The sequence below is a fragment of the Rhinatrema bivittatum genome, chromosome 1, assembly GCF_901001135.1.
Source record: "Rhinatrema bivittatum chromosome 1, aRhiBiv1.1, whole genome shotgun sequence".
In the NCBI taxonomy this organism is placed as follows: domain Eukaryota; kingdom Metazoa; phylum Chordata; class Amphibia; order Gymnophiona; family Rhinatrematidae; genus Rhinatrema; species Rhinatrema bivittatum.
In genome coordinates, this window is record NC_042615.1 from 535,062,976 (window position 1) to 535,351,333 (window position 288,358).

At 44.9% G+C, this 288,358-nt stretch overlaps 1 protein-coding gene across 3 annotated transcripts; it reads right to left on the minus strand.

Annotated features, from left to right (window-relative positions):
• Nucleotides 1-8,999: 8,999 nt before the first annotated feature.
• On the minus strand, nt 9,000-201,214 carry GLDC (glycine decarboxylase). 3 transcript variants are annotated; one of them, XM_029614128.1, is made up of 25 exons: nt 200,854-201,214; nt 197,582-197,660; nt 153,899-154,034; nt 107,024-107,188; nt 105,546-105,623; nt 100,828-100,975; nt 99,827-100,023; nt 92,053-92,149; nt 87,265-87,370; nt 85,600-85,739; nt 72,376-72,456; nt 69,434-69,528; nt 61,761-61,845; nt 61,614-61,655; nt 60,432-60,574; nt 53,936-54,011; nt 48,119-48,244; nt 36,969-37,118; nt 35,138-35,250; nt 33,952-34,093; nt 27,127-27,238; nt 22,141-22,236; nt 21,502-21,674; nt 15,307-15,387; nt 9,000-9,785 (listed from the first exon to the last, which is right to left on the minus strand). In XM_029614128.1, exons 1-25 carry the CDS (start codon nt 201,175-201,177, stop codon nt 9,642-9,644), a joined length of 3,129 nt encoding a protein of 1,042 aa, XP_029469988.1. In that variant the 5' UTR covers nt 201,178-201,214; the 3' UTR covers nt 9,000-9,641. The 3 variants fall into 3 exon arrangements, with proteins under 3 accessions (XP_029469988.1, XP_029469996.1, XP_029470004.1); XM_029614136.1 differs by lacking the exons at nt 197,582-197,660; nt 200,854-201,214 and adding an exon at nt 156,303-156,321 and having other exon boundaries at nt 9,642-9,785; XM_029614144.1 differs by lacking the exons at nt 153,899-154,034; nt 197,582-197,660; nt 200,854-201,214 and adding an exon at nt 146,682-146,768 and having other exon boundaries at nt 9,642-9,785.
• Nucleotides 201,215-288,358: the final 87,144 nt, after the last annotated feature.

Here is a 288,358-nt window from a genome sequence, read left to right on the forward strand (position 1 = left end):
GTCACAAGGAGTTTTACGCCAAGTCGCTTCTTTCTTTCTTAAACTTTGTTTTAGTTTTCTGAGTTGATTGGTGAACCAAGGTTGTCTGTTGGAGGCATTGGTGTGAGATTTTTTTATAGTTGAAGGGCAGAGCTTGTTTGCTATATTTTCTGTTATATTATTCCAGGAGCGAATTTTCTGTTATATTATTCCAGGAGCGAATTTCAATTTCCAAAAACCAACTATTTTATTTCTATACCCATTGCCGTTCAATTGTCTATGTAACACTTGTAGGAGAGGATTCTGCTATAGGTGTTTCAATTGTGGTTATATTAATTTGCTGTGCATCAATAAACTGTTGTAATTGATTTACTTGATGAAAAACATAAATTTGCTCTCCTTTCTTTAACTCACATCTGCATGGAAAACGTAATAGAAATACGAATCCCATTGAGACAATTTGTTGACGCAAGGCTAAAAATTCCTTGCGTCTACTCCTGGTAATTGGTGCCAAATCAGGATATAACTTGACCACTTGGCCATGAAAACTGGTTGGGAATTTTTTTAAGTACTTTTTCATAACATTAGTAACATCCTGAGCTGTAAGAAATGATACTATTAATGTGTTCCTATGTACGACATCTAACGTAGAGTCTACCAGGAAATTGGTCAGATTTGCTGGGACTTGAGTCCTTTGGGTAAGAAAATAACAGGTATTAATTTGAGGAATATCTTCCTCAGAATAGGATAATTTTTCTCTGAGAAATCTTTTCAATGACAAATAAGGTAATTCTGCCAAAACCTGTGGAAAGTTGGTTATTCTTACGTTTAGATGCCGTAACCTATTTTCTATAATCTCCAACCGTCTAGCACTAGCCATCTGGTCCTTAATCAAGCCTACATTTACTTGTTGTAATGATTTCACATCTTTCTCATTTTCTGTTAACCTACGTATCGTCTCAATGTTTTGGGTCTGTACATTTGAGAATTTTCCTTGAAATTCTACTGTTACATTGTCCATTTTTTTCTCCATTCGAGTCATAGCACAACTTAATCCATTAACAGCCTCTAAAATCCTTTCAAGGGTTACCTGAACAATTCAGAAGTTGCCTGCAGTAGATTTCCACTGTTTTGGAGCAACGGTTCCCCCTGTTCTGTATCCCTTTCCAACGGGATTTGCAGAACCTCACCATTGTCCATACTGCGTTGGTTTGGAGGTGGACGGCTGTCTGGGCTGAGGGAGGCTTCTTCCTGGGGAGTACCCGGATCTCCATTTCCTGTACTCCCAACGGAGTCCTCAGCTCCTCGCTGTTCCAGTTGGATCAAAAATTTGTTAATTTCCAGCTGAGTAGAGGCAGAGGATGGGGGTGTCGAGGGAAAGACCCGGATCTTACCTTTCCTCTTTGCTGGCATAACGAAATTCTTAAGTTCTTAAACACAAGCAGTGAGTCCGTAAAACTCTTCAAGGGAAATAGTTCAATCTGCTCACAAAAACTTAAACAGACTGACTGCTCAAACAAACTCAAACTACTCGAACTAAGTTGAACAAAGTCGTGCGCGCCCCTTGGGCGCACGCGGCTTCGGCGACGCACCGGCGGCGACGATGCGCCGCAGGAGTGGGCCTTTTCAGGTGGTAGTTGGCGCCTCCCTCTGACGTCAAGCTCGGCGGTCGGTGCTGGTGCCGGAACGGGCCAGCGAAGGCAAAACTTGAGCAGTCAAAATCAGGTAAAGGTTTTCTCACCGGCACCTCCACTATTCTGCCGCAGGAGTGGGCCTTTTCAGGTGGTAGTTGGCGCCTCCCTCTGACATCAGGCTCGGCGGTCGGGGCTGGTGCCGGAACGGGCCAGCGAAGGCAAAACTTGAGCAGTCAAAATCAGGTAAAGGTTTTCTCACCGGCACCTCCACTATTCTGCCGCAGGAGTGGGCCTTTTCAGGTGGTAGTTGGCGCCTCCCTCTGACATCAGGCTCGGCGGTCGGGGCTGGTGCCGGAACGGGCCAGCGAAGGCAAAACTTGAGCAGTCAAAATCAGGTAAAGGTTTTCTCACCGGCACCTCCACTATTCTGCCGCAGGAGTGGGCCTTTTCAGGTGGTAGTTGGCGCCTCCCTCTGACATCAGGCTCGGCGGTCGGGGCTGGTGCCGGAACGGGCCAGCGAAGGCAAAACTTGAGCAGTCAAAATCAGGTAAAGGTTTTCTCACCGGCACCTCCACTATTCTGCCGCAGGAGTGGGCCTTTTCAGGTGGTAGTTGGCGCCTCCCTCTGACGTCAGGCTCGGCGGTCGGGGCTGGTGCCGGAACGGGCCAGCGAAGGCAAAACTTGAGCAGTCAAAATCAGGTAAAGGTTTTCTCACCGGCACCTCCCGTTCCTTGACTTGTTACAACGCACCTTGGCACAGTTCCACCAGTGAACAGAAAAACTGATGCCACCTATCTGGTTAAATCAGCTCCAGAGTTTCACAAAAGCCAACTGCCCCATCAAGCCGTAGTCATTGAGTCTGCCCAGAAGAAAGCCAAGAGATCACGGCCTCATTCTTCTGCCCCTCCAGGTAAAGAACAGAAATCCTTGGATGCCTTCGGACGAAGGGTGTTCCATGGTTCTATGCTGATGGCACGTATAGCAGCCTACCAGCTAAACATGACTCAGTACTCAAGAAATCTTTAGAAGAAAGTCCAATAATTCTCTGAGACCCTACCGGAAGAATATCAAGAAGGGCTCACTGCAATCCTCAAAAAGGAAAGCATGAAGTTAGGACAGCATACATCTTTGAAACAGCCTCAAGAATATCAGCAGCAGGCGTAAGCGCCAGATGCTGGGCATGGCTCAAGTCTTCTGACCTACACCAGGAAGTCCAAGAAAGGTTGGCAGACCTCCCATGTACAGGGGACAATTTGTTTGGCGACAAAATTCAGGAAACAGTGGCTCAACTAAAGGATCACCATGACACCTTGTGTCAGCTGTCCACTCTCCCCTCGGACTTCCCATCTACCATTGGCTCCTGATATCGTATCGTACGACATATAAATCTTGTCCATAATACATAACCTATTATATAATTCTAACGCCATTTGGTCGAACCCCTTGCCAAACTTTTCCCTTTAGTCTTTAATTCTCTGGTCACGGTGGGGAAATTCCCGGCTCAGGGCAATCTAGTATACGTGACTCTGATCCCCAAGCCGGGGAAAGATCCTTTACAGCCTACTTCGTATCGTCCCATTTCTTTGTTAAATGTGGACCATAAACTTATGGCAAACATTTTAGCGGACAGGCTGGGGGAGATAATGCCACATTTGATTAAACCAGGCCAGGTGGGCTTTGTTAAGAAGCGGTATGCCCTCACGAACATCCGGCGGGTGACAGCGGCCATGGCGCTATGTCCATAGAACTGATATTCATAGAAATATACATAGAAACATAGAAATGACGGCAGAAGAAGACCAAATGGTCCATCCAGTCTGCCCAGCAAGCTTTCACACTTTTTTTTTTCATACTTTTCTGTTACTCTTGTCCCTTTAGATAACTTTTTTGGTTCTATTTCTCTTCCACCCCCGCCATTGTAGATAGCAGTGCTGGAGCTGCCTCTAAGTGAAGTATCTAGCTAATTGGTTTGGGGTAGTAACCGCCATAATAAGCAAGCTACTCCCACGCTTGTTTATCCAGCCTGTGCAACTCAGTCCTTGTTGGTTGTTTGAATACAAATCCTCTTTTCTTCATTCCCCCTACCATTGAAACAGTGAGCTGCGCTGGATATGTATTCTAAGTGAAGTATCAGGCTTGATTCGGGGTAGTAACCGCCGTAACAATCAAGCTACACCCATGCGTATTTGTTTTACCCAGACTATGTAATTCAGAACTTGTTGGTAGTTGTCTGAATATAAATCATCTTTTCTTCATTCCCCCTGCCGTTGAAGCAGAGAGCTATGCTGGATATGCATTGAAAGTGAAGTATCAGGCATTTTGGGTTTGGGGTAGTAACCGCCGTAACAAGCAAGCTACTCCCATGCTTTTATGTAAAGGCAAATCCTTTTTTTCCACACTTCCTCTTGCCGTTGAAGCATAGACCAATGTTGGAGTTGCATTAACCGTGTGTATGTTTATTGAATAAGGATATTAATCTCCAGGTAGTAGCTGTCATTCCCACAAGCCACCCCATGCCTCTTCTCTTCATTCACATCCTCTAGATTTTATGGATCCACAGTATTTATCCCATGCCCCTTTGAAATCCTTCACAGTTTTGGTCTTCACCACTTCTTTATTGCCAGTCTAGATGCCGAAAAGGCCTTCGATCGGGTGGAATGGGGTTTTCTGTTTCACTTGCTTCAATTAATGGGGTTGGGGGGGGGGGGGTTCTTTCAGGCCATTCAGTTACTTTATCACTGTTCGGCGGCCTCTATATTGGTCAATGGGATGCATTCCTCACCATTTCAGGTGTTGCGAGGCACGCGCCAGGGTTGCCCATTGTCCCCTTTGTTGTTCCTTCTCACTTTAGAGCCTATGTTATTAGCTAAACAAGAATCCCCTACCATACGGGGTCTACAGTTTCATCATGAGTGGTGGAGGGAGATCTTTAAGTACATTGCCTTTGCTGATGATGTATTAGTATTTCTGACAGATCCCCAGAAATCTCTGCTGGCTCTGCTGGAGCTTTTTTCCATTTTTGGTATGATCTCTGGTTTGCGAATCAACTGGGGAAAGTAGGAGGTCCTGGCCTTTCTAAATACTGTCAAAGAATGCTAGCGGGGTACTTTCCCCCTTCAGTGGGTGGGGAACTCAATTAACTACCTTGGGATTTACGTGTCAACTGATTTGTCCACCATGTATGATCTTAACATTACAGGGTTGCTGAAAGTCACTCAGACTAAACTATGCACTTGGCGGCACCTACCTGTATTTTTGGGGGGCCGTATTAACTTGTTCAAACTGGTTCTCTTGCCTAAATGGCTATTTGTGCTGCAAAATCTCCCACTTTCACTCAAGTGCCAGGATTTGGGGAAGGTCGATAGGATGATGTGCTTCTTCTGCCAGGGGGAAAAAGCTTGTGTTCCCCTTGCCTGGTTAAAATTGAAGTGGGGGTTCAGGGGTATGGGAGCCCCAGACCTCTTCAGGTATAATATGGTGGCTAATTTACGGTTGGTCCGAGATTGGCTTCTAGGGGAATCAGTATTTGTCAATATCATGGCAGAGCACATTCTGATAGCCCCCCTAGACCTTAAATTTGTTCTCATGGGTGGCTCTGCCCTCTGTACTGGCGCAGGACCCCTTAATTATGCCCCTCTGGAAAGCTTGGAATTTTCTCACTAACCATCTAGGATTACCCAGAATCTGCTCTTATCTTTTGCCCATAAGGGGGAACCTAGAGTTTTTGCCTGGCTCTCACTACACTGGCCTGCGAGGATCGGGGCAAAAGGGCATTACGCATCTGGGTCATCTGCTGGATGCCAAGGGCAACATATTATCCTTCGACACGTTGAAAGAAATATATGGGCTGACAGGGGTACGCTTATTTGGCTATTTGCAAATTCGGCACTATATTCATTCCCTGGCACCCACCACCAAGCAACCTTCTCCTTTTCTAGCCCTGGATACTTTCTTTCAACTTGAAGGTTGGCAACCTCCCTCCTTATCAGTATATTACAAAGGGTTACTAGAGGCTAATTATAAGGCCACGTATCTTACATCCATGGAGCATTGGGGGCATGATGGGGACTTCTTTGTACCTCTAGCGGTTTTTTTCAGCCTGTATGCAGAACATGACTAAGGTCACTGGTAATATGTACTTTAGGGAAATGCAATTCAAATTTTTGCAGAGAGCTTATGTCTCCCCCAAAATTGCCTATCATGCCCGGCTGGCTTCCACTGCACTGTGTCCATGCTGTCACCTAGCGGCCGGGACATTGTCTCATGTTTTTTGGGCCTGCCCTTTCCTTCAAAAATATTGGGTGAAGATTGTGGATTACTTGCGGGCCTTATTAGCTGTCCACCTCCCCATACATGCTTTTATCTGATTGCATTCCCCGGCCACTTATTCGGGGGGGGGGGGGGGGGGGCAATTGTCTGTTTCTTAGGAAAGCCTGGGAGGTGGGGAAAAAGGTTATTTTACTATATTGGAGGGAGACTGACCCACCCTCTTTCTGGACTTCACGAAGCTATCTTCACTGGATGATACAGATGGACAATTTGGCCTCGGGATCCTCACCGCAACACCACCGTAACTTCTTACGAACTTGGGAGGACTATTTGCGGGCATTGCCACATCGCTCCTGAAGCTGGATACTTAATGACTGAACATCACGCCTGGGCTCTGTTTCTGGTGGACTTGTCAACAGCAGGAAATGGTTACTAATGGATCAAGTGGGGGGGGGGGGGGGGGGGGGGGGGTTGGCTGCTGAACAGGGAAGGGGGTGGTATAAAGTACGAGAGCATTCGGTGGGTTGGGAATTCAAGCTGTATACTTTTGTAACTTAGAATCGGGGATGTATAAGAAAACACACATCTCATGTTCCGGGTTGTCTGTCAACTCGTTTCTCTTTACTAAAACAGTTTTTCACTAAATGATCTGGAAAGGAATACAAGTCGTAATGTTAGGAAATTTGCAGATGATACAAAATTATTCAGAGTAGTTAAATCACAAGCGGATTGTGATACATTACAGGAGGACCTTGCAAGACTGGATGGAAGATTGGGCATCCAAATGGCAATGAAATTTAATGTGGACAAGTGCAATGTGTTGCATATAGGGAATAATAACCCTTGCTGTAGTTGCATGATGATAGGTTCCATATTAGGAGCTACCACCCAGGAAACAAAAAAAGATCTAGGCATCATAGTGGATAATACTTTGAAATAGTCAGCTCAGTGTGCTGTAGCAGTCAAAAAAGCAAACAATGTTAGGGATTTTTAGGAAGGGCATGGTTAATAAAACAGAAAATGTCATAATGGCTCTGTACTGCCCCATGGTGAGACTGCAGCTTGAATACTGTGTACAATTCTGGTCGCCGCATCTCAAAAAAAAAGATAGTTGCCATGGAGAAGGTACAGAGAAGGGCTACCAAAATGATAAGGGGAATGGAACAGCTCCCCTATGAGGTTAGGGCTGTTCGGCTTAGAGAAGAGACAGCTGAGGGGGATTATGATAGAGGTCTTTAATGAGTAGATGTGAATTAATTATTTACACTTTCAGATAACAGAATGAGTAGGGGGCATTCCATGAAGTTAGCAAGTAGCACATTTAAGACTAATCGGAGAAAATTCTTTTTCACTCAACTCACAATAAAGCTCTGGAATTTGTTGCCAGTTGTTGTTTTCAGTTTTTATTTTTAGGACTTAGTGTTGATTACAACAAAAACAGGGTAAACTGATGGAAAAAATGACTTGCCATTTTTCTAGGTAAATATTTTTGTTAAATTCCCAATAAAAAATTTGTTAACACACTAAAAACAAAGATCCCTACCTATAAAACAAAAAAACCCCAATCCCTTGGTCACCTGGCGCTAATGACTGCAGAAGGTAGTTGACAGTGTACGAACGGGATGCTGAAGGAGCACGTGTACACATGTTCAGTCCCACCCCTCCAAACCCCTTGTAGTACCGGCTCCTGAAAGTCAGCATAGGCACAGCAAGTAGAACTAGCAGGCACCAGGGCAGTGAATGCACATACATGTGCATGTCACATTCTGCTACTAGCAGATAAGAGTAAAGGATGGGAGGAACATGACAGACTAAGGTAGAAACGAGAGAGGTAGATGAGGCACTGAGAGAAGGGACCATGGAAAGCTGAGAATAAAGCAAGAAAGTAGAGGGTTTAGAAACAGTTGAGAGCTAGAGGGGGAGAGTTGAGAAAGCCAAGTAAGGTTAAGAGGAAGAGAGGGGAGAAAGAGGTTAGAGGTTGAAAGGATACAAAAAGGAAGGCAGGGAGAAGTTAAGGGGTGCTGGACAACACAACTGGATAAGAAAATGAGACCTGAGATGAAGAAAGGAGGAACAGGTTAGGGCTCTTCAGACTGGAAAAGAGGACAGGGATTATGACAGAAGTTTCTGAAATCATGAGTGGGGCAGACAGGCTAATAGGGAAGTTATAGTACTAAGATTAGGGCATACTCCAGGAAGCTAACTAGATTTTACAAATTGGAGAAAGTATTTTTTTTTCTCTCAATGCACAATCGAGCTGTGAAATATGTTGCTGGAGGATGCGATCAAGGCATCTAGCATAGCTGAGGTTAAAAGGGATTTGGACAAGTTCCTAGAAGAAAAGTCCATTCACTATTAGCCAGATGGCTTTACCAAGTCTACCACGTGTCCCTGGAAATAACTGGATTTACTTTTTGGGATCTGCTGGGTTCTTCCTAGTGACCCAGATTGGCCATTGTCAGACAGGATGCCGAGTTCAACAGACCTCTGGTCTGACCTAACATTTTATGTTCTTATAAGAGATACATTTTGGTAAAAGATGGAGAAAGGAGACTAAAGCAGAAAGAAAACCAGGAAAATGATTCAGAAGACAGTCAAGAGAAAAGATTCAGCTTGGAGAAGAGACGGCTGAGGGGGAATATTATAGAGGTCTTTAAGATCATGAGAGGTCTTGAACGAGTAGATGTGACTCTGTTATTTTCACTTTCGAATAATAGAAGGACTAGGGGGCACTCCATGAAGTTAGCAAGTAGCACATTTAAAACTAATCGGAGAAAATTCTTTTTCACTCAACGCACAATAAAGCTCTGGAATTTGTTGCCAGAGGATGTGGTTAGTGCAGTTAGTGTAGCTGGGTTCAAAAAAGGTTTGGATAAGTTCTTGGAGGAGAAGTCCATTAACGGCTATTAATCAATTTTACTTAGGGAATAGCCACTGCTATTAATTGCATCAGTAGCATGGGATCTTCTTGGTGTTTGGGTGATTGCCAGGTTCTTGTGGCCTGGTTTTGGCCTCTGTTGGAAACAGGATGCTGGGCTTGATGGACCCTTGGTCTGACCCAGCATGGCAATTTCTTATGTTCTTAAGATTGCAAACCCTCTAATGAAAAATCTCAGACAAAGGTAGAATTGTTTTATTTTTGGTAGTTATTTGAATATGTAACATTGATGTATTAAACAATTACATTTTTTGTACAAATTTGAATTATTTAAAAGCATATAATAACTGACAAGTGTCCTAATTTACAACTTAAATGAGACATTTTTTTATATCCTCCAAGTTAGGCAATAAGATTTTCTAGCTAGCAAACGTTTGAGAGCCTGAAGCCCTGCCACACTCTTCTGTCCCCGTCCCCGCCCCCCAAGAAAACAAAAGAGATGAGGTATGAAGGGAACACTGGGCAATGCTATGGAAAGGGAGGAGAGGTTATTTTTATTCAGCCTTCTCAGTGATTTGAAAAATTAATCACTTCTCATAAAAGGAGTGGGCCTGCACTAGATGATCAGATTTGGGAGCATACGATAAGGGTGTTAAATCAAGACAAATGTTACCATCGGAAACTGAGGCACTGAATTATATCAGCTTTCCAAAGGAATTGCTTCCACCTAACTGATTGTATTCACAATTTAGCTTAGCAGCAATTTGTCTATAGGGCATAAAAAATATATATATACAGTATGTAAATCTCCTCTTAAGTCTTGGGGATGGGTGGGAAGCACACATATTGAGGAACCAAGATGTACTAAAAGCCGAAAAGAGCTAGGATGATGCTCTCTGTTGTTCTGTAAAGGGTGATTCGTAAACTTCCATCGGCGGACAGGTGCAGACTAAATGTTGATCTCCATAGATGTCATCAATTCGAGCAATTGTGGGCCAGAATTTGCTGTCTGGTTTCACAAAAGGCTAAGCCGGGAGGGAAAAAAACAAAAATGTATATTCAGAAATTGCAAAATAATCCTTTTAAAATCCCACGGTTCCCACTTTTGAATTTACTGCTAGAACCATTGTCTCCTGTTGCACACACTCGCTCAGACTGATCAATTTAAGTCCACCACAAGCCCTGCCTATAATTCAGGTAGGCACATGTGAGTGGGGTTTACTGAATCATCGATTCAGCAGAGTTTACCTGTAACATTTGTTCTCCCAGGACACCAGGGTGTTAGCCCTCACATATGGGTGACATCATCAGATGGAGCCCTGTCATAGAACACTTTTGTCAAAGTTCCTAGAACTTTGACTGGCACACTGAGCACGCCCAGCATGCCACTAACTCTGTGGCCACATGGGGTCCCCCTTCAGTCTCATTTGTAGCAAAAAGTACAACCAAAAAATAGAATAAGAAAATGGTAACGAACCCAACTCTATGGGGTGGCGGGCGGGTTTCATGAGGACTAACATCCTCCTGTCCTGGGAGAACACCTGTTACAGGTAAGCAACTCTGCTTTCTCCCAGGACAAGAAGGATGGTAGTCCTCACATATGGGTGAATAGCAAGCTACAGGCTGAGCCATAGGTATGAGGCAAAGCAGCACCAAACATGTGCAACAGGCACAACTGGGGTGCTGTTGGCAAGGATGAGGCAGCCTGAAATTCACAGCGGATCGAGGTAGGATGAGTTGGGTTCCTACACTGGAAACAAATTTCTTAGGACAGACTGGCCAAAGACTGAATCCTTTCTTCCAGCCTTGCCAGACAGTAGTGAGCTGCGAAGGTGTGGAGAGCGCTCCATGTCACAGCCCTGCAGATATCAGCAATCGGTACTGAACGGTAGTGTGCTACTGACGTTGCCATTTCTCTGAGTGTGCCTTCCCTCGTCCCTGTAGTGGAAGGCATGCTTGCTGGTAACAGAATGCAATGCAGTCTGCCCACCACATTCTCAAGTTTGTTCTTATCAAGAGAGACAAAGTTGGGTGGCCTTCCTGTGGGCTGTAGTGCGGTCTAAGTAAAACGCAAGAGCACGCTTACAGGCCAAGGTGTGCAGAGCTTGCTCACCTGGGTGAGCGTGAGGTCTTGGAAAGAAAGTGGGCAAGACTATGGACTGATTTAAATGGAAATCAGTGACCTCCTTAGGAAGAAATTTAGGGTGAGTTCGGAGAACCACCCAGTCATGGAGGAACCTTGTGTAGGTCACAAGGGACTATAACTCACTCACCCTGAACAGACGTGATGGCTACTAGGAAAAGTACTTTCCATGTAAGGTATCTGAGTTTGCAGGAGTGCAAGGGCTCAAAAGGAGTGTGCATGAGCTGTGCAAGTACGACATTGAGGTCCCATGCCACGACCGGTGGCTGTAGAGGAGGAATAAGCTGTAATAAGCCTCTCAAAGCGACTCACCAGGGGTTGAGCCGTTATCGGAGCAACCCCTATTCCTTGATAAGCAGAAATGGCACTAAGGTGCACTTGGATAGATGACGTCTGGAGGCCAGATTCCGAGAGGTGGGGCAAGAAAAGGGATTCAAGGCCTTCTATGTGTACCACAAGGTAAATCTCTTCCATTTAGAGCGGTAGGATTTCCACATGGAAGGCTTCCGTAAAGCTACGAGGACTTGAGAAACGTCACTTGAAAGGTTGAGTAGTATCATCAACCTTTCAACATCCAGGCAATCACAGACAGCGTCTCGAGGTTTGGGTGGCATAACCTGCCATGATTCTGTGTTATGAGGTTGGGCGACGTGCCCAGGCAAATGGGGTCCTGGACAAAAAGGTTGAGAAGTATGGGAAACCAAATTTGGCGTGGCCACTACAGGGCTATGAGTCATTAAGTCCCGGTCCTGTTGTAGCTTCACGAGAGTCTTGCTTATTAGCAGAATCGGAGGATATGCATAAAGCAGGCCTGTGTTCCAGGGATAGGCAAAGGCATCCATGGCTGGTGCTTGACAGTCCCTGTGTAGGGAGCAGAAGCGTTCCACTTTGCAGTTCTGACTGGACACAAAGAGGTCAATGGTCGGCTGACCCCACCTGTGGAAGATTCTGCTCACTACCAAGGGATCCAGAGACCACTCGAGGGGCTGGAAACATCGGCTGAGGCAATCCACCAGTGCATTCTGTTTGCCCGCTAGATAAGTGGCTCACAGAAGTATGGAATGCAACAAGGCCCAGGCCCAGATCTGCACCGCCTCCTGGCAGAGCAGGTAAGAGCCCGTGCCCCCCTGTTTGTTCAGGTACCACATTGCAACTTGGTTGTCTGTTTGAATCAAGACAACTTTGTTGGAGAGGCAGTCCTGGAATGCATAAAGGGCGTAGCGCATCGCCCGAAGCTCCAGAAAGTTGATTTGATGGGTCGCTTCGGCTGTTGTCCAAGTTCCTTGAGTTTGAAGGCCTTGGACATGGGCTCCCCAACCTAGGCTGGAAGTGTCCATAGTTAAGGTTACCCGAGGAGCCGGTTGCTGGAAAGGAAGACCCATTTGTAAGTTGGCTTTGTGTGTCCACCAGGGAAGGGACAGACGAAGCTGGCTGGTTATGTGTACCATGAATGACAGCGGTTGAGTAGCCTGTCGCCACTGAGATTTTAGAGTCCATTGGGTCACTCATGGCAAGGCGTGCCATGGGGTTGATGCCATATGGCCGAGCATCTTGAGTAGTTGGCCAGCAGAGGCTCTTTTCCGACAGCAGATAAAGTTTGCAAGATTGGACAGCGTAATCGCACGGTCGTTGGGTAAGAATGCTCTGGAAAGTGTCGTTTCTAGGTCTGCTCCTATAAAGGAGAGAAGATGAGACGGTGTAAACTGGGATTTGGAGTAATTGATTAGAAATCCCAATGAGTTCAGAAGCCTTATGGTTAGACCAAGAGAGTCTAGGGCTCCTAGTTTGGAGTGGCTTTTTATGAGCCAGTCGACCAGGTATGGAAAAACATATATGCCTCAGCTGTGTAACTGTGCAGCTACGACTGCCAGGCACTTCATAAAAAGACTCGAGGTGCCAAGGCTAGGCCGAATGACAGTACCTTGTATTGGAGTGATTGTGAGGAGGGCAGATCGCAATATGGGTGTATGCGTCTTGAAGGTCCAGAGAGCAGAGCCAATCCCCTTGTTGAAGTAAAAGGATGGTGCCCAGGGATACCATTCTGAACCGTTCCTTGCAAAGAAATGTATTCAAGGCACGGAGATCCAGAATAGGCTGGAGTCCAGCAGTCTTTTTTGGAATTAGGAAGTATCTGGACCAGAACCCCTTTCCTTGCTGATTTGGTGGAACCGGTTCCAAGGCTCTGACCAACAGAAGGATTGAGAGCTCTGACTTGGACTTTTCCTGTGTGGTCGTCCCAGGTCCAGAATGGATTGGGTGGGAAGTCAGGGGTATTTTTGAAAAATTTAGATGGTAACCGTGAGCTACGATGGACAATACCCACTGGTCTGTGGTAATTGGATGCCAATTTGCTGCAAAGTGGCAAAGGCAGTCCCTCACTGGAATATGGCTGCTGCACTCTGGAAAAGATGTTCATGTCCCTTCTGAGGTGCCCAAGCCGGTCGTGCACGGGATGCAGGAGGGTAATATCTGCGTGGCTTGTAAAATTGTTTTCTGGGTTCTCTACGTGTGACTCTGCGGGTTACAGAGGGAACATCTGTGGAGACAGTTGACAACTGGCGCAGGGTCTCATGGTGGTCCTTTAATTGGGCCACTGCGTCCTGGATGTTATCCCTGAATAGGTTGTCTCCTGTACAGGGTAGATCTGCCAGTTTGTCCTGCACTTCTTACGCCAGGCCCAGCATCTAGCACTGATGCCCACTGCCGAGACTCTGGATGCTGTTTCAAAGGAGTCATAAGCAGCTCTGACTTCATGCTTGCCTGCTTCTGTTCCTTTCTGCAGGATGTAGAACTAAGTCTCGTAAGGCTTTCAGCACTGCCTCTTAGATGATGTGATCCAATTCCTCCCGGGAAGCTGGCATGAGTGGCATGGCTATTGGGATAGGAGGCAGGCTAGGTATTACTGGAGCTTCCACAGGGGTCCGTGGAGGCTCGGTGCCTGGCACCGGTATCTGTGGAGAACGCCTAGGGGTCCCGGGTCCAGAGGAGGATGGGGGCTCCTCCCCGGGCCCTCTTTGCAGGCAGCTCAATGGAAGTCTATGCCGCTGCGGTACCGGTGCCGGCACCGGTCGGGAACACTCTTTGGTGCCGGTGTCTATTTCCCTCAGTGCTCGGTCCGGTCTTTCCCAGGCACAGAGGATGATAACGCTGATGTCCTCGATGGAGTCTGACATGGATGGTCACCCTGTCCACAATGCTCCTGGCGAATTGTCTCAGAGGTTGATGGACCCTCCATGGTCGGTGGCACTTGAACTGGCATCGATGGAGTAGTGCGTTTTGAAGCGAACAACTGCTCCATTTTGTCCAGGTGGATGCGCCGGCCTTTGGGGGTCATTTGTACACAACTAGGGCATCGACGGACATTGTGCGAGGCGCCTAAGCACAAAACTCAGACTTCATGTGGGTCCGTTATGGACATGGTCCTCGGACACTCTGAGCATTTTCTAAACCCCAGTCACCATGTCAAAAATTGGTGGGCATGCGGTCTGTGACAGTCGGGCACTGAAGCGGTAAACCGCCGGGAACAGACGGCAAGTACTGGAAAAACCGCTTACCAAGCGTCTGAGGGAACGGAGCGCGATGGGGGACCCTGGTGAGGGATTTTTAAGATAAACTTCAAATATTTCCGTGAGGAAAGTTGTGAGAAATCTCACAGCGCTCCTAAATCGCAAGGCAACTGCTGCGCAGAAAACAAAAGAGATTGAAGGGGACCCCTGGTGGCTACAGGGTTAGTAGAATGCTGGGAAACTTTGACAAAAGTGTTCCATGACAGGGCTCCATCTGATGATGTCACCCATACGTGAGGATTACCATCCTGCTTGTCCTGGGAGAACTTACAGATCACTTTTGGACTGGATTATTTAGCAGGTTTATTCGCAGGACTTGTTTTTAACACTTCTACTCTAAAGTTGTTTAATAGAATGAGTTACAAGGGCAAAACTGTGCATCTTTTTAGACAGATTACAATCTGACCACCATAAATTAAAGAGAAAGTTTGGGTTGAGTGAAGTGGGCCAAGTATTTAGAGACTACCACAGAAGACATTTACTATCAATCCGTACTTCAGAACCAATATATGGGGAAAAGGGGGGAGCTCTGTCGGCTGCATGATTTTACTTCAGCTGACAGCTATCACACAGACTCTGAATTACTGTCTCCTGTCCAACAGAGCCCAGGAGAATTTGTACTGACGTGTCATTCATGGATGACCACATGCTTCAGATCCAAAACTACTAATGTGTTACTTTGTACTACATATGTTAATTTTAATCTGAGCATGTCATTTAAAAAAAAAATGCTGGAGAGCACCAAAAAGCAGATAAGATTCTACAAAGTGAGACACGACATCCAAGTGTGGAATGATTGGTCCAGTCCACCAGACTGGGCTGCAGTTCCATACTCACAAGAGGGAAAGCTGCAACTTCTCTTGAGTAAGGACGATCCCATTTAGAAGAAGCAATACAACTCAAGGTGTGTGGCGCCATCTGCAATGAACACACACAACAACATTTGAACATGCAAAGGGTTGCGCATCTTGCAGATGTGGTGGTGACAAGACGTGTGCTAGGTAAACTGTCTTGACAAACTAAGCACTGCAATAGCTCGACACTGGCTGCACGGGTGTATATAACTTCTCTATTTTTCAGATGAATTTAAATGTTCTACGAGATCTAATGTTAGTGGGTACTCTGCATTATATTCATACAGTCTCCTGCAGTTTTCTAAGATAACTTTTATACAGGCAATGAAGTAACTTCCTGAATTATAAAAGAAAATTGGAGGTGTTTAAACAGTATTCCTCATCTGACTGACTAAAGCCTAACTGCCCTGTGTAATATTTTGTTATATAGCCAAATTGGCAGCTCTGAAATACCACACATGATGGGGTAATGCTTAAGAGCATTTACACGAGTAAATGTTAACTATTGTAGCAATTTTCAAAAGCCATTTACCAACGTAAAGTGCACTTGCTCGGATAAATCCTATGGACAATTCAATGGCATATATTTTAGCAATTTTCAAAAGCCCTCTTACATGAGGGTCAAGGGCATTTGCATGCGTAAACCCCAGTTTCGAGTGTGTAAATGCTGTGGGAAGTCAGGCCCATACTGCACAATCACACACCACCTCTCACTTTCCAGAAGTCATGACCTTTACAGACGTGCCTATGATTCATAGCATTTTCACGTACAGAATTAAAAAAAAAAAAAAAAAGTTAAACATTAACTGTTACTGTTTAATCATTTAAATAGTATCTGCTGGAGTGAGCCTGGGACCTGCTGAAGTTGGCTTACGGCTGACTTCCGTGTTCTCTCCCCCTTCCCCCCACCAGAGTGCTGCATGGCATGATAGCATTATTAGTCAGTCTGGGGAGCATGCCAATATTTATCAGGGAAGCCCTCCATGGAAAAAGGTATATGTATATAAATTCCAAATCTAACATGTTTAATTTCCAATTTACGTTCTCATTCAAAACTATATAGTTTTGAATTAAACATGTTAGATTTGGAATTTGATTCAACAAAATTAGTGGACATATCTACCAGAAGATTAACTTGGAAATAAGCACTGAATTCTCAACATGAACCTTTCATCCTAACATTTTTGGATCAAATGTACCAAGTTCAGCATGAACAGATTTTACACTAAAACTAAGGCCAAAAAGCACAATATAGCACAGGGGTCCTGGGGTGTCAAACAGGTTTGGTTTTTAGGATACCCGTAATGAATATGCAGCAGATATATTTGCATGCACTGCCTCCATTCTATGCAACTCTCATATGCATGTTCTCTATCCTTATCCTGAAAACCAGACCAGACTGTGGCTCTTGAATACCGGAGTTGCCTATCCCTGGACACGTGGGCTTTTTAAGTCAAAATAGGTCATTCAAGATATTCCTATTAACGATTATATAAAGAGAACAGAGCAAAACTATGTTCAACATATATCATAACTAGAACCAAAACACTTCAAGGCACACAGCTACATTTTAATCACACAAACGTTTTCTAAAACGTAGCTCCAAAAATTGATACATTGGGCCTAAAATAAATCATTAGGTGGTAGGCCTTCCAGGGGTGTGGCTGGGTTGCCAACTTTTTTAATGAAGGGCTGTATGTGACACTTCACGTTACAGAGAGGCTGGGGGCCCCCTTGAGTTCTGATGAGCAGCGATGGTGGTAGTTTCTCCCTTGGCCCTTTCAGTGATTTGAAATGCTGCAGAAGGCAGGCAGCAAAGGTATGGCAGATAAGATGTCAGTAAGAATATTCCTAGGAAGTTGGCAACCCAGCCTCAACCCTGGAAAGCTTACCACCTGCCGCCTCCTCCCCCACCCACCCCTTCAGGATGCATTTCCTGGAAGAGTGACGGAGGGATGGGGATATAGCAGGGTGATTGTTTATGCACTCTCCCACCCCTGTACATTGCTCTCTTCTTCCCTCCCCCTTTCTCCCCCCCTCCTCACACTCCCTTCTCCCCCCCCTCCCCTCCTTTTCCCTTCTTTCACATCACAGGACCTGCCAGCAATGCCTTCTCCTACCACTATGTATGGTTCAAAAAAAAAAAAGTAAACCTATCTCCATGGACCAGTTTGGCCATAGACAGAGGAGCTTGCTCTGAGGGCAGGATGCAGCCTGTGGGCCATGGTTTGGGGACCTCACTCTACAACATGGTACAAAGGATACCTTAAGAAATTTGATTCCAGAACGTAATCCAGAAAGCATTTCTCTCTGCGGACAAGCAGGAGACTACATCCCACAAGGCCAAGACTGAAAGCTCTCGGAAAATCTAGAAGGTCCTGCCAAGCTCCTGGTCTTTCCTGTACAGCCACTCACTGCATAAAGCCTCCACAGTCTTTCTGCTCTTGCAAAACAGATGTAACTAGCTCTTGTATTTTCTCTCCAATCACTTGTCTCCCTTTCAAATTAAAAAAAAAAAAATCCAAACCCACAAATTTAGATACTACCACCAATTTTTTTCTTTTGGCATTATTCACATTTTTTCCTCCAAAATTGAGTTTGACATTGCCTCAGCGATTTTGAAGATGTTATTGAAACAGGTTGCAAAAAATGTCCTAGATATATTCTAAGAAAAAATGTCTGACCATCTTCCATGATCCCAGTGTCAGTTGGATAGGCTCTTCTTGAGAAATGCCTAATTACGCCAATTGTGTTTATATGTCCCCAAGGGCCAGAAAATCCACAAGCCATATTCAATTTTTAGAATCACTTTACTCCCCTTCTGGAAAAAGGAGAAAGTTCGTCTGCAGAGGTAGCTTCACCCAAAATAAACAGGACAAAGTCCTCTCACACTCGGAGTCATGACTCAGTGCAATCTTAGCACATGTACCATTCCCCCTTCAGTAAAGAGGGAGGTAAGGGCACACTCTTTGGTGCCAAAGGATCCTGGCATGGAGAAAGAGGCCAATACCAGAGCTTACCAGGCAGCGAAAGATGAAAAGTCCTGAGGAGCATGGAGCAGGAAGGAGCTCAGCACAGGAGTTAACATCATCCGCTAAGTCTGTTCAGCACAGACAACATCCACTAGCAGATGCACCAGTGCATCAGCAGCACACATTTCAGTGACAATTTTTCCTCAGCGTTGAAAAGTCTAGAAATACTCTAGTGAAACCTCTGCCAAAAGGGGACTAGATTTGGCCACACAGAATGCCAGTTCTAGTTCCAGAACTGGATAGTTCCTCTCTGTCAGTTCCTTCCTGCACCAACTGATCAAGATTCCTTTCTGAAAAGGTTGTGGGAAGACTTTGTAAAGCACTTCCATTACAGGAAGGGATCCCTGTTTTGGGCACCCTGGCTTTGAAGTTGGATGCAGAGTTCGCTATTCCACATCACTGCAGGGATGAAATGGTTCAACCCCAATCAGAAACAAAAGTAGTTTTCCTCCCAAGGATAAGATGCCTCTTATTGATTTACTCTGATTTCCAGAAAGGCTTGAATCTTCCCAGTGCATCACTTTATGTTCTGAGGATGAACCATCCTTAGGTCTTCGATCTGATCCCTCCCTTCTGCAGCCTAGGAGCACATTGCCTGAGGATATGTCCTATCTCACACCTTTGTAAAGAAAAAATGGCCAAGGGAATTCCTTTCACATTAAAAGAAGAATAAGAACCCTCAAAAGATGTCTTTGGCTTGGCTCAAGCATATTTACGGACCTGAGCAGGCAATGACAGCTCCAGTACGCAGGCTGCTTTAAGAGCTTCAAGTGAGAATGTGGCAAACACCTCTATCCATCCTTCCTGTCTCAAGGAAGTTAGATCAAATACAGAGTTCGACCATCTCTGGGACATGGCAAAGTTCAATAGCAATATCAGTTTTAAGAGATGCCAAGTGCTACAAAACACCTTCCAGCACCCTCTCTGGCAACCAGGATGCTGAATAACAAAGGCAATCTTTCAAAGAACCATGCTAAGCTCCAGAACAGCATCTCATCAGCTGCACAGAATTCAGCATATACATGCTCATGTACAAAGACTACAATCTCTAGACGATCTTCCGATAGATAAAATAAACTGCTTTATTCTTGCCATTCAGGAGGCAGAAGACTGCGGCAAGCATCTAATCAGATCTGCCTATGATACCTCTTCTAGCACTTTGGCGGTGGCCATTGGAGCCAGGCGGCTTAGTTGGTTACATGATTTTAGTCTTAGGGTGTACATGAGAAGCCTGCAGATGCTCCAGGCATGGGAGATCATCTCTTTCTGGGAAAAGTAAAGAATCAGATCATGTTAAGGATCACTAATGCTACCTTCCTTACCCTTTCAACAGCTACAGTGGAGCAACTCTCCACCTTCAGAAATGATCAGCTTTAAGTTTATGGAAGGCAATGTTACTATACAAGAATATACTACCCCTGGAGGAATTTTAAATTCTGTGCACAGAAACAAAATTCTGCATACTTTATATTGGTCAAAATAATGCAATATACATGATAGTCTAAGTAATAAATTTAAAATGTAATCCAGAAAAGAAGTTTAGAGATGCAGTTTAAAATATTTTGAGCATAATTTTCCTAGAAGTTCACTGTAAGTGTCTCTTCCACACTCTCCCTATTGCCCTGGACAGTCCTTTCACTTTGCCCTCTCAGGCCGCAACTCCTCCATCTGCCACTCTCACCTCCCTCTCTAGGCTCAATCCCTTCCACTATTTCCACTCCCAGAATTTGACCCCCCTCTCTCAGTTCTGCTCCCTCTCACCCACACAACCCTTCACACTGGCTCTCTCTCTCTCACACACACCCCTTCACACTAGCTCGCTCACACACACACATACACATCACTTCTCACAGGCTCCCTCTCTCATAAAGAAGCACCCTCACATACACACAATCCCTTTTTTTCACACACACACACCATTTCCCAATCTCTCATTCCTTCACAATCTCTCTGGCACGCACACCCAAGCACCCTCACATGCTCTCTCTCATCCCTCACTCTCACTGTAGCCTGCTCCATCTTCACCGTGAGTGGGACGGCCTTCGCCATTTTCTGCACAAATTCTGCATTCCACAGTTGTGCATAATTCCCCCAGAACTAATATAGCTATATCCATGCCTTCATTTATAGTAGCATCATCAAAACAGGCCACATACCAGAGGGAGGAGGCAACCTAAATTTCTACAAGAGATGCAGATCAAAGCCAATTTTAAATTTTGACTACATCTTCAAACCTTCCCCATTACTCAGATGAGCTTCTGGTAGAGGAAGGCTTCATGATGTCAAATGAGCATGATTTTTAACTAATGAGTCCTGAAAATTATGCTCCCCAAAACAATCCTCTGGTGAGAGAGTGTTTAGATGCTAAAAAGCTCAAGCTTTAACAAGAGCTTTTCTCTCTTATTAGCCAAATGTAGCAGACCTTATTCCACCGCAAGAAAAGAACTTGTTTTTTTTATTCTAATTACTTTCTGGTTCCAAAGATGACATGTAGTTTTCAACCTATCTTAGGCCTAAGGAATCGGCCTGAGTCGGGCAGTATTTAACTAAACACGTCTCTACTCCAATAAAGAATTGAAAAAGACACAAGGCATCTATCCTTTCTTTTCCTTATGGCTTTTTTAGATCGCCTACCCTCCTGTTTTTTTTGGATATCCACACCACTCCAGGAGGAGGTTTCCACTACACTTTGCCCCCTCCCTTACTCCACCATATCTAGGTGGAGGAAGGTGGTGCTCAAACTCCCCCCCCCCCATGCTTCTCAATAATAGCTCAAGGGGATCCTTCCCCTTGAGCCCAGGAAATTCCCATGCTAACAATTTCCTGGGCTCTGCACCCTACTTGGATCAGCTCTAGCTGGGATGCACTGCCGCTAAGCCTTGAGCTGGACTGAGTCACATTTTTATAAAAAATTTTAGCAAACTCCTATTACCACTCAAATGTTTTAAAAAGATTTTACAAATCAAATGGCTGAATTAAAGATGTCAACATACTAGACATAAGAGAGCAGTTAGATACATAACTGACCAGAGGTCATGTGATCACTGTGTGCCAAATGTGCTGTGTTGAGCAATTACATTAATTCAGCCAGTAATACAAATTTAAGTTGTTAAAGATGACCAAGTTTGACCTGGATAAAAACTCACTTTCAATGGGTTAACTCTTGAGTCCATTCTTCCTTCCTCAATATCTGCAATTTCTTGTTTTATATTAATCAATGCATCACAGAACCTGTCCAATTCTGCTTTGTCTTCAGACTCTGTTGGCTCAATCATAAGAGTACCTGCCACTGGCCATGACATTGTTGGAGCATGAAATCCTTAAAATTAAAAAAAAAATTAAAAAAAAAGACAAATACATTTACCTGAAGACTCAAGGAAATTATAGATAAGGTAAACCTAAGGAAACAAAAGCAATAAGCAAGTTCATGTCCTGAATTTCAATTTTCAAAGACTTTTAATTAATAGTTAAAAGCCATCTTGAGGGAATTGCTACAAAAATGTTCTTTTGCAAGCTGTGATACTTGATACTGAACCAATAATTATCCAAATATTATGATCTGAAAAGCACATGCACAAGACGACTGGGCCTCTATGGTCTTAAAAGCTCACGTACAACCAAGGTATCACAACCCATAAAAGCTCTTTTCTGCAGGACAGATAGGCCTATTGAAAATTTGCACTATCAAGTATAGTCTGCAAAATGCAATTAACATGATTTTAAGTTTGCCTATTACAAGCAAAGTTTCATGCTTAATGGTTCCTGCAAAATAATTTAAAACCTACCATAATCTTGAAGTCTCTTTGCAACATCCACAGCTTCAATATTTGCTGTTTTCTTAAAAGGTCTTGTGTCCAAAATAAACTCATGGGCTACATAACCTGTAATAGAATACTTCATCATAAAGTAAGCCTTTATTTTATTAGCTCATTTAAAACAGATGTTACAACTATGTGAAGAGCCACCTTTCCACTCAAAGTGACCCTATAGTAACTAGACAAATTACATGCAATTTAGTAATTGTTACTTTTTCGTACACAGTAACACTACATATTTGAATACTGAAAACATCTGAAAATCTTAATTTGCATTACACAGATGGCTGCAATGTTTGGACCAGCATAGAGTACTGTAGTGCTCGCTGCTTGGCCTTCTAAAAGGGTGGTCTTAAAGGAGGTTTTTGCCATCTTGCATGCTGTAAGCAGAATATCATACGTTTTGTTGTAACTTATTAAGCTGCTTAGAACACTGGATTATGTGGCCTTTAAATCAAATACAGAATCGTAAATGTTTCTTAACTCCTATAACATTCACATTAAAGGTAATATTCTATCTTATGTTAGGGATGTGCATTTTCATTATAGTCCAGTTTTGAAATGGTGTGTGCCACTTCATTTTTAGCATTTACATTAAAGCAAAACGGACAAAAAAAAAAGTTTCATCCTGCACATTACTACCTTACATAGATCCTTCAGCTATTTCATTTGGAAATAATTCTGATCTTAAGAATCCACTGGGAAATAGTATATCAGGAAGTAATAGTACACTATATGGGTACAGGATAAGTCATTATCAAGGCAGAAAATGTGGTATGACCCGACAAGAGAGGAGTAGCCTAGTGGTTAGAGCAGTGGGCTATGAACCAGGAGACCAGGCAAGTTACTTTACCCTCCATTGCCTCAGGTGCAAACTTACAGGCCGATACTTACCTGCCCTTGGACGCGCGTTTTCCCTTACCCCTTATTCAGTAAGGGGAGGAAAACGTGCGTCCAACCTGCGGCACCTAATAGCGCCCTCAACATGCAAATGCATGTTGATGGCGCTATTAGGTATGCCTGCGCGATACAGAAAGTAAAATGTGCAGCCAAGCCGCACATTTTACTTTAAGAAATTAGCGCCTACCCAAAGGTAGGCGCTGGTTTCTGCCGGCACCGGGGAAGTGCACAGAAAAGCAGTAAAAACTGCTTTTCTGTGCACCCTCCGACTTAATATCATGACGATATTAAGTCGGAGGTCCCGAAGGGTAAAAGTAAAAAAAAAAAAAATTTTAAATGGGCCGGAGGCTGTCAGGGCGAAAACCGGACGCTCAATTTTTCCGGTGTCTGGTTTCCGAACCCGTGGCTGTCAGCAGGCTCGAGAACAGATGCCGGCAAAATTGAGCATCGGCTGTCAAACCCACTGACAGCTGCCGCTCCGGGTCAAAAGGAGGCGCTAGGGACGCGCTAGTGTCCCTAGCGCCTCCTTTTGCCCGTTTCTACTGCACCACCTAATTTAAATACAGAATTGCACGCCCAGGCGAGTGGCCTGTGCGCACGCCGGGAGAGCGGGCGTTCGTCCGCTCTCCCGTGGACTTTACTGAATCGGCCCGTTAGATTGTAAGCCTTCTGGGGATAGGGAAATACCTACAGTACCTGAATGTAATCCACTTTGAAGTGCTGAAAAAAGTGCAAAAAAAACCCCCAGAATATAAAAATCTAAATTTAAAAAAAAAAAAGATGCCTAAAAGAAAGACTGAGAAAAAGAGGAAAAAAAGCACGACTGCCTAAAACAGTGCTTCTCAACCAGCACACCCCTGCCACTGGAGAGTCTTTCCTGTACTGCAGTGCTGGCAGCCCCAAAATGATTGGGAACTGGCAACTGGAAGGACTGTGGAAGAGAGGAGGGGAGGGGCAGAAGCAGAGAACCCAGCCAGCAGCAGTAAATAGGGAAGAGCCTCTGCTCCCTCATCTAGCCCTTCCCTTCCTATCCATCTCCACCGGCAGTTCAGGCCTCTCTCCCATGTGCTCTGAGTGGCTAGACCCTGCCCCACCTCCTAGATGTCTGTCATGCAGGAACTTGGGACTCTGCTGAAAAGCAGAAGGGAAGAGGAAATCACTCGCAGGCCAATGCAGTAACCTGTGCCTTAAGAGCCTGTGTGCTGAATTTCAGCTACAGTTTTAATGCACAGGGTTCACATTTTTCTTTTTAACTTCTGATGCAGTAATGCCAATGCATTGAGAATTAAAATGTGCTTACACATAGGTAAATAAAGTTTATGTTCAGCACAGGCTGTATGTACATTTTAAGATGGGGGAGGGGTGGGGTGGGGAAGGAAAGCTGAATGGAAGAGAGCATCTCTTTTCTTGCACACCTAACTTAGGAGTATATCTTGTTATGCTCCTAATTTATCTGGATGTCTGGCCGCGGTTAGGCTTAAAAAATAAATGCACTGTTGAGCCACTGCCATTTCTCTTTGTGCGTAGGGGTGGGAAGCCCCAGTGGCAGATTTAGCTTTAGAAACTTTACTCCACCTCTGACTAGCAGACAAACTTTCTAATGTTAAGAAAATAATGTGTGCTCAGCCCAGTGCACCTCTCGGCATTGGGAGAAACTGCCCTCACTTGCATGGAGTTTCCTTGCGAGAGCATGGAGCTGAACATACATTTTTAATTGCACATTTTGTGCAGATTAAATTCCTTCCTGCATCGGGAGTAATGTTTACCTGCACAAAATGTGCATTTAAGTGTGGGTAAGACTGTGCATTCAGCTGAATGTACTTTATTGTATTAGCTGAGAGCTCTAGTCAGGCAAGAATGATCTATGGGAAGGGAAGAGGGTGGTAAATGCTAATGGCGAGAGAGAGAGGGGAGTCCCGCAGGATGTTGACATGGAGTCAGACACTGCAGTCCCTGCCAGCTGTGGGGGGGGGGGGGGGGGGGGGGGGGAGGATCATGAGTAGGTTGCCACCTGGCTCCATGCATAAGGAACAGGCTAATCCAGTCCTGGTTTTACTCTGTTGCATGCAGGGATTTGTAGTTCAGATTCTCACTGATCTTCCTGGGGCAGAACTTCAAGTCTCTGCATACAATAGGGTAAAGCCTTATGACATGGAGCCAGGTGGCATCTGTAATCATGAGAAAAAGCCGAGCCGTACTGGTGAGGGAGGGAGGGAGGGAAGAGATCAAACCTGGAAGAAGGGGGAAGGATGGAAAGAGAAAAAAGGATAGGGTATGGAAAAGGAGCTGGAGAAAGCTTAGGAATAGGGAGAGGATCCAGAACAGAGGGAGATAATTAGGCACTGAGTGGATTGAAAGAGAGGAGGAATGAGGAAAGGAGATTGGGAAGAAAAAAGAAGAACAGAAAGATGACAAGGATGAAGAGAAGAAAGGAGACAATCAAAAGAATAGAAAGATTGAAAGAAAAGAAAATATTAAATATCCACTCTGAAGGAAAGAGGGAAAGCAAGAATGAAAAAAAAAAAAAAAAGACATGCTAAATCAGAAAATTATACCAGAGACAGCAAAACTCAAACATATTGCCTGATAGAGAATATTAGTAACTCGGTGTTAAATGTCCTAGGACCCAGTTGTATACAAGACATGTCCAGGTCAAAGACAATTTACATTTTAGGGATTGCTAGATTTTGTTAGCTATTTTAACTTTCTGGTGTACAATTCATTCTCTTGTAGGCAGGACATACCTACCAGCAGAGGCTTTTGTATTGGCTCAGATATTTTGTGGTAACAAAAAAACAACTTAACATGCTTTAAGGTAATATTTTGAGAACAGATTACTATAAATTTACATGGGGACCATAAAGCCTTGCTTTCTGTGCCCCACCCCCAAAATGAACTGCTTGCTAACTAGTGGGGAACAAGTGTCCCAGATTCACCCACAAGAAATGTGGTAAAACCTCTCTGCCAGTGTCAGGAGGAGAGCAGCACTCCTTACCCTGTGCGACGCTCCTCTGCCAGCTTCAGTCTGACACCTGAATGCATTCAGCCCTGTAAATCTCACAAGGCCCACATGTTCAGACATCAGATTGAAGCAATACATACACAGGTTAACAAGCAGATCTGCTCTCCTGCCAAAGAGAGAACTGTGCAAAGTTTGGTTTGGTGTGCCACGAGGACTGAGCAAACCTGAAAGCGTACCGTGAAATAAAAGGTGAGAAGCGCTAGTCTAAAACGCTGTTACTTCTGTGCTACACATTTCCAGTGCAGGTCTAAATGGGCAAGAAATGTGAAAATCATTGGGGATATGAATATGGGAAAGTGATCATTGGGTATCTGAATATAGGATTGTGAATTGGTAATGTGAATGTTGATATTGGGTGTGTGATTTCTAATAACCAATTGAAATAGAGGAAAGTGAGTAGAATTTGTAGATAAAGTGTTGATATACTTGAAGATTAATAAGAGCATCATTGTTTAGAGATATAAGAACTGGACTGTATTGTAGCTACCTTTCATCTGTGTATTTTGATGTTTATAACTATTTTTGTACGTATTGGCAAGATTGTTTTTGAATATTGTTTTAAGGAATGAGTGTTAAGATTTTATGATTTGCATTTTTTTTTTTTTTTTTTTTTTTTTTAGAGAGCATTGATGATGAATAACTGTTTGTGTTTTTTTGCACTAGGTGGTGAGTTAAAATAATAAACGAATGTGTATAGGTTTGTAATTCATGGTGACAATTTTTTTGACTCATTCAATATATCAACAAGAAATCAGCAGGTCAGGAACAGCCAGACAGCAATAGCACTAAAGAAACAAGGAAAGCTTTCCATGCTCAGCTTACCTTCTACAATTTTCCACAATGAAGAACTTCATGTGCCCTACCACAACACAACGGCTATAATTTAAAAACAGACAATACTCTTGGGTAATTGCCAGGTTTGGCCTCTTTGGAAAGAGGATGCTGGGCTTGATGGACCCTTGGTCTGACCCAGTATGGCAAGTTCTTATGTTCTGTTCCAAGTAGCACCTATAGTTTCATAGTTTTTTACTTGCCTCTAGCCCCTTTGAAAAGGACCTTGTAGTGTTTTTCTAGTCTCCTCGCCATGTAGTTAGCATTCAATATGGCAATCTCTGTCGCATGTTTCAGTCCTTTGGCACCCATCATCTGAAAGGCAAGGGGGTGGGAGGAGAAAGCAAGAGAATATAAAACTGCGGATGCAGGCTGCAAGGACTATTCCAGTGCATCCATTCCCGTACCCAGCCTCTGTGCATGTGTTCTTGAATTCTGACACTGCTTTCACACAATCTTTGCCGGGGAAGATTGTGATATTGGGGGAATGGAGCAGTTGTCCCATACATCCACTACCTTTCACCGTTTTTAGAAAAAATAATCTTATGGAACTCCTGAGCCCACTGCTTTTCATACCATGAACCCCTCCTAGACTTTTCCACTGAAAAATGCTCGCCTTTTATATTTATTCTAATGTATTTGAATGCACCATTCTCGCCGCTCCCTCCACCCCGTTTACTCTAAGGTATACATATAGGGATCCTTAGATCTCTTCATAGGTCTTACGGTGCAGGCTCTGCACCATTTTGGTAGCCCTCTGAACCCTTCGGAATAGGACAATACTTCAACTGAGGTTTTATGAGTGAATTATACAGACATCCCTGGTTATACTATGCACCTTATCTTTTTTTTCTAGCACTTGTTACTGCTTTGCTGCACTATTTGGCTACCTTGAGAACAGATATGATCACCCTGAGGTCTTTCATCTGTTTGGTGCACATTACTTGCATCATTTTATTTCTTTGATTAAGCTATCTAACTGCCCTCTGGACCCTTTTTTCTTCCCCTACATCCCCATCTTGTTCCTTCGCATCCCTGTTTCATATAACTATTTTTCACTTTCTAAATCATTTTGTATTATCCCTGTTAATTGTAAGCCGATGTGATATGCAAATGAATGTCGGTATATAAAAGTTCTAAATAAAGTACATGCCATCCCTATCATGCTCTGGTCACTTAAAGTTTTGCACCCCAAATACATGACTGTTGTGCATTAAATCTTAGCTGCCTGAACTATCATGCCTCAAGACTTAATTCACTCATTTTCTCCTACGCCATCTGGACTGACTACATCCTGATCTTCATGTCCTCTGCAAAAAGGATGACCTTGCCCTGTTAGCCTTTATGAAAATGCTGAATCGAACTGGAGCCAGAACTCAACCTTAAACTCCACTAGGAATCCTCCTTTACTTGGTGTTAACTCTGCCATCACCAGCAACCTAGAATCAACCAGTTTCTAACTCATCCTGAGGTTGTTCTTCCTGTTAAGTCTCCTATGTAGAAAAGGACTTCTTGAAAGCATGCCACGTTCTGTTCTCTCCCCAATCTGATCTAATTCCCTGGTCCCCCAAATAAATACAAGTTTGTGTGATATGACCTCCCTTAGATAAAAAAAAAAAAATGCTGCTTATGTTTCTGTAATCTGCAAAATTAGACAGACATACTCTTTTAGCAGCAATTCCATTAGCTGCCCAACCACCAGGTAACTGGCCTATAGTTCCCAGCTTTCTCCTTGCTCATCCTTTTGAGAGAAGGTCTACATCTGTCCATAAAGTCCCCAAAAATCATTTTCAGTCATTCTTTGGAAACCAACAGATATATTACTGACGTTGCAACACTTTTGTAAGCACTAGAGTATCTCTGCATATATTTCAAATGGACCCAACTCTTGCCTGTTTTCGGTTTTGCTAGATTCATGCAAATAATTCTGCAAAGGTACTGGGTTCTATCTTCCCTCCATCTGTATTCCTAACATTTGCCTGTACACACAGGACTATAAATTAATGCTAGATAAGCACATACACATTTCTGTTATTCCCATCTTCATCCAGTAATTAGAAAGATTTCACATGTGAACCCAGAACTATGATGGTTAGCATTTTTAGACACTACAACCGATTAAAGCCTACGTATTAGTCAGATGTATTAGTTACAATAGGGAAAAATGCATTTCCCTATTGAAGTATTTCTGTAGAGTACGTTATAGGAAAGTACTATTAGAGGTAGATGTTGAGCTGCAAAGGGGCTGGCTAAATAAGCTAGATAAACTTATCTGGCTAACTTTTACCAAATACTCAGCAGGGCGGATGTGCCGCTGAATATACCCAGTTAACTCAGAGCGGAAAATTTATCTGGCTAAATTTAAGACCACCCTTAAGGCAGCTAGTTTAGCTGAATAACTTTACTCTGCCACAGAATGCCCTTGAATTATCTAAGTAGTTAGCAGGCTAACTCGGCGCCAGCAAAACTGGTAGGATTCTGGGGTTTGTCAGACTAAACACCAACTTAGCTAGACAAACACCTTTAATATGGACCTTTTAATATCTGAATGAGCCTTTTGCTTATTTTTATCAGATTTACTCATGATAGCAAAGGGGGTATTGTGCTTGTTTTCTGAGCAAATCCCATAACTTTGCCCATATTATGGCCTGACTGCTAGATTCTGCATAAAGTCACTCCCACAGAACACGTCCTATGGAGATGGAGCTCTTTTATGGGGTAGTTGAGGCTCTATTTCCCAGGGCCCCTTCTCTAGCTGTCCCATGCGTGTGTTCAGTGCTATTTTGAGTAGTGGGTTCAAATCCTGTTCTTCTCCCCCCCCCCCCTGTCATTCCTTGTGACCTTAGTCAAATCATTAAACAGTCATCTAGGGCATGGCCTTGTACAGCTCCCTCCCTCGAGTGTATAGTATTAAAATAATGCAAAAAATACAAATTATGTATGGTGGGCCCAAGGTTAACATGGTGAAAACAAAACAGATGCCAGATGTCCTTTAGACGTATTTATTATGGTGGAGACGTATTAAAATGCCCGACTCAGCTGAGTTTCGCCATTCTTAAATGGCTAGCTCAGGGGCTTTAAATTGTTGAGTTTGGGCCTAGTATATTCATAAGCCAATATAGCATATAGGGAAAAATAACCCTTGCTGTAGTTACACGATGTTATGTTCCATATTAGGAGCTACCATCCAGGAAAGATCTAGGCATCATAATGGATAATACTTTGTAATAATTCCTAACATTCTGTTTGCTTTTTTGACTGCCACAGCACACTGAGCCAACTATTTCAAAGGGAATGGTGAATAAAATGGAAAATGTCATAATGTCTCTGTATCGCTCCATGGTGAGACCACACCTTGAATACTGTGTACAATTCTGGTCGCTGCATCTCAAAACAGATATAGTTGCACTGGAGAAGGTAGATGTTACGAATGGGCACAGGTCAGGAGTCGTGAACACCACTAACAGGGGTGTCTCAGGGTGGAGAGAGGCAGGGCTACAGAAGAGTCTAGATGCTGACTGGTGCAGGCAGGAATGAGTGAACCCTATGGGCAAGTGGGAAGGTGGAATAGGCAGATGGAGTCTAACACTGGCTGGAGATACCCGATACCAGATGCATGGAGGTAAGGGTGAACTCAAATACTGGATCAGCATGGAGGTATGTGTGAAAGTGAATGCAGGTAAAGGTGTATAGAAAACTGGAACTGGGTGCTGGTAAGGATGAATTCAGGAAGCGTGCAGGTAAGAGTGATAATGGCTGGAGGTATAAGTGATTGAACTGGGGAAACAAGACTGACAGAGAACTGGACAGACAAACCAGGACAGCACTAACACTGAACATGAAACACATAAGCCCAAAGGCAGCAGAACAAGGCAAAAGGCCCGAAGGCCACACACACACAGCAAGGCAAGGCAGAAGGCCCTAAGGCCCCACACACACAGCAAGGGAAGACAGAAGGCCCTAAGGCCCCACACACACAGCAAGGGAAGACAGAAGGCCCGAAGGCCACACACACACACAGTAATGCAAGGCAGAAGGTCCTAAGGCTATACACACGCCGCAAGGCAAGGCAGAAGGCCCATAGGCCAAAAACAGCAGGCAAAGGCCCGTAGGCCACACAGAAGGCAGAGGGCCCATAGGCCACACACAGCAGACAGCCCGTAGGCCACACACAGCAGACAGCCCGTAGGCCACACACAGCAGACAGAAGGCCCGAAGGCCACACACGGAAGGCAGAAGAGGCTAGAGCAGGGAGCCCAGACGAGCTCGATGCTGAAGCATCAATGGAAATGCTAAGCAGGGTTATAAACGGAAGTCTGGAATATAGAGAAGACAAGGAGAACCAGCCAGGAGAGCATGCTCGCGAGGGACCTCTGGTGGTGAGGCGGCTGTATAGCAGCCATGGTTGTAACAGTAGAGAGAAGGGTGACCAAAATGATAAAGGGATATTTATAAAATCCTTACCTTTAATTGGCTGTTATTTGATGTGTGTTTTGAAGTATTTTATTGGTGTTTGGAAAATGTTTATATGAGTTTTTAATTACTGGATATTATTCTATTCGTTAGCTGTTTTGAATTATGCTTTTTATTGGTGTGGTTTTACTAGTATTGATAAACTTTAAATTTCTTGATTGTATTGTTTTATGAGGAATAGTAAAGGTGCTTTTTCCATTGTTGCATTGCATACTGAATTTGGCTTGTTGCAATTTCCAGGTCAGTTTTTGCCTGCATATTTCTATTTTATGGTCTCCATTCTTTTATTGAAGGTCTATGTTCTGCATATGTGACTGAAGTGAGGCATTCAACTAGAGTGTAGTTTCTGTGGAGGGATCAATAGCAGCTTGGCTTATTCTGTTTTCTTAATAGGAGGTGTATTTGTGTTTTAGGGCCTGGTGTAATATTTGCAGTGTTGCCTTTTCTTAGGTAGGGGTTTTGCTGTTTGAATGCTTGCAGTGGGTGCTAGTCTGACATAGAAAGTTTATTGTAATTCTGTTTTCTTCTGGCTTTCTGAGGGCCAAGCCCATGGTGTTTTACAGTAGGCCTAATGCGATATGGATTCCAAGTGTTTGTTTTGCTTTTTTTCTGGGAATTTCTGATCAGCACTATACCATTGCATGTGATATTTTACCTTTAGAAGATTTAATATCCTTTTTCACATAAAATCTGTTATAAATGCATAACTTTTAATAGTGTGTAGAGAGGGCATGACAGGGTGCAAGGCTGTAAGATTTGCCCGAGACACTTAATATCCATGCATCGGCCTTTGGCGTTGCTGTGCAAACATTTAACAGGCTCCCTACTCTGGTGTCATGTTCTATAATGGGTAAGGGTGCAATTTTTCACTTGGTCATAGGTGCCAAATTGCCTAGCTATGGCTCTGCCTCAGCAAAACAAAATCCCTCCACTGCTAAACACTTTCGGGCCGATACAGTAAAGTCCGCGGGAGAGCGGGTGAACGCCTGCTCTCCCGGCGCGCGCATAGGCCACTCTCCTGTGCGCGCGATTCTGTATTTAAATGAGGCCCGGTGGTAAAAACGGGCAAAAAGAGGCACTAGGGACACTAGCGCGTCCCTAGCACCTCCTTTTGGACCCGAGCGGCGGCTGACAGCGGGTTTGACAGCTGATGCTCAATTTTGCCGGCGTCTGTTCTCGAGCCCATTGACAGCCATGGGCTCGGAAACCGGACTCCGGCAAAATTGAGCATCCGCTTTTTGACCCGACAGCTGCCGGCAGACTTCAAATTTTTTTTTTTATTTATTATTATTTTTTTTTTACTTTTGGAAAGTTTCGGGACCTCAGACTTAATATCGCCATAATATTAAGTTGGAGGGTGCACAGAAAAGCAGTTTCTGTGCACCCTCCAGCAATGCAAATATTACACCAGGCCCTAGAACACAAACACTACCTACTGGGGTAACAGAACAAGCTAGATTGCTACAAATCCCTACAGAGAAACTACACGCAAATAGAAATACTGCACCTCAGAACACAGATTGACCCTTACCCAATACAGAAAAATAAGGGACTACAAATTAGAAACACAAACGTGCAGACAAAACTGAAATGGAAAGCCTGAAAAAAAAGAAACTCTTAACAGTGAAATACTGAAGAAAAAGCAAAATACAAAAATAAGAAATACACATTATCACACCCAACCCTCACTGCCCCCCCCCCCCAACCTCAGCAGTCTCTCACTCATCCTCTCACTGCCAACACTGTTCCTGCTCCTCTCTCTCATCCACCCATTCTGTTCACTCACTTACCCACTTCCCTTTCCTCCTTCCTTCTCACTCTCACCATTTTCTTCCTTCTCACTCTCCCTACCTTCCTGCTTCTTCCCTCCCCTCTCCATGCCCTTTCCTTATTTCCCCTCACTCATCCCACCTCTTTCCCTTTCACTCCTCCCCTTACTCATAACCTCCTCTTCTCATCCCTCCCCTTCCTCTCTTTCTTGTGGCTTGTTGGGCAGGATGTTTGGCATTGCTGCAGTCCTTCGGTCCACGGATGGTGGGATCCCCACAGGCAAATCACCACGTGCCACTGAGGTTCTGCTCTTCTGCCCTCGGGGGTGGGGAGCCCTCTGGGTACGTCATCACCAGGACGCCGCAGGTCTGCTCTGCTGCCCATGGGGGATTGAAATCCCACATGCATGTCAATCACCTCACCACTGAGGTTAATGCACGAAGAGGGCATCACAGCGTGAGACGCCCCTTGGGGAGGCTTTCCTGCAGGTTTCCAGTGTCAGGCATCCCGGACTGGTTGGGCCTGAGCCCGAAGTGGGCGGGCCCCGACCCACCCATAGCTAACAGGACGGTACATGGCAACCTGTGTCCTTTCACCTTTGTTTACTTTTTTGCCATTTCCTAGACAAACTAGTGAAGGACACGTTACCAGATGTTATTAGCATGCCAGTTCAGAGTTAAAAGTTTCTCTTCCCCCCCCATCACTTCCGCTGTAGTAGGAAAACATTGCCTACATCTGCTTGTCAAGGTTTACAATCCAACACCATTTTTTTGCTAAGACTGCACCTTGATATATGCCCAGGAGATTGGCAAAATAGCACTGGAACCCCACGGTGCTGCACTTATTGTGCCCAAGGGGCAGGCCGCATTGTCTAATTGCACTGCAATGACCGGATGACTGGGAAGATAGGGAGCAAGATGCTTCTTCCTAAAATGCAAAACAAGAGAAATTAAGTGTCAGAAGGAGCTTTCCGGCTCTAGCTTCAAAGCCACACAATAATAGCCCTAAATCATAAATTACAATAAGACTAAAATGGGCTCCACTTCATTTCCAAATAGTTTGGTTCCAAGTGTGATAGTAACTGCACTGTAAGCCTTCTGGCCCCCCAAGTAAATGTCAATAGAGGTTTTCAGACCTAGTTTCCTCCTGTTCTTTTTGGGCTTGACTTCCAGTCCCAGTGCTGGGATCAGGCCCTATGAGTTTTCATTCACAGCTACCCAGGGATTTTTCCAATTTTATATCTGCTCCCAACTTAGTTTAGACCAGTCATTTCATGATAATCCAACTAGGGGCCATGCCTCGGGGCTTCTTCTGGAGCCCTGCAATCATGGACCCTGAATCCGGCTATTAGGTGTCACCACCGCACAATGCCCAGGACTCTTTCCACCCAGAGGCTGTGAATCGACCTTTAAATCCTCGGAGTCTATTCTCAAAGGCTGGAAATCCTACACAAGGGTTATTTCACGTGCAGTCAAGTTTTAAGAGATCCCAAAGTTTCTGAATTATCAGAGCTGCTGTAACTTAGACAATGCCTAAAAATTACCTTCATCGATGCAATTTACCTTATCTATTCTTAGCACAGGTTACAACAGCTTCTTTCGATGCCAACTGCAATATTGCCAACCCCCTTCAACTCATGAACATGAAGCACTCCATATTTTTGAAATTTTTTTTTATATCCCCTCCCAGCTTTAGCCCAGTCACTACAGGCAGCTCTCAGCCTGTGGCCATGCACCAGAGCACCTTCCAGAACCCTACCCTCACTTGTCCTGAAACCAGGCCCCAGGCATCACCATCCCACGACTCCCTCTCCCCAGCCCTGCCCGACACAGGGAACAGAAGGCTTGAGGCACATATCTGTCCTAATTACCAGGCAAGACCTACCATTACTACTTTAAAACAAACAAACAAAAAAAGACTTGTCTCAAGTGTAGTTTGAGATAAAAGGCGGCCATGTGCCCTTGTACTAACACTCCAATTGGTCCCATGCCGGGTCCTCCACCTCCATGGGGAATGCAGAAGGTCTTATGAAGATTTAAATGGGAAACATCTGAACCATAGTCACCAGGCCGACAGAGTCCCACCTGCCAAACACATTAACTCAGTACATTATACATGGTATTTTTACTGTATAACAGACACTTGCTATTCAGATTTTAGTTTGTTTTTTTTTTTTTGTTTTTTTTTTTTTAAAGAGTATTGCTAAGAGTAAATTTTAGCAAAAACAGCTGGAAATCACATGCAGTGTTCATAGTCACAGAAAAGTATTTTTTGCTATGTAAACTGGCTAAAGTAATTTATATATAGTGTTTCTCATATAAAAATAGAATGATTTGTAGGCACTGTAGGAAATGCTATAAATTATTACAGTTGCCAACTTTCTGCCCATGAAAGTTCTGAATGCTTGGATATGCAGAGTAAATTCTTCACTACTTTGGCACACACAACTCTTATCACCCGCCAGCATTAGGAAAAAAAAAAAAAAAAGGAAATCCTTTGATTTGAAGAAAAACAAATACCTGTCAATTATCAGCGCCTGGACAAATATTTCACTACCATATTCCTCTCCACCTTTAGCACTACAATACACCCCTCACTGCCACTTCTCCTGCCACCTTCAGCAAACCAGCAGGGTCCGATACCCAGTTCTTGCCCCAGTCACATGGCTGGGGCAAGGTCAGGTCGGTGCTAATTTGGAAAACGGCAACAACTGGGATGGGTGCAACGGTGCATTCGTCCCTGACGTGGGATCCAGGATAAGGTAAGGGCTCTCTGGAGGGGGCATGGGGGAGGGGTTATTGAGCTATCGGGAGGACTAGAGGGGTGAGGGGGTTCTTAAGCTGCCAGGCTTGTGGGGGAGGGGAGGTCTTGCCTTCAGGGAGCAGGGAGAGGGGCAGAGGAGCAGGGAGGAGGGTCTTGCTTTTGGGGAGGCGGAGAAGGGGTGGTTAAGCTGACGGGGGGGCCAGGGGTGTGGAGAAGGGGGGTCTTGGAGAGGGGTTATTGAGCTGTCAGGAGGACCGGAGGGGCAGGGGATATTGCCTTCTGGAGGGCCATGGAGGGGGCTATTGAGCTGTCTGGGTGGGCAGGAAGGGGTTACTGAGCTGTTGGGTGGGGCCAGAGGGGCAGGGGAAGTGGGGGTCTTGTCTCTGGGGGCTGTCAGGGAGGGGTTCTTAAGCTATTAGGAGACCAGGGGGGCCACTGCCATACTTTTCCATTGAATTGGTTAAAAATTGTATGTTCCTTTTAAAACCCTTCCTCAAGGAGACGTTGCTGTTAAAATTTGCAAGTTGCTTTGGATTCCCTCCGTAGGGCTCTACATTTACATTATCCTTGTCACTCAACATTCAACATATTCCATCTTGTCAAGTCATACATTTCACCATTTTACCATTGGGCTTTGTCCCTCCCGACGCAGCCCTTGGTCCGTGTCGGGGGACCTAAAGATTTCTTCACAAGTCTATCACTTAATAAATGAAGGATATGTTGATTTCATCAATCTCTCAAGTTTGCTTTATTGAATCCCAAAAATTGGATCCATGAATCTTTATAGCACTAGACTCTCTTCTATGGTGTTTAACTGTATACCACTCCATCACCTCCACTCCTTATTAACCAAATATGAGGAAGTGACATGAGATAGTGAGGAGGCACAAAAGTGATGAGGTAAGAAATAGGCAGAAGCAGACTCCAGAGATATTTAAAAGATCCAATGGTACACGGTTAGAAAATGCCTTAAAGTGATGGAATGACTTCTACAAACATGAAGCACAGGTTAAAAAAAAGAAAAGAACATTGTCCAAACCTGTGCATTCATATTGGCTCCGTCCAAGTAAACCTGACCGCCACACTTATGGATCAAATCACACACATCACTAATGTCCTCTTCAAACACACCGTTAGTGGAGGGGTACGTGATCATGATGGCTGCCAGGTTCTCTTTGTGCTTATCCACCTATAGGAAGGAAGGAAGGAAGGAGGGAAGGTGGTGGAAAGAAGTTAAACAGATTGATATTCTAAGTGTTCTACCCTTCACCTAAACTTGTTTCAAAGCATCACTGGTACAAACTAAAGCTACCAATGAAGCCCACAATACTAGTACAACTTGAATCTAGGCAATACCATCAACCCTCCCACCACCTCCGAGAGGCAGGGATAAGAATCTCCATCAGATTATGGCTGTGTTACACGCCTTTCAATCAAATTACCAAGAATGCCTACGGTTTGATAACTATGGGGCCGCTATTCAAAGGCATCTATGTGGATAACCCAAGTTATCTGTATAAATACTGATGTTTGAATATTGCTGGCACATATCTAGATAAAAAAATCTAGCTGGATAATGTAGGGGCATTCTGGTGGGGGTTGAGTTTACCGGAACATGTGGCTAACTCTAAAATGTGGCCGTGAGCAGGATAACTAACCTTATGTAGCTATATTTAAAAAAAAATATATAGCTATATACGCTCTAAACAAGAAAATATGTCATGCCAGGCCATGTCCTCCCCCCCTCCCCCCAATGAGAAGTGTTAATTTGGGGCCAGAGGAGCCATGCCTGCCACTGCCCAACAAGTTCCCCAGAATCCCTAAAAACCAGGTCAAAAAGACCTAAGGCAGTGGCCAAGCCCCCCCACCCCCGGTGAATCAACCAGTGTCCTCTGCCCCCCCACCCCTCCAAGCCAACCTTAACCCTCATGCTTCTGCAGCACGTTGTAGACGGCCTGGCCGCTGCGGCCATAGTACAAGCTCGCTCCTGGAGGAATCAGGCATGGCCTTGCGAGCAGTGACGCGACCAGTGGGCTCTCAAAGAAACTGGACACTGCCGAGAGTCGCATGCTTGTACAGTGGCCCCAGGGAGCCGTAGGAGTGGGAGAGGCACTCGCTTTACACTAGTCGAGTTGCCTGGGCGAGGGCAGTGCTGGGCTGCTTCCTTGGGCCTTTCAGTCCGCCATGGTTTTTAAAGATTTTAAGATGCTAGGGGAGGGAGGAATGCATGGGCCATCAAGCTGACTTTTTTTTTTTTTTGGCCATCAATGCTTATATGGCTATGTTCTTTGAACACAGGCACACAAGCTTAAAGTTATCCAGGTGCACATACCTGGATAACTAAATCTGACAATATTCAAAGATACCTGGTTTGGTTTTAAGTTATCTGGCTAAAGGTAGCCAGACAACTAGTCCGGGATACTCAAATGGGACCATTTACCTTGCTGAACATCCCTGATACTTATCCAGCTAACTTTATCCAGATAAGTTATTCTTTTTTTGGCCTCTGTGTGTGCATACTCTCCTCTTCTTAGTGGGCAGTATTAATATACGGACGTCAAGGATCCCAACTATTCAGAAGATGGACCCTAAGAGTATTAACACAATACTGTTATGGATCTCACAATGGGACAATCTTGCCTTGCTTGACTTATTTAGAGAAGTTCTAAAAACCAATCTAACACACAGATGTTAAAAATTAAGATTTCCAATAGGGAGAAAGGTGGACACAGAATAGGACATGCAGGCTGGAATTAGATGTGATGCTGTGTAGCAAGTGGCAGTTTGGAATAATTCCCTCCTCTAGATATTAATAAAGCTGTTAATTTCCTTCTCCTGTGGGAAAATATGGCTAGAGATTTTGCCAAAACAACCCCTATCAATGATGTGGGCAGATCAGAGTGTAATATCCGAAGCAGTCTGGCAAGAAATCCGCTGTTAGCCAAGATGGCACAGCGGGGTGAGGTTCCATCAGAGCATCAGTCAGTGGGTGATGCAAGTCTACCTTCAGATGTGGTGGAGACAGTCCAAGAAGTCATGAACAGGACCTGAGTTCAGATGCAGAACAGTTTGAACACCAAGCTGGAATCCATGGTAAATAAGGTCATTCAACTTGTAGAAACTGGGGGGGGGGGGGGAGGGGGGGAGAACCACTGCAGCTGGACAATTCTGCAGGAGCAGGTTGAGAAAGCGTAGTCCCCTTACAGGGGCCTGACAATGCATCAACAGGCTTGAACAGTCAAATCAGTTATTAGAGAGGCAGGACGAGCTTGAGAACAGGAGCAACTGCAATAACGTGTGCATTGTTGGCTTGCCTAAAAAGGAGCTGAAGAGAAAGGCCCGGTGGCTTTCTTTATACCCAGACTGCCTCAAATTTTGAATATGCAGGTGGCAATCTCCAAAAAAAAAAAAAAAAAAAAGACAGGGCCCAATGAACATTCACCCCGAGGCCTGCTGATAACATGCTGCCCAGGGCAGTACTCGTCCAGCTGCATAACTACACAGATAAAGTGAAGATGCTTGAGGTGTCAAGGCAGATTCAAGATCTGAAGTTAAATGACAATTTAGAGAGATGATAGATATTCCACAACTTCTCCACCGAATTACAGAAAGTGTGGCAAAGCTTCGACATGAAGAAGTGACACTCACAGCAGTGTGGGGGCGCAGTATGCCTTACTGTACCCTGTGAAGCTTAAAGTTACTTATGAAGGGACGTATAACGTTTCTCCCCCCCCCCCCCCCGCCCCACTGTGGCCAAGGAGTTAGAGAAATTTGCGCAAGGACTTAGAAGCCACAGAGGCGACGAGGCCTCCTAGGAGCACTGGAGGGGCAGGGACTAAGCCACGGAGGAGTTTCATTCCACTTGCAGATGGGAGACTGGCTTGCTGATTTCTTGCAGTTATTTTGGAGCGGGAGAGATGAAAGAGGGTGTTAGGGATATGTTGGTGGGATTTTAGGGGGTGATTGTTCAGAGTTGTTGAATGGGGGGGGGGGGGGGGGGAGAAGGGGTGTCTTTGTCTAATGCATTACCTGCGGAGATAACTTGTGGCAAAGCAATCTGGTGATTGTGCCTCCAGGCTCGTGATTACCTTTGCACTCCTAAAATCCCAGCTCTGTGAGAAATACCCAGACATGGTTTCTTTCTATACTAACATCATGGCCAGAAACTGGTGAGGAGAATGGAGACATCACAGTCACAGAGGTCCTGGTACTGCGAGTTTGCAATGAATCAGATGCAAAAGCAGAGCCGCGGCATCAATGCTCCTTTCTCTGGCACATATGTGAGCCTTGTGACGACTATCTCGGCTTGTGCCCTCTTATGGACTTCAAAGCTGTTTAGATGTTGGGTTTGGGCTCTACTTAAGAAAAGCAAAAACTTTTTTGTATAAACAGAGTGACATTGTTTCTTACAATTATAATTACTACTGGAGGTCTTGTTTATGCAATGCAAGGGTGATGGTCTGCCTGTATGCTTTGTTTTTGTTGGACTATGACTAGTACGCTAGGGAACATTACTTCTTTTAATGTCCAAGGTTTAGTATCTCCTATTAACAGGAGAAGGATCTTTACCCTTAAGTAGTAAGGTGGACATATAGCCGTGCTGCAAGAAACACATATGAACATGAAAAGTTGAAACGTGATTGGGTGGGCTCTGCATCTTAGTGCATAAAGCGCTTCCTTCACAAATACACAAGGTAAAGTCAGACCCTGGAGGACACAAAATGAGAAGGACTTAGTGCTGGCTAATATCTATGGCCCTAAAAAAAAAAAAAAAAAAAGAGCACAGCAGCTTCTACAGAGATCTAACTAAAGCCCACTCAAGAGTTCTCGACTGAGGCAATAGTGGGGGGATTGGAATACGTGCAAAAGTGCAGAAATGAACTCCGTGGTATCCAGGTGGAAAGGATTGAAAAGGGTTACATGTGTCAAAATATTTAAGAACATGGAAACAAGACAGGGGCATTTCTGGCTGGGATGATCTGGAAATGAAATGCAGGGAATGTGATAACTGGAATATGTATGCACAGCTTCTGGCTCTGTCACATAAAATGAACAAAATTAATAAAACTTTCTGGGCCTTTTTTTGAACAATTATATTCGAGTGATAGCATCCAAATAAGTATCTGGCCAAAACTGATCTCCCTAGCGTAACAGAACACCAAAATGCTAGATTGGCCTCTCCCATTGCATTACTTGAAATGCAAATGCCTTTAAATACCTACCTCATGGCAGATGTCCCCAGCCCAGATGGGTTATGTCTGGATTTTTATGAACATTTTTCCCCACAGCTCACACCCATATTGTACAAAGCACTAGAGCATATACAGACTCATCCTTAGTGCCTGCATTTCAAAGGATATTACTATTGTGGGGCTTCAAGGATAAGCATGCTATGGACCCACAGTCATACCAGTCCATTTCTCTGCTAAATGCAGATATAAAATTCTTGGCTAAAGTACTCCAGCTCCAGAGTGGAAAAAGTTTTGGTGGAGCTTATTTATACTGACCAGGTTGGATTCATTAAAGGAATGCACTTGACAGCTAACACAAAGGATGTTTAATATAACATCTTAAGCGAGGCTATAGTGGGCTTAGACACAGAAAAGGGCTCCATTAAGCGACATTGCTAATTTCTCTTTGCTATTTTTGCCAAATACAACATTTGATCCGGGCTTTATCGCATGGGTTCAGGTCCTAGACATTCACCCGCAGGCTATGGTTTGACCATTGGGTGATTGACGGAACCTTTTCCTATTTTACGAGGCACAATGCAGGGTTGCCTCTTGTCTCCCTTATTCGATTGGTCCAGGTGCTAAAACAAGATCCTGAGATAAAAGGGATCAAATTTGACAGAAACACTCACAAAACATTCAATGCAGATATCCAGTTATTTTTACCTGATTTAAAAGCCACAGCTCCCAGGTTATTGGAAGTCTTAGCCAAGTATAGTGAGGCCTCCGGATATAAAATTAGCAAAAAACTGAAGTCTTCATGTTGAATCCAGAGCAAAGAGCGAGGGATTCTGAGGGCCTATTTCAGCATGCGCCATACACGCTCCCACAGATTTTTTTTCTTTGTTAAATGGTGTGATGTCTAAGTTTATCTGGAGAGGGAAGGTTGCGCGCATTAGTCTGAAAACCTTATGGCACTCCAAGGAGAGGAGCTCCCTTATCTTATGAGATATTAGCAATGTACAGTCACGTAGAAATGTATATGTATAGACTAATAAACCTGTATATATTTGTACATACTGCCAGCCTTGTTCACAGCCCCATTTGTTTCCTGGGGGTGAAGGGAAGGAAATCCCACTCCCCAGGTGGAGGCAACCAGGCACCAAGAACGTGAGGACCGACTAGTCTGCCCTAGGGGGGATCCCGCCAGGTCAGTCCCAGACCCGGGAATGCCCTGCGAGGTAAGCGGTCAACAGGGCATTACATAAATTTTTATAAATCAAAGAATGCCTGCAATGAATATGCCACTCGTTTGGTAGAAAAAAATAACTAGACTAAAATCTCAATTCTCTACCTGCTCACCAACCATAGAAGATGAAGAAAAACACGAACCAGCCAAATGGACTGCTTTCGATAGAGTATCTAAACTACAAATCACTAAAATAAAACCTGCAAATCACCCACTTGACCCCATGCCAGCTAGCTCTTAAAATAGCACAATCACCGCAACAATCACCTCCTTAATCACTCACTCTCGAAAGGCTTAATCCCTGAAATGGCAAAACAAGCAGTGATAAAACCTATTCTAAATATTAGCTGTTCTGACAGTTGGGAAAATTAGAGACCAATATCCAACCTGCCCTCTCTCTCACATTTGAGAAATTGCTCAGTGGAGATTCTACTTGTATCCTTAATGGACCCTATATTACGGGGATTTAACATGACTAATCCTATTTTCTGGTATTACTTGACCAAACAGCAGCCATTGACACCGCTGACCATACCCTATGCCAGCAGTTGAGAAAAATCAGAAATGACGGCAATGAAATGAAGTGGTTCTCCTCATTCCTATCAAAAATGTAATTCCAAGTCAAACTGGGAAATCACATGTCCAATACCTTCCCGATTGATGCAGGTGTCCCCAGGGTTCAGCTCTCTCGGCAACTCTATTCAACATCTATATGCTTCCTCTATGTAAACTTCTAACTGATCTAGGAATCGCCTTCTACCTATACGCCAACATTCAATACTATATACCATGCACCAAATCTATTGAAAATGCAAAATTAACTCTAGCAACACACAAAGGCTATACAACATGAACTATTCAAACTAACTCTAAACACTAATAAAACTGAAATCATTCTATTGAGAAAAAAATCTACCTACAATGACTCCTCAAACACTTGACATGGGTAACTTCAGCATTACACCCTCTGACCAAGTACGGGACTTAGGTATACAGACTGATGAGAACCTAACAATGGAAAAGCATGTAAATAAATTAATCAAATCAGGATATGCCAAACTGCGCTTACTACATACATCGAAACAATTGCTGACTCGCGCAGACTTCTGCACGGTCCTGCAAACCCTCATCTTCTCAATTTAGACTACTGTACCTCAACTTCTACTCAGAGTTCCCAACTATCTTCTTAAAAAAAACAAAAAAACCCCCAAAAAAACCTACAACTATTACAAAATACCGCAGTTAGACTCTTAATGGTTCAAGGAAATTCAATCACATATCACATTCACTGATAGCTCTTCATTGGCTATCTGTACAAGCCCGCATCATCTACAAAGTCCTAACATTAATACACTCCACCATCCATTCTAACAACTGGTTTGGTTGATGTAGCTGTACAATCATACAGGCCACAGAGATCATTAAGATCTCAAAACAAAGGACTACTAGCTGTGCCAAATAAGAGACTGCATGTTATTAGCAGGCCCAATGCTATGGAACTCTACCCGAGTATCAAAGACTGACCCCAGAAACAAAAGAAATTCAAACATGACCTAAAACATGGTTATTTCAAAATGCTTATAACTTAACTTAAAATCACCTGAACACATAGCATGCACCCTCAAGGACAATGTAATTAAGAACCTATCTTCTGATCTAAATACCTTATCCCAAATATATGTCAATTTTTAATATGTATGCTGTTTGACCTCACTAAGTCAATGTAATTGTCGATGTATATTTTGTACATCATGTTGTAAACCGTTGTGATCTTTATTTGGGTCGACAGAATATAAAATGGCTAAATAAATAAATATTATTGGGCTGCTAGGCTGGGTGCCTTAAAGACTGGATGGGTCCGGATGCTTCTCTGTCCTGGGTTGATAAAACAAGAGGGTAGGCGATCTAAAAAAGCCGTGGGCGCAACACAATGGATTAGATGCCAAGACATGTCCGTTTAGATTCTTTATTCTGGAGACTTGTTTAGCTGATAAAAAGCCCAAAAAGGCTTCTCTGTCTTGGCAGGAGGCCCAACCTTTCTACTTTGTTTTTCTCTTCTTCGTCTCCACAGATTCACAAAGCAACCTGTTCGAGCCCAATGATGTCCATATGATCAAAGTATTATGATCTATTTGCAATCATCTTCAGATTCCAAAGGGGTTGCTTTTACTGATTTCCTTACTCAGCAATAATCCAGGATTGTTCATACATACTTTCAGCGTAGAGTTGGATGACTGGCGGACTTCGGTTTTTTGGGCAAATGTGGGATTCCAATAAGTGCTTATCTTTTGAGGCCCTTTAAGCTGATTTTAATATACAGCTCACGTTTCGGTCTGTATATATTAAAGTAGCTGTCCAAAAACTAGAGTTGATGGATTGGTCGAGAAGAATGCCCTCTGCATTTGAAAAAGTATTAATGAACGCTATTATGTGCAAATATATCTGTTCTGTATAAGGCTATCAGGGCTTCTGAGGAGACTCCACTGGTAATGGTGGAAAAGCTAAACACTGATCTCAGCCTAACATTGGGCTGGTCTGATTGGAAGGTGATTTGGCAGCGGGCACAGAAGATACTTGTAGTTGATGGGTGGAACATGTATAAATTATTGCACAGGGCATTTTAACCCTTCTACATAGTGACTATGTTGGCGGGGCTGAGGGCAGGAAGGTATTTTCTTGCAAGCATGGTGGAGGTGCATTCATGTGCAGTCTTTGGCAGCGGTAGAAGAGATTCATAAAATTTTAGATGCTGATATTCAGCTCACTGCCAGGATATGCCTTGGACCTAAAACTAGGCAAGCAGCGCAAACTTTGCAGGATGTTGCATGCTACAAGATTTACTATTGCTTCTCTATGAAAGTCACCTCCCTTAATGTCACATTGGCACTAACAGCTTGATTGCTCTTATTGAAAAACTCATGTATACGTTAAAAAAAACAAAACACTTCCAGAGTATAAGATAAGATCTAGAGTCCCTATTTATCTCAATAGACTAACTGACCATATTACTATGTCTCTTTGTAGACCTCAGGCTCCAGGTTGGGTTTTCTGATGCAAGTTTGCTGGGTATTGTTGCATGCTTTTCTAATGCGCAGTGCAGAGCCCTACCTGGGGGGTCTCTCTCTCTCTCTCTCTCTTTACCATTAACTTCATCTTTATTCAGTAGGCCACATATTTTCAATGCTATTTATTGTACTGAAATCTGTGGAATTGTTAAATAAAAAGTTGAAAAAAAACAACACATTGCAGGCTGATTAAAGTGATCCAAGCTATTAAACCCCCCCCCCCCCTCCCCACACTCCTACTGGACAAGTGCTGAGAAGAATCTAGGGTGGCTTGGGAGGTGCTGCAGCTACCTTCTACTTCTCGGCAGACAGCTTCGCCTTTTTACAGAGAGGTAGAGAAGGAGGCACTGCATTTTCTGCATGACTTCAAATTAAGGAGCTATACCTTTTACAGTATGTCTAAACCCTCCGTAAGTTAGCATTCAGCACCAAACGCAATACCCTCCCCCCATTTGGCCACAGGCCATTCCACTGGCCTATTCACACGCCACTGCAATATAAAAAGGCGTTATATTGCTGCCATTACTTTCTTTCCAGATGTTCACAGGGAGAAAAATGTTTTGATTCTCCTCAGCTCATTCTCATCATGCTGCCAGTTGCTAATTAAGTGCCACTTCCGGCAAAGTAACTGCCCTTTGTTTGCCCTCTGTTTACCGGGACCACTCCAGGCGAAATGGCTGCTCCGACAGACTGCATCAAGTTTGATTTTTTTTTTGCTATAAGGAAAACATTGTTCACTACAGACCAAAAAGCAGACAATATAAAGTGGGGGAGGCGGTTTGTTGAAACATTTCTCCAAATAAGCTAAACATCTTCTTTGAAGACTCCTAGTGGTGGGTGGGTTAATGCTACTGCAATTTTCTCTGTTCAAAACAAACAGTACTGTGTGTGCTAGGGGAGCTCAAGCCACTCCTTGGCACCGCACCCCCACCCCTGAGCCCAATGGGTTTTCAGGATCTCTACTGAACATTCATGAGATTTATTTACATCCACTACCTCTTACATATGCAAGTCTCTCATACATATTCGTTAGGGATATCCTGAAGATTCAATCTGCTATGGGGTTGGGGAATGGATTGGTTTGAGCACCTCTGGTATACACCATGCAAGCTGAATAGCAAGTTTTATTCTGCTACTCATTATGGCAGTTTTGGTCACTAGGAAGAGACTAGCATCCAAATAGCGGGTTTTCATGAATACCTCATTAACAGGTCAATACAGTAAAGTGCGGCCGCGGTTACCCTGCTCCTAACCCGCTTTCTACTCACTTTTCGGCCGCGTTAGTCCAACCCGCGATACACTATCCCCTTTAACCTACTCTTACCGCCTCTTTAAATCACCGGGTAACCCCTTCCGCCTGCGGCATGTATATTAGATGTAAACGACGAATTAGCTATTTCCTCCCATACAGTAACGCGCGCCCCGACTATCGCTTTTTTACCGTGCCGTTTTGCCGTGCGTTTAACCTGCTAATTTACCGCCTACCCCTACCCCTGCGTTAGAGGCAGGGGTAGGGGTAGACGGCAAACTTTCCCCCAAAAGGAAACCTAAAAACCTAAAATCCCCTCCTCCCGAAGCGACTTGACATGTTACCAACTTACTTTTTGTTACTTTCAGCCCCTTCCCTTCTCTGCCGTCCTCCAGAGGGGGCAGCCGGCGGCGAAAGCAGCTTGCAGCGGTCCCCCCCGCGCAGGTCCCGGTTCTCCTGGCTCAGCCCTCATCTGAAGATTGTGAAGTCAGGTAAGAGCCCACTGTTCTGTGCCCTCTCCAGTCACGGCGCGAGCTGAGCGAAGCAAAGCGTACTTTCATTGGCTTGAGCACCCGTCAATTTGGGCGCTTCAGCCAATGAAAGCACATGGACGGGCGTGCGTGACGCACGCCGTGACATCACGCCCGCCCGTCCATGTGCTTGCATTGGCTTGAGCACCCGTCAATTTGGGTGCTCAAGCCAATGAAGCACATGGACGGGCAGGTGATGTCACCTACTCGCCAGTAAAAATGCAGAGCTGCTCCCTAGCACCATCTTACCCAGGGACGGTGCCATTTCAAGTGACAGCGGACATGCCGTGGTAGTTGCTGGGGGGCTGGGGGAGAAAAATCACACAAGCCCACACTTTTTCAGTATCTTGAATGGAAAATATAGAGGCTGGAAGAAGAGTTGAGAACATGCGCTCTGGCCAACTGCAGCACAAGAGCTCCTTCCTGTTAAGCTGAGGCTCTGCAACCTTTCGCTCCGCCTCAGATGTCCAGAAGGAGAGCTATCAAGAATGGTTTTGTCAATGCTACAAATATTTAGACAAAAGCAGAAGCAGCAGCTTCTGAAAACCAAGGAAGTGCTTCCACATATTAAAGACCGAAAGCCCAAACACACACACAGCGCCATCAAAACTTTGCAAACTTGGTGGTTGTACATGAAGAAACAGGATAACAGGTTCTCCGCCAGGCTGTGCCCTCAGAATAAAAAAAACTCTTCATTGGACCTAGGGTTCTTATGTACACTAAGTCTTTGGCCAGATACTGTTCTGGTTTAGAAGTATTGCTTTTATGCAGTTTCATGCAGGGACTGAGGATGAAGAGCATGCCAAGCGAAGGCATAATATCAGGCAAGAGAAGTCTGGAGGCAATGTGCGTGTATATACAGAAACCTAAAAAAATAGGAAAGAAAAGTAGTATTTGAGTTCCAGGGTGGCGAGATCTCAATTACCATGGCCTTCAGATGGGCGAGGTCTATGCTTCCATTTTTATCTACCTCCACCGGCTGAATCTTCATCCCTGCCATTTGGGCACTAGCAGGGTTGGTTCCATGAGCAGATTTTGGAATAAGACAGACCTAAAAGATAAAAACAAGATTAACAGCTCAATATCTGGACCCCCCCCCCCCCCCAAATATCCATAGGCCAAGGCTGACAGGGAGCTGTGTCCCCCTAAACTTGTACCCCCACAAATGTTAAAGATCTGAAAAGTCTTGCCACCCTGAGAAACCTTTCAGCCTCTGGAAATTTGGCTCCTGGCAGAGAAATCTTCTCTGTACCCTTTTCATATCCGAGTATAGAGATGTGAGAATAGGAGCAGGAGAGAGATTCTCAAGCATGTTTCTCCAAAGAGTTTATTATTACTCTTTAACTGGCTGTATTCTGAAGCAGACCCAGGATGAATGGACCCACACTTAGCACCCTACAGCCACATCTTGGGCTTGATTTTCAAAACAACTTACATGCGTAAAAAAAAAATTCATTTATTTTATTTATTTATTTAACATTTTTCTATACCGACCTTCAAGGTAGAATACCATATCAGGTCGGTTTACATCGAACAGGGGTAGAACAGTATAACATAATGTAACATAAGGAACAACTTTTTTATAATTAGCGGAGACAAGAGTAGAGAAGCAAAAGTTACATAATAACAAGGACCTTGAACTTGGAAGCTGGTTCAGCTGGAAAAAGAGAAGCCTTAAGAGTGTATTAAATTATATACATTGTGAAATGTCCGAGCCTGGTCTAGAGCTAGTTAGCTTATTAGGGTAGCAAACTATTGAATGAGGTGAGAATTGGAGTGGCGAAGTTCGAAATTCATATTCATAATCTGAGTAGTTATCTAATGAAAGTTTGAAGGATCAGGGAAGGCTTGTAAGAAGAGCCAAGTTTTGAGGTTTTTTTTAAATGTTGGTAGGCACGGTTCCATTCTGAGATCTGCAGGGAGGTTGTTCCAAATGGCTGGACCTGCTGTAGAAAAAGCTCGGTCCCTGGTAGAGATGAGTCGTGTGGCTTTAGCTGGCAGGGCTTGTAGAGCTCCTTTGTAGGAGCTCTACAAGCCCCGCCACACTTCCTCATGTTTTAAGAGAAAGTGGGGTTTTGAATATCAGGGCCCAGTGCACATAAAAGCGCGAGCACAAGTCACTCTCACGCACACTGGAATGGTGGTAGGGCTGCAAATTCTGTGCAGGTTTTTTTTTTTTGCTTTTAAGAAATATGCACGAAGTTACAATGCAGGAGTGACTCGGCCTGAAGCAGGTACAAGTTTGCGTGTGGTGATGGAGTGCGTGTACTCAGCCAACTACCCATATATTTTTGGGCAAAGCGCACGTGTACATTTGTTTTGAAAATCCTCAGGACAATGTACATGCAGCCTTTACTGCTATGCAGGCTGCTTGAAGAGGACCCTCCCTATGTCTAAGGTTGAGCAGCCAAGTGTGGATGCCACTGAAGTCTGAACAGGGCCAGATATTTGAGGCCAGTGCTTCCAGCTGTGCAGGACGGGGACATTTTCTCTCTTCTGGGAACATTCTGTTTAAACACAGGGTGCTCTAAACTCTATGATGTCAGCTGAGCTACAAAAGGTGACTGCTGAGGCTGGATTTCCCCCTCTCTCGCCCGTACTCCCCCCCAATGTGCAAGTGCCTGTGAAAACACACAAAGCATTACCGAGTGGAGATTTGCCACATTCAAGTCTGAATTGTGAAACTGCTTGGCAGCAGATTCAATTTTCTGTCCATCCGTTCTTAGCTCATATTGTAAACTAGTTAAGGTTCAACAAGTATGTAGTAAATGCTTAAAAAATGTGCACAGAGTATACCATTCCCATTGCATGGAAATCTGCTGTAGATAGTCCAGGGGACACAAATCTCCTTTTAGACTCCTTTTCATGGTTGCTTTTCCTGCTCCTGAAACATGTCCTGTCTAATGCCTTGAAGCTGTCCAAAATGAGTTCCCTCACCTAGCAGTTTATTATTCACATACAAAGAACTTCCAAGCCAGCACGTTGGATTTTTGTCAGACTAGATTTCAGGATGTACTAGTGAAGCTGCCTCTTAAAAGGCTACTTTTAAGTGAAACAAACTGTCAAGAAATGGGACCAGGCACACTTTTCAGAGGACAGAAAAATTGACTGTTAGAGGAAAGGGGGGCTAAGAAAAGAGTCAGGAATCACAGAAAATGGGACCAAGTCACCTAGTTTATTCCTGTCTCCAAGAATATCCACTGTACTCAAGCTACCCTACCCAAAAGGTTTTACCTGGTATACTCAGCCTACCTACACACACATGACAGGTTGCACCACCTTCCTGGGTGATTTGTTGCACTGTTTGGAAGGGAAGAAAACCATCCTGCGAGTATATTTTGGCAAAGGATGCTGAACATGGACCCCAGATGGGGAAGTGAACAAACTGGACAATGTTAGTGAAGCAGGGGCTTTGAAAGTTCTTCCGAGCTATAGGTCTGCAGGAACAGTCCAACGAGCAGGTATTTCTTCTGCCAGAGCACGATTTTAAATGCTAATCACATCATCGCTATGAAAAAAAGAGAAGCCCAGAAGAGTGGTAGCTCGGGAAGCTACAGCAGGTTTTTTTTTTGTTCTTCTGGTCATAGGACAAAAGAAGAAGGTACAGAGAAGGGTTACCAAAATGATAAGGGGAATGGAACAACTCCCCTATGAGGAAAGACTAAAGAGGTTAGGACTTTTCAGCTTGGAGAAGAGACGACTGAGGGGGGATATGATAGAGGTGTTTAAAATCATGAGAGGTCTAGAACGGGTAGATGTGAATCGGTTATTTACTCTTTCGGATAGTAGAAAGACTAGGGGGCACTCCATGAAGTTAGCATGGGGCACATTTAAAACTAATCGGAGAAAGTTCTTTTTTACTCAACGCACAATTAAACTCTGGAATTTGTTGCCAGAGGATGTGGTTAGTGCAGTTAGTATAGCTGTGTTTAAAAAAGGATTGGATAAGTTCACTTAGAGAATAGCCACTGCCATTAGCAATGGTTACATGGAATAGACTTAGTTTTTGGGTACTTGCCAGGTTCTTATGGCCTGGATTGGCCACTGTTGGAAACAGGATGCTGGGCTTGATGGACCCTTGGTCTGACCCAGTATGGCATTTTCTTAACTAGATGAAGGCCCCAGAAGTACGATTCCATCACTTAAGCAGTACTGCAATTTCACAGCAAGCTGTGGATCCTGCCCTGCCGCAGAACTACGGGACGCAGCCTGGACAAGGTCCTCCTCTCCCAGCCTGTGGAATTCTGAGATAGGCGACTGCCCCTGCTGCTGCTCACACAGCTTAGCTGCAGGGTGCCTACAGGATGACCACGGAAAGGGAAACAGACTGCACGTGAAAGAGAAATGAAGATTAGGGATGGGAGGAATGGAAAGGTGGAAAGAGAAGGTAAAGGCATTGCATTTTAACCAAAAAGCCACAGAGAACTGAAATTGAGATAAGAAAGGAAAGCAAAAAGAAAACAGATATATGCAAGAGACTAAGGAGCTCATTTAAAACAAACTGAAGAAAATTCTGACACCAGTGCATACTTAAGCTCTGGAATTCATTGCCAGAGGATGTGGTTACAGCAGTTAGCAAAACTGGGTTTTAAAAAGTTTGGATAAGTTCCTACAGGATAAATCCATAAACTGCTATTACGGTAATTAATAAGTAATAGTAACTTGTGATCTAATGTTTGGGTATTTGTGACTTGGATTGGCCACTGCTGGAAACAAGATACTGGGCTTGATGGACCCTTGGTCTAACCCAGTATGACATTTGTGTTCTTATGCAACAATTGTTTTTTTATTTTTGGCTTGGTAGGTTTCTCCAGCTCCTTTAAGCTTCCAGCTCTATTGGGCTATGGTGCCATAAGCCTTCATTCACATTTTTCCTTTATTTGTATATCTGCCTCCCAACTCAGACCAGCCATCACAGTGATAGTTCTCAAGCCAAGAGTCACAGATCATGGCTCCCTCCTAGACCTGGCTTTCGTGGATCCCATGTTAGAACACTAAGTATTGACATTGTGCAATGCCGAACACCCCCACTCCCTTTCCCAGGGCTGGGAACACCGCCTCTGGCCGGCTTCAGGAATTTAACTCGGGTCTTTGGCCCAGCAGCATAGCCACCAAACTACCTGCCAGGCCCCACTATTTTTAAAATGAAAAAAAAATTGGCTTTGTCAATAAATGTAATGCAGACATGCAAGCTTATGCAAATGTGCCTCCAATTTCTAAGCCTTGCTGCAGAATTCACCCTTGCGCTGCCAGAAGCAACTGGGAGCCTTGAATCATTTTCAGAAATTTCTAAACGCAAGAAACATCTCGGATCTTTGAGTTTCATAACACTGTTAAACACTTATGTGAGCTCTCACATAAGTAAATCAGTTAAGAGATGGAAGTTAATTAGGGATTCTGATATTAGGTGTTTAGAAAACAAAGGTTGGTGTTTATATTTCGGTTAAACTGGGGTAAGAGGGAAGTGGAGGGGAGGCAGGTTTAAGATGTTTAAAATCCCCTTGTATCAGTATTTTTATTGGGTGGCTTTCAGTTGCATCATACATTTTGCAGAAGCTCTCTACATTAATGGTGGGAGTGGAAGGGAAATAGAACCAAAGGGTTACTAAAGGCCAAGAGTAACATAAGTATGAGAGAGAGAAAAAAAAAAGTGTGGAAGCTTGCTGGGCAGACTGGATGGGCCGTTTGGTCTTCTTCTGCTGTCATTTCTATGTTTCTAAGCAATGGCCAGTTTAAAAAAAAATGTAGCCAGGTTAATTGGCCGGCTGAGACCCACCCAGTCCTTACTGGCCTGGAAGGACATGCACGGATCACTGGGCCTAATTTTGGGCAAGTAAGATGCAGGCTGTCCCAGGAGGGTTTTTATGGCAGGAGAAAGGAAAATGGGTGCAGAGGATATTTTCACATCCACATGGTTTTATGGTCAAGGGGAAAGGCAGGCACAGACCTCTGCAGGTACTTACCCACAGCCCGTCAAGATCCCTCCAAAGAGCACGAGTGAAAGTGCCCCTGGACTTTATCGCTGTACAAGCAGTAATGAAAACTACCCCACTGATCTCGTAAGTTACCCCCACTTTATGTTCCCCGCCCCTATGGCCTCAGCACTCTCCCCCCACCCCAGAACCTACCCCCATAGTTAAAATTAAAGAAATAAAAGTAGAGGGAAGAATGGGTGGTGCCCCAGAAGTTTTCCCTGATTCCTGGCCCTGCTCCCCCCCGGAGCTGCCACCGTTCCACTCTCACTGACAATCCCCGCACTAGGAGTAGTGCGCATGCTGCTCACATCTCCTCCCTCATACCACCTTCCTATGCCTGCTCCTCCTCCGCCAATGCATTCTGCCTCAGCACTCTTCCCTTTCACCCTGCCCAGTAACACCTGCACCTCCTCCCTCCTGGCCCACTGACTAGCAGGAGGGCATCGCCTTCCTTCAATTCAACTGCTAACCCTCAAAACCTCTGCCTCTGATCCTTACTGTGGGTCCCACCTCACTCCTTCCAAAGGCCATGGAGCCTCAGCAGCTCTCTGCCTCTTAATGGCCACCAACAGCAAACCCACTGGTTTAAACTGACGAATGCAATTTTCATGCCAAGTGGGAGAAGAGTGGGATAATGTATTAGTTTAAACTGATAAAAAGAAATCCCTCATACAGTAAAGGTTTGACAAGATATTAATTATCTAGTGCTAGGGTCTCTTGACTCAATAAGATGTTTAAACTCCATTGGGCTTGTCACACATACTTACAGTTCGGTGGCTCTCTCCTTTTCCATTTAAGTAGGCCTTGATTGCAGCCAGACCAGCATATTCACCCTGGGCACCACTGAAAATTGCAGTAACACAGAGTCAGAACAGAGCAATACATATGAACCAGAGCAGGGAACCCTGGAAAGACAAGTCTACCTAAGACAGACATACATGCATGAACCCTTGGACATGTTCCAGATTTCACATGGATCTTCTGCATTACAATAGCCTGTACCCATGCAACCTCTATTAACAGCGCTTACGTGGAAGACCCATACTAGCTGCAATACGTGTTTGCTATCAGGAGGGATGGTTGTTGGACTCTCTCAAAGCCCTCCACAAAGTAGCACATTGTACCTACACAGTGCAGATTCCTGTTCTAAAATACCTTCAACAATAAAGACAGCACATGTATCTCATATTCTTCTAGGAGATGCCAGGCTCCTGATCCTTTCTTCCTCTAGCCCTGGCCCTGAACACCGGGGCTGCAGGTAGCGGAAGGAGGCTGTGCTTGAAATTTGTGCAGAGTGAAAAAGTGGAAGCAGCAACAGCCCGCCGACGCAGCAGAGACCCATACTCACACTCATTCCTCCCATGGGGGACCACGGAAGCACATGCCTGCTGCCTGCACCCTCCTCCGTTCAATGCCATCACCCTCCTGCATGAAGAAACGAGGAGCAGAGGAAAGGAGATAGGGATCAAGGAAGAGGGGTGACAGGAAGTCAGAGCAAAAAGTGCAAGAGCTGGAGAGGGAGGATGAGAAGGTCCAGGGCAGATGATGGGGTGGGGAAGGGAAGAGGGGTTTGTTTTTTTGCTTTTGGCAGTGCTTATGCTTGGGCTGGAAGTAGGAAATCTACTCCAGGGTTTCATCTGCTATTTTCTAGATATTCACTTCTTTTTATAATCCCCTTCCCACTGAAGCAACAGTTCTCAGCTGGGGGCACAAACCGTGCCTCCCTCCGAAACGCGGCTAATGTGCACTAAGTCTGGCTGCCAGACAACGGCAGAGACAACTTCCCCGCAGGGCTAAGACACTGCTTCCCAGGGCAAACCCAGCCAGCCTGCTGAGTAGAAGCTGAGCCCAGGGTATTCCACGTGGCAGTGCCCTAGCCGGGCTAGCCTGGGAGGGGCAGAAGTGACAAGTGATGGGAAAGACAAATGAATGGTGGGGGGGGGGGGGGGGGGGGGGAGACGACACAGAGAAAGCAAGTCAGCTTATCAGTAAATAGGGTTCTCTGCGGACAGCAGGATGAATTGGCCATAACGCTTGGGTGATGTCATCCAACAGCACCAACATGGACTCAGCTTTCTGAGCTCAGTGTACAGCCATAAAAGAAAATGGTGCTGGCTGGCCCAGAAACCAGAACCATTTTGACATCATTTGGTGCCAGTCACAAGGCTGATTGGCACAATTTTACAGAGGTGACCGAGGAGGCAAATGGGAACCCTCCTGCCCCCTTTTATTGCCCAGGACCCTCATGGACTGGGTACGCGGAGGCCAGGGTGGTTCTCAAGTCCTGGCACCACTTTTGGGGCTGGGAGGAGAGTTCCAGGGAATCCCTCACATTTCTTTTTTCCTTTCCTTTTGTATTTTAGTATTTATTTTGTTCCAGTAAAGGAGCTAAACTGAAACATTAAACAAAATGGTACTGAAGGGAAAAAATCTAAAAAAAAAAAAAAAAAAAAAAAAAAAAAAAAAAAAGGTCTGGCGAATATGAAACCAGACCCTGTAGTTCATTTATGACAACCCCGAGTAACAGTTTCCAAGATACTCAAAGTCCACCGACTCAAGCGTTTCCATGCTTATGGGAAACAAGATACCGAACCCCACCTTGACTCCCTACTTCAGGAGTCTGATGTGCCCACTCCCAGACAAGGAGCCGCTCCTCAGCCCAACCATGCACGGAGGCTGAAGAGGTTCTTACCCTTCCTTAGGGCCTCCACCTTCCAGGGGCTGTGCTGCTGCATCTTGGAAGACATCCAACCACAGCAGTAACTATTGGAGAAGCCATGATCCAGGTCCAAGCAGCAGTAGCAAATAGCCTGAGAGTGTGTGTGTGTGTGTGTGTGTGTGTGTGTGTGACAGGACATCCTTTGCTCACAAAAACAAGGCCTTAGAGCTGCTGACAAGTTTGCTTCCTGGTCTTGGATTTATCCTAAAAGCTGCTAAGACCAGCAGCATAAAAAAAAATGCAATGAGGCCATGTAGCAGAAACAAGGCCGCAAAAAAACTGAAAAAAAATGTTAGAGGAGACAGGGACGCATCTGTGTGGTAGGTCGGATGAAGACAGGCCGATATGGTCATGAGGCAGCATACATATGTGGAAACTCCCACACATACTTAGTAACAATCTTTACTGAGCTCAGAGTTAGGTCCATGTCTGCAGTGTTGAATGAGTTCACCCCACACATAATGGCTAATTCATACCCATTTATTGACATAGAAAGGAGACATAAGGATGATAAAATGAAATAAATTAGCAATGGGAACTGGGAAGTTAAATATGAAATCAGAGGAGTTACTGAGAGCACGGATACGAGAAAAATCCTCAAAGCAGGCAAAATTTCTTACAATTTATTTTTAATTATATACTGTAATGGTTACTATATACCCCGACCCCGGGAGGGGCTGGGTGAGGAAACCAGTAGGGGAATCTGGGCAAGAAAGAAAACCTGGGTGGAACCTTCAGAACCCAAGGATCCCCAAGTTAGGAGAAAATCTCATTCACTGAGAAGACCTGGGGGAGGGGGAGGCCAGAGAACAAAGAGGGAGGGACTTCACAGCCTCCACCTCAGCAAGGGGGGGGAAGGGGACACCCAGGTGGACTGGGAGGAGAGGGAGCAGGACAGGAACAGGAAGGGGCACTAACAGAGGCAGAGACAGACGTGGAGGAATTGGAGAATCAAGAGCCAGTGCCAATGGATGTGGGAGATGAATGGTAGAAACCCCCTCAAGGAGACCTGGATTGTTCCTGGTGGAAGGAACTGCTGTGGGTGGATGTAGTTGGGCAAGGCAAAGGGTATAAGTTTCCCTCTACAAGCTACAGTGGGTGGTGGCAGTAAGGGTTTGGTTTCCCTCAAACCAAGCCCACAAGCACTAGAAGCTGTGCTTGAAAAGACACTTCTGGTCTTGGCTAGAAACTGTGGCAGAAGCCAGAGATGTGCTTCAAACAGATTTGATTAAACCCGGTGGCAAAAGCACCATTTACCATTATGTTCTAGTTCTCTGTGAAGCACTTTTGCTGTATTTCATGTTCCATGGAAACCGACATGATGTTACCCTATGAATGTCGGTATAGGAAAACCTTTAAATAAATAGATAAAGAGACTGATCATTAGGAAGTTCTCTCCACAGACTGCGATTTGACTTGTGCAGAGAAGGCCGGACCTATTTTCAGAAGGCCTGCCACGAACTGGAATATTATGGTAGACTGAAGTATTTTTACTCCCAGTCTTTAAGCTCCCTGCAGGGTTAAAGCATCTGCTCAAGCACGGGCTGTGTTTTGAGGTTGCCACGCTACATGGAAGAATCCTACAGAGGAAAATTGTTTACTGAAGCACTGGCTGTGTTGGGGGAACATTACAGCCTACTCTCAACCCTTGGAAAGTTGGAAAGAATGACAATATGTAATTGAAAAGAGGCATTGCTCCGCTTTTTAGCTGTATAAACAATTCAGTAATGTTATTTCCTCTTCCACCCTCACCAAGGTTGGTTTAGGAGGGAGGAATGCTATCACGAGTTGTAATTTCTAGCAGTATGCATGGGGAAAAAAAAGTTTTGTTTTTCATTTACTATTTATTTCAGCGTTTGTGTTTAGTTTGTGTTTTAGCAAACACTAAAATACTTTAGCGCAAGCTAAAATGCAGGAGGAAACTATTTTTTGTGTTTCAGATAGGAAAAGAAAACAAAGCAGTATGCTAGCCATTTTCTTGTCATTTACAAAATGACAGCACAGTGCTAGTAATTTCCCTCCCCACGACCCAGGTCTAATTGATGTCAGCAATGAAAACATGAGCTAACTGGAAATAACTCATTTCGTGCTACCTGCCAGAGAAGGAGCACCAAACGTGGATCTAAATAGATTCATTTTATTCTCATCTCCCAGTGGAATGGATCTATTTGAATTCCACTCGTTTTACGGACTCCACCCCAGGAAGCCTTTGAGCAAGACTTTCAAGAAAGCAGAAGACCCAGGGCCAACGATCTTGTGCAGCTGTGTGGGACCAGGGACTTTCATGGCTACCGACCACTGCTCTGCTCCAGTTTAAGATGATTCAGCAACTAAGCTAATTAGTTAGCCCAGGCTTTTGGCTGAAGCTAAAGGGTTGCTCATTGGCCTCCGAGGAATCACATGCACAAAGATCAACTGGAGAAAAGCCGAACTCAGAATACTACAGAGGGCATCGCACTAGTACTGCCAGTTACACCTTTTACAATAGGAAAGCCAACATGATCAAAGGAACACCAGTTTACAACACACTGCTCCTGTCTGGGGAGGCTGTGATTTATCCCAGTCATATTTTCACGCTAGTTTGCACTTGCAGAGATATTCTTCACTGCAGCTTTAAATCCTTTCAGCCATAAAAGGCGGCAGTTTAATTTTAGAACAATGCAAAGCAGCAATATGCTCAGGAAAAGGTGGTGGTGGGGGAGTAGAAATAGGCTGCAGCACCCAGAGGCTCTTCAAAAAGGAGAAACAAAAAACTAACACTGAGAGACTGGTTTTCCTGAAGCAGAAGACACGTGCACTGGATTTGATTCCCTAAGCCTGGGCTTCTGCTCCTCAGGCTAGCCAGAGCTAGAACGGTACAAGGATGGTGTCGACAGCCCCTATAGATGGGGGCTTGGGAGTCCCAGGTATTACGCAGTGACACCTTGCGGCCAGACTGTGCTTCAGGGTCCTGAGGGGGGGACTGTGGCCCCAGTCTGGCGATGCAATGACTAATGGGTTGAAAATGGGGGGAGCTCCTGAGTAATTTTCAGATTAAGGCTCATGGACGGGTCAGTTCTGACTGAGCTAGAAGCCCAAAAGGCAGAAAATTCTAGACAAAATACAAATGTAAAAAAAACCCCAGCTCCTTTAAATATCTCGTAGTCTAATTAATCATCTACGATTTCCCCTGCAGAGCTGGTCTTGCACTCGCTTTCCAGAATTCCCATGCAGCACTCTTTAGATTGGGCAAAAATCAAATCCTGGGAGTCCCTAATATACACTCAGTACGGTAAAAGTCAATCAAGATCACATCCTGCGGTAACACTATTGGCCATTAATTTGATACAAGGGTGGCTGCTGTGGAAGGAAAGTTAGCTAGGGCCAGTCACCTAATCTAATCTTGGATTCAGTTCTTGAGACTTGATACCACCCATATCAAAAAAAAAAACCAAAAAAGACCCATGCTATTCTGTCTATCCCTGGAGATGGAAAAGTCTGTTATCTCATGGTTGCTCCACTGTAAAAGTGGTTCACTGTTTAGAAATAAAGACTCAAAGATATAGAATATAATCCAATTAAAATGTCTTCTACAGCTTTCTTATACATCCAAACAAAGCGAACACACTACTTTATCTAACCTGTTCGAGAAACTGCTTTTCTTAGCCTGTCTCCAAACATATCTAACAGGAATCTAGCAACCATTCCTCCAAACATATCTAAGGGGGATCTAGCAACCACCCAGTTCATTCTGCTTCACAGATTCATCCTCCAAACATATCTAAGGGGGATCTAGCAACCACCCAGTTCATTCTGCTTCACAGATTCACCCTCCAAACATATCTAAGGGGGATCTAGCAACCACCCCAGTTCATTCTGCTTCACAGATTCACCCTCCAAACATATCTAAGGGGGATCTAGCAAACACCCAGTTCATTCTGCTTTACAGAGTCTAGTAGTAAATTCATAACTGCTACAGAGTTGTACAGTCTCTAGAAAGCTTGCAGGTAAGGTATCTGCAAGCTTTCTAGAGGCTTTCCTCGCTTTCAGCATCTATTTAGTAGAAAGGAAGCACTTAAAAAGCTTCCATTTTCAGGCATGTTCCCCAAAAAGCAAGAGCACCCATTGCTGAAGGTGCATGTGTATGCTTGTGACTGTATACATGCAGCTGTGCACGTCACATCGGTTGTGGTGGGAATCTGGGGTCATAGAGAGATCCTGCTATTGCTGCCACTGCCTGACAGTAGGGGCGAGAAGCAATGCCACTCTCCAGAGACTTGGAGGAGTGGTGGGAGTTCTGGCAGCATTGCAAATTCCTGCTAACACTTTTTGGCAGCGGCAGGGAGGCAGCAGGAGAAGGTGCCTGAACGCACCACTGTGCACAGTTTCAAGCAGGCACTTTCACTTGCTCTTTATAACCAAAGTTTGTTTTTTCTTTAACATGTAAATGCACAAGGATTCAGCAGTCTACCAACATACGAGACATACTGCCTTACATCATTAGGTCATGTTCTGTAGGATTTTTAGATGTCAGAGACCTGAGTTTCTCAGAAGGGATTTCCTACCTGTTCGGCTGGAATGAAATCTTGTCGTAGCCTGTGATTTCACACAGATCCTTCTCCAGCTCCAAGAAGAGCTGTTGGTATCCCTGAGCCTGATCCAGAGGCACAAATGGGTGAATGTTGGCAAACTCTGACCAAGTGAGAGACTAGGGAGGGAAAAACACATACACAGCATTAGGCTCACTAAATAAGGGAGGAGATTATGGAACATTTTTGTCTGTGGAAAAAATTATGGCTAAACCATCATCTCCATAAGAAAACTGGCCAAGACTCTGTAGGGAAAAAGATACTGGAGGGTATAAGGTAGCTGAATTCTAGGAAAATCTAGCTACACACCACAATTTTGTGGCTACAGATTTGGCAATCCAGTTCAGATACTTCCAAAGTGGTGGAATGAGACTTCAACCTCATCTGAGCTTATTCAACTCCATCATTTCCACAATAATGTGCAACTAACATTTTAGCCAAGTGACAAAAATGAATTTAAAAGCTAGAAAATACTTTAAAAATATACATATTGGGGAAGTAATCGTATAACAGCCTGCCTGAATTTTGAAAGCAGACAATGCGCACGAGTGTGCTTTGAAAAGTTGCAGATTGTTCCAGAACGTGCATATACCTATATGCAGAAAGCTACACCTCCTCTTCAAAGCAAGCGCGTAAACATCTTCCCTGCCGACTCTGCCTCTAAATGCTTTTTCCCAGTATTGCTAAAAGAACATGTGAAACAGGGTCTCACAAGCACAACCCCCTCATTGATTTTCAAAGAGCCACTGACATAAAACAGGGGTTTATGCACTCAAATTGCTTTGAAATTCAAGCAACACACCTCATTCCATGAAAATTCATCACTCAGTGGTATTTTCTACAAGACTTTCTTCCCCCTTTGTACATACCAAGAGCTCTCCAAACTCTGTTTGGAGGCCTCAGCCCAGTTGGATTTCAGGATATCCACAGCAAATGTACATGAGACCTTTGCAGGGCACTGCCTCCACTGTATGCAAATAAGTCTCATCCATATTCATTGTGGAAATCTTAATAACCTGACCTGGCTGCGGCCCACCAGAGGACAGAGTTTGGGCACCCCAGGTATATCCTACAGAGGCTCCAGAGTGTCTCTCCCTTTACATAGAATGTTCCGTACTAAGACCATCTAAAATTCTAAAATTTACTAGATAAACTTACCGTAAGCTCAGATGAACTATTCAGCTTCATTGTACAGGAACCCTATAAAAAAAATACTTGCTCAGTGTTGGTTCATCTTGTCACTGCGCCTTCTAAATAATCAGCACAGTTACTACTAAGCTGTAAAAATAAATTTTGAATACCTACCAAGGGAATCATGCTGTGAACAAGGGAAATATCTTTGTTTTCCAGTCGTTTCATGTACCTGACAAGGTTGGTTTCCGAGTGATAGCTGGAGGGAAAAACGTTCAACTGTGAAACTGGTAAAAGCCTACATAGATCCCAGTTTCTGCAATTTTGAGTATAGCCTGCATAGATATTGAGAATCAAACTCCATTCTCAGGATGCAGGCAGAAGGCTCAATAGATCAGAAAAACCAAGTCTTGCTAATCTTTGAAAGCTGCCAACTATAAGTGAGGCAGAGAATCTTCTGAAAAAGGTGGTCAAGCTGGAGCATCATCATAAGGAGAGACTTACCGTATTTTCTGATGTATAAGTCACAGGGTTTGTTTTTTTTGTTTGTTTTTTTTTTAAATGTCAGCCGTGCGACTTATACACCGATGTGACTTATGTACTGTTCCGTCAGCCCTGACTCTCTCATTGTTCCTCACCATGACAGCCTCCATCACAGATGATCGAAGCCCTGACTCTCACATTCCTCCCCACTATGACAGCCTCCATCACAGATGATCACAGCCCTGACTCTCTCACATTCCTCCCCACTATGACAGCCTCCATCACAGATGATCGAAGCCCTGACTCTCTCACATTCCTCCCCACTATGACAGCCTCCATCACAGATGATCGAAGCCCTGACTCTCTCACATTCCTCCCCACTATGACAGCCTCCATCACAGATGATCGAAGCCCTGACTCTCTCACATTCCTCCCCACTATGACAGCCTCCCTCGCACAGATGATCGCAGCCCTGACTCTCTCACATTCCTCCCCACTATGACAGCCTCCCTCACACAGATGATCGAAGCCCTGTCTCTCTCACATTCCTCCCCCACTATGACAGCCTCCATCACAGATGATCGAAGCCCTGACTCTCTCACATTCCTCCCCACTATGATAGCCTCCCTTGCACAGATGATCGCAGCCCTGACTCTCTCACATTCCTCCCCACTATGACAGCCTCCCTCACACAGATAATCACAGCCCTGACTCTCTCACATTCCTCCCCACTATGACAGCCTCCCTCACACAGATGATCGCAGCCCTGACTCTCTCACATTCCTCCCCACTATGACAGCCTCCCTCACACAGATGATCGCAACCCTCCGTGCCACCTCTCCAACACTACTACTGCTGGCATGCTCAACACTCACTGAGTGCACCTCATCCTCCAGCATGCCAGAACCATGATTATAATACTGACCTTTAGCGGCCGCTGTGTCTGGATATGTGTATGTAACACGAGGTATAAAAAAAAAAGCACTAAACTTACACACTTCCTTACTATTTCTTCAGCCTCTAGAATGAACCACTCTCCTCAAAAAGACCTTAGCATTCTTGATAAATACCGGATAGCTAGTTATTAAAGCAACATTAGTTTTGGCAGAATGCCACAGTCTGCGACAAGTAAAACTTACACTGCGGACTTCAAGCTAAGTGCTATTGCATATGCAGCTGAAAACGGAAAATGGGAAGCAGGCATAGGAACATAAATTGCCATACTGGGTCAGAGCAAGGGTCCATCAAGCCCAGCATCCTGTTTCCAACAGTGGTCAGTCCAGGCCATAAGAACCTGGCAAGTACCCAAACACTAAGTTGATCCCATACTATTGGGTCCAGTAATAGCAGTGGCTATTCCCTAAGTAAACTTGATTAATAGCAGTTAATGGACTTCTCCTCCAAGAACTTATCCAAACCTTTTTTGAACTCAGCTACACTAACTGCACTAACCACATCCTCTGGCAACAAATTCCAGAGCTTAATTGAGCATTGAGTGAAAGAATTTTCTCTGATTAGTCTTAAATGTGCTACTTGCTAACTTCATGGAATGCCCCCCTAGTCCTATTATCCGAAAGTGTAAATAAAATATTCACATCTACTCATTCAAGACCTCTTATGATCTTAAACACCTCTATCATATCCCCCCTCAGCTGCCTCTTCTCCAAACTGAGCAGCCCTAACCTCTTCAGCCTTTCCTCATAGGGGAGCTGTTCCATCTCCTAGATCTTTTTCCTGGGTGGTAGCTCCTAATATGGAAACTAACATCGTGTAACTAAAGCATGGATTATTTTTTCCTATATACACACACATCGCCTTGCACTTGTCCACATTAAATTTCATCTGTCATTTGGATGCTCAATCTTCCAGTCTTTCAAGGTCCTCCTGCAATTTATCAAAATCTGCTTGTGATTTAACTACTATGAATAATTTTGTATCTACAAATTTGATTACCTCACTCGAATTCCTTTCCAGATCATTTATAAATATATTGAAAAGCAGCAGTGCCAGTAGAAATCCCTGAGGCATTCAACTGTTTATCCTTTTCCATTGAGAAAATTGACTGTTTAATCCTACTCTGTTTCCTGTCTTTTAACCAGTTTGTAATCCATGAAAGGACATCACCTCCTATTCCATGACTTAACTTTTCTTAGAAGCCTCTGATGAGAGACTTTGTCAAATGCCTTCTGAAAATCCAAATACACTGCATCTACTGGTTCACCTTTATCTACATGTTTATTAACCCCTTCAAAAAAATGAAGCAGATTTGTGAAGCAAGACTTGCTTTGGGTAAATCAATGCTGATGGGGTTCCATTAAACCATGTTTTTCTATATGCTCTGCGATTGTGATCTTTAGAATAGTTTCCACTATTTTTCCCAGCATTGAAATCAGGCTCACTGGTCTATAGTTTCCCGGATTGTCCCTGGAGGCCTTTTTAAATATTGGGGTTACATTGGCCACCCTCCAGTCTTCAGGTACAATGGATGATTTTTATGATAGGTTACAAATTTTAACTAATAGATCTGAAATTTCATTTTGGAGTTTTCAGAACCCTGGGGTGCATACCATCCGGTCCAGCTGATTCGCTACTCTTTAGTTTGTCAATCTGGCCTTCTACATCTTCCAGGTTCAGTTCATCTGATTCATCACCCTTGAAAACCATCTCCGGAATCGGTATCTCCCCAAGATCCTCATTAGTAAATAGAGAAGCAAAGAATTCATTTAGTCTTTCTGCACTGGCTTTAGTTTTTCTAAGAGCCCCTTTAACCCCTCAGTCATCTAATGGTCCAACCGACTCCCTCACAGGTTTCTTGCTTCAAATATATTTTAAAAAGTTATGAGTTTTTGCCTCTACAGCCAACTTCATTTCAAATTCTCTTAGCCTGCCTTATCAGTGTTTAGAACTTAACTTGACCATGCTTATGCTTTTTCTTATTTTAAGATAGATCCTTCTTCCTATTTTTGAAGGATGGTTTCTTTTTTGCTAAAACAGCCTTTCACCTCACCTTTTAACCATGCTGGAAACAGTTTTGCCTTCCTTCCACCTTTCTTAATGTGTGGAATACATCTGGACTGTGCTTCTAGGATGGTATTTTTAAACAATGAACACACCTGTTGTACACTTAACCTTTGCAGCTGCATCTTTCAGTTTTTTCCTATTTTCCTCATATCAAAGTTTCCCTTTTGAAAATTTAGTGTTCGTACTGAAGATTTATATATTGTCCCCCTTCCAGTCATTAGTTCAAATTTAATCATGTTATGATCACTATTGCCAAGTGGCCCCACCATTATCTCTCACCAAATCCTGCATTCCACTAAGAATTAAATCTAAATTGCTCCCCCTCTCGTTTGTTCCTGAACCAATTGCTCCATGAAGCAGTCATTTATTACATCTAGGAACTTTGTCTCTAGCAAGTCCTGATGTTACATTTACGCAGTCAATATTGGGGTAATTGAAATCTCCTATTATTACTGCACTGCCAAATTGGTTAGCTTCCCTCATTTCTCTTAGCAATTCATCATCTGTCTGACCATTTTGTCCAGGTGGATGGTAGTATACTCCTATCACTATACTCTTACCCAACACACATGGGATTTCTACCCATATAGATTCTACTGAGCATTTAGTCTCTTGCATGATCTTTATCCTGTTGGACTCTATACCCTCCTGGACAAAATTATACACTCCTACCAAGTTGATCTTCCCTATTGCAATATAGCACTGTCCCATGGGTTATCCTCCTTCCACCAGGTCTCTGAGATGCCAATTATGTCTATCTCATCATTCATTGCTGTACATTCTAACTCTCCCATCTTACTACTTAGACTTCTAGCACACAGATTTTAAAGTGTGTTTGTTTGTATTAACAACCTGATTTTCAGTTTTTTATAGATAATTTGGAATTATTTAGCTCAGGTGATTGTTTACACTTCAACATCAGGAGAAAATCCGTGATTGGTGCAAAGCTGAAAGCGTGTTCAGATCAATGAAGAAAACATGAAAGCTGATCATGGAAAAACAGTGCGCTGGCCACAGCTGGAAGATCATCTGCTCAGGTGGGTCCTGGAGCAGTGAGCAGAAGATATGACTTATCAACAATACAGGTGTCTCTGAGGTCCAGTTACTAGTGAAAGAAATGAACGTGGTCAGCTTTGCAGGTGATCCATCTTGGTACTTCCGGTTCATGAAAGTAAAGCTGGCAATCAGAGCCTGCACAATGAGGTGTCAAAAGCTGCCACATGATTTCCAGCAAAACATTGAAAGTTTTCAGGAGTTTGACCAGAAAGAAATACACAAGCATGTCAGTAGCAATCATATTGTCAACATGGATGAAGTCCCACTGACCTACAACATACCCACGGGAAGAAGCAAAAGCAAGAAAGGTGAAGACAGAGTGACAACAGGCCACGAGAAGTCTCACTTTACCGTGTGCTGGTCTGCTGCACCAACAGGACCAAATTGCCACTTATAATACTTAAATGAAAGACAATGCCTAAAGGTCCCTTTCCACCTGGACAAATGTTAAAAGCTGGATGGACGAAAGTATGATGGGTGCATAGCTTGACAGATGCTTCCCTGAGCGACCAGATGGATTCTTTCACAAAAAGAAAGGTCTCCTGATGGACAGCATGAAGGCTCACATCACAGATTTGGTCAAGAATAGAATCAAGACAACTGCATCCCAGTCATCATTCCTGGCAGCATGACAAAGATGCTACAGCCACTAGACATTGACATTAACTATAGCTTCAAAGCTGTGTTGCGATGTCTATGAGAATCCTGGATGACAGACAGTGAGCATGGCTTCACCACAACCGGGCACATGAGACATGCATTGTTTAGCAAGGTGGTGGAATGGGTCAGTGAGGTGTGGAATTCATTTTCTGTGACAACAAACAGCAGGCTTTAAGATAGCTGGTCTCATCTCGTCTGCTTCTGGGAGTGATGGTGGTGATGGTGGCAATATGTTAAACAGCAGTGAGTCAGACAACGATGACTACGTCCCGATGACACTTACAGCTGAGATAGCTGGACTCTGACACATGAGATGAAGACTGATAGCTTTGTCTCACAAACTGAATCTGATTAGGCAGTGATATCCAGGCACAGTGTGAATAATCCAAAACAAATTAACTTAGTGTAAAATATGTATTAAATAAACTTTTTTTAAATAAACGTTAATTTAGTACTTTAAATAGCAAACAGTCTCTGTATGAAGAGGTGCCTCTTATATAAAGCTGCGACTTATGTACTAACTTTTTCGTAGAAATGACTGTTTATAGAGGGGTGCAATGTATATGTTGCGGTCCCGGTCGCTAGACTAGCGACCGGGTCCTTACCTGCCTCTCCCCGCTCCAGGCTCCGGGAACCGCCGCGTTTCAGGCCTTCTAGGCCGCATGGCAGCGGCGTCCCCACGAGGGAAACACCGCCGAGGCCCGCTGCTGACTCCACACCTGCCTGTGTCCGTACCGTCACCAGCAGCCCAAGTGTCGGCTCAGCAGTTATATGGACTCTGGAATTCCATCCAAGATAAGCTCACTGCTGCGGCCAGGACAGCCAAAAGACATGCCGACCGACATAGTCGGCCAGCACCCGTATTTCTCCCGGGAGATCGAGTCTAGCTCAGCACAAAGAATATCCACCTCAGGCTGCCTTCTAAGAGTCTAGCGCCTAAATATTGTGGATCATTCCAAGTGGCAGAACGTATTGGGATGGTATCCTATTGCTTACTCCTGCCTACCACGCTGCGCATCCACAACGTATTCCATGTCTCCCTCCTTAAACCGGTAGTCCTCTCCCGATTTCATCGACGTCCTCCGGATGAAGTGGTCTCATCTACTACAGAGGATCCCACATACCAGGTTCGGGAGGTCCTCGACATTCGTTTCTTCAACCGTCGATGGGAGTACTTGCTGGCTTGGGAAGGCTGTGGTGCTGAGGACAACACCTGGGAGCCTGCTCGCAACATCCTGGACAAATCTCTCTTGCGGCAATTCCACTTGGCTCATCCTAGTAAACCAGGCCCCTTGAAGAGGGGGCGTAAGGGAGGAGGTACTGTTGCAGTCCCAGTCGCTAGACTAGCAACCGGGTCCTTACCTGCCTCTCCCCGCTCCAGGCTCCAGGAACCGCCGCATTTCGGGCCTTCTAGGCCGCATGGCAGCGGCGTCTCCACGAGGGAGAAGCCACCGAGGCCCGCTGCTGACTCCGCCCCCTCGTAGGCGCACACGCGCGCGAGGAACGTCGATTTAAAGGTCCAGCACCCAGAAGTGCTGGACAGCCCCCAAGCTGACGTCAGATGCCGGCAAAGTATTTAAGCTGGCGTCTGCCTGCATGGAGCTGCCTTGCAACGAGGTCTCTCTACTGAGTGTCTAGTTGCGTTCCAGTTACGTTCCTGCTGACCCTGAACTGACTTCTCTGGATCTTGATCCAGCCTCTGGTTTGTTTCTCTGGCTTCTGACCCCGGCTTGCTTCCGTCTCTCCGTGCCTGCTGCCTGCCTCGACCTTCGGACCGTCTTTCCACTCGTCTCACTGCCGTCTCCTAAGTCCCAGCTTTCCTGGTCCCTACAGGCTCCTCCTGAGGGGGGGGGGGGATCTTGGATTTCCAGGGTGAAGTTCCATCATTCTCCGTTGGTCTCGCTGCCGTCACTTAAGTCCCAGCGGTCCGGATCCCTACGGGCTCCTCCGGGGGGGGGGGGGGGGGGGGGGATCTCGGATCTCCAGGGTGAAGACTCCATCTGTCCATCCGCTGTGATTCCGCCTCCCGGCCTACCTTCTTCGGCAGAGCTCTCCATTCCGCCAGGCTGGCCCAAGGGTCCACCATCCAGTTAGCAACAGTATACACCAGAAGAGACGGTAAACAGACAGCAAAATGCCAGGATGCAACTTGCAGTACTGGCGGAATCTGAAGACAGAAGTCTGGAGTAGATTCCCCTACCTTCTGAGAGATATACTGATAGCACAGTGTGAAGAAGCTTGCTGTCTGTACCACACCTCTTATGAATGGAGGATTTAGTGTTTGCTACATTAGTAAACTGGCATCTTTCAGAATCACTAAGTTTATTAGAAAATGTTTAAACTAGGTGAATTTTATTTCATTTGTTTGGGGTGAGGGGATGGGATACTGCACCTTCAATTTTGAATTGTTACACTTTAAATACAGTGCACAAATGTGTAATAAATGACTACAATAACTGTGCAATGTGACCAATAGCTCAAGCACTGGTTTTGCACACTTAGAAAATCCAATCATATAAATCTAAACAGGTTTGCCCGATACTTATTTATAAACTGGAAAGAATGTGAAAAAGGTTTTTTTCATGCACTGTAAGACTGCAAAACTCATTTATCTGTATTGCCCATACCTGTTGAACACAGGATGAGCCAGGAATTCACTCGTCCTTTTAAATGCAGTACCTAGGATGCCTCTGGTCTCTTCCATGCTCTGAGCAACCAATTCCTGTTAAAGTAAGAAGAAAAAACAAAATGTGAGGCTCTTGGATGGTAAGTTACTTGATGTGGAAAGGCCATGATCCCCCACAATAAGCTAGGAGTTTTTGCACCACTTGATTGGTTCAGTGTGCCTTTTCCAGAATGTAAACCCTGTCTGATTAAAGGATCCATGCCATAACTAGCCCAAACTATGCCTGGGATGACGACTAATCTTCTGCACCCTCTTCCCCCTGATATGCTGGATTGCCTTCTCCCTACTAAGCCTCTTATCTTGACTGTCCCTCACCTCCCTACCATCCCCTTGCTCTTTCCCAACACTAAGGTGCTCCAACTGGCACAGCACAAGTACTAGTGCAGAGGTTCTTAAATTGGCAATGGATCCCCTCAGAACCAAGACCGCAAGATTATGGGCTCTCGTAAACCCAAAGCCTATTTCTCACCTCAAGCTCGGCTTCAGGGTGGACAGGCTGTCTCAGGCTTCTCACCGCTCCATATTTAAGTGTTTCATCTCTCCTTGTGATCACCCCCCTCCTCCCCCTGTGCTATTTCCAAGTCACTCTTCCCACCCTGCTACTTTTGGGGCCAAAGGGACAACCCCCACAGGCTGCAGTATCAGATAGCCCAAGTTTGGATTACTGACTTCAGGGAGACATTGAGGGCACATTTTTCATCTTAAAAATATGCTGCAATCATTTACAATATTTGTGTGTACTTTCCTTTAAGTGACATTCCAGCATCAAAACTGAAAGTCTTGTGAGCTTTTCCTCGTCCTGTCTTTTGCTTTCATCTAGTCTAGTCTGCTCTTTTCCTGATTATCCTTTCCATTTAACTTTTCCACCATATCTCCCTTCCCTCGTCTTCAATGTTTCTCTTTACTATCCATCAGTACTTTGTTTCCCTTCTAGCTTGTCCCACTCCTTTAAATCTACCATGTCACTATCTTCCTCTCCTTAAGCCTCCATCCCACCATCTTCCAGTCCTCCCAACTGCTCTAGCCCTCTTCCTTACCCCTCCCAGTGTCTCTTCTTTCCCTGCCTCTGCCTTCTTAGCCCTTCTCTTACCTTATGTGCCCCTCTCCCCATCAGATCACACAAGCCTCAGAACAGTGGTAGGAAATGGCTAGTATGAGCTTAGCTTGAAGAACTCTTGGTCCCTGCGGCTCCCGACAAACTTCCTGTTTAGAATAGTACATGGGCTAGCCCAGATGGCTCCGTGATCGTGCTGTGCACTGCCACACGGAAGGTCCCTGGTTGACCCGAGTTGGGTCCTTTATTCCCCAGGTCAGCTGTGAAGGCAGTGTTCAACCCTTGGAGCAGGGGGAAGGGAGAAACTGTGGACATTGCTTAAGGGCAACAATGGTCAGCTTCAAATCCCAAAATGGCTGAGTTCCAGGAGGAGCCCTGGTGCAAGTCCCCTAGGCCCGAACCATCACTGGAATGACCAGAGTACATACATCAGGGGTGGGATATAAAATGGGAAAAAAACGCCCTGGTGCTTGCAAATGAAGACTGATGGCACAAGATTCCAACCCTGGTTTTAACTGGGCTGAAAGAACAAAAGAGAGGGAGGAAACTGCTGGGTCAAAAACAAACCAAAAAGCATGTGCTGTGAGGAAGGATGGAGGGAGAGAGGGAAGCTGCAACTAAAATAAGGAATATTAGAAACCCCACCACCCAGCTACAATTTGGGAAGCACTGGAGAAGAGCTCCGCTCCCAGGCCTCATCGCTGCTTCTCCTGATGCGCTGCTTGTAAAAACTCTAGCAAATAAACCCTGAAGGGTACAACTTTCCATCAGTCCACTAACAGTGGCATGGCGCCAATCCAGTTTCTCAATTCTCCATGGTGTTTTTTTTTTGTTGTTAATAAAAACGTGTTCTGCAGCTAGATTTTCAAAAAGAAAAAGATGGGTGCAAGTAATATCCCGATATAGTCCTGCTGATCATTTCTGTAAGAGTCCCAATGGTCAATTTCAGTGGTGGTCTCTTACCACATATGGAAGTCAGTTGCGTTATTCCACAGCTGAGCTGACAGGAAAATTACATAAGAGATTAGAAATGGCAGCACACGCGTGCAAGTCAAATCCGCTTTGAAAATTAGCCCACCAGCATGCAATTACACCTATTGTGTACAAAAGATTTTGGGGGTAAATGTATGTGCATGCTGGAAAATGGGCACTTATGTCCAAACTCTTCCCCAACTTTGCCCCCAAAGCTCCTCGGCGCAGGCAAAGTAAACTGATGCTCGAACAAGGCAGCACACACTTTTATCCACATATCGAGCAGGCAATTTTCTCAAAGGCTATTCGAGGGTAGAGCGTTGTTTTATCCACAGAAATGCCTTGCCAAACTGACCATCATTCATGTACCCTACCATCAGTACCTGAGGCGTCCCATGCTAAGTGAACACACAGTGATTCAGCTCATATACTGTGACATCAGAAATTAACCACTGTCCATTAGTCAGAGGAGCTTCCAAACCAGAGGGTAGAGGGTCAGAAGTACAGGCAGTTTGGGGATTCCCAGTCAGCGTGGGAGACATGAAGCCACTTATCTGCCGAGCAAAGGTGGACTTTCAGAAAGATAGCTCATGTACTGAAAATACGATGGCCCTTGGAAGGCGAAGAAGGTGGTCATCACCAGATAGAAGCTGAAGGAAATAACTTTTACATGTTGAACAATGATTTGCTGCCATCAGCAACACAAAGCTGCCGGCTAATATAAAACCCATGCAGCATTTTTACATAACCAAAAAAGATTTGCATTGCCTGGCAGCAAGAGACCATCAAAAATATTGCCTTAGCATTTAATAGAATATTGCTAAAGGAAAGCAGGATCCATGCCATACTCTACTTACCGCTGAAGATTCACAGCCAAAGACCCATAACAAATCATCCAGGTCTCTCTCCGTCACTGTTTCATCAAGAGACACTCCAAGCTAGGGACAAGACAGGAAGAATTTATTTGAAGCTGCCAAGCAGGGCAGATGGTTGCACCATACTTATCAATGAGGTACCAAGGATAGATTTAAGTATACTAAAAATGTTCAGTTTTAATATACACATTCCAGATCCTAAGAGGCTAGAACAGACAAGATAAAAATTTATTCACTTCAGGTAGATGTGTTTTTTTGTGGTCTTCTAGGCCACTATACCTTTCAGATTAGTTTTTACAAAACCTCCATTAATACTTATCAAACTACTTATGGTTTTCAGTGTAAATCCACCATTTGTTTTTTGAGCAAGTGGGAGAACTCCTCCCTTAGAGCTTAGGAGAATGCAGCCATCACAAAAATGAATCCCAATATATTTCCTTCATCTCATCCTAAAGCCTTAGGCAATTGCTTAAACTCAGTGGGATGGGAGAGGAGGGGAGGAAGGAGATAAGGCCTCTTCCAGCTGAGACTGGATATTTACTCAAAACCACCTAAAACCAATAGGTCTCCACATAACTTACTGCTTCTGTCAATCTACTGTAACACACATGAAGGGATAAGAAAGTACTAGCAGAGCACACGAGGCAAAAGTTAAAATTGTAATTTTAGAAAAATAATATACACAGAGGTGGACTTCAAAATGCTTTGTCTAGCTGAGTTACCTGGACAAACTGAGTTTTAAAATTCCTGCCCCACCAGTTAAAATTTAACTGGATAAAAAGGTGGTGGTATGGGGCTATTCTAGGAGTGGGGGCCTAAGTTTATCCAGCTAGGTCTGGTCAGAGAAGATACAGGCCTAAAGTTAAATGATTAATCGCTCATCTTGTTAAGTATTGCCTTCAAAGTTTTTAGAAAAAGTTAGTGTGGGGGGCCTAAAACCCCTCCATACAGAATTTCTCTGCCAGCCAAAAAGGTACACAAGTGGGGCACCCCCCATCCAATGGTATGCGGTGACATTTACAGCAGAGGATTCAGTCTCGCTCACCTGCCTACAGCAGTCTCAATCCCTTGGAAACCATTTGGAATTAGGCCTGCTGTAACATGTAATGTAACCTGGGCTTGACCCTCAAAGCATGAACAAACAATTACAATATAGTAAACCTGCCATGTCAAAAACAGCATTAACTGCCAGCTCTCAAACAGTGACAATCCTATCGATGAAAAGGCATCACTACAATAACATCAGGCTCTAAAACAGCAATATACCTCCTATTTAGGAAACACAAGCCATGCTGCCTAAAACACCTGTAAATTAAAAGAAAATTCATGTACCTAAAAATATTGTACTAAAGCTTTTAAAACTATATAAAGTCCTTTCTTCAGATGTCAGATCAGAGACATTCACATCTAAAGATGAGACCTACGTTGTCTCAATAGCTCACATACAGTATTTTTGGATATTTGCATAAATCCAATGAAAATTAAACACAGCCTGCCAAGATTATAGTTTACCCCAAGAGACAAATCTGCCATATCAAAACACTGTCAGGACTCAAACAGCAACAATCCTACCCAGGAACGAGTAGCACTATAAATATTACATAAGAACATAAGAAATTGCCATGCTGGGTCAGACCAAGGGTTCATCAAGCCCAGCATCCTGTTTCCAACAGAGGCCAAACCAGGCCACAAGAACCTGGCAAATACCCAAACACTAAGAAGATCCCATGCTACTGATACAATTAATAGCAGTGGCTATTCCCTAAGTAAAATTGATTAATAGCCATTAATGGACTTCTCCTCCAAGAACTTATCCAAACCTTTTTTGAACCCAGCTACATTAGGCCTTAGAAGACCAATACACCTCCTGAGAGACGGTGACGTCACAAGCCTGAATGGCAGCCTGACTCTGAAGCTCCAGAATGCCTAGCGCAATAAAGGAGAATTGACCACCATCCGCCTCCAGACACGCAAATTTTGTCAATATCGATACCTCTTCCTAATCCATACATGACATCTAAATGCAGAGGTACAGATTTACGGCAATTCTCATTTGCGAAGGGAGGAGATGGAACGGGACCCTCCAAAGAGAAAGCAATGGCCGCGATGCCGAGTCTCGATGTAGAGGAGGGGGATGATTTTACGAGCGACCAGATACATCACAACTCAACGGTGCCTACTCGCGATGAATTTAGACAACCGTTTCAACATTTGCGTCAAGATATGAAAAATAATAAATGTGAAATGATGGATAAGATGGCGGAAATCCGAGAAGACATGGCCGACATAGGGTGCAGAGTAGATGAATGCGATACTTGGCTGGATGGCCAAGAAGTGAGACTGGATAAGCTACAAGAACAAGGGGCTTTCCTCCATCAAACCAGCATGGATTTAACTGCAAAACTGGAAGATTTGGAGAACAGGAATCCGAGGAATCCCAGAGACCGAGCCTTACAGTGAGTGCATGGAGGTGGTCCACTCACCGAGCAAATTTTTCTTATCACAGGAATCGAATGGGGACCTGCCTGAAAATCATCCCATTATTGAAATTGAAAGGGCACATCGTACACTGGGCCCCCGTGCCGGAAACCAGCCATGGGACATAGTAGCATGTTTTCTTCGCTTCCCCATTAAAGAAAGAATCTTGGCCGTGGCTTGGAAACAGCTGTTGTGGCTGTGGGAAACCCACCAAATAGCCATTTTTTCAGGCATCTCCTCAATCACTCTTAAATGACGCCAAGAATACCAACCAATGACTTCAGTGCTCCGAAAGGAGAATCTCTGGTATCGCTGGCTGTTTCCACTGGGCATCGCTGTGATTATTCAAGGCGTCACATCTAAAGCTACCAGTGTGGCTGATGCAGCGGCCATTTTAACTTCAGCTGGGTTCCAGGTCAAAGTTAACGTGCTATTGCAGCAACGAGAGAGACCCGAGGCGCCGCACTGGCAATGGAGGTCGCCGATTGAGGAGGAATGCTAGCGGTCCACTGCAAAAAAATGGAGAAAAGCTGGACTGTACCTGAAGTGCCTTCATCAAGAGGGAAGAACCTGATTACCTAACGGTACACAGACGACTGGAGGATGCACAAGAAAGATAAGCCCTCACAAATGGTTATTCTTTTTTTTTTTTTTGAGTTAATGACTTTAATGTTTAAAAACTGGCAGTGTTAAAATACAGGGGACATGGGTCAATTCTCATATTGAAACTGGAGGCATGAACTGGAGCCTGAGAGCACTGCCAATGGAGCTTCGCATGGTGAATCTGCTCTTGCAGATGAGACCAGTGGTTATGGCAAATACATGGGGGTTTGGGAGGGGGGAGGGAGGTGGGTGGGAGGACAATTAAGGGAGAAATGATGGGTGTTCATAACCATGAATATACAGTTGATAAGCAGTGTATATCAGGGTATAGATATGTCATTGAGAGAGTAGCGGAGAAGCATTGTGTGAAGGCTAAATACATGAAGGCATTACAACTTCTCACTTAATGTCAAGGGGCTACATACTCCTCACAAGAGGCATCTTCTCCGCAAGACAGTCAGGAACTAGGGGTGATGGTGATCTGCCTGCAGGAAACCCACCTTAAAAAACATTATGAACATTTGCTTAGTTGGCCAATGTTCGCTCACAAATTCTTCTCCGCTGCTAGCCAGGCATCTAAATATACAGGAGTGTGCACATTATTTAGATAAGGGCAGGATTATATCATTCGCAGACAAGTTGGAGATTGTCAAGGTAGATACCTGCTGATTTGCTTTGAATTTCAGGGAATTACATATACATTATTGAATGTTTACCCACCAAATACTAACCAGAAGGATTTCTATGATCAGTTAGACAAACTATTAGTTAAAGAAGGGGAAGGCGTGATCATAAATGTAGGAGATTTTAACATGACCTTGGACCCTAGGGTAGACAATTCTAAGGGGGCACCTGAGGGATCAAGGCCACACTGGAAGTGTTTAAAATCTGTTAGCCAAGTGGAATCTAGCTGACGTATGGGGCAGCAGTTGAACCCACTAGATAGAAACTGTACCTTTTTCTTAGCTCCACACCAAACTTATTCCCATATAGACTTCTACCTGATAGATAAGACATTGATGGCAAGGGTGGGGAGTACAGACATCAATTCAATCACGTGGTCCGACCATGCCTCTGTAACTCAAGAAATCAAAATCAGCCCTGATAGAACAGGTTTTAGATCATGGAAACTAAATGACACCTTATTATATAATGAAATGTTTTGTAAACAAATAACTGTTGCTATCCAGGAATACCTAAATCTAAATGAGGGAGAACCCCCTCTACTGTGGGACTGTTTAAAAGCAGTGCTAAGGGGCAAGCTTATTTCATGGGGAACCTACTTTAAACGCTCTAAACTAGAAGACAAGCAAAAAATAATGGAAAAGATAACACAGCTGGGGCAGGATCACAAACGCATGTTCTCCACCAGCACCTACACTCACTTGCAGCAGGCTAGGGAGGAAGAGAGGGTATTAATGACAGCTGAATTGGCGGATCAATTATCCAAGCTGAACTTGGAAAGATTTGAATGGAGCAACCGCTCGGGGAAATTATTGGCCAGATTTCTGAAATGAAAGCAAACAGAACCAAATCCTAGCGATTAGAAATTCAGCAGGGGATTTATTAACCTCACCCCCAGACATTCGCAGTAGATTTCAAGAATATTACGGTATCTTACATGAAGCAAATTCCCATATTTCCCTTGATCAAATCCAGAGATATCTTGAGATCACCCTTCCTTCTCTCACACAGGAGGAGGGACTTGCTAGACAGGGAAATATCTCCTCTAGAGATACAACGGGTGATCGGGGAACTTAAGGCGAACAAAGCACTAGGATTGGATGGATTTACTCCCCAATTCTACAAAATATTTTCTGAATCCCTTGTAGAACCTTTGAGAACATTATTTAACTCACTGAGGGATGGCAAACAATTGAGGACAGGATCTAATGTAGCGGGGATAACCATTCTGGGGAAGCCCAGAAGGGATCCCTCTAATTGTGGATCATATAGGCCCATTTCCCTCAAATGTAGATCTCAAATTACTTGCTAAAATAATGGCGACTCGCATGAATCGTGTAATGGCAAAACTAGTTCATACGGATATGGTGGGCCCGAAAAGAATCCATACCATTGGTTTTACTATCAGTGGACGCAGAGAAGGCCTTTGACATGGTGCATTGGCCCTTCTTGTTTCAAAACCTTAAAGGGGATACATTTTTAACTTGGCTTCAACAACTTTATACCATGCCCACTGCACGGGTCAAGGTCAATGGGGTGTACTCAGAGGCTTTCAACATCCAACAGGGAAGGAGACAGGGGTGTCCCTTGTCGCCTCTTGTTTGCACTATTCCTAGAACCCCTGGCCATCAAAGTGCGTAATAGCCGACAGATTAAGGGAATTGCCATAGATAGGGCCTATAAAATGTCTATGTTTGCGGATGACATCCTGTTTACCTTGACTGAACCAACAACTTTTCTGAAAGGAACTCTAGAGGCAATACACAGCGTTGGAGAGGTCTCGGGCTTCAAGCTTAATATAGAAAAATCTGAAATACTGAATGTTACGTTGCCAATCCCAGAGCTTGCTGAGTTACAAACGAAATTTCAGTTTCACTGGGCTTCCACCAAAATTAAATATCTAGGGGTTTATATTAGCAAAGATCTGACAGAACTATATCAACTTAATTATCCACCCCTCATACATAAAATTAAGACTTAGACCGCTGGTCAGAATTCTCTCTCTCATGGTTAGGTAGAATTACCTCATTAAAAATGAATATTCTACCTCGCTTGGGCTACTTATTTCAGGCACTACCAATTTCCATACCCAGTGCCATGATCACTAGTTGGCAGAGACGCATCTTCTCCTATATATGGAAGAGGAGACCCCCGAGGATATCTAGAATGATTATGCATCACACTAAGCTGAGGGGAGGCCTAAGCGTCTCCAACCTGAAGTGGTATTATGCAGCGGCTCAAATTAGAGCCATCTTTCACTGGAATAGAAAAGGGGAGCAGAAACAGTGGGCTACTATTGAACAAGCTTTATCAGGTAAAACTCCCCTTAGTTCATTAATACGGCAGCCTAAGAACACACACCTACCTCTGCGCCCAATTAGTGCCCCAACTCATAACACCCTACTGGTGTGGGAGAAGTGGAAAGGTCCACTGACCGGAGACAGACTATATTACTATAGCTCTTGTATACAGACTAAGTCTATTTCCGATGGGCAAGTTTTCCACTTCCTTTCACAAATGGAATGTGAAGGGTCTTAGGCGTTTTGGCCAACTTTGGGGAGGCGGACTTGTCTCTTTCTCCTCTTTGCAGACTAAATATGAACTATCACCCACCGATATGTACCCCTTCTTGCAAATACGGCATTTTTTTCAAACAGAAGGTGGGGCGGGACCTAGCGTTAGGGAAAACAATTTGAACCATGGTGCGATCAAGCAGATACCTTGAAGAAAGCTATCTCCCAGGTATATAACTACCTTAAGGACGCAAAGCTTAAACCAGCCTATATGCAGGCTTAGGAGAGAGATTGAGCACATCCTCTGACAGAGGAATTTTTTTTTTTTTTAATCACACAAAGCGTAGACCACCATACTCTCAAATAGCTGAAAACAGGTACAATATTTTATTGCGGTGGTATTGTACACCAGCTAAGATACACAAATATAAACCTACCTATGATGCTAGATGTTGGAAGGGGTGCAGAGTGGAAGGCACATTCTACCACATGTGGTGGAGCTGCACCTTTATAGAATTTTGGGCGTCTGTTACTCAACTTATAAGAGAAATCGTAGGGACGGAGATTGTTCTCACACCCGAGCATGTCTTGTTAAACCTGCCCTATGATATTACAGTAGATCAGGGAAAACTTGTTTCCTATATCCTATCGGCAGTGAAGTGTGAAATAGCCCTAGAATGGACGACTGGCCCTCTCTCAATAGAAAAAGTTTATTCAAGGTTAAATAAATTAAGCTTGTTACATGCAAAAATGAGGTTCCCTAGGCCTCGAGACGCGACTCACAGCCAGAAGATATAGCAACCATTCCGGGACTGGCAGGAGAAGAAACGAATGGATGGCCAGGATGTATAGTAACACTGCAGGTTTGGACTCAGGAACATTCATCTCCACATTCATCATAAAAGGGAGGGAAGGGGAGGGGAGGGACGAAATGTTACGGATAAATAATGTAAATGACTGAATGATCAACCATACATTGTTTTGTAAACCAGTTGTACTTTATTATATATGCCTGTTCAATACAATGGTATATACTTAAATATCACAATAAAAACAAATTAAAAAAAAAAAAAAGACCAATACACCTTCTATTGAAAACAGAACAAGACAGACTGCTATAGACCCTTACATAGAAACTATACATTAGCAGATTACCTCACCTCAATCACACATACAGAAACAGACAGACCCTCAAAGGCAAAATAAGAACAAAAAAATATCAAAATTAAAACCATACTAATAAAAAAAATATTTAAACACTGATGAACATTCAATAATTAAAACCTCAAAAATTTTTACAAAATTTCTCAAAATACCAATATAATTTCGAAACAGCAGATATATCAAGGCAACATCCAATAATGAAACTAAAGGATTTTTAAAATGTCCCAACTCTTTATACCTGGGATGTTTCAATTTCCAGCCACTCAGATTGAGGTGGATTGAGGAAGGGGAAGCTGTACAAACTTTATCCTCACACACACAGGCTCTCACCCACCCACCCCCAAAACACACAGACTCATCCACCCACCCACTCCCAAACACACACAGGCTCTCACCCACCCACCCCCACCCAAACACACACAGGCATTCACCCATACATAGGCATACATATCCTCACACACAGGTTCTCACTCAGTTACCCCTAAACACAGCCTCTCACACACACAGACACTCAGTCTCTCATCCACATATATATAGGATCTTACGCATCCACTAACAGCCAGGCTCTCATACACCAACCCAAATAGTTATCCACAGCCAACCACCCACCTACACATACCTCCACAGAAAGACTCTCACCCAGCCACACATTCACAGTCTCTCACCCACCCACAGACATCCTCCATACAGAGGGGCTCACACCACACATACAGCCTCTCAGCCACACACACACACCACCCACCTATAAACACACAGGCTCCCCCCCCCCACCCCCCACCCCCACCATACAGAATCTGGCCCAGCCACACATACACACAGGGCCTGGGCCTCTTCTTCAGCAGTCAGTGGGATGGGATCCGCTGGCAGCGCTAGGTCCTCCCTCTCTTCAGCCGCCAGCAGGATGAGGTCCACTGGTGGCCACCACGTCGTCCTCCTCTCTTTGGTCGCAAGCGGGATAAGGTCCATTGGCAGCCATCGCATCCTCTCTCTCCAGCCACCACAGGAGACGCTGCCTGGGGGAGGGTCGGGGTGGTGTAGCGAGGTGTGTCGCCGCTGATCGGATTGAGCAGGGATTTGGTTTATTCCTATCCAATCTAACAGTAGCGACACATATGGGCTGGGGATTCACTGAATCTCTTGAAGGCCCTGACCACATGCCACTGACCCCCATTCATTCCCACATATGAGATGTTAAAAAGCTTCTACCCTGACACCCCTAACCCTCATATTTAAATAAAAGTCAGGATGTGGGCCCCCCTCCCAAAAAAAAAAAAAAAACTAGGAGGCAGTAGTAGCTTACTATTCTCTTGATATCTGGTGTTGCTCGTGTTTATGCGTATGTGTGTATGCGCATATATATATACACACAAAAACAGATAAACAGTGGCTAAAAAGTCTACATCCCCTTCTAAAATGTATGCCTTTAATTGCTTTATAGCCTGGAAGTAAAATGCATTAAAGCCATTGTTCCAAGCATCCACACATCCTACCAGAATTCCTTAGAAAATGAAGAATTAAAAACATGGAATAGAGTGGTTGTATGTTTGTATGCATAACCAATCGCCTTCAAAAGCACACACCAAGTGAATTGGCCCCATCTATGTTAAATTGTATTGATGCACATGATGGCATAAATTCAGAAGTTCCCGTTTCTATTTTTTCTATTTCTATTCGGGCTTGAACCACCTTCCGCCCCAAAGCAGTTTACATATCAGTTCTCTGCTGGGTTGTGCACTTCAGAGCAAAGACCCAACCATGAGCACCAGGAAGCAGTCAAAAGAACTCGGGGACAAAGCTGAGGAAAGAAAGTTTCTCATCAGTAACCAGGGCTCTCCACAGACAGCAAGAGAAATCAGTCGTAATGAGTGAATGACAGCATCCGATAGCACCAGCTCAGACCCAGCTCTCAGGTCCTCCCATCTTTCAGGCATGGGATGTCCTGCCCCAACTTGGGCAATTAAGCACATCATGGTCTGGACCCAAGCAACAGCACATGGTGTGGGGTGTCCAATGGAAAACCTTATCAAACGTTTTTTGGACTTAATCTTTCCTATTCTTTTATTAAAAAATACCTTTTTTTTTTTTTAAACTGAAAAGTTCTGTTGAAGGGTTGCCGAGGCAGCAGTGAAACTTGGAATCAGCAAACTTGCAAATTCTTTCAGACTTTAAAATGTAGAAAAAAAAAAATTGTTAGCAGAAACTGGGAATCCATCTATGCAGCAGCTCAGCTGAAGGCAGAATGAAAGGTTTACAAAGAAGTGACTTGTAAGAGCTGGGTCCCTGTCCGTGCCAGACGTCACCCCACTCATTAGGGCTGATTCAATCCTGCTCAATAGAGAAAGGTGTAAGATGGATATAAGAAGTTAACTGTAAAATCTTTGAATAACCCTGGGAACATAATCCAGACAATTAAGTGTATGGTACCAAGACTGCCTAGATTAGGCCATGCCTCCAAACTGGATGACCAAGCAAGGATACTGGTCAGGAAGGTAACCAAGAAGCCAATGGCAACTTTGAAAGAACTACAGGCTTCCATAGCTAAGATTGTTCAAAGCGTGCATGCAATGACAATATTCCAAGCATGCCACGAATCTGGCCTGTATAGTAGAGTGGCAAGAAGAAAGTCATTACTCAAGAAACCCCCACCTTGAATCCTATTTGAAGTATGCAAAGGAACACTTAGGGGATACTGTAGCCATGTGGCAAAAAGGTTTTGTGGTCTGATGAAACTAAAATAGAACATTTTGGCCTGAATGCAAAATGTTACATCTTGTGCAAACCCAAACACGGCACGTCACCCAGAGAACAATTCCTACTGTGAATCATGGTGGTGGCAGCATCATGTTATGGGGATATTTCTCATTGGCAGGGACTGGGACACTTGTCAATGAATGGAGAAAAGTATAGAAATGTTCTTGAGGAAAACCAGCTGCTGTCCTCTGCAAGAAAGCTGAAACTGGACTGGACTGAAGTTCACTTTTTAGCAATGACAATGGCCTGACGCCCGCAGTCAAAGCTACACTGGAGGGGCCTAGGAACAAAACTGTAAATGTCCGGGAATGGACTTGTAGACTCCAAACCTTAATCCAATGAAAAGTATGTGGCATGATGAAGATTGCTGTCCAATTCTCCAAAGAACCTGATAGAGGTTAAACTGTTTTGTAAAGAAGAATCGTCTAATACTGACAAATCTAGGTGTGCAAAGTTGGTGGAGACCTATCCCAGACTCACAGCTGTAATTTCTACCAAAGGTGCTTCCACCAAGTACTGACTCAGGGGAGTGGAGACTTATCTAGAGGCTGGATTTCAGGTTTATTTTTTTGTTTTTTTTTATACATATATGTCTTGTCTCCTGTGGATTATAGCAAGCTGAGTAGAAAAAAAACAATGTAAATGCATACAAGCTTGATGCACTGACAACAAAATGTGAAAAATATTCCACGGGGTTTAGACTGTGTAGCCACTGTGTGCCTACATGTGTGTGTGTGTATAATAGCTTAACAATACATGTATTACTCAGATAGCGAGATTTCTTAGTCATGCAGGTATTCTTATAACCTATTTCAAGAAGTTCTATAATAAGCTAGGGAAATGTTCTACAAAGGAACTGGGAGGCATTCACTAAGAAACACACAAATTTTAGATGTTTTTTCCTTCTGCCAACAAGATGGTCGCCAGATTCAGTAATTCCAGGGGGTGATCTGGGACGCTATAGACCAGTGAGCCTGACTTCAGTGCCAGGAAAAATACGGGAAATTATTCTAAAGATCAAAATCACAGAGCATATAGACAGACATGGTTTAATGGAACAAAGTCCCAAGGGAATTCCTGCCTAATAAATCTGCTTCATTTTTTTGAAGGGGTTAATAAACATGTGGATAAAGGTGAACCGGTAGATGTAGTGTATTTATTTATTTTATTTATTTAAAACATTTAATATACCGGCATTCGTTGTGGACATCATGTCGGTTTACAGTCAACAAGTTAAGTTAGGAAAATTACATTTTAACAGGGAGGTTCAAACTGGGAGAAGGGGTAACGAAAGGCAGCTAAGAAAGACAGAGTAAAAACCAACAAGGATCCTCGCAGTGAGGCGATGGAATATAACAAACATAGTTCCTCAATTATTATTATTTGAATTTCTGGAAGGCATTTGACAAAGTTCCTTATGAGAGGCTTCTAAGAAAACTAAAAAGTCATGGGATAGGAGGCGATGACTTTTTGTGGATTACAAACTGTTTAAAAGACAGGAAACAGTGTAGGATTAAATGGTCAATTTTCCCAGTGGAAAAGGGTAAACAGTGGAGTGCCAAGTACAGTGGATCTGTACTTGGTGCCAGTGCTTTTCAAATTATTTATAAATGATCTGGAAAGGAATACAACGAATGAGGTTATCAAATTTGCGGATGATACAAAATTATTCAGAGTAGTTAAATCACAAGCGGATTGTGATACATTACAGGAGGACCTTGCAAGACTGGAAGATTGGGCATGCAAATGGCAGATGAAATTTAATGTGGACAAGTGCAAGGTGTTGCATATAGGGAAAAATAACCCATGCTGTAGTTACACAATGTTGGGTTCCATATTAGGAGCTACCACCCAGGAAAGAGATCTAGGCATCATAGTGGATAATTTATTTAGCATTTTTATATACCGATTTTCCAGTAACAGAATTACTAATCAAGTCGGTTTACATTTTAACAATAACCTTGACAAAAAGTTGTTGTCTTACAGTAAACAGGATGATAGAACTTGGATACCAATAACTGGGGATAACAATATAAAGTAAACAGTTATGGGGCCTAATGTAGGCTAAATTTAGGAAAGATGTTAGGTTAAAAACTTGGATTTTAAGATTGGACTGCATAGAGATAAATAGCAAGAGCGTTCTCTTGGAGGGGTTACCAATGGAAAGGAATAATACTTTAAAATAGTCAGCTCAGTGTGCTGCAGCAGTCAAAAAAGCAAACAATGTTAGGAATTATTAGGAAGGGAATGGTTAACAAAACGGAAAATGTCATAATGCCTCTGTATCGCTCCATGGTGAGACCGCACCTTCAATACTGTGTACAATTCTGGTTGCCGAAACTCAAAAAAGATATAGTTGCAATGGAGAAGGTACAGAGAAAGGCAACCAAAATGATAAAGGGGATGGAACAACTCCCCTATAAGGAAAGGCTGAAGAGGTTAGGGCTGTTCAGCTTGGAGAAGAGATGGCTGAGGAGGCATATGAGAGGTCTTTAAAATCATGAGAGGTCTAGAATGAGTAGATGTGAATCGGTTATTTACACTTTCGGATAATAGAAGGACTAGGTGGCACTCCATGAAGTTAGCAAATAGCACAATTAAGACTAATCTGAGAAAAATTTTATTCACTCAATGCAGAATTAAGCTCTGGAATTTGTTGCCAGAGGATGTGGTTAGTGCAGTTAGTGTAGCTGGGTCCAAAAAAGGTTTGGATAAGTTCTTGGAGGAGAAGTCCATTAACTGCTATTAATCAAGTTGACTTAGGGAATGGCCTCTGCTATTACTGGCATCAGTAACATGGGATTCTTCTTGATGTTTGGGTACTTGCCAGGTTCTTGTGGCCTGGTTTGGCCTCTGTTGGAAAACAGGATGCTGGGCTTGATGGACCCTTGGTCTGACCCAGTATGGCAATTTCTTATGCTATGTTCTTATCCCAGATGAGATCCATTAATTGTAAAGTCCACAGACAGACTGCATGCATTGCGTTTAACATACATGCCAAAACACCACTCACTGTGCTATCATTGTAAATACGCAGGTTGATATGACGATGTGCTGCCCTCTCCAACACCTCCTTCACTGCACATCCGCAGTGGATCTTCAGGGTATCAAAGAAGAGGTCGTGCTGCAGTGTGTGGCCGGCACGCTTCAACCCTGCATAAAGGAACAAGTTTAGTCCATTTTTCCTGCACTCTCTCAGCCTCTCTCATTACGTGTGTCAGAACAACAGTCACTAAGCTTATTAGCAGGGTTTGGTGTTAAAGGTTTTGGAATAGGTATTACTGAGATTTCCTGTGTCTCCTGGCATTTACTAACTTGGGGTCACTTTGTCTTTAGGGCACACCACTGCTGTACGAGACCTGCTCCTTATAAATGGTTTACAAAAATGCAGATGTGTTTGTACCAGAGGATGTAGTCTGTCCCAGCTAAAACTTTAATATTGCATTTTTCTTTTAAATCGACCATTTACCAAGTTTTTCGCTATGCCATTTCATTAGTTACTGAAAACCAAACAGGGCCATTCACTGTACTGTACTTGAGAAAAACCAAATCCTCCAAACGTGGGAAGAAAATGTTTTGGTCACATGCTATACTGAATAAAGTGACAATCTGGTTCAAGGTAATCTACAAAGCATTCCTATACCATTTTCATACTAAAGAGCTAGGAGGTGAATAAACTTAAGCCCTGCCCGTTAATGCCCCAGCCACCTCATTTTGTCAGCCTACTATTTCTCTAGCTAAGTCACAATCTTAGCTGGACAAACCTCATTGAATATCAACTTTTAAATATTTTCCCATAGACAAAAAAAAAAAATGGGAGCCAGCTTAATCCATCTGGCCCTATATACAGTATAGAGATCACTCCTTATACCCATGCATTTTATAAAGATGCAGATGAGCAGCTCTGAAGAGGATCCACTCTTCCTCCTCCACCAGAGGCAACAGCTGTGGCCCAACTCCCCCTATAGTGTTTATTATAGCTCTGCTCTTCATGCTTTTCCCCTCAGCAACAAAGGAAGTGCATGGTCCCAGCACACAGCTGTTTCCTGTCTGGTGAAGGAGGCGCAACATCTGCAGGTACCACGGACTGTGCAGTCACCAAGGCCCCACCCTGCCAGCCTCCTTCCGTGGCCTGAGGGGACACAATGAATGAGTGGACCCTGAAGGAGATCGTGCAGAGGGTGCTCCTCACACTGCAGCATCTGTACACACACATTTCTCCCTTAAGCCCATTCGCACTGCATTCTCAAAGGTGGTCAAAGTGCATTCTGTCAGGCAATTCAGTCCCAGAGCTGCAAATTACATTTTCTTTAACTTTGCAGCACTCCACTGCATTTTGTTACACAACTGCAGGGGTTGTTTGTTTGAATCCTGCCACTATCACCGCTTGCTATTTTCATGTGGACTTGTTAGTCTTTCCCATGAAATGTTGGAATAGTACTAGTGGACACCTTTGATTTGCATAATAAAAATCTCAATCATTTGAATCAATATTTTGAGGGGCTGCTGACAGTTTGTCAAGACTTTAAAGATAGGGAAGCCTCACATTCCTGCATCCTATCCAGCCCATCACATGGCTTTGTACCCAGCGAGCCTGAGCCTTTTTGGCAATCATTTCCCCCTCTCCCTGTATCAGTTGCCCTTGGCCTGCCTATCTGTGCCTTGGGCGATGCCTTACCTTCTGACAAGATCAACGTGGCATTATGGACCCTCTTTGCAATGTGCTTCAAACCATTTGGACCATGATAGACACCAAACATGGCTGCCATGTTAGCCAAGAGTGCCTACAACATGAAAAACAGTTGCTTTAGAAACCTTACTCCCAGGTAAAGGTTTTCTGATACATCACCGAACATTAATCCTCCATGGCGAATCAACGGAGGTAGTACATTCTCGTTAATCATCACGTTTAGTTTTTAACTATTAAATGCTGGTGAATGAACTACCAACTAGTGATATTTTTCTTCAGATATTAATAGTTTGATGCATGCTCACAAGCAATTATAGCATTAGATGTACATTCTCCAGGACAATAGTCCAAGCTACACTCAGCTGTCAATGCTTTCTATGGGGCCAATGTAATTAGCCGAGTGTTAAAACTACCGGTATGTGCTGCAATTCAATGCATAATTTAATGCACGAGTTAATTTTTTTTTTTTTAAACTCCCAATGCAGTAAGCTAATGCTATACTAATGCATCATGCAAAAAACCCAGAAAATGTGTATAAAGAAAAGGCAGGAGTATAACTTTAAAAGACCTGCATGCGAGGCAGATCTACCCCAGTATTTTGTAACCTGCACGGGTTATTAATTTCAATACAGGTAAACCTATCCTGCAACATTTGTGTGCATGCAAAAGATACGCACAGATTTTAAAGTTAGCCAGCTAAATTCCAGCGTATCCAGCTAAGTGGCAGTTTTGCCATTATTTAGCTGGATAAGTCTTAAAACTGCTACTTATCTGGCTAAGTAAGATAGCCAGACGAGTCAAACTTTATCCAGATAAGTGGCATGCAACTGCTCTGCACATGTATTTTTACTCGATGTAAAGATATACATGGGGAGATTTTGCCCATGTAATTTATATGCATTTACCCCACTCCGTGTGTTAGCTGGCACATTTTCCAACATGGATGCATGAAGGAAATTATCAGTTTTACCAACGAGTCCACCAGTTTGCCCAGTCCATGTGCAGGTCATTGAGACCCTGCTAGGTCTTCAGCCTGATCTGCCCCCGACTCTCCACCTACTCAGTACTTCACAATAAACACGTTTAATATCACTCCCGCCAGAATATGAGCAGACTGTGAATATACGCAAATAGGTTGCCAAATCAACCCGCGTCAGCCTTATAAGACAGCAACTTATACGTGTGACTGTTGGCCCCTGACCCTAGACCACCCCTTTTCATATACATTTATGCCTGAATCCTATGCATGTATATTGGAGCTTTATAAAAATAGCATATATGCAAGTACATGCTATTTACGTGTATAGACAAAGCAAAAAAGCCAATTCTTGTCTTCTGGCTGTCAAAAATTAAAATAAAAGCCTCCACTGCAACTCTGATGTTTTTCCTGGCTGCATCCCTGATCCCAAAGGCAGCACTCAAAGGTCAGCTTCCACTAAGCCCCCGGGCTGGATGGCCCAATGAGTGCATGGGGGCGGGGGGAGGGGAGAATCACCTGTCTTTCTACAAGCCACACACCCCAACATACACCTTCCCCCACGCTGGGCTGAATTAAAAAAAAAGTCAAGGCCACAGTTCTATGATTTGGCAAGTTCCAGGCCAGAAAGAAAAGCTGCTCCCAATGAAGCCCAAACCAGCCCCAAGAATATTCGCTGCTGCAATCACTATCTTCCTCCATGGTGGCCTGCACCAGGCTCAGGAACAGCCACTGCTCAGCTACTCCTGCCCGCTCGGCTCCTGTGACCTCCAACCAGTGAGAACCAAGGATGTGAGTACTGGTGTGGTCTCAGACTCCCTCTAATTTCTTTTCCTCTCAGCCCAGCCAGCAGGATTGTGGGGCCCGGTGATCCGGTACTTCAACCTAGCAGAATATAAACCACCACCCACCATGCCTACTGCACGGGTCAGATCAGCTGTTTGACTTGCACAGGAGGAAGGAGGTGCTAAAGTGGCCTGGAAGGCAGGCAGGAGGAAGCAGAGCAGAGCAAGCAGAAAGCAGAGACTTGGTGGTGGAAGGTAGGGGTGGGGAGTAGAACGCTGGTGAATGGAAAGGAGCTTGGGTTGCTGAGATCAGGGAATGGGGGGATTGAATGGGGAGAGAGGTGGAGACTTAGGGATATGAGAAGGTAGGGGGTCAGTAGGGACATGGGAAAAGATTCAGGGATGCAGGGACTCAGAATAAGAATGATTGGTGGGGGGGTGGGGGACAGCAAGGATTCAGGACTGGATCCGGAGTATGACTGGAGACGAGATTTGAGTGGGAGTGAGGGAGAGAGAATTGGGGGTACAAAGGACTTGGTGGGAGGAGATGGACTTATTGAGTGGGGAGCTGAAACTGACAAATGGAACGGGAGGTGCTGAGGAAAAAACGAGACGGGTCAAATAGGAGGGAGTAATTGGAAAGCTAATCAAGCAATGCAGGTTGCCACCTTCTGCCTGTGTAATCCATGTTGCTGCCTCGGGCTCTGTACTGTCTCTTGCAGAATTCTGTCCAACCCATGCCGAGTTCACTCACCAAATGCTTCCCCCTCCCTATCGGATGCTGCTTGCCTGCCTTCCCCCCCCCCTCTCTCTCTCTACGCTGCCTCTTTCTTCTCCCCTCCCTATCTCCTATCAAGCTACCTGGCCTCCCTGCCCTCTCATCCCCCTCCCTCTCTCCCACCCAATGATGTGCTCTCTCCGTTTTGCCTCCCCAGTGCTGCCTCTTCCTCTTCTCACTCTCTCTCTCCCCCTCTTACTTACTGAAACATTAACCAGCGTAAAGTATCTTGGAACCCAATTCAGAAGTGTCATGATCTACGAGTGTGTCCCATAGCCGGAGAAGTTTTATATTCTGAAATAAAGCTGAATTTCCTTGGCTGATTTGGTTCTCTCTGGCGTCCTTCAAAGAAGAGAAATAGACATCTCCCAGATGGGTTAAACCGGATCACTAGCATTGTGTTAAAGAAAATTCTGAGGTATCAGAAAATTGCATTCATAATTGGTTGACAAAGCTTTCCCCAAGCTATTGCCACCGCAGGCTGGCATCGATCCTCTGCTGCAGCAGTGCACGCCTCCTCCCACACCCAATTTGCTGAGCAAATCTCCCAGAATTCTCGGTCAGAAATTCAGTAACCTTCACTATGGCCACAGAACCGCTGCCTTCTTAACAGATATGAAGCCAAACAATCCGTGGCTGTCCACACTTGCCTGACAGGGCCTGAAGCAAGCTAAGGAGAGCTCCCTCCACCCCCAGCCCAATCCTATATCAGGGCCAGATACAGCCATATTCGTTGCTGCCATCTGTCCCCCATCACCAGCCCCCTTCACATCTCCTAATGAAGCCTGCAGCAGGGCCAAGCAGAACCACAACTCCATCACCATCCAATATGTCCACCCGTCATTCACTCTGTCCCTGCCACCCACCCATCCCAGAGAGAGAGAGTGGGGACCGAGGAATGAGACTGGGAGATGGGGCCATCCTTGGCAGGTGGGGAGGGCAAACAGTGCCTAGGGGTGATAAAAACCTACACCAGTACCTGCTCTTCCCCCTTCCCCCAGCATCCTCTCCTCGGTCTCTTTACCTCCTCCCCATTCCCAGCATCATCTCCTGACCTCCCCTCACCCCACCCCACTACTACTGCAATATCTGCCTGTTTCTCCCGACTCCTCTCTGGATAAAATGTTTAGCAGCAGAGAGATTGTCATTCCTTCCAGTCTACGCTGGTCCTGCAAGTTCCTGTTCAGAACTTGTGGGCTGGCACTTCCTACATGCTGATTGTATGATGCATAAGATCAGCATACAGGACGTGCCAGCTTTGAACATGCTGCCAGGGCTGACAATCAGTGGCAGTGGTGGCACAGGCTCCTTCTGGCTCTCCTGCCAGCACCGGGTCCGGGTCTGCACAGCCTGAGATGCAGCATGCAAGTCTGCTTAAGGAGCCCTGGCTCAGCTGTGCACGTATGCACCACAGGAAACAGTGTTGGCGATTACCCCAAATCATAGTCACTCCTTGCTGAATAGTACAGAGTGACCGCCCTACTCAAAAAAACAGCCCTGGGTGCATCATGGTTATGCACTATTTAATATGGGAGATTAAGGCTCTTGAAAACTAAGCAGAATGTTTTTAAATATAATTGTGCTCTGTTGAAATACTGTACTATAAACCAGCTGAGAACAGCCTTTGTTTACCCCCTAGTGAAAACCTGAATTCTAATAACCAGTCCTCTAACAGGAAGACTTTATAAATACTACAAGAGGTTTAAAACAAAACAATTGACTTTCAAGAGGAATAGAGAGATTGCGAGAGCAAGCTATATTTTAACTTGCAAAATCAAAGTTAATACTTCTCTTTAGGGCAATAAATAATACATACACTAAAATCAATATGTGCACTTAGATCCTATTACATTTCCATTTTGGATCACATGTTGCTACAAAGTACTCCCCATACATGTGTCATTTTTCTACGAATAAGCAGTTTAGACATCACAGCTCAATTACTGCATTAATAGAATCCTACATAGGATTAAGTGTCAGTTTACAATCAATGAAATTAATTCCCATCTCCAAGGAACCTTTCAAAAGCCATAAGTGACAAACTTGGGATTATATCAGACATTTGAATGAAACAGACCATGTGGGATCCATGTGACACTGCAATTTCATGCCGCAAGCCATCTGTTACAGTGCAGCCGAAATACCTCCAAGAACATGAACAGCAAGCTTTGACTTACTACAGCTTTCCTCGGTTAAATCAGGAGCACATAAGTCAGGACTACAAAACCAGGACTCACCTGAGCTGTACATATGTTGCTAGTTGCTTTATCTCTCCTGATATGCTGCTCTCTGGTTTGCAGTGCAAGGCGATATACCTCCTTTCCAGCTGCATCCCTGAATAAAGAGCATCATGTTCATGTGTGCTCTACATGCCATAAAGTTTGAAAAGCAACCACCTCATCCTTCACAAGGAGCACTGGTGTGGTGGGGGGACTCTAGTTCGGCTTATTACATTTAGTCTGAAGATGCTAAGTTCTTTATTAAATGGCATAAGACCGGCGAGAACTGTGCATAAATTACACCAGGCCAGCTTAGTTTATATAGTGGCTTGCATGCAAGAATGTGGTCTCATTCCAGATTCCAGCACTAAAGGAAAAAAAAAAACCCAGCAGAAAGACTGAAGACCAAATATATTTCAGGAAAATATATATTTTTATTATTCACTTAAAACACTAACAATTAAAAGAAATGCTGTTAGAAATCAATAGAGCACAAGATACAGTAATTTATAAAGGAGAACATCCCAATGTACAGTATACCAGGCCACAATAAAAGAATGATTCAATTCTAAACACTAGGAAAGGCAAACAAAAGTTTAGCTGTAATAGACCGAAAAACTAGTGGATACAATCTCAGCCATCCACAGGCATGGAAGGTTAAAGACGCAATGAGATGGTAGGGGAAGTTTCAATAGGTCTAACTAAGCCAACCAAGTTGGTTGATCAAAAATATAACAAACTCCCTGATATTTGATAACACATTTAGATGGAAAATTCAGCCAAAACTGACCCCCCCGTTATAACACTCTAGGCATCATAAGCAATGCTTCCTTTTCTTCTGTGTTGCGTTTGAGACATCAGGGTAAACTCACTTTACAAACATCCCATCTCTTTTACGGAAAATTAATCTAAGTACCCAATTCTTAACAGGGTCAAGCACAAAGTCCACAATTAAGACTGTAGGTAAGATTTCTTCCTCTCCAGTTTTATCCAGAGCAATTACATTCAAAGACTCAAAGGAAAGTTGAGGAATCTAAGGGATCCGACACTTTGTAAAACGGTGGGTGGTAAACTCTGGACATTGGAGGGTAAGAATGCTCTAGGATTTAAGACTTCAAAAATATATCTCCAAAGGAGAAAGTTTCCATTTTAGACAAATTTGTAAAGCGCAATGTACGTCGTCTCACAATCTCTCCATGTTATTATGCAAATTAATATCAGTCACTAAATGGATTTCATTCTCACATTTTTTTCAGTCTCAGTTTCCAGAATATCTATTCACTTTTTACAATTTGTAATCTCAGCCTCCAAAATACCAACTTTAGCAAAAAAACAAAAAACCAAAAACAACTTTTTAAACTGACCAACATTTGTGTATTCTGATCAGAGTGGATTTTTCTAGACCCACAACTTCCCAAAAACCTTCCAAGCTAGCGCTGGCAGAAAGCAAAAAGTCTGCTGTTTTGTCAATAAAGTGGGATTCCCCAACCGAAGAGCCCTTATCAAGCCATAGATTCACCAGTCTACCTTCCATTCCACCTGAAACCATCTCCAAAATCTTCCACTTCTATTTTGCTGAGTTCTACTTGCTCCATTTTCTCTGCTGGCTCTCACCTCTACAAGGACCCAACACTGTGCATCTTTCAAGGAAGGAAGGAAGGAAGGACTGGAGGGACCTGCAGCTCCAGGCTCAATAGCATTCTCCAGGATTAGGTCTTATTCAACTTGCTTTCCATGTTAAATCATGAACATTAGAACTGGATACTCCAACAACTCTGCAAGTTTCTTCCTAGGGGACCACATGATGCACTGAAGTACAAGTTACATCTAAAAGGCCTTAACATTTGGATTTTTCATTAACAACTCTTTATAAGACAGCATGGCTAAGGAATAAGGAAAGCAACCTATCCCAACTGTTACAGATACACCAACAAAGCTGAAAAATACTTAGACCTGCTCTGAAATGTCAGGTCTAAATGAAGATGGCTCTGGGGATAAAGCTGTCTGGAGATGGTGCCACATGAGACTGCAAGTTCAATTAAGAAAATAAAGGAAGGCTTGGCTGCTCAAATATCAAGTAATCTTGACTCTGAACTCAAAATAGTGGTGGAGAATGCACAATTAGCTTTAGCAGTACTAGACATGCTGACTCAAGAGAAACATAGAAATGACAGCAGAAAAGGACCAACAGTCCATCCAGGCTACCCAGCAAGCTCATGGAAGTTTCTGCTGCGCCATACAAGTCACCCCCATACTTAGTTTCCCAGACCATCAAAGTCAAGGGCCTTGTTGCTTGCTATTTGAGTCCAATTCCTGTTACCTTCTGCCATAGAAGTAGAGAGCAATGTTAGATTTGCATCAAGAGTTTCAGGCTAATTGGTTAAGGGTAGTAACAGTCACATCAGCAAGTTACCCCTGTTTATTTGTTCTTGGCCCCTGGTGCTTCCACCTGGGGAAGAAGGTGTTAGTGGGTGGGACTTCCCTCCCTTCATCCCAGGAAACAAACGGGACTGAACAAGGCTGGCAGTATGTACAAATATATACAGGTTTATTAGACTATACAAGCATATACAATTCTGCACAACTATGTACATGGCTAATAGGATGTCAATAATCTACTTGTGGTTGGTAGGCCATGCAACTATATACATTTCTACAAAAAATAGCAAGAATATTAAATATTGGCAATTTGGGGTTGTTGACCCCCACAGTATACCACCATATGGAACAGAAGGGACCTCTTACGTTCCTGCTTAAGTATTATCCTCCCCCTTCCCCCCCAAGTCTCACCCATGTGAAAATATGCAACGGGCTGGTGGGCATGTTGGCCTGGGGGGAGGGGTCTGTTGTATCTAAATCATCTCCTTCTGCTCTGCTTAGAGGTCCATGCAAACTCTCGGGTCCACGCCCTCCTGGGAGACCCAACTCTACCTCCTGGATTGCCACTGGGATCCACAACTTCCTGGGGGGTCCCAACTCCACCTCCTGGTCTGCCGTTGGGGTCCATGCCCTCCTGGACTTGGAGACACCAGGTACCAAGAACGTGATGACTGAGTCTGCCCTAGGGGAGCTCCCACCATACCCAGGATCACCAAGAGGTAAGCGGTCAAGGGGGCATTACATAGAGAGGTGGAAAATAGAGTCCATCATACCCAACTATAGCAGCTCAAAGAAGAATTTTACCATGGTACTTGATCAACAGAAAGACTAAGAACAGAAGTAGACGTGACAATACTACTGGACTTTCGGTGGAAGCAAGGGTCTGATGCAGTTTATATCTCCTTGGCTCCTACAGCTACTGAATCCTAAAGGCAAGAGTGCTGCAATAAACCCATTATGCTCATTGGGCTCTTGCCTTGATCCAGTCTGCTTGGAACAAGTTGCATGCATTAAACTTCAGACTGTACAACTTTTGGGACAAGCAGTATATTATGGATGCTGTGTGACGTATAGGAAGCTACTATATTATGAGAGGAGAATGTTCATCTTTCAGGGGTTTCTCACCTCATCTACAGGAAAAATAAAAGGTACTCAAAAGTCAAGCAGGGCTAAGGAAGAAAAGAGATTAACTACACTTTTGACTTGTCCATGAAAATGCCCCTCTTGTACAACATTGCATAGATACACAACATAATACCTGAAGATTTCTGTTTCTTTATTGACAGTTTTCCTTTCCACTCAAGGAGGTGATTACTCACGAGTACTTCAGCAGGAACTCAAATGGATTGACACACTTAATACTATGTCTGTCTGGACTTAATATTGATATGATTGAATGGTTTTCTTTTGACTGCTTATGCTTAACCTTATATTTCTTTCCTTGAAATTCCTTCCTTGGAATCCCTTGATGCTGTCGTTCCTCTAACGTCCCCCATATTGACAATTCCTAGCACATGATTGCATTTGGCACTATTTTTGTTTGGCTATTTAATCTCTTTGATAGGAAGTGTTCAGTGTTGTGTGTTTGTCACACTATGGAAGCCTTGAAACTCCGGTGAGAATTTTGTTATCTTGTTAATTTGTTACCCTGTCTTCTGTTATACATATGATCATACTCTAGCATTGCTTTTACTTTTTTTTTTTTAAACGTTATTTTTGTTAGAATTTCAAAATATACAGACTGCAATAGCATGTCACAGAAAACACAAGAATGGTATATAGTTACCATGATACTAGCAAAATAAAACTACCTATCAAACCATTTCTTGAATTACAATGAAATCAAGGGGAGAATCATTACAAAAAGAGCAATACATAACATTCAAAATAATAAGTAAGAATAGGGGATGCAGATTATATTTCAATCTACGGCTACTACTTGGTTGGCTTCACCAGGGGTGGGGGGAGGGGGCAATAGGAATCAAAGACAAAGCCCAATTGAAAAGGTTAAAAAAAAATACATCTGGCATTACCAATCTTCATCACACCTTTGCAGGGAAATCGTGCAGTTATCTGAGCGCCCAACTGTCGTGCACGAGGACGTAAAACCAGGAACTTTTTCCTGATACTGCTGTGTTGCTCTAGATACCTACAGTACCTGAATGTAAACCGGTGTGATATCTCAATTGAGATGAATGTCGGTATATAAAAAAAACAATAAATAAATAAATAAATAGATCTATCCGGATAGATCCAGACCTTTGGCCCAGATATGAATCTCTATTTCGAAGAAAAATTCTGAGAACAATGTCTCGATCAGAGGGAAAAACAAAAGTAACCAAAAAAAGAGTTCCCCCTTTTTTCAATCAGCCTCAGCAGATGTTTTTAAAAAAATCAGAAAGCTGTGCAGATGGAGAGACTAAAAGAGCAGAAGCAGGGTATTCACCCTCTTGCTTATTATTTGGAAGAAAATAAACCTTGGAGGTAGGTGGTATCGCATCCATTGAAAGATGTAATATCTCTTGTAGATAATTTCTAAATTGTTCCCTCAGGGAGATTAGTTTACACTTTGGAAAATGTTACACTCTCAAGTTTAAATATCTTGATGAATTCTCCAAATTTTCCACTCTTTTGGAAATAGCAAATTCCCCCTGAATTAAACCACTCTGAGTAGATTGAATTTGGGACAGTTTAGAATCCAATTCTTCTAGCTTAGATGTATGTAAAGTAACAACTGGATGTAGAGAAATAAACTGGTTCTGAGAATCCTTCAAAACTGATGTAAGAGATATAATAGAGCTTTCTAGCAGTGATACAGCGTTCCAAAGAGAGTCCAGAGGGTTTAACTAAAAAAGGTTTAGAAGAAAAAGTTACCAAAGGATTTTGCTGAGGATTTCCATCGCCACTCTGGAAAGCCTCCAAAATCTCTCCCCCAACTGGGGTAGGCACCGCCGCGGACGACCCGCTGTGCTCCACCGCTAGGCTTGATGATACTCCTAACAGCGGCGTAGATTGTCCAAACAGTATCGCTGGAAACACAAAACGCGGAATTAGCTGGGAGACCCCACATCAATAGCGGCTGCTGCTGCAAATGCCTTCCGTCCAGGCGGCACACCAGGTCTCTCAGCTGCGTCATGTGTGGGTGAGGAGGGAGTGGCCGGAGCTCCGGGACCAAGCGATACTTCATCCAGAAGCCTCGGCATTTGTTCTGCACTGACACTTGCAGCGGATCCAACCACCGGAGCAGGAGAATCTGCAATGGAGCAAAAGCCCTCTAATACTCGTCCGTGTCAGGGTGGGTTGGAGGGGTGGGGGGGGGTCTAGGCTGCCTCCCTCACCCGGCATTGTCAGAGGAAATTGCAAAAGACGAGGTAAATCCGGAGATAAAGCCACCGTGTCCACCCCTCACGGCACCATCTTGATTCTCCAGTCTCAGTATTGCTTTTAATCGCACAATTCCTTTTCTTTACAGGAAGTCTCTCTTGCTATGCTATTTATAATTATGAGTATCTGGGAGCTCTGGGGAGAATTTTGTAATTCAAGTTTTTTAATTATGCTGATTTGCCATTTTGCATTGTAGTCCACGTTTTGATTTTAACTTTATCCTTTATATTGTAGACGTGGTTCCTCCTGACGCAGCTCTCCAAAACACGGCCCATGTCGGGGGGACCATTCATTTCTGTTTACTGCACAGTGGATGTTTAATGAAGCTATAATAAATCCATTACCTTGAACAGCAAAATCTGAGGACAATAAGATTTGTTCCGTTACCTCTGCAAATTTACTTAAGATTATGAAAAACAAGAAATTGTTCATGTGGCTAGGTGATGCTGTCAAGAAACAACTTAGCTTGGATGACAAGAGTTTTGCATCAGTTTTGATAGGCAATTGGCACTTTGGTTAACTGAATTCAGTAATCAATACCTGGAGGACTGTGGGGCAGAGCAATAATTAATGAACCTTAAGCTGCTCACTTGTTACACTACTGTTTGGTCTGGTTTGGGTGGGGGGGGGGGGGGGAGTTTGTTGCTTTTTATACCAGGGAGATTTCCCATCTATTTTCACCTTGTAGCAATTTTATTTCATTTTTGGACTTATGGACAAGGTCTTGTTTTGGTCACTGGCTTTCACCAGAGCAAATTTTGATGTCATTCCATGATTTTTCTCCTTCCTGGTCTATATGGATATTTTCACCTTTTAGACAGCCGCAGACTCTGTGGCTCAAACTCAAATACTTATGCCACATGATATAAGTTAGGAGGGCTGGCTGCCCTGCATTATAAGCCATAGAAACTGAAGATTGACTCTCTAAAAAGAAGGGAAAGATGAGATACAAACATTGACATATCTTGCAGGTTTTAAGTACAAGGAGCATTTTCCAAAAACTGGAAAGCTCTATGAAACTGAAGGGAGGAATGTGAGAACACACTCATTGAGAGGGTGGTGGCAGTCCCCAACATCATCTATTCAGATGTTCCTGGAACCAAAGCCGTGGCAGAAATAAGCATGCATATGACAGACACAAAGATGTTAGTGGTGGAAGGAGGAAGAGGACCATGGATCAAGACCTGTGACAGCCCAGTAGCAGGTACAAATGATCCTTTTTCTATCATTTTCTGTGTTATTGTACTTCCTGAAAAGCAGATCTATGCTCTGCACTGTAGAACTAAAGTCTGTTTGTTTTGACGTCATACAGTTCTGGGTGTGGAGACCTGCAAGTTTATTCTGCATATTTAAGCCTGTATAGACCGTTTTTAAAAATGCTCTACCATTTAGAAATACAATAAAGAGATGGCCCTACGATGCACAATTTCTATTTAAAGCAAGGACCAGTTATAAAAAAAAAAACCTAAACTCTACAATGCAAAAGAAAGCAAATGTGTGGAACAGATTGTATTGATGCAGCTCTTTACCAAAGATACAGTAAAAGAAAAAAAAAAACACTCCAGTGTCTTAAGAGATTTCCTGTTTACTGTTTTTTTGAATGTATTCAAAAGGAAGAAAATAGTACAATAAGTATTTCACATGACAGGCTCCAATGGTGCAGTAGAGGCTTAATGTGACCAATTAGCATTCTATGGTTGCTGCCAATTTTGAAAAAATGAAATGTTTGATCTTTTGTACAAGTTCAGAAACAGGCCAAACCGGTGCAATCTTTCTCAAATTCAAAATTGCTCAGAAAATAAAACCCCCACACACCTCTACCACCCACAATACAAGCGTAAGGAAGAATGGAAGTAAAAAGCAAGTGCTCGAGCCCAGACTGACAGGACTTGCAGGGATCCTGCCTTGGAAACTCTTAGGAGTGATCAAGTAGGTATGAAATGCCCAAACCCTGAGCCTCATCTCCTGTTTATGAACATCAAGACTAGATGGTCTGTCTTAAAATGTCATTTTGTACAAAAGACTTTACCTTGTAACTCCCACCATTCTTCCAGGCATCATCCTGACCAGGTTTTCTTTCACAGCAAAAAAGGCAGCGTGAGGTCCCCCATAGCCGAGTGGCACCCCAAACCTCTGAGAGTTTCCCAGTGCAATATCTACACCAAACTCACCAGGGGGTCTCAGAATACAGAGAGCCAACAGATCAGTAGCACAGCAAGCCAAAGCCTGTTTAAAAAAAAACAAAAACCAGGACGTTAAGAATTTCCATGCTGGGTCAGACCAAAGTCCATAGAGGACAGGCTCCTAGAAGGTAGATAAAGAAGTAGCCCTTCCAGTTCTATGGTCTAAGGATATATCCCAGCTGCAGAAGCTTGACTGCCTGTAGGATAAGTCACTTTTTACTCAAGTCTTCCTCACTGATTCTCTACATCCCATGAGTAATGTGCACACTTAATACAACACCCTGTTTCTTTCCTCTCCTCCCCCCCCCCATGTCTTACCACTGTTATAATCTAAACCACTACTGAAACTAGTGAGGCTGATGTCCAGATCCCCAAAGTTTTGCTGGACAGTACCAAGTGTCACCAACCCAGTTAAGTTTCTAGGAAGTTGTAGCCTGCTGGTTCCAACGCAGCTTTTCTATGGCCTACCTTAAGGCTAGCTCGTGCTTCCGTTATCTTCCCCTTGTATGCTTAATGAAGGGAGAAAGAATAAGCAGCAGGTTGCTCTCCAATGCTATTGCAGAGATTAGTTTGAGAGGCAAGAGGGTTATCCATTTATAGACTTAAAGGGATAAAAAAAAAATGTGACCGCCAAACTATTTACGACAGTACAGACACCACCGAAAGTCACAAGCCTTTGTGCAGGAAAGCAAAGTCTTAACATTGAAGCTTCCAAAATCATTTTCGTTTGCGAGTACAGATGTCAAACATTTTTTTTGTAAATCAGTCATTAAATATTGCACAAGAAGATGCTCAAACCTGAGCTGCAAATACAAAATTATTCCCTTTATTTGGAAGCTGTCCCTACCCCATGGTGATGGGCAGCGTTCACAAGCTGGGTGAAGTCCTCCACCTTCCCCTCCGTATCGGGGTACTGGAAAAGCACGCCACTAACATCTTTACCACTGAAATCCATCTTATGGGGCAACATCAGCTCAGTCATGACGCCAATGTAGCTGAAAGACAAATTAAAGTATTAGAGAACACCACCTCTAATGAAATGGGTGACCTGCTTTTAAATCTGTTCTTCACAGTGCAACATTTTTCCAATTCTAAATCATTCCGCTGGGGACAACCCAATATCCATTCTTCTTAGCACATTAGCACCAGTGGAAAAATGCGGAACCAAACTCTAAAAAGCAATAGCAGCAAACCCAACTATCAGGTTTATAGTTCTAAAGAGTCTACTTTTAGAGGTCAGTATTCAAAAGAATGGGTCTGGCTAGGTCCCAAACTTAGCTGGACAAATCCATCCCTGTACCGATGGTCTGGATAGGATGGAATATAAATATATTTATGAAATTTGAAAACATCCCCCCCCCCCCCACACACACTGGTCATTTAGCTAAAACCTAACTAGCTTAAAAAAAATGCCAGGCATCTGGGCATAGCAAAGTTATCCGGTAAACTTAACCAATGCTCAGTGGTATCCAGATCAGTCCTAAAGTTATCCGGCCATGTGTGGCTACATTCAAATGAGAAATATATTTATCTAAGACTATGAAAATCACTAAACTGAACATAAAAACTTTTCTACATTTGTTGTCAGAGTGGAATTTCTTTCTAATCATGTTGGTCCCAGTCTTTCTGCTTTCATCCATCTTCTAACTCCTTTTCCAGGCTCTCTTTTCCATTTTACTTCTATCGTCATCGCTTCCTACCCTACTTCAGGCTGATATTCCTCTTTCCCTTTTATTTAATTTTCATCTTTCTTTCCTTAAATATCTATTACATCATCCTCAACCTCAAACATTTCCTTTACGCGGATGATATCCAGGTCCTGATCCCCATTAAGGACTCCTTTGCAAAAACTCTTGCTTACTGGGATACATGCCTCCAAAAAATTAAACTCCTTCTCACCAGCCTAAACCTGGTACTAAATTCCGGCAAAACTGAACTCCTGCTCATCGCCTCAGAGAACAACACCATCACCTTTACACAACAAGCCACACCAACAATTACACAAGTGAGAGACCTAGGAGTCCTAATTGATAATCGCCTGAATTTCAAAGCCACTATCAACAAAACCACCAAAGACTGTTTCTACCAACTACAAGTGCTGAAAAGAATTAGACCTCTATTCCACGCCCAAGATTTCAGAACCATCCTGCAAGCAATCATTTTCTCAAAATTAGACTATTGTAACACCATCCTACTTGGCCTTCCCGCTTCTTACACCAAACCGCTTCAGATGGTGCAAAATACAGCTGCCCGAATTCTGACAAATACCAGGAGAAGGGATCACATAACCCCCATCCTAAAGAGCCTCCATTGGTTACCTATACACTTTAGAATAATATACAAGGCCATCCTTACCACATACAAAAACATTCACCTACTGGCTCCCATTGACCTACAGATCCCCCTCAGACTACATAAATCGTCAAGACTGACAAGAGATGCATACAAGGGATCGCTACAGGTACCACCGTCCAAATCTACCAGACACAGCATGCTAAGAGATCGGGCTTTCTCTACAGCCATTCCACAGTTATGGAACTCCATCCCACCAAATCTCAGACTGGAACCATGCATCTCAACCTTCAAAAAAAGGCTAAAGACCTGGATATTCATTCAAGCATTCCCGGACTCCAATTGATCGAACACTCTCACGTCACTACCTATCTCCATATACACCATGGTTAACCATCTCCACTATCGTTTACCTTGTTGAATTAATAACCTGTCCTTTCTCTTCCTTCTCTGCCAAGTTCTTATCACCCTGTTATATGTAACTGCCTTTTTCTGCACCATTGTTTTAGTTTAAGTTTACTATGCACCCCTGTTTTATGTGAACCAGCATGATGTGACTGCGGTCTCGAATGCCGGTATATAAAATCCGAAATAAATAAATAAAAAATCATCTCTTCACTCTTGCTAAACAGTCAAACATTGATCTTACTCCTCTATTTCCTTCACCCTCTCTCAACATCCAATTCTCCCTGACCCCAACACATCCCCAAATCTCCATTGCTCCTTTACTACAGCTCTCCCCTCCGTTTCCCCTTCCTTGGGTTGCTCCCCAATCTCCTATATGGCTTCCTTCAATACTCAGCCCCTCTCTAGCTCTCTAACCTTTCCATAATTACATTCTAACTCTTCTCCAGCCATCCCCTCCAATATGACTCCCTCACCCCATCCTCAGTAATCCCTTTGCATTCTCTTCCCTTCCCACTCCCCTCCTGACATCCCCCTCTGGCTTTTTACACACAAGCAACATCTCTTCCTTGCCACCATTTTTGGCTCACACCCCCTTTTCCCCATCTTCTCAAGCCTTCTCACATCCCCCAGCTTTCTTGAATCTCTACTCCTTTCCACAAACTCACACCTCCCTCCCCAGATCTCGTGCCCCAGTATGCCACCCTCCACACTTTCACATAACCCCTATTCCCATATGGTTCTCGTGTAGCCTCTACCCTGGCTCTCTCCTCTAACTCCTCCTCTCAGTTAACCTTGGCCCTCACACCTGCTTCAGGAACAGACTGGGATAGAAACTTTGAGGAGGAAAATGATGCCAGACAGTCCAAGTTTACATTGTTGACTTTAGGAAGATGGAGCAGTATTCACCCCGCATGCTCATTATTTAACCCACTCACCTCCCCCTAGCATTAAACACCTTTTGCACTGCTTCTCAAGCATTTACCTGCTCACTTCCCCCTATTATTTATCTCCTTTTCTGTCACCAACCCTGCCCCCCAAGCATTCATCTCCTCACCTGCCCCTCTTCAGACTTCACCGCTTCCCCCACAAAATAACTCAGGAGTTATAACTGCTCCTGGTGGCTCTCTCTGTCAGCTAAGTCCCAAGTCCCAGGAGTAGAAAGCTGCAGGATTACAGTTGCAATTGCTTCAGCCCCTCCGACTCCCATTCCCCCTGCCAAGTGCTGCCTACTGCCATGGGGACAGAAGAGACATCTGCTGGAGCAGAGAGACTTGCTCTAGCCTCTCCTCTGATCCATTGCAATGGGCAATACATGGAAGATGGGGGGCGAGACAGGAGAGGGAGGGGCTACAGCAGTAGAATAGCTCCTCAGATGTGGGGTACAACCCCTTGTAGCAACAGGTTTACTGAAGATCATCCTGATATGTGGTACTTATGTATTGACTATTGAACATGATGCAATATCTTCAATCACCACTTATACACATTAAATATACAGAAATGAAATGAGTTCTATATTGGGGGGAAGACAGATAGCTCCCTTAGCCATTCTGTGCCATTACATGATCCAGAGTACCAGTGGCCATATTCACTAGTAGAATAAAGAAAGAGTTTAGGGGCCGATGCAATTAGACACTCTCAGCCAAGTCTCCTGGGCGCCCGCTGCAATATTTAAATGAGCTTCTGCGGTAAAAAGGGATGCACTAGGGAAAAATTGTGCTTCCTTAGTGCTCAAATGCATCTGGTGCCCCCAATTGCAACATCTGTTTTATCTCGCTTCAGGTCGATTTCATCCAATATGCATGCACAATAGCAAAGGGTGAAACCAGCCTTGTGTGTATGTTGTGCATCCACAATTTTTTTTACATCAAACCATTACATTATATCTTTATTCTTAAACACTGCAATCAATACTAAGTAGGAGGAAGCACAGGACAATGTTTTTTAAATTTCTCCTGTGCCCTTGACTTGTGGATTGACCTAATGCAACCTCCAAAGCTGGAGTTAAGTTTGCTGTATTAAAACATGTGCGCTGGATGCCCAGCACCGGGGGTTTAATAAATAGCCTCAGCTACATGGAATTTACATGTGATGAGCGCCATCAGCTTCGCATTTATTTGGGTGCATATTTTGGATGCGCTAATCTTATTGCATCGGTTGCTAGTGTAGCGCATCCAAACACGCATAAACCTGTGCGCACTTTATTGCCTCAGCCCCTTAGTCTATTACACTGGCAATTGTCTGCACCAACAAAAATCTTCCCCAAAGAAAAGTACAACCAATATTCTCCAGCTACTGTACCCTAAAAGGCAACAAACTACAGGATTACTAAAATTTCTAACAAAAAGTGTGTATGCATAGCAAGAGATGTTTGAGAATAGTCAGACCAAATATTCATCAGAAAAAGCTGATTTCCAAGTTCTCCTATAGGCAGGAGATGAAGAAACTGGACTGGAAACCATTCTCATTTTGCTTAGCAAAAGGTTACTAGATAGTACATTCCTGGAATGTTATTTGCTAGTACAGAGATGACCAACTCTGGTCCTCAAAAGCCACAAACCAGTGGTTTCGGGATATCCGCAACTAATATACATGATCATTGTATGCAAATGTGAGGCAGTGCATGCAAATCTCTTACACATTTTCATTGTGAATATCCTGAAAATCAGGCTTCTCTGGCTCTTGAGGACTAGAGTTGGCCACCTCTGATCTAGTACAAAACCAATATATAATCTGTGTGAACCAAGTAGGCCTACTAAAAACTCATCATGCATCAATTTTGTACTTATCAAATGGGCTAAAGCAATGGCTTTATTACTTCTGTTATACTTTGTTCTGTTGACAGAAACTGAAAGAAAGCATTACTTTGCTCTTGTCTTCACCACAGCTATCGTTTGAGGGTGACATCGGATATCCACATAAAATTTTCTTCGTTTATTGTACCTGGAAAACAGAAACCAATCACCCTTTGGCAGAAGAGATGACTGCAGATGCTATGCTAAAATTTGCTTATGAAAAGGCAGGAGCATCCTTAAAAGCACTGCGGCTGGTTCTAGGAAGACGGCCTTCATGGAAACAGCGCCCTCTCTGTGGAATTCACTTCCACTGATCCTGAACGAAACAAAGGATTATGCTCAGTTTGGGTGTAATTTGAAGAAATGGTTCTTTAGCCAGTGGGGCATATAATATTTGAGTTTGCTATCCTTGATGGCTATGACCTAATCAGAGCTTGGCCCATCTTTACATCCTATAGGCATGCTGCTTTCCCCAATGGAATTTAATCTGATGCAGGGAAGGGTATCATCTGGGTTAATTTTTACACTTTGTATGTAAAGATTTTTTTTTTTTTTATAGTATGATGGCGTTTGTATGTTGATGTATCTGATTGCTGCCCTGTGTTTGAACTGGCTGTGATCCACCCTGCACACGAGGAAAGGCAGAATATAAACTTGTAAATTAAGTTAAAAAGGTAGTCTTTCCTCCAAGAATGAGGCTACCAAATGAAATTAATATATTTATCAAAGACTATGACAGAGAAATACACAATCACATCAACATTAGCATGGCAGAGATCCGAGGGATAACTAAGCTCTTGAGTGAGATTTTTCACAAGAATGTCCAATTCCATTACAGATTATATACACTGGAAATAAAATAAAGCCACATTATGAAAAGAAACATCATTCAAAAGAAGTGCACAAGAATTACAGGAGCTATCCACAAATACAAGTTACTACTGATGACAAAAGTCCAGAAGAGGGCAGCCTCTTCCTCTGCTTAATAAAACTGTCGCTGCTTTTCACCTTTGTTTATATTTATTTTAACTAAAAATGAATATAACTTTGTGAGGTGGTGACTTTGGAAATTTAGGGACGAGAAACCTCCTGATGGTTACAGCACTGGACTGTAAGAGTTGCAACATGAATTCAAGCTTTACCATCAACTATAACCTTGAGCAAGTCACATCTTCCTCTACATGTAGGACATAGCTGAAAACAAGGCACTGGACTTCATTTGATGAACCAGAAAGCCAGACAATTGTGGGGGAGGGGGGTTTATATGTGGTACTGTGTTTGTTTCATTATGAATGTCCTGTTATAATCTAAGATTTGTGGATTGAGGGGAATATAAATTTTATAAATAATTAAAAATACAAAAAACATGAAGCAATTTAAATCCAGTTTTCAAAAACGCCAGCTAATCATGCTAAGTGATGTGTTCAGTTACAGCAGTATTCTAAGATGTGTGTGTTCCTTTAAGCCCTAATGCCTTGCACAGTTCATATGGCAATCCAGAAGAGGAGACACTACATCCACTTAAGCAATTATCAGTGCCTTCGTTACCTGTGACTTAATTGCATTGCTTCTGCTGCAGCAGTTCCTTCATCTAACAAGGATGCATTGGCCACATCCATGCCAGTTATTTCACACACCATTGTCTGGTAGTTGAGTAAGCTCTCCAGTCGGCCTTGGGAAACTTCTGGTTGGTAAGGAGTGTACTGAGTAACCCTGAGACAATAAAAAGCATTTGTTCACCAACATTTTCTGTCAGATATAAAACAAACTTTCCCCATTTCGTTGGAAAACAACCCCTAAAATCAGAAGCCTTAACTACATTAATGAAGAAATTACTTACCTGATAATTTTGTTTTCCTTGGTGTAGACAGATGGACTCAGAACCAGTGGGTTTATGCTCCCCTGCCAGCAGATGGAGACAGAGAAAGCTGATGTCACAGTATATATAACCCTGCAGTGACCCCAGTCTACCAGTATTCTCTTCAAAAGCAACTGTGGACAGACTAGCAAAAACCTTGATTAAAAACAATTAAAAATAGATAACCAGAACTGTACTCAACCAATCATAACTACTAAACTCATGTAAGATTTTAGGTACCCCAAGCTAGAGACTGGATGAACACTTACCAGTAACCCTTGGGACCCAGAGCCCCACAGGAGGACCACTGACACTCATACAGCAGCTGAGGGTGGGAAGCAGAGTCCATCTGTCTACACTAAGGAAAACAAAATTATCAGGTAAGTAATTTCTCCATTTCCTAGCAGGTAGACAGATGGACTCAGGAACAGTGGGACGCACCAAAGCTACTCCACAACAGGGTGGGAGGCTGCCCGTGGTCCAGTCAACACTGCACATACAAAGGCTGCATCTTCCAGGGCCAGCACATCCAGATGATAAAACCTGGAAAATGTACGTAAAGAGGACCACGTCGCAACTCAGCAGATATCGACAGGAGACAACAAATTAATCTCTGCCCATGACATTGCCTGAGGCCTAGTGGAATGAGCCCTAACCTGAGTAAGCAATGGCTTTCCAGCATCCATATACATGGCCATGACTACCTCCTTAATCCAGCGAGCTATGGTAGCCCACAAAGCCGGAGCACCCTGCATACTCCCGCCATGGAGAACAAAGGTTCGTAAAGGTTCAGAAACCTCCAGATACTGAACAAGGCCCTTGACATCCAAGGAGCGCAAGAGGTGATACTCCTCTGCATCCCTGACCTTATCCAGGGATGGGAAGGAGATGAATTGATTCAAATGAAAGTCCGAGACTACCTTGGGCAAAAAAAATGGAGCAGTACGCAGCTGTAATGCCCCCGGAGTCACCCGAAGGAATGGCTCCCAACAAGACAAGGCCTGCAGCTCAGAAATTTGATGCGCTGAGCATATAGCCACCAGGAACACAGTCTTCAAGGTCAACTGCAAGGAAAGGCTACACAGCGGTCAGAACATAGGGCCCACCAAAAAATCCATCATCAAGTTAAAACTCCACAAGGGAACCAGTACCCTCAGGGGAGGCCTGATACTTCACTCCTTTCAAAAAACAGACCACATCAGGGTGAGACAAGGAACCACCATTCACCTGGCCACTGAAACAGGTGAGAGCCGCAACCAACACCTTCAAGGAATTAAGGGCCAAACCTTTAGTCAACCCGTCCTGCAAAAATTCCAGAATGAGAAGGATCTTAGCTGAACGAGGAAGAACACCCCACTCCTTACACCAGGCTTCAAAAACTCTCCAAACCCATACATAAGCCAAGGAAGTGGAGAACTTGCGAGCGTGGAATAAGGTGGCAATCACTGCAAAGGAATAACCACACTAACAGACAAGACCTCTCAAGGGCCAAACCATAAGACAGAACAGATACGGATCCTCGTGAAAAACTGGTTCCTGCTGTAACAGATCCACGTGCAGCGGAAGATGAAGGAGGGCCTCCACCAGGAGTCTTCACAAATCCGCATACCAGAGATGCCTGGGCCAGTCTGGCACCACCTTCAATCTTGCAAATTATCCTGCCCTGCAAGGGCCATGGAGAAAAGGCATAAAGCAATCTGTCTTCCGGCCAGACCTGTATGAGAGTGTCTATTCCCAGGGATCATGGATTTCTTCTCCAACTGTAGAATTGAGGAACCTTCGCATTTTGAGAAGTCGCCAGCAGGTCTAGGAAAGGAAGACCCCCCAGCGATCCACAATCAGCTGAATTCCCTTGGCTTACAACACCCACTCTCCTGGGTCCAGACTCCCCTTGCTGAGAAAGTCTGCTCTTTTCCTGCAATGTGAGAGGTCGAGATCTGCAGATAGACCCAGCTTATGTATTGGGTGGAAAGTTATTTCCTGCAACACTTGCTGGCTCTTGGTGCCTCCCTGACGATTAATATAGGCCATTGTTGTCACATTGTCTGACATCACATGAACCACTTGATTCCGCAGCCTATGGCTGAACTGCAAGCATGCTAGCCATACCACCCGGGCCTCCGGGCGATTGATGTTCCAGCGGGCCTCTTCGGCATTTCAACAGCCTTGGGCCAATAACTCTAGACAGTGAGCTCCAACTGTGGAGACTCATCTGTCATGAGTACCAACCACTTCGGTGAGGACAAGGGAAACCCTTTTCTCAGATCCTCCTGCAACCGCTACATGAGATTGTGGATTCCAATGAGACAGCAGAGAGCGCTGAAGAGCATGCATATGTGCCCTTGCCCACGGCACCACTTCCAGAGTAGCCACTATCAAGACGAGCACTTGTAGGTAGGACCACACTGTCGGTCATATGGTGTTCAACTGACACTTGAGAAATCAATTTCTGGATTTTAACATCCGATAGAAAAACTCTGTCCTTTCCCGTGTTGAACTGGACCCCAGATATTCCAAGGACTGGGACGGCTGAAGATTGCTCTTAGTCAGGTTCACCACCCAACTGATTTCCTGCAAAAAGGAGATTACCTTGTGTGTCTCCAGGCAGCTCTCTGCTGCAGACTTGGCTCAAATCAACCAGTCATCTAAATACGATTACACCAGGATTCCTTCTTTTTACAAGGCCACCGCAACTACCACCATCACCTTGGAAAATGTTCTGGGACCGATGGCTAGACCAAAGGGCAGCACCCAAAACTGATAAGGGCGCCCCAACAGCACAAAACGTAGAAAGCGCTGGTGTTCCAATCAGATGGGAACATGAAGGTAAGCCTCCAAGATCCAAGGAGGTCAGAAATTCTCCCGACTGCACCGCCATTACAGAACTCAAGGTTTCCATGCGAAAATGAGTCGCCTTCAAATGACTGTTGACCCTCTTGAGATCCAGGAGGGGACGAAAGGAGCCTTCTTCTTGGGCACAACAAAATAGATGGAATATCACCCCATACTTTCTCGAAAAGTGGGAACTGGAAACAGCCCTCAGTCTGAGGAGTCTGAAGCATGAAATCCACTGCCTGCTTTTTCTGCAGGGAATGGCAAAATGACACCATGAACACGTCCTGAGGAATACTGCAAAATTCTAGTGCATACCCATCTCGTTTCACCTCCAAGACCCACTGGTCTGACGTGATCTCAACCCACCTCCAATAAAGAGAGACATCCCCTTATTTCCTGCTCCGGAAGGTGGGTCAGCAAACCTTCATTGGGAGGCTCAGGAAGGCCCGCCACCCAGGCCTGCTCCTCTCTTGGGAATAAAACTGCATTGATAGCCAAGCACACCTTATGAGTTTTAAAAGGCAAATACCACAATCTGGGAGGAAAAGTGGCACTGGCCTTTTAAAAGTGACTTTTACTTGGGATATTTTAGTCAACGTTTAAAAGATGGGAAGGATTTTTAACTATCAGAAAATATCAAAAACTAGAGAGGATTTTTTCCAACTAAAATTTTTATATTTCCACAAGGGTTAAAAAGCTTTAAGTAATGGGCATGGCACAAGGTCCAGGAGGCAAATAAGCAGGATTTAATTTGTAGGAAACGGGATCGAACGCACTTCCTGCACTTCTTTTCAGGCTTAAGAGGCAGAGCAGCAGATATTCTGCTCCAGCCCTTCCTCTCTAGGCAGCCTGCAGGGAAGAGAAGAAGAGGAGCCGAGCCTGAAGCACACAGAGAAGAGAAGAGCCACTCTGCTCCCTAATCCAGCCCTCCTCTTCCCCCCGCCACCCTTCTCCTACTATATTGCAGGAAACAATGGGAATGGGTGATATTGAAGCAACTACTGCAGAGCAAAGAACAGACATGAAATAAAGGTTTGAATTAGCACAAGTCAGCATGACTGGTGACAACATTCAGACTGACAATGCTTCAACCCTGGTATAAATGGCACTACTGCTCAAAGCTTTCCAACTTATGCTAATTTAACTCCTTTTTGTGTCCATTACCAAGGGCTTAATTTCTAGCAGAACCACCCAGAACGACATTCTGCCACTTCTTTGCTGGAACCTGAGAAAGCAGAGCAGAGCAAGCAGTATCTCTCAGTTCTGGCTCCCCTGGGGAAATAGAACAGAGCCAGTAGTCGCCTGGATAATTCATGGCTCCCTAGCCCTTGGAGGAAACAGAAGAACAAAGTGTTGGAGCTGCTTACCCTGAGAAAAGAGCAGCCACATGACAGTTTCTGTCTGTCAGGCTGATGCAATATCGTATAAAAACGTGTCCCCAAACTGGGTACTTTTTTTTTTTTTAAACACATGCACATCTACCTCTCCCAGATGCTTAAAGCAATAGGCAAATGAGCTGCCATGCTAAAAGGGACGCGCAATGGATAATGTGTGTCCCTAGCATTCTGCATCAGGCGCCCAGGACAGAGGTTGTATGTCCACAACAGTCTGGCTAGAGCTCCCTCCCCACACACCCCCCCCCCCCCCCGGGCAGGGCTGTTCCTGATTGGTCCTATTCACTGACAACAGTGAAAGGACAAATCCCCTTTCAGACAACCTTCTGAAAGGGGATTGGTCCTTTTACTGACATGTGACAGTGAATGGACCAATTGGCAGGAGGTGAAGGAGTGAATAAATTAAGTGACTGACCCTTAATTTAGTAACTCCTTTAATCGGGCCAAAATTTGGGGGATGATGCTTTCTGTGGTTCCTCCTACTGCATCGTGACACTAATAGGAGGAATCACAAAGCAGGATTTTGGGGATTTTTTGTGAGCCCTTGAATGAGACATGGTTTAAACACCTGCTCCCGGGCAGGCATTAAATTTGTCATGCTAAAATGGGCGCCTTGGCCACACGACAATTTTTTGCATTGCAGGGTAATAGCCTCATCTACATGGACTGAGCACTATTAGCTACATGCTTAACTGGACGCACGTTTTGGACGTGCTAATCCCCGTATTGCAACGGGTGTAAGACTAGAACCTCCAAAACACACGTCCAACCACTTAAGTGGGCGCTCACCTAAGCACCCGATATTACATTGGCCTGCGTGTGGGGAAAGTTCACATCCAGCCTTGGTATTGCTTCTTTGCACAGGTCAAACCTGACCCTGGCCCCACCCATTTTATCCCCTTCACAGTTCCATTTACTTTCTGTCCACAAATTAAGCCTGCCAAATAAAGGGGTAGATTTTCAAAGGGTTACACGCTTAATATACACGCATAACCCCCGAAAAACTACCCCTGCGCGCGCAAGCCCCGGGACACGCGTATGTCCGAGGGCTTCGAAAAAGGGGCTGTCCGGGGGTGGGCCCGAGTCCTCCGGCACAGCAGCTGTGTCGGGGGATGGTGCGCTGGCACGCGCAAGTCCGTCAAATAAGGTGGGGGAGGGGAAATAAAAAAAAAGTTCCCTCCAAGGCCGTTACGCATGTTATAAAACCAGGAGTACATTTGTGCGTGCCGGGTAGCGTGCACAAATGTACCCCTCGCACGCTCCTTTAAAAATCTGGCCCAAAATGTGTACATGTATTTGGGTAAAGGAGTTTGTGAGTAGGTCTGTAAGCAGAGTGCAAGGTGTTAGTGGAGTACCTATGGTGGTTCTTCCTCCTACACATTCAAATATCTTTAGGCCCTGACACATCTTTGCCAATATCCTTAACAGATACTGTTTCCAATATTTGCAATCTCCTACACACACAGGTCAAAATCACTGATTCAAACAAGTGCTTAATATTTAATTTAATTTTAGTTTGCAGAAAAAGCAAATGAGTCACAAAATCAACACTTACAGCTTAGCTCAATTCCAATGAATCATGCAGGCACCAGTAAATTGGGCCTGGACTGTGGTTTTATTAATGAACTATTGAGCATAGTTTTCTGAAATGGAATACATCTTTTGTATATACATATATTCCATGCATTAAGAAAGGTGGAAGGTAAAACAATTACCGGCATGGTTAAAAGGTGAGGTGAAAGAGGCTATTTTAGCCAAAATATCTTCATTCAAAAATTGGAAGAAGGATCCATCAGAAGAAAATAGGATAAAGCATAAGCATTGGCAAGTTAAATGTAAGACATTGATAAGTCAGGCTAAGAGAAAATCTGAAAAGAAGTTGGCCATAGAGGCAAAAACTCACAAAAACTTTTTTTAAATATGTCCAAAGCAGAAAGCCTGCAAGGGAATCAGTTGGACCATTGGGTGATCAAAGGGTTAAAGGGGCACTTTCCATCATGGAAAGATTAAACGATTTCTTTGCTTCAGTGTTTACTCAAGAGGATACTGTAGAGATACCTGTTCCAGAGAAGGTTTTCATGGGTGATTATTCAGATCAACTGAACCAAATCACGTACACTTAGAAGATGTGGTAGGCCTGATTGACAAACTGAAGAGCAGTAAATCACCTGGACCGGATGGTTCTTTCAGAACCCCAGGGTTCTGAAAGAACTAAAAATGAAATTTCAGACCTATTAGTAAAAATTTGTAACCTATCATTAAAATCATCCAGTGTACCTAAAGATTGGAAGATAGCCAATATAACTGATATTTAAAAAGGGATCCAGGGGTGATCCGGGAAACTATAGACCAGTGAGCCTGACTTCAGGCCTGTGACAAATTTTCCCACTGCAGCCACTACTATTCTTCCTGCCACTGGAGTCTCTCTCCAGCCCACACGTTGCCATACGATGCTGCCATCAGCTGAGTCCAGATTGGTACTGCACTACCGCTGCCTTCTCCTCCCTGGCCCCTGCAAGTTTCATCTCACATCAGGTCCAGGAAGATGGGCAGAGGGAAGGATGAAAACCAAAAAGATAGCTGTAGTTGGTAAAGGCAGCACGGTCTGTGCTTGGATCCCACGTTGCCATTCGATGCCGGGCCACTGCTGCCGTGCCACAGGTTGCAGACTCCTGTTCTATACAATCAAGGTAGTAAAGCTCAGACCTGAAATTTTAGATTCCTATTGGTTACTGATGTAACTCCCTCTTGGGGCATATAAAACAAGATCGGGTCTGATCCCTGTTTGCGAGCTAAGCACCAGTGTATGTGGATTCAAAAACATCAAAACTGTAGATGTAGTGGGTTTGGCAGAGGCAAGGGCTATATTTAAGCCAGATAGAAAAGCTTCTCAAACACATATCCCCTCTGTGACCCCTCTGACTGCATCCCAGTTTCTTCCAAGGACTCAGATTCCCCCTCTCGAATTCACCCCTTAGGATAAAGGAGGGTCTCACACAACCAGTATTGTCAAATAAAAACCTTCACTTTCAAAACCTGGGATTTCCAGCAGTCAGAGGTATTAACATTCATAGATTAAATCAGAATTCACAGGTTCTTACAGCATTAACACCTTTCCTCCAAGTCTCTGGTGGGAATCACATATCCTCCTCCTTCAGGCAATATTCCATATTTACACCCCCCGCACAATACTTCATAGTCCCATCGGTACGGTTCACTCGCTTTTCCAACATATTTCCACCAGGCTGTTGGGGTCCATAACTACCTTCTTAGCTTTGATAAGTTGCCCAAGTCAGCTTAACAGCACCTTTAGCATATCAGCAATTAATCTCCTTACCATGCTTTTAGCCTTTTGCGAAAAAACAGATAAGTATATTATGGCAGAAGTAAAAGGATTATCACCATTACACAAAAGTAAAGGTTAACTGACACTCCTTATTTCCCCAAGGCATTTCTAGTGACCATGACCTAATCTAAGGCCCCTGTCACCCTGGTATGGAGAAAAATTGATTTGTTAAATGTATTGCATATATTTGGGGGTTGTTTTTTTTATGTACTTGCAGTTATAAACAAGGCAAGTATTTCCAGTGTCACAGTAGGTAGTTCAGTGTTTGTTAAACAATGGGATTTAATAAGAGCAAAGGTAGAGAAGGGTCACCCCAAAGATCAGCGCTCTGGCCTTCAAGAGCGCCAACTGTTAGCATGATGGGGAAGGAAGAACTGGCAGGGGGTGAGATATGGGAGAAGTCGAACACAGGCTTATAGTGAAAAGGAGCTTTTGCAATAAATCTTTGTTATGAGGGATGCTCAGAAAGTAGGAGGAAAAATGGCAGGCGGATAGAATCCAGTGTGTTTCCAAAAGAGATGACTGAAAAGCTAAGGTCATACAAAAAGCTAAAAACAAGCACAGGAAATTGTTGGAAACGCTGAAGGGGGAAGGGCAGAAGTTTTTCAGGTCAGCACAGGCACACATGGAGGGAAAACAGCTAAGGCAGTAAAACAAGAGAAGTGCTGGTTAGATGCTTAGTGAAAGTGCAGAGGTGGCATTTTAATACAGGTAACAGAGAAGCATGGCGTGTATGACAAAGAAAATGCAGAAATACTGAAGAAAGCAGCACAGCTAAGTGGCAGGAGTACCTATGGCAGGCGGATAGAATCCACTGTTTGCCTAGGAACTCACATGGAACTCACATGGAACTCGCAAACCTGAAAGTGAAAATTATAAATGCAATACATATTAAGAGCTTAGACTCCTTAGAGGCCCTGGCAGCGCCACCGGTAGTCCTGCCAAGAAGAATGGCTTCAGAGGCAGGCAGACATCATCCCTCTTCATGAGAAAGCAGGAATAGGGAGCAGGTTGGTAACTACCGGGCAAGCTCATCTGATCTCTGTGGTGGGTAAATTAATGGCGTCCGTGCGGAAGGGGAAGTACAGCGGCCTCTCTGGAATCCACGTGCCGTGATCCATGGCAGCAGCGTTTCAGCACTGGAAGACTGCCAAACCTGAACAATCTGACTACAGAACAGGGGAGAGTGCAGATGTGAAATAACTAAAGCTTCGGACACTTTTACATAGCTTTTTTTTAATAAGCCAAACCACCTAGGAGGGGATCGTAATGTGGTAAACTTGCTTAGGAATTGGTTGAGGCAGAGAGGGGGATGGTAAATTCATTTTACTCCAAGCAGGACTGGACTTAAGATTTTGGCAAAGGGGGGGGGGGGAGGGTGGTCCTCTAGAAACTAGGGAGAAGTTCCCTCCCCCCCTCCCCAGAGTGCCACAGCAGGATTCACACCTTCAAAATCTAGTGCCTTGGGCAATTGCCTAAGTTGCCTGTGACCAAGCCTAGGCCTGACTTGAGGAAAAAAAGTTCTCAGTGCAATGTTTCAGGAATCAGTTCCGGATCCAGGTCTGCACAACAGTTTTTATAAATGGTACTGCAGAGGGGTTAAAAGGAAATTTTTACCTTTTGCAGATATAAAGATTTGCAGATGTATTAGAAAACCAAGCAAACTGAGAAAACTTGAGACCTGGTCAAATGCTTGACCACTGAAGAGTTAATACAAAAAAAAAAAAAAAATAGTCCAACAAGGCATTAGTGGTGCAGAAATCCAGATGAGCAGCATGTGAACGGCAGGAGTAGAGAAAGAGCTAGCATGCAAAAAGGTCAATATTCAAAGACATTTAGCTGGATAACTGATCCGGTTAAATTCCAACTTTTGAATATCTCAGGCGATTATATGCCTAAAATTAAGATGCACAAAATAGGGGCAAAGCAGGGTGTTTCAGCGCAGAGCTGAGATAGCCAGATAAGTTATTTAGCTAGGTCAAGATGCGAGCGGTAGGAAGGTTAAAGTTATCTGGAAACATCTGTGTAACAAGTGGCAAAAATCAAGTTAAAGCAATGATTAAAAAAAAAAAAAAATCCCATCTTCTGAGCAGGCCTTGTGGTCCAATCCCCTGCCCCACCACCTCAGTCAAAGATCCACAAGTCTTCCAAAAATGAGTATTAAAGTTGAGGCCTTCAAGGCCCAAAAAGCTTTCCCACCTCCCCCTTCAAACCGTAAAGGCCCACAGCATTCAAGTACCCTTTTCTCTCCCCTCCTACCCCCAAGTCCAGATTTAACCTCTCACCCCACCTGTACTCCTCCGAAACTTTTTTTTTTTTTTTTTTTTTTTAATATCTGCCTGTTTGTTTTTCTATACCAATGTTCATCAGACATATCACACCGGTTTATAATGGAAACAGAGGAGTCTGTTAGAGGAGACTTCTTGTTTTACAATGGAACATTGTGTCGTTTTAGATTAAACATTTAACATTGAACATTCTACACTGAACTTTATGGCATTGAACCTTGTGACCTGTTGTATTAAGCTTTATGACATTATGTAGTAAGGCTTTACAGCCTTGTGTTGAGAGTTTGCGGTAAGGGTGGTAGGTTTGTGGGGAGTCATGAGATATTTTAGGGGGAGAGAATGTCATTGAAGATTTGCTTCCAGTGTGGTGAGAAAGCTTAGGTTTTTGGGGTTGACCATATATGAATATGCAGATTTGATGTGGGTGTTAAGGGAGGGGGTGGGGGGTGTGTGGGGTAGTGTTTTAGTTCATGTGTTGGGTGGTCGTTGGGTATGCTTTTTGGAAGAGCCATGTTTTTAGGTTCTTTTTGAAAGATTGGGTTGTGGGGTTGAGCCTGTTGGGGGGGGGAGGGGGGTGGCTGTTACATAGTGTTGGGCCTGCTACTGTTAGGGCTCGTTCCCTTGTTGAGGTCAGGTGGGCCATTCTTGGAGACTGAGTAGGAATGAGTCCAGTGTTGGTGGATCGGAGAGATCTCTGAGAGGCTTGGAAATGAATGGCAGGGGTCAGCCAGTTTAATTTTTCTGTGTATAGTGCTTTGTGTATGAGTGTTAGAACTTTGTACTGAATCCTGTGTGTGATGGGCAGTCAGTGCAGGTTTGAGGATTGGTGAGATGTGTTCAGATTTTTTGGTGTTTGAGAGTGATCTTGCGGCAGCATTTTGGAGTAGTTGCAGTGGTCTGAGGGTGTTGGATGGGAGGCCCAAGAGCAGGGTATTGCAATAGTCGAGTTTGGAGAATAGGAGAGCTTGGAGTACTGTTCTGTAGTCTTGGGCGTAGAGAAGTGGTTTGACTCTTTTCAGGATTTGCAGTTTCTATGTAGATATCCTTTGGCAACCTTCCATGCTGCAATTTCTAGCTAGCATGATTTTTTTTTCCCAGGATGATATTGCAGATGTGGCTGATGCAAACATGTTAAATTCTTTAAGGAAATGCACCTTTCCCACCAATAAAGTCCCAGATGGGCTGGCAATGCACTGCTATAGGCGTTTAAGTGCATCTCTAACCAGCAGTCAGGAAAGCTGCATTGCTGAGCCAGACCACTAGACATGAAGCATGGTTTCACTCTCCACCTTCTCCAGCATAAGACAGATGTTTGAAAAGCTGCAAGGTTAAATGCCAGCCGTGTATTTTAGAGGCTGTCTTGTAATGAAGCATATACTGAATATTGGCTGCTGCTTTTTTTTCCCCACATTATTCGGCTAACTTTAGGAATATAATTTTTCTGAGCAGCGTTAGCCAATAACCTCCACAAGAATTACCTCTGCCCTGCCTTTTTCAACCAAAGTTTTAGCCAGGCAATGATTTAGCTGGCTAAAAACAACTTAGCTGTTCAGCAGGGTGGGGGCTGCCAAACTCAGCCCGCAAACCCTTTTGAATATTGACCACCTGAAATTCTTATGAGATCCATGCTGATGGTAAGCCAAACTAAGAAAATCAATGCCAGGTTTTAAGTGTAAAAGTTAGTAATCTGTTTTGTTGAGGTTTCTCATGTAACCAAACACCTACCCTCCAAAAGTATTGGCAGATTGCATCCACCTAGACTGGAGAAAGGCCTGTAATTTTACTGCATGAATACAACTGCATAATCTCCATCCGCACCAAACACCCCCCACGAAAAATAGGGCCAGACATGCCAGAATGCACATTTTGTCATTATGTAAATTTGCCATGAATACAACTTTAAATGGGGTGGCTTTAGCAGAGCAGTTCAGCAAATATACTGCACTAAAAAAGCTGACCACAACAGTAGAGCTGACCAGGACCAAAGCAACAGCACAAACGTGCAAAATCTACCGCGTGCACAATGCATTTAGCAACATGAACTCATCCACTCATTTGATTCAATTTACAGACATTCCCATGATGTGTAAAGTGACATTTGTTACAGTGCCAAAGGCTTTCAGATCAGCTTCAAGCCCCCTCCCCCGAGACCTCTCTGCGCTGGTTAGCCAGGTTATGGACCCTGTATTTACTGTGCTCTCGTGTGTCTCTGCACCCTGTATACAGCTGCTTCACTGCATTGCAGGAACACCCAAAGTACAGCTGGAACTAACCACACCACTATGTACCCTGGCAGTCTTCCAGAAAATCCTCACACACTACGGTGCAGCTACAGAAACGTGTGACGCTACAGCTTTGTAAAGCTTTGCAAAATATTTCAGCTCATACCAGGCAGAGCCAACATTTGTTTTTCAAATTTGGAAAGTTTTATACAAGTGGATTTTTTTTCACATTGATCTGTAAACAAGCATTGCCTAATCATGCAAGCAAGGAACATCCTAGGGACAGCCAAACACCAAGAGCCAAAAACAGCACAGCTATGGATACGAATGCCTAATTTATATACCGGTAGGAATTTTCTTGCTTTACTCACCCTGGGGGGAGGAAAGCTCAAATTGTATACCATAAGAAGCAGTATTCTGTGGAGGCTATGCCACTTACCTGACTGTTGTGTAAACTGTACCAAAAGAAGCTAGCATATACCAGACAAAGCTATGTCATGCATCCACTATCTCTTAGATTCTTCACTAGTATCTTTACCCTTCTCTAATGCTTGGTTTTACCTCCTCAAATCTGTTTATGCTCTTCCTTTTCCTGTGCTGGGCACGATTTTACACCTTGTGACCACTTTCCCTCCCCAAGGTCACTGTCTTTCCCTTTCTCCACATTCATCCCAAAAACATGAAGAAAAAAAAAAAAAAGCTAGCAGCCTTTGCGGTGCCCTACAGGGTAAGACATTTCAGCACCTGCTGCCTGAGCACCTCGCTGAGCAAGATAGCGGGGAGAGCAGTCTATGTTGCTGTGACTACATGAGAGAGATCATCTCCTATTTTTTTTTAAATAGGGCAGAGCAAAAAAAAACCAAGCACTTCAAAAAGTTTTGCGCCATCGTGCCTTTCCCACACCTCTCCTACGAGGAAATGTCCAGAGTCTAGAGAGCCTGGAACGCTCCCGGAGGCCCTACTGCACAGCGAAACCCAGACTGTTCCAAGCAGGGTATGAGCTATAGCTTTAGCTCCTTAACTAGAAGTAGGACAGTCCCCAACTTAATATCAACAAGCAATACTCCCTGCTCTCTCACCTGAAGGCCTGGACCCGCTAGCTGGTCTAAACATAACCATATTAGAGAGGATATAGTTAAAGTGCAGCAGTACTTGGAAGAGCAGATTTAATGCAGGAATAAAAATGGTTGGATTGAAGGATTTAAAACACACAGCCCCCCTCCTCCCCCAGACAGTGTAATCAGGGCTTCCCAAACCTGTCCTGACCACCCCACAGTCAGATTTTCAGGATATCTACTGTAAATCCATGTGAGATAACTTACCATATAGCAATCTCCAAAATATGCAAATTTATCTCATGCACACTAATGGTGAATGGGCTAAAAACTCAACTGGTTGTGCAGTCACCAGAACAAATTTGGGAAGTCTTAGGCCTAGCCCTGATGGGGCTTAAAAGACTGAAAGTCCATCTTGGATTGCTTGTTGATATTAAGTTGGTGACTGGCTTTTGACAGTCCCACATAGGAAGCTTGTGAATAGGGTCCAAGGTGATGGAGTGGAATACAAACTGTCTATTGATAGAAGACAGTGTGTAATGGTATATGGAACCTATTCTGAAGAGAGAACAGTGCTACATGGAGTACCACAGGGATCGGTTTTGGGACCTGTTCTGTTCAATCTCTTTGTGAGTGAAATTGTGGAAGGGACAGAAGATAAAAATAGTCTATTTGCAGATACTAAGATCTGCAAGAGAATGGACATGCCTGAAGGAACAGAGAATGAAAAGTGATTTAAGAAAGCTTGAAGAGTGGTTGAAGATTTGGCAGCTGGGATTCAATGCCAAGAAGTGCAGAGTCATGCATCTGGGTGCAGTAATCCAAGAGATGAATATGATGGTGGATGAACAACTAATGGGCACAGACTGGGAGAGGGACCTTGGGGGTAAATCTTTTCTGGTGATCTGAAAGCAGCAAAGCAATACGACAAGGCAATAGCTAAAGCCAGAAGAATGCCAGGATGCACAGAGGAATAACCAGCAGAAAAAAGGAGGTGGTGATGCCCTCGTACAGATCCTTGATGAGGCCTGACCTAGAGTACTGTGTTCCGTTCTAGAGCCTGTATCTCAAAAATAAGGACAGGATGAAGGCAGTCCAAAATGGTGGGGGCCTATATCTGAAGACTTGAGGAGATCTAAATAAGTATGCCCTGGAAGACAGATGGTGCAGGGGAGATTATATTTATTAAAATTTCTATACTGGTATTTGGTGGAAACCATCATATCGGTTTACAAGATTACATAAAAACATTTATACTAAAAAAATCAAAATACAAATATTATAACGACAATTCTAAAAAGTTAAAAGCTTCATTACAATTTTCATAATGGCCTAACAGTGAGACATCTAGACAACATTCAACACTGACTAACTCAACTTTGTTTCACCTCAGCCTTTAGTTCTTTTCTTTTTTTGTGATTTTTTACTTCACAAATTACTGTCACCATCATGAAATGCTTGCTGAAAAAGCCATGTTTTGACTGTTTTTCTAAATGCCATTCTATTTGGTTCTAGCCGAATGTCAACTGGTAGGTTATTCCAGATTTTTGGAGCATCAAGTGATAGGGCTCTTTCCCTTACTGATGTTAGTTTTGTTGAGATCAAAGGAATGGACAGTAAGGTCTTAATGATGAACGAATTTCAAATCTTTTTCTGTTGGAAAGGAAACTGTAGAACTAGGGTTCATGATATGAAACTCCAGGGGAGATAACTCAGAACCAACATCAGGAAATATTTCTTCACGGAGAGGGTGGTGGAGGCCTGGAATACCCTTCCCGAAGATGTGGAGAGAATGGAAACAGTAAATGAATTCAAAAGGGCATGGGATGAACACTGTAGATCGCTAAAGACTAGAGGTTGGAAATGAAGGAAAAGATGCAAGGGAGAAACCTGCAAGGAGTAGCAGTTACTATTAACAGAAGGCATGGGGATTACTACCTTTAATCAATTAGCCTTGATGCTTGTGACGCAACTGTAACATCGTTTTCTACCTCAATGGAAGGGGACAAAGGGGAATTGGATTCAGAAGACAGCCAGTGCTGGGCCCTGACTTATGGTCTGGGGTACTGATACACAGACATTAGGGATAAAGCGCAGGACTGCTTCTATAGTCAAGTGCAAAAGCAAAGCACATCAAGCAGCACTGTCTGAATCATCAAGAAAGCTGCTCACCCTATAAAAATGTTGCTGGCAGTAATTTGGTTATGGGTCTGACAGTTGCTTTGTTTTGACTGAATATTACCACCCTTAACATAAGGCTTGGGGGTAACCTGTACAGAGGGGCAGTTACTGCCATATGAAACTTGCAGGGCAGACTGGAAGGACTATTTGGTCTTTACTATATCACCTAAGAAGAATGATCTGCAGAAAGGAAAAGAGCCCTGCGAAGGGCATTTATTTTGGCATTTCTGAAAAACTTCATAACGCAATTTTTATTTAGCAAGTGTCTTTCCCAATAGAGACCCAAAACAAAACAGATAAACAAGGTAAAGCAAAAAATAATCCATATACATTAAAGAGAGCAAAAAGGCAATACAAACAAAAAAAAAAATTAGGAGCCCTGATTTCTCAAATACACAGAACAGGAGTAAGTGTTCAGACTGGGTCTGCTAAACCAGATGTTCTCACCTGTTCATGTCTGCTGTACCCGTATTAAGGATTTAAGATAACCTGTGTACACGCTAGGGTTGCAAAAATTCAAGATGCACACTGCTCAATTTACATTCCACTGGGAATTTTGGGTCCATTTTAACACTGGCAATTAACTGCCAAACAAGCACATACACCCACACACCAGATGCCGAGGCACTAAAATTAAGTCCAGCCGAAATGTCACTGGTGAAGCAGAGGTGGTGGCGCTGAGGTAGCTGGGCTTTTGCGGTGCTTTGTTTTCCCAACAAATTGGCAGCACCACCATGCTTAAGGGAGGAGCAGAGGGAGCTGCAGCAGGGGAGAAGTACCAGACAGCCCCAGTTTACATTGCTCCCTTCAGAGAAATGGGGGTTGGGGGGTATATTACAACTGGGCACTGACATACTCTGCCCCATGTCAACAAAATGTCTAATACTATGATGTGTTTTAGGCATATATTATACATCAAAATAGAACAAACAAGAGTACAGCAATATATTTGCCAACACTTACCCACCATTTAGAACAGACAGAATATAAAATGTAGTACTTCATAAAATGTGCTTTTCTCCACTTAGTTTTAAGGTTTCTGCCACATTGCACCTCACCCTGGTCTCTGCTTTCATCTTGTCTGTTTCCTAGTTCTCAATTCCATTTTCTTCTAGAATCTCCTCTCATCATTCACTTCTCCCCCACCTGTCTCAGATTTCATTACTTCCTCCTCAGCTTTATTCTTCAGCTCTCTCTCCCTTCATTACCAACACAGAGGGTGGTGGATGCCTGAAATTGCTCTCCCAGAAGAGGTGGCGAAGAGAACAGTTAATGAATTGAAAAGGGCATGGGACAAACACTGCGGGATCCCTAAAAGCATAAAGAAAGGGATGGTGTAACATTTCTGCATGGGAGAAACCTGCACGGAGCGGCAGTTACTATCATAAGCATATTGTTGACCGGATGGACCATTTGGTCTTTATCTGCCCTATTTACTGTTGTGCTACTTTAGCTCTCTCCCTCTTCTTACCCTTTTTCTCTGTTTCCTGTACTTCCAATTCCCTGCTTCTCTCTATACCAACCCTCTCTCTCATGCTCTTCATTTCTCTCCCTGACTCACCACCCCCCCCCCCCCCACTTCTCCCTATCGAGTGCCCCCCCCCCCACTCACAAACACCCCATCATTCCATTGACTGTCCTTCCCACTCCCATCGCTCCGGTTTCCCCTACCTCCTCCCACTCACCCTTCTATCTCCCCATTCTCCCTCTCTTCCATGGCTACCGGGAAGCAGAAGTAAAGCAACTACAGGCATGGGAGCAGCAGGAGAGGCAGCCGATGCCATGGACTTCAGGGAAAGTAGTACACGTCTAGTCCTTGCCACTGCCTCCTCTCTTCTGTGCAGGCTTCATTTTTGATCTGGAAGCCCGGGTGATAAAGAGACAGCAGGCAGCCTCCATATTTGTGGAGACAGGAAGTATAGCGCTTTCAGTGTCCCCTGCGGTGCCTGCTGCCTCTCCCGCTCCTCTCATACTAGTGGTGGCAGTTTTGCTTGCTCCCCAGCTGCTGTGAGACTAGAAGGTGATCCAGGAGGGCATGCAGACAGTGTGTTAATGGATCAAGTCAAGAGCAAGGCTGCCTCTTCATATACCAATGGCAGTTTGGGCTCCCTTCTCCCACGTGGAAGTGGTTGGCATGCCTGACAGGCTACCAACAGCCCCTGGCTGAGAACCAACCACTACACTGACATCAATTTTGCCCATAGCTGGTTAAGAGGAGATAGCCACAAGGACTGTCTGAAGATGAGTACAGCTTGTTGGGGAAGAGGTGGAGAAAAGGAAATGTCAAGTCACATGCTCTTTAGGTTTTCCAGTAATCTAATCTGATTTTTTTTTTTGGTAGATTTCCCCCACTACAGCATTCCCAGGCATGGAAAACATAAGTAGTGATGGGTCAGACTAAGGTCTAGCGAGTCCAGCATTCGGTCTTAGACAGTGGCCAGACTAGATCCCCAGTAGTTGATCTAGTTCTTGTATCTCACTGTAAATCCTGGCTTTCCCCAAGTCAACCTGATTAAACTGTTTATGGGCTTTTCCTCTTGTTGCCTTGACCTAGTCTTCTGGCAACAGATTCCATAATTTGATTGTGTGCCGAGTGAAAAAAAAATACTTCCTACAGTTTGTTTTAAGTCTGCCAGTGGCTAGTTTCATGAAGGCTCCCCTAGTCCTAGTATTTGAAAGGGTAAATAACTGCTCCTTATTCACCTGCTGCACACCCTTTTCATTTTATACATTTTCATCCTATCCCCTCGGTCTTTTCCCAGCTGGAGAGCCCTAATCTGTTGAGCCTCTCTTCATAAGAGCTTTTCCACCCCCCCTCAGTCATTTCTGTGGCCCTTCTCTGAGATGGGGGTGACCAGAACTGCACACTATACTCAAGCTGTGGTCACATCATGAATCTGGACAAGGGTGTCCTAAGTCTCAGTTTTGTTCTCTGCTCCTTTCCAAATAATTCCTAACGTTTTATTTGCCTTCTTGACCGCCGCCACACACCGAGCCGAAGATTAAGGGAAGTTGCTATGTTCTCCCAAGGCCTCGCCCACTCCCTCTTGCCAACTTCTGCACACTTTGGAAAACTTTACTCCACCTCTGAGCAAGAATAAAGTTTCCAGCGTTAAGGAAATGCAAGTTAAGCCAGGGCACCTTTCCTGCATTGGGAGGCACAACAATGCCCTCATTGGCATGGAATTTCCATGCAAGAGCACTAAGTTGGCCACATATTTTCCAACACATTTCCTGTGTGCAGAACTCCTTGCTGAAGAGGAGGTACAACTGACTGGCCAATTCAGCTCACTGGGGCATGTCCGAAGCCCGATAGGCCAATCCACCCCAGCCACACTAAACTACATATCACATAAATACATATTGTAGTCTGAAAGGAAACGTTAAACCATTCCATACCTCAAAGCAATACGTGAGCAAGCAAACAGGACTACAAACAGACTCTGGAAATAGAAGTGGAAAATAGATTCTACAGGAAAGAAGCTAGCTGATTTTACTTTCAGAATAGCTGAGGGTAAGATAAGGACTTTGGTAGGTTTGATTTCTTTCAACAGAATCCACATGCTAATAGCAAAAGGATGGCCAGAAAACACATTGCCAAACTTATCACCACTGTTAACTACTTCTGCTGCTGTCCAGCCGGATATCCTGATCCATAATGAGGAACCAATTCAATGTGAAAGGTGACTGCAGACCAACTCCCTCAGGACAGAGATGGTGGCAAGGCTAAGAACTATCCAGGGAAATGAGGACATTGGTTAAATGCTTATCGACATGTCAAAGATGGAAAACGAGCGGCAGGGAAGATGGAACATTGACCACAAGACAGCTGGACCAAAGTTACCATCACTAGTAGACCCTACACCCTGACTCCAATTTCCCTTGAGCGGAAGAACCACCATGTAGCTCTGAAAGTGGTAAAGCCATTACAGACTCTGCAACCACTGAACCTAGGAAGTGAAGAGTAGCACTGATTGACGACTCCCTTCTGAGGGGTAGGGAGGTATCCATCTGCCAACCAGACAAGCTGTCCTAGCAGGTGTGCTACTGCTGGGTGCCAAGATTGCTGAAATTGTCAAGAATCAAGCCTATTATCCAATATTGCTTATTACTGCAGAAAGTTTATCAAGTGACTTCATGGCTCTGGGAGAGAGTGAAGCAGATAGGGGCACAGGGGGGTATTGTCCTCAGTCCTCCCAGTCAAGGATAAAAGCCCTTGCAGGGAAGCATATGTTTTGGAGATGAATGGCTGAATAGATGGTGTTAATTGTGGTTTAGCTTCCTGAGCCATGGGATATTGCTCTAAAACTGCTGAGAAGAGATGAGGGTCCACCCATCCAAAAAAAGGTACAGCGTCTTCCAAAACAGATTAGAAAGCCTACCAAAGGGTTTAAACAAGGAGCGCCAGGAAAGGGTAGACAAATCCCTAAGGCCAATAAATGCACTGAAGTAAGTCTTTAAAACACTTATACCGAAATGGGTAAAAATAAGGGGCAAATTCTAGCAAGCTATGTATACTAACCAGGGCCGGTGGAAGGGGATTAGGCACCCTAGGCGAACCTTCTGCTTTGTGCCTCCACACCCCCCTCCCAGTCACGCCGCCACCCCACGATCTCGGCCCCGACTCCTACCTCATTCTCAATTGTGCCCGAGTGTGTGGTTTTCTGGGCCGCGAGCAGGTTGGGTGCTGCTCGTAGCCCGCCAAATTGTCCCTCCTCTTTGCCGCTGCTTGTGGCCCCATATGGCTCGTGCCCAGTGGCGGACCAAGGGTGTCAGGCGCCCGGGGGCCAATGTATTTGTGTGCCTCTCCAGCATCCCCCCCGTAATCCTTCTTGTACTAATGCTTAAGGTCACAGAAAATCTGTGATGTCTTTAGACAGAAGAATTGGGGGGGGGGGGGGGGAGCCAAAATGACATTTCCTCATCACACCCACCTCCATAGCATGGCCCCCTGCTTTAAAATTGGCTATAAAAAAAAAAAGTCTTAATAAGAAAGACCAAAGGGTCTTCTGCGTAATTTTAAAAAGCTGGCCAGTTTCACACCTCTAATAAAACGACTATTAAGTTATTTGATAGCCATATAGAATTAACTGAATAAAGCTATGAGTGTGAAGTCTGGAAAGTATTATAGGAAGGAAAAGAATGTCAATATAAATCCTGCACCTCCATTTCTGTAAGCATACTATGCATCCATGGAAATTCACCCAACAATGGAGCTTGGGTGTTTCCCTTACAACTCAAACAAAAAAATATTTTCAAATTCTGGTGTCACCTCATAATAGCAACACAAGCACCTTCCACTGCCAGGCACATTGTGAACTAACAGAAAACCCCGCAAAAAAGACACTCAAAATCTATATTGCAATCCCATCGTAACAGTAATAACACCAAAGACTCAAACAATAACCCTACCTGTGAAAAAGCAAGGGTAAATATTACACTGGGTCCTAGAATACCAATACACCACCTACTGAGGAAACAAAAACCAGATTGCTATAGATCCCTATACAGACACTACATGCTAGCAGAATCTCTCATCACGGTCACACACAGAGCAGAGACAGACCCTCACCAAATACAGAATAAAGGATCACAAATTAGACAAACTGAAATGAAAACCCCAAGAAGCCAAACTCTGTGATTTAACAATGGAAAAACAGAACCACCATTCCTCATAAAACAAATAAAATCAAGAAACAAAGCATCAATTATAATAGTAAAACCATTCTAATAAAAGTATTTTAAAACTACTAATAAATAGAATAATTTCTTTTAATTAAAATCAAATACATTTTTTAAAAATTTCCCAAGCACCAATGTTGAGTACTACCTGATAATCTCCTTTTCCTTAGTGTAGACAGATGGACTCAGAACGAATGGGATAGTATCCGCGTGCAAGCAGTTGGAGACGGATCTGACATCAGCACGGGGGTATATATATCCCCACAGGAAGCATAGCAACTCAGTAATCTTCCTTGCAAAAGCTGTTATGGAAATGTGTACTGACGCTCAGTGAAAAGTGAAAACAGGATTCCCCTGACCGATTGATAGGAGCTGGAGACTGCCAGCATTCACAACCGGAAGGCGTTAACACCTGGTAGAGTGTAAGCTCTTATGGAACAGAAGACATGGCTTACCTTGAATCGGTGAAACCCATGTACACAGGCAGCTGGGCGGGATGCTGAGTCCATCTGTCTACACTAAGGAAAAGGAGATTATCAGGTAGTAATCTCAACATTTCCTGGCGTGTAGCCAGATGGACTCAGAACGAATGGGATGTACAAAAGCTTTACTCCCAGCCTGGGCGGGAGGCTGCCTGAGGACCATGTAGTACCGCCCTCGCAAATGCTGAGTCCTCCCTGGCCTGGACATCCAGATGGTAGAATCTGGAGAAGGTATGGAGGGAGGACCACGTCGCCGCTGTACAGATTTCTGCAGGCGACAGCATCCTGGATTCAGCCCAGGATGTCGCTTGTGCTCTGGTAGAATGAGCCTTGACTTGTAGAGGCGGAGACTTCCCGGCTTCTACGTAATCTGCTCTGATAACTTCTTGAATCCAGCGGGCGATGGTGGGCCGCGAGGCCACTTCACCTTGCTTCTTCCCGCTGTGCAGGACGAATAGATGGATCGTCTTTCATAGGTATTGTATCACTTCCAAATATCTGTGCAGCATTCTGCCAATGTCGAGATGGCGTAATAAACGCCCTTCAGATTTCTTCAAACCCGCCGTGGCAGGCAAGGATATGGTTTGGCTAAGAGGAAACCGTGAAACCACTGTAGGTAGAAAGGAAGGAACCGTACCAAGATGGATAGCCTCAGGAGTTATACTGAGAAATGGATCACGGCAGGACAGTGCATGTAGCCCTGAGATGCGGCGGGCTGAACATACGGCCAGCAAGAACACCATCTTCAAGGTTAGAGAACGGAGAGATAGGCCACGAAGGGGTCAGAAGGTGGACCCCGCGAGGAAATCCAAAACAAGGTTGAGGTTCCCCAAAGGCACAGGCCACTTCAGTGGCAGACTAATATGCTTAACTCCTTGCAGGAAGTGAGAAACATCTGGGTGCATGGCGATGGTCTTGCCATCCCTCCTGTGACCATAGCAAGACAGCGCAGCCCCCTGAACCTTGATGGAGCTGAGGGAGAGACTCTCCTGAAGTCCATCCTGCAGGAAATCCAACACAATAGGGATTGTGGTCGCATGTGGATTGGGGCCATGAGTGTCGCACCCTGCTTCGAATACTCTCCAGATGTGAACGTAGGTGAGGGATGTGGAAAACTTGCGAGCTCGGAGGAGTGTATCAAGCACGGGCTCCGAGTAACCTCCTTTCTTCAGTCTAGCCCTCTCAAGAGAATGGAGCTGGATCCTCGTGGAGGATGGGGCCTTGACGTAGAGGGTCCCAGAGAGGAGGCAGGGGAAAGGCTCCCCTGCCAGTAGTCTTCTCGGCCAGTCTGGTGCCACTAGAAGAACTAGGCCCCGGAGTTTCTGAAACTCGGGATGATGGCGCCCAGCAGAGGCCACGGAGGAAAGGCGTATAGCAGAGTCCCTGGAGGCCATGGTTGAACCAGGACATCGATTCCGTGGGAGATGCACTCGCGGCTGAAGTATCTGGGTATTTGATCAATGGACTTGTCCCGAAGATTCGCCTCTGCCTAAACCATCAGTGGGGCGATCCCCAGAGATACTTGTCTACTTCTGGTTCCGCCCTGACGGTCGATGTATGCCACCGTGGTGGCATTGTCGGACATCATTCTGACTGCTCTGTTCTTCAGTCTGTGCGCAAATCGAAGGCAAGCCAATCGGACTGTCCGAGCCTCTAGATGGTTGATGTTCCACGCTGACTCTTCTCCGCACCACCGCCCTTGTGCGGTGAGTCCTTCGCAGTGCGCTCCCCAGCCGCTCAGGCTGGCATCTGTGGTGGGCAGCGTCCACTTGGGAGAGGACATCCTCGCCCCCTTGCTCATGCGGTCGGACTGCAGCCACCATCGTAATTGTGTCCGGGCTCTGGCAGGCAGAGGTAGGTGCGTAGAATAGTTCCGTAGACAAGGGCTCCAGCAAGAGAGCGGGGAGTGTTGTAGAGGTCTCATATGGGCCCTTGCCCAAGGTACCACTTCCAGGGTGGACGCCATGCGGCTAAAGAACCTGCAGATAATCCCACGTGATGAGCCGACTGGCTTCCATCAAGCACTGGATACGCGCCTGAAGTTTCAACCTTCTCTTGGCAGTGAGCCTGACTGTCTGCCTGCGTGTCGAATTGCACTCCCAGGTGTTCCAGAGACTGGGAAGGCTGTAGGCAGTTCTTGCTGCGGTGGAAGTGATCCGGATGGATCGTGATATGCAGGTACGCCACTGACAGGTCCAACGCCGTGAGGAATTCTCCTGGCTGTACTGTAGCCTTGACGGAGCGCAGAGTCACCATACGAAACCTCGGCACCCGTAAGTAGCGCTTGACTGACCTGAGGTCCATCACAGGCCGAAAGGTGCCCCCTTTCTTGGGTACCATGAAATAAATGGAATAGTGTCCAGAATTCACTTCCCAGGCGGGTACTGGGATGATGGCTGTCAAGGACAGGAGCCTCGCCCAGGTAGCTTCCAATGCTGCCTTCTTGTATATGGGACACAATGAGTCCCCAAACTGGTCCGGAGGGAGATGACGACAGTCCAGATAATATTCCACCCTGAGAATGGCGAGGACCCCCTGGTCCGACACGATCTCGACCTATCCGGGGTAGAAGAGGGTTAATCTGCCCCCTATGGCGCCGACCTCCAGAGGAATCGGCGGATTCTCATAGGGAGGCGCGGCCGGGACCCAAGCCCGTGCCTGTACCCCTCTTGCGCTGCTTGGTCCGAAAGGACTGATTCCTGGCCTGAGAACGTGGTGTCTGGTAGCGACCCCCGTAAGGAACAAAGCGCTGTGAACCCCTGCCCCTGAAGGGCCTTGGAAAAGCGCGCTGACTCATTCTGCACCGATCTTCCATCAGTCTAGGCACTGGAGAGGCACCCCATGTACTGGCCAGCTTATCAGGGTCGCTGCAAAATAGAAAAGAGCCCGCAAGGGCCATCTGGTGAGGTGTGTCTTTGAAGGCGCATCAGCTGACCATTTCCGGATCTAGAGCTGCCTCCTGGCGGCCATGGAGGATGAAATCCCCGGAGCTGTTGTCCGGACGAGGTCTGATGCAGCATCCGAGAGAGCTGACTTCATGTCAGCTGCTGGAGCGTTGTTCCTAACCTGTGACAAGCCGGCCTGCGTCACCACTGTGCAGCCTGTCGCGATTCGCAAAGATACAGCTGCCACCTCAAAGGTCTGCTTCAGAATGGCGTCCAGTCGCCGGTCATGAGGCTCCTTGAGGGCTGTCCCCCCTTCAACTGGAATGGTAGTGCGCTGGACCACAGCGCTAATCAAGGCGTCCACCGTAGGGCGCGCCAGCAGGACCCGGATATCCGGTGCCAATGAGCACATGCCCGTCAGGGCCCGGCCCCCTTGGAATGTAGCCGCTGGTGCCGCCCATGCGAACTCCATCATCAAATGGCAGATGAAATTTAATGTGGATAAGTGCAAGGTGATGCATATAGGGAAAAATAACCCATGCTATAATTACACAATGTTGGGTTCCATATTAGGTGCTACAACCCAAGAAAGAGATCTAGGTGTCATAGTGGATAACACATTGAAATCGTCGGTGCAGTGTGCTGTGGCAGTCAAAAAAGCAAACAGAATGTTGGGAATTATTAGAAAAGGAATGATGAATAAAACGGAAAATGTCATAATGCCTCTGTATCGCTCCATGGTGAGACCGCACCTTGAATACTGTGTACAATTCTGGTCGCCGCATCTCAAAAAAGATATAATTGCGATGGAGAAGGTACAGAGAAGGGCTACCAAAATGATAAGGGGAATGGAACAACTCCCCTATGAGGAAAGACTAAAGAGGTTAGGACTTTTCAGCTTGGAGAAGAGACGACTGAGGGGGGATATGATAGAGGTGTTTAAAATCATGAGAGGTCTAGAACGGGTAGATGTGAATCGGTTATTTACTCTTTCGGATAGTAGAAAGACTAGGGGGCACGCCATGAAGTTAGCATGGGGCACATTTAAAACTAATCAGAGAAAGTTCTTTTTTACTCAACGCACAATTAAACTCTGGAATTTGTTGCCAGAGAATGTGGTTCGTGCAGTTAGTATAGCTGTGTTTAAAAAAGGATTGGATAAGTTCTTGGAGGAGAAGTCCATTACCTGCTATTAAGTTCACTTAGAGAATAGCCACTGCCATTAGCAATGGTTACATGGAATAGACTTAGTTTTTGGGTACTTGCCAGGTTCTTATGGCCTGGATTGGCCACTGTTGGAAACAGGATGCTGGGCTTGATGGATCCTTGGTCTGACCCAGTATGGCATTTTCTTATGTTCTTAAATTTCTTATGTTCTTAGTTGTCGTTGTGCCGCTGGCAAGAATGGAAATGGCGGTCTGTGGGACGAAAACTCCTACTCCGCCAGACACTGAAACACCAGGTCGGAGAGATCTTCCAAAGGAAAGAACCGCTTCAGGGTTCTATATGGCTCAATCCCTGGGGGAGGTTCCCCCTTGTCAGGGAGACCTGACTCTTCGGATCACTCAGACCAGGAGGTTTCACCAGGACTGTCCAGTGGTGGGAGTCCCGCTCATGATAAGGGCGTGAGGGTGCCGATACAGGAACCATAGGAGCCGCCACTGCAGCGGCAGCCGCAGCCACAGTCGCAGCCACCGCAGGACCGCAGAAACCGTAGGAATAACAGGAACAGCAGAAACTAGATGGGAAGCCGTTTGCATCCGTACAAAGGCATGAATCCCCTTCCCGGGGAACTGTCAGCAAACTGTGGCTGAGACCGGTCCGGGCTCGAGGGCCTCTCGGCCTCCTCACACTGAGCACATAGGGAGGCTGGCTCTTCACTGTGGCTCTAAGCTGGCATGCAGAGCAGAAGCCAAGGGCTTTAACGCCCGAGGCAGGCGGCGCCGCCGCTGAAGACGCTACTGCGTTCTTGAGCCATTGAAAAGTATGCGCTGAAATACTTAAAAGAACAGGCGCACAATAATAAGAATATGCGGCAGCAATAGGCGCTTAATACAACAGGCGCACAATAATAAGAATATGCGGCAGCAATAGGCGCTTAATACAACAGGCGCACAATAATAAGAATAGGCGGCAGCAATAGGCGCTTAATACAACAGGCGCACAATAATAAGAATAGGCGGCAGCAATAGGCGCTTAATACAACAGGCGCACAATAATAAGAATATGCGGCAGCAATAGGCGCTTAATACAACAGACGCACAATAATAAGAATAGGCGGCAGCAATATGCGCTTAATACAACAGGCGCACAATAATAAGAATAGGCGGCAGCAATATGCGCTTAATACCACAGGTGCACAATAATAAGAATATGCGGCAGCAATATGCGCTGAATAGAACAGGCGCACAATACATATATTATGCACGATATGACCTCAGCAATAGGCAGTCATGAACACAGCTCAGGTATATGCAATATGCACTCAGCAATATGCAGTTAGCAATACACGCCCTATAGCGTACAATAGGCCCACAGCTGTAAGCGGTGAGCAATACACGCTCAATGGCAGTCAATAGGCTCACAGTAAGATGCAGTTAGCAATACACGCTCAATGGCATTCAATAGGCTCTGAGGAATATGCGGTTAGCAATACACGCTTAAAGGCATTCAATAGGCTCTTAGTAATATGCGGTTAGCAATACACGCTCAATGGCATTCAATAGGCTCATAGCAATATGCGGTTAGCAATATACGCTTAATTTGCATTCAATAGGCTTTCAGTAATAAGCGGGCAGCAATATACGCTCAATTTGCATTCAATAGGCTTTCAGCAAGAAGCGGTCAGCAATATACGCTCAATGTGCATTCAATAGGCTTTCAGCAATAAGCGGTCAGCAATATTTATTTTATTTATTTATTTATTATTTTTGTTATACCGAGTTTCATGACAGATATCACATCAACCCGGTTTACAATTAACAATGTGTGTAAAGCATAGCGTAACGTAATAAACAATATTCCCAATAAACTGTGAAACTTTAAATACAGTACGCTCAATGTGCATTCAATAGGCCTTCAGGAAGAAGCGGTCAGCAATATACGCTCAATGTGCATTCAATAGGCTTTCAGCAATAAGCGGTCAGCAATATACGCTCAACATGCATTCAATAGGCCGTCAGGAATAAGCGGTCAGCAATATACGCTCAATATGCATTCAATAGGCTTTCAGTAACAAGCGGTCAGCAATATACGCACAATTGGCATTCAATAGGCTTTCAGTAATAAGCGGACAGCAATATACGCACACTTGGCATTCAATAGGCTTTCAGTAACAAGCGGTTAGCCATATACGCTCAAATTGTATGCAATAGGCTCTCAGCAATATGCGGCTAGCGATATACGCTCAGCAATTCACCGAAACAAAGCCATATACGGCCAAGGAGGAAGAAAGCCGCGCCTATTACGGGCGCGGAGTACCTGAGCAAGGCCCCACAATGGCGTCCTCCACAGCGTGCCACGCCGCCGATCCTCTGCGCTTCGGAGACCCATAGGAAGAGATGTACTCCTTACCAGCTTCGGCTGTAACACAGGCGGTCTCTGGCTGCGGGGGAAGGGACCACCTCACCGCCGCAATTGAGGATATGCACCCACTACCTCGTCCACGCCGGGACAGAGGGCCTCGTATGCCTCACCCGAACCTCGCCCAGGGGCTGTGTCACTGCCGCGCTTCGGCAGGACCGAGGACTTCCACCGCCGGGGGAGCAAGGCAATCACCCCGGGAGCTCAACTGGGGGAGGAACCCTAGGGTATCTACCGCAGGAGTGCGGGGCTCTAAAGTTGAATAGACAGGAAACACAAAGTAGAATCTAGAACGATAAGAAAAGAGAAAAATGAAAGTAGTCTTGGAAAGCACGCTCAACCAGCATGCAGGCACTCCAAACTGCTTTGGAGACGGAAATTACTGAGTTGCTACGCTTCCTGTGGGGATATATACGCCCCTGTGCTGACGTCAGATCCGTCTCCAACTGCTAGCACGCGGATACTATCCCATTTGTTCTGAGTCCATCTGGCTACACGCCAGGAAATAATATATTTCAAAACAGCACAAATATCAAATAACACCCAATAATTAAAACTAATAAGGATTTTAAATAGCCCCTGCTGTCCATACCTGGGAACTCTTGATTTCCAGTCACTGAAATTGTCAAGGATTGGGTTAGGGGAGCGCACAAACTTTATCCTCTCTCTCACACATACATGTTCATTCTTTATCACACATACATGCTCTTATACTCACCATAACCTCCCTCTCTCTCACACAGACATTGACACACTTTCAGGCTCTAAGACCCTCTCTCTCCCCCCCCCCCCCCCCCCCCACCCCCACAAACTCTTACTCCCCTGGATTTTCTCATACACACTCATGCTCTCACTCTCACTGGCTCCCTCACATACACACAAACACACACACCCAGGCAAGCTCCCAGTCATTTTCACACACACATGCACCACACATAGGCAGGCACCTATTCTCACACAGACAGACCCCAGGAAGACACTCATTCATTCTCATACACAGACACCCTCAGGCAGGCACCCATGCATTCACACACATACACCCCCAGGCAGACTCCCATTCATACACATGCACACTAAAGGCAGACCCCCTCTCTTTCTTTTGCCAGCAACCTCAGAGCCTCTCTCATTCCTCTGCTACTGCTGTCACTGCTGCCATGTGGATATTTGGGGAGGTGCTGATTGCTGCTACTGGCACTGAAGCCCGTTATGCTGCCTCCTCTCTGCAGGCCCTGCAGTATTCAATTTTGCGGGCTTCCACTTCCTCCATGCCGATCTCGTACATTGCGAGATCGGAATAGAGAAAGTACTACTCTTGCACATTCCCAAAGATAAGAACATAAGAAATTTCCATGCTGGGTCAGACCAAGGGTCCATCAAGCCCAGCATCCTGTTTCCAACAGTGGCCAATCCAGGCCATAAGAACCTGGCAATTACCCAAACACCAAGAAGATCCCTTGCTACCGATGCAATTTATAGCAGTGGCTATTCCCTAAGTAATCTTGATTAATAGCAGTTAATGGGCTTCTCCTCCAAGAACTTATCCATACCTTTTTTGAACCCAGCTACACTAACTGCACTAACCACCTCCCCTGGCAACAAATTCCAGAGCTTGTGCGTTGAGTGAAAAAGAATTTTCTTCTATTAGTCTTAAATGTGCTAATTGCTAACTTCATGGAATGCCCCCTAGTCCTCCTATTATCCAAAAGTATAAATAACCGATTCACATCTACTCGTTCAAGACCTCTCATGATCTTAAAGACCTCTATCATATCCCCCCTCAGCCGTCTCTTCTCCAAGCTGAACAGCCCTAACCTCTTCAGCCTTTCCTCATAGGGAAGCTGTTCCATCCCCTTTATCATTTTGGTTGCCAATCAATAAAAAGCATTTTTTTTTTTACCTTTGCTGTCTGATCTTAGTTTTCCAATCAGTTAGTCACAGACTTTTTTTTTTTTTTTTTTTTTTTTTTTTTTTTTTAACACCTTCCCTTTCTTGTTTCTTTGCCAGTTCCTTTTACAGGGTCTTTTTTTTTCTATTTCTTTTCTCTCCATCTGTCTTCCCTCAAATACACAATTAGGTTCTCCTTCTCACACACACACACACACAGTCTCACGCATCCACAGCTCTCTCTCTTACATACACACTGTCTCATGCACATACACAGGCTCTCACTCCCACATGCTGTCTTGCTCAAGCACAGGCTCACTGTCACATGATGTCCCTCTTCAGGTCCACACACACACACACACTCTACAGGCCCTCAGCCTCTCTCACACCTTTGGGCCTCCTCTGCACAGGTTGCCACAAGATGGGCTCTGCAACGGCCTTGATCTTCTCTGGCTGCCTGCGATGTGGGATCCGCAGCGGCCCTGCTACCAGGCCTCCTCCTCTTCGAACCACTGTGACCTGGAATCTGCGGTGGCCCTGCTACCGGATTTCCTCTTCTCGGGCCACCACGACATTGGATATGCAGCGGCCCATTAACGCTGCTCTTCTTCTGTAGGCGGCCTATGCTCCTCCATCCTGCCCACACGGCTCCGGCAAAGTTTTTCTTCCACGGCTCGCACCCCCTAATGCTCGGCACCCTAGGCCCAGGCCTAGAACTTCCGCCGGCCCTGATACTAACACTCCTAGTATGGGGAAATAAAATCCCAGACCTAGAGGCAGGTCATGAAAGAGGCTGACATGGATATAGTGGTGGTTACAGAAGTATGACTGGTATAACTATACCAGGCTATAATCTATTTATGAAGGACAGGGTAGAAAGAAAGGGTGTGATGCTATAATCTAAAATTTAATATTAAAGCAACAGACCTGCGGGGCTTATAAGGTAAGGATGTACTGGAAAGAGAGAACAGAACAAAACCATTTATACTGGCGTGATATACAGACCTCTTTTGTAGGCAGAAAACATGGACAGTGATTTCACACAATTGCTATGAAAGGGGAGGTTGCTGTTGCTAGGTGATTTCAATCTGCCAGATGTTGATTGGGACATCTTGGCTGATGAGTGCTGGATTGCCTGCAGAAAGAACTATTCTGGCATTTCAGACGTGAGGGGCAGATACTGACTTGGTGTTTACAAATGGGGAGGCTGTCATCATACTGGGAATCACCAGATGGTGTGGTTCAGTATTAGAGCACAGGTAGTGATAGCTCATTCAAAGGTTGAGGGTCCTGGCTTCCCCACCGCTGGTAAGGATGAATGTTACTGCACTGAGGGGGGGGGGGGCAGGGATATCTTAGGCAAGGGATGGGGATAGAGAGAGGGATGTTGCTGAGTGGGTGGGTGGGAGAATCTGCTTAATATTATTTTACCATCCTGTCTTCTCTCCACCAAAATAAACTATTTACCCAGAAAAAAAAGTCAATTTTTTTCCCCGGATTTTCTCCTGTTTTTATTTTTGTCATAATGAACCCTGATAAATTCCAAGGAAAATGTTTTTTTTAAATTATCCTGAAAATTAAAGTCCCTAAAGATACCGTAAAGGTAACAACCTTTTTATTAGAAAAGGAAATGTCAGAAGAGAAAAAAAAAAGGAACACTAACTTTAAGTGGCTGTAGAGACAAGGGTAAAAAGGTTAGTGTTCATACATTACAGAGAGGAAGGCAGGAAACATTTTAAAAAAGAGAAATTGGAACATAAGAACAATGGTGCAAATGGAAGAAAAATAACTAATACCAAAAAAACAGGGGCACAAGACACTTTAGATGTTAGGAAGTGCAAAAATGGGAGTGTAAGACTGAAAAGACAGGGGTGGGAATGTGAAGAGGCCGAGTGCTTATGTAGAGAACATGAAAGATTCTCTACTAGAAAGCCTATTCCAAGTCCTTTACAGGGCAGCAGTAGCTGTGGGTTTTGTCTCCCTCATGTGGCAGATTCAGATGGTGCGCTCTAACAGTTTATAAACCTCTACCACCTTATAAGGACATGGAATTCTTAATTAACCTTTCAGGGGGCAGGATTTTCCTACCTCCTGTTATTTTGGGATTTTTTGTTTGGATTTCTCGAATTGACCATCTTAGAGCAACATGCCTCTTACTGTCCCCTCTATTAATTGCAATTGATGGGAAAAGGACTCAGTCTCTTGGACCAAGAACTGGATGAAGAAATGGAGACAGCTGGTCTTATCCCTTAATTTTGTCCATGGTTTTGGAAAACTTTTGTTAAGTGGGGAGGAAGTTTCTCCCAGCCTTCCTGACTCTTCTTGGTTTCCCCTTTTGAGTAAACATTGTCCTCGTTTTATTTCAATTGAGAGCCCTGGGCCTAGGGACTCAGATCTATTAACATCTGGAGAAGGTGGTGTCTTTCACTTAGAAAGCACCTGAAGAGTAGCTGTGAAGTCATGGAGCAATGGATTCACATCCAGTACCTGGGGGAGAGAGGAAGACGGCAGATGAACCTAGCTGATGCCCATATCTTATAAGAGACCAATTCATGAGAGTGGAATAGTCCCAACTAGGTGCTGCAAGAAAAGGAGAACAGGGAAGACTACACGAGGGGTAGGATAACTAGGTGCTTGAGAATCCTTTAAGTAATTAGAACCACATTTCTACCCATTTCACAATGGGAAGAGCTGAACATTTTCTGCTGATTAGCAAAGAGGAGGAGTTAAATTATCAAAGAAAATGGACTAACATCTTGTTACAGAAAGGGGGGGCCTTAGGAGGCCTTAGCCATCTGTTATGCACTCGCAGGCTTTGGCTAGATGTGGAAAGAGATGCCATGAGCAGCTGCTGCGCGAGAAGAGGAGATGTGTGCCCTTGGACCTCTGTGAACCCAGAGAGGAGCTCCGGGGAAACACCGAGGCTGGTGAGACAAATCAGTGTCTGGGTCGAGACCAAGCCCAGGCCCCTGCCGACCCGCATACCTCAGTGAGACCAACCACCCTTGGTTGGTCTCTGAGTGGTCCTCAGACTACTCCAAGCCCTTTTGGACCTACCACTGGGAACAGCAATGGCAGCAGGCCGAACAGGAGACGAGGGCAGACGAAGGATCGGGAACAAAGACTGAGACAGGAGACTTGGGGCGTGAAGACTCAGACGAGAAGCTTGAGATGTGAAGACTCAGAATCAAGGTTTTAGGAACAAGTACTGGTTTGAGACTGCAACGCAATACGCCCTACACAGCCCACGGCGGACCACGCTTGAGTGCTGAGCAGACTCCAGACAAATACATGGTAGTTGAAGCCAGAACATGGCGAAGATTCAGTAGAAGCCTGTACCAAGGCATGCCCTACACAGCTGCCCGTGGCTGGTCGCAGACCACGCTGGAATGGCACAGGTTCAATCAGAGTCTTAGACATGGATGGTGCAGCCACCAGGACATCCGAGGACCGAGACAAAATCCAGAGTAAGGGACCAAGACGAGACTTGGCTTCGAGCACAGGGAAGGGGGCCAAGGCGAGACTTTGCTTAAGGCATGAAACATGGGACCAAGACAAGACTTGGCTTCAAAGTGAATATGACCCTCCGGAGACTAGTGCTGCGAGACGAGAAGGCTGGCCTATGCCACGAGGTGACGACCAGACATGACAAGCCAGAGAAGATAGCCATGAGGAACCAAGGGTCCAGGAAGCAGAAGCAGAGAAGAAGCATCAGGAAGGAACCCAAATGTCCGAGGCTCCAATGTCCGAGAACAGGAACCGGACAAAATGGATTTACCCTTGGGATGGACATTTGGAGGACTTGAGGAGCTGGAACATCACAGGAAGATCATGAGACATCAGGAAAACCACAAAACATCAGGAAGAGACCAGGAACATGAAGAACGATGAGGGATCCCACGAAGAACAGGAAAGTCCTTGAGACAAACAAACTCCTTGCGAAGGCCACTAAGGACTGGAAGCTGGGCCTTTATATAGGGCAGAAGATCAGGAAACGCCCTAGGAGTCCAGATGGGGCCAGGAGGCTGGCCCTTTAAATCTCTGAAGGAGGCGCAGCCCACACACTAGGAGATGGGAAGCAGGAAGAATGCAGAACCATGGCCAGCAGCCATGCTGCAGGAGCAGTGCAGGGAGAAGCCAGGCCTCTACACAGGCCCCGATGTCAGCGGCGGCTCCTGCCGCTGCTGGGAGCACAGAGGGCGGCTCCAGCCGCCAGGAAAGCCTGGGGACTGCAGCCTCCAGGCCGTGAAGCTGAAGAGAGCGTTGGCTGCACTCCCTGCCGGAAGAGGGTCCCGATAGGCGGGCTCCAAGCCACGCTGAAGATTAAAGTCCTCGGCTCCTGCGCTGCAGAGGTAAGTGCAGAATCATAACACATCTGAAGACTATGCTGGAGGTTTAAGGCAGTGGTTCTCAACCTTTTTTCGGCCTGGGTACACCTGACAGATGGTTCTCACATGCGTGACACACTGAACATGTGACTCATGTGTCTAAATGTAAACTCACACTGCACCCACAGGAACCCCTCTCAACCACCAACAATGGGTGCAGAGCAGAACTAGGGCATTACCCATACAAATCCATACAAAAGGTATTCTGGTAAAATCAGCTAATAAGACTCTGCTTGCCATCCCATCAGTAACAACTGCTAGCCTAACTACAACTAGAGAAAGAGCAGCTTCAATATCCGGACCTCGCCTATGGAACTCACTACCTGAAAACCTTAGGTTACAAAATGACACGAAACTATTCAAAAAACAATTCAAAACATTCCTATTTAAACAAACTTACAAAAACAGCATCGGTTAACAAAATCACCGCCAAATATATACACCAAGATAAGAAACCTTTGCACTAAAAAAAAAAAAAAAACAAAACTACTGACAAAATATGCAACAGTAACCATCAATTACCTAAACTGCTAGTAAAGCTAAATGTAACCAATAATTACCCCAACTGTTAGCAAAGTTCAATACAACCAAGCTAACTTTAGCAAATCGAAAGATCACCATGTTTCTTCTAGTAAAGTTAAATCTTAACTAAATGTACCTGTTTTAACTGTTATGACATTCATTGTAAGAAGTTGTTATATCTGAAAACCGGAGTGAAGGCATGTACCAAACTTTGGTATATAAAAAAACACAAATAAATAAAAAGCAAAACAAACTCCCTTTACTACCAGGCGCAACAGCCCTTCTTATAAAAAGACAGTAATTTACCACTAATGAGAAAACACAACAAATAAGATTGATACAAATGCCTACATGCTAGTAAAATACCTCACCTCGGTCAAACACACAGAACGACCACAAATTATAAATATGGAGATAGAAACTGGAATGAAAAACCAAAAAAGCCACTCTGCATGCAATGCAAGCCTGGAGAAATGGAAAGAGAAATATAGCACCTAATATAATAATGCACACAAACTAACCCGCACAAAGTTACACCTGTATTATGGAACACACTCAAACAGTAACAACCTTATCTATGAAAAGGCAACACTACAAATATTTAACCAGGCCCTAAACACTAATACATCTCCTATTAGGAAAACAGAGCAAGCCAAGCTGCTGTAGATTCCCACTCAGAAATAATTGTAAAACTATACTAATAAATGTTACAAAACAGCTGATGAACAGAACATCCACCAATTAAAAACTCAAAAAGGCTGCAGCTTTGTTCACGGTCCTCTTCCTTAGGGCCCACAACTGGTCACTCACACCAGTCAGGGCGCTTGTGCGTGAGATAGAATGGGTGCCTGGGTGCACGAGTGAGAGCTTCTGGCTGCTGGGATATCTGTGCACAGTGCAAACTATATTGCTCAAATTGTCCCAGGTAACATCATTTCAGAACATTAATTGCTCTTGAGGATGAGTAAGTGACTTCTGTGCACAGTGCAAACTAAGTTGTACAGTTATTGAAATAAAGGCAAGTGCTAGGGATGTGCAGAGGGACTGCATACGTTGCAAAGGCTATCGGCGCCATTTTGAATACTGGCAGCAGACAGCCCGACTGCAGGAGATCGCTCCCAGACCCCCGCTGGACCACCAGGGACTTTTGGTAAGTCCTGGGTGGGTCAGGAGGGTGGGAGGATTGTTTAAATTCACTACTTTAGACGGCCGAATAATTTGGTGAAGATTCGTCATATTCGTGGGAATCACGATATGTTTCGCTTCCCCACGAATACAACGAATATGGCCCTATACGTTGCGGATTGCCAATACGTTGCAAACGAATGCACACCCCTAGCAAGTGCAACATAACTGCAATATAGGCATGTTAGGAACCTAGATGAGTTTAATTTTTATCCTTTACCTATGTCTGGGATTGTCCCCTGGAACTTGAGAAATGCAATCATTTATAATAATTCAGAAAACAATTGAATTTCATCTAATCCCCAGACTCCCCCGGCCCCTATCTGCCTGCCGGGAGCGCCTATGGCCCCATCTGTAACCAGTGCGGCCGAGTACCACTTATTTTAATTGCGGCTCGGCCGCGCTCACTGTTGTATTGGGGGGGGGGGGGGGCAGAGGGGGAGGAATTCCCAGAGCAACTGGCCCCATCATGCTTGCAGCTCACTGCTGGCCTCTTCTCTTTGCGGCTCACCGGCACAACCGGCCCATGGCGGCCTAGCTCCTTTGCCGCCACGGGCCTCGACACTGCCACTCCTTCCAGCCACCCTCAAAACCATCCCACCCCCGGGCTATGGGATGCCCATTCTTTCCGCCCCACCGGCCAATCAGAAGCTTCCTCCCTTCTTCCTACTCCCACTGGCAGGAAGGGAGGAAGCTTCCCATTGGCCTGCGGGGGCAGGGAGAAGGGAAGCACAACGGGCAGCGGGACACCGGGAGCCGCATCACCGGCCAGTGCTTGGAAACGACTCGAGAATCACTGGTTTAAGGTCACAAATTTATTGAGAACTTAATATGTAACTCAATGGGACAGTAACATTAAGAGCTGCAAAGAACCATTTATTCAATTTCAACAAATTATCAGTAAAAGTGAGATGGAAACCACACCAGCTTCCAAAGTGATTATTGCTACCATGTGTTTTAATCTATCATCAATGCTGTTTACAAGGGACTTAAAGGGGTGACATGAGGTAAAGCAATACAAGAGGGCATAGAAGTTAGTCTCCCCCCCCCCCCCCTCCAAGGGAATTCTGGACACTCAGAATTTGAGCGCCTTTTTGAGATGTGTACCCTGGACTCCTAAGAACATAAGAAAATGCCATATTGGGTCAGACCAAGGGTCCATCAAGCCCAGCATCCTGTTTCCAACAGAGGCCAATCCAGGCCATAAGAACCTTGCAAGTACCCAAACACTAAGCCTATTCCATGTTACCATTGCTAATGGCAGTGGCTATTCTCTAAGTGAAAATAATAGCAGGTAATGGACTCCTCCTCCAAGAACTTATCCAATCCTTTTTTAAACACAGCTATACTAACTGCACTAACCACATTCTCTGGCAACAAATTCCAGAGTTTAATTGTCCGTTGAGTAAAAAAGAACTTTCTCCGATTAGTTTTAAATGTGCCCCATGCTAACTTCATGGAGTGCCCCCTAGTCTTTCTACTATCCGAAAGAGTAAATAACCGATTCACATCTACCCGTTCTAGACCTCATGATTTTAAACACCTCTATCATATTCCCCCCTCATGATTTTAAACACCTCTATCATATCCCCCCTCAGTCGTCTCTTCTCCAAGCTGAAAAGTCCTAACCTCTTTAGTCTTTCCTCATAGGGGAGCTGTTCCATTCCCCTTATTTTGGTAGCCCTTCTCTGTACCTTCTCCATCGCAATTATATCTTTGAGATGCGGCGACCAGAATTGTACACAGTATTCAAGTTGCGGTCTCACCATGGAGCGATACAGAGGCATTATGACATTTTCCGTTTTATTCACCATTCCCTTTCTAATAATTCCCAACATTCTGTTTGCTTTTTTGACTGCCGCAGCACACTGAACCGACGATTTCAATGTGTTATCCACTATGACGCCTAGATCTCTTTCTTGAGTTGTAGCACCTAATATGGAACCCAACATTGTGTAATTATAGCATGGGTTATTTTTCCCTATATGCATCACCTTGCACTTATCCACATTAAATTTCATCTGCCATTTGGATGCCCAATTTTCCAGTCTCACAAGGTCTTCCTGCAATTTATCACAATCTGCTTGTGATTTAACTACTCTGAACAATTTTGTGTCATCTGCAAATTTGATTCTCTCACTCGTCGTATTTCTTTCCAGATCATTTATAAATATATTGAAAAGTAAGTGCCCCAATAAAGATCCCTGAGGCACTCCACTGTCCACTCCCTTCCACTGAGAAAATTGTCCATTTAATCCTACTCTGTTTCCTGTCTTTTAGCCAGTTTGCAATCCACGAAAGGACATCGCCACCTATCCCATGACTTTTTACTTTACCTTTGCTATCCTCCAGTCTTCAGGTACAATGGATGATTTTAATGATAGGTTACAAATTTTACTAATAGGTCTGAAATTTCATTTTTTAGTTCCTTCAGAACTCTGGGGTGTATACCATCCGGTCCAGGTGATTGACTGATTGACAAACTGAAGAGTAGTAAATCTCCTCTCAGAGATTAGCCAGCCTTTGGGCTACACTTAAATATGCTCACTGCAGAAGGGCTTGGAATAGGATCACAGAAATTGCAACAAATAGGAGTGTAAGGGAGATAGACCTCAAACAATTTTCAGAAGACTTGTTTGCGAGAAGTTAGCAAAACTGAGTAGATAAAATGGAGCATCACTGGCTGACCTTTTTAATGCTTCTTTAGAGTCAGGAGTGGCTCTAAAGGTCTGGAGACAAGCAGAGAACATAACTGCCATGCTGGGTCCATCGAGCCCAGCATCCTGACAGTGGACAGTCAAAGCCACAAGTATCTAGCAGATCCCAAAATGCAGATTTCCTGTTAACTCACTACCAGGGAGAGAAGTGGCTTTACCTGGCTCATGTTTTATGGACTTTTTTCTTAAGTACTTATCCAAAGCTCTTGTAAACTCCACTATGCTAGTTGCCTTGAGAGTGTCTCCTAGCAAGAGATTCCTCAAGCTTGTGCATCGCGTGGAGTACATCCCATGATGTTTTAAATCTTTCAATCTGTCCTTGTTTTAGCATCATTTACCATTCCATCCCACTCATGATTTTATATACTTCTGTCCCCTCCCTAACCTGAGCAGAGAATCCATTCCATCCCCTCTATCATTCTTGTTGCCCTTCTCTTCACCTGTTCTACTTCCTCTGCTTTTTTGAGATGGAATGATCAGAACTGTACACAATATTCAAGGTGCAGGGTCACACTGGATTGCGAGAAGCAATAGGATGTTCTCCAATTTATTCCTCATTCCTTTTTGGATCACTCCTAACATTCTATTTGCTTTTTTGACCACCACTGCAGACTGAGCCGAAGATTTCAATGCATTATCCACAAGGACTCTAAGGTCCTTTGCCTAGGTGCTGTACAATACGGAATCCTGCAACATGTACCTGCAGTTGAGATTATTTTTTCCTGTGTACATCACTTGGCACTTTTCCCACATTACATTTTATCTGCTATTTAGATGCCCAGTCTCCTCGTCTCACAAGGGCATTCTTCTGCAGTTCTTCACAATCCACTACTGTTTTAACTGAACAATTTTGTCTTATCTGCAACTCTGATCACGTCACTTATTCATAAATGATCTGGAAAAGAAAACATGTTACACAGTGTATGTTAAAGGTCCCAGAACAAATCCCTGTGGTACATTATTGGCAGCCTTTCTCCATTTGGAAAACTGACCACTTAGTCCTACCCTCTGTTTCCTGTCTTAACCAGTTACTGATCCACCATAGGACTCTGCCTCCTATCCCATGATTTAAGCCTTCTGAAGTGTTTTATGGGGTACTTGTCAAATGCCTTCTTAAAATCCAAATACAGTATATTAACTGGTTTACCTTTAACTACAAGTTTTACACATTTAAAAAAAATCTAAGATTTGTAAGACAAGATTTCCCCTTTGCTAAAACCATGTTTACTTCCCCATTAACTTATGTTTATCTATATGGCCAGCAGTTTCATTTAACTATAGCATTTTGCCTCACACTGATGTCAGGCTCACCAGCCTTTTTTCCAAATCACCTCTGGGGCTCTTTAAAAAAAAAAAAAAAAAAAAAAAATCAGCATTACATTGGCCACCCTTCAGTCTTCATGTATTATGGTCTTTTTAAATGACAGGTTACAGATTACTAGTAACAGGTTTACAAATTCATGTTTTAAGTTTTCAGGACTCTGAGGTAGTAACCATCTGGACCTGGTAATTTACTCTTCAGTTTGTCAGTTTGATTTATTAACTCCTTCATTAACAGATATTTGCTTCAGCTGCTCAGAATCAAAGTATTTCCCGTGTAGGTATTTTCCCATCATCCTTCTCAAAGATCGAGGCAAGCAATTCAGTTTTTCTGCTATTTCCTTGTCCTCTGATCAACCCTTTTATCCCTCAGGCATCCAGCAGCCCGAATGACTCACTCAGGCTTTTTGCTTTTAACATGCTTGAAAGTTTAGTTTCTGCCGGTTCTCAAATTATCTTGGCCTGTCTTACTACTGTTTTACATCCAGCTTGCCAGTACTTATGCTCTAGCCTCTTTCCCTCATTAGGGTCTGCTTTCCAAACTGGCATATTTTGGAATATGCCAGTTTGGTTTTAAATCCCTTAATGCACAGCTATAGGAAGGAACAGAAAAATCAGCTGCCTCAAAAGGAAGAAAAACTTGCTTCCTGCCAAGTTTTTCCCCCAATTAAACTAGAAACAAAAAAGCTCCCCAGCACAAACTGGCAGTGATGCAGCCCTGTGCTTTCCTCGGAAAGCAATACTGGTGTTCGTCACCATGGCAATTAACAGAAAATGAAAAAAAAAAAAAACCAGCAGGAAAAAATAAACCTCACCACAGCAGGTCGGGCACAACAAAGACATGTAACCAACCAGAATGCTTTTACATTAGGAGCAGATGTAGATCAGATGGGTTCTGTCACTGGAACCAGGAGGCCCAGACCTGTCCTGTCCTAGAGGAAGGGAAGAGCTGAATCCTCAGTATATAGCAGGGGTTTGCCTTCCCCTCCGTTTTTTGTTTTTTTTTTAAATGCCAGTATTCATTTTCTAAAGAAACAGCTGTAATGGGAAAGATGCCACGCTGTACTCAGGTGCCTCGCTCTAGCAGCCATCCCATAGAGAAAGTCAGACTCAAATCTGAAGGAGGAGCTGGGTGGTGCAAGCATACAGGAGGAGTGATACTGCCGGCGGACAAGGGTGCTGGCAAGCGAATAAAACTTCCAGCTTTTGTAATGCACTACATGGCTGTAACTAAAGTGTGAAAAACTAGGTTTTTGTAGCAAGATCTGAGATCATCTTTTTAACTATTTAACCCCGTAGAATGAAATGGGAATATTTGGCAACATTTTAAGCTTTTTTAATATCTACTACCTGCTCTGTTTTCTACACAACAAATCTCTCAAAATCCACACAGTTTCACAAGTGTGCACATTTTGCTCAACTAGTGTAAAGTTTGACAGAATGAAGAAAAAAAATAGTCTTTTTACATCCTTAATCTCTACATTAGGGAATAAAAGGGGGAATTCTACATGTAGCAAGCCTTGTATTCTCAAGCGACAATGATTCTGGTGTGACAAAGGGCTGAGATAGACCATGGGATGTTAGCATTAGATCATGAAGGTGAACAGCAGAGCCCTGAACAAGTCAAATCCATGGCCAATGTCACTCCTAATAGCCAATGCAACACAAAACGTACTGAACCAAGTCAGGAAATCCTAGGTTTAGCTGTTTTCCGAGCATTCCAGCCAGCCATGGCAGATTCTACTCACAAATCCTTGTACACCTTGGTTTAGGAAGCTAAACTAGATTATACATGAACTGTTCCAGAGCCCCATCTACTGGCCTGCACAAGATGTTTTCTTTTTTTTTTTTTTAATTCATGTTCTATTGAACTTAAGCAATAGACAGATTACATTAAGACATCCAGCCATTGATAGACCATCCAGAAGGGGAAAACAAAAATATGAGCTAGAGGCCACAGAAAAACCTTTGCGTAGCCATTAGATAAATTTCTAGGAAGCACGATGACATTTCTTTAATGAGAGAGCACAGCTCTGGGATTAGAGAATTCCATGGCATTATAGGGGCAAAAAAAAAAATCCTATGTGCCTGGTTATCCCACTGCTTGCACCTGCAGCCTCACTGGATCCTCACACAGAGGGAAGAAAGAAAGGTAAATAAGGAAAGGAACTAAATGGTAAACAAAAAAATGTCACCATTGCTTAGAGAAATTTTGGCTATGACCAAGTTCTCTAAATTTTCTATCCCAACAGATCATCCCTCACCAAGTGGACATGATAAACATCAGTGATTGACGATCTCAGTTTAGCATCATGAAAAGATCATAAACTTAAGTCTGGAATAAAAAAAAAAAATCTTAAAAATGTTTCTCACGCACAGATCACACATTTTAATTTAAGGAGATCACAGCTCTCAAGAAGGTTAACTAGAGGCTATGTTACCTCTGGGTCGCAAGACAGCCTTGCTCTCATTCCTGATCATGAGAATAAAACCATTATGCATTCTGTATTTATCCTAAATTGGTTTCTAACAGCCTCTGCTTCCACCTGTTCTATGTATCTGGCTTCACGTGGCGTCCTGTTAACCACACATCTGTTTGGCCATCATGTTTACAGAGCGCTGCAGTCATTTCGTTACCAAATGCTGAGCGGGTCTCCTTAGAAACCGAACAAATTCCAGTGACGTGACAGGAAAGTCAACTACTGCCACCAGCCAGGGGACAATATTCTGCTGCTTAAAAATTTACATTCGGTCTAGACTTGCATTTCAGATGCTAGGGCTGCAGTCCCGAGTGCATGGCAGGACAATTGTTGCCGAGGACAGGTGTGATTTTAAAAGGGGCACGCTTTATTTACTGGACAGAGCTATCCAAACAAATTTCAGAACACACGACAAATGAAGCAGGAAAACCACTACACTATACCCAGAAGAAAAAAAAATGCTGCAGTCATGGCACTAGATTTTCAGTATTTAAAATGCAGTTTAAATAAATAACTGCACACTTGTAAAGAAAGAGAAAGGACAGGAAGAAGCAAGGATGTGATGGATCGATGTTGGCTGAGAGCCTCTTGTCAAGGAACACTTGACAAGCGGTGCCCAGGCTTTTGCTCCACAAAGCTTTTGAAAAATTCAGAAACTTTCTGCAAAAGGGGGTAATAAATCTGATCCCATGAGGCAGAGAGTGCCATTTTCACTACTCAAGGAACTGATTCTAGCTAAAGTAAACCAAGCCCCTCTCACCCCAGACATCCCTCCCACCACTCTCCCCCAGAGACTAAAACTTCCAAATTTCTAAAACAGAACTTGGAAGGGCAAGTCCTGTGACCAGAACTTGTTTGAACGAACTAACAAAAGTATCTTCCATGCGGTGGAGTAGAGGGTGGGGACTTGTTTTGCTGTAAAATCACGAGGAGCTGGAGGAAAGCCAGCCAGAGGAAGCACAAAAGAAGTTCATCACTTGCACTCAAACTAGCACTGAAAGAGGTAAGAGCAAAGGGCTTATCAACCAAGATCTTTCACCTCAGCATGAAAATGAGCGGTCAAGCAAAAGGTCTGGAGAGAAGGAGAAGCAGCTGCCTGGCCAGAGCCTTTGTTGGACAGCTAGCATACTTCATACCGTAATGACTTCCATGAGGAAGGCTAGAGTCTCCTGCAGGCTGGCCCTAGAGCACTGGTGTAGCCAGAGCTGGGTTTTTTGGGTGGGGACAAGGTTAACTTTGGTCAGAAAAATCGTGGAAACAAAGAATAAAATCACATGAAAAATCACATGAAAAAGTAGCAATGCAAATACTACACCAGACCCTACAACATTACTATATCACCTACTGGAGTAACAGAACAAGCTGGACTGCTAGAGAGAAACTACAACTAGCAGAAATACTGCATTTCTATCACACACACAGGCAAAACAGAGACTGACCCTTACCTAATACAGAAATAAGAGACCACAAATTAGAAACAGAAACATGCAGATAAAGCCAAAATAGAAAGCCTGAGAAACTAAAGTCTCTGAACAGTGGAATACTGAAGAAAGCAAAAATACAAAAATATAAGAAATGCACATTCCCAAAGATGGCATATTCTGATTGCTAAAATCAGTGGGTTTTTTTTACCTTTGTCTGATCTTTGTATTTTTCTAATCAGTTGATACCAGTCTCTTTTTTTCCCATGTCAGTCGTTTCCTAATTCCTTTTCCTGGTCTCTGTTTCTTCTACTACTGTCTTCTTCCCATCCTGTCACACACACACACACACGCTCATGCTTTCTCACAGACTCCCTCATACATGTGCAGCTCTCACTTTCACATTTGCATGAGCAAATCTATCTCATGCATATTCATTGTGAATTTTAAAAAAGCAAACAGTGTTAGGAATTATTAGGAAAGAAATGGTGAATAAAACAGAAAATGTCATAATGCCTGCCCTTGAATACTGTGTACAATTCTGGTTGCCGCATTTCAAAAAAAAGATATAGTTGCGATGGAGAAGGTACAGAGAAGGGCAACCAAAATGATAAAGGGAATGGAACAGCTCCCCTATGAAGAAAGACTAAAGAGTTTAGGGCTGTTCAGCTTGGAGAAGAGACGGCTGAGGGGGGATATGATAGAGGTGTTTAAAATCATGAGAGGTCTGGAACGGGTAAATGTGAATTGGTTATATAATCTTTCGGATAATAGAAGGACTAGGGGGCACTCCATAAAGTTAGTAAGTAGCGCATTTAAAACTAATCGGAGAAAATTCTCACTCTCAACAATTAAGCTCTGGAAATTGTTGCCAGAGGATGTGGTTAGTTGTTAGTGTAGCTGGGTTTAAAAAAGGTCTGGATAAGTTCTTGGAGGAGAAGTCCGTTACCTGCTATCAATCAAGTTGCTATTACTGGCATCAATAAAATGGGATCTACTTAGTGTTTGGGTACTTGCAGCCTGGATTGGCCACTGTTGGAAACAGGATGCTGGCATTGATGGACCCTTAGTCTGACCCAGTATGGCATGTTCTTATGTTCTTATATCCTGAAAACCAGGCTGGTTCGATATGCCCGAAGGAATGGGTTGAAAAGCACTGCACTACCAAACATACCCGCGCCCCCCCCCCCTCCCCCCGCCAGGTTCCCAATCTCACCTCCCCCCCCCCCCCCCCCCCACTCTCTCGTTGCGGGCAGATTATGTGCCAAATTGAGACTAATTTCCTCATTTAGTTATAAGAATTATGATCTTGTGTATGTGACATGGTCCATCCATATTTGAAGACTGTACAAATTAGCACATGGCATATGGTTTATTTTGTATTTTTACATCATGTAATTTCTCCTGGTTAATTTTCAAGTTTATTCTTGAAGTGTACGACAAAGCTGTATTTAAAAAGCAATCCAGATTTTTTACAGTTATCAGGCAGTCCCTCCCCCTCAAAAAAATCCAGTCTATGATACATAAAATGCATCTGGTTATAATACTATTCCTTGAATTCTGAAGTGGTCTATCTTTAGGAGACACTTATTTAAAAGCATTTCTTAACCACAAGTTCCCCTGATCATGGCGGTTTACAATAAAACTACAAAAAAAAAAAAAGGTCAGTCACAGCTCTAAGAAGCCAGTTATGAGCCAAGTCCATCTCTTGCATCGTCACCTATTTACCTACTCTGAAACCTTGTAGCCAGCAATTGCATAAGGTTTGCTCCAATATAGAAAGTACTACAGAACAGCACTGGAGGACCACAGTTCAGCTCATCTAATCTAGAAGGCTTTGGAGAATGATCAAGATGGAAATCTAAAGAGTGAATACCAGGCAAGAATGAGCAAGGTGGGTCATGATGGCTTATCAGAGCAAATGCTAACATTAGTAACAGGCCGATACAGTACATTGCGCTCCGGCGGAGTGCACTGTTAACCGGCATTTGGACACGCGTTTGACGCGCTAGCTTTACCCCAAATTCAGTAAGGGGTAATAGCGCGTCGAAAATGCGTGTCCAACCCCCCCCCCCCCGAAACTAATAGCACCCGCAACATGCAAATGCATGTTGATGGCCCTATTAGTCATTCCTGCGCGATACAGTAAGTAAAATGTGCAGCCAAGCCGCACATTTTACTTTAAGAAATTAGTGCCTACCCAAAGGTAGGCGTTAATTTCTGCTGATGCTGGGGAAGTGCACAGAAAAGCAGTAAAAACTGCTTTTCTGTGCACCCGACTTAATATCATGGCGATATTAAGTCGGAGGTCCCAAAAGTTAAAAAAAGTTAAAAATTTAAAAAAAAAAATTTAAAATCAGCCTGCAGCTTGAAAACCGGACACTTAATTTTGCCGGCGTCCGGTTTCCGAACCTGTGGCTGTGAGTGGGCTCGAGAACAGACGCAGGCAAAATTGAGCGTCGGCTGTCAAACCCGCTGATAGCTGCCGTTCCTGTCCAAAAAGAGGCTTTAGAGACGCGCTAGTGACCCTAGCGCCTCTTTTTATCATGGACCCTAATTTAAATATTTTGTTTTACTGCATTGCGCGCCCAGGACACTGTGCTCCCGCGAACTTTACTGTAACGGCATGTATGTTAGATCTGATCACTACCATTTATAGTACATGAAAAGACAGGCGTTTCCAAAAGGGTCATTACCATCCTGCATTCTCCAACAGATTCCGCAAGATTGCCTGAGGCACTGAGCAGTTGTAGTATCCCATGCCAATGAAGGACCGCCAAATCTGGTTTTTGATGGCAATTTTGTGCAGAGATTGAAGTAGCTCATTTTCACCTGTTTAAAAGAAACAAGATGGAGAAAATAAAAAGTTGGAAATAGTATTCAACTTTTTTTTTTATATAGAACAATGTAATTTCCATCATTTATTTCCCTCCATGGTTTTTCTGCCAATATATTTCTTTTGGACTGCAACAGATCTGTAAACAATCACAAAAAAGCTTCTCCTTAATACACAAAGGCATTCCAATGCTGTTTTTTTTTTTAATTTTATTTAATTTATTTATTTTTAATACTGCCGTGCTAGGACTAGAGGTTGTATTAACTCAGTTACACTGTAAGGCATGTTACCTCTGATCCAATAGATCATTAATGCTGCATTATAATAATAAATCTGTCTCCTCCCACTGGATACTCCCTGCTTTCCATACCCTTTCTCAGAGTGTAATCTTTATCCCAATTAGCCAACACTAAAAGCAGGGCATCTTGGGGAAGTTGTTTACTTACATGGGGTGAAAAACCTCCAATTCAGACAAAAAGATCTGGGCTGAGGTTGAAATTATCGTCAAAATCCCTAATGTGATATTGTCTTTTTACCCTGTGCTCAACTAAAGTATTCTGAGAGACTCATCACAGCTGTAAATTCAGACATTCTGTATAGTTCTCAATTCTATTTCATCTTACAATGAGCTCTGTTTATCCAATAGTTCTGTAATAAATTGTTCTGGATGTTAAGGTCAGTCTGCATATCTAAAGTTAATAGTTTAGCATATCTAACACAGCAAAAAATGCAAGGACAAAAAAAATACCATAGTTAAATTCCCAAACCTTCCCTATTGAATGATGGATTTGAGAAATTGTGTAAGGATGCGTCTTGCATTAAACCGTTAGTTACCTGTAACCAGGGTTCTCTGTATACAGGATAAATCAGCCACCAGTGGGTAATATCAGACAGTGTTGAAACTGACCCAATTCTCAAAGGTCAGAAGTCTGAGTATATTTGGGATTTCACATGCAATTGCTGCCTAATGAGACCCTCCGTCTCTTTTATATCTTAAGCTTTAACTAAGTAGTCAACTCTCCAGGAAGGAGGCAGGTGGTAATGTATAGGATTATCCTGCTGCCCACAGAGAGCCCTAGTTACAGGTTAACAACTTTGCCTTCTCCAAGGAGGAAGATAAAGTCAGCCATAACCAACGGGGAGTCCCAAGCTACCAGGTGCCTTGTGAAGCACCCAGTGAAGGCATGGACTACTGGGTACAGAGAAAGCATCAGAAAGATATCCCACTATTGCCTCAATCTGCCATGCAGGAGGAAATACTGGCATCCAAGGCAGGCATGCGTCTTAAACTTAAAGACAAACTACCCATTCTTTATTCACCATCCATTACCGTACTTTCCTGAAAATGAACTGGAGAAAAACGAGTGGGAAAATAATGACTTTCCACCAATTTTCCCCATTTTTAATTATAATGCTGATAAAATTTCTGGGGAAAATAAAATAAAAACTGAAAAGGAAGGTCCCTAGCCATACTGCATACATATAGGATGCCATGCACAGCACCTGCTGTCACTGCTCTGAGCTGTCAGTACTCATGAAGGTAATGATGACCTGTACTCATGAGGGGCTCTTGCCACGCACTCCGCTTGACCTCTTCTAAAAGTGGTTTATGATCAGCACGGGATGCCTTTAGCCGTGCCTAGGCAGCAGATGCCAGTCCCCTGGATGCTGGGAATACACCACCCTAGCACTATATTGCTAAGCGTGGGAGCCAGCATCTTATGCTAATATTAAACCCTTCAAACATAATCTGAATCAGACACAAGTCATTTAAATATCAATTCTCATTGTATAAGAAAATGATAAAGGATGTTCACTGTTACCACCGTGTCATGATATAAACAAGAAAATGTTTGCAATATGGACTATCTACAAGTGACCATTTCATGCAAACAGACCCTCATAGGTGACTTTTGTACCTCTAAACCACAAGAACAGGCTATAGATTCTTACAATTGATTTAAATAAAAAGCAACAAGTAGTTGCCAGCTCCTAGTAATTACAGCAAATGGGGAAAGGATTCTCAAGCCTTCCTCCTTCAGGAGGAGAAAAACAAAAAAACTTTCTAATGTAAAATTTAGATCTGATACACAAAACTACGTATATATTCATGCAACTATGCCACAAGTGGTTAGTGCAATGGGCTGAGACACAGGGAAAAATCCCTCTTCCCCCACTGATTCCTTGTGATCTTGTGCAAATCACACTCTCCCACAGACCCCGGTGCCAACTAAGATAAGGTCTTTGGGACAGGGACTCGTTACCTGAATTCTACGGTGATCCATCCTGAGTATCATTTGGAATGACAGGCTTAAAAAAAAAAGTAAGAATCCTTCCACTACATGTGCCAATACAATTAGAGAAAGGATTTTGGAAAGCTACATTACTTCTTTCCAGTTTTCTGGAGCAGCAGCAATGTCAATGCCTGCACTTGACCTGGTTTCTTTCCTCAATTCAGCAAGCTGCATAAACCAGTTAGAGGCAGCCGGGTACCTGATCCGACAGAAAAAGTTCCACTTCAGTTCCTAGGTTCCATATCTTTCTCCAAAGTAAGTTTTGAATAAAAAAAAAAAAATGAGTCACTTGTTTACAGTAAAGGGCTTTGTCTGCTCCATATTCCTGATGAGTGTTTTTTTTCTCACGCTGAATTGGTCCAATAAGAACAGCTTTTAGCGTAAACTGAACAGCTAAGCCTGACAAGACTGCACGCTTGCAAGTGAAAGCAATTAATAGTCTTATCTCCCTCATTCTCTCTTCAGCAGCCTCCCCACCCCCACCCTCAATCCCCACCCCGTCTCTTGCCTCAGCAATCACCATATTTCCCCCATATGGCTGCAACTGGAGCCTTGCTGAAATGCTACAAAGGCTATTTCACAATGTGTTTGCGAGATAAAAAGCCAGAATTTTCCAGCTAAGGAGTCTCTTGCCTTCGCATCATCACAAGGCTGGAGTCCAAATCCAGTCTTAAAAAACAGGGGTGTACTTTCAAAAAGCTTCCTGGGGCATCAGTCGCAGCACTGTACTCTGAATCCGCATGTAACGAGATGAGGCCCATACCCAATTAGCAGCAACAGGATGCGGCTTGCATGCCGTGCGACCGCTGGGTACATCTGTGGAGCTTGGTTTAAGTCATGACTAGCAGGGGGCACTTTCTGGCAGCTCTGGGTTCTTAGCCCATCAAATCTACAGGAAACACCCAAGTCGGAGGTTATCACAGCTGTGTCCCTCTCTAGAAGCATTCTATTTATTTTATTTACTTAAAATTATTTCTAACCCACACCCTCCAAAGTTCGGCGTGGGGGAACAAATGAAGCGAAATCTAATGCCTGCTCACCTTATACAGCAAGTAGAGCAACAGCACAGGACAGTGCAACAAGCACAGGGACAGAGGTTCTGCGAGGTCAGGAGAGCTCTGGGCAGATCTGAGCTCACACATTACTGCATATTGGTAGTAATGGGGGGGGACGGGGACTTGACCTAGGGCTTAGCTTGTATAGAGGCTGGATTAATTGAAAGACAAACGGGTATGAAGGAAAAGAGACAAAAAAATGTACATAATCTGACAAGTATCAAGGACCACCATGGGGGTTTGGTTGCTGAAATACCAAGTTTTTAACCTCATGGAATATTTTTTATTAAAATAAAAGTATTTGCCAATGGACTAATGTAACATGTCCCTCTTTCTTGCACCTTTTATCCTAATGCAGGGTCTACTACAGCATAAAGATTTGCAACTCATTTTCATCTGTGCTACATCCGTACAGAGTGTAAACGTCGTGTCTCCAATCTGACACAGCAAGGCAGCTAAATAGCATTAAACTTGCACCATTTAGCTTTCAACGGCCTTTTATTTGAAGATAACTTTAGGTTGTCACTTACGGTAACAGTAATCACAAGTGATTCTCTTTAAACAATGCTAGCAGGTTCACCCACTCCTAGTTGTGCCGCAGCTTTACCATCAGTTGGTGTCCTGCTAAACACGAGTGACCTCCCCACCACCACTTAGGCTGATTCCATAGGGGACAGGTGTCAAATTAACTTTCCATTACAGTTGTACTTTTCTGAAAGGATGGGTCACCGAATGGAGAGACCCTCTTCCCACTTTTTCATATATGAACCTTTACCCACCATCCACATGTCCTCACTCTGGGAACACAACCGGAAAGCATCACCTGCCCTGCTGCCAACCACTGGGGAAGCTGGCTGAAGGCAAGAGTGCCACAGCTCTTGGTCATCCTGGTCGAAATAAACAGGAAATAAACAGACTGATGCTGGAATCAATCATGCATTATCTGCCTGCTTGTCAAAGTGCAGTGAACTGATTCAAAATTCATCTGGCCAGAAGAGTCATCCAAAACAGATGGTTATGTCAGTAATGAGGTTATTTCTCCCCATTAACTCTCCATCACCGTCCAGTGTCATAAACACCACCAAATCAGTCTGGTGACTTGATACATCTGCCTTATTTGCCATGATAGCATCAAGTATAGGCAAACAAAATGCTATGAAATCTATGCTTTCCAAAAATCATGCTGATACTCAGCAAATCAAAAAACAAAAAAAAAAGTTCCTTCACTTAATATAAGGCTAATGTACCAAGGTAAATTAAACTTCTGACACTTTCTACACACACTATTCGTGTTTTAGTGCATTTTTGTGCACTAAGCTTTTCTCAATTCAGTAAGGTTTTACAGCACAAATACAAGCAAACGTGTGTCCTAAATAACTGCACCTCCATGCTAATCCCATTTAAATGAAGGGATTAGCTATTACTCAATGCAGGGAGTCCTTTACAGCCCTGAAGACAAGCTCTATTTCTTGATGCTTGTGTAAACCCTGGGCAGGATGGATCCTTTACTTGGCACCCAGGGGCACATAGAAAGAATAGAAATGAACCCTTTCTGCTTAAAACACCTCTACAGTCTTCTATGTACCCCTCCCTTACTCCACAGATTTAGTCCGAGGCCAGGCTCCCATTTGTGGGTACGAACAATAGCTTTTATACCCTGCTTCTTTACAAACAAGCCCTGTTAAGAGGAGTGCTTTTAGCATGGCTCTGCTCTACCTTTGTGAGTGACATGGCAGAAGGGATCGAAGGTAAGATTTGTCTATTTGCAGATGATACTAAGATCTACAACAGAATGGACACCTGAAGGAGTAGAAAGCAATTTAAAAAAAAGCTTCAAGACTGGTTGAGGATTTGGCATCTGGGATTCAATGCCAAGAAGTAATCCAAAAGAGCTGTATGTGATGGGGGTGAAAAACTAATGCTCAGGGACTGGGAGCAGGACCTTGATGTGATAGGATCTGGTGATCTGAAGGCAGCGAAGGAATGTGGTCAGGCGATAGCTAAAACCAGAAGAATGCTGGGATGCACGGAGAGGAATAACCAACAGGAAAAAGGAGGTGGTGATGCCTCACCTGGAGTGTTCAGTGCTGGAGCTCACCTCTCAAAAAGGATAGAGACAGCATGGAGGCAATCCAGAAGAGGGCAACCAAAACAGGGTGGGGTCTGTATCAGAAGACTTATGAGGAGAGGCTGAAGGATCTGAAAATGGACACCCCGGAAGAGAGGAGGTGCAGGGGGGATATGATACAGACCCTTCAGATATGTAATTATGCATGAACTTCAAACCTATTCTGTTGGAAAGGAAACAGTAGAACTAGGGATCATGAAATGAAACTCCAAGGGGGTACAACTCAGAACCAACATCAGGAAATATGTTTTCATGGCAAGGGAGGTGGGTGCCTGGAATGCCCTTCTGGGAGAGGTGGTGAGGATGAAAACAGTAAACCAATTCAAAAGGGCATGGGATAAACACCGTGGATCCTTAAAGGCTTGTGGATAATGAAGAAAAGGGTGCACAGGGGTAACCTGCACAGAGCAACAGTTAGTACCCTTAACAGAAGGCATGGGGGATTACTTAACCAATTAGGCTGCAACAGCAACATTGCTTCCTGCTTTCATTGGGGGGGGGGGGGGGGGGGGGGGGGAGGAGACAGACTTTTACGATCTGGGGTACTGATACACTGACATTAGGGATAAAACACAGGTCCACGTCATGGCAAAGGTCAAAAGCAAAGCATGTTCAAGCATCATTGACTGAATTATCAGAAAATGTTGCTAGCAGTAGTTTGGTTATGGGTTTGACAGTTGCTTGTTTTTGATTGAAAGTATTACCATCCATAACATAAGGCATGGGGGTATGCTGCACGGATTGGCGCTTACTACCATAAACTTGCTGGGCAGACTGGATTAACCATTTGGTCTTTTTCTGCCAACGATATTATGTTTCTATGTCTCTGTACTTTAGCTCACAGCACTGACAGTTTACCCTGTCTTTGCATCCAATAAACACAGAAGAATAGTGGTTTCCAACTTCTTTACTGATAGCTTGATCAGATGACTGAATAATTTTTACACTTGCCTTATTTGAGTAGCAGCAATAAGAGAGCAGATAGAATAAACTTGTGACTTCACATCTTCTAGAAAAGTCTCAATCACTTTGGAAGCAATCAATCAATCCTTATTTACACTAATTTCTTCTTCTCCCAATCATTCAAATTCCTCAGAATATGTTAGTCCTGGAAATTCTGCACAGAAAATGGCAGAGAAAACCCTGACATACCACGAACAGAGCATGCACCATTCACGGCAAAGAGGAAGGCCCTGCCACACCGTGAACGGAGTACGCATCGTTCGCAGCGAAAAGGAAGGCCACCATGAGATACGCTCCACTCTCGGTGAAGATGAAGGCCCCAGTGAGAGTGAATGTGTGTGTGCATGAGAGGTGGAGAGGGGTGTGAGAGGAGAGGGGAAGAGGATGAGAGGAGGGGAAGGGGGAGTGAGAGTGAGAGAGAGCAGGAGGTGAGAGAGCAGGGGAGTGAGCAGGAGGGTATGAGAGAGAGCAAGGGAGGTGAGAGAGATGAGGGGGGATGCTTGAGTGTGGGTTTCAGAGAAGAGGGAGCCTATATGAGGAGATTGTGAAGGAGTGTGTATGTGTGTGAGAGATTGGGAGCTGGTGTGTATGAAAAAGGGAGTGTGTATGTGAGGGTGCTAGCCTGTGTGAAAGGATTGTGTATGTGTGAGACAGAGCCTGTGTGAAGGGGTGCATGTGAGAGAGACATAGATAGCCTGGGTGAGGGTGTATGTGTGAGAGAGAAAGAGCTTGTGTGGGAGTGTATGCAAGAGAGAGGGACCCTATATGAGAGGGTGTGTGTATGTGTACTAGAGAGGGAGCATGTGTGTGAGAGAGGGAGGGACAAAGGGACCCTGTATGAGGGGATGTGTGTGTGAGAGAGTGAGGGAGCCTATATGAGGGTGTGTGTATGTGTACTAGAGAGAGGGAGCATGTGAGAGAAGGGAGCCTGTGTGAGGGGCAGTGCTGAGAATGGTGTCAAACTCTGGGACTGGCGATAGAGTGGAAGGGGATGAGCCTAGAGGTGGAGGGGAGAGATACTGGCAGGTGGAGGAATTGGGGCCTGAGAGAGCAAAGTGGTCAGGGGAGTAGAGAGAGCGAGTGGAAGGGACACTTAGTGAATTTCTAGGGAAACTCTGCTCAGAAATATTTAAAATTCTGCATCTTTAAGTAATAATTTTTTCTATATTAATTTAAAATGTAATTACTTAAAGACTGTCATGTAAATTGTGATATTTTGACCAATAGAGTTTGCAGAATTTTAAGTTTTTGTGCGCAGAATTCCCCCAGGAGTAGTTAATTCAATCTTCCTTTCCCTCCTAATTTCTTAAGTCTTCCCACTGAAAGTATTCAGTCCCAATATGTAATCAGAACTTAGTCCCAGATTTAATATCTTCCAAGAAATCCTTTAACTCCTCAAACATCACCAGAAGGGTACCTCACACTCTCAATCTTGATTGTGTTACCTCCTTAGGCATCACCTGGTGGGCACTTCTCACCCCTTCATGATAAGACTTCCCTCAATAGCAGCAAAGTCCTTGTTTCCTTTACATTGCATCTTTTGCTTCTCCTATCAGTGCAGGTTACTGTGATCCCTTGCTTTAGATGGAAAGTGTAACACCTATCTTTCTGGATGACAGACTTCTCGCTTCCAAAGGTTTGGTAAGACTGAACTCCCAGGCACCATGGGTTATCAAATCCAAGTGGAAACAAATATTGGAATGAACTCAAAGGGAAAAATCAAACAAGAAGCTTGAAGGGTAGAATACAACTTCCTTGTCTCCACGCAGAGGAGATAGTTCAAAGACAGTTAATGCAAAAATATTCCTCTGCATCAGGTCACAAGACAGCGCTATACTCTGGAGATATAAAAAGACTGCCAGATTCATCTCCAACACATGATCTAACCTTGCACAGCGGATACCCAAATCCACTGTGAAGGGGGTACCAAGGCTCTCACAGGAAATTCTCAGAAATTGGCTTAAGAATCAGAAGACAAGCTTAAAGGCTGGCACAGACGAGTCAGCGGAGGCTGGTTCCTAAATGGGAAAACTTCCCATTAGGAAAAAAAATACACAGCAAGAAACAAGCAGCTCCTGGCTGCTTGAAAATCTAATCAAATATCCACAACTGTTACCAAGTTCCAAACTAAAAAGCCACGAGAATAGCAGGTGCAGTGAGATGATACAACAGCTAGGACATACCATCTGCATGATCCCACATGGGGAAGGAAAACCCAAACCTCTCTCAATTGTTTCCTCATTGAACCTCCCCAGCTTAATGGTATACTCCTTTGGTAAGTGGGAACCTAAGGTCCCTTACACTTGGAAGTGTTACCCCTGCGTCAGAGGTGAAGTAACTAACTCACATTTCTGGGACTAGTGTTAGTCTATAGTGCAGTGTCAGGGTGGTCCTGAGTGCAGGGGTCCACGCTGGACTCACATTCAGGATCCCTGTACCCAGAAATGACCACGCTGGCACAGCACAGACTACCACTAGTCCCAGAAATGTGAGTTAATGTTACTCCACCTCTGAAGCAGGGGTAACCATTTGTAAATTATCAAAAAGACAAAGCTAAGCACTGGGATAGCCAAGTCTCAGATTTCCAAGCCAGAGGAACTCCCTGAGCCCCTAATGCATTTAACACACACCCCCCCCCCCCCCCGCAAGAGGACACCTCATACTTATCGTGCAAAATACCTCCTCCTGTCTTCCTTGCAGGCCATTTAAAAAATGGTGGGGGTTCAGCTACGGACACAGACTTCAACTGAACCTTGCCATTTTTTAAATGGCTGGCGCAGAAGACGAGAGGCAAAATTGTACAACATAGGTAAGTATGGGAGTGGTGGAGAGATAGCAAGAGTTAGGAGTTTTCTGAACCCTAGGCAGAGTCCCTCTGGCTTAGGGGTCCCAGGGCTGGACCAGAGAGCCTTTTTTTTTTTTTAGTAAAAGAACTCGTTAATTGTAAAGTGAAAAGAAATGCATTGTCAGTGTGCCTGAGGAAAAAAAGTGTGCTAAGTTTAGTACACTTGTTCAAATATAGATGTATATGCATACTATTTACTTACTACATGACTTCACTTTTCTTAGCATGTGCATTAGATTTTGGCACACATTTATTCACATTTTATTTCATTAGGTTATGTTCGCAGCATTTCAGTCAAACCGAAGAGTTAAACTTGCACTGGGCACCTCTGAGAAATTCATACCTTAACCATTACAAGTCTCATTATCTAGATCATTTGGGCTCACCCAAACAATGTTTTGTTATATAATGCTCATAACTTCAGGAAAATCATTCCCTCGGCGGTTGTTTAAAGTACTGCATTACCCCTAGAAGCGCACATCAATTATCCCATTATGTGGGAAGGGAAGGAGTTGCTCATTCTGGCTGGCCTCCCCAAAACAAAGGTGAATAGAAGGAAACATCTAGAACTATGCTCTCAGCCAAAGGCAACTGGTACCCACTGTGGCACTTTCTACCCTGCTGGACTTAAAATGAAGGCCCTACCTCCTAGAATGTTTGAGAGTGCCGCAGAACCTCTGCAATTGCGGAAGAAAATCGCAGCCGCTTATGGTCAAAAGCCAATCATTGCAAAGACTCTAGACAGGTTATCTGTAGATTCTGAAGTTGATGCCTGGACTACTGTCCACACGGCCCTGCACTTTTGCTGTGTGGGTGCAATCCTTTCCGTGGTCGGAAGCTTTCCTCGTCTTGTCGGTCCCTTTCCAACATTAGGGTCAGCGGCTGCTGCACTGGCTGAGAGTGGGCAGCAACGCTGCAAATGTGTTATTTGTGGGCAGCATGTAGGCAAAGTGTCCTATTACAAATGAGATTCATATGCTGTGATATTTCATGGGCTGGATAAGAGTGAGAGATGCCGTGTCTTACATAAGATGTCAACGCTGTGCACAGCACTCCTACATTTCAGTGCATGGGTGTGCTGCATGCCTTGCAGGGTGGGGAAGGGGGGCGGGGGAAGTCACTTGTTTTGGGTTGCAGATGTCACATATGGTGTATGGCCAACTATATGCGGCTGGGTGTACAAGGCAGTGCATGTGTTTTTGCAAAGTAGCTGTATGTCAGTACTGTGAAGTGAGCTGCTATTTCTAAGTTCTAGTTTTATTTTTGCATGGTCCACCCTTCAAAGTTGGGGGAGAAAATGCATGTCACAACTTAATCCATGAAAGGGATGATTCCCCAAAGCACAACCTACTTTCTCTAGGTCTGACCTTATTGCTTAATCTTTATGCACCAAGGTGATATTCTCCTAAATTCTTCCAAACTGCATAGCAGGAGGAGATTATCTCCCCTTGGATTTGCTGCTCGGCCAGGTTTTCAGAATATCCATAATGAATATATAGGTGGTATCTACATGCACTGCCTCCACTGGACTATCTAATGTCAGAGTGCATCTGACCAGAGCCTTTAACAGACTATGTAGCCCCTCTTCTGGTATTTATCTTTGAAAGCAAGTATTACACTCCGTCCTGGGGCTTAGATCCTTTGCAGTCCCAAAAGCCTCAAGGTGTAGATTCTCCAAAATTGGCTGAGGCGGGGAGGATAGAGCTCCATGGTCCAATACGTAGTAGGTGAACCTTTTCTGTGGGTGTCACTCGGTAAATGTCATAACCAGACAGGACACACCGGGTGAGTGTTCCAACTTACTACACTGCTGCAGATCTTCAATAGTAATTATTTGGCACTACACAGTTCTTGAATACATCCATTTCTCCACATTCTTTACCTATGTACATTGTCCCTCAGGAGCTAGGGTCCTGAAATTCTCAACCTCCAGGGCATGGCAAATAAAGTGAAAATCCCAAGTGGGCCAGGGTATCCTAGACATAGAGAAACTCCTTTTGAGAAGGGATTGGGCCTAACACTTCACAGCTTCCAATCTTCCCCTCTCATCCCAAGGTGAAGGCTCCAGTGGGAGGTGTCCACGTGAAATACTCTTACTCAAGTCTCCTCTCCAGATGGCAACATAAGATCTCCTCCACTCAAGGGGGGAGGGGGAGACGCTCCTTTCCTTCCCCACATCGGAGCAGGAAAGGTAGTGGCAAACATTTCCTGCCAAACAAACATTTCACACACAAAGGCAAAATTGGAGCAACCCTGCAGCAAGTCACCGCTGTCCATCCACTGGACATGAGTTGAGTCAGCAAGTCTTCTGCACTCCTACCCTTCCCTTGCCAGGACTAGGGATTTGCAAGACTTCAAGCCATCTCTGAACTCAAAGCTTGAGACAACCCATCCAGACAGGTTGTGTACTGGAAAGGTATCCGTGTCTTTCCTGCTCTTTGTACCAGGACACTGGGACATAGCACAGGAATAGGAAAAGTAAAAAAAACAGCTCCTACCACTGTTCCCTCTAAGCTGCATGCATGTGGGCGTGCACAAGAAGTCCCATTATTTGCATAAAACTGGCTTGATTTGCACAAATTTAAACTCCTCTTATACAAAGTTGCATAAAAGGTTTTACACACACACAGCCCTTCAAACATTAGAGGGAACACTGGTTCCTGCAAATTATCTCAAAATACCACACTATTCTGTGACCCCTTCCAGCAGCTCACAGGCAGGAGCCCAGCAGTGCAGCCACCACAGACGTTGCTGCAGCCGTGGTATTGCTCCCTTCCTACACTTTCTACCCAAGTTCTTAACTAGGGCCATCTAGTGGAGATCCCAACGTGTCACAACAGCTACATCATTTAATACAGGCTTGGTAGATCCTTGGAGGCTTGCTCAAGACCAGTTTTTCTTTTTGACTTCATGAATTTTATTCTCATACCGATTGTGTGTCTAAATCTTTGTTTCCCCAAAGGAATGCAGACCCTATTTTAGGGCCTGGTTATGTTTTTTCGGTCTTCAACCATTCCCGAAGTGGTAACTCTGTGGAGGCTCAATGCTGTGCTTCTGCAGGACCTTAGTTTGTGTGAATGTGTTAGTAAGGTATCATTTTCTTCTATAACAATCGAAGTACAGTCGGGGGGACTGATGTGCAGACATGAAGGAAAAAGCACAGGACTGCTTCCACGGCCCAAGTCTATAAGCACTGACTGATACATGGGAGTAACCTGCACAGCGCAGCAGACAGTACCATGGGAGGCTTGCTGGGCAGACTGGATGGACCACTGGTCCTTTTCTGGCATCATTTCTATGTTAAGTAATTTAGTGTGACAGAGTGGAATGCTTATAAACCTTCACAGGGGTGAAACTACAGTGTGATAATGAGAAAACAAGCTCTTTCCATATTGCTTATTGCTCCAAATATTACAGCTGTGGGAAACTACTGGAGCAAGATATTCTCAGGCCTTACTATATCGTTTTTAACCTGCTATGGCTTGTTCTGCAAACGCTAGACTGACCTGCTATGCAGGCCACGCTTATCTTTTCAAGTACCAGATAAAAATAAAACGGTCTCTGTTCAGTGGCACAGGTCTTCTGCTCCTTTGTGATTCATTCTTTTGATTTGTAGGGAATAAGGGTATGAAGGCGGCAATTTTCAAGGCTTCAGGCAGGTGCCAAGTCCATGTGTACGTCGGACGGTAGGATTTTGCAGCAGTTCTGAAAGGGAAAGTTATGAGCACACTTTCCCTTTGAAAACTGCCCCAAGAAAAAAGGTACTTGCAGAGCTGTGCACCTTTCTGGCCAAAACTGTATACGTTGCCTCTCCTGGCCTAACCCCACCCTCAGAACACTCTCCACAAACATGCAGACAAAATTAGACTTTCTGTGGAACCCAGCAAACGCTCACCTGCACAGAGTAAAGGCCATTCTCAGTCTTTTCACCTGGGTAAATGGCTTTTGCAAACTTTCCTTTAAACGTGGTGCTGAGTTACTTGAGAGCCAGGCTGGAAAGGCCGCTACCCTTCTCAGGTACTTCAGTTATTGCAGACTGCCAGACCACCACCTTCTCCAAAACTGTTACTAAAGACCTACCCTTCTGACATTGTGTTGTATCTGCATTTTATAATATTTTATGTGGAGAACGATCACTACCATGGGGGTTTAGAAAGTCTAGGAGCAGTATATGTTGGGATAGATGTAAATGAAAGATCAATGGACGGAGGTTTTGGACAAAGTCAACCCTGGTCTTGGCCTCAGTCCTGCAGTCCTTATATTCTGGGGTATGTAGTGTGACATGGGCACCTGTCAAGTTGTGTAATTTTAATGGGAGTGTTTCCAATGTATGCTGGCACTGCTGTCGAAAGCATTGGATCCTTAGACCATATGGATCTATTTCTGCACTGTTGATTTCTGGAATGAAGTGTCTAGTTCCCTTAATGTGGATACTTCCCTCCCAAAACAGATACTTTACTGGTTATTCCAGTTATGCTAAGCTTAGATATTTTGCTACCTTTAGCCCCTGCTGTTACTTGACTAACATCCTGAGACTTACATGTAGGACATGGGAAAGGCAGGGAAAAAAAAAAAAAAGGGTTAAGCAGCTTCGTAGTTTCTATTCCCAGAGAAGGGAGTTGTCTGATTTTTGTTTCCCATAGTAGCATATGGGAATAGGATGAAGCCCACAACCAATGTACAGACTCCTGCATCTCAATCTGTATTCTTGTATGTACAGCCATGTCCTGTTTTCAATCTGTCAGGCCGCTACAGTTAACCCGCGATTGGATGCGCGTTTGACGCGCTAGCGTTACCCCTTATTCAGTAAGGGGTCGAAAACGCACATCCAACCCCCCCCCCCGAACCTAATAGTGCCCGCAACATGCAAATGCATGTTGATGGCCCTATTAGGTATTCCCGCGCGATTCAGAAAGGAAAATGTGCAGCCAAGCCGCACATTTTACTTTCAGAAATTAGCGCCTACCCAAAGGTAGGCGCTAATTTTTCCGGGCACTGGGAAAGTGCACAGAAAAGCAGTAAAGACTGCTTTTCTGTGCACCCTCCGACTTAATATCATGGCGATATTAAGTCGGAGGTCCCGAAAGTTACAAAAAGTTAAAAAAAAAAAAATTTGAAGTCGGCCCGCGGCTTGAAAACCGGACGCTCAATTTTGCCAGCATCCGGTTTCCAAACCCGTGGCTGTCAACTGGTTTGAGAACAGACGCCGGCAAAATTGAGAGTCGGCAGTCAAACCCGTTGACAGCCGCCTCTCCTGTCCAGAGGCGCTATGGACGTGCTAGTGTCCCTAGTGCCTCTTTTTACCACCGGGCCTAATTTAAATAAATGCATTTACTGAATCGCATGCTCAGGAGAATGGCCTGAGCGCGCGCCAGGAGAGCGGGCATTCGCCTGCTCTCCCGCAGACCTTACTGTATCGGCCCGTTAAAAAGGTGTGTGGTCTTCGGTCTTCCCAGGAATCAGGAAGCAAAAGGGAATGCAGTTATTAGAAAAGGCTGCATTTATTAAAGTATGTGAATATGCATCACTGATAAAGGAATCGGGGACACAAGTGATACGTGTTCTCAGGGACATGAATATATGGTCTTTGCCTTTTCAAATACCAGTAACTCCGTTCCTTTTTGCTTACTGATTCCTGGGATAAACAGTGTGTGGCCTTCTCCACTTTCTGATCTCTTTAATTTTTATATTTATTGTTCTTGCAACATTCTTAAACTGATTTCCTTCAAAAAGGTAAAATATCTAGACTTCCTGAAGGCAATGGCCTTCAGTACTGAATCGGCAGTTACTCCCTGTCAGACCAGCAGGTAAATCTGAGGTATGTCTGCTTTGACAGCATGCCAGTTTTTAAATATGCAAGTCTGCACAAATAAAACGATCATGTAAACACTGATAATACCGCTGAAAAGAAAAACAAACTTAAAAGCCCAATAAAGCAATGCAAAAAATCTTGCAATGCACTTGTTCAAAGATATTGCCACTCATGTCACATCACTCTCTAGATATCTATATCAGCTATAGACTTGCTGAGAGGTAATCTTGGGTGCTGCAGACCTAAGTTTTCAGTTAGAACATACTAATCGAACAGAACCTACATTGATGGAAAAAAGACAAACATTAAGTGTGCCTTTATTTTAACCATTTGCTTTTTATGAGGCGTTGACAGCGCTGCTAACTTCTGCACACACTCGGGCCCCCTTATCATGAGTAAGGCCACCACTAAGAGCTCATCTTCATAGGGGGAGGGATCCGGCATTAAATCTACTACAAGTCAATATCCAGGAGTCCTGCCTTACTCACAAAAGGCTCATCCAGAGGACAGCGGGCACTCCATGTGCCAGTTTTCAATTCTAGCTACAGCACACCACGGCAAACTTCTAGTCAGTCAAGCTGGTCTTCCAAATGCTGGGAAAGTGAACTTTAAAAAAAACAGGCTGCAATGTGTACGGCTCTGCTACTCTGGGAAACCGATGGGATTCAAAAGTTTGGAAGAAATGTCAAACAGCCCACAGAGACAAAAGGAAAGCGAAGCATACCCAGACCACGAAACTGCTATTCAGATTGTCTTACAAACTGCAGTACTGGGCAGGAACAGTGCTATGCACTTCTATTCAGATCTTAGCTTGCTAGGTTTTATATTGTGAATTTTTACCATTTCCTGTTTTATTTTACTTTACAACAAATTGCATTTTGTTGATTGTATCTAATATTGTAGCCGCCTTGAGCCTGAGGATACGATAGGTTATAAACATGAGAATAAAAGGTCTGTGTAAGGATATCTAAATCAGAGGACACTCATCAAGGAACACCATGATTTGTTTACAGTTTAGAGGTTGCAATTGCCTGGAACTGAATTTTATGGAGCAATTTCAGATCCTCAGAGTCTTTCCGGCCTACAAAAGGGGCATGAGGACTTGTGTACCAGTGCATCTGCATTAACTGCAACCCCACCACAGGCCCCCTCATTTTAGCCTAGCTTCTTACAGGGAAACAGGCTAAATAAGATGTCTGTCCCCTTCCCCCATGTTCCTCCAAGCCCAGCTTTCAATTTCATTCAAGTTTCTGTGACAGACTGAGCTAGGGGTCATTGGGTACTCTTAAAATTCCTGATCTTTTCTTTCCTAGAGGGAAACAGGCCAATTCTGTTCTAATTTCAGGAAGGTCAGAGTACATTGTGATGTCAAGAAAAAAAAAATGAAGTTCTGAAAGCCATCCTGCAATTGGTTAGTAATTACAAAAATTTCTGTACTAAAACAAATATTCACACATCTTCCTGCTCTGCAATGCTTTTAGCCCCTTCCTTCCCCCAGAAAGAGAAAGCTTTTGACTTTGTATATTAATGTACAGCCATTAAAATTAAAACCAAATATCCATTTCCACCCGGTGTTTTTGTCTGGCATGGGAAGGAGGGTGTAGTTTAAAATGAAAATGTTGGGATAGTATTTCTTTTGTGGGAGGGTAGAATAAGGGTAAACACAAGGATAAAAATGTCCACTCGAAAAGCTGAATATTTAGAAAAGAATCTGCAGTGCAAGGCCAGGCCTGGAACTGCCAATAGGCACACTAGGGGGTCGATGCAACATGAGGAAGCAAGACGGCCGCTGGCTTCTCCGCTTCCCTCTGTTCCCCCCCCCCCCCCCCCCCGTACATAAAAACACTTACAACCTTATGGCTTAGAAATGAGGCCGCAGTTTATTAACATAACCCAAGCCAGCAACGTGTTAATACAATAATCCAAAACATTACCCCCCTCCCCCTTTTTGTTGTGCTCCTCTTCACTTACCACCATGTCCCAATGGTAAGTCTGCTCCATCCCCCCCCCATGGCACCAGCGAGGGTAAGCATGCGGCCTGAGCTTCGCCCCCCCCCCCCCCCCCCCCCTTGCTCTTTAGGCCTTCCCGTGTAGCAGCCCCAAAACTACCTGATTGACAAACTGAAGAGTAGTAAATCACCTGGACCGAATGGTATACACCCCAGGGTTCTGAAGGAACTAAAAAATGAAATTTCAGACCTATTAGTAAAAATTTGTAACCTATCATAGAAAGACATGGTTTAATGGAACAAAGTCAGCATGGCTTTACCCAGGGCATGTCTTGCCTCACAAATCTGCTTCACTTTTTTGAAGGAGTTAAACATGTGGATAAAGGTGAACCGGTACATAAGAACATAAGAAAATGCCATACTGGGTCAGACCAAGGGTCCATCAAGCCCAGCATCCTGTTTCCAACAGTGGCCAATCCAGGCCATAAGAACCTGGCAAGAACCCAAAAACTAAGTATATTCCATGTTACCATTGCTAATGGCAGTGGCTATTCTCTAAGTGAACTTAATAGCAGGTAATGGACTTCTCCTCCAAGAACTTATCCAATCCTTTTTTAAACACAGCTATATTAACTGCACTAACCACATCCTCTGGCAACAAATGCCAGAGTTTAATTGTGTGTTGAGTAAAAAAACTCTCAGATTAGTTTTAAATGTGCCCCATGCTAACTTCATGGTGCCCCCTAGTCTTACTACTATCCAAAAGAGTAAATAACTGATTCACATCTACCAGTTCTAGACCTCTCATGATTTTAAACATCTCTATCATATCCCCCCTCAGCCGTCTCTTCCCTAAACAGGGTAGATGTAGTATACTTGGATTTTCAGCAGGCGTTTGACAAAGTTCCTCATGAGAGGCTTCTAGGAAAAGTAAAAAGTCATGGGATAGGTGGCGATGTCCTTTCATGGATTGTAAACTGGCTAAAAGACAGGAAACAGAGAGTAGGATTAAATGGACAATTCTCAGTGGAAGGGAATGGGCAGTGGAGTGCCTCAGGGATCTGTATTGGGACCCTTACTTTTCAATATATGTATAAATGATCTGGAAAGAAATACAACGAGTGAGGTAATCAAATTTGCAGAGGATAAAAAATTGTTCAGAGTAGTTAAATCACAAGCAGATTGTGATAAATTGCAGGAAGACCTTGTAAGACTAGAAAATTGGGCATCAAAGTGGCAGATGAAATTTAATGTGGATAATTGCAAGGTGATGCATATAGGGAAAAATAACCCACGCTATAGTTACACAATGTTAGGTTCCATATTAGGTGCTACAACCCAAGAAAGATCTAGGTGTCAGTGGATAACGCGTTGAAATCATCGGTTCAGTGTGCTGCGGCAGTCAAAAAAGCAAACAGAATGTTTGGAATTATTAGAAAGGGAATGGTGAATAAAATGGAAAATGTCATAATGCCTCTGTATCGCTCCATGGTGAGACCACACCTTGAATACTGTGTACAATTCTGGTCACCGCATCTCAAAAAAGATATTATTGCGATGGAGACGGTACAGAGAAGGGCTACCAAAATAAGGGGAATGGAATAGCTCTCCTATGAGGAAAGACTAAAGAGGTTAGGACGATTCAGCTTGAAGAGACGGCTGAGGGGGGATTTGATAGAGGTGTTTAAAATCATGAGAGGTCAAGAACGGGTAGATGTGAATCAGTTATTTACTCTTTCGGATAATAGAAAGACTAGGGGGCACTCCATGAAGTTAGCATGTGGCACATTTAAAACTAATCGGAGAAAATTCTATTTCACTCAACGCACAATTAAACTCTGGAATTTGTTGCCAGAGGATGTGGTTAGTGCAGTTAGTATAGCTGTGTTTAAAAAAGGATTGGATAAGTTCTTGGAGGAAAAGTCCAATACCTGCTATTAATTAAGTTGACTTGGATAATAACCACCGCTATTACTAGCAACAGTAACATGGAATAGACTTTGTTTTTTGGGTACTTGCCAGGTTCTTATGGCCTGGATTGGCCACTGTTGGAAACAGGATGCTGGTCTTGATGGACCCTTGGTCTGACCCAGTATGGCATTTTCTTATGTTCTTATAATATAGACCCCCACTATGTTCTTACACGGGCATTTCCTCCCCCCTCCCTCCAATATCCTTCACAATTGAAATACAATACATTCCACCTTATGGCTCGGGTTTTCCGCCCTCCTCCAAAACTGCAACAACTGCACACAAGCAAAACATTAACATGTTTATTTTAAAGGGCAGGAGGGAGGGAAGCAGGATTCTGCTGCTTGCTTCGCTGTTGCTGCCCAACTACCAACGTTCCTAGCTGTACCCAGCTTTGAACGCCCCGCAGCCAATAGCAATGCAGCAATTCAAAATTGTTGCCATTGCCAGTGCCTGCCTCCACGCCTCCCGCCTCTTCCCCACCCCCGCTCTTACTAAGCTCCCTGCCCCCTTGTGCCCATGTTACCTACAGCAGTGCAAGACGAGCTTGCACTGCTTCCTATAATGTTCGCAGAAAGCGGGCACTGACTTTTCAGCGCCCACAAGGGGGAGGCGCCATGCAATCTGTAAATTAGGGGGGGGGGGGGCGCACTAGGAAGAAGGCGCTAGGGTCGCTTGCGCGACCTTAGCGTCTGCTTGCTGACGTGACCCGCCGCAGCTGCCGGTTATGAAGACCGACGCCGGTAAATTCTGCCTCGGTTTTCATAACCTGCCTGTCTGCCGGTAATGAAAACGGCCGCCGAGTTTATCCCGCAGTCGGACGCGCCCCCTCCCCCTTGCGAATGCCATGCGTGCGTTAAGTGGGTGCTGAGAAGTCAGCGCCCGCTTTCCGTGAACATTATTGCATCGGCCCCCTAGTGTGCCTGTTGGCAATTCCAGGCCTGGCCTTGCCCTGCAAATTCCTTTCTAAATATTCAGCTTTTCGAGTTTATCGGCGGCCATTTATATCGGCTGAGCACACTATTTCATTCACTCCGCGTCAGACGTGCATTAAATAGGCACTAATCCCCCTATTGCATTAGGGGGTGGATTAGCGCCTATTTATCCCGCGTCCGACTGCGGGTTATACAGTGCGCTCGGCTGAGCACAGTGTATTGCATCGGCCCCTAGGCCAGGCCTAGAGCAGCTAAAACCTGGGAGGCAGCAAATCTTCAGAGAAAAGCCTTCTGCTTGTTACTGCCACCCCTACCCTCTCAGGGCAGAGAACAGGAGGGGCAGATGAGGCTGGGAGGGAAAGCAGAGAAAATCTGCTCTACTCTCTATGCCAGCCCCTCCCCTCCTGTTCAGTGCAGGGAATAGGAAAGGAGGGGAGAGGAGCGGCCAGAACCACAGCAGAAAGCAAAGCCATTCTGCTCCCTAATCTGGCCTCTTTCCTATCACTCAGGGGCACGAAAGGAGGAGGCAGGGCTGAAGCAGAGAGCGCGGAGCAAAGATTGTTGGCCTTAGACCTTCTGCTCTGTTGTCCTTTGTCTGGAAGGGAGAGGGGGTGTGTGACAGCACCAAGTGTCTCTAGGGGCAGCAAAATCCTAAATCCATTACTACCCTGTTTCCCCGAAAATATATATTAATTTTTGCTACCAAAGATGCACTAGGCCTTATTTTCAGGGGATGTCTTATTTTTCCATGAAGAAGAATTCACATATATTGTTGAACAAAAAAATGAACATTTATTATATTCTGAATAGTTGTCTGGCTTTGCTGATTTGTGATGACACTCATTCCCACATGCTGTCTTGCTCAAGCACAGGCTCTCACTGTCACATGCTGTCTCTCTCACACACAGAAGCTCTCATATGCTGTCTCTGCAAACATTCAGGTCCTCACTCCCACACACAGTCTCTCAACTCATCTCATGCACGCACACACACACACACACTCTACAGACCCTCACAGCCTCTCTCACCTCTGGGCCTCCTCTTCGCGGGTCACCGCAGGATGGACTCTGCAACGGCACTCTTCCTCTTCTCGGGCCGCTGTGGCCCTGCTGCCGTGGCCTCTTCCTCTTCTCGGGCCGCTGTGGCCCTGCTGCCGTGGCCTCTTCCTCTTCTCGGGCGGCCTGTAAGCGCTTCTCTTCGGCACGTGCTGATGCTCCTCCTCCTTCCTGCCCACGCGGCTCCGGCAACGTTTACTTCCGGGGTCGCGCAGGCAGGAAGGAGGAGGAGCATCAGCGCGTTTGAACGTGATCTTTTTCTTCGGGCCGTGGTGACGTGAGCTCCACCATGGCCCTGCCGATCTGCCTGCTACATGCGTGTCACTGATGGCCGCATGAGCCTCCCTGCGCCCGGGGGCATTGGCTCCCCTCGGGATACCACTGCTCGCAGCGCCCCCTAATACTTTGGCTGGAAACTTTACACAGTAATTTTAAAAAATAAATAATCACGTGACAGGAGGGACCGGCCCACCGGGGGAAGCCCGATCCCCCGATAGGTCAAATCCGCCCCTGTTTACAAGGGATGGCTGCGGAAAGGAACATCAGAGTTGGAGGTCTTCATGTCCTGCATGCAGCTGCTCTGCAACGAACGGTGAAGCTAGGGGGCAACGGCGGCAGGGTAAAAAGAATCACAGCTGCATGCTCTGGTGTTCTGTGTGACGGGCATGCTCCCAAATAAAAACTTTGCTAGGTCTTACTTTCGGGGGAGGTCTTATTTTTGGGGAAACAGCAACTTCCTAGTCCCCATCACCTTCAAATCTGCTTTGCCTGTCACTACAGATTTTCCCCAAAACTTCTCCGTCAGATAGTGGGAGGGAGTTTTGTACTTTTCCATTTTCTCCTGGAGTTATCTCCACCTTTTTTGGGAGGCCTCTATGGGCTATAAGTGTCCCTGGCGCATGCTCAGAAATTAGAGGGCAGGATGACAGCTTAGGAAGGATTGGTTTGGTCTTTGCCATTCCCCAGGAGGCCGAACAAGAGGAGTTTGAAGTTTTTTTTGTTTTTTACTACTTTGGGGATTTTGAGTGGAAGCAGGACCTGAAAGAAGGGATTCCCCGCCCCCACCCTCAGCATCTGAAAGGGCTGGCTTGGATCCTTTTTACCTTTGCTAAGAGAATGAAGCAAGGGATGAAGAGTTTGAGATTTTTGGATACTCCAGTAGGCGTTGCTGAACCTGTTTTTGATTCTGAAGGACTAATTTTTTGGACAGAGGAGATTTTCCACCTTTCCCAGCAATTTGGGATGCTGGACCTGTAACAGATTTCTACCCTTAGAGGGGAAGGATTATTGAACCCTGAATGCTGGTGCAGGGGAGAGGCATGGATAAGACGACCATGGCTTTTTTTTTTTTTACATTGATTTTTCTCACTTTTTGGATCTTCACAATTCTTGCTTGAATTTTGATTTTCAAACTAAAGTACATTGTTTTATTCTTGAGTGCCCCTTTGGTCTCAGACTTTCGTTTGTTTGGATAATTAACAGAGTGTGGAAAGCGTGCTGCTATTTCCTTTTAGTTTTTCCCTCGTTTCTCTTCTGGCTCCTCCTGAAGACCCCCCCCTTGCACAGCAAAGAGGAGCGGTAGTTGTTCACTGGACAGAAGCGTCCACCCCAAGGGCCCAGGAAGTTACGATTCCCTCCCACTGGATGATCCCCAGTATTGTAGACCACCGCCCAAACAGGGGTCCTACTACACTAAAATACCTTGGACATTTCATTAGCAACCAAAGCTTCTGCTGGCCACCAGCATATTTAGCAGTTACAACAGGAATAAAGCGAGGACACGAAAGTGATCTTACTGCTAAAGACAGGGGCGCCAGAGTACAACCAAAGCTTAATTCCAATGCATAGTTTAGGTCACCACATTACTGTAAAGACACTGATGAGCCAGGGAGCTCCAAGTGAAAAAAGCAATCTAGAACAGTGATTCTTAACCTTTTTCCGGCCGGGACACACCTGACAGATAGTTCTCACATGCGTGACCACAGTGAACATGTGATCATCATGGGGCTAAATGTAAACATGCACTCTGCATCCACAGGAATCTCCTGAACACCCAGCAATGAGTGCAGAGCAGATCTAGGGCATTACCCTGTACAACTCGCCATACAAAAAAAAGATGTTCTGGTTCTGATGACATCTTAGTAAAAGCAAAACAAACTCCCTTTACTACCAGGCACAATAGCCTTCCTTATGAAAAGACCGTAATTTACCACTAATGCATATCCTATTGAGAAAACACAACAAATAAGATTGATACAAATGCCTACATGCTAGTAAAATACCTCACCTCAGCCACACACCCAGAACTGACCTTCACCAAGTACAGAAAAACCACAAATTATAAATATGGAGACAGAAACTGGAATGGAAAACCAAAAAAGCCACTCTGTATGCAGTGCGAACCTGGAGAAATGGAAAGAGAAATATAGCACCTAACAGACTCAGGATTTGTAATAATGCACACAAACTAACCCGCACAAAGTTACACCTGTATTATGGAACACACTCAAACAGTAACAACCCTATCTAAGAAATACAACTATTAAACCAAGCCCTAAACATGGAAGTACACCATCCCGTAAACCTGTTCCATTTATAACTATAAGACTGCCTCATGGAAGCCTTTCGTGAAGCTACTAGGACATGGGAAACCGGAGACATGGTCTCCTTTGAGTGCCCTCCACTTCCACTCATTTCAAAGACTCTTGTGAAGTTGCGAAGGGACAGTGGTCTAATGATTCTCATAGCCCCCATTGGCCACGCCTCTCCCTGACTGCCTCTCCCTGACTGCCTAGACGTTGAAAGGTTAACCTTTCAACGTCTAGGCAGTCAGGGAGAGGGACTGGATGTTGGGGTGACGAAGGCAGCCATTGTTCTGAGTGATCAGAAGTGGGTCCTTCCCCAGAGGAACATGCCGGTGTACCAATAGGTTGTGGAGAATTGGAAACCAGACCTGGCGTGGCCAATGGGGGCTATGAGAATCATTAGACCACTGTCCCTTCGCAACTTCACAAGAGTCTTTGAAATGAGTGGAAGTGGAGGGCACTCAAAGGAGACCACTGGCCCATGAGAGGGAGAAAGCATCCCTGGGCTGGCGGTGTTGGCTGTGAGTGAGAGAGCAGAAGTTTCCTACTTTGCGTTTGTGAAAGGTCTATACAAAGAGGTCTATGTGAGGGTAACCCCAAGGTTGGAATATTGAGTCTGCTACAGTGGGGTTGAGGGATCACTCGTGCGGTTGAAAAGTGCAACTCAGCTTGTCCGCCAACACACTGTCCACTCCCGGCAAGTAGGTGGCCCTGAGGTACATCGAGTGGGAAAGGGCCTCTGCCCATATCTATGCAGCTTCCTGATACAGGAGGTAGAGGCCCGTTCCCCCTTGCTTGTTGATGTACCACATGGCCACCTGGATGTCTGTTTGTATCAGGATGACCTTGTTGGAGAGGTGATCCTGAAAAGCCCTGAGAGCATATCTGATTTCATGAAGCTCTAGGAAATTTATCTGGTGTTTGGCTTCCTCTGGAGACCAGATGCCCTGAGTTTGCAGGTTTCCAACATTTGCTCCCCAGCTGAGGTTGGAGGCATGTGTTGTCAAGGTTAGAGGTTCTGGAATCTGAAATGGAGGCCTTGTACCAGATTGGATTGGCTTGTCCACCAAGCTAGCGATAGACAGAGCTGTTTGGTGATGTGGATTGTGGAGGACATTGGCTGAGAAGACTGAGTCCACTGCATGACTCATGGCGAGGCGAGCCATGGGAGTGACATGCACTGTGAAGGTCATATGACCCAATAATATCAGGAAGTGACGTGCAGTTGAATGTTGTCGAGACTGCAGTCGAAGGGCCAGAAAAGAGAGTGACAGCTTGATCCTGAGGTAGGAAAGATTTCACTTTTCGAATGTCCAAGTCGGCCCCTATGAACGATAGAGTTTGCGAAGGAACTAGCCTGGATTTTTGATAGTTTATGAGAAACCCTAGGGAGATCAGGGAATGCAAAGTGAGGCGAAGGGATGTCAGTGCACCTTGCCGAGAGGGAGGTGCACTGACAATTGTCCAGATACGGGTAGACGTGGACACTGACACCTGAGGTAGGCAGCTACCACCACGAGGCACTTGGTGAAGACGCTTGGGGCAGATGCTAGGCCGAAAGGTAACACTAGATATTGGAAGTGTTTTGGGCCTACTAGGAATCGCAGGAATCTGTGATGTGATGGAGTGATTGAAATGTGCATGTAGGCGTCCTGAAGGTCTAGAGAGCAGAGCCAGTCTCCCCTTTGAAGAATGGGGAAGTAGAGAACCCAAGGTCACCATCTTGAACTTTTCTCTGTAGGTATTTGTTTAGAGTGCGAAGATCCAATATTGGGCGCACCCCACCTGACTTTTTTGGTATCAGGAAATACCTGGAATAGAACCCTTGCCCCTGTTCTGAGAGGGGCACTGGTTCTATTGCTGGACTGAAGGAGGAGGGAGACCTGCTCCAAGAGTGGTGAATGGTCGGATGTTCCCCACGTCAGCCGAGGCAGGGAATCCGGTGGGACAGAGAGAAAGTTGAGGTGGTAACCCTGGTATACTAATGCCAGTACCCACTGATCTGTGGTGACTGTGCCATAGGCTGGAGAACTGGCACAACCGGCCGCCGACCGGAATAGTTGGAAGTGGAAGCTGGGTACTGCTCTCTAGAAGGGAGTCAAAAACCTGACGCTGGACCTGGTTGAGGGGCTGGCTGCGACTTCTGCCCTCTAGACTGCCTAGGTTGGCCTTTTTGGTAAGGCTTAGAAGGCCGACCCCTGGATGCTGGGGGATAGTATCTCCTCTGCCGGTAGAATTGCCTCTTGAAATCCCTCTTAAAGGATCTTTTGGACTAAGAGGGATCAGAGGGCAGTAAGGTGAGCTGGCGCAGAGTCTCTTGGTGGTCCTTGAGCTGCACCACTGCTTCTTGAATCTTTTCACCAACAAGATTATCCCCCGCACAGGGCAAGTCAGTCAATCTGTCTTGTACCTCTGGTCTGATGTCTGAAGATTTCAGCCAGGCCCATCTCCTTGCACTGATACCGGCTGCCAACACCCTAGAAGCGGTGTCAAAGATGTCATACGCTGATCGTACTTCATGCTTGCCAGCATCTAAGCCCTTTTGTGCTAGGGCATGAAGTTGGTCCTGGAACTTCAAAGTCTTGAATTTTCATGAACAAGGCCCTATTGTATTGGGTCATGTAGAGTTGGTAGGATGCAATGCAAGAAATGAGCATTGATCCATGGAATACCCGTCTTCCAAATGCATCCAGGAACTTCTGATCTTTCCCTATGGGAATGGATGAGTGAGGTTTGGCACGTCTGGCCCTCTTTTGGGCTGACTCTACAACCGAGTGAGGATCCAACAGTTCTTTGGAAGCCAGGGGCTGATTGAACTAGATAACTGAAAAGCAGATGCCACCTAACAGGTGCCACCGAGCCAGGGTGCTCCCAGTTTCTCTTCAAAAGGTCCAAAAGGATGTCATGAATAGGGATGGACATGATTTCCTTTGGAGCATCGAGAAAATGTAGAAGCTCTAACATCTGATGTCTAGATTCCTCTTCTGTCTGAAGCTGGAATGGGACAGTTTCAGATATCTCCTTTACAAAATTAATAAAGGACAGGTCCTCTGGAGGAGAACGCTTCCTTTCATCAGGAGGGGAGAGCTGTGAAGGGAGATCATCAGAATCCTGGGACGAATCGTTGGTCCAAGGATTATAAGGGTCATCACCAGCTCCCAAATGTTCTTCAGAAGGAAGTAACGGAGTTATTCCTGAAGGCCCTGGCCTGAGCATTGATGGTCCCGAAGGAGGAATCTAAGGCATCAATGGAGGCATCGAGGGCATCGATGGCGGCACCGATGGAAGTGTCAGTGGCAGCACTCCCGATGGTGGAATGAAGAGCAGTGTTCTTCATCTTCCTCTGATGACAAGGGAATTGGCGAGGAAGGAGTCGGGTCCCTCGGATCCAGCGGAAGGGCACCGATTAACTTGTCCATTCTAGCCAACAGTGGTGCAAGCGCCATGGGTATCAGGTCGGTGACCGGAGGAGGAACCGGTACCGGTATCGATGGAAGTTGGAAGCCCTGGAGTGCTTTGCCGATGGCCTCTTGGATCATCTGATCCTCCCACTCCGGAAACCTGGGGCATGAATACCTGGATCCGGAGTGGAAGGTAGCACTGGCATAGCTGGAGGGTCCACCGGTGAAGGTGGAATCATGGATCCCGGCACCTGTCCAGGTGGGGAATGCCTCGGGGATCCAGAGACAGAAGAGGACGCAGCCTTTTCTGAATGGGGCTTCTTTGTTGGAGGCTCAGACGCCGCCGATGTTGAGGATTTACTGGTATTGATGGCCTGAGCTGTGTCGTTGCTTTTCTCGATGTTCACCCCGGTGTTTCTCCTGAGGGGGAACAGAGGGGGGGGGGTTCGACACCCATGGAATCGTAGAGGCCGGTCGGGTAGCAGTGGATTCCCAGTGCTGGCATGACAGATGGCACTGGTTCAGACGAAGCTATCGATGGCGTCGGGGTTTTTGGCCGAAAGAAGACCCATCTTATTGAGCCAAGCCTTGCGACCCTTTGATGTCATTTGGGCACATTTGGTGCAAGTAAGGACGTCGTGGCCAGACCCCAAGCACATCACACAGACCATATGAGGGTCAGTGATGGACATTGTTCGACTGCAGTCGGGGCACGGACAGAAACTCGACGCCATGGCTTCGACAAAATTTAGTTGTGGTGCGGTCGACGGCCAGTAGGCTGCGAGGGAAAAACCCGACGGGAATCAACCGCAAACGGGCAAAAAACTTACCATTCAACCGCGGAGCAAAGAAATCGATAAGGGGACCCCTGTGGGGTAAAATTTTATGACTTTTTTTTAACAAAGTTTCAAGGAAAATTCCTGTCAGGAATCTCTGAAGAGCTCCTTAACCCGCATGGCTACTGCAGGTTGGAAAAAAGAAGACTAAGGGGGACCCTGCTGGCTGCAGGGTTGATGCTATGCTGGACATGCCCAGTAGGTGCCAGTCAAAGTTCTGGAAACTGGCAAAAGTGTTCCGTGATTGGGCTCCATCCTGATGATGTCACCCATATGTGAGGACTACCATCCTGCTTGTTCTTTGAGAATCGTTGATCTAGAAAGATGGGGAATAGTTTTGTATTCAGAGCAACAAGAAGTTTACAATGTTCAATTTAGGAAAATGGCAATACAAAAAAAAAGCAGAGTTATGCAATGTTTAAGTAATAAGAAGATTATACAAAGCTCTTTGGATTACATGAGATATCTGCAACACAACAGAACTATGAGGCACACATCTAAATCAAATTATATAAGGAAACAATTTTACTGCGCTCTACTTCATGAAAAACCACACTAAGCTTTTGGACTGGCTTTCCTTGTCTAGTATTTGGGGTTGGAGAGCAAGGAAACCAAGGCTTAAATCCTGCTTCTCCCAGTGTTCCTTATGACCTTGGGCAAGTCACTTCATTTATTATTTATTTATTTATAGATTTTTTTATATCGGAGTACGTAAGTAACATCACCTCGGTTTACATTCAAACAGTAATTCAGCATTGCGCTTTACAATATAACTTAGTAACTGAACGAATACAATACCATGTATAACTTTGTATTAATAGAATATAAACAAAAAATGAGAGACTGTGGAAATTAGGAAGAGTAGTAGAAGATTTAGTTCATTAATAGTAGGCTTTTTTAAATAACCAGGTTTTAAGGTTTTGTTTAAATTTTTTGTGACAAAGTTCCTGGCGTAATTCAGAGGGCAAATATAGGAGGATCATTTATTAAGCTGCATTAGGGTTCTACCCACATTACATGCCCTGAAGCACAGAACACACAGTATGTCAAATACCACGTGTTATCTTCCCAGATATTAAAATGAGCTGCTTTGCATGCAAATCAGCTCATTACTAGTTTGTTTTTTTGTGTTAAAACATAGCTAACATCAAAATTCACAAGCTATGTTATTTCTCTGAAAGATAAAGCTCTCTCTTGATATGCAGCTAACGTCCCCAGGAGCACTGGGACATTAACACATGTATGTATCCTTAAAGGGCCCAAGTGTCCAAATGCTGACCCACACCCTCCCTCCCTGGTTGAGAAAATACCTGGGGATCTATTGAGACCTCCTCTTCCACCTCCCCATCACCCCTTGAAGCAGCCAATGTTATAAAATACGTAATAAAAATTTAAACATATGGCCTGGCCCCACCCCCCCCCCCCCCCAAGTCCCTGCCCTCTGAGTTTCAAAATAACCCTCTCCACACCAGACTTCCAACCAACCCCTCCGGTACACTACTTTTAAGTTCCTGGTGGTTCAGTGAATCCAATATTTCCCCCTCAGTGTGGTAGTTCAGTTCTGCCATTTTCAAAATGGCACCAGCTCCACTATTTTTGCCCCTTCAAAAATGGTGGCACTGGATCAGCACACTGAGAGGGCAATATTGAACCCACTTGACCACCAAGGACTTAGAAGTCTATTGGAGGGGCCAATTTGGGCTGGGAGGCGTTGATAGGTTACTTTTGAAACTCATAGGGTGTGGGGCCAGGCCTACGCTACTGTAACTTTTTATATTTTTATAATGTTGGCTGCCCTAAAGGGGAGTGGGGAGGCTCAGACACCAAAGTGTCTTACTAGACTTGGGGGGAAGCCAGTATGCAAGCCTTTTAAAAGATGGAGATGCCAGGATGTGGGCAGTCGTGTGTTTATGGAGGTCAGCAAGGCTCCAGTATTTTCCTGCCAGGGAAAATCTCATGGCTTATTATACATACCCTTAGACCACAAGTCCTTTAGGGCAGGGATCTGCCTATTATACCTGAAATGTAGGTCTCCTTGGGTTTGGACAGGTGAGCGATGAAATCCAAATCCATTAAAATAAAACCAAGTGAACAGGAATTACCATACTTCATTCCAATGTGTAGTATAAAAACATCAGGGCCAGGAAGACAGCAGAGCATGCAGACTTATGAACTGAAACACAAGCTTGCCCCAAGCTGTCCTGCAGTGCCAAGTAACTCAAAGGACATCATTACCTTTCAATTTTATTCTTAAAGCAAAAAATCATTTCTTTATACAGGATTCGTCCAATGGTACTTGGCTAGCAGTACAGAGCCGAAGATTCGCTGGATCGCGACTACAATAGCAATTGGCCCAGGTGCACAATTACAGCTATCACATTTTAAAAGGAAAGCTGTATGCACCAGGTATGGCATACAGCTCAGACAGGACACCTGCATTAGTACTCACCCTGCACCATTCTGTGCTACCACCTCAACTCCTCTGAACTAAGATAACAGTCACTTTAGCAAACATCAGATTGCTTCCCACCCACTAGCTTGGGTTATTTCATCATAAATGACATCATACTGCATGAACTAATCAAGCGCCAGTCTGACCTTGACTAACAACCCAAAGCTCCCAGAGATTCATGGGAACTGTACAAGATCTGCTTAGAGTATAAAACATTATATGGTGATAAAATTCAGATAACTATCACTCCTTGCTCTGCGTGTTTGAATATTGGGCCATACAGAGGGTATAATTAACTTAATAGGAGAAAAAGTATACATATATCACTTATGACCATAAAGGTGATTTGGTTTGAATCAGTCTAGTTAAATTGCCTGGGCATACCCCCCACATTACTCTCTCTATAAAATGCAGGCAGAGTTACTCAATTTGATCAAGCTCAGCCTGCCAAGGGTGACCATCAAGCCAATTAACAGGTCGATACAGTAACGTTGAGTTAAAGATTCCCGGTCTGTAACATGCTGGGAGCGCACAATACAGACGAGTAAGGCCATCCAGCGATACAGTCTCCAGTTTCACGCGTCCTTAGCGCTTCCTAAACCCTTTCCGCACCCAGCATGTAAATGAACGAAAAAGCTGTATAATGAAGGAATTAGCTATTCCCCTGCGATACTGTAACGGGCGCTGATATTATCTCCTCCGTAACCCGCTGTTCTGCCGCGGCCTTAACCTGCTAGTTTACCGCCTCCCCCTAGTAGGAGGTAGTGTAGTGTAGTGTAAAAACATTGCTTACCCGCCCTGGTCCCGTCCGGTCTCCTGCAGCCCCGTCCGGTCCCCTCCTCCCGAAGCAAAAAAAAAACAAACGAAAATGTAGCAAGGCTCGGGCCTGCTATGGTAAGTGTAAAAAGTGTAAAAAGTGTTAAAAACAAAAAACCTGTGTGTTATATAAAAAAATAAAACAATTTTAAATACCTGTCGGAGGGCCGTGGGTCCAGGCGGCCGGTGGGCGGCGGGCAGCCATCAGTGGCATCCGGTAGTCCCTTCTCCCTTCCTCCCTCCCTCCCCTGCCTGGATGAGCGCCAAAATCGCACGGGCGGGTCGGCAGCGGGGCGGGGGGGGGGGGGGGGGCGGCAGCGGGGGGGGCGGCAGCGAGATCCAGGGAGCGAGTAGTGGCAGCGTGTTCGATCGGGCAGGCAGGTAGGTGGCAAAATAAAGATGGCCGCCTGCACGGGAAAATCGTGCAATTGGCCGCTGAAGACGTGACGTCACGACGTTTGGCGTCACGGGGTGTGACGTCACGTCTTCAGCGGCCAATTGCACAATTTTCCCGTGCAGGCGGCCATCTTTATTTTGCCACCTACCTGCCTGCCCGATTGAACACGCTGCCGCTACTCGCTCCCCGGATCTCGCTGCCACCCCTGGATCCTGCTGCCGCTGCCCCCCCCCCAGACCCCGCTGCCCCCCGGACCCCGCTGCTGCCTACCCGCCGCTCCCGGATCCTGCTGCCGCCGCCCCCCCCGCTGCCGACCCGCCCGTGCGATTTTGGCGCTCATCCAGGCAGGGGAGGGAGGGAGGAAGGGAGAAGGGACTACCGGATGCCGCTGATGGCTGCCCGCCGCCCACCGGCCGCCTGGACCCACGGCCCTCCGACAGGTATTTAAAATTGTTTTATTTTTTTATATAACACCCAGGTTTTTTGTTTTTTACACTTTTTTACACTTCCTGGTGCCTGTCATTTCAAATGTCATTTGAAATGACAGGTACCAGCGCACCCAGGTTACTGTATAGGCGCTGTTACAGCGCCTATACAGTAAAATGGGTTGCGCAGGCATAACCCTTCCCTAACGCTTCACAGCCGCGGCATGCATTTGCATGCGATTAGAGGAGAGTATCGGGGAGTTAGTGAAGAGAACTGTGCGTGCGGGGAGGAAGGGTGCGCCTGACACTGCCGCACTGTTTTTACCGCGGCCTTACTGTATCGAGCCGTAAAGGAGCAAACTAACCCCTCCCACATCACAAGTTTAGCACACAGCACAGACAATTTTGCTTAAGCAGCATTACCCCTGCTCCCCTAGCAAACCCAAGTCAAAGCACAGGGCTGAACAGGATTAAGCATGCCAACGAGAGCCCAGCAGCTTCTCTGCACCACATGTTTTTCACAAAATGACTAATCTATGAGCTCTCCAACAATCATGTTCTTGTTGGCAATCTAAACAAAAAAGGAAGAAAACGCATGTCTTCCCTTCCCCACAAAAGAGCAGCAGCAATAGAAAAGTTCATTACATCTCTTGGACTACTGGAACAATTAAAGTTCTGCAGCTGAAACTAAGTACAGCCCTCCAGCAAATCCCCGTCAGTTACTTCATGAAAATAAATAGCACCTGATGCTATGGTATATTATTTCCTCTTAATTCTAAATGTATTTACTATTTCCTAATTAAAACACATTTAAAAAAAAAAACTTGCCTCAAAATATATTTCAGGCTACTTTCCTCCTTTCATGAATAAAAGAAAAAAAAATTGTACCTTGGTTTTTCAAAAGGAATAAAAAAACTGCACTAGGTGTGGGGAGGAATAAACTTTCTACGCATGCTCGCGAATGTAGTGCTCATAAAAGATGACCATCACATTTAAATCTAGCACAGACAATGGCAGGGCGAGTTTTACTGCAAGGGAATGGACCACCCTGAAGGGCAGGAGGATAAATTCAATCTCCAGGTCACCCACATCCTTTGAGACTGCCAACAATCAGGTCATTTAGCATTTAGCTGGTGTTTTGAGATAAGGATGGTTTCTCTATTCAGAGCCGAGGTCACATCAGACCACTAATCAGTGCTGGATTTAGGCATACACCACAGCTTAAGAGCCTCCGAATACAAAACGTTACTAAATTTCCAATTCTAACTTTTTTTTTTGTTAATGAAGAAGAAATTACTTACCTGATAATTTCGTTTTCCTTAGTGTAAACCAGTGGTTCTCAACCTTTTTTTCTATTGGGGCCCACCTGACAGATAATGCTTACAGGCACGACACCCTGAACACTTGACCATCATGGGCTAAATGTAAACATACTCCATCTTCCCCCTGGTCTCCAAATGATGGATGCAGAGGAGATTTCCTCATACAACGCGCCATATAAAAATGAAATTCTGATTCTGGTGCTATGTCAGTAACAGAAACACAAACTCCCTTAATACCAGGTGCATTGTAAATATACAAAACCTGGAAAAAAATAAAACCAACTCAGCGCATGTGTAGCAAGCCTGCCATACCACTGCAACACTAACTCCAAGGACTCAGGGGCCGATACAATATTTTTCGCGGAAAGTGGGCTCTGATTTTTCAGCGCCCGCTTTCTTAAAGCACGCACAAGGGGGGCGCCATGCAAAATGCGTACGCAACCTTAGTGCCTCCTTGCTAGCGCAACCCCTCCGCGGCTGCCGATTATGAAGACCGACGGCCGGTAAACTCTGCGTCTGTTTTCATAACCGTCCATCTGCCATAAACGTTTTCATAAACGTCTGTTTTCATTACTGGTCTTCATAACTCGGTCTGCCGAATTTTGTTTTGGTTTTTTTACTTAACTGCTTTTCTGTACTTTTACCTGTGCTTAGCTATTAACGCCTGCTTCATTTATTTTTTTGCATGCGAAGTAAATGAGTAATAGGCTCATTCACATGCATTTGCATGTGATGAGTGCTATTACATTCACTCTGCATCCCACGTGCATTAAATAGGTGTTAATCCCCCTATTGCATTAGGGGTGGATTAGCGCCTATTTAACCCATGTGCGGGTTATACAGTGCGCTCGGCTGAGCACACTGTATTGCATCGGCCCCTCAGACAGCAATATCCCTTTGAAAAGACAGGAGTGCACCCCCAATGCATGTCCTATTGAGAATAAGAAAAAAAGACGGATACAAATCCTTGCATACTAGTAAAATACTTCACCTCATTCACACATACAAATGTAATCTTCACCAAATACAGAATAAAAGACCACAAATTACAAATGTGGAGACAAACTGGAATGAAAACCTCAAAAAACCATTCTGCATGCAGTGCAAAACTGGAGAACTAGAAACAGAAATACATATCCTCCTACACTAAGCAAAGTACAAAGAGAGAAGACATGAACATTCCCAAAACTGACATATTGTCTTGTTCCCCATCACCCCTATCATCCTTCACTTCTCCCAATTACTCCCTTTCAATCATCTGCTCACACTCACATCCTTGCCCAATATTCCCCATTTCCTCTTCCCTGTGCTCCCTCTCTCCCCTGCTTGACTCTCCCTACCTCCTTCATCCCCTTCCCTGCCCAGCCATCCCAACCCTTGTTTCCCATCCTTCCTGCTCAGCAGCCCCCACGCTCCCTCTCCCTTCCACCTCTATCTGCTCAGAATCCCCAGCTTCCTTTCTCCCACCCTCCACAGGGTGAAGAGATCCTCGGCAGCAGCATCACTCCCAGACTCAGCAGGGGAAGGTAACGTTTGTGGCCCATCGGGCCCAAAACAGCAGGAGTTGGCAATGTCTTGCTCTGTTCTGGATGAAAGAGGAAACTGCCTTCCACTGGGCCAGAAATAGAAGGAAGTGAGAGTAGCCTCCTGTCAGGCCTACAAATGAGACAGAGTAAGGTGACGTCATAGTATATATAGTCCTGCAGAGACCCCAGCCTGCCAGTATTCTCTTTAAAAGCAACTGTGGACAGACTAGCAAAAACACTTGATTAAAAACATGATTAAAAAACAGAACTATACTCAACCAAACACTGACCTCACATAAGATTCTAGGTACTCCTAGCTAGGGACTGGATGAACACTTACCAGTAATCCCGTGGGACCCAGAGCCCCTTTGGATGACTACTGGCACACTCATGTGGCAGCCGAGGGCAGGAAGCTGAGTCCATCTGTCTACACTAAGGAAAACGAAATTATCAGGTAAGTAATTTCTCCATTTCGTAGCGTGTAGACAGATGGACTCAGGATCAGTAGGATGTACCAAAGCTTCTCAACAGGGTGGGAGGCTGCCTGTGGTCCAGTTAACACCACACATGCAAAGGCTGCATCATCCCGGGCCTGCACATCCAGACGATAAAACCTGGAAAAGTGTGTAAGGAGGACTGTCGCAGCTCAGCAAATATCAACAGGAGACAGACTTAACCTCCACCCATGACACTGCCTGAGCCCTAGTGGAATGAGCCCTAACCTGAGTAGGCAACGACTTTCCAGCATCCACATATGCGGCTGTGACCATCTCCTTAATCCAACAAGCTATGGTAGCCCGCTAAGCAGGAGCACCCTGCTTACTCCTGCCTTGGAGAACAAACAGGCGATCCATCTTTCAAAAAGGCTCAGAGACCTCTAGATACCGGACGACAAGATGCTTTACAGCCAAGGAGTGCAAAAGGCGAAACTCCTCTGCATCCTTGACCTTATCCAGGTTTGGCAAAGTGATGAACTGATTCAAATGAAAGTCCAAGACTACCTTGGGCAAGAAGGCTGGAACAGTATGCAGCTGTAACGCCCCCTGAGTCACCCGAAGGAACGGCTTCCAGCAAGACAAGGCCTGCAGCTCAGAAATCAGACGCACAGAACATATAGCCACTAGAAACACAGTCTTCAAAGTCAACAGCCGAAAGGAAAGGCTATGCAGTGGCTGGAACGTAGGGTCTGCCCAAAAGTCCAGCACCAAATTAAGATTCCATAATGGAACTGGTAACCTCAATGGAGGCCTAAGGTGCCTCATGCCCTTCAAAAAAAAAAAAAAACCGAGCCATATCAGAATGAAATGGCAAGGAAATACCATTCACCAGGCCTCTGAAACAGACAAGAGCCGCAACCTGCACCTTCAAGGAATTAAGGGCCAAACCTTTAGTCAACCCATCCTGCAAAAAATCCAGAATAAGAGGGATCTTAACTGAATGAGAAAGAACACCCCGCTCCTCACACCAGGCTTTAAACTCTCCAAACCAAGGAAGTAGAGAACTTGCGAGTGCAGAGTAAAGTGGCAATCAGCGCAGAGGAACAACCACACTAACAGACTAGCTCTCTCAAGAGCCAAACCATAAGACAGAATAGAGTCTGATCCTCATAAAGAACCGGTCCTTGAAGTAGATCCATGTCCAGCAGAAGGCTAAGGGGGGCCTCCACCAGGAGTCATCACAAATCCACATACCACAGATGCCTGGGCCAGTCCAGCACCACCAGGAGTACTAGCCCCCTGTGGCTTTCGATCTTGCAAATCATCCTGTCCAGCAAGGGCCACAGAGAAAAGGCATAAAGCAATCTGTCTTCCAGCCAAAACTGTACAAGAGTGTCTATTCCCAGGGACCATGGATCTCTCCTGCAACTGTAGAAGTGATGATTGACCCTCTTGAGATCCAAGATGGGAAGAAAGGAGCTCTCCTTCTTGGGCACAACAAAATAAATGGAATATTGCCCCATACTTTCTTGAGGCATGGGTACAGGAACCACAGCCCTCCATCTGAGGAGCCTTTGAAGCAAGAACTCCACTGCCTGCTTCTTCTGTGGGGAGTGACAAGGGAACACCATGAACACATCCCAAGGAATACTGTGAAATTCCAGTGAATATACTTTGTGTTTCACCTCTAGGACTCACTATTTATTTATTTATTTTTAACTTTTATATACCGACATTCTTGCATTAAATGCAAATCATGCCGGTTTACAGTGAAACAGAAAAAGCAGGAAAAAATTCCTTAGTCGAATACAATGAAACAGCTTAGTTAACAAAGGAAACATAAAAATAAATTTTTACATATCTTGACCCACTTCCGATAAAATAGAGACATCCCCCTACTTCCTGTTCTGGAAGATGGGTCAGCATACCTTCATTGGGAAGCTCGGGGTCCACCACCCAAGCCCATTCCTCTTGGGCTGCCGGGGACGAAGGACTGAGACCTACCGAATGGCGAAGTCTGCTGAAAGTTCATCCCTCTGTAGGGATAAAAATTTTTTTTTTTTTTGTACCAGCATTCGATCTCATTTGAGATATCACACTCCATTGCCTCAGGTACTGTAGGTATTTTTCTATCCCCAGAGGGCTTACAATCTAAGTTTTTGTACCTGAGGCAATGGAGGGTAAAGTGACTTGCCCAAGGTCACAAGGAGCGACAGCAGGACTGGAACCCTGGTCTTCTGGTTCATAGTCCACTGCTCTAACCACTAGGCTATTCCTCCTCCCTTTAATGACTGAAAAATGACTGAAACCCCAGAATCGACACCCCACCCCCCCAATACCAAAGGGTGCTGTAACTGTTTATCCTCTGGCAACCGAGGCACTGGAGACTCACTCCATTTACTGGTCAGTTTCTCCAACACTCTCCCAAACAAGAGTGAGTCTTTAAAGGGCATCTTGGCAAGATTGGCTTTGAAAGCTGTGTCAGCTGACCAATTTTACAACCAGAGATAACGCTTGGCAGAGGTCTGTACCAAATCACAGCCTGCATTTGCTAAAAAGGCGGCAGCAGGCTCCATAATTGCTCTGGAATTCCCTCCAGACTCAACCTTTTGGGAGAGAAGCAGACAAGATCTCATCACTAGGGCACAACTGGAGACAATCTGTAAATTCATTCCCACTGCCTCAAAAGCTTGCTTAAGAATAGACTCAATCCTATCATGTACATCCTTCAAGGTCGCTCCTCCCTCCTCGGGGATAGTCTGCTTAGACTCGCACATACCAGAGAATCCACTTTGGGAAAATGTAAGTGCTCACAGCTGGATCCAGGGGTTACAGGCCTTCCAATGTCCGACCCCCTTTAAAAAATTTACCTCTGGGGCATCCCATTCCAAATCAATCAATTCCTGGATAGCATCCATCACCAGGAAACAACAAGAGGCTTTACGTAAGGAAACCAAAATGGGATTCTTCCTCGGCTCTGATGTAGCATCCGAACCAGGAACACCCAGCTGTTTCAAGGTCTGGGAAATCAGGGCCGGCAGTTCCTCTCTATGAAAGAACTACAACATGGTTCGATATGGTTCCAGCCCTGGAGGAATTTCCCCACCTTCCAGGAAATCAGGATCAACCTCATCATTAGAGCCATCCGGATTCCTATCGGGAACACCTGCAGGGAGCAGAGGGAAGCCCTGGTGCTTAAGCATAGGACAGGAAGAGGGAGGAGCCACCGGCTGAGGGTCCGACCGGACAGAAATGGGAGAAGCCGAGGACTGCACCTGAAGAAAGGCTGGTAAGACAAAAAAAATTCCACCCAAGAAAAAGCAGTCGGGTCCAGACCAAGCCCAGCAGAAACTGGAGCTGGTCCCACAGAACTGCCCTCGCCAGCTGAGGAGCCAATCAAGGGAGAACCAAGATCTGACGTCCCCCCAGTCAAGGCTTAGACCAATCCATCATCAGAATGGGAAGAGCCAGGCTTAGCAAAATCCAAGGAAGACAACTCTCCCTGAGCACCTGAACAGCGCTGACACAGGTTAGAAGCCAGGTCAGGCTGAGAAGCCCTAATGACAGGCAACACAAATAGGAAGACTCTTAAGCTTCTTGCTTACTGGCGCCATCACTGCGATAAATGTGCATCGGAATGGCTCGCGCTAAAAAATGAAATGCACCCAAAAAATAAGCACCTAGAAGAAAGTGCGGCAAGGCGCACACACCTGTTCGCCAAGTTAAACGCATAAAGTTTGTGCACATAAAAAGCAAGACCAAAAACCAAGCGCACAACACGTGCGCAGAGCCAACACACTGCGCACGCCGAAGGCCTAGAGGGCAGAACACGCACAGCAGCGTGCAAAAAAAAAAAACGGCCACCGCGTTCTACTTTGCGGATTGTAAGAAAAAAGCCTAAGTGCGGGGCCTAGCCCACTGAGGCAGCTCAACCTGCCAGGCTGCCCAGGTCCCCAACCCCAGCGGGAGCGGGAACGAACGTCGGCACAGTGCGCCAAGAACAGAGACCGGAAGAAGTCCTGAAACCCCTCTGATTCAGTTAAAACTTTTTTTCAAACCTTACCTGAGCTCGGCGCTTACCAGCTGAGTACAGTCGGTCTCCAGCTGTGGAGGGGGGGAGGGCATCTGCCGTCACCACCGCATTCAGCCTCCTGCACCCACTGCCTTTCAGTTGAACTAGCAGCTAAGTCTATGCTGAGAAACCCAGCCTCCGGACCAAGGTAAACCTTTGAGGGACCATGGAAATCGCCTCAGGAATTTTCAGCTGCAGGAGGGACCTTTAGGTATCACCACAGGAGAGCGGGGCTTTCTTTTCCTGGATTTAGAATTTCAAATTTCTCCTATCAAAAAGCTCAAAGCAATCCCCATAGGAAGATTCATGTCCACCATCTGCTGGAGACTGAGAATACTGGCAGGCTGGGGTCACTGCAGGGTTAGGTATACTGTGACGTCAGCATGCTCCGTCTCCATCTGTTGGCAGTGGAGCGTAAACCCACTGGTCCTGAGTCCATCTGTCTACACGCTAGTAAATGCAATTTTTGCATTCTTACTTGGCATAGCTTACAGCCTCAGCACATCGTAATCTGGCCTTCCAACAACACCTTGCATGTAGGCTAGACAGCTTTCAGATAGCTGGGTTTCAGATAACCCACAGTCCAAAGGCGCTGTAACCTACTGCCAACTTCCAACCGTCCAAGTTCTTTGCACTGTCCTTGACCGTTCAATTTAGAATAGTTTAAGCAAGATTTTAGCAAAGCTATTAGCGTACAGAGGCAGCTGCTGATCTCCCTTAAATATGAAAGCAGGGGCGGTGGAATGCCTTTTTGGATGAGGGAGAGGCCACCAAGCTTAGTGCCTAGCTCCACCTTAACTCCACCCCCACGGTCAATTGTTTACAGTTAGTCATTCTTAGTTACATTCTTTGCATAAATCAGAGTATAATTATTCATTCACCCACCAACCAATAAAATGCTTGATGCTAGGAAACCACTGGGATCTTTCTGCCTGCAGGCAGGGATGGCCTGCCCCTGAGGAAAAACAGCATTACTAACAGAAATATCAGCCCTAAGACTATTCTGTACCCTGTATGGGGATAGAGAAGATCAGGTATCAAGAGACGTAATCAGAAACCAAGAAAACACAGCCTAAAGATACTGAGACAGTTCTAATTTTTTCTGCACCACTCGCCTGATTAAAAAAAAAACCCACCCAAGCTCACCTCGATGTGCTGCCCTAGCATTTGTCCCCTGGGGAAAATGGGAGATAGGTGAATGGTGAAGGCTGGTATATAGTGAACTCTCAGGGTCGGTGCCCTAGATGAATCTTACAGCCTTGCACTCCCACCTGCCCTCACACACAATTATGCATTTATAATAGACTTTACATGAAAGGATAGTCAAAGTACAGCCTTCTGAGGTAAAAGTACTGCTGTAGTGCCAATGAAGAAGCCCTGCGAAAAAACACTTGAAACCCATATGGTATTAGGCCTATTGTAAAGTGGGCTGGGTTTGGTCTCAAAGGCATAAGTAAACTGATCCACAATTACAATATGGTAAACCTTCCATACCAAAACAGCAGTGTCAGCATTCAAACAGTTAGAACTGTACCTATGAAAAGGCAACACTGCAAATATTACTCCAGGCTCTAAAACACCAGTACACCTCCTATTAGGCAAGCAGAACAAGTCAGACTGTTATAGATCCCTCTACAGCAATTGCACACTAGCAGAATCCCTCACCTCAGTCCTACATGCAAAACACAGACAGACCCTCACCACATACAGAACAGAGAGAGACCATAAAATATAAACTGAACTGGAAACCACAGCAAGCCAGATTGTTTTTCACTGTTGCACTGCAAACCACCACCATTCTTCATAAAATATCAAATACAATAAGATAGAAAACATCATAAAATGAAAGCAGTAAGAATAAATATTTCAAAACAGCTGAGAAGTAGAACATTCTATAATTAGGCTAAAAAATGATTAAAGAGTTCCTGAACATCAATAAAAAAAATGTCAACACACCCAATAATTAAAACTAATAAGGGTAAAAACCAACCCCCACTCTCCATACTTGGGAACTTTTGATTTCCATTTGCCCTGAGATGGTTCTGGATTAGTGGGGTGAGGGGACCCAGACTTTGTCCTCTCTCTCTCATATGCACCTATATTCACTCATGCGCACAACGCACACTCTTCCCCTCCGCCGCACACACAAGTAGCAGCAGCCCACAGAGCTCTTTCCTCCTGGGGGCACCGACAGATACTGCTCCCGCTCCTTCAGCCCGCAGCGATTGCACCTCCTCCTTCCCACCCTCACAGGTCCAGGTGACAGCTTCTTCTTCCGGGCCCATATGGGAGGGAAGTAGTCACAATTGTTGCAATCTTGCCACTGCTGTGCCACCCTAAAAACTGCCTACTGCTGCCACTGGCCACAACCTCTCTCCCACTCACCTCACCCAAACAATGTCGCTCTCTACGTCCAGCCCGTTCCCTTTTACTTCCCTCCCCTCATGGATCCTCTTCCCACCCATGAAGGGGGGGGGGGGGGGAAGAGGGCGAGCCCTGTGAGCGAATCACTTTCCCATTCCTCCGTAAGTAGAAGGAGAGCAGGAGGAGGGAGGAGTCATTGCCAGCAACAGCCCGAATTTTGGGGGGGGGGGGCATAGCCCCTGTGGGTCCTTTCCCGCCCCCCCGTTCTGATGCCTATAGATGAAAGATAGGTATAAGGTGAAGCAGCAGTGGGAAGGAAGAGAGTAATACTGCTCTTATAACACTGCATATATGCGATTCTGCCCATTATGCCACAAAAAAAGTTTTGGATACATGTAGTAATTAAATAAATAACCATCTCAGTGGAGATGGTATAGAAAGACAGTACTGGAATTCAGAAAGGCATGCAATGAACACAAAGGATCCCTAGGGTGGTAATAAAGCACTGGGATAACATGCACAGAGAGGCAGTTACAAATCTAAACAAAACGTAGAGTTAATCTGCAGCTACAACCCCCAAAAGAAACCTTGCTGAGCAGACTTGATAGCCCATTTGTCCCCGTCATCAATTTACTATGTTAAAATACCCTACCTGGGGAAAAAAATAGTTCTCTACTCTCCTTCTGTACTTGGATACAGATATTTCTTGGTTAATACAGTCACTAGCTCAGACACGGCCATTATAACAAAAGAAGAAAAAATCTAATGCTGTTATAGGACAAAATTCTCCCACTTTCTATCTCTTATGGATTAAAAATCATAGGAAGAGAAGCAGGCCGAACCTCCGACGAGGTGCAGCAGCCCCTGGTGGACTAAGTGACTGCTCTCAGTCAGCTGCCCCCTCCATCCCTGCTGTTAAGACAGTGTCATCTCAAACTAACCAGACAGAACTGGCCATCAACCTCAGAAGCTGCAGTCTAAAGTTCACACTGGAAAGGCGTGAGCTATATTATATTATAAATTACGTGCAGGAAATCAGCTGCCTTTTTATGTCTTATTGGTTAAAGTGTAACCTGCAAGTAATTTAAAAATAAAAAAAAAAGGAAGGAGAACCTGAATCTGCAGCTGCTGCCAGACCTGAGAAATTCCTCTGCGCTATGACAGGCACGCGAGTAGATAGGCAGGTCAGGACTGCTAACGACACTCATTTCCTCCCCCTTCCCCCTCCCAGGAATATGTAGACTCACCAATACTGTCCCCTAAAGCTTACAATATGAAGTAAGATTCTTTGGTACACAATATATAAGGACCTTTGCTTTCAATTCATATTTTATTTTTCCTGGGAATTTCATTATCATACCAAAAAAAAAAAAAAGTGGAATAATGACTTAACACACAGGAGAAAAGTCAGTGGAAAAATCAGTTCCACATTTTTTTTTGTATAAAAATTGAAATTCAGAGGAAAAAGTAAAATAAACTGAAAATGAAGTTCCTTAATATTCCACGATGAGGGGCCTCTGAACACAAAAAGGACAGACAGTTGGATAATCAGCTTTTGTTCTCTGAAAAGCACAAATTAAAAAGGATTCTCGGGATCAAGACAAGCCACCAATATTATTTAAACAGATGGTCAAATTACTCACTAGCAAATTGGTTTCAAATAAGAACTGGTTTCAAACTTGGGCAATCCAGTAACATCCGAGACCAAAACTTAACAAAATAACCAATCACACCTTTGAAAGCTATCTATACACCACACTACATTTAAGAAACCAGGAACAACTGACCTAAGAAGAAGCTTGGTATTTAATCATGCATTTCTCTTTTTTCAGTTCAAAGCTTTTGGCTAGAAAGGAAGTGAGATTTGCTAGCTCCATCGGCTATTATAAAAAGACAAACTTACAGATTTGGTCATCCATTTTCAAGGGTCTCTTCAACCGGATACTGGCAGGAACTGTCTGATCAATCAATTCGTCAATACTCTGAAGATTTACAAAAATAAATAAAAATCACATACATTGAACTTGCATGCACCACAAATCAAATTTTTGAAGTTTACATACTTTAGGAGTCAGACTTCAGGAAACTCCCCACTTCCCAGAGTGGGACGCAGGGGTGGCAGGGTGGTGGGAGAATCGGATGGACACATCAGCATTCACTGGCCCAAGACTAGCCAGCCATGTGCTGGAGAGGGGGTACTAGAGAGCGTCCTTGCTCTCACTGCATTTCAAACGGGGGTGGGGGCCGATGCAAAACAGTACGCTCAGCCGAGCACACTGTTTAATCCGTGATCCACAACCCCTTATGCTTATACTGCTTTTCTGTACATCCTCCGACTTAATATCGAGGTGCTATTAAGTCAGAGGAACCAAAAGGTTTAAAAAAAAAAAGTGCACCGTGGTCAGGTCAGGAAAAGGGACAATTAATGAGCATCTGTTTTCCTAACCCACGGCTGTGCACAGGTTAAAGGGACGCTTGTAAAATTGAGCATCCATTTTCCTAACCTATTGACAGCCACCTCTCCTGGGCACCTGCTGCCAAGGAGGCGTTAGTGGTGCACATTTGTCCCTAGCACCTTCTTGGCAGCACAATCTCATTTAAATATTCAATTTCGGGCCAAGGAGAGGTGCTGAGCATGCGTTAGGAAAGCAGGCGCTCAACACTGAGCACCCATTTTCTGGGTTGATTTATTGCATTGGCTCCAAAGAACACAGAGCTGAACTGAGCTGCTGGGAGCCCCTTAATTGGGGGTCAGCAGCACATCCATCCCCGCAACCTGCATTCACAGGACGATGCAATAAAATGCACCCATCTTAGCGCACAGCTTTACTCGAGGTTGGTTGTGCAAGACTAGTGCCCGATGCAGTGAGATTTGGCGCATCTAAAACACACGCCCAAAAAATGCATACCCGATAGCACCCATCTATCAATGTAAATTCCATGCAGGCGAGGACATTAGCTATTACCACCTGATGCAGGAAAGCACACCCAATGCACACCTTTTAACGTGGGGAATTTAACTCCAGCTCCAGAGATGGAGTAAAGTTAACTCCCAGTCAAGGGCTCACGAGAAACATTAAAAAATATAGTCCTCAGTGTTGTGATAAATGTGTCCTCCTTATCATCCTGACTTTTGTTTACTATCTGTGGTGGAAAAAAAGATATATCCATTGATTTGATGAAAAAGCATCACTTACGGCTACACAGTTTAGATGCCTGTAACAATGGGCACCAGATTTAATAAAATTACCAAAAAGAAGCCCAATGAAACATGATCTATTGGGGCCAAAGCAATGAAGTGCACTCGGCCTAGCGCACAGGTTAACCCACAGTTGGACGCGCATTTTGGATGCATTAGACTAACACCTGATGCAATAAGGAGATTAAGAGTCTAAGACGTCCAAATGCATAGCTAACAGCGCTCATCACATGTAAATGTCATGTAGATGAGGCTATTACTTATTACTCTGATGCAAAATAAATAAATAACCGGTCAATCAACACACCCTTTTTAACATGGCAAATTTAACGCCAGCCCCAGAGCCGATGTTAAGTCATACCTTAAGACAAGAGAACATGAAAAAATAAAAAAGGAACCACTGGTCTCCGTGGTTCCTACCACTTAGTATTGATGCGATACTGTGTTCTACTGCTTGCAGTGCTTAAAATCAGGGGGGAAATGTAAGGGCTCAATTACAAAAAAAACCCCAAAACTTTCTGGGTACACAGTCAAGCCGAATGCACTGTTACCCCGCATGTTTTCCACACGCTATTATTACCCCTTATACAGTAAGGGTTAATAGCGCGTCGAAAACGAACGTCCAACCCCACCCCCCAAAACTAATAGCGTGTTCAACATGCAAATGCATGTTGATGAGCCTATTAGTCCCGCGCGACACAAAGTAAAATGTGCAGCCAAGCTGCACATTTTACTCTCAGAAATTAACGCCTGCCCAAAGGCAGGCGTTAATTTCGGCCGGCACCAGGAAAGTGCACAGAAAAGCAGAAAAAACTGCTTTTCTGTGCACCCTCCGCCTTAATATCATAGCGATATTAAGTAAGAGGCCCCAAAAATAAAAAATCTGCTCATGGCCTGCAGGTTGGAAAACGAACACTCAATTTTGCCAGAGTATGTTCCGAACCCATGGCTGTCAGTGGGTTCGACAACCGACGCTGGTAAAATTAAGCGTCGGCTGTCAAACCCGCTGACAGCAGTCGCTTCCGCCAATAAGGAGGCACCAGGGATGCACTAGTGTCCCTAGCGCCTCCTTATTAGCACGGGCCCTCATTTGCATACTGAATCACACACCCAGGAGAGTGGGCGCTCACCTCAGAGCACCGGCTCTCCCGCACGGTTTACTGAATCGGCCTGTATATGCACACTGCAGGCGAGCATGCATATTGCATATGAAAGATATCTGCCGCGGGATAAAACTCGTGTTGAGCACCCATTTTCCTGGTCCACACACAGCCCCATCTCCCAGGTGCACGATACTTTTGAGTTCTAAGGATGCACAATTTTAGCCGAGACCGTCCTTTTTAACACAGCAGCTCATTAAAATATAGCTTGGCGGGCCCAGGAGAGTGGATATGCGCGAGTTGAAAAAACGAGCGCCCAGATTGGATGCACGTTTTTTTACGTGCATATTGCATCGGCCTGATTGAGCATCCCTTGCTGTATTGATCGCTGGGTGCAATAAACTCTTTTGAGTGTTTCAGATATACAATTCCTCCTTTAATGCGCCCTTTTTTAAGCGGCCCCGATTTCCCTCTCATTTAAACACTGCATCGGGCGCACAGGAGATGTGGCTGCATGCGAATTAGGACAAGGGGCGCTCAGCAAATTCCTGCACCGGTCCCTCAGAGCCGGAACAAAGGGCTCCTGGCCACAACTCCTCAAGTCGACGCCTGCCATATACCCACATCCCGATCGCCAGGGATGCACAGAGCGCAGCAATGTTTCACGAAATCCATTTAAATCTGCAAAAAAAAAAAGTTTCGCAAGCAGACTCCCGCACCCTTACCAAAATAAATAGCGCTCACGGAAGCGACCTCCCCCGTTCAGAAATACGTGATCGCCGGAAGAGAAAACAGTGGAGTACGTGATGGTGGGGTACAGGGGCACCAGGGGAAAGTAATGCAGCAGCATCACTTTTGCCCAATCACTCTGCTTACCGCCAGTCCGAGGGTGCGCAGCATCTCCCGCTTCTCCTTGTCTCCGGGTCCGATGTGCCTCTCGGAAAAGTCATCGTGCCGGGGCAACAGCCGCTCGATATACCTCGAGGAGGAGGAGGAGGAGTTGCAGGAAGAAGAGAAGCAGAGGGTCCCAACGGCCGGTCCCGCGACCTCGCTGCAGTTCCTGGCCGCCGTCCGCCACCGGACCCCGCAGGGGCCCTGGAGACCGCAGATGCCCCGGCTTCCCGACAGCTTGCCCGCGCAGGGCGGCCGGTGCCAGGCTCTGCGGGTGGCGAGCCCCCAAGACTTGGCGCAGCGTTGCATGGCGGGGGGGGGGGGGGGGGGGGGGGGTGGTGATGATGATGATGATGATGATGCTCGGTTCCTAGAGAGCGGGGGGGGGGGGCGCGCGCGTTCCTTCCCTCGCTTGCAGAAAAGTAACTAGCGCGCGATCACCTGCTACTTCGCCTTCTAACAGACCTACGGCGCCCGGGACTCCTTATAAACTGCTCGACCAATGGGAATCAGCGGAGATGGGTGACGCGTGAGACAAGCCCCCCAGGAGGCGGCCAATAAGGAGGTCGCCTCACCCTCCCCCCCCCCCTCCGCCGCCAGCTGCACGCTCTGCCTGCTGGTAAACACAGACCGGTTTCACAGCGCGGGGCTGCAAAGAGGGGACGGAAGTCGAAACTTTCTGTCCTTCTAAGACTGGAGATCCCTGCAAGAAGGAGAGACGGCAGAGTTTACCGGGCTAGGGCGAGTGGGAAAACAAACCGCGTCTCTTTGGGGATCAGCCTCCTTTTTTTTTTTTTTCCCCACCTGCCAGAACGGCTTTTCCCAATAGCACTTGTTCAGCAGCTAGATGGGGTTTTTTTGTTGTTGGGTGCACTATTCGCTCTCTCAAGCCTTCCCTCACGGTTTCTGCCTTTTTTTCTTTACACGGGACAAACCCTCAGAGCAGGAGGCAGGGCAAGTCCTGCAGGCCAAGTGAGTCAGCCCTAATAGGCAACAATCGGGGGGCGGATAGCTGAAACCACCCTAAATTCCTGCTCCTTTACCCTCCTTCTCTAACTTTTAAGTTTGGATAGTTTAAACATCCCCTTTCAGCTAGAGAGCCCTCATTGAGCTAGTTTTTATGTAATCCTTGCACTGCTTCGGTTGCTTTCTTCTCTGCACTGCACAGCCTCCTTAGACAGTCCCCCCTTCCTCCCTTTCACACAGACAGGCTGCTTCTGCCCAGACAGCTGGCTGCTTCAACTAATTAAACCATGCTTTCCCCTGCCCTGCTCTGCAAGTAAAGAGCAGAGAGGAGATTTTTTTTTTCTACAAACCCCCCCCCCCTCCTTTTTTTTTTCCCTTTTCTTATCTGTTGTCTCTGGTGTAACCTTCTGAGGAAAGAGGGTCCCTTCCCTTAGGAGGAAAAAAAACGTCCTTGAAGTAAAAGAGGAGGCAAAGAGAGGAGAGAAAGACACAAGAGTGGGTGCCAGTATCCTTTCCTCTCTATGTCATTCATTCTTTCCCTTCCTGAGTTTAGCTCTAGAAGCCTTACATCATTTTAATTTTTACCCCCCACTCCCAGCTTGTTTTTTTGTTAAATTTTTTTTTTTTTTTATCAATGCAGGATCTTGAATTTTAGATACTGAAAAATGGGGCGAGGTCACCTATGGCGGTCTCCGCCCCCTAACAGTTCGAATAGACTGACTGCGGGGCAAGTCTGTGGTTGAGTCATGTGCAGGTTACTGCCGGTTGGTTTGGTTTTTCCTGGAAAGCCCAGACTGTCTTCTTTATTATAGTTTTTTCACACACAATACTCCAGGGAGAGAAGATAGCTACATAAAAACAAAGAAAATCTACAACAGAGGATGAACCCTCCACAGCGCAAGAGTAAGGGTATTAGGGCTCTACACAAACGTTTAGTCCTGTGCCTCCCCCCACACACACACATACACCCACACACACTTTGCCCTGACCCACCCCACACACAATTAAGAATTATGCATTTATAATTTTACATGAAAAAGGACATTCAAAGTACAGTTTTCTAAGGTAAAAATATCACTATCAGGCCAATCCAATACCTGTGGCTGGATGCAGTTTTGGACGCACGTCCACAACCCCTTATTCTATAAGGGGATTAGTGCACCCAAAACGTATGTCCAACCCCCGCAAAACTAATAGCACAGATCTGGTGCTGCCTTGGAGGAAGAAGGTCTCATGATTGGAGAGCATCAACCTGGTGCAGCAGGAAAGGATCCTGTAGCAAGGACCTGCTCTCCAGGTGATGCATTGTCTTTTTGCACCGAGAATATCTCCCCAAGGCCTACTGCCCAGGAGGGAAGGGTTAGGTCGGCCGTCATAGTTGGTGATTCGATTATTAGGAATGTAGATAGCTGGGTGGCTGGTGGGCATGAGGATCACCCGGTAACATGCCTACCTGGTGCGAAGGTGGCGGACCTCACGCATCACCTAGATAGGATTTTAGACAGTGCTGGGGAGGAGCCGGCTGTCATGGTACATGTGGGCACCAATGACAGGAAAATGTGGGAGGGAGGATCTGGAAGCCAAATTTAGGCTCTTAGGTAGAAAGCTTAAATCCAGAACCTCCAGGGTAGCATTCTCTGAAATGCTCCCTGTTCCACGCGCAGGTCACCAGAGGCAGGCAGAGCTCCGGAGTCTCAATGCGTGGATGAGACGATGGTGCAAGGAAGAGAGATTCAGTTTTGTTAGGAACTGGGGAACCTTTTGGGGAAGGGGAAGTCTCTTCCAAAGGGATGGGCTCCACCTTAACCAGGGTGGAACCAAACTGCTGGCGCTAACCTTTAAAAAGGAGATAGAGCAGCTTTTAAACTAGAACAAAGGGGAAAGCAGACAGTTGCTCAGCAGCGCATTGTTCGGAGAGAGGTATCTTCAAAGGATACTAATGATGCATTAGAATTAGGGCATCCCAACAGTGAGGTTCCAATATTAAGAAAAGTAATCCAAGTGCCTGTAACTAAAAACTTATCTGAGCTAAAAAATTCTAACATCCCTATCAATTAAAAAGCAGAATGAAAATACAAACAAAAAACAAACTTTGAAATGTTTGTATGCCAATGCCAGAAGTCTAAGAAGTAAGATGGGAGAATTAGAATGTATAGCAGTGAATGATGACATAGACTTAATTGGCATCTCAGAGACATGGTGGAAGGAGGACAACCAATGGGACAGTGCTATACCGGGGTACAAATTATATCGCAATGACAGAGAGGAGCACCCGGGAGGCGGTGTGGCGCTTTTTGTCTGGGATGGCATAGAGTCCAACAGGATAAACATCCTGCATGAGACTAAATGCACAATTGAATCTTTATGGGTAGAAATCCCATGTGTGTAGGGGAAGACTATAGTGATAGGAGTATACTATCGTCCACCTGGTCAAGATGGTGAGATGGACAGTGAAATGCTAAGAGAAATTAGGGAAGCAAACCAAAGTGGTAGTGCGGTAATAATGGGAAACTTCAATTACCCCAATATTGACTGGGTAAATTTATCATCAGGACATGCTAGAGAGATAAAGTTCCTGGATGGAATAAATGATAGCTTTATGGAGCAATTGGTTCAGGAACTGACGAGAGAGGGAGCAATTTTGGATCTAATTCTCAGTGGAGCACAGGATTTGGTGAGAGAGGTAATGGTGGTGGGGCCACTTGGCAATATCGATCATAATATGATCAAATTTGAATTAATGACTGGAAGGGGGACAGTAAGCAAATCCATGGCTCTCTTGCTAAACTTTCAAAAGGGAAACTTTGATAAAATGAGAAAAATTGTTAGAAAAAAGCTGAAAGGTGCAGCTACAAAAGTAAAAAGTGTTCAAGAGGCGTGGCGATTGTTAAAAAATACCATCCTAGAAGCACAGCCTAGATGTATTCCACACATTAAGAAAGGTGGAAAGAAGGCAAAACGAGTACCGGCATGGTTAAAAGGGGAGGTGAAAGAAGCTATTTTAGCTAAAAGATCTTCATTCAAAAATTGGAAGAAGGATCCAACAGAAGAAAATAGGATAAAGCATAAACATTGGCAAGTTAAATGTAAGACATTGATAAGACAGGCTAAGAGAGAATTTGAAAAGAAGTTAGCCGCAGAAGCAAAAACTCACAGTAAAAACGTTTTTAAATATATGCGAAGCAGAAAGCCCGTGAGGGAGTCAGTTGGACCGTTAGATGATCGAGGGGTTAAAAGGGCACTTAGAGAAGCAGAAAGATTAAATGATTTCTTTGCTTCATGTTTACTGAAGAGGATGTTGGGGAGGTACCCGTAATGGAGAAGGTTTTCATGGGTAATGATTCAGATGGACTGAATCAAATCACGGTGAACCTAGAAGATGTGGTAGGCCTGATTGGCAAACTGAAGAGTAGTAAATCACCTGGACCGGATGGTATACACCCCAGAGTTCTGAAGGAACTAAAAAATGAAATTTCAGACCTATTAGTAAAAATTTGTAACCTATCATTAAAATCATCCATTGTACCTGAAGACTGGAGGATGGCTAATGTAACCCCAATATTTAAAAAGGGCTCCAGGGGCGATCCGGGAAACTACAGACCGGTTAGCCTGACTTCAGTGCCAGGAAAAATAGTGGAAAGTGTTCTAAACATCAAAATCACAGAACATATAGAAAGACATGATTTAATGGAACAAAATCAGCATGGTTTTACCCAAGGCAAGTCTTGCCTCACAAATCTGCTTCACTTTTTGAAGGACAATTTTCTCAGTGGAAGGGAGTGGGCAGTGGAGTGCCTCAGGGATCTGTATTGGGACCCTTACTTTTCAATATATTTATAAATGATCTGGAAAGAAATACGACGAGTGAGATAATCAAATTTGCAGATGACACAAAATTGTTCAGAGTAGTTAAATCACAAGCAGATTGTGATAAATTGCAGGAAGACCTTGTGAGACTAGAAAATTGGGCATCCAAATGGCAGATAAAATTTAAAGTGGATAAGTGCAAGGTGATGCATATAGGGAAAAATAACCCATGCTATAATTACACAATGTTAGGTTCCATATTAGGTGCTGCAACCCAAGAAAGAGATCTAGGCGTCATAGTGGAAAACACATTGAAATCGTTGGTTCAGTGTGCTGCGGCAGTCAAAAAAGTAAACAGAATGTTGGGAATTATTAGAAAGGGAATGGTGAATAAAACGGAAAATGTCATAATGCCTCTGTATCGCTCCATGGTGAGACCGCTCCTTGAATACTGTGTACAATTCTGGTCGCCAAATCTCAAAAAAGATATAATTGTGATGGGGAAGGTACAGAGAAGGGCAACCAAAATGATAAGGGGAATGGAACAGCTCCCCTATGAGGAAAGACTAAAGAGGTTAGGACATTTCAGCTTGGAGAAGATACGGCTGAGGGGGGATATGATAGAGGTGTTTAAAATCATGAGAAGTCTAGAACGGGTAAATGTGAATCGGTTATTAACTCTTTCGGATAGTAGAAAGACTAGGGGGCACTCTATGAAGTTAGCATGTGGCACATTTAAAATTAATTGGAGAAAGTTCTTTTTCACTCAACGCACAATTAAACTCTGGAATTTGTTGCCAGAGGATGTGGTTAGTGCAGTTAATATAGCTGTGTTTAAAAAAGGATTGGATAAGTTCTTGGAGGAGGAGTCCATTACCTGCTATTAATTAAGTTGACTTAGAAAATAGTCACTGCTATTACTAGCATCAGTAGCATGGGATAGACTTAGTTTTTGGGTACTTGCCAGGTTCTTATGGCCTGGATTGGCCACTGTTGGAAACAGGATGCTGGGCTTGATGGACCCTTGGTCTGACCCAGTATGGCATGTTCTTATGTTCTATTAGCTATTCTCCCCGATCAAAAAAAAAATAATGTGTGCCCAACCCGCACATTTTTATGCTCAGAAATTAACACCTGCCCAGAGCAGGCATTAATTTCTGAGCCACCAAAAAAAGTGTACAGAAAGGCTGAAAATACTGCTTTTCTGTACTTCCTCCAACTTAATATCGTGGCAATATTAAGTCGTAGGAACAAAAAGGAAAGAATGTAAAAAAAAAATTTTTTTAAAAAGTGTCAGCGGTCAGGTTAGGAAAAGGGAGGCTCAATTAATCAAAAATAAAAAAAACAATTTGCACGACCATAGAGCATCCCCCAACCAATCTAAACATGGCAAAAATGCAGCCATTAGTCCTTCCCATCCCCATTTCGAAACCAAAGAGTTCTGCCCAGACATCCCCTGTACCCCAACTCCCCACCCCACCCCCCAATGTAACAAAAACACCTTGGTCTCTAGTGGTTCCCCCTGAACCTCCAAGTGAAAAAGCTCATTGGGTTCAAGTGCCCCCTCCAGGTCCCACACCCACCCGCAAAATCCCTCCTGCATCTCATTACCTTGAAAAAGCAAAAGTCACCAGTATGGAGGGCCTGGGACACCCCCTAGCCCTGGGCTGGGTCAGCGCCATTTTCCAAATTGGCACTGACCTGACCTTGGCCAGTTGGTTGTGGTTTGGAAAGGGAGGTTGGGGGGACGCAATTTAGCATGTTTAGATTGGGTTCATGATAAGAGGCTCTGTTGTTGCACAAATTGGGTCTTTTATTTATTTATTTATTATTTTTATATACCAACATTCATCTCAATTGAGATATCACACCAGTTTACATTCAGGTACTGTAGGTATTTCTCTATCCCCAGAGGGCTTACAATCTAAGTTTTTGTACCTGAGGCAATGGAGGGTAAAGTGACTTGCCCAAGGTCACAAGGAGTGACAGTGGGACTTGAACCCTGGTCTCCTGGTTCATAGTCCACTGCTCTAACCACTAGGCTATTCCTCCTACCCTAGCATACCCCAAGCATTTTTGGGGTATGCTTGTTGGGGCAGCCTCAAGTGGTGACCCCAGGCTGAGGAGGGGTCACATTTGACCCCCACGCATGGTTTACTATATTGGCCACAATGTTTTTGACTGGGGTCCAGAGCCATAGCATGCCTATGACCAATATGGCCACGGCCATAGGCACCACTAACAAAAGGTGCCAAGGAGAGCTGTGCAGCTGTTGGGTCCTCAGCAGTAGAAAAGCAGCGCAGCCCCACCGAAATTGACAGCGTCATAAGCGCAGCCTTAGTTGAGAAGCAGCGCGGCCCTGCTGGCAATGCTGCTGATTCTGGTGGGGCCACGCAGCTTTTCCACTTACTAAGGCAGCGCTTACGACACTGTCAGTTTCAGTGGGGTCTCACTGCTTCAGATGAGGAGCAGCGCGTCCTGCCAGAAATAGTCCAGTGTCTCATGGCTGGAATCATTCCCTTGGCCACTGAAGCTGAAGAAGAAGGCTGCTGCTGCCTGCTAAGTCAAGGAAAGTGAGTAAGAGAGAGCATGTGTGCTTGTGTGTGGGAGAGAGAGCATGTATGCCTGTGTGTGGGAGAGGGAGAGAGAGCATGTGTGCTTGTGTGTGGGAGAGAGAGCATGTATGCCTGTGTGTTGGAGAGGGAGAGAGAGCATGTGTGCTTGTGTGTGGGAGAGAGAGCATGTATGCCTGTGTGTGGGAGAGGGAGAGAGAGCATGTGTGCTTGTGTGTGGGAGAGAGAGCATGTATGCCTGTGTGTGGGAGAGGGAGAGAGAGCATGTGTGCTTGTGTGTGGGAGAGAGAGCATGTATGCCTGTGTGTGGGAAAGTGAGAGAGCATGTGTGCGGGAAGGTGAGATAGAGCATGTGAGTCTGTGTGTGGGAAAGTGAGTGAGAGCATGTGTGTGTATGAGAGAGAGCATGTGTGTGCACAACTACCCCAGTTACTCTCTGCCTGCTAATCCATGACAATTTCAGGGCATCTGGAAATCAAAAGTTCCAAGATATGGATAACAGGGAATTTTTTAAAATCCTTATTTTAATTGTTGGGTGTTATCTGATGTGTCAGTTTTTGAAATATTTTATTGATGTTTGGAAGATTTTTATATGAGTTTTTAATTATTGAATGTTATTCTATTCATTAATTGCTTTGAATTATTCTTTTTATTAGTATGGTTTTACTAATTTTGTTTTATGAGGAATGATAATGTTTCTGTTTTTATATTTTTGCAGTGCATACAGAATTTGGCTTGTTGTGGATTCCGGTTCAGTTTTTGTCTGTACATTTCTATTTATACTATATGGTCTCTTTATTTTGTATTTGAGGGTCTATCTGTGTTTTGTATGTATGACTGAAGTGAGTTATTTCATTAATGTGTAGTTTCTATGTAGGGATCTATAGCAACTTGGATTGTTCTGTTTCCCTAATAGGGGTTTATTACTAATTTAAGCCTGGTGTAATATTTATAGTATTAACTTTCATAGCTAGGGTTGTTACCGTTTGAGTGGGTCTCTGGGGTCATGCCCATGCCCAAGATGCATTATTGTAGGCCTAATACCATATAGGCCCAAGTATCTCTTGCTTTTTTGCAAGGTTTTCTGGTCGGCACCTCAGCAGTGCATGTAAATATAATATACATATTGTAAGTGATATTTTTACCTCAGAAGACTGTGCTTTGAATGTGGGTTGAGCCTTTGAGTTCTAAGGCCAGAAGAACTTAGGAGAGAATCCATAGCAAGGAGAGTGGTCCAAGGGTCAGAGCAAGCAGTGATCAAGTGGAGTCAGGTACCAGGCAACGGTAGAGGCAGGCAGCAGTCAAGGCAGAGTTTGATTCCAGGCAGTGGTCAAGGCAGGGTCGCTATCCAGGCAGTGGTCGAGAGATCAGTCAGAGAGGCAAGGGCAGGAGACAAGGGCAAGGAAGGAACAGGATTAGGCAGGGGCAAGGCAAGAAGCTGGAACATAGCAGGAAGCAGGGCAGACGGGAACGAAGGCAAAAGGAAAGGCAGGCAGGACTGGAACAAGTAGCAATGAACACCAGGACGTAGGAGACTGTTGTCTCTCCAGCATTTAAAAGGGCTCCAGTGAGTGATGTCATCAGGTTATACCGCAGGGACTTTCTCACCATGGGTCCTTTAACTGGAGGCTTTGTGCGCGCGCCTAGGGAAGAGGGAGGAGCAAGTGCAGCATGGCAGCGACCCAGAGTAAGAAAGGGCCGGCCATGGCACGACTGCCGTAGTCAGCCAAACGTTAAACGTTTTCTCAAGAGGTGTAGTTAAATTAACATGGCTGACAACTTTCTAAGTTGGCCGTGTTATTTACATCAGATCGCCTTTGCATGGATTTGCTAAATTCATGCAAACAATTGCCATGCAAAGCAACTGATTGTAATAGCGGAGGGAATCTGGGCTGGATTATTCAAAATATCGTGGATATCGCCACAATAGGGATATATCATGTGATATACACTGTTTAACGTGTGTTATAGCCCTACTGCAGCTTCATGCATCACCCTATTAGATTGTAAGACTATGGGGATAGGGAAATACCTACAGTACCTAAACGTAATCCGCTTTGAAAGTGCATGAGAAGAGGAATATAAATCAAATAAATAAATTGAAACCACAACCTAAACTCTATGCAGCACAACAATGGAAAAACAGAAACATTTCCATTCCTCATAAAATATCAAACAAAATCAAGTTATATTTAAAAACTCAAATATTTAAAAAAAAATGTTCCAAACACCAAAAAGAATATTGCAAAACAGCCGACACAACAAATAGCACCCAATGATTAAAACTAACAATGATAAAAAAAAAAAAATCTGCTCTCTATGCCTCGGAACTTTTGATTTCCACTTGCCTTGAGATTGGCATGGATTAGCTGGAGTGCTAGAGTGGGGGGGTTGTTGCACATAAACTTTCTCCTTTCTCTCATATACACACACAGGCTCTAACATATACATGCCTCCTCCCTTACCCGCACACACACACACTCTCACTCTCATACACATACAGTTCCTCTTTTACACATACATGAACTCTCTCTCTATTTATAAAATTTATATTTTGCAATCTCTCAGCAATGCTGTCCGATGCGCTCTCTCACACACACAGGTTCCTTCTCTCACTCACAAGCACCCTTACTCCCACACATACATACTCTCACTCACTCCCCCAGGTTCCCCCTCACACACACACACACTCTCTCTTATACACACATGCTCTCTCACTCATATGCGCTCTCACTCCCTCAAATACATGCTCCCTCTTTCTCATACACATGTACATCCTCACAGGCTCCTTCTCTGTCTCACTCACAAATACACCCTCACACAGGCTCCCTCCTCTCTCTCACACACACACACATATGCACAATTTCTCTCTTATACACACCTTCACTCCACACATGGAGAATTCCTCTCTCACACATAAGAACATAAGAAATTGCCATGCTGGGTCAGACCAAGGGTCCATCAAGCCCAGCATCCTGTTTACAACAGAGGCTAAACCAGGCCACAAGAACCTGGTAATTACCCAAATACTAAGAAGATCCCATACTACTGATGCAATTAATAGCAGTGGCTATTCCCTATGTAAACTTGATTAATAGCCATTAATGGACTTCTCCTCCAAGAACTTATCCAAACCTTTTTTGAACCCAGCTACACTAACTGCACAAACCACATCCTCTGGCAACAAATTCCAGAGCTTTATTGTGCGTTGAGTGAAAAATAATTTTCTCCAATTAGTCTTAAATGTGCCACATGCTAACTTCATGGCGTGCCCCTTAGTCTTTCTATTATCTGAAAGTGTAAATAACCGATTCACATCTGCTCGTTCAAGGCCTCTCATGATCTTAAACACCTCTATCATATCCCCCCCTCAGCCGTCTCTTCTCCAAGCTGAACAGCCCTAACCTCTTCAGCCTTTCCTCATAGGGGAGCTGTTCCATCCCCTTTATCATTTTGGTAGCCCTTCTCTGTACCTTCTCCATCGCAACTATATCCTTTTTGAGATGCGGCGACCAGAATTGTACACAGTATTCAAGGTGCGGTCTCACCATGGAGCGATTGTTGCATTCGTGCCTGTTCCTCGCCCTCGCTCCACCCTCTCTACTTCGGTGGCGACTCCCTCCAGGTCTGACAGATAGTTGCTACCGTGGAGTTCTCCTGCCATATCTCGTCGGAACCCCCGGGCTGGCTTGACGCTATGGACCTGCCATGTCCTGAGGATGTAAGGGCGCACGCGCGCATGCTCCAGACCTTGTACCAGCAAGGGCGCGAACCTCGTGGGCGTCCCCCCTTAGTGACGTCATCCGTTTTCAATTTAAAAGGTCTTTGTTTGCTAACCTCAAACGAGTTAGCAAGGACTTGAATCTATCTCTGCCAGTTACGAATCAACCAAGCTACTCTGCTTTTGTATTATTAGAAATACCCACTCCTCGGGGGCTCTGCTCTCTCTATTCTTGTTTTCAGATTGTTGAACGGGATCCGGTACTCGCTCCTTGAGGGCCTACGTTCCCGAAGACTCAGAAGACTCCTATTGCCTGGAGGCGATCACAGACGTGAACACAGTGAGTCCTATTACAGACAGGAACCGGTACTCGCTCCACGAGGGCCCTTGTTCCTTATCGCTAAGGCTCCCTTCAGTCTAAGACGTTATCGCAGGTACGGAGATCGTGAGTTACCATTGCAGATTGCAGATAGGAACCGGTATTCGCTCCATGAGGGCTTATGTTCCTAATTCCTTTCTCAGAAGATATCGCATACCAATATCTTATGGATTACTATTACAGATTAACAGACAGGAACCGGTACTCGCTCCACGAGAGCCTACGTTCCTAAATCTCTCCTAGCCTCTCTTCTATTCCAGAAGCCATCTCATACACAGATATTGTGAGTTCTATTTCAGACTGCCTATAGGAACCAGTACTCGCCTGCGGCTCCTGTTCCTGAATACTGAAGACTCTCTGTTGCATAAAGAAGACACTACAGAGATCTACAATTGTGAGTGTATCTATCATCTACCACAGGTTATGTCCAGCATACCCTGTCTACTCACTACCTATAGTCTCTCCTTACAGCTCAGCAGCTCAGAGATCGTAGTTCCAGTATCAGATGGACTTCAGCCCTGCCGGGCATATCAACTCACTACTGCCACCTCTGGTGGTTCTACTTCCAGTCTAATAAATAACTATCTGTGTTTGTCTCAATACTCCAGCCTAGCCGGTGGTCCCTCTCAAGATCTCCACTTGAGGGCGTTGTCATCTGCCATCGGCTCAAGGATTCACATAAATAAGCTAGCTCCTCCCCTCGGAGGAGCTGGTCTTGAACTGCGATATAGAGGCATTATGACATTTTCCGTTTTATTGACCATTCCCTTCCTAATCATTCCTAATATTCTGTTTGCTTTTTTGACTGCTGCAGCACACTGAGCCAACAATTTTAAAGTATTATCCACTATGATGCCTAGATCTTTTTCCTGGGTGGTAGCTCCTAACATGGAACCTAACATCGTGTAACTACAGCAAGGGTTATTTTTCCCTATATGCAACACCTTGCACTTGTCCACATTAAATTTCATCTGACATTTGGATGCCCAATCTTCCAGTCTTGCAAGGTCCTCCTATAATGTATCACAATCCGCTTGTGATTTAACTACTCTGAATAATTTTGTATCATCCGCAAATTTGATAACCTCACTCATTGTATTTCTTTCCAGATCATTTATAAATAAATTGAAAAGCACCGGTCCAAGTACAGATCCCTGAAGCACTCCACTGTTTACCCTTTTCCACTGAGAAAATTGTCCATTTAATCCTACTCTCTGTTTCCTGTCTTTTAACCAGTTTGTAATCCACAAAAGGACATCGCCTCCTATCCCATGACTTTTTAGTTTTCTTAGAAGCCTCTCATGGGGGACTTTGTCAAACGCCTTTTGAAAATCCAAATACATTACATCTACCGGTTCACCTTTATCCACATGTTTATTAACCCCTCACTCACAGGCTCCCTTTCTCTCTCTTACATTCACCCTCACACACACAATTCCACCCTCACTCTCATATACTCAGTCTCCCCCTGTCTTACACACACACACACAAACCACACTTCCTCTCTCTATCACTCACATACCAATTCACAGTCTATCTAGCTCTCTCTCACTTCAATTCTCTCCCTGACGTTTTCCACTGCAGGCAGGAAGGGCTCAACCAACAGCTCTCCTGGGCCTCCCTCTTCTGCATCTTTGGCTGCAGGTGGGATGTGCTCCACCCACAGACCCACTAGGCTGCACTCCTTTGTGTCATGGGCTGTAGACAAGATAGGTTCCTTCCATGGCCCCACTGGACATTTGTCCACATCTTGAGCTGCAGGTGAGATGGGCTCTGCCCATGGACCCACTGAGCCTTTCTCCTCTGAGTATTCAGCCACCAGCTAGGGACTTGTACTGGCAATTTTGCCGCCCTCTAAGTGTTGCCACTCTAAGCGACCACTTAATTCACCTAATGGAAGTGCCACCCCTGCAGTTACGACGAGCATGAATGGTCATAGTTCGGTGACCTAGCCTGTGAGATTCTTATAATCAAAGAGAGTAACTGATATCAGACAGAAATGAAGACACCACAGCTGATCAGCTACATTCTTGAACTGTTTATCATATGCACTGCACTTGTAGAATTACAGTTACCCTAGAGGCAGTCTCAGGAGTCAATACAGAAATTAAATTAGAAGGATAAATGCAAAGAATATGCAGATCTGATATGACACAAAACCATAACCAGGCAATTTGGTACCTATAGCCCTCACTCTGTGCATAACTCTCTTATTGGCATTATAAATAACAAGAAAGTTAACTTCCGATATCAATGCACATTCCTTCTCCATTCTGCTCCAGAGAGACAGTGCAGCTGCACCAGTTGCACAGCCATATTTGCAATCTGTCCCTCTTTTGAGGATCCACTACTTTTCCACCCCAGTTTTCCACATCAGGTCAGGCAGGGATAGACTAAACCTCTGCCCGAGGTTTAGTCTATCCCTGCCTGACCTGATGTCACCAGCCATCAGCCACGCAATCCTCAGCTTCAATCCATCTCCCCACCATCCACAGTTGGCAGCAAGAGTTGCCTTTAAGTGAATGTCATTTGCTGCCACAAGCCCAATCTCACAGCTCTTATTGCAAGATTGCCCCTTGGCAGCAGGACATGAAATTATTTAAATGCGACTTCTTTGGCTGCTTACGGCCCAGCCAACAACCATAGGCGAAGAGAGGTGGCATTGCTCCCCCCCCCCCCCCACACCAAAAAACATAAAAGGACCTGCGACCCAGAAAATGCCAGGAGAGCCCATCCTGTTGACAGTTGAAGAAAGAACAAGGGCTGGTAGACTGCCGCAGAGCCCATCCCGCAGTGGCCAAAGGCACAGAGGACCCAGCAGCCACTAATGGACGCCATCCCACTGGCAGCTGAAGAAAGAATAAGGACCAGCAGGTCACCATGGAACCCATCTTGCAGCTAAAGGAACAGAGGACCTGGTGGCTGTGAACCTACCCATCCCACTGGCAGCTGAAGACCAATTAGAGTGGAGGAGGGGCGGAGCCTGTTTGAGTGAATGTGGCAGAGCCTCTGTGTGTGAGAGCATGTGTGTTTGTGTGAGAGAGAGAGCCAGAAGCTGTGTGAGAGAGAACCTGTGTGTAAGAGAGAGAGAGAGAGAAAGCCTCTATGTGTGTGTGGGGAGAGAGAGCCTGTGTGAGTGAGAGATAAAAGTTTGTGCCCCTTCCCCACTAATACAGGATAATTTCAGGGTGACTGAAAATCAAAAATTCCCAGGTATAGAAAGCAGACTATTTTTTAATATCCCTATTCGTTTTAATTATTGGATGTTATTTGTTAATTTTTAAACATTTTTAAAAATATGAGTTTTTATTTATTGGATATTATTCTGTTGGTCAGAATAATTTTTAAAATGTTTATTCTTTTTATTAGTATGGATGATGTTTTATGAAGAATGGTAATGTTTGTTTTTCCATTGTTGCACTGCATGCAGAATCTAGCTTGTTGCAGTTTCCATTTCTATTGATGTCCGCACATTTCTTTTTATACTTTATGGTCTGTTTATTCTATTTGGTGAGGGTCTATAAGTGTTCTGCATGTGTCACTGAGGTGAGGTATTCTGCTAGTGTGTAGTTCCTCTGTATGGATCATCTACAGCACCTAACTTGTTCTGTTTTCCTAATTGGAGATGTATTGGTGTTTTAGGGCCTGGTGTAATATTTCCAGTGCTGCTGCTTAATAGGTAGGGTTGTTACAGTTTTGATCCTTGGTATTGGTACTGTAACAGCACTAACTCCAAGATTTGCTATATAGGTACTAAGTTTCTTTTTGGTAGAGTTTGTGTTACTTCACAAATGTCTGGCAGTGGAAAATGGTGTGTGCTGCCGTTACTGACGTACCAACAAAATCTGAAAGATTTTTCTTTTGTATGCTGAATTGTAATGGTCAACACCCTAAGTCTGTTGTTGGGGGGGACTTTCTGTGGATGCAGATTTTGTTACAGAACAAGGGAGGGAGATGCAGCTGCTGGGATAGTCGAGGGAAGGAGAGGCTGGGCAGGGGTAGCCAGCTTTGGGTTACGGGGGATGCAGAACCCCAGGAGAAGGGACAGTGGCGCCTCTAGACCAAAGTATTTGGGGTGGCGACAGAGAGGCAAGTCACTTATAGAGAGGAGCAAGTCAAAATGACATTTACATTCTCCCTTCCCCACCATGAAAATGGCTAAAAACCATACCAGAAGAAACGCCCCAAGATCCTCCCATGCAATTAAAAAAAAAAATAAAAAAAAAATCCAGCCAGTTTCAGCCTCCCAGTAAAACAACCACTAAAATTATTTGATAGCCTCATTCAACCACTTCTTCTATATGAGATATCAGGGTGAAGTCTAAAGTCTGTACACGAGGGGGCAGAATCTCAATATATATCCTGCACCACCAGCTCCCTAACACAGTCTGCATCCACAGAAAGTCCCCCAGCAATGGACTTAGGCTGTTAAGCGTTACAATTCACCATACAAAAGAAAAATCTCTCTTCATGTGTCTTTCTACCAGGGTCAGGTAAGATCCTGCTTCCCTCCCTCCGAGCTGAAGAACAAAGGGAACGCTCTCAGGCGCAGAAGGAGGATCGTGCGCTCTCTGGGGCCGATGCAATATTAAACGCAGAAAGCGGTCGCTGACTTTTCAGCGCCCGCTTTCTTAACGCGTGCATGGTGACCGCAAGGGGGGCGCCATGCAATAAACAAATTATAGGGGGTCGTGCTAGCAAGGCGGCGCTAGGGTCGCTTGCGCGACCTTAGTGCCTCCTTGCTAACACGACTCCTCGGTTACCGGCGGTCTGCCGGTTATGAACACCAACGCCAATAACCTGACGCCGATAAACTGAATTTATCAGCGTCCATTTTCCTAACCCCTGCATGTGCCTGGGGTGCGTTATGAAAGCGGGCGCTGAATACACAGAGACTGCTTTCAGCGCAAGGTTTTTTTTGCATTGGCCCCTGTGGCAGCTCAGTCTGCACTGCCAGCCTCTACAGCAGGGGTGAAGGCAATGTACCAGGGCCCCCTCCGCAAGAACTGGTTTCACACCTGATTCCCCATGGCGACGCCAGCACATAACTGTGTTCACACCGGTGATTTAATAGTGCAAGGGGGGGGGGAGGTTATTGTGCTTCCCAAATCTGCATTTTATTTTATTTTTGGTTATTTTCCTTTCCTCAGTGACCCCATGACCTGAGCCGTTTCCAGCTCATGACATCAGCAACATTACCGCCCGGCCCAGCTTTGCCTTCGGTTGAGATTCCTCAAGGCTCCTGCTGCTATCACCAACCTCACTGGAGCTGCAGACAAGCAGCAGTGACAGCTGCAGGCGCTTTCCTTACTCTGCCACTGCAGCTGAAGCCACGGAGTATCACTACCAGCTGGGCCTGACTTCCCCTTGCCGCAGGAGAGGCATTGACTGCCTTCCCACATTGAAATTGACGGCTCAGTGTGCTGCGGCAGTCAAAAAAGCAAACAGAATGTTGGGAATTATTAGAAAGGGAATGGTGAATAAAACAGAAAATGTCATAATGCCTCTGTATCGCTCCATGGTGAGACCGCACCTTGAATATTGTGTACAATTCTGGTCACCGCATCTCAAAAAAGATATAATTGCGATGGAGAAGGTACAGAGAAGGGCAACCAAAATGATAAGGGGAATCGAACAGCTCCCCTATGAGGAAAGACTAAAGAGGTTAGGACTTTTCAGCCTGGAGAAGAGATGGCTGAGGGGGGATATGATAGAGGTGTTTAAAATCATGAGAGGTCTAGAACGGGTAAATGTGAATCTGTTATTTACTCTTTAGGATAGTAGAAAGACTAGGGGGCACTCCATGAAGTTAGCATGGGGCACATTTAAAACTAATCGGAGAAAGTTATTTTTTACTCAACGCACAATTAAACTCTGGAATTTGTTGCCAGAGGATGTGGTTAGTGCAGTTAGTATAGCTGTGTTTAAAAAGGGATTGGATAAGTTCTTGGAGGAGAAGTCCATTACCTGCTATTAATTAAGTTGACTTAGAGAATAGCCACTGCTATTACTAGCAACGGTAACATGGAATAGACTTAGTTTTTGGGTACTTGCCTCTCGGAATACCTGAGATCAGTGGCGAGAGGGGAAGTGCTGCCCATGGTTTGGAAACAGTTTTCAGTGTTAGTTGGCCAGCTACAGTGAAACAGTCCTGGGAGCGAGCTCTCTCTCCCCCCCACTGGCTGCAGCTGCCTTCTGCTGGTTTGGGGGGCCCTGCATGTATAGGGGTCAACTTAAGAGTTTCTTTTTATTTACTTGAACTGATGGGGCTTCTGCCCCTGGGATGGCATCTGGTGATGAAGGTTGGCATGGCTGGCATTGGCTGTGCTGGGCTGGCAAAGGTAATGCTAGGGCTGACTAGGAGAATGCCAAGCAGAAGAGCTGAGCCCAAAATATGAACGGAGGGTCAGAGCATCTGATGACAGATCTGCCCTGCCCTCAAGTGTAGTTCCGAAGTTTTTTGTTTTTTGCTTGGTTTTCATTGCAGGAGATCGACTGCAGGAGGTCATTCAGCGGGTCGTTCCGGAACCCAGCTGAACGACCTCCTGCAGTCGATCTCCTGCCGGCGCCATTTTCCGTACGGAAATGTGGATCTTTTATCCCCTATACCTGCTTCTCTTCTCAAATATCTGTGCCTTTGCGCTCTTCCAATTCCTCAAAGCGTTTTACCTTTAGTCTCCCACCACTGTCTAACTGGTGCACACCACAGAGCATAAATGACCAATCTGAGTGTTGGAAAGCTGAGAATAAGTCTGGTTTTCTCCACCTGAACCCGTCAGATCATTTTCCCGGGCCAAAGGTAAAACCAAACAGACCTTCGGTGCGTAAGTCAAAGACAGAATTCTTTTAGACATATTGGTTATTCAGCATGTTGTCACGCTGATCATATCCAGTAGTAGGTTTACAGTAAATATGGATATACAGCTGGTTTAGAGCAATACATTTTTATTAACACTCATATCAACTCACTTTATCAAACATAATACTGTGCAGTAAGTAACAGAATTTCCCTTACTCATGTCTTGTTTTATTGGCCAATAAACTAAATTCCTTTCTAAGCTGATTGAAACTTGCATAAGATTACTGGTGGAAGCATGTTTAAACATTTTTCAGGTCTGAAATGATTTAACGTATGCGCATAGTTTTTATCCTCATAACAACCCAACCCAACCATCCAACAAACTGCAGCTCCTTTGTGATTGGATTATATCAGGTGGGTTTCTGCAGGCTGAAAAGTATGCATCCTACCCTGCTCGTTAGAACCTGTTAATGTGAAAGTACATCTTTCACATTAACTGGACTTACACTTTGCAAAGATGCTTTTCACTTATGTGTCCATTTTCTCAATGCAACATAACTTACATGCGTAATGTTTGAGTCCGGCAGCAGGGGAAAATAGGCACATATGTGAAGAATGCCTTTGTACCCTCACAAATTTACCCCTGCCACCCCCTAAAACAAATTATTGGGGAGGTAGGGTGGGATTACATAGCAAGCGTATTTCATCCCTGGTGCGTGCACGCCTCTCCACCCCGGGGTAGACTTCTCACACTCCCATTCTCATCTTCACCACCCAAGTGCAATCGCCTCTCTTACATCCTTGTTTCTCAGCCTTCTCACACCTCCTCTTTTTTCCCCAAACTTGTTGCATCCTTCTCTCTCCTTCCCCAACCAGGCCCTGCTGCTGCCTCTCAGGCCCCAGGTAGTGACAAATACGCATCTTCCTCCTTCCTATTGAGACACAAACTGGGGCCAAAGAGCCTCATCTTCCTCCTCCTCCTCCTTCTCTCAGGCCCACAGCCGTCGTCATTTCCTGAGCTCTGGGCTGGGCTGAAGATTCCTGCTCCCTCCTAGGCCCGCAGTCAAGACAGATATGCAAACCTAGGAATTTCTGAGTTTTGCTCACCCTGAAATTGGTGGGGGGTGACTGTTCAGACTTTCTCTCTTTCACCCTTCCTCCTCCTCTCTTCCTTCATCTCTCCTGCCTTCTCACCCCTCCTCCCCAGGAACAACTTTATTCTTCTGTTATATTCTCTACTTGATAATAAAATAGTTTCCAGTCTGTGTCTTGATTTTCAGGCTCAGCATCTTTTTTTTCTTATTCTCTGTCCTTATTTCTGTCTCTCTGGCATTCTCCTTCCTTTTCCTTTTCTATTTTATCTCTCTTTTCTTCAGCATCAGATATTTTAATACTTCCACTTTCTTCTTTTTCTTTCTCCTCCTGCTTTTTCCTTCTTTCTACATTTCATATTCATCTTATCTGCTCTGCTTTCACTGTTCTTCCTCCTCTTTCTCCAGCACTCTCTCCTCCATTCCTCATCCCCTTCTTTCTATATTATCACCCTGGATTCCTCCCCCAGCCCTGGGTCCTCTCTTTAAAACATAGGATTTGTCATATTGGGTCAGACCAAAGGTCCATCAAGACCAATATCCTGTTTCCAATAGTGGCCATCTCCTGCAATCCCTGATCCTCACTGTCACCCTTTTTTTTATCTTCCTCTCCTTTCCCCACTCCCTACCTTTTCTCTCTCCTCCCCCTTCCTCTCATCCTAATTCAATTTTTTCTTGTCCTTGTTTTTGCCTTCTCCCTCCCCATCTTTTCTCCACACTCTTGCTTTCCCCTTTCTCCCCCAACACTTGCCCTCTTCTAGTTGTCCCTCTTATTCCTTCCATATTCTTACCCCTCTCACTCTCTTTCACACACTCACACTATCTTGCCCTCTTCTCTAACTGCTCCTCCCAGCATTCACTCTGCTCTCCCCTCTCACTGCCTCTCTACATTCATTCTTTCACTCTCCTCTTACTGACATCCCCCAACATACACACACTGTTTTTCTCTCCCCCACCTATTTGGTCTCTGATTCACACATGCACATTTTCTCTTGTCTTCTTCTTTCCCTCTCCTTTACCCAGATCCATGCATGACTGAAGACAGTGCTATCCTGCCTCTTGCTGCTGATTGGTTCATTGTGATAACCAGAACCAATCAGGGCTGGGAGGCAGAGAATCAGCAGCAGAGCTTCCTCCTGCCTTGTACGCCATCCTAGCGCCTGTCAATGATATAACACAGACGGAAGAAAAGGCAGTTTGGCTTAGAAAAGAAGGTGATTTCTAGAACCCAGAGTTCCTACTGCTCGCCTGGAAACCCTAGAGAAAGGGCTCTAAACCCCGAGTCTTCAGGTCATATTCAGAGAGTTCCCAGGTATACAAACATGGTTCTTTCTTCCAAGGCCCCAAACAAGGCCAAAGATTGTTCCTCCCTCTAGGGTCTCCAGTTAGGGACCAAGACATCTCTTCACTTCCAGGACCCCATTCAAGTCAAGTTTGTTTTCTCCCCTGGATCCCCCTGACTGAGGTTCAAACATGCCACTGCCATCCCAACCCACTCTGGAACAAATGTTCCGCCAACTTGTGCGGCTACTGCTTCCACCTCACTCTCCTCTGATTTCTGTCTCTGTCCTTGTCTAACTTAGGCACTTAACTTTCCATTGCCAGGAAAGTATACTTGAACACACAAATGGTTGAAAATCATCAGGGATACAAGGCACCGTTACAGCACTCATTGTAAAGAACAACTAAAAATGAATTGGAGTTTTCAAGAGAATTTACCTCCATATCCTCATTAAACTTACTAGGTAGAATAGAGAAAGGAATACATGTGAGCGAGAGCTGACTGCAGCCCACAGAATCATTAGCTGGATAGGAAAACTCTAGAGGAAGTAGAAGGGCAGTGGGAAAAACAAAAAGGAGATATCAGAAGGGCAACTAATCTTTTGGTTAGGAATGTAAATAAAGGGAACAGTGAAAAAAGACAGTTAACGGTTTTCTAAAGAAGAAAGGAGAAAAGGTTAGCATTCTTATTCTACAAGAGATCGCAGAAAGAAGAAGACAGAAGACAGTATCAAGAAAAATTAAGAGAAGCTGGGAAAGTAGGAATGCGAAAACTCAAATAGAAGAAAAATAGCAAATAGGGTAAACCAGGGGAAAAGACATTTTTGTTAGATCTGAGACTCAAAGGTGGAGGGAAGGAACATGTAGAAGGTGATGAGGAAAAAGAAAAATTGCTTAACACATATTTCTATTCAGTGTTCACTGTGGAAGGGCCTGGAGCAGGACCATATAAAACAAACACAAATAAGACTAGAAGTGAGGTAAACCTCAAATCGATTTTTGTGTTTTTGAGGAGCTAACTAAAGTAGATAAGGCAATGGGGCTGGATGGGATACATCTGACAGTACTAAGGGAACTTAGTACTGTCAGATGTACTGTCAGAACTTAGAGATGTCCTGGGAGCTCTGCTGGCTGACCTTTTCACTGCTTGCTTAGAGTCTGGAGTAGTTCAGGAGGACTGGAAAAAGGTGGATGTGGTTTGTATTCATAAAAGTGAAAGTAAGGAGGCGGCTGGGAACTACAGGCTGATTAGTTTGAACTCTGTGGTGAGCAAACAAATGGAATTGGTGCTAAAACAGAGGATAGTAGGGATGTGAATCGTTTTTTGACGATTTAAAATATCGTCCGATATATTTTAAATCGTCAAAAATCGTTAGGGCCACGATACAATACCAATTCCCCCGATTTATCGTCAAAAAATCGTAAATCGGGGGAAGGGGGAGGGCAGGAAAACCGACCCCCTAAAACCCACCCCCGACCCTTTAAATTAAATCCCCCACCCTCCCGAACCCCCCCCCCCCCAAATGCCTTAAATTACCTGGGGGTCCAGCGGCGGTCTGGAACGGCCTCCTGCAATTGAATCGTGTTGTCTTCAGCCGGCGCCATTCTGCGCCGCCATTTTGCAAAATGGCGGCGCAAAATGGCGGCGGCCATAGACCAACACGATTCGACTGCAGGAGGTCGTTCCGGACCCCCGCTGGACTTTTGGCAAGTCTTGTGGGGTCAGGAGGCCCTCCCAAGCTGGCCAAAAGTCCCTGGGGGTCCAGCGAGGGTCCGGGAGCGATCTCCTGTCACGAATCGTTTTCCGTACGGAAAATGGCGCCGGCAGGAGATCGACTGCAGGAGGTCATTCAGCGGGTCGACTGCAGGAGGTCGTTCAGCGGGTCATTCCGGAACCCAGCTGAACGACCTCCTGCAGTCGATCTCCTGCCGGCGCCATTTTCCGTACGGAAAACGATTCGCAACAGGAGATCGCTCCCGGACCCCCGCTGGACCTCCAGGGACTTTTGGCCAGCTTGGGGGGGCCTCCTGACCCCCACAAGACTTGCCAAAAGTCCAGCGGGGGTCCGGAACGACTTCCTGCAGTCGAATCGTGTTGGTCTATGGCCGCCGCCATTTTGCGCCGCCATTTTGCAAAATGGCGGCGCAGAATGGCGCCGGCTGAAGACAACACGATTCAATTGCAGGAGGCCATTCCAGACCGCCGCTGGACCCCAGGTAATTTAAGGCATTTGGGGGGGGGGGGTTGGGGGGGGGGGGGGATTTAATTTAAAGGGTCGGGGGTGGGTTTTAGGGTGTTTTAGTGTGCCGGTTTTCCTGCCCTCCCCCTTCCCCCGATTTAGCTACGAACCGCCGCTGGACCCCCAGGTAATTTAAGGCATTGGGGGGGGGGGGTTCGGGAGGATGGGGGATTTAATTTAAAGGGTCGGGGTGGGTTTTAGGGTGTTTTAGTGTGCCGGTTTTCCTGCCCTCCCCCTTCCCCCGATTTAGCTACGGACCGCCGCTGGACCCCCAGGTAATTTAAGGCATTTGGGGGGGGGTTCGGGAGGGTGGGGGATTTAATTTAAAGGGTCGGGGTGGGTTTTAGGGGGTTTTAGTGTGCCGGTTCACGATTTTAACGATTTTCACGATACTCTAAACACCCAAACGGCGACGATACGATTCCCTCCCCCTCCCAGCCGAAATCGATCGTTAAGACGATCGAGGACACGATTCACATCTCTAGAGGATAGTGCAATTTTTGGAATCTAATGGATTGCAAGATCCAAGGCAAAATGGTTTACCAGAGGTAAAAATCGTTAAAATCGTTAAAATCGTTAAAATCTGATCAAGGGAGAGCAGTAGACGTAGTGGAGATCAAGGGAGAGCAGTAGACGTAGTGTACTTGGAATTCAGCAAGACCTTTGACATGGTTCCTCACAGAAGACATAAATAAATGGTGTGCCCTTGATATGGATCCTAGAGTGACTGATTAGGTTAGAAACTGGCTGAGTAGGAGGCAACAAAAGGTAGTGGTAAATGGAGTTTTCTCTGAGGAGGGGGTTATTATTCGTGATGTGCCTCAGGGTCCTTGGACTGGTTCTTTTCAACATTTTTGTGAGCAACATAATGGAAGGGTTGTTCGGAAAGGTTTGTCTTTTTGCCAATGGTACCAAAATCTGTAATAGGATAGACAGCCAGGAAGGAGTGGGAAAACATGAGCAGGGGATCTAGTGAAGCTCAAGGAATGGTCTAAGGTCTGGCAGCTAAGAATTAATGCTAAAATATTCAGAATAATACATTTAGGATTCAAAAACCCAAGGGAAAGGTTCAGTATTGGAGGTGAAATTCTTTTAAACACAAAGGAAGAGCGAGATCTGGGGGTAATTGTTGATCTTAAGGTGGCCAAACAAGTGGCTAAAGTAATGGTAAATGACCAGAAAGATGCTTAGCTACATAGGGAGAGGAATGGTCAACATGAAAAGGGAGGTGATGATGCCCTGTATAAGTCCCCGGTGAGACCTCTCTTGGAATACTGTGTACAATCCTGGAGACCGCACCTTCAAAAGGATGTAAACAGGATGGAGTCGGTCCAGAAGGTGGCCAATATAATGGTCAGTGGCCTTCATTCTAAAGCATATGGGAATAGACTTAAAGATCTAGACAAGTATACCCTAGAGGGAAGGCGAGATAGGGGAGATATTATAGAAACATTCAAATATGTCAAAGGTTTCCATGCACAGGAGGTGAGCCTTTTTCAACGGAAAGGAGGCTCTAGAACGAAGGGTCATGGGATGAGGGTGAAAGGGGGTAGACTCAGGTATAATCTTAGGAAATATTTCTTTACAGAGGGGGTGGTGGATGTGTGGAACAGCTTCCCAGGGAAGGTGGTGGAGATTGAAAACAGTATCTAAATTCAAGAAAGCATGGGATAAATACAGGGATCTCTAAGGAAGTGATGCTAAACTAATTGAACAGATGGGCAGCTGTATGGGCCATACGGCCTTTTTCTGCCATCATGTTTCTATAAGATACAGTCAGAGAAACAAAGAGTGTTTGAAAAAGAGAGACAGAGATCAATATTCAGGGGCCCTAGTGCAGTCAAAGATAACTGGATAATTAATTTTATGTGGTTATCTTTATACATATAATCAGTGACATTTACCTGGTTAAAAGTGCTACTGAACATCCACCTAAATCTAGCCAGTCAAAATCAGCACTGCAATCCCTGATCCTCACTGTCACCCTTTTTTTTATCTTCCTCTCCTTTCCCCACTCCCTACCTTTTCTCTCTCCTCCCCCTTCCTCTCATCCTAATTCAATTTTTTCTTGTCCTTGTTTTTGCCTTCTCCCTCCCCATCTTTTCTCCACACTCTTGCTTTCCCCTTTCTCCCCCAACACTTGCCCTCTTCTAGTTGTCCCTCTTATTCCTTCCATATTCTTACCCCTCTCACTCTCTCTCACACACTCACACTATCTTGCCCTCTTCTCTAACTGCTCCTCCCAGAATTCACTCTGCTCTCCCCTCTCACTGCCTCTCTACATTCATTCTTTCACTCTCCTCTTACTGACATCCCCCAACATACACACACTGTTTTTCTCTCCCCCACCTATTTGGTCTCTGATTCACACATGCACATTTTCTCTTGTCTTCTTCTTTCCCTCTCCTTTACCCAGATCCATGCATGACTGAAGACAGTGCTATCCTGCCTCTTGCTGCTGATTGGTTCATTGTGATAACCAGAACCAATCAGGGCTGGGAGGCAGAGAATCAGCAGCAGAGCTTCCTCCTGCCTTGTACGCCATCCTAGCGCCTGTCAATGATATAACACAGACGGAAGAAAAGGCAGTTTGGCTTAGAAAAGAAGGTGATTTCTAGAACCCGGAGTTCCTACTGCTCGCCTGGAAACCCTAGAGAAAGGGCTCTAAACCCCGAGTCTTCAGGTCATATTCAGAGAGTTCCCAGGTATACAAACATGGTTCTTTCTTCCAAGGCCCCAAACAAGGCCAAAGATTGTTCCTCCCTCTAGGGTCTCCAGTTAGGGACCAAGACATCGCTTCACTTCCAGGACCCCATTCAAGTCAAGTTTGTTTTCTCCCCTGGATCCCCTGACTGAGGTTCAAACATGCCACTGCCATCCCAACCCACTCTGGAACAAATGTTCCGCCAACTTGTGCGGCTACTGCTTCCACCTCACTCTCCTCTGATTTCTGTCTCTGTCCTTGTCTAACTTAGGCACTTAACTTTCCATTGCCAGGAAAGTATACTTGAACACACAAATGGTTGAAAATCATCAGGGATACAAGGCACCGTTACAGCACTCATTGTAAAGAACAACTAAAAATGAATTGGAGTTTTCAAGAGAATTTACCTCCATATCCTCATTAAACTTACTAGGTAGAATAGAGAAAGGAATACATGTGAGCGAGAGCTGACTGCAGCCCACAGAGTCATTAGCTGGATGGGAAAACTCTAGAGGAAGTAGAAGGGCAGTGGGAAAAACAAAAAGGAGATATCAGAAGGGCAACTAATCTTTTGGTTAGGAATGTAAATAAAGGGAACAGTGAAAAAAGACAGTTAACGGTTTTCTAAAGAAGAAAGGAGAAAAGGTTAGCATTCTTATTCTACAAGAGATCGCAGAAAGAAGAAGACAGAAGACAGTATCAAGAAAAATTAAGAGAAGCTGGGAAAGTAGGAATGCAAAAACTCAAATAGAAGAAAAATAGCAAATAGGGTAAACCAGGGGAAAAGACATTTTTGTTAGATCTGAGACTCAAAGGTGGAGGGAAGGAACATGTAGAAGGTGATGAGGAAAAAGAAAAATTGCTTAACACATATTTCTATTCAGTGTTCACTGTGGAAGGGCCTGGAGCAGGACCACATAAAACAAACACAAATAAGACTAGAAGTGAGGTAAACCTCAAATCGATTTTTGTGTTTTTGAGGAGCTAACTAAAGTAGATAAGGCGATGGGGCTGGATGGGATACATCTGACAGTACTAAGGGAACTTAGTACTGTCAGATGTACTGTCAGAACTTAGAGATGTCCTGGGAGCTCTGCTGGCTGACCTTTTCAATGCTTGCTTAGAGTCTGGAGTAGTTCAGGAGGACTGGAAAAAGGTGGATGTGGTTTGTATTCATAAAAGTGAAAGTAAGGAGGCGGCTGGGAACTATAGGCTGATTAGTTTGAACTCTGTGGTGAGCAAACAAATGGAATTGGTGCTAAAACAGAGGATAGTAGGGATGTGAATCGTTTTTTGACGATTTAAAATATCGTCCGATATATTTTAAATCGTCAAAAATCGTTAGGGCCACGATACAATACCAATTCCCCCGATTTATCGTCAAAAAATCGTAAATCGGGGGAAGGGGGAGGGCAGGAAAACCGACACCCTAAAACCCACCCCCGACCCTTTAAATTAAATCCCCCACCCTCCCGAACCCCCCCCCCCCAAATGCCTTAAATTACCTGGGGGTCCAGCGGCGGTCTGGAACGGCCTCCTGCAATTGAATCGTGTTGTCTTCAGCCGGCGCCATTCTGCGCCGCCATTTTGCAAAATGGCGGCGCAAAATGGCGGCGGCCATAGACCAACACGATTCGACTGCAGGAGGTCGTTCCGGACCCCCGCTGGACTTTTGGCAAGTCTTGTGGGGTCAGGAGGCCCTCCCAAGCTGGCCAAAAGTCCCTGGGGGTCCAGCGAGGGTCCGGGAGCGATCTCCTGTCACGAATCGTTTTCCGTACGGAAAATGGCGCCGGCAGGAGATCGACTGCAGGAGGTCATTCAGCGGGTCGACTGCAGGAGGTCGTTCAGCGGGTCATTCCGGAACCCAGCTGAACGACCTCCTGCAGTCGATCTCCTGCCGGCGCCATTTTCCGTACGGAAAACGATTCGCAACAGGAGATCGCTCCCGGACCCCCGCTGGACCTCCAGGGACTTTTGGCCAGCTTGGGGGGGCCTCCTGACCCCCACAAGACTTGCCAAAAGTCCAGCGGGGGTCCGGAACGACTTCCTGCAGTCGAATCGTGTTGGTCTATGGCCGCCGCCATTTTGCGCCGCCATTTTGCAAAATGGCGGCGCAGAATGGCGCCGGCTGAAGACAACACGATTCAATTGCAGGAGGCCATTCCAGACCGCCGCTGGACCCCCAGGTAATTTAAGGCATTTGGGGGGGGGGGTTCGGGAGGGTGGGGGATTTAATTTAAAGGGTCGGGGGTGGGTTTTAGGGTGTTTTAGTGTGCCGGTTTTCCTGCCCTCCCCCTTCCCCCGATTTAGCTACGAACCGCCGCTGGACCCCCAGGTAATTTAAGGCATTGGGGGGGGGGGGGTTCGGGAGGATGGGGGATTTAATTTAAAGGGTCGGGGTGGGTTTTAGGGTGTTTTAGTGTGCCGGTTTTCCTGCCCTCCCCCTTCCCCCGATTTAGCTACGGACCGCCGCTGGACCCCCAGGTAATTTAAGGCATTTGGGGGGGGGTTCGGGAGGGTGGGGGATTTAATTTAAAGGGTCGGGGTGGGTTTTAGGGGGTTTTAGTGTGCCGGTTCACGATTTTAACGATTTTCACGATACTCTAAACACCCAAACGGCGACGATACGATTCCCTCCCCCTCCCAGCCGAAATCGATCGTTAAGACGATCGAGGACACGATTCACATCTCTAGAGGATAGTGCAATTTTTGGAATCTAATGGATTGCAAGATCCAAGGCAAAATGGTTTACCAGAGGTAAATCTGGTAAACCATTTTGCCTTGGATCTTGCAATCCATTAGATTCCAAAAATTGCACTATCCTCTAGAGATGTGAATCGTGTCCTCGATCGTCTTAACGATCGATTTCGGCTGGGAGGGGGAGGGAATCGTATCGTCGCCGTTTGGGTGTTTAGAGTATCGTGAAAATCGTTAAAATCGTTAAAATCTGATCAAGGGAGAGCAGTAGACGTAGTGGAGATCAAGGGAGAGCAGTAGACGTAGTGTACTTGGAATTCAGCAAGACCTTTGACATGGTTCCTCACAGAAGACATAAATAAATGGTGTGCCCTTGATATGGATCCTAGAGTGACTGATTAGGTTAGAAACTGGCTGAGTAGGAGGCAACAAAAGGTAGTGGTAAATGGAGTTTTCTCTGAGGAGGGGGTTATTATTCGTGATGTGCCTCAGGGTCCTTGGACTGGTTCTTTTCAACATTTTTGTGAGCAACATAATGGAAGGGTTGTTCGGAAAGGTTTGTCTTTTTGCCAATGGTACCAAAATCTGTAATAGGATAGACAGCCAGGAAGGAGTGGAAAACATGAGCAGGGATCTAGTGAAGCTCAAGGAATGGTCTAAGGTCTGGCAGCTAAGAATTAATGCTAAAATATTCAGAATAATACATTTAGGATTCAAAAACCCAAGGGAAAGGTTCAGTATTGGAGGTGAAATTCTTTTAAACACAAAGGAAGAGCGAGATCTGGGGGTAATTGTTGATCTTAAGGTGGCCAAACAAGTGGCTAAAGTAATGGTAAATGACCAGAAAGATGCTTAGCTACATAGGGAGAGGAATGGTCAACATGAAAAGGGAGGTGATGATGCCCTGTATAAGTCCCCGGTGAGACCTCTCTTGGAATACTGTGTACAATCCTGGAGACCGCACCTTCAAAAGGATGTAAACAGGATGGAGTCGGTCCAGAAGGTGGCCAATATAATGGTCAGTGGCCTTCATTCTAAAGCATATGGGAATAGACTTAAAGATCTAGACAAGTATACCCTAGAGGGAAGGCGAGATAGGGGAGATATTATAGAAACATTCAAATATGTCAAAGGTTTCCATGCACAGGAGGTGAGCCTTTTTCAACGGAAAGGAGGCTCTAGAACGAAGGGTCATGGGATGAGGGTGAAAGGGGGTAGACTCAGGTATAATCTTAGGAAATATTTCTTTACAGAGGGGGTGGTGGATGTGTGGAACAGCTTCCCAGGGAAGGTGGTGGAGATTGAAAACAGTATCTAAATTCAAGAAAGCATGGGATAAATACAGGGGATCTCTAAGGAAGTGATGCTAAACTAATTGAACAGATGGGCAGCTGTATGGGCCATACGGCCTTTTTCTGCCATCATGTTTCTATAAGATACAGTCAGAGAAACAAAGAGTGTTTGAAAAAGAGAGACAGAGATCAATATTCAGGGGCCCTAGTGCAGTCAAAGATAACTGGATAATTAATTTTATGTGGTTATCTTTATACATATAATCAGTGACATTTACCTGGTTAAAAGTGCTACTGAACATCCACCTAAATCTAGCCAGTCAAAATCAGCACTAATTGGTTAAATTAAAAATAAAATATTAAAGTCTGCAGTCTCCTTTCCCTCCATGCATCCAGGAGTAGCCCCTCCGGATTTCCATTCTTCTATTTTTTAAATAAGAACTGCTGCTTTGAAAGTCTCCTCCCAATCCCCTTTCTCTAGAAGAGTCTATAGGCACATAGTATTTTATTTATATAATGCATTGTTGAGATGGAAGCAATCCCCATTCAGAATCTTCTTGACAGTGCAGTAAATAAACAAATACTAAGTTCTAGTAGTTGCTTGAGCCTAGGATCTCCTACCTATAGGCACTTAGTATTCAGTAGTGTTAGCTGGCCAGGTCCCTTTGAAAACTGGCCTCAGCATGCCTGGGAAAGAAATGTAAAACTGCCTCAGCATGGAGCTCCTCGCACTTTGGTGTCCCCGGCTGAGGGAGTGAAGGTGAGTAGGCACTCACAGTGTTTCTTTGAGGGGGGGCACACCTGAAAAGCCCTGGTTCCTGCTGGGTTTTGTGTGGTTAAGTATAACACACCCAGCCAGTCTCCCAGAGGCAGGGAGGGAAAGCAAGGATAGAATTAGGAGAAAAACATCCTGAGAGAGGATATTAGACCTGAAAACCTCTGCACAAAGAAATGCTGCTGTGCTAATAGGCTTGACACATTTATTGTACTGGAAAAAGAAAAGAATTAAGAACTGGCTGGCAATATTAATATAACAAGTACTTAAGATTTCAAGAGCTATCTTTGAAACAATACTTCAAAGAACACCTTTTTCTCTCACATATATATTTGGAAAACAATTTTAAATTCAAACTTTTCTTTAGTGTAAAAACTACTTTGAAAAACTTTCTTTTCTCATAGAACCTTAAGCTGAATACCAGTATGACTCAGATAAGTTTCGTTTTCTGTACCTCTTTTCTTTAGTCTGAAAGTGTTTATATTCCAAATTTGTATTTTAAGAAATTGATTCTTTGTGGTGTCTTCTCTTTTAGGCTTTTCCGGAACGGAATCACTTGAGTAGGTATTCTTGTCTTTTCTTTTTCTCTGTGCGTGTCGGGTGGTTTTCTCACAGTCCTTGCTTTACTATTGAGTTCGATAAAGTGTAGCTAGTCTGGTCAAACCTGGCGTGTGTTTTCTCAAATGTGAATATCCTTGATCTTGGCCCATGCTCTGGTGCAGCAGACATCTTCTGGGCGAAGATTCCGGATGCAGCGGGCTGTCCTTGAGGTGATGAGTCCAGATGCACTAGGTATCAGCCCTTCGTACCTCAGCGTACTCATTTCCAGAGGTACCTACTGCCTAATTGTATCAAATCAATTACAAAAGCCTTCGTCCCTGGCACAGAGAATCTTCCCACAGCTAAGTGTCCCCTAGTGAAGTGGTCGATGGCTTGCTGAAACAGATTTTCTAGCTATAGAAAATAGACAGATAATAAAAAATTCCTTGTCTTAAATGAGTAGGGGAAATAACATTTACTCTCCCACTGGTGAACAGTGCTCCCACATTCATCCAGCACCTCCCAGCTTCTACTCAAGTTTCCACATGAAAACCTTTTTCTTCCAGAGCAGATCCCTGTTCTGATGACATCACCAAAAAATAGCACCATTTTAAAGGTTTTCACTTAACTTAACCTTGCACCTTTCAACCTTCTTAGTACCATGGCACAGGTGCCAGCCACCTCCTGTAATTTCTATCTTTTTTTTAAATAAATGTGTTCTCCCAAAAATCCCCAGGAGGCTGGTTACTTTACACTCCTGGTGTCCTTACGCTGGGCATCTCACCAGCAAAAGTCACGAGGCAGGTCCTCATGTTTTTGGGTTTGCTGCAGGAGGAATACAGTGACCAATAGGTAAAGCCTGGACATGGAGTCCTGGCATAGGGGCTATTCCTGACCCCTTTGAAGTGCCTAACCACCCTTGCACGTGTGATGCGGGCTAGTATTGGATACCCCATCACACAACTGGCCCATTCATTTGATTAGTTTCCCTGGGAGTTGCAAGACAGCTCACCTCCGGGTCCTCCCTTTCTCCCCAAGCACAACAGTGCTTTCCCATGGCCCTATGCTGCTGGCCCAGTCCTCTTCAGTGCCCTCTCGGTACGCCCTCTTGTCAATGCCACATACATTTGAATTCCTCCAGTATTTCAATTTTTTTTGGTTTTTTTTTTTTGCATCTTTAGTAATCATGAATGGAGGCCAGAGGTACCTATTTTTGGAAAGGTCCTTTCCCATTTTTCATTGGTCCATAGAAATTACTGTGGGTTAGTATCATGCTTGCTCTTTCGTGGCTTTCTTCTGGCAGTGGCACATGTATCACTAAGTCCTTCAACACACGCTCATCAGAGCCTATGCTCTCAGCATATCTTTAAATCCGTTATCATCCAATTTTTATTTTATCATGTCCCTTATTGCATCCAGGTAGCTGTATTTGCTGTGGCTTGTCTGTGGCAGCGGTGCTCGCATCGCTTTGCTTTAAGCCTGCTCAAGCATGTCAGACGGGCTCCGCACTGCAATGGCTTCACGTCCTCTAGACTCAGTTGTATGCTGGTACCATGTGGACGATTTCAGGTTTGCGAGAAGCATTCCGAAGTTTGCTGCTACATACTGTAAAAGGCTGTCCACCGTAAGACCTCCCTCCCCATGTCTCTACTGAAGCCCTTTCTTTTTAGTTTCACACTGCAACATCGATAAATCAGGCCACTCTGCCACACAAATTTTATAGAGTAAAAAATCTGCATTTCCCATAAGGATTCTCTACATACTGTTGTCTTCCTTTCTCTCTGCTAATAACACTGGGCAACAAATTTTCACAAAAGTCATGTTACGGAAATGAAATTAGTCAATTCTTATACATTTTTATGTGCTAAACACGATTGTGACTGTGAAAATGCAAAATTGGCTCTAGTTTTTTTGTAATATGCAATAATATAATTACATAGAAACATAGAAACATAGAAATGACGGCAGAAGAAGACCAAACGGCCCATCTAGTCTGCCCAGCAAGCTACGCACTTTATCCATTTTTTTCCCCTTTTTTTCTCTCCCACCTGTTACTATTGGCTTCCAGTACCCTCCAGCCCTAATTCCCCTCCACCCCACCACCAATTTAGAGAGCAGAGCAGTATCTGCATCCAAGTGAACGTCCAGCTCAATTAGGGGTAGCAACCGCTGTAACAAGCAGGCCACACCCTTACCCCATACTCTTACCCACCCCTGTTTTTATTTTTGTGTTTGTTTTTTGTTTTTGTTTTTTTGAGATAGCAGCCCTCCATCCTTCCGCTCCGTGAAGGTGGAACACCAACTACTGGCCACTGGCATCCCGCTCCGTGAATGCCTCTGTGGCTACTGCCGCTCCGTGCAGTGTTTTGCTGCCTCCTCTTTATTCTTGAACTGTATGCCAATAGCTCACTGGGCAACAAATTTTCACAAAAGTCATGTTACTGAAATGAAATTAATCAATTCTTATACATTTCCATGTGCTAAACACGAATGTGACTGTGAAAATGCAAAATTGGCTCTAGTTTTTTTGTAATATGCAATAATATAATTACATCTTGAATTGTATGCCAATAGTAGGAGACCTACGGTTAATACCGTTTGAAAAATGAAGTCATAGACTACGTCTTAGATTTCTTTGCTTGTCTCTTGTACACCTGTTCGGGAGCATCTCTGCGGAGTGTCCAGCAGTAGTCAGCCAGCATGAATATTTCAAATGCTCAACCTTTCTGACTGGGCTTCATATAGTACACTGCTGACGTCAGCTTACTCAGCAGCAGCATGGCAGTAGAACTGCATTGCATCAGGAAATGATGTAATAAACTCTGGATGATGTGTGCATGATGGTATTATGCAATATGATGCAATATTACATCATTCTAGGCTTATTTGCAGTCCTACTGGATACATTTACATGACTAAACATAGAAACTGAACTATATTAAATATCTTCAAAACGAGAGCCAATAAAAACTTTTCATGGTCATATTCGTGTTCAACACATCAAGATACTACAGAGTAGGACCTTTTTAGGTCAGTAACACTTTCATTGTTGCCCAGTGTAACCTTGCCAGGTTCTTATGGCCTGGATTGGCCTCTGTTGGAAACAGGATGCTGGGCTTGATGGACCCTTGGTCTGACCCAGTATGGCATTTTTTCTTTTTCTTAGATTCCCAATTTAGGCAGCATCAAGTGTCCATTTCAAGCACAGTGCTTTCTGCGCGCCTTCTTTTCTTCAGCAGGTCATTTATGGCACCCAGGCATCAGTTACTTGCTCTCCAGCAGTGGTGCTTGTGTCACTTGGCCTTCAGACAGCAGACACGGGTCAGGTCCCTGTGCATGGTGACAGTGAATTATGAAATTCACTCTCAACTTTTGGTCAGTAAGTTTTTTTTTATTGCATTTGAAGCACCTAGCATTCAGGCACCCATCCTATGGGTGTTCACAGTTCCAGTGTAAATTGGTCCGCTGCTTTAGACTGCTCGTTTTTGAAAAGATGATTGCATCCCTTTGTGCCCCTCCTGTCTTCTCCTCCATTCTGAGTGGTGCAGGCATTCTCGTGGTTGAGGAGAGCGACGCTCCAGATTGTCTGGTGTTCCGCAGACAGTTTGTTACCTTTTCACATCTGGTACTTATTGCCTCCAGCCGTGGTAGTTTTTATAAGCCATATGATCTCCCACAAACTATAGCCTTCAGCTAATGGCCGGTCATTTCCAGGTGGAACATTTCTCCATTAAGTGCCCCGCCTTGCTGCAGTGACATTATACCTGGAGTGGCAGTGGGCTACTTCCACAGTTCCTCAGGGACTCAATCCTGCGGGAAAAGTCAGGCATGGCTAGCACATATTCCTGGCATAGCCTCTAGCTCAGTTAGGCAAGCTTTAGAGGAACCTGGAAAAGCAACACAGAAAAAATGCAGACACATCACCACCTGTGCAATCTTCCAAGACGCATTCCAATCAATCCGCAATTGCTAATACGGCTTTAACAGCCTCCTGCAGTTCCTGCGGCTTTTTCTTCGCGCATGTTATAAAATCCATGGTCGGCGCGCACAAGGGGGTGCACAGTTGTGCAAGTTGCGCGTGCCGAGCCGAGCAGCCTTCATCTGTTCCCTCCGAGGCCGCTCCGTTTGTAAGGAATGATCAGGTTTGTAAGGAATGATCAGGATAGAAAGGTACAATGGAGTTCCCCAGCGCAGAGCCTTGAAGATTCGGCATTCTATTTTAAATTCTATTCAAAGTGATACTGGAAGCCAATGCAGTTCATATAGTAAAGAGGTTACATAATCAAATTTCTTTTTTGCTAAAAATTTGTTTGGTTGTAGTATTCTGTTTGTAATCTCCTCACCAATGTCAAACCATGGAAAAGGGCATGACAGTAATCGTCATGATAAAATGAGATGATGAGTTAAGATCTGATGAGTCAAGAAAAGGCTTAAGATGAATGAAACGCAAAAGGTAAGAACTTTGTAATAAATGTGAAATATGATTAAAGAAAGAGAGAGCTGAGTCAATGTGAATGCCCAAACTTAACTTGGATAGGATTACTAGACATTAAGGGGATGGAAACTGATTGACTTTTGTCTTCTAGAGAATCACATAAGATTTATCTGGATTGGCTTTAATTTAGAAGAAATTAGCCATCTGGCATGTCACTCAAGCAATTGTTGAATTTAATAAAGGAAATAGTGAATTTAAGATCAGCTAGCAAAAATCTGAATGTCATCAGCATAGAAATACCCAGAGAGACTTTGAATCAAAGTGGCCAAAGGTGCTAGAAAAATATTGAATAGAATAGAATAAAGTATACAACTCTGAGTTATACGACAGCTAAGAAAACTGGCAATAGAGTTTGATAAATTCCAAATTACAGAATATGATCTGCAAGTTAAGAAAGATTTAAACCAATTGAGAGATTGACCTCGAATACCAATGTTGTGAAAGCAGTCAAGCAGTAACTGGTGATCAACAATATCAAATGTGGAGCTCATGTCTAGCCAAACCAGTAAAACTATCTAATTGTAGGTTAATCTCATTAGGTAAAGCTGTGAGGGCTGTTTCACTACTGTGAACTTTCCTGTAACCCGATTGTTTAGTGTACAACACAAAAGGTGAGTCAAAAAAATTAGATAATTGAGAGTGCACTACCTTCTCAGAGTAGTTAAAACACAAGCGGATTGTGATACATTACAGGAAGACCTTGCAAGACTGGAAGATTGGGCATCCAAATGGCAGATGAAATTTAATGTGGACAAGTGCAAGGTGTTGCATATAGGGAAAAATAATCCTTCATGTAGTTACACAATGTTAGGTTCCATATTAGGAGCTACCACCCAGGAAAAAGATCTAGGCATCATAGTGGATAATACTTTAAAATCGTCTGCTCAGTGTGCTGTAGCAATCAAAAAAGCAAACAGAATGTTGGGAATTATTAGAAAGGGAATGGTTAATAAAACGGAAAATGTCATAATACCTCTATATCGCTCCATGGTGAGGCCGCACCTTGAATACTGTGTACAATTCTGGTCGCCGCATCTCAAAAAAGATATAGTTGCAATGGAGAAGATACAGAGAAGGGCAACCAAAATGATAAAGGGGATGGAACAGCTCCCCTATGAGGAAAGGCTGCAGAGGTTAGGGCTTTCAGCTTGGAGAACAGACGGCTGAGGGGGGATATGATAGAGATCTTTAAGATCATGAGAGGTCTTGAACGCGTAGATGTGAATCGGTTATTTACACTTTCGAATAATAGAAGGACTAGGGGGCATTCCATGAAGTTAGCAAGTAGCACATTTAAGACTAATCGGAGAAAATTCTTTTTCACTCAACGCACAATAAAGCTCTGGAATTTGTTGTTAGTGCAGTTAGTGTAGCTGGGTTCAAAAATGGTTTGGATAAGTTCTTGGAAGAGAAGTCCATTAATGGCTATTAATCAAGTTTAATTAGGGAACAGCCATTGCTATTAATTGCATCAGTAGCATGGGATCTTCTTAGTGTTTGGGTATTAATTGCCAAGTTCTTGTGGCATGGTTTGGCCTCTATTGGAAACAGGATGCTGGGCTTGATGGACCCTTGGTCTGACCCAGCATGGCAATTTCTTATGTTTTTATGTTCTTATGATCTTGGACAAAATGGCAGATTAGAGATTGGTCGATAATTCTCAGGAAGATCTGGTTCCAGGTATTGCTTCTTAAGGATAGGCCTAACTATTGTAGTTTTCAATTCGTGAAGACTCCAAGCTCAAGATTAGAATTTACAATAACAACTAAGAAAGAAAGTAGACCCCAATCGTGGTTCCTGATGAACTTAAAATGAAGAAGGTCAACCTTAGAAGAGGAAGTTTCATTTGTTTCAGAAAAATTTGCAGTCCTGCAGCAGTGACTTTATTAAAAGCTGATAATTTCCTAACTGGGACCAAGTCCTTTTGAGGAGATGAAGGTAAAACCAAGGCAGGTCATAAATGACAAGAGGCTAGGTACAGGGTAAATTCTGCTCTAATGTTCCGTACTTTAGTAGCAAAAGCATGTACAAACTGATCAGGCAGGCTGTTGTGATGACCCAGGAGAATTTGAGTGCCCAGCGTGTTACCCTGATTGCCCTGCAGGAAGGGGCAGCTAAGCAATAGATTTTAGTTCCAGAAGTCTTGAAAACTGGTACCACGCAGTATGTGCCGATGATTCCTGTGATATCAAAGTTAGGTCCGGGGGAAGATCCGGAAACTTTTCTAGTAAACTTTGAACAGACTGCCTGATAAGCAGAGTGACCACTTATCTAGGAAACTTACTGACCGGCTGCAGCCAAGCAGCTTATCTGACTGAAAACACTGACAGAAGGACTAATTATGACGATGTGAAGGCTGCCATACTGGAGAGGGCTGGGTGTATCCTAGAGGCCTATCAGCTAAGCTTCTGAAAAAGGGCCTTCCATCCCAGAAAAAGCCCCTGGAATTTCTTTCACTGACTCAAGGAAATTGAGTGAAAGTGGTTACAAATGGACGGGAAGTCAGGCCTCGAAGTGGCCAAAATAGTCGTCCTAGAACAATTCATAGAGGGCCTACACCCAACATTCCAAACTTACCCTGGCATCCACCATAGAGATGGCTGATGTCTTCTATCAAGCCCAGCTGTGGTACAATGGAGGACAGAAGGACAACCGGCCCCAATGACGTCTGATCATGAGAGAGAGAATATAGGGGCCCAGAAATATTTCTCAGCATAGGACAGCCCTGCCTTGGGGTTTTGATCACAGCCAGCAGGCCCCTCAACTTGGTTTCAATTGTGGAAGGTGAGGGCATTTGGCCAGCGACTGTCGGTACCGAGGAGATGAGGCCATGGACGTTTGCCTGGTGATACAGCTGGCACGAGAGACGGGAGTATACACTAACAGGGCTAGTTTATATATTTATTCATTTGGATTTTTTTGTCGCATTCTCAACAGGTGCTCAAGGCAAAATCACAATAATAAAGCATAGTAAATAACATCATTAAAATAGATTCATTAAAATAAAACTATAGGATACAAATATAAAAATGAACAAAACATACTATAAATGACAGCATATAAATCACATTATCCTCCATCATCATAGCAGCCAAAAATAAAAACATAGTGAATGCCAAAAGATAAATTACAACACAACATAGCATCATAGCAAATCCAGCTGCCCAAAGTACATGCACATATATTTCCAGTAGACATTTACAATTTGGTGCAGACATAGTTGGATTTTGAGAACAGGGCAGTTTGAAAATCCAGGGGTTGACTTAATGCAAGCGCAGGTGTGCAGCACATACCCACTTATTTAGGAACCCTATTGAAAACTGATCTCGGTGTACCTGTTTAGCCCCCTTATATTTTTGTCCACTTTCTTTGTACAAAAGTACTTTCAACTCACTTTTAGTTTTGCAAATTCCATGTTTTCCATGGCCGTGGCCACAATCTCCATTTTGCTGTCATCTTGCTAGTCGAGTGGACTCAGGATTGTTTCTGAGCTAAACATTGCCCTGGATGGTTTGTGAATTGGGGGGGGGGGGGGGGTCCCCCTCTGATGTATGGCCAACAGAAATAGGGAGGTTCCCCTCCAATGGTGGTGGTGATGTTGTGGAAGGTCCTTCTTTAATGACGCAGCCAGCTGGCTGACCTCCTGTCAATGATGCAGCCGCATACAAGTGGCCGCACATGAGCTTATGTCCACCACCACCACCACCCCAGGTGGCCGCCCAACTTGCCCTCCCCTTCTAGTGGCCCTGCATAAACTCACTTCCTCAGTAAAATACTGTTGTCTGTTTTATGTAGTTATTATTCGCATAGGGTTGCTTTATGTTTTACAATCATGCACTCTTCTCTGTTTCTATGCATTTCTCAGAAAAGTCAAAGGACATGTTAATGTGACATCGGAAATCGTTGCCAAATTAATAAGAAAAAAAAAGTGTCACAACAGGTTCCATCCATCCAAAGACAGAAATAACATTTCCAAGAGCTGCGTAAAGCGGTCTCACTGAAAATCCCAACCACGTTCCCTTATCTGTCTAAAAGTATGTGTGTGCTTCCATAGTGTCTATCATTTTAGCCAGGTTAAAAAGAGATCTTCCCTCTTTTTTTTTAACCTAGGAACACCTCTTTGAAAGCGTTCAGCTCTCAAGTATCCGCCTGCTATTCCGCCTGCAAGAACAGCAGGTGCACAGTACACGAGGCTTTTTACTGCATGCACTCTGCAGCTGCTAATTATCCTAGGGAAATTACATGGGCAGCAAAGTACGATGGAAGTGCCCACGTGATTTACAGCAATGCAAGCTATTCAGAATTCTTTGTTCCTCTCCACTTGTTTTTGAGTTGGAGAACAGTCTTAGGTACATGTGAAAAACTGTTCCTTCTAACTTATTGGGATAGTTCCAGGTTTCCCTAGCCTGTATGTTTAACAGCTACCACTGCAGATAACCTTTGTTCTTTACTTTGGATGCCATTCCATGTATCTGGAGACCAGGGTGCAACTTTGCCAATGTAAACCTACAATGTGAAAAAAAAAAAAAAAAAGGCAAAGGAAACTTTGCACGGCACAGGACTTTTAAAACGAGCTTACCATCTCAGAGCCGTTTTACTCCTCTGCTGAAAAGAAGACACTCTCTCTCTCTCTTTTGTTGCAGTGCCACTACTTCAGGTGCCCACCTCTGGTGGAGGCTCCCGCTCTCTAGCAGTCACAGTGAATTCCAGATGAAAAGCAAGGCAGGCACCTCGGTTGTCTGAGGTGTTTTATTATTTATTTATTTATTTATTTATTTATTTATTTATTATTTATTGTTTTTTATATACCGCCGCTCATCAGAGATATCACATCGGTGTACAGTGAACAAGAACTTACGCCGGAGCATTGTACATTTAACAAGAGTTAATATATAGGTATTTGAACAATAAACAAGTTGAAGCAATTAAGAACAATACAATCATTTAGGTGTAACTTGATTTCTTGATTATAGAAAAATTGTTTTCTTGATTATAGAAAAATTCTAAACAAGCTAAACCTCTCCTCTCCCTCCTCCCCCCCCCCCCCCGAAAAAAAAAAAAATCCAAGGTTGCAAGTCTGTGTGAAACCAGCTAGCCTTTCTCAGAGCCATGGCACAGATATGTGTAATCTTTCTTCCACTGAGTTAAGCAGATTATAAAAAGGGAATAAATACCATAGATAATACATATTTTAATGTTACTTCTATATCACTGGTAACAACATCTGTTCAGATGTTTTAGTATAAACTTAGCAAATAGCCTAATTTTACTGGACCATAAGGATACCAGTTCCAGACCTCAGACATAACAGGGCCGCTCTACTGTGCCTACTGTGGGTCCAGTTTACAGTAATAATGTCCAGTATTCTCCATAGCTGGTCTCCAAATCATCATCGGCATAAACTAAATAAGCATTACTCAACCATCTAACAAAGAGAATGTTTTCAATTTATTTATTTATTTGTTTATTTGTTGAGTTTTATATACCATCATTCGGTGAAGCCATCATAACGGTTTACAAGGAGAGACAATGGAAATGACTGGTCAGGAGATGATTGGCGTGTGAGAGACAGAAACTGGTTTGTGAGTGTGACTGGTATGAGTGTGTGAGAGAGAAAGAAAGTGATTATGGGAATAAGAAGCCTGTGCATGTGGAGAGAGCTAGCATAGGAGTGAGAAACGGGTGTGTGAGACACAGCATGGGAGTGAGAAACCTGTATATGAAAGATACTAGAACATGGGAGTGGGAAGCCTGTGTGTGTGTGTGTGTGTGTGTGTGCATGAGAGAGAGACTGATCGGGAAGGTGACTGGTGTGTTTGTGTGTGTGTGTGTGTATGTGTGTGTGTGAGACAGAGACTCTGGTCTTGGGCACTAAGGAAGAGGACCATGAGTACAGAGCTTCAGCCACTACTGCTTCTGATGTGTGCTACTGGCCTGCATGGAATAGGAGTAGGAGAGCTGCTGGAGGGGGCTAGTAAAGGTGGCTTTTTGTTTATTTTTCTTGATTGAATGCCATTTTAATTACTGAATATTATGTGATGTGTCTGCTGTTTTGAAATATTTTATCGGTATTTGGAGAATTTAAATAATTTTTATGAGTTTTTAATTGTTGGATATTATTCTGTTCATATTTGTGAAACATTTATTCTGCTTATTAGTATAGTTATACAATTATCTCTGTGTTGGGATCTATAACTGCTTGGCTAGTTCTGTTTTCCTAATAGGTATATTGGTGTTTAGGGCCTGATTTAATATTTGTAGTGTTGCCTTTTCATAAGTTGTTACTGTTTGAGTGCATTTCATAATACAGGTGTAACTGTGTGCGGATTAGTTTATGTGCATTACTGCAGATCCTGGGAGTATGTTAGATCAGTTCTGTGTATGTGACAGAGATGAGGTATTTTACTGTATCAGTCTTATTTGTTGTATTTTCTCAAGAGGACATGCATTAGTGATAAACTGCTTATGTATTTTAAAGATTCAAGCATATACCAACAAATAACTAATTTAGTTTTATTTTTTAGAACTCTAGAGAACCTTTAAGATGTACAAGCAGGAGGCATTCTGTCCCTGTTTGGGACTTTATTCTAAGCACCTATGGTAACCACTGTCCCTGTTTGGGACTTTATTCTAAGCACCTATGGTAACCACTGGACATACTAGATAACCAGTGTTACCCCTGATGAAGAAATGTTTATTTAGAAACACTGGACAGGTGTCGGGGATGGTCAGCTCTGATATAAGTTAAGTAATTAAATGTATCTCTCATAAGAACATAAGAAAATGCCATACTGGGTCAGACCAAGGGTCCATCAAGCCCAGCATCCTCTTTCCAACAGTGGCCAATCCAGGCCATAAGAACCTGGCAAGTACCCAAAAACTAAGTATATTCCATGTTACCATTGCTAATGGCAGTGGCTATTCTCTAAGTGAACTTAATAGCAGATAATGGACTTCTCCTCCAAGAACTTATCCAATCCTTTTATAAACACAGCTATACTAACTGCACTACCACATCTTCTGGCAACAAATTCCAGAGTTTAATTGTGCGTTGAGTAAAAAAGAACTTTCTCCGATTAGTTTTAAATGTGCCCCATGCTAACTTCATGGAGTGCCCCCTAGTCTTTCTACTATCCAAAAGAGTAAATAACCGATTCACATCTACCCGTTCTAGACCTCTCATGATTTTAAACATCTCTATCATATCCCCCCTCAGCCGTCTCTTCTCCAAGCTGAAAAGTCCTAACCTCTTTAGTCTTTCCTCATAGGGGAGCTGTTCCATTCCCCTTATCATTTTGGTAGCCCTTCTCTGTACCTTCTCCATCGCAATTATATCTTTTTTGAGATGCGGCGACCAGAATTATACACAGTATTCAAGGTGCGGTCTCACCATGGAGCGATACAGAGGCATTATGATATTTTCCGTTTTATTCACCATTCCCTTTCTAATAATTCCCAACATTCTGTTTGCTTTTTTGACTGCTGCAGCACACTGAACCGACGATTTCAATGTGTTATCCACTATGATGCCTAGATCTCTTTCTTGGGTTGTAGCACCTAATATGGAACCCTACATTGTGCAATTATAGCATGGGTTATTTTTCCCTATATGCATCACCTTGCACTTATCCACATTAAATTCCATCTGCCATTTCATCTGCCATCCAACTGCTGAATTTCTCCAAGAATTCCACTAAGATTTTACGTGCAACAGTGAAAATTCTCAAAGAAATATATATCTAGATAGTGCACATTCATCAAGACCAAGTGATTTCAATTTGCCATCAATCAGAAATAATAGTATAGGAAATTATGTATGCTATCTGCCGCATAATTCTGATGGCCTTTACTTATTTATTTACAATCATCCACTATAATATATTTATATTGCTTGAAATGTGCGAATCATTAGTTACAGGTATAGTTCTATCACTGCAGTGAACTCATAAAGCTTCTGTTTTAGTCAAATGTAAAAATAAATTATTTTGCATTCATGAATTGATAGCATCCAAACAGTTTGAGATATAACTCAAAGTGGAAGGTAAATGATCAGCAAACGAGACAAAAAAGTTGATCCTCATCTGCATACATCCTAAATTCAATCCCAAATTGAATTAAACAGGGTTACAGATAATATTGACCCTTGAGGGACACCACATAATACATCGGACCAATTAGAAAAATTATCATCAAAAGAAATTTGCAGTTTGATTCCAACGAATGTGATAGGTATAAATGACAGGCTGCTAACATACCCCTTTTACTTTTCCTAAACATACATGTGTGTACACAATAGCATTTTCAAATTCAGTGTAGGCGAGTACCTTGTGTTTTGTGCAGGGTTAAAGGTACTGTGCATCTGGAATTCTGCAGTAAGCCCTAAAGTGTTTGGTCTGTTAACCTAATTAACCACTGGATGTCACTCTTGCCACACTCAGAATATCTATTTACACTCTGGAAGTTTACAGGGCCAGGGTTTGGAACAGGCTGTTTTACCTCTCAAGGTATTTGTTACATTCTAATGTAAGGTTTGTAATCTATGCTTTATTAGATTTGAACAGCTTTTTCCCCCAAGCGAATGAAGACATTTTTGCTGCTTTTGTTGTTTGCAAACTCAGTTCCACAATATTTCAGAGCATTTCTGTGTGAGGTGTGCACTTAATACACTTTTCAGTTAGTTTTGGTTTTAGTTTTCTTTTTTTTTTTGTTTCATTTGTTGTTTATTTCATGGATTTAGAATGACAAACAATAGGAATGAAAAAAACAAAATCAAACAGTACCCTCCTACACCCCTTTCCCTCTCTCTCTCTCTTTCTCCTTCTCACACACTTCCCCAAGCAGATTGCATCTTTTGGGCAGACGCCTTTCCTCCCTGGACCCTCCCATTATCTTTTGGGAGGCAGAATCTTCTTCTCTCACTTCTCTTTCATGGTGGTGCCTGTTACTGAAGGATTTGCATCTGGCTGAATTTTTAAGCTCTCCGAAACCTCCCAGCACACTCCTCCAGCAGTTTCTGTAGAATCCTTTGCTTTGAAGGACTCCCCAGATGCTGATTTTTTTTCCCTCAAGAACCCTCCTTTCCAGCTCACTCTGGACTCCAAGGAACTTTCCCCTACTTGAACCCTGAATTTCTTTCTCTCAGGTACTCTCCCTGTGAAGGGACATGCCCACCACGTGCCCTCCTCAAGGAGAGACTCTCAGCCCTTTGCTGAGGCTGACTCGCTAGTGCTCTCCAAGGCTTCTTATCCACCCGCATCACATTGGTGCAGGGGATTTTATACAGCCTCACCCCTCCCCCAGTGAAGAATGGCACCCCTCGTTGGCATGCCTCACCACACTGATATCACGCCAAGGGGCAAGATCGAGTGAGACCGCTGACACGTGCTGCCGGCAAGCAGACCTGCCGAAGCCACTAGTGCCATAAGGATAAAGGGCAACCCCTAACACAGGGGTGGGCAATTCCAGTCCTCGAGGGCCACAAACCTGTCGAGGTTTTAGGATATCCTAATGAATATGCATGACATAGATTTGTATACAACTGAGGCAGAGTGCATGCAAATCTCTCTCATGCATATTCATTAGGGATATCCTGAAATCCAGACTGGTTTGTGGCCCTCGAGGACTGGAAGTGCCCACCCCTGCCCTAACATCAGTGTCAGTCCCAAATGACTATTCTGTGCTATGTATTTAGAGAGAAGCTCCTCGAGTACCAAGACACGCAATCAGTGTCCAGGAAAATGTGGTATGAAAATACCAATGATTCTGGGGTCGTCTCCCTCCACTATCAGACACATTGTGAAATATAAAACTTGCAAAAAAAAAAATAAAAAATCCCCAAACACTCAGAACATGTAGCAAACCTGCCATACCATAGTGGTACTAACTTCCAGGATTCAAACAGCAATAACCCTTCCTATATGCAAAGGCAGAACTGCAGATATTGCAGTGGGCCCGAAAACACCAATGCATGTCGTATTGGGAAAACAAACCAAATAAGACTCGTACAGATCCTACATGCTGGCAGAATACCTTAATCTTGGTCACACATGCAAAAGGCACATCGACTTTCACCAAACGTAGAATAGCTGATCACAAAAATTAAAACAGAAGACAAAAATTGAAATTGGAAATCCCAAGAAGTCACTCTACATGCAGTGCAATACTGGAGAACTAGAAACAGAAATACAACTCCTCCAATAACAAGCAAAGTACAAAAATATAAGAGATGCACATTTCCCAGACTGACATAGCTCTTTCCTCTTGTCTCTCCCCTGCATCCCATCATCCCCATACTCCTCTGTCTCATTTCTCCCAAATATTTCCTTTCAGTCGACCCCTCTTACTGCCCAGAATTTTCCTGGTCTTGTCTCTCCCTCTCACCCTCCCCTCTGCCTCAGGTCCCCATTCCAGCCCCTTTGTCTCCTCCTCCATGCCCAGCAGCTCCCTCAGCCCTCCCTGCCCAGCAGCACCCTGACCTCCTCCTTTTCCCACCCCTCTGTGCCCAGCACTTAGATATTAATGTATTCACTGCACTCTCTTCTGGAATGGTCATTTCACTGAAAGCTGACCAATCCCCCATTCAGGGGGTAGGTTCAGGGCACTAGGCCCCACAATGTTTTTCCTTTTTTTTCTTTTTTTTTTTTTTACAAATTGTCAGTAAGCCAGCAAGTGGCAACATTGTCTGTTTAATTTAGTCCAGGTAGCTTTAGCTGAGCATATTCAGCAGAAGATACATTCCACTTAATATTCGGCTAAAGTTATCTGGGAAGCTCACCGGCCTACTAACTATGGCCCTCATGTAGCCTAGGAGACATTCATAAAACTTACAGAATATAAGTAAGTACCAAATGCCTCTGTTGTTTAATCACGGGACCCAGAAAGTCTGTAATTCTCCTAAGACGGTAACTTTTAAGCGGGCGCGTGGGCGATTATGCGCACGCATTTGCCGGCTCGCGCCCAGAGATGCGTCCATTTTATAACACGCGCGCGCGTACACGCATGCACGTTACAAAACAGCCTGGACACCCGTACGTGCGTGCACAATTTTAAATGGATGCACGCAAATACCGCTTCCATAGCATAAGTGGGGGGATTTTATAAGGGACGCGCGCCAACGCCATTCACCATTTTCCCAGTTCTCTCAGTTTAGGGATAGGACTTCCAATCCCCACCCCCCTTATTTAATAGCCACCCTTCCCCCCTGTTAGCCCCGACCTTAAAACCCCGCTGACCAGCCCAGATTTTCTGAATACTTATACGCCAAGCATAGCAGAATTTAAATTTACGCAGCGGGGGACCCCGGTGCGCACAAGGACACGCAAGTATTTGCGCACACATTTCTTGGCCGGGCCCCGACACGCCCACGCTCTGCCACCTGTGCGCGGCAGGAGATACGCGCGTCCATGGGAGGCTTATAAAATCCGCTCGGCACGCCCCAGCCCAACCCGTGCGCGTGCTTTTGGCACACGCAGGGCTTTTAAGCATCGAAATGCCAGATCACTTTTTTGCACAATCAAATTTCATTTAAAGCATGTAGACATGCAATCCTTAACTTTGTTGTTTTGCAAATAAATAATGCCATGTAACCATGATCAAGATATAACTATAAAAAGTGTGTTTCCTTAGTTAGCTGCACAAATACGATCAAAATAGCTGTTAAGAAAAACTTCTCTGGATTTCCCGTATGTTCAATTTTCCGTTGAAGGAAAGCATTGATATGGGGAAGCCTCAGAAGGTAAATCTCACATAGTACATGCTTTGACTGGTTATGTTATGTTATATTTGTTTAACACTTTCCTTAGTCTCTATCAGATGTCTTTTGTAGGGCCTCTGACTCTATTTTGTACATAAGAACATTTGTCCATTTAGCCCAGCATCCCGTCTTCGACAGCGGCTAATCCGTATCACTAGAAAGTACCCATCAGATCCCAAAGAGTAGATCCATTTCCTGTTGCTCACTTCCAGGGAGAAGCAGTGGCTTTCCTAAATCTTCCTGGCTAATAAAGGTTTACGGACTTTTTCCTCCAAGAAATTGCTCAAATCCCTTTTAAACCCAGCTACGCCAGATGCCTTGACTACATCCTCTGGCAACAAATTCCACACAGCTACTATCTGAAAGGTAAATAACGCCTGCCGACACTCCAGCTGCTCCCTGTGCGGCCCCTCCCCTTTAGGCCTGCGTGCGCCTCTTCCTACCCAATTTAAAGGGACCACGGCAGGAAATTGCCGCGGCCCCTCCTGCTGACCCCTCCTGGTCCTTTCTCTATTTAAGGCAAGGTCTGCCCCACAGACCTTGCCTTCGCTTCTTGGCTTCCTAGTTTTGTATCCTGTTCCTCTACGGAGGATATCTCCTGCTTTCGGACCTGCCTGCCGTTACCTGGAGCCTGACCCTCACCTGGAACCTCAACTCCGAAGAACTGCTGCCTGTCCCGACCTTTCGCCTGGAACCTCGACTCCGAAGATTGCCGCCTGTCCCGACCCTGTGCCTGGAAGTATGTCTACAAGATTTGCCTCCTGCCCTGACCCTCGCCTGGTCCTCCTGCTTCAGTGTTGTGGTCCACTCCGGCTCTCGCTCTTCACTCCAGCTTTCCGTCCATTTCTGGCCCCGGGCCTGGCATCCATTCCAGCGTCTCCTCTTCACTCAGTGACCCCACGTAAGTCCAGCCAGCCCCGGTACCCAAGGGCTCAACCTGAGGGGAACGTGGGCTGGTAGTGGTGAAGCCCCTGCGGGGTCTCTGCTTCATCCCGGCCTCGCCTTCCGACGGTGGGGACCTGTGGGGGGCTCCTCCACAGGTGGCGCCAACTCCACCTCAGGCAAGGGGTCCACCTTTCAGAATCATAACATTTTTCTAATTTTTAAAAAATAATCTTCAATCTTATTTACCCCCACTGACATGTCTGTTCTGTTCCAAATGTTCCTATCATCCTCAAACAGGCATGCTTTCCCTTCCAACACTTCCAGTTACCCAGACAAAGGCCAAGTTTTAAATTTCCTGCCCTTCTTACAGCAAAATTGTACCCTGGTTAAGTTATTACCAGGGCAAAATTTACCTAAATATAATGAGGCGTGGCAGGGGCCACTCCAGAAGCACGTCTGCAAGTTATCCAGGTAAGGCCAGTATTCAGCATCTCCGGGATAAGTCTGGGAGGGTGAAACCGCTCTCCTACAGTTAAGCCGGCTAACCTTAGCCAGGTATATTCAGCAGCAGCTGCATCTGGTTTAAGCGCCGCCGAATATCCTCGGTGATTTTACTGCACACCGGCCTGCAAAATATGGACCTCGCAGAGAATACTCGCCCAATGCTTGTCCTTTCAGAAAGGAAAGTATTATTAAAGCGACAGGAAATCTGATACCACGAAACCTAATGGAACAACACTTCTCTAATGTATTTGTTCACTAACTAACTAAATAAATTAAAGTGCTGTTTCATTAAATTTCATGGTGTCAACTTTCCTGTGTCTTTTCGCAAAAGGACTGCTAACACCTCACACCAGGCAACAAGAAAAAGGAACAGAAGCCTGCATAAATGTAACAGAATAAACCTCCTTTGTCCGAGCGGACCTGCCATGGGCTTTGTGCCTGGGGCTCACTGAGCATGCTCAGCTTTCTGCTTTACATTCTTCCTAGCTTGAATTTTTGGGGGGATTTTATTCACAACTAACAAAGCTGCAAGAATCCCAGACAAAATAACAGCCGTTTCTGCTACAGAGAGATTACATTTTTGTTTCCCCCTTCACAAACCCAGGCAGTGCCTATGGCACAAACATTATTAATTCCAATACATGTGGCTTTCTCTTGGTTTAAATGAAAAGAGATGAGAGAGAGAGAGAAAAAAAAAACTGTATAAAAAGGGCAGATCTCTTGCGAGTGTTTCCCAAATTAAATTGTTGCTACAGATGTAAACCACCAAGCTCAGAACAAGCACAAATGGATGAATTGTTTTGAAGGCTTTCTGGAGGCTATGGACATTAATGATGACAAAAGGAGAAAGGCTCAGTTACTTCATTATGCTGGTGCAGAAGTCTGCGAGATCTATTTTACATTGTCTGCAGCTGTTACTGGAGATTATTCTATGTGGGTGAAGGCTTGGACAGAATTCTTTATATCCCGAGCCCAGCGTTAGGATTTACAAGCCCTGCACATTCAGTATGGTGAGCCAGCGTGGGGATAGTCCGTGGTGTCACTAGATCAAGGGTATGTGGCTTGGGGAATGTACTGAATATGATGTGATCACAACACCTCCATGTCCTGCTCGTCACCTGCTCTTAGGCGCAAAGCCCCGAGGGCAGAATGCTCCGAAATGCTGGCCTCGAAATGACATGCACACGAGAGAACGTCATGCTCCAGTCATGGAAATGGGGGCTGAACCTCAAAAACCTTAATACCTGGAACTTAAAGAAAGAAGAGGGCATTTGTGTACTCTGCTTGTCCAATGTTCTAGGTGAGGAAAAACGGTCCTCACAAAGAAGACCGTTCTGAGCTGAGGCAAAGAGGCCTAATGGGTGGAGAAATGAGTCACTTAGTCAGTGTGTGCTGCTCATAGTGGCAGTGATTTTGGGATATCATGCATAAAATAAAAGATTCACCAAATATGAGCAAAGTTATACCAATTTCCACAGCAGACTTGCACGCATAAGTCCACTTTGAAAATTATACCACCAGCTCTACCTGCATAAATTACACTGCTACATTGGCCATACAAATATTTTGTGAAAACGCATGTGCATGCTTTTTTAAAATCCCAAATTATGCTGTGAGGATACAGGTGTGCAGTGCTGGCCTCTTGCCAGCAGGAGTCCTCTGTGGGCTATGGTCTTGACTGCTCAGTCCTCCAAGTTCCTATGGCTGGGAGGTCCTGCTGGCAGCCGTATTGGCAGCAGTAACTCAGCACTGCTCTGCCTTTATAAGCCTGCCTTAGGGTAAATGCATTGCCTCAGCTTGGAATCTTCCCTGTTCCTAGTTGTGGCCACCGTATTCATTCATCCTAGCTTGTTCTATGTCCTGCTTAGGATATTCCAGCTCTATGGTTTGTTTGTCTTATTGTTTAGTTCTGTTCTTGTTTAGTTGTCCTTGTGAGTGCTGGCCTTCTCGTTTGTTTGTATTTGGTTTATCCCACTTTGGCACCCTTATGTTCATGTCCCTGCTCCAGCCCTGCCCTATCTTAGTGGCTGCCTTCTAGTCCCTGTGTCCCAGTACCTCCGGTTAAGACCTGCTAGCCACCAGAACCTGAAGGCTCATCCCAAGGGAGAGGTGGCTAGTCAGGCAGAAGATCCTGTCCCGCCCAGCTCATGCCTGAAGAAGCCAGTTGTGTCCGCTTCCACCCCCTCCTGCTCTGGGGGTTAACCAAATACTGGCACCTGTGCTCTGACCTATGCGTGAAGTCCAAATCCCTCTCCAGCTCTGCTCTCAGGAATGCCTCCACTCTGCCCCAGTAAACCTACGTATGAACATGACATAGGCGCATTGTAGGAGAGCAGTTTTATAAAAGGACATTTCTGTGCGTAAAACACTGTTTTAACCACAGAAGTCATTTTGGAAATTACCCTAATTATGACTTGCCTCGTCAGAACCAGAGCACAAGAAAACAGGTCTTGGACAAAAGGCATGCTTGAATCAGATGTCTGCAGCCAAAGCTTGAGGACCCATCCTCGCTCTTCTTGACTACGCAAGTTCTATTTGCAGTTGATTTGCAACAGTAAAACATGAACAGTGCTACATACAAACACCTATGTGTCAAACCTGTTCTGGAGCCACAAGATTTACTTCTGTGATTATCACAAGGTCTCTTCTTACCAGCCAATGAAAACTGAGTCAGAAATAATACTTATTTATTTGATTTGATTTATATTCTGTCATTCAGGTACTGAAACCATGAAATGTATAGGGACCTTCTTCATAACAGCGACCAAACTATGGGCCTCATTTTCAAAGCAGTTTACCGCGTGCGATAAATTCACATGCAAATTAGTAATTTGGTATTCAGGGGGTGGAGTTGGGGTGGAGCATATGTAAAGCGGGAACCTGTTTATCGTGTGCGGCAAAACAGTGGGAGGGAGGGAGGGAGGGAGAGAGAGAGAGAGACTGCCTTACTATAGTGCCTATGCCCTAGACAGGTATTTTAATCCCTATGGGAGGGCCACCTACTAACTCGGGGTGGGGATTAGGTATCAGCGTCGGGGGTTGGGGGCCACTTTCGCATTCCACATGAGACCTACGGAAAGAACAGTGGTCTCTAGTGAAGATTTGCTGGCCGTCGGAGTGAGGAAACTCACTCCAAGAGGAGATTTGGGCAACGTTCTCTCCACCTAGCTTGCTGGACACTCTACCTGGGCAACAACAAGCTAGGTGGAGAGAACGTTGCCCAAATCTCCTCTTGGAGTGAGTTTCCTCACTCCGACGGCCAGCAAATCTTCACTAGAGACCACTGTTCTTTCCGTAGGTCTCATGTGGAATGCGAAAGTGGCCCCCAACCCCCGACGCTGATACCTAATCCTCACCCCGAGTTAGTAGGTGGCCCTCCCAGAGGGATTAAAATACCTGTCTAGGGCATAGGCACTATAGTAAGGCAGTCAGTCTCTCTCTCTCTCTCTCTCTCTCTCCCCCCAATGTTTTCACGAATGGTGAAAACATCGCCGGTTACCAATGCGATATTGGAAAATGAGGCCCTATGTTTGGTGCTTTTGCTCTCATGCAAATTTGTCCTTCCCCTTTCCATGAAATACGAAAGTAAAAGACCTCCACTGGTTACCCATAGCCTCCCGCATAAAATACAAAACACCATTCTCCACAATCTATTGCACAATCAAAATCACACTTGGCTCGAGAATGCACCACTTTTCCAATCATCAACCCGCCCCTCCAGATCCAACCTTGCTGGAACTCTATACACCCCCTCCCTAAAAACTGCTCACCACACCTCAACCAGAGAAAGGGCTTTCTCCATTGCCGGCCCTTCCCTATGGAACACCCTGCCCACAGCCCTCCGTCTAAAACCTAACCTTTCTAAATTTAAAAAAGGGCTCAAAACCTGGCTCGTCACATTAGCGTATCCCGATGTTGACCAAACTTAGCTTGCACTCTAACCCCTCAGCCCTCTCACCATCCCCTCCTCCTGCCTCTCCTCTTTCTCCCCTTTTCTTCCCCCTAGCAAAGACTCCAAAATACAGTGTTTCTTCCCCCCAAGCAAAGACTCCTAAATACTGTGTTATAAGTTCCCCTCCTCCACTCTAAGCTTATTCTACCCTGTCCCTCCCTCCCCCCCCCCCCCCCACACCTCTCCCTTTTCACTGCCATCAATAGTCTGGTACCTACCAGCCCACCTGAACATATATTGTCTATTGTTAATTTATATTCTTCGAATGTTCCTATCAAATTTCTCTCTTTCCCTATCCTTCCTACTGCTGTCTTCTCTCTCCTCCTTCATTGCTGCTCCCCCCCCCCCTTCCCCATCCCTGTTTATTGTATTTCACTCTCTTGTTAATTTGTTACAATGTAAACCGGCATGATGTTCCGACGAATGTCAGTATATAAAAATCAACAAATAAATAAAATAAATAAATAATGAAGAGATGTGTGTGCCCTATTGCAGGACCCTATAAATGCAGTCCACCTCACCGAAGGGAACCAGCAGATGAAAAGATCTGGGATGTTATGCAAACCAGATGTGGACTGTGGTGGAGTAACACCTTTGACTCGGGATAAGGCGGGTTCTAAGCAGAAGTGAAGCATTTAGTCAACCCCCAGGAAAGAGTGCTCTGGTGTCACTGGGAAGGTTACTTTTCCTAGAAGCAAGAGGGAGATTGTATTATTTAGAAGAGAGAGATGGGAGAGGTAGGTTCCACCTCCCACCCCCATATGTAAATACCAGGAATGGTTTATGGTTTATTGTTTTTTTTATATACCGTCACATCAGTAAAACCTTCACAACGGTGTACAATTGAATAAAAGCAAAGAAATACAATAAATAGTAATAACATCTAAAATAATAACAAGGGAGGAGAAAACAATAATTTATATTTAGCGGTTACAATTAACTATTAAGTGCTTAAAACAATATCGAAGCACAACTAAAACATAAAATTTAAATGGTAAAACAATAGATTGAAAATAAAATACACTATAAAACAATAATAAGCCTATGCTTGTCTGTTAGTCACCCTCTGCATATGGAACATCCACTGGGGCTTTATGGGAGAGACCACTAGAGCTGGAATGGGTAGGACATCTGTGGCCTCTCTTCAGACAGGAGACACAGATAAAGGGAGTATTTTTCCAAAGGATTTACATGTTTAAGACTGGGTTATATATACATAAATGCACACAGAAAGGCTGAATTTTTATTCCCTTGTGCATGCCTCGTGCATTTTAGAAGGGGCTCAACCCCTGTTACGCACACAAGAGCCAGGCCTCGCAAAAGGGGCAGGGAGGGGCGGAGCTGGAGGCGGCAGGTACAGCGGACTGGGAGGGAACTGGGGAAGGCCACGATGTGTCACCGCACGAAAGTTGCATTAATTCACTCCCTCTTGCGCGCGCCGCCCTGGATTTTATAACATGCACGCGCCAGCGTACGCATGTTATAAAATCGCGCGTCCATGTGCGCACTCCGGGTAGCACGCGCACATGAATGCGTGCACGTATCTACCCCAGAATAGGAGAAATGCCTTAGTGAATCAGGCCCTTAATTTGCAAACGTTTTTGGTAAAATATGGAATTTGCTGACAAAATCTGTCTGAGATCTTAGCAAAATCCAGCATGAATTTCCATTGATTGTCGAATTTGTGAGGATTTTCTGTAAATTTCCATGGATTTTGCCAAGATCCACATTAAAATATTGGATGGATTTTTTGGTGGGCCTGGCAATTATCTTTGGTTCCTTTGGACTTCTAGCTCAATTGGAATCAGCATCTACTGGGCCATGATGCCATGAGCCTTCATTTGCAACTGCCTATGATTTTCTGCCCATTTTATTACCCACCTATTCCAACCATTCCAGTGATAGTCCTTGGCTTGGGGTCACAGACTGCATCTACTTTTGGTATGCATGCACCTGCCACAAGGGTTCTCTCTGTTTACTGATGACTGGGTCTCCCTGCCCCCCAAAAGGGGTGTGATTGAAACCTTTGCAGCATCCCCAGCCAGCCCAGTGAGCAGAGACAGGGGCTGGGAATCAAACCCTGGTTTTCTACAAAGTGGCACACAACACTGCAGCTGAACTGCCGGACCAGCTCAAAATCTGACAGATTGCTGAGCGGATCTCAGGAAATTGTTGCATTTCTGCAGTATCAAACCAAGCTGAGATCTACCTGGTGCAATTTCACTTTGGACACTTCAGCACTACAAGTGCATGCCTGTGTTTTGCTTTGAGAATGTATAATATTTCTGGACATGTTTCAGTGTGGTGCTTTAGGATTAATGTATCTTCTTTAAACAGGTTCATTCACATTTCATTGTTTCATTTCAGTTAGTTCCTGTTGTGATTGCAAGTATTTGGACAGTGCCCATAGGCTGAAATGTAGGTCTTGTCAAAGTGCACACCAATAGATATATATATATATAGTATATCCAGCTTTTTTTTTCAGATTTCTGAATGGACAAAAGGCTGCACTAATTAAAACTGATTCCTGCTGCAATAGTGAACTCTCTCTGTGCATCCCCTGCTACAGTGAGCAACTCTTCACGCCCCGGTTATTGTCAGCATATTTGAGTGGAGGATAATCCTCTATATGAGTACTGTTCTCTAATGAGCAATCGCTGGGCTGAGCACATTACACAGCTGGAAACTACATTCACACAAAAACAGCACACCCTGTATTGCCTCTATTTAAATTTGCCTAAAGATCTTTTGTGGTGGTGTTTGAGAACCACATGTGCCCGCAGCTGGAGGAATTGAAAAATATAGCCAAGATGCTCAGAAGAAGCCAAACCTACCATTAAATAGAAATCACAGGAAACGCCCGCACACACACTGGGGTCTATGCACTAAAGCTTATCACAGGTGAATATGTGAAAAAAAAAAACACCCAAATAGCTACTGTCTCATAAAAGTGGCCATGCAGGAGCTATTTGTCAGGAAAAGATACTACATCCCAGCATGATTAAAGATATTTGGAGTACACAGAAAGACGAGTCACTACAGATATCATAATGCCCACAGGCATGCCCACAATTACCCATTTACCCAAATACCCATTCACCGCCGGCAGCCCTCAGGCATAAATATATTTGTAATACTGCCTCGAGGTGCTTAGCCAGCACAGAGCAGGAGGGTTCACCTTTATTTATTTATTTAGGTTTTTAGAGAGCGTCATTCCAAGTCAGAATCACATGAAAATAAACCCTTAGTATTCTTTTTCCTGTATGGTTAGAACAATGCAGGTCTCCCCATGCAGGAGGAAAGAAAAAGAAAACCTTGGTGACTTTTGTTCCTTAGGATACATCTTAGGTACTTTAGGAAAAAGCACACTCCTTCATCTTTTCCCAGAGTAGGCACTAACAACACCACAGAGAGCTCTGGAAAACTCTTTACTGTATTAACCAAGGTAAATCAAGCTGAATATATATATATAAATCTACATGGAAAGAAAACACTAAGAAATTAAAAGAGTAAGGCCTAGATTCATGAGCTGCCTCGGTAAAGGGGGCGAGGCGGGCACTAGTGGGCAGCCAGCCGCATCATGGCGGTGCGGTTTCACCCGCTATGATGTGGCCATGCCGCACAGTATCGCCCCCATAGCGCAACGCTAAAAGGTGGTGCCATTTCCCGCGCTGCTGCCGGCGATAATGTCCAAAACATTCCCGCCAGCAGCGGTGCTGCCACCCCATTTCCCTAAACCCCTCCCAATCGCCTCCCTAGCTCCACCCCTTACCCTAATTTTAATTTTTACCGCCGCGATGATGGGCTATCGCACCTTGGAAAATGACTCTATAAGTTTGTAACATCACAAGTAACTTATGCAGCAAATTAAGCTGCATCAGTCTTCAGATGGGATTTATGCGTGTATGTTTGCTTTGAGAATTATCCCACCGGAATTACCCACATAAGTTACACCTGTTATCTGGAGCGTGTACATTTCACATAAGTGAAAATTCTGCCCCAACCCCACCCCGGGGAACACCTCCTTCAGTCCAAGTGAACGTACACATGAACATGAAATATACGTGCAAGTTTATCTGCACAAGGTATGGGCGATTTCTTGAAACCCCGTTCTTGCACGAAAAAAACTGTTTTGTGCGCAGCAATGTGTTTGAAAATTACCCCCAAATCAGCAAGTTAAATTTAAGGAGTAAAGAAAAGAAACAGCAAGACTCAGTTACAGTGGCGTAGCCAGAACTGAATTTTTGGGGGGCCCAAGGTTAACATGGGTGGGCAGTAGACATACAGATCTAGGCCTTATTATTGATAAATAATGCCTTAGCATGCACCCTACAATGGATTTTTGTATTCTCTGCAACAGCCATCATGCATGAGTGACATTTTATGTCTAAACAGTTTTTATTGGCATTTTCAAAATTAATTTACAGACAACTAGGAGGTGGTTTGTTCTTTGACACCTCCTAGCCATTCCATGAGTGACATTTTAAAATATTTTAATTCTATTACTTCAAGCACTTACCAACATTACAAATTCCTTATTAATCTGTATTAATTTATTTTATATTTAATGCAGTTTATAAATACACAATACCATGTAAAAAGTAAACAAGGAACACTTGACAGAAACATCAGATCCAATCATGTAATAAAACAAATATCTATATATTTTTTATGAATCCTCTTTCCCAAAATTAATAAAACAGCAATAATCATAATAATCATCATAAAAAGATTTGTAATAGGTGCAGAACAGAACTATGACACGCAAAAAAAAAAAAATCAAATTCCAGTGTCACTTCAGTGACAGCAAAACAAATTCCCTTCACTGTCAAATACGTTATGAAGAAACACAAACCCCTGCAAAAATAAAATAAAATAAATACCTAGAACCTTACCATACCACAACAGCAGTAACTCTCAGGACTCAAACAGCAAAGGCAAACATTATACCAGGCCCTAGAACACTAATACACTATGGGCCTTATTTTAAAAAGCATTTATATGCTTAAAACTGGGTTTTACTCGAGTAAATGCACTTTATTCGAGTAAATGGCTTTTGAAAATTGCTATAATAGTATGTCACATTTACATGCGTAACTCCTTTGAAATTTCACCTGTATCTAGTGGGCAAACAGAATAAATTGGACTACTACAAATCCCGACAGAGAAACTACACGCTAGCCAAAATACTAGCAACATACAAATATATAAGAAACGCACATTCCCAAAGATGGCATATTCCAAGTACTGAAAGGCAAAATAATTTTTTTTTTACCTTTGTTTTCTGATCTTATTTTTCTAATTAATTGGTCCCAGTCTCTTTTTTCCCCTTGTCTGTCTTTTCCCTTATTCCTTTTTAAGGGTCTCTTTTATTCTGTCTCTTTCTTCTCTCTCTTCTTGTCTTCTTTCCTTCTTCCTTCATGCACACACACAGACTCTCTCTCACACACACACTTTCTCTCACACAAGATCCCACTCTTCCATGCAATCTCTCACATACACACAGGCTCCCACTCCCACACACACACACACACACACTCTCACTCTTACATGTTCTCTTTCACACATGGGCTCCCACTCCCACAAACACATACACAGGCTCTCTTTCTCACATGCTCTTACACACATGCTTCCATTCCCACAAACACAACACGTAGGCTCTCACTCGAACATGCTGTCCCTCACACACAGGCTCCTATCCCCCCTACAGACACACTCTGGCTCTCACTCTTACATGCTCTCTCACACATGCAGGCTCCCACACACATACATATTTTCACACACAAGCTCTCACATGCTGTCTCCCATTCCCCCTCACAGAGACACACATAGGCTTTCACTTTTACATGCTGTCTCACACACAGCTTCATATTCCCACACAAAAACACAGGCTCTCACATGCTGTCTCTCACATGCAGGCTCCTGCTCCCACTTCCATATATACATACACACACACACACACACAGGTTCCCACTACCACATGCTGTCTCTCACACATACCCCAGGTAGGCTCCCATTCACATCCCCTTCCAGGTACACTTCCATTCACATGCACACACCCCCAGACAGGCTCCCATTCCACCCTCCCAGCTCCTCAGGCAGGCTCCCATTCACACCCCCCCCCCCCCCCCAGGGCAGGCTATCATTCACACACACACACCTCCCCAGGCAGGCTATGATTCATACACACACACCACCAGGCAGGCTACAATTCACATTTTTTTTGCCTCTTCTTCTATGTTAATGTTACAACCCCTTGTTCCATGTAAACCGATGTGATATGATCTGTATCATGAATGTCGGTATAAAAAAAGAACTAAATAAATAAAATAAAATAAATATCCTCAGGCAGGCTACTATCCTCATATACACTCACACCCAGGTAGGCTCCCAATCACATACCCCCATCCCCCAGGCAGGCTATTATTGACACACACCCAGGCAGATTGTCATTCAAATACACACAGATAAGACAAACACAGTCAGGCTCCCCATCAGAAGCAAAAGGGGAAACCTGTTCTGCTGCTGCTACTTATGTGCCTCATGATACATGAGATCAGCATAGAGCACTTACTGGCCACACTTGTTTTGAATGCCACAGGGCTGGCATATGTGGAAGAGCAGGAGAATGAGTACCTTCCAATAAGGGTTTTTTTTTTCTTCAACCACCCGCCTCCTGATTCTGTGCCTCTTCTTGGCCGCCGGTGGGATGGGTCCACTGGCGGTTTCATGGACCTCCTCCTCTTCTCAGCCGCTGGTAGGATGGGGTGCAATGGTGGCCTTGCAGGCCTCTGCCTGGTCTTGGCCACTGGTGGGATGTGATCTACCGGCAGCCTCGCGGGCCTCTTCCTCCTCTCAGCTGGCCCTCCCTGGATGTGCAGGCCTGGCATGTCTGCTGCAGCCCTTAACAGGGCCTCTCTTCTTGGGCTGCTAGGCAAAGTGAGTGGCCACAGCCCACTCAGGCCTACCCGTTATTATGCCACTTGATAAGGTGAAGGAAAAATGGATTTTTTTCATTGACAGTTTTAAGTAATTACTTTTAATCTATGCAACAGAGCCGTAGTGTGCCTATGGCCAATATAGCTACAGCCATTGGCACAACTATCGAAAGGAGCTACATAGTGCTGCCATGTGCCAGAAAGTGTAGTGTGGCCAGTGGGGCCTCAGTAAGAGAAAATGTAGCATGGCTCCGGCGGCCACACTGCTGATTCTGGCAAGGGCCATGCTGCTTTTCCACTCACGAAGACCCTGCTGACCACACTGTTGATTTTGGCGAGGCCAAGAAGAGGAAGAATGCGCCCTGCCCTGCTGGAAGGAGTCCAAGGCCATTGCTGGGTCAGCCCCCATGGCTGGAAGTTGTTCCCTTGGCTGCGGGGGCTAAAGGAGACTGCTGCTGCTACTGCTTCAAGGGGAGAGTGAGAGAGAGCAAGTATGTGGGGTTATGAGAGAGAGTATGTGTGTATGTGTATGTGAGAGAGAGCATGCGTGTGGGAGAGAGCAAGAGCATGTGGGTATGTATGTGGAAGAGAGTGAGAGCATGTGGGTATGTGTATGTGTGTGTGTGTGAGAGAGAGAGCATGTTTGTGGGAGAATGAGAGAGAGCATGTGTGTATGTGAGAGCATGTGTGTATGTGAGAGTATGTGTGTGGGAGAGAGAGAAAGAGAATATGTGTATAGCTGTGTGGGAGAGAGACAGCATATGTGTATGTGAGAGTAAGAGCATGTGTGTATGTGAGAGTGAGAGAGAGTGTATGTATATGTGAGAGAGTGTGTATGTATATGTGGGAGTGAGAGAGAGCATGAATGTATGTGTGTGTGAGAGAGAGAGTGAGCATGTGTATGTGAGTGGGAACATATATATGCACAACACCACCATTTCCTTCTGCCTACTAATCCATGACAATTTTAGGGCATCTGGAAATCAAAGAGTTTCCCAGACTGGATAACAGAGGATTTTTAAAAATCCTTATTAGTTGTAATTGATGGGTGCTATTTGATGTGTCTGTTTTGAAATATTTATTTGTGTTTGGAAAATTTGTATATGAGTTTTTACATTATTGAATATTATTCTAGTCATTAGTTTTGAATTATTATTTCTATTGGTATGGTGTGACGGAATGCCCCTATTTTCCGCTTTAAACCTGTGTAGGACAAGACTAGATGCTTAGTCCACCTTAATTCCCCTTGAGAGAGAGACCTCTATGGGAGGGCCCCAGTGGGGGAAGAATAAGAATTGGGATCCAGTTGGGATAGTCAGACCAGGCCCAGATCTCCAGGAGGAAAGCAGCTCCTGTGGAATAATGCTGACCAAACACTGAATCTGTAAAGAAGCTGTGAGTACTGAAGGAAATGGTACAAGACTGTGAGTAATGGGAGTACACTGTTCTGAGGTTAAGACAGCCTACTAATATTTGTTTGTTGAAGCTGCAAATAATGTTTAACCTGCTTTTGAAAAGGCTGGAGTCAGGTAAAGTTTTTGCCTCCAGCCTGGGGATCACTGCTCGGGTCCCACAAATGGTGTCGTGGGATATTTTTTCTCTAAGCAGTGCATAGAGGAAAATCCAGCCTCCAAAAAGGAAAAGTCTTGTATGTAGGAAGCCTGTCAAAAGTTTGGAGGCAAAACAGGAATGAAGAGAAGAGAAGAGAAAAATAAACCCTACACTTAAAGCTTTCAGTTAGAGAGGAAACTGAGTCATGGCATACGTCTGGTTGCAGGAACAGCTAGATGTTGGTAGAATTTAAACCACCAAGGAAAGAAGCTCTTCCGGAGATAGTTAGTGGAAATAAAAGTGATCAGGTTATTGCCAGAGAGGCAGGGTTTGGTTTTTTCTGTTGGTTTTTTTACCTGTATAAGGGGAAAAAACCCAGTGCTAAGCAGGATGTGGCCCTGGAAAAGCTAACAGTGAGCTGTAAATGTGATGAACGGAACAGGACGTGGCTCTCCAGCAGCAAGCAAGCTATTTTGCAACTCCAGGAGTTCAGCCACAAGAAAACCTGGGGTGAAGTAGTGAGTATACTGCGGCAACAGGGGAAGCAAAAGCAGTCAGAGGGCTGGAAGGAAGGGAACAACCATGTACGTCTGTCTAGTAGGAGTTCCTAGTTCTCCAGAGCCAGAGGGAAGAGAAAACGTAAGGCTGGAGGTATGGATGCTTGAGAAGCATGCCAGGCTCTGGAACCAGAGAACCTGCTCCCAGATGTTATGGCTGTGCAGAGAAGTAAATGGCTATGGACAGTGGCTGAGATGCAGGCCATTGCAGCAGAGATGGACCAGATACTGAGCGAGTTCTGGCAATGAACCCTAGAGGAACATGCTGAGGGAAGCCCAGAGAAAGGTACCACAGAGAACCCAGTGAAAGGCCCCATGGACGGACCCAGTGGGTAGGAACCAGGAGAGTGCGGTGAACCCAGAAAGAGGTGCCATAGAGAGCCCAGAGAGGGGTATCACAGGAAGCCCAGTTGGTGCCGCCAGAGAGTCCAGACACTGGTACTGTTGGAAGCACAGAGGCAACTCCTGCAGTGAAGGCAGTTGGAGGCACTGCCACAGAACACCCAGAGAAAGGCACTGAGATGAGCCCAGAGGCAGAGGACATGGAAAGTCAAGGGAGAGAAGCCATAGAGTGCCCAGTGGGACGTTCCCTGGTGAGCCAAATGAGAGGGGCCATGAAGACTCCTAAGAGAGGTGTTGTGGAAGCCCCGAAAGTGGGGTTGCAGAGAAGCCAGTGACTAGCATGGGAGAGTGGCCAGAGAGTGCTGAAAGGAATGCTAGAGAGGAGACACCCAGTCACTAGAAAGCATCTACAGATGATACCAAGGAAACTGCCAATGGAGGTCCCACATGCAGTCCGAAAAGTTCATCTGGGGTGGAATTCAAACCTGGAACCAGCAAGAGACTCAGTTAAAGAACTGGGGGGTGCACACTACATGAATGGCACAGTGGGTTGTGGCCATAGTGCTGACTAGGGTAACCCTAGTAGGTGGGGGTGAGTAGAACCCTAGAACCCTGACCCCAAGCCTAACTAGAGGAAAGCCAGATAAGAGGGAGTGGGGATATAAGGCACTTCCCTGGATGGAATCCAGACAGAATGAAAATGCTTGGACCAACAGGTCCCAGCTGAGGAGGGGGGGGGGGGGAGGGTAAGTGACTAAGTGCCCCTATTTTCCCCTTTAAACTTGTGGAGGACCAGGCTAGATTCCTAGTCTACCTTAATTCCCCTTGAGAGAGAGAGAGCTCTGTGGGTGGAGCCCAGTGGGGGAAGAATAAGAACTGGGATCTAGGTGGGATAATCAGACCAGGCCCAGATCTCCAGGAAGAAGGCAGCTATTGAAGAATAATTGTCCAAACAATGAAGCTGTTTTGGGGGAGGGCGATTTCTAACGATTTTGAAAATATCGACAATATTTTCAATCGTCCAAAGCCCGATTCACGTCCCTAGTATTTACCACTGAACATTGCTGCAGTCACAAAACTCCCCACACTACCTGCTGGAGCAATTTTTTACCCTATTTTTTGGAAGTTTCAGCACTGCTACTTACAGACTTTGATGATCTTTCAGACATTCAGGCCGATACAGTACAGTGCGCTCCGACGGAGCACACTGTTAGCCGGCATTTAAATGCGTGTTTTCGACGTGCTAGCTTTACCCCTTATTCAGTAAGGGGTAATAGTGTGTCGAAAACGCGCGTCCAACCCCCCCCCCCCCCCCCCCCCCCGAATATTAGGTCGGAGGTTAAAAAAGTAAAAAAAAAAGAAAAAAAATGTTGAAATAGGCCCGCGGCTCGGAAACCAGACGCTCAATTTTGCCGGCATCCGGTTTCCGAACCCGTGGCTGTCAGCGGGCTCGAGAACCGACACCGGCAAAATTGAGCGTCGGCTGTCAAACCCGCTGACAGCCGCCGCGCCCGCTCTCCAGCGTTTTTTACTGTATCGGCCCGATTGTTTGGAGGCATTCCCCTGAGCGAAGTTAGGTAGAGGGAGACAACAATGAGCATAGTTTTTGTATTTTCAAAGCTTTGTGTTTTGTTTTGCAGAAAAAAGTGACCGCAAAAAAGCAGGCACAAATCTCTGTGGGGTTTTTATTCCCTCTTGGGCGATAATCAAAGCAAATTGACCTGTGTAATTTTGTTTGGATTACTGGTTCAAAGCCTGTGAGTAAAAACTACCTCACGAGTTTGCACAGATGCAGGAAGTTTGACTATTGCCCTCTCTGAATTTAAAATTTTAACGCTTGTTGTTTTGTTTCTTACAGGATATTCCTTTCCGGAACCAAAACACAAGTAATTAGCTTATAAATTCCTTTAAATGTTATAAAATTGAAAATCCTGCTGAGTGGCACTTATCTGGCTGAAACTGCCACCGAATAACTGGCCAAATCTACCAGTACAAATTGTGTGCGGGTTGATTTAGAACAGGTATTTGATTTTGCACAGATGGAGCTGTCCACACAAATTTTAGTTGGCTTAATATTTGAAAGTGTGCCCCGGAAATGCCTCAACCCCTCACTTACCCACCTGAAATGGCATGAGTAGCGATTGTTACCTGCAGAAATTTACCTCTAGATTCATCAAAATGCGTTAATGTCCCTGTTAAGAAAAAGGGGTGTGTTTAGGGAAATTTTAGAATTTTTCATATCCATGCCACATGTTTGAGGCAACTCGCTTTTGTTGCTTCTCCACAGGTGCGTTTTGCCGTTTTCGGGGTTTTTGTATTTTCTTCTTGGTACATGGCCCCCTTTTTTTAGTATGAGCAGGTGTGTCAGGGATCACGGGTCCCGCGAGCATTCGTAGCCGGTAGAAGTGCACCTTCAGCTGGCCCCCAAGCCGGTTTCCATGCTGTGAGGTTCGGCGGCTTTGGCCCTCCCTACCCGCTCCGGGAGCCAGGCAATTCTCTTTACTCTTTCCCATCTCCAGGCGTGTTCGGACTTGCATATGATGGTCCCTCCCCCACGCTCCCTCCTTTGCTTCAAGCTGACTCGGGCGAGAGTGGTCCCAAGTCCGCTGACGATGGGTGAAGGATGAGCTGGGGGTTTGGGAAACATTTCTGGAGTCTTTCAACTGTGTTTGTATAATGCAGGAGGAAGAGGTCTCAAATCATGCCCTAGAGCTTTTTTCGGATGCTGTGGGGCTTACGGTTTTGGGGTTTATTTCCAAGGCCAGTGGTGTGCTGAACCTTGGCCAGTAGACTGGGTGGCGGAAGGCCTCACTAAGAACATCACTTTTCTGGAACTCTTTCCTATCGTGGTGGCGTTATTTATTTGGGATGGGAAGCTTAGGAATAAACATGTGGTGTTTTGGTGCGATAACCTGGGAGTTGTTCATGTTATTAATAGGCAGTCGGCCAAATGCAAGCTTGTGTCGGCTCTACTGCATGAACTTGTTTTCCTTTGTTTGAGCTGGAATGTTAGCATTACAGCTCGGCACGTGCCGGGAGAGCAAAATCTGATTGCGGATGCCCTTTCTCGTTTCAAGTGGAAGGTCTTCAGGGAGTTGGCGCCACAGGCGAATTTGACGGGAGAGCCTTTCCCGGAGCACCTATGGCATGTCGGCTTTCGGAAGCTTGGACATTGATTCAGAAATCTATGGCCCCAGCATCCTGGGCATCTTATTTGGGGGCTGCGGCGTGGTGACGCGCTTCTTAGAGGCTGCAGGTTGGCGAGGGGGCCCTGTTGGCGATGCCAGCATGGTACAATTCATCCTGTGGGCAAGGAGTAACGGTTATTCCTTGTCTTCAGTGTGCTCCCAGATTGCTGGGTTCTCCTTTTTTCAAAAGCTAAGAGGTTGGGGCAATCCAGCATTAAGTTTTGTGGTCAAGAGAGTGTTGGGTGGTTGGGGCAGGGATAGAGAGCGAGTGATTGATAAACAGCTGCCCATTTGGTATGCAGATCTACTGTTGATTGTGGGGCATCTGGGGATGGTTTGCTGGTGCATGTATGAGGTCTTGCTGTTTAGAGCGGCGTTCACTCTGGCTTTTTTTGGTGCCCTGAGAGTTAGCAAGTTAGTAGCGAGCCCCAAGGCGAACGTATTGGGTGCAGGTCCAAGAGCAAGTCATGTGTGGTGTATAGCAGCACAGATACACTGTGCATACATTGATCGAAGAGATCATTTTCTTACCTTGATTCCATCTCAAGACATTTTGGTGTGTCCAGTGCGCTCTACTCAGGCTTTTGTTTGGGTGAGGTTTGTTGTTTCAGGCTCTTTTTTGGTGCTCGCTGATGGAGCGCCGTTGACGGCTTTCCAATTTTCTAAAGTTTTGAAGTTGGTTGTGCAAGGTTTAGGATGGGATGCAGAGCATTATACTTCTCATTCCTTCCACATTGGAGCGGCTACTTCAGCCGTGGAATGGGGGTTGTTGGAGCAGGCGATCAGATCTATCGGACGGTGGAGATCTAAAGCCTTTGCTTCGAATGTGAGGTGTTGAGCATTTGCGAGAAAGACTGGAACTGTGACTGAGATTTTAATGTTTTTTTCTTCTCTTGCAGAGTCTTGGAGGGTCCCCAGTGTTCGGGAATGCACTTGGGTCGTGGGCCATTCCTTTGTTCACTGGGCTCAGCACAGGGCTGTGCAGTGACCGTACGGGGAGCACCTGACCTTGGATGCCAAGAGCTGACCACTCAAATGGTTTAGCATTTGGGACATGAAATGGGCCGACTTGTTATCCTTCTTGCAGGAGCATGTTCAGGAATGGGGTGTTTTGCAAATTCTTCTCATTCATTTAGGGGGAAATGATATTGGGGGTTGTTCCTGCAGAGAGCTGGTAGTGAGGGTTAGAAAGGACTTTGCGTCCATCATGAATGAGATGCCCAATATGTGGATAGGATGGTCCGATGTTGTTCAGCTACATTATAAGAGTGCGCCTTTATGGAGGAGGGGAGTTAAAAAACTGAATAGACAGATAGGTAAGTGGGTTATAAAGCAAGGGTGAGACATGAGTGGTCCTGGGATGTCTCAGAGGGTCTCTTTAGGAATGATGGGGTGCACCTTTCTGATGTGGGCATAGATTTGTTTAACAATGCCTTGCTGGAAGGATTTGAGCAGTTGCTAAGTAAATCATAGGAGGCCACAGTGGGGGAACAAGGTCAACCAAGGTTGGCCTTGTTTTGTGACGGTAAACCCGAGCCCAATGTTGTTAAGTGTACTATTGTATTGTAAAAGGGCATGGGGGTGGGGTGGGCGGAATCTTGTGTAGTTTGGGGGCTGCTACATGAGATGGCCAATGAGCAAGAGAGGGGCCGATGCTCAAGGCCGTGTGCTTACCCGCGCTGGGAAGAGGTGGGGTAAGACAAGGGAAGGAAATTGCTTAGCCCTACCTCTGGGGCGTGGTGGTGGGTGCTTTGTGCTGGAGGAAGTTGAGTGGGTGGTGTTTTTGCAGGATTGTGTATTAAGATTGATAGGGCTCGGGTTCAGTGAGGAAAATAAACTGTGGCCTTTTTGTTAACCATGAAAAGTTGTACTGTCATTTGTGAGGAAGGGGGGTACCGGGGAGCGAGGCTAGTGTCTTAACTCTCTGTCAGGCCGATACGTACTGTTAACCTGCCCTTGGACGCCCGTTTTCCCTTACCCCGTATTCAGTAAGGGGCGGAAAACGCGCGTCCAACCTGCACGCATTCCTAATAGGGCCATCAACATGCATAAAGTAAGTAAAATGTGCAGCCAAGCCGCACATTTTACTCTAAGAAATTAGCGCTTACCTTTGGGTAGGCGCTAGTTTCTGCCAGCACCGGGAAAGTGCACTGAAAAGCAGTAAAAACTGTTTTCTGTGCACCCTCCAACTTAATATCATAGCGATATTAAGTTGGAGGTCCCGAAGGGTGTAAAAGCGGACGCTCAATTTTGCCGGCGTCCGGTTTCCGAGCCCGTGGCTGTCAGCGGGCTCGAGAACTGACGCCGGCAAAATTGAGCGTCAGCTGTCAAACCCGCTGACAGCCGCCGCTCCGGGTCAAAAGGAGGCGCTAGAGACGCGCTAGTGTCCTTAGCGCCTCCTTTTACCCGTTTCTACCTCACCACCTAATTTACATACTGAATCGCGCGCGCCGGCGGGTGTTCGTCCGCTCTCCCGCGTTTTTACTGAATCGGCCCGTATGTTAGAGGTGGTAAGTAAAGTTTCCTATAAGTGAACTTGTTACAAGTCCTTAAACATTGTTTTTTTTCTAGGTTCCCCTCTACTGTAACAGCGCTGTTTTCAGGTAAGCATGTAATCCTTCAATTTGTATTCGTTTAAATTGAGCTCAGGTAAATTGATCCATCATTCTGGCCAAAATATGTGTGTGTGTGTGGGAGGAGAGGAGCTTTGGGGGGGGGGGGGGGGAGGGCATTTTCAAAGATATTCCTTGATGCTCAGTGGAAGAAGAGATTGGTTGAGGGAGCCTGGACTGCACTCTCTCCATGACAATGGAGATTTACAAGGGCCATGTACCATAAACCCTTTCTGTTTTATTGCCTCTCTGATATCCTGCAAGTGTGTCTCATATTACATTTCCTCAACTGTGTCTCTATTCAGCCAGTGACGGCCAGTTACTGATACAATCCCTCCTTGTCTCTGCCACTGTCAGACCTTGTGAAGGGCTAGCAGGAAGTCAAAATAAATATTTATACCTCTGGTAACATTAAGATCGTCTAATCTAATTGATACAGAATAAGGAGTCTATGCAGAAAAACTCATGCTAAATGTTTTAGCATGCACACATTAAAATTGTAGTGTGTATACTAAAATGCCACTTAATAGACTATGCATTGTTTTTTTACTTACCCACATAAATGCAGCCTCTATAGCGGTTGTGCAAATAAAGCATGCACACTAAGCCAAAAACCGTACCTTGTGCATACTACATATCAAAATCCCTTGGGATCCATATTGTTTCCTCTGTGTGACTTGGCAAGTTAGTCGGATACACTTATCTGTCTAACTTAGCTGGGATATTCAGCGGCACTGCCGCACTATTAAATATACCCAGCTTCTTAAAGTTAGCTGGTTAAGTTTATCTGTCTAATTTTAGAACAGCCCTGTGGCCCAAACAGAGTTAGCCTGATAAATTATCAGCTAACTCTGAATATTGAAATTAACCAGATAAATTATCCAGCTAACTAGACTCCTCCCTGATCCACCTATCCCCCGCCCCTGAATAATCTAGCTAAAACCTTAGCTGGATAAGACACTTATCTGGCTAAGTGGCACCCGCTGACCATAGCTAGGCATACAGTGGTGCCACTTAGCTGATTTATCCGGCTAAGTTTTTCTTTTTTTTTTTAAATATCGGGCTTCTTAATGCTTACCAGTCCAAAGTGAAAGAGATAGTTAGCCAGGGGATTTCACGCCCACTGTCACTCCAACACCCCCTACCCCCTGCTGGCACACAAGTAACAAAGGAACTTAATGCCCCAACATAACCACCTTCTGCTCACCCACCTGGACATAACATCGAGGGCCCTTAGTGGCCCAAATGACACTCCCCATCAACAACAAGGTGGGCTTGGGTGCCCTGTCTCAACCACCTCTGCATCACCTCCTGGTGCTGCGAGAGTGGACCTTTAGGCTGAGCAGAAGTTGGCACTATGTGCAGAGAGGAGCCCTGCAGCTCCCCTCCATTGGCTGGCGGAGCTGGCTGTGGGGGAGGTCCAACTGGAGCTTCACCTGCCTCAGCCCTCATTCCCCTTAGGTTGAGCCCTCAGGTGCCGGGGCCTGCAGGACTTAGGCCCGGGCCTCTGTTGATGAGATGGAAGTCTGTGGAGCCGGTCAGGTCACAGGCTAGGATTCGGGGCAGGCTGGATTCAGCCGTGGTCGGAGTCGAGCAGCGGTCAAGGCAGGCAGCGATCAGGCATGGTCCGGAGTCAGGCAGAGGTCGAGGTGGGCTGAGTTCAGGAGTGGTCGTTTAAACAGGCAGTAGTCAGAGGCAGGCGGAGTTCAGGCGTATTCGTGTCCAGCAAGCAGAGTTCAAAACCAGACTTCCATCCAAGGAGAGACAGGACGGGAAGGCAGGAAGGGAGGCATGGAGCAGCACAGATGGGCAGGGGACACAGAAGACACCAAGGAACTGAAGACTGACCAAGACGAGGACCTGACGAAGAACTGAAGACAGACTACTGGACACACTGAAGGCAAGGACGAACACAGGAACTCAGGAACACAGTAACAGACACAAGAATACAGCAAAGATGCTGGAACACAGGAACAGACGCTGAGAAAACTCATTCTACTTAGAAAGTAGTGGACCAATTGCCAAGGCAAGGAGAGGCATCTGAAGTTGTCTTTTAAGGCCTGAACTTGTGACCTCATCAGGAGGGGCCACGGGGCTTTTCCCGCCGTGGTCCCTTTAAATTTAGACAAGGGTCACCTACGCGCCTAAGGAGGGCACACTACATTGGGAACCATTGGTAGCATCTTGGCTGCAAATCCTGGCGGCATGCTGTTGTGGCGGCATGGTACGTCAGAAGGCCCTCACCACACCAGGACGTGGCGCATTTGCCCAGACCAGGATACAGGTGAGAGCGGCGGTCTGTGGGAATAGCTCGCGGACCACCCAGCGTAACACCTGGCTGGTTTCTCCCCCCTGACTGCTTTTTCCAAAGATGCCATTTTAAAGAAAGAGGCAACATCCTCAATTGCCTTATTGGTCATTTTTTCCAGCCCAGAACAGAATCTTGTGTACCCCATAGGCTTTGCTGTCCCCCCCCCCCCCTCCCCATATGGTTATGGTCCTAAAAATGCTCGTCATAGTCATGCCATACCCAAACTTTGTATTCTTTACAGGCTTCTAATATGGTGTCTGCATGTGAGTAGGATAATCTTGCTGAAACACACATTATATGGAGAAAGGACCACAGGGAAAGGAGATGTCAGTGAGAGATTTTAACCTGCCAGATCATGGTGCTACTGGTGTGGACCCTCAGGCCGAGACAAGGTTGACACTACCTGCAGGGAGGAGCCTTGCAGGTCCTCGTCGTCGGCTGGTGGAGCTGGCTGGTGCAGAAACCCAACAGGACCTTCACCAATATCAGCCCTCGTTCTCCGCAAGTTGAGCCCAGGGCACTGGGGCCGGCTGGACTTAGGCGCAGGTCTCCGAAAGTGAAGAATCCCACGAAGGACAGTAGGCACGAGCAGAGTCAAGGCGTTCTGAGAGTCGGGTATGGCAGCCAACAGCGAAGTCTGGAAGATGTACCAGGAATTGAGGCAGGAGGCAATCCAGCGAAGTCCAAGAACAGTCTGAGGTCAAGGCCAAAGAAGCAATCCAGAGGAAGGCAAAGTGAGGAACGTAGAGTCAGGAACACGGAGTCAGGCAACTAGCTAATCACAAGGAGCTTGACCTGTTGCTGAGGCAAGGGACTAAAGGCAGGGACTGGCTTATATAGTCCTGGAGTACTAATGTCATCGGTGAGGGCCGCAGGGATTTTCCCACCACGGGCCCTTTAAATACTGCAGAGAGGCATGCGTGCCTAAGGAAGTGCTAGCAGGGGCTGGATGGCGGCGGTGTGGGTGGCGGCTGCGGGCCACGAAGAGGAAGCACAGCATTGGCAGCAGAAGCCTACCACCGCGAGGGAGGTTGGGGCTGGTCTGGTCGTGGTGGGGAAGTGCCAGGTGAGGCCGGCTGTGGAGCTCCGCGGCCGGCGAGCGTAAGACATGGAGCATATTGTTCGTGAAGTTGGTTAAAAGTAGAGAGATCCTGGACTCCTGCCAAGGGGCTCTCCTCAAACAAGTGGTAATGGAGCCCACAAGAGAAGGGCCAATACTGGACCTGATACTTACGAATGGAGAAAGCTTTACTAATGCCTGGGTAGGTGCCAATCTGAGCACCAGTGATAATCAGAGGGTTTGACTCGATATGATGGACCAAGGCAGAGAGGAGTCAAATAAAACTGAAATTCCTGAATTTCAAAAAATACCAACTTTGATAAAATGGGAAAGTGCTTTACAGAGATGCTGGCAGGGTGGGAGGTGGATGAAGGGGGAAGAAGCAGAACTAACAAAACAGCAAGTGGACCACAGATAATCTCTGGTTCTCCCCTTACCTCTGTGCCACTAGACATCCTCTCTGCTTATCCCATGCTTTATACATTCAATTACCGTTTTTGTTTTCACACCTCCACCAGGGATTCCATTCCACGCACCCACCACCCGTTCTGTGAGAAAATGTTTTCTGATGTTACTCCTCAGCTTTCCAAACACCCAAAAGCCTGAAAATGTCAAAAAGATCCTAATGAAAGAAGCCAATTTAGAAATGTAAACCTAGTTTATAACAGAGACTTCAGCATACCAATGATTAGATTCTGTGGGGGAAAATGTTATTGGTAAAATAGCATCCAGTCCCTGGATCAAACATATCTACTGATGAAATTTATTTATTTATTTAAAACTTTTCTATACCGTCGTATAGTAGAGCACCATCACAACGGTTTACAGTTAGGCACAAATATGTGGTTTCTAATTTATCCAAAGGGTGCCATTATTATACGGTTACATAGTTTGATAATATACTCTAAATGGGAAAGGGTGTGATTACCATTTACTATTAACTGTCTTTATAATTTGATACTTATATTGTGAGAAAATAACAAAAGTAAGCAATACTGCTTTTTCTTGGTGAATTCCCGCTTTGTGTATGTATTATTCCGTTACCTCACTGTAAAATGCTTTTTTGAAGAAATGAGAGAACTTTTTTGTTCTATGTATATGTTACTGAACTTAAAAAAAAGACCTCTACTATTCCCACAGATTGGGAGGAACTGCAGAAGGAACTTTGGAGACTGTGCATGTAAATGGCAGATGCAGTTTAATGTGGACAAGTACAAAGTGATGCACATAGGGAAAAATAATCCCAACTATAGGTACATTTGTATTTGTATTTATTAAAATCTATTAATCGCTTAACACAAAATAGGTCTAAGCGATTTACAATAAAACATACATAAAGTTAATAGTAATGACAACACATACACAATAAAAACATAACAATTACTAAAGATCAACCAACAACAGCACAAGATAAACATAAAGATGATACAGAGGAGAGTTCTTCAGATGGGGTCTGTGTTTTATAGGAATTATCAGATAGACAAACATCACCTGATCAAGGTACATGATGCTAGGTTCCATGTTAAGAGTGGATAATACCTTCAAATCTTCAGCTCAGTGTGCGGTGGCAGGCAAATAGAATGCCAGGAATTATTTGAAAAGTAATAGAAAACAAAACAGAATTTCATAATGCCTTTGTATAGATCCATGGCGCAACCACACCTTGAGTATTGTATGCAGTTCTGGTCGCCCCATCTCAAAAAAGTTATAGCGGACATAGAAAAGATTCTGTTGTGAATGGAGTATGCAGTGGCATGACCAACACAACCCCGAGGTTGGCTGTGGTCCATGCTGCTGAACGCTTGAAACAGGAACACTCGAAGTCTTGGAAGAGGAACTAGAACATCTCTGAGAACCAGCAACCCTTGTCAGTCTCTGGGATAACCCTCTGGCCACTCCGTAAGCCCTTTCAAACTAACCACTTAGGAATGTCTTCAGCAAAGGACTGACGAAGTCTGAGGACTCTGGGCACTCATGAAAAGATGAAGGCACTGAAGGCTTGGGACAAGATGAAGGCTCAGGACTTGGAATAAGCAGATGGCTGGAAAAGAAATGCGCAGACCAGAGACAGGACTCAGGAACTTGGAACTCTGACTCTAAAACCAAGGACGAGGACTCCAAAGACTTGAACCAGCTGAGGACTTGGACTGAAGACTGAAGAACTTAGAAGACAAAGACAGGAACACCAGACTTGGACCTTGGGTGATGAAGACAGGAACCAGGAAACCAAAAGAAGGACCTGGAGACCTCAGGAGACCAAAAGAAGGACCTGGAGACCTCAGGAAACCCTAGCGAAGGCCTGGAGCAATGCGAGAAGTGGCCTTTTAAAGGCCTGAAGCAGTGATGTCATCAGGAGAGGCTGTGGGGCTTTTTCCGCCACAGTCCCTTTAAATTTCAAGCAGGAGCACATGTGCCTAAGGAGGGGGCACTGTGCCGGGGATCGCCAGTGGGATTTCATGGCCACACAGGATGGCAGAGATGGCGTTGGCGGCATCATTCCCCACCCCCCACCCCCGGCGGCAGCAACTCCTATGGTGGCGCTATTGGGTGCGAAACCGGCAGCGATCACACCGCGACGGTGCGATCGCTGCTGGCTAGCGCAGGCCCGCCCCCCCTTTCAGCCCCCCGCCCCTCATCTTCTAAAGTATCGCAGGCCTGCGATACTTTAGAAAATGAGGCCGTATGTTACAAATCTAAGATCCTGTGAAAAAAAATCACATGCATCCATATCCAAGTCTGTTGTGACCTGATACCTCCAGGTCATAAAAGACGGGCTGGGTCTGTCCTGGCTTTGCCCTGCTGCATCCATGGACATGTGAGTTCTGCTGTTCTTAAGAAACCGGAACCAGAAGCCAAAGACTTAATGACCATAAAACTAAAACTGTCCTTTATGAGATAGACTTATCAGGTCAACTTAACATGAGCCAGACTTGCAATTTAGCTGTTAATGTACTCAATGATTATTTTTACAAATGAAACCTGACAAGATATAAAATAGTTTGTGGTATATATTTTACAAAGAGTGCACAGATTTATTAATATGACGGCTTTTTACTTAACTTTGTATGAGATTTTCCTTCACCGGGCCAAAAGCCTAATTTTACGAAAACAAAACCTCAGTAAGCAGAAATGAATCCAATACATTTTCCAAGAATCAATCCAGAAAGCAGGTTACAGCATGTGAATCCTCACAGCATAGCTCAGCACAGTAGGACAAAGGAAATCTCTGGTATCTTTATTTGGACGTTCCGTCAAACAGTGCTTACTCTATGCCCATTAACTCCTAGTAATGGGAGAGGTGCACTTCCCTCATCAAAAGACTGCAGACTGGAAAGAATGAGGAAGAAAAGAGAAAAGTGGGAACTATGGATAATGATTACAAAAGCAATGCCCTCCCACTCTCCGGAATAAGCAGCAATGAGATAACTCACTCAGTTGATCTGCCCTTCCCCCATATCTTTTTTTCTTCCATCTTTTTCAACAGCTTCTTTTATTCAAGCAATCCTAAGAGTGAGAGGCACTGAAGCTCTTGTTAAGATTCTTACAAAGCTAACATTGTCTTAGCCTCCGACACCAGTGACATACAGTGACCGGCCTTGTCTCTTTGGACACCACGCTCTCCTCCCCCTTTGTCCATCTCTCTTTCAGCATGGAGCGCAGACACCCATTTATTCATGTAAATACTTCGTTTAACTTATTTTTGTTGTTTGAAAAAATACGCAATGTTCTCCTCTTAGCAGCAGTCTGAAATTGCATTCTAAAAGTCCAAACTGTGCCGCTGGTGATTCCCTTTGAACTGATGGTGGTGGAACTCCAAGCCAGTGGTCCTCTTGGAGTGATGACATCTATGGGATGACAAGATTAATTGTGCTCAGTGGATCTGTAGGAATGCCAGTCATGCCTGGGGCTGTGAGAAAGAAGGACAGGGCATCCTGATATCCTAGCAACACTGAAAATGTCAAACATTTACCATTAGCTCTGAAAAGCTCTTGTGAAGAGCCTAGAAGAATGTAAGCATAACTTTTACACTACGCTTGACTACACTGCTAGAGATGCCACTACCAAGCCATGCAATGGTAAATAATGTATGCACAGAGTGTCATAGTCTAATATTTAGTCAGAAATCTTTAACAAGAATAAGAGCTGTTAGCTCACATGCTCGCCTGAACTCTTGCTCGTGAAACGGAAGTAATGCATGGATATATGAATTTATGGTTCTGTTTAACCTGTGTCATCAGAATGAAGTGTAACCCAGAGCCATTCTTTGGTTACCACGGAAGCACTAGGTAGACTAGGTTAGTGGACGGGGAGGACCCATTCAAATTCAGTCCCTCTCTTTGAGAGGCCTGGGAATGACCATCCCTCCTAGGAGGCTTTGTAACCGCTCTCTCCTGAGAGTCTGGAGGCAGTCGTGTATAATTTTTGGAGAGTTAGGAGGTGGTAGGGGCTTACCTTTTGCTGCATTTTCAGGCCCAGTCAGAGGGAACAGGCTAACCCAGCCTGGGTTGGGAGGGTGTTCCTGCCAGTCCACTCCCTGGCTGGTTTGGATACCCTCTCTGGGTTGTTTTCGGGATTTTAACCTTTTCTTGGTAAGAGCCTCACTGGACACCTGGGCCTTTCTTGGATTCAGGGCATGGGGAAGCCTGTGGTCAGGATACCCAGGGATAGGGAAGACCTGCCCTCAGAGGTGGTGACCTGTTGCGAGGAGTAACTCCGGTATTATATTCGGTTAAGGGAAAAAGACAGGAACTTCTATATTGGAAGGGGTTTTTTCTCACCAGCTTAAAGGTTACCCTGCCCACCGGAACCTCCAGGAGGATGGATACATCCCTTGCCTGTTGAAAGATTCCTGCTCAGATAAAGAAGAATATTGCAACCAAGGCAATAAAAGACTGTGGTGCTGGAAACATATTTATTGTGCCATCTGCATTTATTTTATCAGTAAAGAATTTAATTTCGGACACTAATCCAGGGCGTCCAGCAACTTTATTTGGGCACGCAGCACTCTCCCAGGGATAAACAGAAGGATGTCAGCCACCCTTGCACTAGGACCCAAAAGGATCCCTTTCCCCCCAGTCCATACCCTAGGGAAGGGGGAACAGAAAAGAGCTAGACAGGGTTCCTGCCCCAAAGAACTTACAAATCCTTTTATGGCCCCACCCATGCAGTACATGCACACCGGGATGCATATTTTAAGTATACAATATATCTGCATGAAATGCAGCTGTGTGCTGAGCTGGTCTGACTTTGCCAATAAAATGACTAGATGAGGGTCCGGTGCTAGCTTTTTTGCTGCTCTATGCAAACAATTACTGTACTGCTCCTCCTCCTCACCCACCCAGTTCATTCAGTTTCTGTCCTGGGTCCATCCAAAAAAGCCCATCTCCCTCCAGCAATTTATATTTTTAAAAACTGACATCTGCTCCCTTCCCCCACAGAATCCATGGTCAAGGAAAGGGTTTTAGGTAACCTAGGTAAACCTGACAGCCTTGCACACAGGCCTCCCCCACTCCCATATCCTCTACAGACAGACAATTACCTTATGCATTTACAACATTTTACATGAAAAGAACATTCAAATGTACAGTCTGCTGAGGCAAAAATATAACATGCATATTATATTTACATGCACTGCTGTGGTGCCAACAGAAAATTCTGCAAAAAAGACACTTGGAACGCCTATGGAATTAGACTTTTGTAATGTGTATTGGGTGTAGGCTTGGCCTCAGAACGCCATAAATAAACAGAATTACCTTTACAATATAGCAAACCTCCCACACCAAAACAACCCTAAACTGCCAGCACTCAAATAACAATCTTATATATGAAAAGGCCCTAGAACATCAATACACCTCCTATTAGAAAAACAGAACAAGCCAGGCTGCTATAGATTCCTACACAGAAATCACATACCAGCAGAATACCTCACTTCAGTCACACATGCAGATTGTGAACAGACCTTGACCAAATACAGAATAAAGAGACCTGAAAGTATAAATAGAAACAAGCTGAGAAGAACTGAACTGGAACACACAACAAGCCAACCTCTATATACAGAGCAACAATGGAAAAACAGAAACATTACTATTCTTCATAAAACATTAAATAATAAAATCAAGAAATATAAAACATAAATAATAGTTAAATCATATTGATAAAGAGAATATTTCAAACTGGTTAATGAAAAGAATATCCAAAACTTCCCAACACCAATAAAATATTTCAGAACATCTGATGAATAAAAAATTCAGTAACTAAAAAATGTTCTAATATTTCCCCCCCAAAACAATAAAATATTTCAAACAGCAGAAACATTAAATTACACCCAATAATTAAAATGAATAAGGATTAAAAAATCTGCTCTCCACACCTGGGATCTTTTGATTTCCATTCACCCTGAGATTGTCATGGATCATGGGGAAGGTAGGGACATACAGACTTTATCTTCTTTCTCTCTCGCACGCACACAATAAGACATTTATTCTCTCACACACTATCTCTATCATATACATTCCTATGTTCTAATATATTTATTTATTTATTTATTTTTAGATTTTTATATACCGGTGTTCCTGTATTAAAATACAGATCACATCGGTTTACATTGAAACATAAAAATTATGCCAAGAGGCGGTACATATAACAAGGTTATAGAACTTGGAAAACATGGAAAACAGATTCGAATAATAACACTGATAAAGTTGTAAAGTCTCTGAGAAATCAAATCATAAAATAAGGCGTAATTGTCTAAGATAACTGTGATCTGCAAAAGGGATTGAGATGGTGAGAAAATCTTGATAGCTGGAGGTAAAAAATAATCAAAGTTCTGGAAAAGCTTGGCTAAAGAGCTAAAGATACATATACAATATATAAGCTAATATACAATCCCTCTCTCTAACAGACGCATTATTGTGTGTGTGTGCATGCTTGTGAGAGCCTATATGTGTGACACAGGCTCTCACACACACATAGACTCTCACACAGGCTCTCACACACACACATACAGACTGCTCCTGACTTTGGGCCGTGGTCTGCCAGTCTTCCTGAGCTGGTGGTGGGGAGCGGAAGCTGTGCGCGCCCGCAGGAAAAGTTCTGTGTGGGTGCACACACATGCAGATTAGAGTGAACACCGTAGCCTCTCCTTGTTTTTGGCCACCAGCGGGTTGCGCTTTGTAGGCAGCCCGTAGCCTCTCCTTTTTTGGCCACAAGTGTGTTGGGTTCCACCAGCGCCCTCGTGGCCTCTCGTGCTGCTGCTGCTCCCCAAGGTGTGCTGCCCTTGCATTGCATGGTATGCACATCTGAGAACGCTTAGGGGTAGATTTTCACAAAGCGCGCCTTAGCGTACTTTTGTTGGCGCATCAGGCGCAAATAAAAGTACGCTGGATTTTAGTAGATACGCGCGTATCCGCTAAAATCCTGGATCGGCGCGCACAAGGCTGCCGATTTCGTGTAGCCGGCGCGCGCCGAGCCGCGCAGCCTGCCACCGTTCCCTCCCTTCCTCTATCTAACCCACCCCCCTGGCCCTATCTAGACCCCCCCTTACCTTTGTTGGGGGATTTACGCCTCCCGGAGGGAGAAGTAAATCCCCGTGCGCCAGCGGGCCTCCAGCGCGCCGAGACGGGACCTGGGGGCGGTTCCGGAGGGCGCGGCCACGCCCCCGGACCGCCCCACCCCGAAACCACGCCCCCGAAACGCCGCGTCCCGCCCCGAAAACGCCACGCCGATCGGCCCCGCCCTCGAAAAACCCCGGGACTTACGCGAGTCCTGGGGCTCTGCGCGCGCCGGTAGGCCTATGTAAAATAGGTGCACCGGCGCACAAGGCCCTGCTCGCGTAAATCCAGACGGATTTACGCGAGCAGGTCTCTTAAAATCCGCCCCTTAAGGTATTGCATGGAATGAAAATGCAGGTTTGAAAAGCAAATGCAAAAAGAAAACATTCACGAAGTGAAATTCAGAGTAAGAGGAATGGAAATACTGACCTGATACCAGACTTCTATATTTTAAACAAGCATACCACAAAGAGAATGGAGAATAGAATCCAGGGAACTGTAGAGAGCAATGAGTTTGTACACTAACAAAACACACCTAAGCAACACGACTTTGTTTTACTTTTAAGCAGTAACAGATAACATATAGATTATATATATTGTTAAAAACTGTTCTAATAAATCTAAGCATATCTATCTCACTTATCATTCTATAGTTATTATGAAACTTTGTACCGTAACATACAGGAACCTGTCTAGTTGTTATACTAAACGCATTCAGCAACATTAATTTATGTGCTTCATTGTTAACTGTTTTGACGGCTCCTAGCTTAATGACAGTATAGAAAAGAATTTAAATAAATAAATAAATATTGAAAATATATAACGATTTTAACAAAAGCAGGAAATGATGCACAATAAAAGTCCTATAAGAAGTTCAAAAGTAGGACATGTCAGTAGTCCTCAGGTGTCACAGTCTTCCAATGTCCTCCTTTGTTCTTGTCCTGCAGTCAGTTCTTTGTATATAAGAGCTGGCAGTACTGGGATGCTATCCTTCATTTGCCCCATATCCAGGAACACTTCTAAATAACTGAAAAGCATCCCCACCCTTCTAAACATCATGACATTCTGATAAAGTCAATCACTTAACCCCCCAAGACTCTACCACTACAGCAGCAATTAAGAATAAAACTTTGTCTCAGCTTTAGCTATGTGTCAAAAGATTGTACATTTTTTTATTTAATTTTCTCTGTAATCTAGTTGATCCAATATTAAAACCAATTTTGAATGCATTAAAAAATATTTTTTAAAATAAAATGTGAGTGTCACTCACCCCTTAGGTAAAACCAGGGCTAATCCCAATTTTGTTTCTTCCTTAGAAACATAGAAACATTATGACAGTAAAAGACCTTGTGGCCCATCCAGTCTGCCTATCCGTCCAATTAATTTAGCATTATAATTATCATCACTTCCTTAGAGATCCTCTGTATTTGTCCCATACTTTCTTGAACTGGAATTGTTTGTCTCCACCACTTTTACTGGGAGGCTGTTCCACACATCCACCACCCTCTCTATAAAGAAATATTTCCTAAGATTACTCCTGAATCTATCCCTTTTCACCCTCATCTCATGACCCCTCATTCTAGAGTCTCCTTTCCTTTTGAAAAAGGTTCACCTTTGAGATTAATGAATGTCTCTATTATCATATCGCCCCTATCTCATGTTTTCTCGTCTAGGGTATACATGTTTAGATATTTAAGTCCATCTCATATGTGGCTAGCTGCTCCCGACACATGCCATCTAGCTCTTGGGATTCCTCATGGTGGCCAGGATGCCACCATCCTCCATGTCTCCTCCGGGCCTTCCTAAGTGCGCACGCGCGCCTCTGAGCCTTCCTTTAAAGACGCTAAGGCGGAAACCTCAGGGGCGTCTCCTATTGATGACATCACTAAGCCTGGACTCTTAAGCTCCATCCAGGCCCTGCACTAATCGACTTGGCAACGAGTTCCATCACTACTGGTTCCTGCTGCTGTCTCCTCGGACCCGTGTTTCCCGTGTGCTGTTCTCCTTGGCTTGGGACTCTGTCTTGGGTACCTGCTCCTCGGGGTGGTCCCTGTACTTCCTGAAGCCCTGCCTGCCGGCTTCACTGCTTCTCAGGGTCGCTCCTGGAACTGCCAGCTACTTGGGAGACTCAGCTTGGCGTACCCCGCTCTGCGGGTCAGTGCCTTTCTACACCAGTCTACAACCTGCACTTCCCCGCTCCTCGGGGCTGTGCCTTTCTCTACGTCAGTGACTGTGCTCACGCTCCCCGGGGCAGCGCTTTCGCTCTACTCAGTGACTGTGTTCGCGATTCCCTGCTTCTCGGGGCAGTGCCTTCGTTCTACTTCAGTGACTGTGCTCGCACTTCCCTGCTCCTCGGGGCAGCGCCTTCGTTCTACTTCAATGACTGTGCTTGCACTTCCCTGCTCCTCGGGGCTGTGCCTTCGTTCCACATTTGTGACTGGGCTGTGAGCCTCCTCGCTCCTCAGGGTAGTGCCTACGATCCTAGCCAGAGATTTCACCATGCACAACCCCGCTCCTCAGGGCAGCCTACGTCACCACCTCAGAGGCTCGACACGGGCTTCCCCGCTCCTCGGGTGAGCCTAGCTGATTACATCAGAGCCTTCTTGTCACATTGCTCCGCCCCTTGGGCAGTCTCTACTGCACTCCTTCAGAGCTCTGTTCCGCACTCCCTGCTCCTCGGGGCCTGTGTTACGCCCATCGGTCGCAGATGGCTGCAACCTCTCATGCTCACCTCTTTTTCTGCTGCATCTTCATTCCTTGGACAAATGGCGGCCTCCGCCAGCCAACGCCAACCAGCCTGGCATCCCCGGGACGGCATGGGCACTGCCGGCCGCCATCTTGGACCAGGGATCACTTAGACGCACGCACTCATGGGCCAATCTTGTACACATCATGGCGGGAACCTCGGGGGCGTTCCCCCCTGAATGACGTCATCCGCCTCCAGTACTTAAGCTAATCAGCCCTTCACTGCTACGAGTTAGCAAGGACTTCCTTCCTGCTGAATTCCACTCTTCGGACTTCCATTCCAGTTCTTCATTGGCGTGAGACTCTCTAGGTACCTGCTCCTTGGGGGCCCTATCCGTCTCTGGTTATCTGCTCCTCGGAGGACCCTCAGCCTTGATCTACCATCGGTTCCTCTCCCTGGAACTTTCTCTGGAACTGGCTCCTGTGAGTAACTATTTCTACAGACTTCTGCTATCCAAAGCTTCGTTGAGGATTCACTGCGGTGTACCCCGTGCATTGGGCCACTGCCGCTCTTCTCTGAAGGAACCACTCTGGCATACCCTGCCTATTGGATATTGCTGTTCTTTGGACAAGCCTTCTCATTCTACTGGGGCCAGCAGGACTTAGGTGGGCCTCGAGGTTAGTTAGAGATGAGAAGTGATTCAGCCCAGAGACAGCAGCCAGTAGATGACGTAGTCTTACCCTGGACTGGATTCGGTACTGGAACTCAGGCGCCAAAGGAACAACGAGTAACTGGAGGTGCTCAAGCAAAGAAAAGCCTAAGCCTTGTAAGTCCACGTCCAGAGGATAAGTGAGAGGAGGCATCACTGACAGGCTAGGATCAGAGCCAGTGGTAAGTGGAAGTCGTGGCAAGCAACGTAGAACTCTGGACACAGAAAGGTCTGAAGCGTAGTCGTTCAAGGCAATGGTCAGGGCACGGAGAAGGCAGGCGTAGTCAATCAAGGCAATGGTCAGGGCATGGAGAAGGCAGGCATAGTCAGACGTAGCAGAGTTCAGGATGTGGAGAAGTAAGTTAGGCGTAGCAGAGGTCCGGGGCTGGAGAGAAGCTGAAGAGTAGTCGGGCATAGCGGAGGTCCGGGGCTGGAGAGAAACTGAAGAGTAGTCAGGCATAATGGAGGTCCGGGGCTGGAGAGAAGCTGAAGAGTAGGCAGGCATAGCGGAGGTCCAGGGCTGGAGAGAAGCTGAAGTGTAGTCAGGCGTAGCAGTAGTCAAATCCAAAGAGTAAGTCCAACACATAGACGAAACAGGAACAAGGAAGACAAGAACTGGGAACCACAGGAATCAGGAACACAACGAAGAGACAATTCTAGGATCAGCAACGAGTACTCAGAGTACGAGGAGACCTGTTGCAAAGGCAACGCTATGGAGCGAGGCCTGAGCTTTTATACGCTGCAGAGTCTGACGTCAGCATCTGGGTCCACGGCCAGATTCCCGCTGCAGGCCCTTTAAAATAACTAATGATGCGCGCGCCCGCAACTAGGAAGGGGTGCGACGCTGATGGCAGCATCTCTCTGTGGGCCACGCGGAGAGGTCCGACGAGCAGGGACATCTTGGCTGGAAACACTGGGTATCATGGCAGGGCCAGAGGCACTGGAGGGAACCCGCGGTCGGAGCTGGCAGCCCACCGCCGCCAGTGAAGAGGAGCCAGGAGCTGGAGTACGTGTGAAAAGGTGAGAGGGCTGCACCGTGGGGCTGCTGCGGGCGGCACGCGTAACACTTCTCCTCCAAGACCTCATCCAAACCTTTTTTAAACCTAACTGCACTAACCATATCCTCTGGCAACAATGTAGATAAAGGTGAACCAGTAGATGTAGTATATTTGGATTTTCAGAAGGCGTTTGACAAAGTTCCTCATGAGAGGCTTCTAGGAAAAGTAAAAAGTCATGGGATAGGTGGCGATGTCCTTTCGTGGATTACAAACTGGCTAAAAGACTGGAAACAAAGAGTAGGATTAAATGGACAATTTTCTCAGTGGAAGGGAGTGGGCAGTGGAGTGCCTCAGGGTTTCTGTATTGGGACCCGTACTTTCAATATATTTATAAATGATCTGGAAAGAAATATGACGAGTGAGGTAATCAAATTTGCAGATGATACAAAATTGTTCAGAGTAGTTAAATCACAAGCAGATTGTGATAAATTGCAGGAAGACCTTCTGAGACTGGAAAATTGGGCATCTAAATGGCAGATGAAATTTAATGTGGATAAGTGCAAGGTGATGCATATAGGGAAAAATAACCCATGCTATAGTTACACAATGTTAGGTTCCATATTAGGTGCTACCACCCAAGAAAGAGATCTAGGCGTCATAGTGGATAACACATTGAAATCGTCGGTTCAGTGTGCTGCGGCCGTCAAAAAAGCAAACAGAATGTTGGGAATTATTAGAAAGGGAATGGTGAATAAAACGGAAAATGTCATAATGGTGAGACCACACCTTGAATACTGTGTACAATTCTGGTCGCCGCATCTCAAAAAAGATATAGTTGCGATGGAGAAGGTACAGAAAAGGGCTACCAAAATGATAAAGGGAATGGAACAGCTCCCCTATGAGGAAAGACTAAAGAGGTTAGGACTTTTCAGCTTGGAGAAGAGACGGCTGAGGGGGGATATGATAGAGGTGTTTAAAATCATGAGAGGTCTAGAACAGGTAGATGTGAATCAGTTATTTACTCTTTCGGATAAAGAAAGACTTGGGAGCACTCCTTGGAGTTAGCATGTGGCACATTTAAAACTAATCGGAGAAAGTTCTTTTTCACTCAATGCACAATTAAACTCTGGAATTTGTTGCCAGAGGATGTGATTAGTGCAGTTAGTGTGGCTGTGTTTAAAAAAGGATTGGATAAGTTCTTGGAGGAGAAGTCTATTACCTGCTATTAATTAAGTTGACTTAGAGAATAGCTACTGCTATTATTAGCAACAGTAGCATGGGAGAGACTTAATTTTTGGGTACTTGCCAGGTTCTTATGTCCTGGATTGGCCACTGTTGGAAACAGGATGTTGGGCTTGATGGACCCTTAGTCTGACCCAGTATGGCATGTTCTTATGTTCTTAACAAATTCCAGAGCTTAATTGTGCGTTGAGTGAAAAATAATTTTCTCCGATTAGTTTTAAATGTGCTACTTGCTAACTTCATGGAGTGCCCCTTAGTCCATTATCCAAAAGAGTAAATAACCAATTCATATTTATCCACTTTAGTCATCTTATGATTTTAACGACCTCTATCATATCCCCCTCAGCCGTCTCTTCTCCAAGCTGAACAGCCCTAACCTCTTTAGCCTTTCCTCATAGGGGAGATGTTCCATCCCCTTTATCATTTTGGTCGCCCTTCTCTGCTGTATAGGCTATAGTTTATTTGGTTTGGATAATAATGGCACCCATTTGTGCCATAAAAAAAAGGTTCTGCTCATTGAACTAAAGGCTAAGCATTGGAAGAAGCTGTAAAAAAATTGTCTCCTGGAATGGGTAGCCATAGAGAGAGAGTCCAATATCAGGGCCCAGCAAGAATCTTTGCCTGGAAGTTCAGGTTATGCATAAGGTCCTGCATTCTGTTGGTATAGAGAAAATCTGCAGATTTGTTGTTTGGGTCTGATTGCTAACATCTGTTACTGCCCTTTTACTATATGTGGCCACCCTTAAAAGACAATGGCTCTGGACTCCAGGGGGGGACAGACTATCATCATCATCATCATCATCTTCCAAGCAGAGGTGCATGCTTACAGGTGTATATGGGTCTGAGTCCCTTTGTTTTCCAAGTGGCTGCCACGTAGGAGTAGGAAAAGGTCATGTGGCTAACATAACATGGTGGCACTCCGATAGGATGTGGCTTCTGTGGTGACAGTGCAATGTTTGTCTTTATGGATAGAGGTACAAAGGCACATGTGCTGCTCCACTGTACATCATCAACTAATGACCTCCAAGCCAACAAATTTCTTTCTCAGGATTGCCACAGTGATGAATGCTTAGCCAAAGCTCATTCAAGTATCATGTAACAAGGACGATGTCCTCTGCACAATCATTGTTTTTTTTCTTTACGTAATAGCATTTATGGCTCCCGAGGCCTGGAGGTGACCATGTCTGTTACAAGGAAGACTCCTTTAGTACATTTGCTTCCAACAGATGTCGATCAGGCTGCCTGGTCTAGAAAATCTTGAAGGGGTAGTCATGATTCTGACTACCTAATTTGCAGATAGGGACAAACTTGGCCCAGACTTCGTTGAGGTTTCATGATGAACAGGGCAGGAAATGAAAGAAGTAGCTTCTGTGGGTTACCAAAGTGCAGGAGGGAGTTTGTAAATAACTGTTTGATAATGTGTGTGTGTGTGTGTGTGTGCGGGGGGGGGGTTATATCACAGTGACTTCCCCTTAGCGTGCCCATGCATAAACCACAATGTGCACAGTGTGTGTGCACCAAATAAGCACACATGCCCTATATCCACAAACGAGTAGTGCTTCCACTCTTTATGATGGAAGCCACAGGCAAGGCCATGAGTAGGCCTTGTAGATTCTATCTTGGTCTGACTCTGTTAAATCAGCCAAGGGCCGGGGAGGGGGGAGAACATTGGCAGTGTAACAGCTCTGACATCCTGTGCCACTTTGCCCACTGGATATGAAATAATCTTCAGATGGGGCTGTTGGAGCCACAGCTTGATAACTCCCACAATGTAGGTTGTGAACTGTGCAACAGAGGCAGAGACCTACATGCTTATGAGGCGAAGTGGCAGCTAAGTGTGTAATCTCATGGTTTGGCAGGTTATCAGTGGCCCTTATAGCTGTGCTAAAAATGTAAACCACACCTTGCACCCAGATTTTTAAGTTCTGTGTGCATCCACAGCAGCTCACTGTGTTACAACGTGAAATGTAATGGCCTCATTTGCATAGAGTTCACATGGTAGGGCACAAAGATGAACATACATTACAGACAGTACTGCTGTTAAGTATCAATTCACAATATGAAGGATCAAGAACTGCTCCACCAGTGCCTTGGGTTGACACCACATCTCTGCACTGACCTGTATGTATGGTATGTGCAAGTCACTGTGCCTGTCTGCCTGTGGCCTTTATGGCTTGCTGTGTTTTTAGGGGATCTGGTTGTTGGTTGCGCCCGTCGGTCGCAGATGGCTGCACCCTCTATTGCTCACGTTTTTTCAACCTGATTCAGCTCATTTTGGAAAGATGGCTGCCTCCGCTTCTCCTCACCGTACCCTCCGGTGTCCCCGGTCCGGCATGGGCGATTGCGTTCGATATCTTTCTCCAAGAGTTACCTAGGGCACGTGCGCACAGCCCCGTCCTTTATGTGTGTCATGGCAGGAACCTCGGGGGCGTCCCCACCGCATGACGTCACTAGCTCTGGTATTTAATCTCCGCTCACGATTCCTTATGCGAGTTAGCAAGGAATCCTCCATGCTGATCTCTCCATGTTACCAGATGCTCCCGCTCTTTGTACTCTCGCTCCAGGACGTCTTAGATACCCGCTCCACGAAGGCCTTGCCTCGCTCCTCCTTACCATCCGGGGTTACCTCCTACCAACTAGGACGCCTAAGGTACCCGCTACTTGGGGGCCTTGCCTTGCTCCTACCTTCCCTTCAGGGTTGCCTACCCATTGCCTGGACACCTACGGTACCCGCTCCTCGGGAGCCTTGTTCGTCTGGGACCTCCGCTCCTCAGGGGTTCCCTTCTACTACAACTACCAGCATCCGAGTGAGTACTGCTGCTCCAGTTCTGTCTTTGCATTGTCTCATCTCTCTCTCTATAGATCCTCGGCCTACCCCGCACTGCGGACCACTACCGAATCTATTGGCTTCTCCATCTAAGCTTGGGTTCTCAGCCTACCCCGCTTCATGGACCACTACCGGACCCATCTCCCTCTTGGGACTTGGTGAGACTGTGGAACTGCCTTTTCCACCCTGCAACCCTCAGACGGCACATTGCCATCTGGTTCCTCCTCTCCTGGCTGGAAACATCACCCGTTCCTCGGGTCACCATCTACGTTGAGTACAATAAAACTAATTCTCTGTGTCCATCTCTGCCTTGAGCTAGCCTATCGCTGCAAGTCCCCGCAGGGCCCCGCCCTGTGGGAGGTGCCATCTCTTACAGTGACCAAGGGCCCAGGCTTCAATGTCCAAAACACTCAGTTACTGTCGTCGTGTGGGGCTCACTCTTAGTAAATCTGTGTGTCTGTGTTGC

Excerpts from the sequence above, each read along its gene's own strand:
- GLDC (XM_029614128.1), bottom strand. The coding sequence starts at position 201,177 with ATGCAACGCTGCGCCAAGTCTTGGGGGCTCGCCACCCGCAGAGCCTGG. Across the intron at positions 72,457-85,599 it reads GTATTTACAATGATAGCACA|CTTGGAGTGTCTCTTGATGA; the intron begins GTGAGTGGTGTT and ends TCTTGTCCCTAG. Across the intron at positions 9,786-15,306 it reads AAGTTGCAGCTTTCCCTCTT|CCTTTTGTGAAACCAGACAG; the intron begins GTGAGTATGGAA and ends CTCCCGGCTTAG.